Source organism: Carcharhinus amblyrhynchos, chromosome 19 (assembly GCF_965287045.1).
Source record: "Carcharhinus amblyrhynchos chromosome 19, sCarAmb.v2.hapA, whole genome shotgun sequence".
Lineage (NCBI taxonomy): Eukaryota > Metazoa > Chordata > Chondrichthyes > Carcharhiniformes > Carcharhinidae > Carcharhinus > Carcharhinus amblyrhynchos.
In genome coordinates this window covers 51,016,137-51,304,494 of record NC_137342.1, presented here as the reverse complement: position 1 = coordinate 51,304,494, position 288,358 = coordinate 51,016,137, and the positions used below count along the sequence as shown (strand labels likewise).

Sequence of the window (288,358 nt, the reverse complement as noted above, 5' to 3'; positions counted from 1 at the left end):
AACAGTGAATCTGCACACCTAGATCCCTCTGTACGCTAGTATTTCCAAGGGCTCTACCATTTACTCTTGAACTTCCTTCTGCAGTAGACCTTCCAAATTGCATCTCCTCACATTTGTACGGGTTAAATTCCTCTGGCATCACTCGGCCCAGGTCTCCAGATGACTTATATTCTGCTGTATCCTCTGACAATCTCCAAAGTTCTTGAATGTAGTGTTACCTTTCAAAGCTATGCCCATTTTCCCTGGAACTCCATGTATTAATGTATTACCTCGCTGTTAAAGGTCTGATCTAAAAGTGTCCTTGGGTGTTCCGGTGACACATTTTCTTTGCTAGCTCAATGAAGTGCCTTTGGGTGTTTACTCTGTTAGACGCACTATATAATTGCAAGTTACTGAAGAAAAAGAAAGAATGATGAATGTTGAAAACTCAAAATAAAGCCAAAACATACTAGAAATGTGTAGGTTAGTCTGTTACCCTCAAATAGAGGGTAAGATGATATCTTGAGTATGGCTCTCCATCATCGTTCCTTCGGTCAAGAAACTCTGGCAACCAAACTGGAAATAAAAATCCATGTCCTGCCATTCCAATATAACTGACTGATACGGCAATATTGAGATTCAGCTGCTGTTAAACTGATGAACAACTTTACACACAAGACATTTGTCCAACATTCGCTTGCAAATGCTGACCAGTTGTGGTGTATTTTCAGCACTTTCTGTTTCTATTGTATACATAGATAATGCTTTTGCCCGCTCAGTTTAGTTGCTGCTTTTTCCATCGTGAGTATTTGGTAAGAATTGCTTTGGAACAGCGAGAATGTTACAAGCACAAGGGCACAATCTCTGAGTTCTTGGTCATTTTTCTTCATAGTGCTATCACTATCCTTCAGAATAGATATAACTTTCACCTCCAGCTTATTGCCACCTGTCCCTCTGAATTATACATAAACACACCGATTCTTGTGTTTTGACCTTTTTTTCCTCCCAACAAAATTTCCTATTTGTCACTTGGAGTCTAATTCTGCAAAGAGGTCCAATATATTATTTGACACAGTGTGAGCCTCAAAAGTGCACACACTGTGCTTAAGAATTCATACAGTATTATTTACTAGCAAAGCATTCAACCTGAAGGAATTATGTCAATATATTTATTCAGGATTATTAGAAATGCTTTGTGACTATCATCCCTATAGAATATGTAGCAAACCACTAAATCACTCAGGTTGCAGTGATTTCATTGAAGAATAGATTTTAATATCCAAATTTCCGAATTATCTATGGAAATGTATCCCTGTAACATAGTCCAGTAACTTTTAATGACATTTATTGTAGGAGATCTTGTGATGCAATAGTCAGCGTCCCTGCCTCAGAGGAGAAACTCCGGGTTTAAATCTCACCCTAAGGTTTGATGGCCATGGAAGCTGTGATCTCAATTTGGCCAAACTAGGCCACATGAGGTGGCACGATGGCACAGTGGTTAGCAATACCATCTCACAATGCCAGGGACCTGCGTTTGATTCCTGGCTTGGGTGACTGTCTGTGCGGAGTCTGCACGTTCTCCCCGTGTCTGCGTGGGTTTCCTCCGGGTGCTTCGGTTTCCTTCTACAGTTTGAAAGACGTGCTAATTAGATGCATTGACCAGGCTAAATTCTCCCTCAGTGTACCTGAACAGGTGCCCGAGTGTGGTAACTAGGGGATTTTCACAGTAACTTCATTGCACTGTTAATATAAGCCGAATTGTGATAATGAAAAATAAGCTTCAAAAAACTGGTTGAGTATCAACCTGTAAATCCTCCCAACAGACTCCAGGGGCAGGTGGTAGGAATGGGAGCGATTCCTGGTCAGCCGTATAATGGTAGGAACCATTGCCATCACTCTCCAAGGCTCCATACTACATACAACATGTATGTAAAGTGCATGTTGATACACCAATTGGGATTCCTGGAGGCAGCAGCAGGGAGGGGATTCTCACATGAATAGACAGATTGTGTCAATCTCCATTCTAGTCAGGGTGGATTCGGGTCCTGTCTCTTTGCCCTACCCATGGTGGAGATTCCAGTGCTATGAGTCAGACCAACCTTTCGGAAAAGAATTGAAGGAAATTATCAACAGGAATTATCAGATTTTGATAAGGAGCAAAAAGACAGCTGACTCGGTCAGGATTACAATGTCTTTTTCCACATCTCACTCGTATACACACAAAATCCATCCTTCCTCCTGTAGTAACACACACTTTATCTCACACACCCACTCACTCTGCAATATCTCCCCTCCCCTGACACGTGTAACTTTTCTGTTGTTCTTACACACTTTCTCCATTTCACGTGTAGCAGGAGTGTTCTCACTCATGGGAACATATTGTTGACAGGTTTGCATGGATTTGGTTCACCCACCTGCTATATGAGATTATTTTAAGTAACAAATACATTTTATTTTGAAAATTTTAGACTAGAATAATAATAAAGGGAATATTTTGAGACTTTTAAAACAGTGAACAAGTATCTGTTAAATTAATTGCTTGTAACTAATAGAAAATTGGAATGTGGACGCACAGTTTGCTGTTGTTTAGTCATCTCCACACTCATAACAAGGGGATTATCAATAAGCACAATTTGTATATGTGGATCATTATTGAGGCTAGAGGAAGTCTTGTGGCTCAGTGATAGCGCCTCTACCTCTGGCCCAGAAACTCCAGGTTCAAGTCCAACATCGGGACTTGCCGGCTACCCATTCATAACACAATTCAATGATCTGTTAATCAGCTCAGGAATCCTTCCAACACTTTCCCCATGAGGGCAACACAGGATGGGTGTGGAGATAAGCTAAATAAACTTGAGGCCAGTGTGTTAAATGTGAAAATACTGTGGACCCTGGAGATGTGAAATAAAAACAGAAGGTGCCGGAAAAACTCAGCCATGTCGCAGCATGTGTTGAGTGAAACAGAATTCTGAGGAAAAGTCATATTGAACTCTAAGGATGGGATTTTACGGCCTCGCTTGTCCCGAAACCGTAAAATCCCACCAAGGCCAATGGACCTTTCCACGGTCCGCCCTTCGCCCGTTCTAATTCCCATGGTGGGCAGGATGGTAAAATTCTGGCCAAATGTTAATTCTGTTTCTCTCTCCACAGACATAGAAACATAAACATACAAAATAGGAGCAGGAGGAGACCATTCAGCCCCTCGAGCCTGTTCTCCCATTCATTATGATCATCCAACTCAATATCCTGATCTCGCTTTCCCCCCATATCCTTTAATCCCTTTTTCCCCCAAGTGCTTTATCTAGCTGCTTCTTGAAAACTTGCAATGTTTTGCCTCAACTGCTTCCTGTGGTGCTGAGTTCCGCAAGCTGCCCACTCTCTAAATGGACATACTCTCCTCTCCTAATTTATGGCCATTCAGGTAGCAATCTGTCTTCTCATTGACCTGCTGAGTTTTTCTAGCACCAAGATTTTGACTGGAATTTTACTGCCCCCCCACCCCAAATCTGGGCAGGCAAAGCTCGCAGAATGGCATTCTTCATTGGCTCGGTGTATCTGACGAGCCTCAGGTGGGTGAGGCAGTAAAATTCCAGCATTTATGTCTGAATCCGCTCTCCTCCTCTCTAATATTCATCTTTGTCCAATAGAATTTGAACTCCTCTCTGAAAAGAATGGAAACAAAGAGCAAAATGGGAACAGGAGGAGTTGTACTGCTCCTCATATCTGCCACTCAGTGAGACAGTGGCTGATTTTCCATCTCAATTCCGTTCTTTTACCTTATCCCTGCTTTCCTTCAGCAGCAGGGAATACTCGACAGAGACAGAAATCACTCATGGAGGCACCAACTGTGACAACTGGTCAATACTGAATAGTGTAAATTCTACAATGTTAGTATTTTACTCCAGTACATTTTATGGCTGTGGAGAATTTTATTATCTTGGAAGTGTTAGTTATAGCTACCCTCTTTCTATTGAATAAAACAAACTGGCAGGTCTGCTGTGTCATTGTTCTCTTTTATATATAATGTACAACGTATTATTCTGTTGCTGGGATACAGCTCCATGCAACTGGTATGCCAAGCAATTGCTGTAAGTAGGCATATTTTCAGGTAAATTACAGTTCCTGACCAAATACCGAGATCATGAGTATTGCTGAAAAAAAGACATGCTGTCGAAGCTTTTCCTCTCGCAATCATTGGGAGAGGTAGATAAGAATGCCAGTTGTAAAGGGAACAACAATATATACTGCCTGGGGAGACAGGGCTGATAGAACATAAGAACATAAGAACTAGGAGCAGGAGTAGGCTATCTGGCTCCTCGAGCCTGCTGTGCCATTCAATAAGATCATGACTGATCTTTTCATGGAGTCAGCTCCACTTACCCACTCACCATAACCCTTAATTCCTTTACTGTTCAAAAATGTATCTATCCTTGTCTTAAAAACATTCAATGAGGTAGCCTCAACTGCTTCACTGGGCAGGGAATTCCACAGATTCACAACCCTTTGTGTGAAGAAGTTCCTCCTCAACTCAGTCCTAAATCTGCTTCCCCTTATTTTGAGGCCATGCCCCCTAGTTCTAGTTTCACCCACCAGTGGAAAAAAACTTCCCTGATTCTATATTATCTATTCCTTTCATAATCTTATATGTTTCTATAAGATCTCCCTCATTCCTCTGAATTCCAATGAGTATAGTCTCAATCTACTCAATCTCTCCTTATAAGCCAATCCTCTCAACTCCGGAATCAACCAATTGAATCTCCTCTGCACCCCCTCCAGTGCCAGTATATCCCTTCTCAAGTAAGGAGACCAAAACTGTACACAGTACTCCAGGTGTGGCCTCACCAGCACCTTATACAGCTGCAACATAACCTCGCTGTTTGTAAACTCCATCCCTCTCGCAATGAAGGACAAAATTCCATTTGCCTTCTTAATTACCTGCTGCACCTGCAAACCAACTCCATGTGACTCTTGCACAAGGACACCCAGGCCCCTCTGCAGAGCAGCATGCTGCATTTTTTTACCACTTAAATAATAGTCCATTTTGTTTCTATTCCTACCAAAATGGATGACCTCACATTTACCAACATTGTACTCCATCTGCCAGACTTTCACCCACTCACTTAGATCATTGATATCCCTTTGCAGGCTTCCAGCGTCCTCTGCATACTTTGCTCTGCCACACATCTTAGTGTCATCTGTGAATTTTGACACACTACACTTGGTCCCCAACTCTAAATCATCGGTGTAAATCATAAACAGTTGCAGTACCAAACACTGATCCCTGAGGCACATCACTAGTCACTGATTGCCAACCAGAAAAACACCCATTTATCCCCACTCTTTGCTTTCTGTTAGTTAACCAATCCTCTATCCATGCTAATACATTACCCGTAACATTGTGCATCTTTATCTTATGCTGCAACCTTTGGTGTGACACCTTGTCAAATGCCTTCTGGAAATCCAGATACACCACATCCACAGGTTCCTCATTGTCCATTGCCCATGTAATGTTCTCAAAGAATTCCAAATTAGTCAAACATGACCTGCTCTTCATGAACCCATGCTGCGTCTAACAATGGGGCAATTTTTAAACAGTGGCACCACATTTGCTGTTTTCCAATCTAAGGGAACCACCCCAGAGTCCTGCAAATTTTGGTAAATTACCACTAGTACATTTGCTATTTCCCCCACCATCTCTTTTAGCATTCTATCAGGGCCAGGAGACTTGTCTGCTTTTAGCCTCATTAGCTTGCCCAACATCACTCCTTTCATGATAATGATAGTTTCTAGGTCCTCACCTGCCATAGCCTTCCTGACAATTTTTGGCATGTTATTTGTGTTTTCCACTGTGAAGACTGACACAAAATACCTGTTCAATGTCTCAGCCATTTTCTTATTTCCAGTTATTACATTTCCCTTCTCGTCCTCTAAAGGATCAATGTTTACTTTAGCCACTCTTTTTCGTTCCATGTATTTGTAGAAACTCTTGCTATGTGTTTTTATATTCTGAGCTAATTTACTCTCATAATCCTCTTACTTTTCTTTATAGCATTTTTCATGTCTCTTTTTTGATCTTTAAAGGTTTCCCAATCCTCTAGGTTCCCATTAGTCTTTGTATGCCAAATTTGCCACTGCAAAACCCACCATGGCGTGGTGGAGCATCCCACTCAGTGTGTTCTTTAACCCAATCAAGTAGTTCAATACATCATTATGTTCACATTGAATTTCACCAAGTCTGTTGTGAACTTGTCAGGAATTTATGCATTCCAGAAAGTACATCATAGGCCGGAATTCTCTGGCTCCAGCTGCCACTGAAATCATCGTTCCTGCCAAAATCGCTGAAATTTTGGTGAGCTCGCCACACCCTCCACGGGGTAACCTGCCGGGGAGGGGGTAGAACACCCCACCCATTAGATAACTTTGATGTCAGAAACCAGGCAGTAACTTCATGAGAAAGGAAGAAACCACAAGGAGCGATAACAAAGTAAAGAAAGCAACAAAAATACAACAATGTGGAAAATATTTAAAATATATGTTATTTGTTTCATTCAATTATTTGGAGAAATGAAACTTCAGCACTGACCGAATTAAATATCTGGAGTTCGAAAGGGGGTCAGTTGAGGGGATCAGCTAGATAGCCAATATCTTTCCCAATGGTAGGGGAGTCTAAAACTAGAGGGTATAGGTTTAAGGTGAGAGGGGAGAGATACAAAAGTGTCCAGAGGGGCAATTTTTTCACACTGAGCGTGGTGAGTGTCTGGAACAAGCTGTCAGAGGCAGTAGTAGAGACGAGTACAATTTTGTCTTTTAAAAAGCATTTAGACAGTTACATGGATAAGATGGGCACAAAGGGATATGGGCCAAATGCGGGCAATTGGGACTAGCTTTGTGGTTTAACAAAAAAGGTGGCACGGACAAGTTGGGCCAAAGGGCCTGTTTCTATGTGGTAAACCCCTATGACTATAGGTACAGAGGAAATGTCAGGGGTAAGTTTCTCACTCAGAGGGTGGTGGGTGAGTGGAATCGGCTGCCGTCGGTGGTGGTGGAGACGAACTCGCTGGGGTCTTTTAAGAGACTTCTGGATGAGTACATGGGGTTTAATGGGATTGAGGGTTATAGATAGACCTGGTAGGTAGGGATATGATCAGTGCAACTTGTGGGCCGAAGGGCCTGTTTGTGCTGTAGTTTTCTATGTTCTATGACTCTATGACTGTGAGGCTGAATGACTGATTCCAGTTCCGGTGTTCCAGACACACATTTTATGAAGTCTCTGTGCAGTTTATTTTCCACAGTCTTCATGCAGCAGAATACATTGGCACATTGATGTAAATATTCATGTTTAACACTCTCGCTTTTCAAAACTCCATGTCAAGAGTGCAAACGACAAAAATGTACATTTATTGAGATACCGGCACAGTTCAGTGAACCGTGGGGAAAACACATTTTTGGGGGGGAATTGAGTGAATTGCAATTGATCCAGCTTGGACAACCAGGAATATTTCAAGGATTTTGCACTCCTACAGAGAGGCATCACAGGGGTTAAATCACTCCCCTGAATGTACAGAGTCAGTAAGAAGTCTCACAACACCAAGTTAAAATCCAACAGGTTTATTTGGTAGTACCAAATAAACTACCAAATAAACCCGTTGGACTTTAACCTGGTGTTGTGAGACTTCTTACTGTGTTTACCCCAGTCCAACGCCAGCATCTCCACATCATGGACAGAGTCACACAGGAGCCCTTATTATCGCATTTCCTTACTGAATACACTGAGTTAATCCATTAGTTCATTGGTAAAATGAAGTGCAAATTTGATTCCAGGGAGAAGGGGCACTTCCTTCATGCCCTTCAGTCACACACTCCAGAGCTGTTGAAGCTTAAATCTCACAAGATTTCTCCCGAGTGTGAAAACCACCCAGAGCTATTAAACATGTCAGGGAAAGAATAACGAAGCACAGCTTGTGATTTTTATACATTGAACCACTTTTCTATATTTGTCAGTATTGTTATTACAATAAGCATGGAAACGTGCACCTTCATGTAGAATACTAAATATTCTGGGCTGATTCCTTCTTCCTTTCATGAAAACAAGTTTTGCTTTGGATCTCTGGAGAACTATGTGTAAAATGCCTAATTATTTACCTTACTGCAAAATTAGCTCCCTTTGGATTTGATGCATAATTTTTCTCTGATTTGATACAACATTTTCAAATCAATAAGCACGATAGATGCCACATCTATCATTTTATAATACACAAAGGCATCAACTCCATGCTAAAATTTGCAAAATACCATTTTCTGTATTCAAAAGAATCAGAGAAAGACAGAGACTACAGCAGTTGGAGCAAGAACAACCTAGTTAAGAAAGTGGTTAAAAAAATGCAGGATCCTGAGCTTTACAAGTAGAGGGATCATTCAAAAAGAAAGGAAATTCTGATGAACATTAAAAGAAATCTAGTTCAGCCTCAACTGTGGCATGGTGGCACAGTGGTTAGCACTGCTGCCTCACAGCGCCAGGGACCCAGGTTCAATTCTGGCCTCGGGTCACTGTCTGTGTGGAGTTTGCGCATTCTCCCTGTGTCTGAGTGGGTTTCCTCCAGCTGCTCTGGTTTCCTCCCACGGTCCAAAGATGTACAGGTTAGGTTGATTGGCCGTGCTAAATTGCTGCTTAGTGTCAGGGGGATTAGGAGGGTAGATATGCGGGAGGGATTGTTGTCAATGGGCCAGGTTCTTCTGCACTGTAGAGTCTATGATTCTATTGTGTCCAATTCGGGGCATTACACTTTAGGAAGAATGTGAAGGATTAGAGAGAGTTCAGAAAAGGCCCACGAGGGACTTTGGTTATGAGGATAGATTGGAGAAACTGATGTTGTTCTCCTGAGGGAAGAGAAGGCTCAGAGAAGGTTTGATTCAGGTATTCAAATTTACAAGGGCTATGGACAGCAGAGAAAGGAACCAGTTTCCTTTGGCAGAGCGATCAAGAACCAGAGGACACCAATTGAAGGTGATTTTTAAAAAAACAAACATAATGTGAGAAAATATTTTTGGATGCAATGAACAATTCAGATCCGGACTGCGCTGCCTGAGAGTCGGTGGCGATGGATTTAACCAAAACTTTCAAAGGGGAATTGGGTAAGAACCTGAAAATAAAAGAATGTTGCAGGGTTATGGGGAAAGGCCATGGGAATAGGACAAGTCAAATTTCACTTGCCATCACAGACACAACAGAATGAACCTTTGGTGCTGTAACTATCCTGTGATTCTGTTCAATGAGGTAATGGTTTAACTAGTGGTGTGTAACTGACAATGCGCCATTCCTCTGGTGAAGTCTCAAAGGAGCAAGGACAGCTTCAAGGAAGCCTTTGGCCATCACCATGGAATAAACTTTGTAACAGGTCCATCTCAATCCTAAAGCTTCCCCATGTCCATGTGTATGAATAATTGTGCAGACTGTTATAGCAATGGGGTGTGACAAACTGTTTTTTTAATTGGAGATTATTCAAATCCAAGAAACACAAAAAACTGCTATTATATTCATGCATCAAAACGTGATGAATTGAAGTGAACAGTTGTTGCTGATATAAGTACACACATCATCACAGCATGTAATGTACTGGCAACTTTTCATAAAATCCTCTCCGAATAGGAGCGCAAAACAAGATCTAAACGTAAAGGGAATAATCTGAGGAAAAAGTGCCAACTGAGCAGAGTTTGAGGAGAATGGAGCAATTAGATGACCACATGCCACGGATAACACAGGAGATCTGGGTGCACGGATACACAGGTCACCGAAAGTGGCAACGCAGGTGGAGAAGGTAGTCAAAAAGCATACGGCATGCTTGCCTTCATTGGCTGGGGCATTGAGTTTAAAAATTGGCAAGTCATTTTGAGTTTTATAGAGCCTTAATTTGCCGCACTTGGAATGTAGTGTTCAATTCTGGTCGCCGCACTACCAGAAAGATGTGGAGGCTTTGAAGAAGGTACAGAAAAGATTTACCAGGATGTTGCCTGGTATGGGGGGCATTAGCTATAAGGGGAAGTTGGAGAAACTTGGTTTGTTCTCACTGGAACAACAGAGGTTGAGGAACGACCTGATAGAAGTCTACAAGATTATGAGGAGCATGGTCAGACTGGATAGTCAGAAGCTTTTTCCGAGGGTGGAAGAGTCAGTTACAAGGGGACACAGGTTTAAAGTGCAAGGGATAAGGCTTAAAGGAGATGTACGAAGCAGATTTTTTACACAGAGGGTGGTGGGTACCTGGAACTCGCTGCTGGGGGAAATAGTGAAAGCAGATACAATAATGAGTTTTATTGGGCATCTGGACAAATACATGAAAAGGATAGGAATAGAAGGATATGGTCCCCGGAAGGGTACGGGGTTTTAGTTAAGTCGGGTAGCCATGGTCAATGCAGGCTTGGTGGGCTGAAAGGCCTGTTCCTATGGTGTAGGCTACCTTGTTCTTTGTTTCTTCTTTGATTTGTGCATGTTTGAATGAAAGGTTTTGTGTGATCTATTCGTTCACCCTGTGCACTTTGTAATTAGTTTAATCTGTGATAGCGCGTTCAATGTCTCAAAACCTGGCAATTATAATAGAGGAACTTTTATTTTCGCATAAACAAGACTTATTTCCATGCATCAATTGAGCTTTCTTGTTTCATTAAATATTTCAATCACCCAATTCATCCCTCATCATACTCTGTTAAATTTTTAAAAGTTTTATGGCATTCAATCTATTCCATTTGAACAAATACCAAAGCAGGAAAATTACACTCCTTACTGTTGATTGAGATACCAAATTCAAGCGAATCCCTATAGACCCAACTGTGGTTAGAGTGAATTGTATTCGAGTTCAGTCATCTCCCAGTTAATAAAGCAACAGTAATCAAATCTCAAAGCATATCTACCACAAATTCGCATCATTATCGGTGCTTGTAAAAAGTAATTCCATTATATGTCCATGAGGTGTGTATATTAATAGCTGTTCAAAGCTTTCTGCAGCCTCACATAGTGAACCAAATTGCAGACACATATTTCACAGGATCACAGAATTGTTACAAAGGATTCCATTCGGCCCCCTTATTATTTTTCTGGTTACTCTTGTTACTAGTCTATTTCAATTTGCTGCCAAGATAGGCAAGAGAGTGAATTTTGTGTTTTGTATGGTCCTCTGATTCTCATCCTTATTATTCTTTTACAGGATGTCGGTGTCACTGACAAGGTCAGCATTTGTTACCCAATCCTAATTGACCTTAAACTGAATGGCTGGCTAGGCCATTTTAGAGGACAGACAATTCATTTTATTCATTCAAGGGATATGGGCTGCTCTAGTTAGACCAGGGTTAATGACCATCCCTAATTGCCCTTGAGAAGGTGGTAATGAACTGCCTTCATGAACTGCTACAGTACATGTGGTGTAGGTACATCCACAGTGCTGTTCGGAAGGAAGTCCCAGGATTTTTACCCAAAGCATTCATAGAATAGAATCATAGAAACCCTACAGTACAGAAAGAGGCCATTCAGCCCACTGACCACAACTCCACCCAGGTCCTACTCCCAAATATTTTACTCACTAATCCCTCGAACCTAAGCATCTCAAGATACTAAGGGGCAAGTTTAGCATGGCCAATCAAAACCTAACCCAAGCATCTTTGCACTGTGGGAGGAAACCGGAGCACCCGGAGGAAACCCATGCAGTCACGAAGAGAAAGTGCAAACTCCACACAGACAGTGACCCAAGCCGGGAATCGAACTCAGGTCCCTGGAGCTGTGAAGCAGCGGAGCTAACCACTGTGCTACCGTACTGCTCAAGACCCATTGTCATGGGTCTGGAATGACATGTAGGCCAGATCAGGTAAGGATGGCGGATTTTTCTCCACTAAAGGACATAAATAAAGCAGATGGGTTTTTGCAATAAATAATAGCCATCATTACTCAGACTAACTTTCAATCCCAGATTTAATAATTGAATTTAAGTTCTACCCAGAGCGTGTACTGAGGCCACGAGTCCGCCACCATCTCTATAACTAAACTGATCAAAACATCACTTAATTTAGCAAACTGTTAACTATTCCACAGGATTTGTGTAATATTGCAGCATTCAAGTTTGTCATCATTAAAAGCAAGCAGTTAAATTATTACATCATTTACAGACCCATTACAGACAAGTGACTAACACCTTCACTGAGTAAGGAATTAATAAAATAATGCCCTTATATTGCCTGATGAAAGTTATTATCATATATCATCTATAACGTTTTCATTTACTCACAGATTACTAATGCTATGAACTCTTTCTTGTGGCAGTTGTTTTAAAAATTAACCCAAATTGTGAGATCTTGCCCGATTGAGCAATTACATTGATAAACTGGGCATGAAATCGAGGGCATCCCATTGAGAATGCTCTAAATATCCAGCAATAAAAATGAATGGGTTGAAAATTATGAGTGCATTGTACCAGGCATACAAAACCATGCACACAATTCATCCAATTAAAATGGCGGCGCGGGCTCGTTGGGCCGAAGGGCCTGTTTCCCGTGTTGTGTTGTTCTTTGTTCTTTGTTCAATCTGTGCACTCTTCTAACATCAGAGGTAGATTAGCAGAATTTAGGGGTTTAATCTTTTACCCCTCTTTGTTAATCTCCTCTGTCCCTTCTTTGCACTGTTTTGCTTTTTTGAAGTTGGTCATAATAAAAACATTTGTTTATTATTTAGTTCCCTTTCTGGTGAAGGGTCAAAAACTACCCCTCACTTCTCTCTCCTTTTACTGACATTCCTCTTGCCAGCCTTGTGATTTGGCATTGTTTGTACCAATGTTTGGCATTTTCTTATTCATCTCAACAATGTAAAGTAACATAATTCACCTCATAACAATGACAGGCACTGTGCTCGAGACTAATTCTTAAAAACATGTTACACAATCTACCTTCACTTTTACTGAGAATGTCACATGTTTTAGTTACTATTTTACACCAAGAAAGGAACATTCTCCTTCATTTTATGAAAGACAAAATCAACCCATCCTGAAGACACACTGCAAACTGCATCTTGTACCTGGGTTAGGATGAATCATTCATGTTGAAAAATTACTATTTAAAAAATTAGCAGCTGTGAAAAGCAAAGTGTCTGGTGCTTTGTTTATAAACCTAACAGTCTGGAACAATATGAGTATTTCCAAATTATTCTGAGCTACATCATTTCACCGACAACAGCAATCAAGTGCAAAATAGTGGCTTCATTTATAAACTGAGAGGCCAATGCTATAAGGAGCCTCACAGTATCTGGTTAATGGCTCTATATATATATATACATATATATATATATATATAGCCTTCCTGTTTACATGTCAGCAGCAATTGTTGAATGTTTCAGTCGGGGAATCAAACCTCTAACACTGAAAATGATGTTTAGGTCAGGTTAAGTTTTCTTCATGTGTGATAGGGAAAAAGGGGCAGAAGCCCATTGGCTTATCGTCCACAGATTTCCCTTGACCTGGGACATTCGAGGTTGTCCTCAGTGGTGTAGGTACAAGCCCACCATCAAGGCAGGATTGGACTAAACAGAAAGAGCCGAAGGAACCTGGTGCCAGCACCTATAATAGCTTCATCGAACATGAGAAGTGAGAGAGAAGACACTTTCTGCATCCGCCCCCTGACAAAATGACCCCTGTATCTTTAGACATTCCAACTGATGTTTCCTTCCCAAAGGTCAGATGCAAGGCCTAGCGAGGAATCTCTTAGCTCACACTAACTTTTTTTTAAACTGTTAATCCACTTTCCTTCTCAGCAAAATGACTTCTACCCAGGCCAAGAACCAATCCCACCTGCATACTATCAGCACGCCCCATCGAGCTGTGTACCTATTGCTCTACAGGAGTAGAAGCCCACAACTAATGAGGAGTAATGAAGAGGTTAAACGGTTTAATGGAGTCAGACATTGCGTGTGTGTTGTGTATGTGGTCTCTGTCACTTATAGACAGTAAGAAGTCTCACAACACCAGGTTAGAGTCCAACAGGTTTATTTGGTAGCAAATGCTACGAGCTTTTGGAGCACTGCTGCTTCGTCAGGTGAGTGGGAATTCCATTCACAAACAGAGCATATAAAGACACAAACTCAATTTACAGAACAGTGATTGGAATGTGAGTCTTTACAGCTAATCAAGTCTTAAATGTACAGACAATGTGAGTGGAGAGAGCATTAAGCACAAGTTAAAGAGATGTGTATTGTCCCCTGACAGGACAGTTAATGAGATTTTGCAAGTCCAGGCAAGTCTTGGGGGTCACCGATAGTGTGACATGAACCCAAGACCCCGGTTGAGGCCGTCCTCATGTGTGAGGAACTTGACTGTCAGTCTCTGCTCAGCAACTCTGCGCTGTCGTGTGTCGTGAAGGCTGCCTTGGAGAACACTTACCCCAAGATCAGAAGCCAAATGCCTGTGACTGTTGAAGTGTTGCCCAACAGGAACAGAACAATCTTGCCTGGTGATTGTTGAGTAGTGTTCATTCATTCGTTGTTGTAGTGTCTGCATGGTCTCCCCAATGTACCATGCCTCACAACATCCTTTCCTTCAGCGTATCAGGTAGACAACATTGGCCGAGTTGCAAGTGTATGTACCGTGCACCTGGTGGATGGTGTTCTCACCATCTCCACACCATGACTTATAGACAGTACAGCAGAAGTGAGTCACCTAACTTGAGGAGCCAAAGGAAACTGCGAGTGAGTGATCACCCCAGAGGATGGAGTCCTCTTTCAGGCAGAATCTTCTCGCAACCATGTTGTAGGCATGTAAAGACTGAAACTGTGTTCCAGAGCACCTTGGAGCCGCAAACCTCCTGTACCAAGTCTCTTCGCAATAAATACCTTTTGTTCCGATCAAATTATGAAATCTTTTGATGATGTTAGAATGCCACAACATAAAATACATTTATAAAGTTAGATAAGCCTACAGCAATGGATATTTGGAATGAGCTCAATGGGGTAAATCTTTCTTCCATATGCTCAGAGGTCAATGGAGCCTTTATTCAAACAACATGAATTTTAAGTTTTGCAAAATTCTTACAAAGTCTTACAGAAAATCTTCATGACATTAATTTGGAAGGTAGATGGCATTATAGATTATATCAATCCTTTCAACCAAAGAACTCAGATTCCTAAAATGAGGCAGTACATAGATTCAGAGAAAAGTGTTGCAGCAACAAGATTACTTCAAATATCTCAGGTGTCAACTTGTTCTTATCTGTGTTGCCAGGAAATGATGAGACCCAATGGAATAGTCCTCCTTTTGTGTCTTCAGGCAATTGTTTATGAATTCCTGATTGAGTGGGGGGTGGGGAGGAGAAAGCATCTTCAAGGCACATTAAAGATCCCAGCTGTATTTCTGATGTCTTATTTACAAATATTTACTGTGGTGACTACATTAAAAGAATTGGGCAGCACAGTAGCACAGTGGTTAGCACTGCTGCTTCACAGCCCCAGGGTCCTGGGTTCGATTCCTGGCTCAGGTCACTGTCTGTGTGGAGTTTGCACATTCTCCTCATGTCTGCATGGGTTTCTTCCGGGTACTCCAGTTTCCTCGCATAGTCCAAAGATGTGTGGGTTAGGTTGATTGGCCATGCTAAGAAATTGCCCCTCAGTGTCCGGGGATGCGTAGGTTAGAGTGATTAGTGGGTTATAATATGTGGGTAGGGCCTGGGTAGGATTGTGCTTGGTGCAGACTTGAAGGGCCTCTTTCTGCAGTGTAGGGTTCTATGATTCTATAATTTCAAGCAAGGTTCATACCTTATGATTATCAGCTGTGCACTATTTAACCTCCCCTCAGTCAGGCGAGGTAACTGATTACTGTCTGCTCTTATCAATGGCCCAGCTACATTGATACTTGGATTGATACTTTGGTCGCCACACTTACGCAAGGATATTTTGGCCTTGGAGGGAGTGCAGAGGAGGTTTACTAGGCTGATTCTGGAGTTGAGGGGGTTGAGCTATGAGGAGAGGCTGAATAAACTAGGCTTGTACTTGTTAGAGTTTAGAAGAATGAGGGGAGATCTCATTGAGACATATAAGATGATGAATGGGATGGATAGGATAGAGGTGGAGAGGCTCTTCCCGCTCAGAAAGGACAGTAGGACTAGAGGGCACAGCCTCAAGATAAAGGGGGGGCGGTTTAGAACGGAGTTGAGGAGGAACTTCTTCACTCAAAGGGTGGTGAATCTCTGGAATTCTCTGCCCGTTGAAGTGGTGGAGGCTGCCTCGCTAAATATTTTTAAGACGCGGGTTGATGGGTTTTTGATAAGCGAGGGGATTAAGGGTTATGGGGAGAGGGCGGGAATGTGGAACTGAGCCACGACAGATCAGCCATGATCTTATTGAATGGCGGGGCAGGCTCGAGGGGCTAGATGGCCTACTCCTGCTCCTATTTCTTATGTTCTTATTACACCCAGAATCAGGCCTGAAAGCGATAAAGTCAGAATCATCCAGATATCAGGCTTTTATATTCCATAAAAGGAAAATCTATCATATTGGGCAGCACAATGGCGATAAAAATTTGCAACTGCAAAAATAAAGCAATCTAAATCAGAGTTCAGCCCCTCAGGAAAATATTAAAACAGAAGAGAGTTTATTCTGACAACTATTAAAGTTTTAATTTTCAATAACGGCTTAAAGTATCACTAAACTGCTGAAAATGGTAGAACTATTTGCTTCAAGGTATAAAAGACAGAATGTGATTTGGCATTCTATGTGTAAAGGTCAAAGGATGCAAACTTCAATTGTTCTGGAAAATGGGTACTGGGGGGTGGGGGGTGGAGGGGGGTGGGGTGGTGGGTTGGTGGGGGGGCGTGGGTGGGCACTGCCTGTGCATTGTACCTGCTCACGGGGGCATACAGAACTTGAGAAATTCACGTTGGCAGCTCATCAACTTGCATAAAACATTGGTGGGGCCACAGCGAGAGTACTGTGTGCAGTTCTGGTCGCCACATTGTAGGAAGGATGTGATAGCGCTGGAGGGGGCGCGGAGGAGATTCACCAGAATGCTGCCTGGGACGGAACATTTAAATTATAAAGACAGGTTGAGTAGGCTTGGGTTGTTTTCATTGGAGCAGAGAAGACTGAGAGGCGACCTGATCGAGGGGTACAAGATGATGAGCGACGTGGGCGGAGTGGAGTGGGAGCAGCTGTTCCCTGAGTTGAAGGGTCAGTCACGAGGGGACATAGGTTCAAGGTGAGGGGGGGGCACGATGTTTAGAGGGGATGTGAGGAAAAGCAGTTTTACCCAGAGCCCGGGAGGGTGGGGGAGACGGGATGACTCACATCCTTTAAAAAGTACCTGGATGAGCACCTGGCACATCAAAACATTCAGGGCTACGGGCCAAATGCTGGCAGATAGGATTAGGTGGGAATTCAGGTGTTCCTAAAGTGTCGGTGCAGACTCGATGGGCCGAAGAGCCTCTTCTGCACTGTATGATTCTATGATTCTCTGATCATCATGCTTCCGTCATGCAGCCAGTGTGGGGGGGAGGGAAAGAAACAGAAATCTCCAACAGCTCAATGCAGCCACACTGTGGATTTCAATAAAGCTTCCTCACATTTTGGCCTTTTATTCTCTTTCTACTTATCTCACATTCCACATGGCAAACTGCACTTCCTTTCAGCAATCAATCATCTCTCACACTAAAAACTAACCCTTGTCCCTTATTATCAGGGGAGGCAGCGGTCGAGTGGGATTGTCGCTGGACTAGTAACCCAAAACCCAGGATAATGCTCTGGGGAGCCGGGTTCAAATCCCACTGTGGCAGATAGCAAAATTTGAATTTAATCAAAATCTGGAATTAAAAAAATGATAACCCTGAAGCCATCGTCATAAAAATCTACCTGGTTTGTTAACGTCTGCCATCCTTAGCCAGTCTGGCCTACTTGTGACTCCAGATTCACAGCAATGTGGTGGATCCTCAGGGACAGTAATAAATGCTGGCCCAGTTGGATTGATTAGTATCACACATATTAGTATAAGTATTGTTTCTTGCAATACAGGCAAAGCATGCCGTTCATAGAGAAGGAAAGTTCAGAACATAGTGTTACAGTCTAGGGTGCAGAGAAAGATCAACTTTGTTAAAGTTAATTTATTAGCCACAAGTAAGGCTTGCATTAACACTGCAATGAAGTTACTGTGAAATTCCCCTAGACGCCACACTGCATCACCTGCTTGGGTCAATGCACCTAACCAGCACACCTTTCAGACTGTGGGAGGAAACTGGAGCACCCGGAGGAAACCCATGCAGACATGGGGAGAACATGCAAACCTCACATAGACAGTGACCAGAGCCAGGAATCGAACCCAGCTCCCTGGCACTGTGTGGCAGCAGTGCTAACCATTGTGCCACCATGCCACCCCAGTGTGAGGTAGGTCCATTCAAAAGTCTGGTGGCAGCAGGAAAGAAGTTATTCTTGAGTCGGTTGGTACGTGACCTCAGACTTTTGTATCATTTTTCTGACGGAGGAAGGTGGAACAGAGAATGTCGGGGCTGTGTGGGGTCCTTAATTACGCTGGCTGCTTTTCCAAGGCTGTAGGAAGTGTAGACAGAGTCAATGGATGGGAGGCTGGTTTGAGTGATGGATTGGGCTACTTTCAGTAAGTGATGTCCAAATCCCATAAATGAATTTTAGGAAAAAATCAGGCCACATCTGGAACAGGAATATGAAGATTATTTGATCTGATAAAAGCAAAACACAGCAGATGCTGGAATCTGAAAAAAGAAACAGAAAATGCTGGAAAATCTCAGCAGGTTTGACAGCATCTATGGGGAGAAAATAGAGCCAACATTTTGAGTTAGCTCTGACGAAGGATAATCGAGACTCAAAACATTGGCTCTATTCTCTCTCCACAGATGCTGTCAGACCTGCTGAGATTTTCCAGCATTTTCTGTTTTCATTTGATCTGACTTTAGTATGTAGCAACTCAGGGACTGACACCAGGTACATTTTATTGGTCAGCTTTGGCTGAATAAATCTTGCTGCGGTTAATCATTGGGTACAAGGACAAAAATGTTTCACAAATGCCCCATCACCTAAAGACAAGGTCACAGATTAGCTCTGCTGCATAGGATTCAGATATTGACTCCAAGAGGTCATACCATTGGCTTGTGGGAATATACCAGGAAAGGACGTACACTGGATGTAACATTAACCTGAGGATACGCCTGCTCGCAACAAAAGATTTCATGGCATTGTTTTGAGGAAAAGTTTTCCCCAGTGTCTCAGCCAGTATTTAGACCTCGATCAACATCACGAGAACTTGGCATTATCGCATTTTGTGCGAGCTTGTCGTGAACAAAACCTTTCAAGCATGGGGGGACCATTAGCTCAATATTTGCATTCTGCATGAGGAGCCTGTTGACAATTCTGACAGTTTCTATGGTGGCTTGAACTGCTGCCGTGGAAACTGTTTCTGTTTCCATGATGGAGTCCACAGCAATGACATAGCCTTAGGGTTTCTCACTCCTCTTATTGTCTGTTCTCATGTAGAATGACGCGATATAATGCCAGGAATGTTATCACACAGGCTCCAAAGAAAGGCATCCACTGTCTTCTGAGAAGGGACTGCATGTCTGCACTTGCCACTCACCAGGCCTGTTATCAATGTCAGCCAGCCAGCTGGGACAGACAGGCCTAAGGTGAGATAGATGGGCCCTCAAGGCTCAGAATTGTTCAAGGTCATTCCCCAAGACAAGCTTTCCATCTTGCAAACTCGTACCCTTTGGATGCACCTTGCAGGAGAATGAGGATAGACAATTGAGAAGACAGGCACTAGGAGTCATTCATAAGTTTAAAGTTTATTTATTTATTAGTCACAAGCGGGTTTACATTAACACTGCAATGAAGTTAGTGTGAAAATCCCCTGGTCACCACACTCCAGTGTGAGTTTGGGTACACTGAGGGAGAATTTAGCATGATCAATGTATCTAACCTATTATTTCTGTTAACTATTATACATGATGTGGAGATGCTGGCGATGGAGTGGGGTAAACACTGTAAGAAGTCACACAACACCAGGTTAAATTCCAACTATTATTGTTGAACTATTATACATACATGAAATATAGTTGTTGGAATCAATTCTACTTCTTTCTGGATTCAGTGTTGGTTTTAGTATCTGATAAGCCTTATAAGAATGGTGTGCAACCACAAATAACACAATCACCCTCTTCCTTCCACCAGCCAACCTCTTCCTTGTTTACAGTGAGGTGCACTGACAGAGTATATGCCTTGTCAATATCATGTCACCAACCTCTAGAAAAAGACTGTCGCGGCATAGTTCCAAGAATGAATATTTTCCAGTGTTACACTGCAATAAACCCCACCTACCTCACCTTAACCCCAACACATGGCAGGAAAGCTCCAATCAAAGTGGACAATCTTCTTTTAGTTGCATCTGTTCTTAAAATAAGGCTATTAAAATGGATAATCCAACCTGGTACAAATTTGACTGAAGTTAAATGTCCACCAAAAATACAACTTTTCATAGAAAAACAGCAGGTAGCTCACTTGACAATTGATTCTTCTTTCCCCTCAGCCTTTGGAAGTATAAAGCAGCAATAGAAATACCTAAACTCAAACCAGAAGAGAAAACGCTGGAAAATCTCAGCAGGTCTGGCAGCATCTGTAAGGAGAGAAGAGAGCTGACATTGTGAGTCTAGATGCCCTTTGTCAAAACTTTGACAAAGGGTCATTTGAACTCAAAACGTCAGCTCATTCCTCTCCTTACAAATGTTGCCAGACCCGCTGAGATTTTCCAGCGTTTTCTCTTTTGGTTTCAGATTCCAGCATCCGCAGTAATTTGCTTTTAGCCAGAAATGCCTAAGCTACCGCTTCATGATATACATAATTCTAAGAGATTACTCTTTCTTCTCTGCTACTCTATGTCAACGTAAATCCAAGAGCCCAAAATCAGAGAATAAACATTCACGTCGTACATTAGTTCCATTATTAACTTTTCAATAGGAAGAGAGCCCTCAAGGAGCAAGTCGGCAGACTAGTACTTTGTTTCTGACAGAGGGAACAGCCTGTCAACGCATGAAGCTAATGGGCAGCTAGCACTGGCATCTGTGGCATCACAGCTTTTCCTCGTAACTGAGGGGCATTTCTCTTTGCTTGTTTCAGAGAGCCATTTTCCTAAGTATCTTTTGCAGGCTGCTGCTGAGATTTTCCCTGTCTCTGAATTTGCATCCCCATCTGGCTGGCTGCTAGCTTCCATCTGCTTACTTTTTAAAAAGATTCCATTTGTCTCAACCGTTGGAATGTCTTCAGAAGAGTAACATCAGACTCCAGCCAAAGGCTTTGCAACAATTGTCCATCTCATAAGTCAACTATGAGGCAGTTACAATTCACTTTGTTACGCGGTGCACCATATTCACAGTATTCCGTCAGGGGGTATAGGATCCTGGTGAAAGTATCCATGGTTTATCTCCCTCGCCTTCTGTGGTTTAGAAGTAACATCTTCAGCCACCCCCAAATGCTTTTCAAATGTTTCCAGACCAGCCCCTTGGAGCTAAGTACAATGTTAAATACAGTAATATTGAATGTGAATATTTCAATTGCACAGAGAATGAGTTTGGACCACAAATCCTTCGCACAGTATCATGCAAATTATAGTTTACCGTGGCGTCTCCTCACCTTTCTTGGACCAGTTGCGTAGCCCGAGCAGATTGCAGGCATAGACTGACTCACCATGTGCCTGATCCTGGGAAGCAGCTGCAGATCCCTCAGAAAGCAGCAGCCAGAAGGCTCTGGGTGCCTCAGAGCTTCCTCGGGGAACTTTTAACGAAACCGTAAAAGCTGCCTGAGTAACCGTTAGCCTTCTCTCAGGATCCCTCAAGCGCATCTGAGACCAGGGACAGGCTTCACAGATAAAGCTTCCCAGGTGTCTCTCTGCTTGGGCACCCAATGATTGCAAGTTGAGGCGATTGAGGCAGGGAGACGTGGACAACCCCTCCTTCCTCATTACACCAGCATCCAGCAAAGGGAAGACTTACATTTACTCTCTGTAATGTTTATTGAAGCCTAACAGACAGAAGGGACTGTCTCACACATCACCTGAACAATGTAAATTGAGAAAGGTTTGCAGCTCATTAACACAGTCCACAGGTGATTATTCTGTCACGTACTTTCTTTCGATCACCAACCTTCCTGAAGCCTAAACTATCAAAGGAGAAGTATCCTGTTTGTATTGCTCCAGCTCAGAGTCCTACCCATTGGGAAACTACATGAAACAATCTTTCTTTGCATGGAGTATGGATCGGAACTAAGGACAAAGAACAGTACAGCACAGGACCAGGCCCTTCGGCCCACCAGGCCTGCACGGATCACGTGGTCCTATCTAGACCAACTGCCTATATCCCTCTATTCCCCATCTGTTCATGCACCTATCCAGATAAGTCTTAAATGTCACTAATGTATCTGCTCACTTGGCAGTGCATTCCAGGCCCCCACCACCCTCTGTGTAAAAAAAACCTCCCCCACAAATCTCCACTGAACCTTTCCCCTCTTACCTTGAACTTCTGCCCCCTTGTAATTGTCATTTCTGCCCTGGGAAAAAGTTTCCAACTGTTCACCCTATCCATACCTCTCACAATTTTATAAACTTCTATCAGCCTCTGTCTTTCCAGAGAGAACAATCCCAGTTTATTCAATCTCTCCCAACTACAATGGGGATGATGTAGAATGTGCGTCCATGTAAATATCCCCATGTCCTGTACACAGAAAGTGATGTGTCAGTAATGTGGGAACACTCACCAGTGTGGCTACAGCCACAGCATGAAAGAGCTGTTAAAAATCTTATAGTAAACCATTTAAGTTGTTAGTCATTTGACATCATTCCTACACAACCCAGAACCTTTATAAGTAACATTTGTCCGCATTCTAATTTCTGCTAAGCTCAATGAAAATTCTAGTGTGATGTAAAACGGTATCACTCATTTTTTGAAGAGAAATAAAATCTATCCCACCTTCTAAGGTTCACCATGGTAGGCTTCTGCACAAAATGCAGATGTATGGGATTGGGGGTGATCTAGGGAACTGGATTAGGAATTGGCTAGCGGATAGGAGACAGAGGGTAGTGGTTGACGGTAAATATTCATCATGGAGTTCGGTTACAAGTGGTGTGCCTCAGGGATCTGTGTTGGGGCCACTGCTGTTTGTGATTTTTATTAATGATCTGGATGAGGGTATAGTTGGGTGGATCAGTAAATTTGCTGATGACACCAAAGTCGGAGGTGTGGTAGATAGTGAGGAAGGGTGTCATAGTTTGCAGGAAGACTTAGACAGGTTGCAGAGCTGGGCCGAGAGGTGGCGGATGGAGTTTAATGCAGAGAAATGTGAGGTAATTCACTTTGGTAGGAATAACAGATGTGTTGAGCATAGGGCTAACGGGAAGACTTTGAATAGTGTGGAGGAGCAGAGGGTTCTAGGTGTATGTGTACATAGATCCCTGAAAGTTGGGAATCAAGTAGATAAGGTTGTTAAGAAGGCATACAGTGTCTTGGCGTTTATTGGTAGGGGGATTGAATTTAGGAGTCGTAGCGTTATGTTGCAACTGTACACAACTCTGGTGCGGCCGCACTTGGAGTAGTGTGTGCAGTTCTGGTCCCCACATTACAGGAAGGATGTGGAGGCTTTGGAGAGGGTGCAGAGGAGGTTTACCAGGATGTTGCCTGGTATGGAGGGGAGATCCTATGAGGAGAGGCTGAGGGATTTGGGGTTGTTTTCGCTGGAAAGAAGGCGGCTAAGAGGGGATCTTATTGAAACATATAAGATGATTAGAGGTTTAGATAGGGTGGATAGTGATAGCCTTTTTCCTCTGATGGAAAAATCTAGCACGAGGGGGCATGGCTTTAAACTAAGGGGGGGTAGTTATAGGACGGATGTCAGGGGTAGGTTCTTTACCCAGAGGGTGGTGAGGGATTGGAATGCCCTGCCTGCTGCGGTTGTAAATGCGCCTAGTTTGGGGGCGTTTAAGAGGTCTGTGGATAGGTTTATGGACGAAAAGGGATTGGTTTAGGTTAGTGGGTCATTGTTGTTGTTTTTTTTTTAACTGGTCGGTGCAACATCGTGGGCCGAAGGGCCTGTTCTGCGCTGTAATGTTCTATGTTCTATGTTCTATGTTCTCCCTAGGACCAGAAATTCTCTCAAATGTTCATGCAAAACATTGCAGTGAACTCCACTGCGTTACCAACATGATGTGGAGTTGCCAGCGTTGGACTGGGGTAGGCACAGTAAGTCTCACAACGCCAGGTTAAAGTCCAACAGGTTTATTTGGAATCACAAGATTTTGGAGCACTGCATCTGAAAGCTTGCGATTCCAAATAAACCTGGTGGATTTTAATTTGGTGTTGTGAGACCTCTTACTAAACCAACATGTCTCCAGAAAGACTGCACAGAATTTTTCTTTAAGTTCAAAAACAGAAAATGCTTGAAAATCTCAGCAAGTCTGGCAGAATCCGTGGAGAGAGAAATGCAGTTAATGTTTCGAGTCGGGTGTCACACAGTGAATCAACTCCTCATTAAACTATTTGTATTAATTCCTGGAATTTTACATCTTGTCTTGTAATAAATATGTGTTAATTGACTGCAGCAGTTCCTGCAGTCTCATTGGCAGGATGAATGGAATAAATTAAAACATTGGGAGGTTGAAGGGAAATAATATCGAGGATGTGAGATTGCAGCAGGCCAGCGGGCATTGCAGGATTTTAGAAAGTTGACTTTTGAAAGACACCACTCTCTCAATCACAAAGGAAATATCTTCAAATTACTTGAGCAGAAGTACCAGCTTGCGAATAAAAGAGACAGCTTGTCTAATGTTAGCTTCAAGGGAGAAACATGCCATTCTCCATAATCCTTTCCCACCTGAGTCTGCCGTGGAATGTGGGCCAATTCATCATCTCCACCCAACACTGTTTAGTGTTTTCCAGTCATGCCACAATGGCCTGGGATCATCCTGTGTAAAATGCTGCAGATAAATGAGTATATTTTAAAATAGTTAATGTTGCTATTACAAAAACAGACAAATTGCAAGCAAGCACACTAAACATTTGTATTCTAATCTTCAAATGCAAATGTACATGGGCTTTGTTTGCAATTAATAATGCATAACAAAACTTGTAGAATTCATTGGTTGGATTTTTTAATGATGAAGTTATCTCAGACTTCCTGAAATCCTAGAAGCACAAATACGCTTGGTGGTAAAGCACTTGTGCTTTGCTGAAAAAAGAGACATACTATCAAAGCTTTTTGTCTTGCACTCATCAGAACACACACAAGAATGCCAAATATCAAAGGGAGCAACAATTTATGGAGCATGATGAAAGGGGTGCTGACTGGTTTTGGAGTTAATAATAACAGAAGAACATATGAACTAGGAGCAGGAGTAGGCCACCTGACCCCTTGAGCCTGCTCTGCTATTCAATAAAATCATGACTGATTTTTTTGTGGACTCAGCTCCACTTACCCGCCCATTCACCATAACTCTTAATTCCTTTACTGTTCAAAAATTTATCTATTCTTGCATTAAAAACATTCATTGAGATAGACTCAACTGCTTCATTGGGCAGGGAATTCCACAGATTCACAACCCTTTGGGTGAAGAAGTTCCTTCTCAACTCTGTTGTAAATCTTATTTTGAGGCCATGCCTCCTAGTTCTAGTTTCACCCACCAGTGGAAACAACCTCCCTTCTTCTATCTAAGCTATTCCTTTCATAATCTTATATGTTTCTATAAGATCTCCCCTCATTCTTCAGAGTTGCCTCGGTTGGTTGGGAAGTTGCCATGGCAAATCCGCCAGGGAGCTATTGTTTGCCATGTTTATTGTAAAGAGGTGTAATATCTGGGCATTCCCTTTGGCTGGAGAGGACAGATCCTTACCTATGAATATGTGCGGTGTTGTACAAACCTGTGCATTTTAACCTCTAATAGTGAATAAAGACACTGAGTTGACTTCAACTGTTTAAACACAATTTCTTTATTTAACACTTTATGTACCAAACTCAAACTTACAACTGTTGCAATACATGGAACATAGAAAAACTACTGCACAAACAGGCCCTTCGGCCCACAAGTTGTGCCGATGATATCCCTACCTACTAGGCTTACCTATAACCCTCAATCCTGTTAAGTCTCATGTACTCATTGGATTATTATTATTATTATTATTACTCATGACATTGGGTGGGATTTTCTGGCTACGTTTGCCCCAAGACCTGAAAATCCCACCCGAGATTAATAGGCCTTTGCACAGTCCCGTCCTGCTCATTATAATTCCCATTGGAATTGGCAGGATGGGAAAATTTCTTTAACTCTTACATTTCAACATTAACTTTTAACTCCTTACTGAAACTCTTAAACTGAAGCTCTTTAACTGAAATAAATACGATCTAGTTCAGAACCATGTGGCCAAGTCCGTTCCTGATGTCAATTTTTTAAAGTTAATGTAAAGTTTATTTATTAGTCACAAATAAGATTTACATTAACACTGCAATGAAGTTACTGTGAAATTCCCCTAGTCGCCACACTCAGGCACCTGCTCGGGTGAATCTACCTAACCCGCACATCTTTGGAGTGTAGGAGGAAACCGGAGCACCTGGAGGAAACCCACACAGACATGGGGAGAATGTGCAAACTCCACACAGACATTGACCCAAGCTGGGAATTGAACCCAGGTCCATGGCACTATGAGGCAGCAGTGCTAACCACTGTGCTGCCATGCCGTCCATTTAAATGTGATTTGTTGCCTTCTCTAAAGGTGTTCCTCCAGGACGCTCCCTACAATAGTTGATTTTTGAGTTATCATTGAAAACAAAAGGTTGAAATACATGCCTTTATCCTCAAACTGTCCTAATCTTCCAGAAGGTTCCTTGGCGCTCAATCAATGGTGTAACCAGAAACTGATTACCTTAATCCACCAGACTAATAGGTTATTCACAGAAAACTCCATAATGTTTAGTTTAAATGACATAATGATTACATAGCCTCAACTCTTATATGGGTATGGGTACGCTGTATAGCTTAGCCCAAACAACTAACCTTACTTGGTCAACACAGGAAGTGTCAGCTCACAGCTCACAGGCCAGATCACAACTTGAAGCAACTTTATGACCTGCATCTGTTTTTGATTAGAACTTGATGAAAAATCCCAGCATGTTTGACTCCTATTGTCACAGTTGCTCTTACAGCTAATATTGCCATTAATGTTGCTGAAATCATCATTGTATTTGGTTCTCCGACCACAGCAGCTTCTAGCAAGTGAAACGAAACCTGCCTGATATCCTTAAATTTATCATTAGCGTAATTCTTATCCCACTCAGGATTGTTCAGGCAGTGCTGCCCAAATGCAGAATCACACCTAACATTAGACATTATGCTGTGGGTTTTACAGGCATAGGTTGATTGTGTACAGTCATTAATTGCAAACAGCCAAAGAGACATGCTGTTTGATGCAATGTTCCAGTCATTGGGAAGTATGCCCTAGGCAAAGCCAGAAGCTTCAGCAACATGACTCTTCTTTCAGTAATACAACTATCATAGAATCTTAGAATCCTACAGTGCAGAAGGAGGCCACTTGGCCCATCAAGTCTGTACCAACCACAATCCCACCCAGACCCCACCCCCACAAATCTCCCACATTTACCCTAGCTAATCCCCCTGACACTAAGGATCAATTTAGTATGGCCAATCCACCTAACCCACACATCGTTAGACTGTGAGAGGAAATCGGAGCACCCAGAGGAAACCCACGCAGACATGGGGAGGAACGTGTAGACTCCACATAGACAGTGACCCAAGCAGGGAATCAAACCCAGGTCCCTGGTGCTGTGAGGCAGCAGTGTTAACCACTGTGCCACTCCATGCTCCAACTCAACTATGCTAGATATGAACATGACATCACTAGGTTTGTTCAGAAACTCAAAATGGCCATCCAGCTTTTAGTTACAAAGGACCAGAATCTCTACTTGTACAATTGATTGGTCCAGAGCTGGTGTGTCAGGATGGAAGGAGTCGCCATTGTTTAGAAGCACACACTCAGGATTGGTCACAGGTTAATCCCAGTTGGTGAAGATACAATATAACTTTGTACACCATTGACTTGAAAGCTTCTGCAGGTTATTATTCAATATTTAGAAACCACTAAATTCAATGATTTGCTTACAGAGCCAAAAGGGAACTTCATGAAGACTTTATTTAGCATTGGCAGCTCAGAATTCAACTGCCATTCTCAAATGTCCTCCCAGTCTATTTTTAAGTAGCAGTTAATGGGCAGCTCGTTCCACTGGAGTACTCTGTGTCTATCGAAAATCCACCGGGCAACCATGAAGAAAAATCTATCTTTTGATATGCACTCAAAGCAGTAACAAAAATATCGATTCTGTCTTGTTGCCATGGCTATGACCACAGGGAGCGTTTTAATTGATTGATATTGGTCCTCTGTTTAATGATGGTAATGTGATTTCAAGGGGAATGTTTGTTTAGTTCACAACCTTTCATTAAGATGCAGGTGAAGAAAAGGCACCTGTTTGAGTTTAATCTTTGAAAGTGCTCTTTTCTTCAATATGTTCAACCAAAATTCCATCTCCTTGTGACATTGTGTGAATAATTCAGGTCACAGTTAAATACAATTTACCAAAATTAAACTGCATTTTAGATAGAAAGCAAACAAAACTGCAAATGGAGCAGCAAGTGCAGCAGGTAATTAAGAAGGTAAATGGAATTTTGTCCTTCATTGCTAGAGGGATGGAGTTTAGAAACAGCGAGGTTATGTTGCAGCTGTATAAGGTGCTAGGGAGGCCACACCTGGAGTACTGTTTTGGTCTCCTTACTTGAGAAAGGATATACTGGCACTGGAGGGGGTGCAGACAAGATTCATTAGGTTGATTCTGGAGTTGAGAGGGTTGGCTTTTGAGAAGAGACTGAGTAGACTGGGACTATACTCATTGGAATTCAGAAGAACGAGGGGGGAGGGGAGAGATCTTACAGAAACATAAAATTATGAAGGGAATAGATAAGATAGAAGGAGGGAAGTTGTTTCCACCGGCGGGTGAAACCAGAACTCGGGGGCGTGGCCTCAAAACAAGGGGAAGCAGATTTAGGATTGAGTTGAGGAGGAACTTCTTCACCCAAAGGGTAGTGAATCTGTGGAATTCCCTGCCCAGTAAAGCAGTTGAGGCTACCTTGTTGAGTGTTTTTAAGATGTGGCGATGCCAGCATTGGACTGGGGTAAGCACAGTTAGAAGTCTCACAACACCAGGTTAAAGTCCAACAGGTTTATTTGGTAGCAAAAGCCACTAGCTTTCAGAGCGCTCCACCTCCGTCATGTAAGTGGGAGTTCTGTTCACAAACAGGGCAGATAAAGACACAAACTCAATTTACAAAATAATGGTTGGAATGTGAGTCTTCATAGGTAATCAAGTCTTAAAGGTACAGACAATGTGAATGGAAAGAACGTTAAGCACAGGTTAAAGAGATGTGTATTGTCTCCAGGCAGGACAGTTAGTGAGATTTTTCAAGCCCAGACAAGTCACGGGGGTTACAGATAGTGCGACATGAACCCAAGAACCCGGTTGAGGCCGTCCTCATGTGTGTGGAACTTGGCTATCAGTCTCTGCTCAGCGACTCAGCACTGTCGTGAGTCGTGAAGGCCGCCTTGGAGAACGCTTACCCAAAGATCTTCTGTCACTGTCAGTGTGAGTTTGCGCGTCCTCCCCGTGTCTGCGTGGGTTTTCCCCAGGTGCTCCGGTTTCCTCCCACAGTCCAAAGATGTGCAGGTTAGGTGGCCATGCTAAAATTGCCCCTTAGTGTCAAGGACGTGTCGGTTAGATGGATTAGTGGGATGAATGTGTGGAGTTACAGGGATAGGCGGAGGGAGTGTGCGTTGGTAAAATGCTCTGTCAGAGAGTCAGTGCAGACTCGATTGGCCAAATGTCCTCCGTCTGCACTATAGGAATTTTATGATTCTATGATAAGCCAAATTAGAGACAATTAAGATATTGAATGAACGAAGCAAAGCAACTCAGAACAGGGTCCACTAGCCTTGGAAAATGCAGATTGCAACACCAGCCCAGTATTCTAACTGAGTATCCCATCCCAAGTCTCATGGCAAATACCAACCTTCTCCTAGAAATGCTGACTAAATAAATGTACACCCCTGCTGCTGTAAAGAAAATGGGATTTAAGTTTATAGCCTGAAGTCAATGTTAAACAGCCAGAAGATCCCTGATACTTTTAATCAATCTGGTGTGAAGTTTAAAAACTGCCTGCAAGCATTTTGAGCCAAGCCCCCTGTAACTCTCTGAAGAAGGTGAAGGCCTTGAGGCGCCCACAGGTGTCCCTCGATGCGCAGCTACCCATCTGGGAGGAAAAATGAGGCAGCAGGCTAGTATAACACTCACCCCTCACGACAATGGAATGCTGGCCCTTAATGTTACCAGCCCAGTAACAAACAATGAAAAGGCCTTGGAAATACTAAGACACCATGATGGGAATGGAGTTCCAACACCTAACACTTTGTTCTTCCATGTTTCAGGAAAAGAAAGGCTTACATTTAAATGGCACCTTTTATTTTAAATTGAAACCATGTCCCATAACCAATTAAGTACTTTTGAAATCCAATCACTATTGTAATGTAGGAAATATAATAGCCAATTTGCATTGAGCAAGCGCCCACATTCACCAGGGTGATAATAAGAAAAGCTGTTTTTCAGGTGTCAATTGAGAGATAAGTATTGACTGGGACACTGGGAAAAATCCCCTACTCGCCCTCAAAAGAGTAGCTGCAGGATGTTTTACCTCCACTTGAGAGGTAGGTGGAGGCTTGGGTTTAATATCACATCCAGGAGGTTAAACACTGACTGTGCAGCACTCTCTCACGATGCAGTGCCTGTTCACCAGGGGATCTGAGATTATGGAGCTATTCTAAAATTATGAAGAACTAGCATGTTTATTTCACATTTAGCTGAAGCATTATTTGTGGCTAAATATTATTGTTCCCCAAAGAACAACATTTGATCTGATTTTGGACAGAACCAGGGAAATGATGTCACTGAGAAATACTAAGGCAAGGCTCCATCTGTCTTAGATAAAGGCAAAATGCAGCAGATGCTGGAATCTGAATCTGAAACCAGCTCTGACGAAGGGTCATCCAGACTCGAAATGTTGGCTCTATTCTCTCTGCACAGGGACTGCCAGACCCGCTGAGATTTTCCAGCATTTTCTGTTTTTCTGTCTTATATCATCATCACTTCTGTCTATGGATCATTGTCTATAATCCACCTCTCAACATAAACAAGTCTTTATTTCTCTCCCCCACTCCCTTGGCTCTCACCCTCCTTTTGAACAGGAAGAAGTCTCACAACACCAGGGTAAAGTCCAACAGGTTTATTTGGAATCATGAGCTTTCGGAATGCTGCTCCTTCATCAGGTGACTCACATCACGTCTCACCTGATGAAGGTGCAGTTGCTCCAAAAGCTCGTGACTCCAACTAAACCTGTTAGACTTTAACCTGGTTATGTGAGACTTCTTGCTGTGCCCACCCCAGTCCAACACCAGCATCTCCACATCCTTTTGAACAGTTAACCTGCAACGTGTCTCTATTAGCTTTTATTAGTAGAGGGATTGAATTTAGGAGCTGTGAGGTCATGTTGCAACTGTACAAAACTCTGGTGCGGCCGCACTTGGAGTATTACGTACAGTTCTTGTCGCCGCGTTATAAGAAAGATGTGGAGGCATTGGAAAGGGTGCAGAGATTTACCAGGATGTTGCCTGGTATGGTGGGAAGGTCTTATGAGGAAAGGCTGAGGGACTTGTGGTTATTTTCTTTAGAGAGAAGAAGGTTAAGAGGTGACCTAATTGAGGCATACAAGATGATCAGAGGATTAGATAGGGTGGATAGTGAGAGCCTTTTTCCTCAGATGGTGATGGCTAATACGAGGGGACATAGCTTTAAATTGAGGGGTGGTAATCATAGGATGAACGTCAGAGGTAGGTTCTTTACTCAGAGGGTAGTAAGGGCGTGGAATGCCCTGCCTGCAGCAGTTGTGGACTCGCCAACTTTAAGGGCGTTCAAATGGTCAGTGGATAGGCATATGGATAACATTGGAATAGTTGAGATTAGAGGGTCATTAGATTGGTTCCACTGGTCGGCGCAACATCGAGGGCCGAAGGGCCTGTACTGCGCTGGAATGTTCTATGTTCTATTCAAGCAGAGATCATTGACCTGAAACATTCACCCGACCTTTCCCTCACCCCGGGCGCTGCTTTGCCCTGCTCAGCATTTCCAGAATTTCCTGCTCTGTTTTCAGATTTTCAGAATCATTGGTGTTTTATTTTCTTGAACGATTGGATGCGAAAGGTCAGTTTTTGTAACCCATGGAAAGAGATTGAGGACTGAATGAAGCAGCCCTGTTTATATGACTGGTTTCACCAGGACGTCTGCAGGTGTGTATTTTGTTTTGCAGATGTCAGCATGCTAATCCACAAAAAAAATTAATTATCTTCATTAATTTATGGCAGTGGAACAGATGGTTAACACTGAGCAATTTGAATTGGGTCGAATATTACGGATGTGCCAAGTTGCAGGAAAAAAATGAAAACATGGTGTGAAATCTATTCCCAAAGGTGGGTTTTGGTTTGTGCAGTAGAATTTAACAAGATTATATTGACAGAGATTCCATTGCCACCAACTGTCTGCTTCAACCTCAGGGAGTAGAGTTTCCACTCAGGGTTTAATTTGTCATCAAGGAACAAACCGGCCTGGAGATTGAGCGGGTTTCTGGAATTGAATTTTTTGCCAGGGTTTCTGCTTAAATCTGTTTGTAAATTGAGGATTGTAAAATGAAGCAGCACAATTGTTCAAACCTGTTGGACTTTAACCTGGTGTTGTGAGACTTCTTACTGTGCTCACCCCAGTCTAACATCTCCACATCACAGCACAGCTGGGCAGCAGGATGCAGCAATATTGGGTTCCTCCATCTACCTGGATATAGTTAAGGGTGATGATCAACTAACTGTAGTTGATTAATACAGCTGGGAATTAGGGTCGCTACAGTGCAGAGGAGGCCATTCAGCCCATCGAATCTGCAGCAACAACAATGCCACCCAAACCCTATCCCCATAACCCCATGTATTTACCTTGCTAATTCCCTGACACTAAGGGGAAATTTACTAAAACCAACTAACTTAACCAAAACACCTTTGGACTGTGGGAAGAAACTGGAACACCCAGAAGAAACCCACACAGACACGGGGAGAATGTGCAAACTCCACACAGTCACCCAAGGCCAGAATCAAACCCAGGTCTCTGGTGCTGTGAGGCAGCAGGGCTAACTACAATGTCACCCCTGGTTTATCACGGATTTTATCATTTTAAATCAGTAACTCAGAGCTATGAGTCACCTAGTTTTGATAACTAAAAATGATGGACCATAACTTTCGATCTCCAGGGGGCGGCGGGGGGGTGGATGTTGGAGGGGTGGTGAGTGTGTGGGTGAGGGCAGGTATATCTGGGAGCTACCTGGGATGAAGTGCTGGAAATCCCCGAGTAAGGATTGCATGGTAATTGTCCAGAACCTGTCGTGTTGAGTAATGGCCCTGCATTGGGAACTGTGCGATTTGCTGATTTGAAAAAGATGGTTTTGCCTGTTCTACAGGAATAGTTATCCAGGAAAGAGTAGGAGAATTTAAGTCACTAATCCCAACCCTTACCCTCCGCAGGTCCCTGCCAACTCTCCTCCTGTCCCACACCACACAAACCCCCCCCCCACCAACTCAGCTGCTATGACGACCCTCCTGATCATGCAACCACCACCCTCACCCACTGACCACCTGACCCCCTGTGCTGATCACCCACCCCTCCACTTAGCTTAGATGCTCGCCTCCTCCCTGGCTTCTCAAGGGTGGCTGGGATCTTTAGCCTTCACTCCTTTCCAGCGACTGTAAAAAAGGGGGAGCATCTTCCTTAACTCCGACTCTCCCACAGGCCCAGGAATCCCCTGGACTGCAGCTTTCTCACTCCTCTCCGGGTTAGAAGATTGGGTGAGAAAAGCTGGAGGCTGTGTTTCAGTGTAAGCCAATCAAACCAATTCACCTGTGTTTGCCTCTCCTCAGAAAGTCAGACCTAATTTTGAACTGAATTGTTGGGAACCATTTACTCGGTCCATCAGCGTACAAGGTTCGGTTCCTTCATGAATTAAATATGTTTTTAATATTTACAATATTAGCCTCCTTCTCACATCAAAAATCTCAATTTTAGAAAGACTCACAAAAGCCACAATTATCAGAAACTCACCAAGATGTTTAATTTTATCTTGACAGGCAGTTGATGTTTTGAGTGGGATCAGCTTCCAATCTGACGGGTTTTTTTAAAGTAACATTAAAATTCAGGAAAACAGGAATTATCCTGGATGTAAATCACACTGAAAATCTCTTGATTTCTTGGCACTGGTTTGGTTGATTTTGAAACAAAGAATTTTTGGAAAACGAATGCAGCAGAGCAGAAACTCTAGTCCTGATTACTGATGTGTCGCACGCATTGTCATCGCACCAGTTCACCAGATTCTCTACCTTTTGCCTGCACTCTATCATGTCATTGTTTGAGATCTCACCCACTACGATGGTGTCATCAGCAAACGTGAAGGTGGAAGGTCTCAAGTTCAGTTTCCGTGGCACTGCTGCACATCCAAATAATTCCCGTTGCTAGAAAGTGCATTGCAACCTTTCAGGGAGCTGTGCTTTATAAATCCAAGATTTCCTCTCTTCCTTGGTTGGTGCTGAACCAGGGTGACACAGACCAGAACGTACCAGCTATTCATGCCAGTGGGGACAGTGGGATCTCGTAGGCAGGGCACCCCTGCCACAGCTTTCACAGCAGCGAGGGATACATTCAGTGGGAAACCCCATGACAACAGCGTGACCAAGAGTTCCCGCCACCAGCCAAAGGTGGGTTGTGCAGTAAACCTCACCAATTGTCAATTGGATCTCTATCTCTGGGAAGAGGGAAGGTTGTTAGAGTTTCCAACCATTATTCAGCTGCCCCTCTTGGAAATGGAATGGATCTCAGATAAGGACGGTTATGGGTTCTGCTCTGATGCTTTCAATAATTCACTGATACAGCCCAAAATCACAAATAGCATGGCAAGATGGCGTCAGCCAACCAAATCCTAACGTTATAGAATCATAGAACAATTACAGAACAGAGGGAGGCCATTTGGCCCATCTGGCTCTCCCCAAGAATAACTCAGGCAGTCCCAATCCCTCACCTTTTCCTTGCAGCCCTGTAAATCTTTTCTCTGTCCTTAGGGAGGGAAAGAGTGAAAATTGAAGGAGGGAAAATGTCATCAACATTAACATGCACCAGCATGAAGATGGTGAAATTCAATCCTCTCTGTGTCTTGTCAATTGTGTTTTGACACTTTTAGCTGTATAGGATTGTCTAGTTTGTTGAAACCAGTACAGTTAGAATATTCCATTATTGTATTCTTCAAACAATACCAATTTTTCATCAAACTCAGATTTGTGAAAGAAGACTGAATGATAAAATGCATTCACTGACATTGAATTAGAATAATACTCTGGTGGAAGTGTCTAGTGCACATCATCAAGTATCTCAGGAAAGCATTGTCATATAGATTAGCATTCCAAGCTTCCGCCAAGCGAGCCCATTGCTTATCAATCATTGCAACTAAGATTTACCCAAACGGAAGATTCTAGAAATGGTGATTGCTGACAAGTATTCACATTCTACCAAGAGAACATTCCAGAATGGCAGCCTCTCAAATGTCAGGTTTGTGGCTAAGGTCACCTGTCAACAATGGCAGTTGGAAAGGACAGCAGCAGAATACAGAATGTTCCGGAGAATCAACAATGCTAAAATTAAAGGGCACTATCCTTACGAAAAGTGATTTGGTGAAGCCTTTCAGTCTGTCTACCAAAACATGATTAAAATGAAAACTTGGAGCAAGGCGTGAGCTTCCACAGCAGACATCCAGAGTTATCGCAGTTGTTGAGATCAGCAGGGTTCCTGGAGCAGCAGCATGTTAATCATTGAGAGTTTGGTTCTGTCCGTCCTAGCAGCCAAAACCCGAGATTGTTTATCAAAATCTCACATCCTTCTCTCAATTTTTCACGTCAGCCAGGAACCTCATATTTTTAAAACTGTTTTGGTCTCATCTTGTTTTCTTTCACCAGAAGGTAGAGTGACAAAACTTACAGCAGAGTTTTCTTTCACAGTTCTAGACGCGAGTAATCTTCCCCAGTCTCTGCCAGTTAGCGAGGAAAGATGTCATTGCTGAAGCTTACGGTTAATGAGATGGAAATTTCCCAGTGTGAGCTCGAGTTTGAAGGAGAACTTCTGTTTAGTTGTGTAACTTGAAGTCACAATTCAAAGAATAAAAGGTAAGTATCAGGATCATTTCTGATCATTTAGCATTCAGCAGAGTTAACAGAACTTGAAACTAAGGACACAAATTTACCCATAGGTTCATTAGAGCCACGTCCAATCACAGCATTCCAGCCACAAACAGAAAATGCTGGAAAATCTCAGCAGGTCTGAGAGCCCCTGTGGAGAGAGAACAGATTTAGCATTTGAAACACTGGATCTGTTCTCTCTCAGAAAGAAATCACACACACTAGCTTAAAGACCAACAAGTTTATTTGTAGCAAATGCCACAAGCTTTTGGAACAGGCTGTTCCTTCGTCAGGTGGCTGGGAGTTCCACTTGATGAAGGGACAGCCTGTTCCAAAACCTTGTGGCATTTGCTACAAATAAACTAGTTGGACTTTAAGCTGGTGTTGTGGGAATTCTTTCTGTTTTACCCCAGTCCAACGCTGGCATCCGGAGTTGAGGGGGTTGAACTATGAGGACAGGCTGAATAAACTAGGCTTGTACTCATTAGAGTTTAGAAGAATGAGGGGAGATCTCATTGAGACGTATAAGATAATGAATGGGATGGATAGGATAGAGGTGGAGAGGCTCTTCCCGCTCAGAAAGGACAGTAGGACTAGAGGGCACAGCCTCAAGATAAAGGAGGGGCGGTTTAGAACAGAGTTGAGGAGGAACTTCTTCACTCAAAGGGTGGTGAATCTCTGGAATTCTCTGCCCGTTGAAGTGGTGGAGGCTACCTCACTAAATATATTTAAGACGCGGGTTGATAGGTTTTTGATAGGCAAGGGGATTAAGGGTTATGGGGAGAGGGCGGGAAAGTGGAACTGAGCCACGACAGATCAGCCATGATCTTATTGAATGGCGGGGCAGGCTCGAAGGGCTAGATGGCCTACTCCTGCTCCTATTTCTTATGTTCTTATGTTCTTATGTTCATCTCCACATCTGTTCTCTCTCCACCCAAGCTGTCAGACCTGCTGAGATTTTCCAGCATTTTCTGCTTTTGTTCCGGCATCTGCAGGACTTTGCTTTTACCATATCATTTCAGTTCTGCTTTTCTCCGGAGATACTTTACTCATGTTGCTTAATGGGACAGGAATCATCCCGGTATGACTCCCTGGGGTGAATAAGTTTCAGAATTAGATTTGAAACTTGAGCAAAGCTCTCGAACCACTGAGTATAAAAGATGGTGTTTGTTTTATTTTTACAAGTTAAGATTTATTTTATTAGTCACAAGTAAGGTTTACATTAGCACTGTGAAATTCCTCTAGTTGCCACACTCCGGTGCCTGTTCGGGTCAATGCGCTTAATCAGCGCGTCTTCAGACTGTGGGAGGAAACCTGGAGCACCCAGAGGAAATCCACGCAGACACGGGGAGAATGTGCAAACTCCACACAGACAGTGACCCAAGCTGGGAATTGAACCCAGGACCCTGGCACTGTGAGGCAGCAGTGCTAACCACTGTGCCACCGTGCCACCCAGGCTGTGTCGCAGAAGCTGATTAGCTCCATGGGTGACCTAAAGCCCTGGTTAAAATAAATATCGCCACACAGGGGTACAAACACCTCCTCACAATCAGTATCCTCCCCCAGTGAACAACTCAGAAAGAAACACAAACTATCAGGCCTCAGACTGCAAGCTCGAACAATTTGAAAGCTACTTCAACCGGTCACCAATGTGAACTTAATTTGCTCAGCACAGATAGTGAGTGAATTACTTTGCACTTTTATCCCTTTTGACAAGAACTCAGCAGAAATGAGAATGAGAAACTTTTAGGTGGAATTTTCCCATCCAGCTGGAAAGGAGAATCTTGCAGGAGCCAAAAGTTCAGAATTCCGCTGGTGTGAAAACAGTGTGTAATTCATCTGACACTGGATCAATGGTCAGTCAGTTATCCCACTGGGGAATGGCGTGAACCAGACAGGGAGAAGACGGGGGGAGGAGGATGGGTGGTGGAGGGGAGGGGGGAGGCGTTTGAAACCTGGCAAACAAGAGGCGAAGGGACAATAAGTAATCGGTCTAAATCAGGATTAAGAATCCACACAGGCTTGGTGGGCCTGAAGGGGCTGTTCCTGTGTATATTGTTCTTTGTTCTTCATTTTTTGAATGGGATTCCATCAAGATCGATGGGGGTAGTTGCACACAGACTGTGGAGTAGGATAAGGAGGGGGGTTTGTGTGGCACATGAGGGATGGGTAACACGGAGACTCATGAAGCAGAGGGAAGGCAGACAGTGTAATGTTCAGTCTTGAGGGCAATGGGGAACTCATTAAAAGTCCAAGTCCTTGGTCCGGTGTGAGCAGATCAGAGTCAGAGAATAGAGACTCTCCCTAAGCTCAGAGTCAGGAGTGAGAGAAGAGACAGTGCAGGCACCCATGCTACAGAACAATGTATGGCACACACATTGTACTCCTCACTGGGGAGGGGCAAGGACTGTGAATTCATCTGGGATAATGTGCCGTGTATTTTCACTCTCCATTTCCATGGTGTGTCTGGCCATACACTGGCTGGGAACTGGGATGGGAGGCATCTGCAGCCTGTATTTGGGGAAAACATAAGAAAGGAACCACCTTTATCTTGAACCAAACTAACTGTGATGGTCTGCAATGGTTTCTGCCCGGTTATTCCTGTAGCTGAGGCACCTTGTACCCGAGGTGCCAGCTTACACAACGCGGTGATTAAGGTGCCATTCCTGAAATGTACCATCCGAATCCCACAGAGGCTGAAGAAGTTTTGAATGACATGCACACCATAACCTAGGTCAGTGCTGCAATCTGAACTCTGGCATACTTATTAACAATAAGTCGCTTATGATTTTGTTTTTCATTTGATCATGGAACATGGGTGTCGCTGGCTGGGCCAGTATTTATTGCCAATCCCTAGTTGCCCAAAGGCAGTTGAGAATCAACCACATTGTAGTGGCCCTGGAGTCACATGTAGACCAGACCGGGTAAAGACGGCAGATTTCCTTCCCTAGAGGACATTAGTGAACCAGATGGTTTTTCCAACAATTGACAATGGATTCATGGTCATCAGTAGATTCCTAATTCCTGATATTTTTATTGAATTCAAATTCCACCAGCTGCTGTGGCGGGATTTGAACCCGGGTCCCCAGAACATTCGCTGAGTTTCTGGATTAACAGTCTAGTGATACTACCACCAGGCCATCGCCTCACCTAAATACCTCCCTTTGCATTAACCTATTCAATCTATCACTTCTGAGAGAAGGACAAAACGGTAATGGAGCCAGGGTTAATGCTGCTTTTCTCAGGGTTCTGATACAATGGAGAATGAGAAGTTGGGAGAAGCGAGTCTGAGCCCAGCTTCGGGGTCAGGCCCTGCCACAGGGAGCCACAGCAAGATCAAAAGCATCAGGGGGATAGACCCAGTCCAATGAAATGACTTGCTAGACCAAGGATGTGAGAAGAAAACCATCCTATTTGAAAATGAATGAAAGATAATGCCGCACACAAATGCACTTGTCCCTTTGGATCATATTTACCACTGAAAGCCAATGGAATTGGAGGCTAACCCCTGCCAGTCACCTTAAAGGCCATGCTCCATTTCTTTGCCTGCAGATCACCTGAAGCATCCACAGATGCCCCGTGTGGCATCTCACAATTCATCACACATAGATACATCAGGGAGGTCACAGACTCACTTGACAGCAAGAAACATCAATATGTGAGGTTTGCACATATAGAATCATTGAATCATAGAATCCCTACGATACAGAAGGAGGCCATTTGGTCCATCAAGTCTGTACTGATCACAATCTCATCCAAGCCCTATTTCTGTATCCTCATTTACCCTGTTAATCCCCCTGACACTGGGGTCAATTCAGCATGGCCAATTAACCTAACCCACATATCTTTGTGGGTTGTGGGGAGAAACCGGAGCACCCAGAGGAAACCCACGCAGACCATAAGACCATAAGACATAGGAGCAGAATTTAGCCACTCAGCCAATTGGTTCTGCTCCCCCATTCAATCATGGCTGATATTTTTCTCATCCCCGTTCCCTTGTCTTTTTCCCATAACCCGTAATCCCTTTATTAATCAAGAACCTATCTATCTCTGTCATAAAAACACACAATGACCTGGCCTCCACAGCTTTCTGTGGCAAAGAGTTCCATAGATTCACCACTCTCTGTCTGAAGAAATTCCTCCTCACAATGTTAAAATGGCGGCGCGTTGGGCCGAAGAGCCTGTTTCCTGTGCTGTGTTGTTCTTTGTTCTTTATCTCTGCTTTAAAGGATTGTCTCTTTAGACCGAGGTTGTGCCCTCGGGTTCTAGTTTTTCCTTTTAATGGAAACATCCTCTCCACGTCCACTCTATCCAGGCCTTGCAACGCCCTGTAAATTTCAATATGAGTCCCCCCACCTCATCCTGCTAAACTGCAGCGAGTGCAGACCCAGAGTCCTCAACCGTTCCTCAGATGACAATCTCTCCATTCCAGGGATCATTCTCGTGAACCTTCTCTGGACCCTTTCCAGGACGAGTATATCCTTCCATAGATACAGGGCCCAAAACTGCTCACAATACTCCAAATGGGGTCTGACCAGAGCCTGATGCAGCCTCTGAAGTACATCCCTGCTCTTGTATTCTAGCCCTTTCCACATGAACGCTGGCATTGCATTTGTCTTCCTAACTGCCGACTAAACCTGCATGTTAACCTTAAGAAAATTGTGAACAATGACTCCCGAATCCCTTTGTGCTTCCGATTTCCTGAGCATTTCCCCATTTACAAAATAGTTTATGCCTCTATTCCTCCTTCCAAAGCGCATAACCTCCACTGTTCTACATTGTGTTCTGTCTGCTACTTTGCCCACTCTCCTAGCCTGTCCAAGCCTTTCTGCAGCACCCCTCCATCCTCGATATTATCTGTCCCTCTACATGCCTTTGTATCATCTGCAAACTTAGCAACAGTGCCTTCAGTTCCTTTGTTCAAATCATTAATGTATATTGTGAAAAGTTGTGACCCCTGAGGCACACCACCAGTCACAGGTTGCCATCCTGAGAAAGACCCCTTTATTCCCATTCTCTACCTTCTGCTACTCAGCCAATCCTTTATCCATGCCAAGACCTTACCATTAACGCCATGGACACTTAACTTATTTAACAGTCTCCTATGCGGCTCCTTGTATTCTGGCCTTCTGGAAATCTAAATAAATCATGTCCATTGGTTCTCCTTTATCTAACTTCCTTGTTACTTCCTCAAAGCACTCTAACAGATTTGTCGACATGACCTCCCCTTGACAAAGCCGTGCTGACTCAGTCCTATTTTATCACACACTTCCAAGTACTCTACAATCTCATCTTTAATAATAGACTAAAATCTCGTTAAAGACTGAAATCAGGCTAACCGGTCTGTAATTTCCCATCTGCTGCCCCCCTCCCTTCTTAAACAGCAGTGATGCATCAGCTACCTTCCATTCCTCTGGGACTCTCCCTGCCCACAGTGATTCCTGAAAGATCACCACCAATGCCTCCACAATTTCCTCAGATATCTCTTTTAGAACCCAGGGGTGCAGTCCATCCAGTCCAGGTGATTTATTCATCTTCAGACCTTTCAGTTTCCCCAGAACCTTCTCCTTAGTGATGGCCACTAAACTTACCTGTGTCCCCTGACTCTCCTGGAGCTCTCACATCTCACTGGTGTCTTCCACCATGAAGACTGATTCTCTGTTCCAGTTCCTCTGCCATTTCTTTGTTTCCTTTTATTACTTCTCCAGCCTCATTTTCCAGTGGTCCAATGGCTATTTTTGCTTCTCTCTTACCTTCTATATATTGAAAACAACTCTTCCTATCTTCTTTTATATTACTTGCAAGCTTACACTCATATTTCATCTTCTCCCCCTTTTTGTTTTTTTTTGGTTGTGCTCATGGGGAGAATGTGCAAACTCCACACAGGCTGGAATCGAACCCAGGTCCCTGGACCTGTGAGACAGCAGTGCTAACCACTGTGCCATCAGGTCACCCCAAAGATAGTGACTGAAGATAGATAGATTGTTGAAGACAGTGAGGCTGAGATTCAGTGAGGCTTCTCTGGTGTACAGGGTACACTGATGTGGCTTTAAGGGCTCCATGGCAACAGCCCCTAACGCCTATCAACCATAATGGCTTTCGCTCCATCAATGAGTAACTGGTCTGTCACCAGCAGAAGCACATCATGCATGTTTGTGCCAGATCAGGTCCCTGGGAGTTGCCATGTTTCTTACATCATGAATCATTCCCAATGACTTCATGTTAAGACAGTAAAAAGTCTGACAACACCAGGTTTTAGTCCAACCTATTTATTTGATAATACTCACAAGCTTTCGAGGGGACTGCCTCTTCGTCAGGTGAATGGAGAGTTCTGGCCTCAGACAGAGCATATAAAGCACAGACAGTTTAGAGATTACTGATTAAAATGCGAATCCTTACACCTAACCTGCTGTTCAAGACCTGAAGTGGCTGATAATGTGAGTGGAAGGAGCACTGATCACAGTTTAAAGAGATGTGTATTGTCTCCAGACAGTACAGTAAGTGAGGTTTTGCAAACCCAGGCAAGTCACGGGGGTTACAGATAGTGCGACATGAACCCAAGATCCCTGTTGAGACCGTCCTCATGTGTGCGGAACTTGGCTATCAGTCTCTGTTCAGCGACTCTGCGCTGTCGTGTGTCGTGAAGGCCGCCTTGGAGAATGCTTACCCGAAGGTCAGAGGCTGAATGCCCGTGACCACTGAAGTGTTCGCCAACAGGAAGGGAACAGTCTTGCCTGGTGACTGTCGAGCGATGTTCATTCATCCGTTGTCGTAGCATCTGCATGGTCTCCCCAATGTACCATGCTTCGGGACATCCTTTCTTGCAACGTATCAGGTAGACAATGTTGGCCGAGTTGCAAGAGTATTTACCATGTACCTGGTGGATGGTATTCTCACGTGTGATGATGGTATCCGTGTCGATGATCCGGCATGTCTTGCAGAGGTTGCTGTGACAGGGTTGTGTGGTATTGTGGTCACTGTTCACACGTGAGAATACCATCCACCAGGTACATGGTAAATACTCTTGCAACTCGGCCAACATTGTCTACCTGATACGTTGCAAGAAAGGATGTCCCGAAGCATGGTACACTGGGGAGACCATGCAGACGCTACGACAACGGATGAATGAACATCGCTCGACAGTCACCAGGCAAGACTGTTCCCTTCCTGTTGGCGAACACTTCAGTGGTCACGGGCATTCAGCCTCTGACCTTCGGGTAAGCATTCTCCAAGGCGGCCTTCACGACACACGACAGCGCAGAGTCGCTGAACAGAGACTGATAGCCAAGTTCCGCACACATGAGGACGGTCTCAACAGGGATCTTGGGTTCATGTCGCACTATCTGTAACCCCCGTGACTTGCCTGGGTTTGCAAAACCTCACTTACTGTACTGTCTGGAGACAATACACATCTCTTTAAACTGTGATCAGTGCTCCTTCCACTCACATTATCAGCCACTTCAGGTCTTGAACAGCAGGTTAGGTGTAAGGATTCGCATTCTAATCAGTAATCTCTAAACTGTCTGTGCTTTATATGCTCTGTCTGAGGCCAGAACTCTCCATTCACCTGACGAAGAGGCAGTCCCCTCGAAAGCTTGTGAGTATATTATCAAATAAATAGGTTGGACTAAAACCTGGTGTTGTCAGACTTTTTACTGTGTTTACGCCAGTCCAACGCCGGCATACCCACTTCATGTTAAGACCCAGTCCAGAAACTCCAGGGTGCTGATGTTAGCCTAGAACCTGAGTTTTACATTGGATTTTGGCATGAAAGAGCATAAGGTGTTTTATAGAGTTATAGGTTTACAGCATGAAAACAGGCCCTTCGGCCCAACTTGTCCATGCGATCCAGTTTTTACCATTAAGCTAGTCCCAATTGCCCGCATTTGGCCCATATCCCCTTATACTGATCTTGCCCACGTAACTGTCCAAATGCTTTTTAAAAAACAAAATTGTCCCTGCCTCTACTACTACCTCTGGCAGCTTGTTCCAGACACTCTGCCTGAAAATATTGCCCCTCCGGACCCTTTTGTATCTGTTCCCTCTCACCTTAAATCTATGCCTTCTAGTTTTAGGCACCCCTACCTTTGGGAAAAGATGTTGACTATCTACCTAATCTATGCCCCTCATTATTTTATAAAACTCTATAAGATCACCCCTAAGCCTTCTATGCTCCAGGGAAAAAAAAAATCCCAGTCTATCCAGCCTCTCCTTGTAACTCAATCCATCAAGTCCTTGTAGCATCCTAGTAAATATTTTCTGCACTTTTTCTAGTTTAATAATATCATTTCTATAATATGGTGACTAGAACTATACACAGTATTCAAGTGTGACCTTACTAATGTCTTGTACAACTTCAACAACACGTCGCAATTCCTGTATTCAATGTTCTGACCAATGAAACCAAACATGCCGAATACCTTCTTCACCACTCTGTCCGTCTGTGACTCCACTTTCAGGGAGTTATGGACCTGTACTCTTCGGACCCCTTGTTCTACTACTCTCCTCAGCGCCTTACCATTGGTGGATACAAAACAGGCTCGGTCAAAGAAGACAAAGTGTAGCAGTGGAAAGGTGTGTTTCTGAATGGAGGGCTGTGACAAGTGGTGTTCCTCAGGGATCGGTGCTGGGACCTTTGCTGTTTTGTAATATACACAAATGATTTTGAGGAAAACATAACTGGTTTGATTAGTAAGTTTGTAGATGACAAAAAGGTTGGTGGAGTTGCGGACAGTGATGTGGACCATCAGAGGATACAGCAGGATATAGATCAGTTGGAGACTTGGGCAGAGAAATGGCAGATGGAGTTTAATCAGGACAAATGTGAGCTAATGCATTTTGGAATGTCAAATACTGATAAGAAATATCCAGTAAATGGCAGAACCTTTAAGAGTATTGATAGGCAAAAGAACTGGGTGTACAGATACACAAGTCATTGAAAGTGGCAATGCAGGTGGCGAAGGTAGTCAAGAAGGCATACGGCATGCTTGCCTTCATCAGCCTGGGCAAAAATTGGCAAGTCATTTTGCAGCTTTATAGAATCTTAGTTAGATCACACTTGGAATATAGTCTTCCATTCTGATTGCCACATTACCAGAAGGCTGTGCAGGCTTTGGAGAGGGTACAGAAAAGATCTACCAGGATGTTGGAGAAACTTGATTTGTTCTCACTGGAATGACAGAGATTGAGGGGATACCTGATAGAAGACTACCAGTTTATGAGAGGCATGGACAGAGTGGATAGTCAGAAGCTTTTTCCCAGGCTGGAAGAGTCAACTACTAGGGGGCACAGATTTAAGGTGCGAGGGGCAAGGTTTAAAGGAGATATACGAGGAAGATTTTTTGCACGGCGAGTAGTGGGTGTCTGGAACTCATTGACAGGGGAGGTAGTGAAAGCGGGTACAGTAGTGATTTTTAAGGGGAGTGTTGACAAATACATGAGTAGAATGGGAATAGAGGGATATGGTCCCCAGAAGGGTAGGGGGTTTTAGTTAAGCCGGGCAGTGTAATCAGTGCAGGCTTGGAGGGATGAAGTGCCTGTTCCTGTGCTGTAATTTTCTTTGTTCTTTGTTCTTATTAACTGAGTAAGTCCTGCCCTGGTTCATTCGGCCAAAATGCATCACCTCGCATATATCTAAACTAAACTCCATCTGCCATTCGTCAGCCCACTGGCCCAATTGATCAAAATCCTGATGCAATCCTAGATAATCTTCTTCACTGTCCACTATGCCAAAGTCTTAGTGTCATCTGCAAACTTACTAACCATGCCTCCTATATTCTCATCCAAATCATTAATATAAATGACAAATAACAGTGGAGCCAGCACTGATCCCTGAGGCTCACTGCTGGTCACAGGCCTCCAGTTTGAAGAATAACCTTCTACAACCAACCTGTCTTCCGTCATCAAGATGTGGAGATGCCGGTGTTGAACTGGAGTAAACCTGGTGTCATTCTGTCATCAAGCCAATTTTGTATCCAATTGGCTACCTCACCCTGGATCCCATGAAATTTAACTTTATGCAACAACCTACCATGTGGTACCTCGTCAAAGGCCTTGCTAAAATCCATGTAGACAACATCAACTGCACTGCCCACATCTACTTTCTTGGTTACCCCTTTAAAAAGCTCAATCAAATTTGTGAGACATGATTTTCCACTCACAAAGCCATGCTGACTGTCCCTAATCAGTCCTTGCATCTCTGGATGCCTGTAGATCCTGTCTCTCAGAATACCTTCTAACAATTTACCTACTACAGACGTTAGGCTCAGCAGCTTGTAGTTCCCAGGGTTTTCCCTGTGGTCCATCTTAACAAAGGCACAACATTTGCCACTCTCCAATCCTCAGGCACATTACCTATGGCTGTTGATGATTCAAATATCTCTGCTAAGGGAGCCGTAATTTTCTTCCTGGCCTCCCACAATGTCCTGGGATACACTTCATCAGAGCCTGAGGATTTATCTGACAAAGTGTATCCCAGGATGTCTTGCTCCAGGTATGATTCAAGTGATCCACTAAGAAGATTTTATTAAACCAAGTTTACTTAGGAAAACAGTTAAAATATAACAAAAAGAATTAGTGTAACTTTTGCCAATTACATGACTTACAGTTGACACAGCATAACTCTGAACAGCTAGCTATCTCTGTTGTTCCAAGTTAAACGCCATCCCACAGATATTCACCCTTCTTCAGAGTTGGCACAGAAACAAGTATGCTCTTGTTGCTGGGTTTTCAGCTTTTAACACCTGTTGTGAATGAGCCCTTTGAATATTGGGTCAATTCTCTGAGGCTTCCCAGTCCTGGAACTTTCAGGAAGCCACTGGAGGGAGAGAGAGAGAAAGAGAGAGACAGAGACAGAGACAGAGACACTGCCTTCTTCCATCAGTGTAAAACAGCAACTATGAAAAAGAAACTAAAATTTGAACTTTTCTGTGGAAATAACTGTCCCAAATCATGTTCCACTCAGCAACTCCCAAAGGACCATAAAACCCCAGAACACTGCATCAGGCCAAATTAAAATCAACATAATATCAATTACACTGCTGCAGCAACAATAAAGGACACCGGTCACAGACATCAGGATGCCAATAACTTCCAGGGCCTGCCAGAAACATTCTTCAGAGAATCATGATTAAAATACATTTCTGAAAGAGACAGTATCATCACAAATCATTGCTTTTATATAGAAAGATAACAGCTATGTGCTGCAGAGTAAGATCCCATTAAAAACCAGTTGGACGAATTGCCAGTTAATCTGTAGCAGTGTTGCTGATTGAAGATAGAATATTGGCTCAGAGCAATATAGCTTAGTGCTGACCCTTTGAGAATGCGGCACTCCCTCAGTACTGACCCTCTGACAGTGCAACACTCCCTCAGCACAGACCCTCTGACAGTGGGACACTCCCTCAGCACTGACCCTCTGACTGTGCGACACTCCCTCAGTACTGACCCTCTGACAATGTGGCACTCTCTCAGCACTGACCCTCTGACAGTGTGGCACTCCCTCAGTACTGACCCTCTGACAGTGCGGCGCTCCCTCAGCACTGACCCTCTGACAGTGCGGCACTCCCTCAGCACTGACCCTCTGACAGTGCGGCACTCCCTCAGTACTGACCCTCTGTGACAGTGCGGCACTCCCTCAGCACTGACCCTCTGACAGTGCGGCACTCCCTCAGCACTGACCCTCTGACAGTGCGGCACTCCCTCAGCACTGACCCTCTGACAGTGCGGCACTCCCTCAGCACTGACCCTCTGACCGTGCGGCACTCCCTCAGCACTGACCCTCTGACAGTGTGGCACTCCCTCAGCACTGACCCTCTGACAGTGCGGCACTCCCTCAGCACTGACCCTCTGACAGTGCGGCACTCCCTCAGCACTGACCCTCTGACCGTGCGGCACTCCCTCAGCACTGACCCTCTGACCGTGCGGCACTCCCTCAGCACTGACCCTCTGACAGTGTGGCACTCCCTCAGCACTGACCATCTGACAGTGCGGCACTCCCTCAGTACTGACCCTCTGACAGTGCGGCACTCCCTCAGCACTGACCCTCTGACAGTGCGGCACTCCCTCAGCACTGACCCTCTGACAGTGCGGCACTCCCTCAGCACTGACCCTCTGACAGTGTGGCACTCCCTCAGTACTGACCCTCTGACAGTGTGGCACTCCCTCAGTACTGACCCTCTGACAGTGTGGCACTCCCTCAGTACAACTCCTGATCATTAGCGTCATGCTTTGTGGGATTTAAACTCACAACCTTCTGATTGAGAGGTGAGAGAGCTGCCCACTCAGCCATGGCTGATACCTGGGGGTTTATATAACGAAATTATCCTATTTATAAGATCAGGTGCTGAAACTTTACACTTTCATTTGCTGACTCTGCCAAGTGGCAGTAAGTGCCAACTGGCTAACATCCGATGGTGTAATGAATGGCAGCCAATGGATGGTAAGAAGACTGGCGTTTTCAAATCGATTTTGGCACTGTTTCCCTGGAAATAGCTCAGCCTATGGGTAACTATGGCGATGCACTTTTAAAAGAAAAATGTTGGCAATCGGAAAAATGCAAATTACTGAAAGCTCTTCTGGCAAACTTTGATTGTCAGAGTGGACAGGAAGGTGGTACTGTGTGTCAGCAAGTGAGGGCGCTTTAGTAGAAAAGACAGCGAGGGTATAATTAGACTGCCACTGGACTTACTTTATCTCCAGCTTTAATAGGAAGTGGTCTGCTCGAGATTACTGTGACCCATGACTGGAGTTGGATAGCGTGAGCCTGGGAAAATGCCTGACTATAACCCCAGGTTCATGCAACATATATAAATACAAATGTGAGAGGAATCTGTTCTACATTCACTTAAACGTTGCATTTAGTAATAAACTAGATTCTTCAAAAGTAGTTAATAAGTATAGAAAACAAGTTTAAAGAGCCATCTGGATATTTCTTGGCAGAACTTGGTGGATTGTGCACAGATATATGAAACACTTTGATATCCACAATAAATGGTAGTAAGGCATCAGAGGACAGAATTAAAGTGCTGTTGTGCTGTATAGGGTCTCAGGATGAATCGTAAAGGAGTCATCAAACCCAGAGAGCTTCCCCTAAACCTCTTATAAATTCTAAGAGAGAAAGACCTTGAGAAATAGCATACGTGGCAGACTGCTGATGGAAAAGGATCGAGTGTAATTGCACACAAACCCTGATCTTGCTCCTTTCTTATCTTAAGTCCTCTTCATTAAGAAACCTCCTGTATTTTCTCTTTCCCTAGCTAGCCAGGCAATAAATCTGGTCAGAACAATTTGTGAACATAAGTGCCCAGTCATGGGGGAAGATATTGTTGAAATTTATGCAGATGTTTTGCGGTGTAAGTGTAAAATCAAACCGATGTATGGAATAAAGCATGTTCTGCAGATGTCCCTGCAGTGTCGTTTTTCCTTCTGCTTCACTTTCATAATAACACATCCAGCATTCCATACTAACCTGAGTATACAGAGACATGGACAAAAGGAAAGTCTCCATCTGAACTTGTAATAATGTGAGCATCAAGGCAGGCTGCAAACCTGCAATGGACTTGCAGCATAACAGAAGAACATATGAACATAAAGTAGACCATTCAGCCCATCGATCCTGCTGCACCATTCAGTCAGAGCATGACTGATCTGATTGCGGCTTTTACTATCTGCCCTCCCATCAACTTTGACACTCTTGTCAATCAAGACTCTGCCTGAACCAGCACTGAATATATTCAGTGACCCAGCCTCACCGCTCACTGTGCAAGAGAATTCCAAAAAAAACAACTCTCTGAGAGAAACAAAAGCCTATCCCCATTTCAGTCTGAAATGAGAGATCCCTTACTTTAAACTGTGCTCCCAGCTCTATTAGACCATAAAACATAGAGCAGAATTAGGCTACTCAGCGCATTGCAGCTGTTCCCCCATTCAATCGTGGCTGATACCTTTTTCATCCCCATTCTCCTGCCTTTTCCCCGTAACCCCTGATCCCCTTATTAATCAAGAACCTATCTATTCCTATCTTAAAGACACGCAGTGACCTGGCCTCCACAGCCTTCTGCAGCAAAGAGTTCCATAGATTCATCACTCTCTGGCTGAAGAAATTCCTCCTCATCTCTGTTTTAAAGGATCGTCCCTTTAATCTGAGGACATGCCCTCTGGTTTTAGTTTCTCCTGCTAGTGGAAACATCCTCTCCACATCCACTTTATCCAGGCTTTGCAGTATCCTATAAGTTTCAATAAGATCCCCCCTCATCCTTCTGAACTCCAATGAGTACACATCCAAAATCCTTAACCATTCCTCATACGACAAGCTCTTCATTCCAGGGATCATTCTTGTGAACCTCCTCTGGACCCTTTCCAAGGCCAGCACACCCTTCCTTAGTTATGGGGCCCAAAACTGTTCACAATACTCCAAATGGGGTCTGACCAGAGCCTTATACAGCCTCAGAAGTACATCCCTGCTCTTGTATTCTAGCCCTCGCCACGTAAATGCGAACACTGCATTCGCCTTCCTAACTGCCAACTGAACCTGCACGTTAACCTTAAGAGAATCTTGAATAAGGACTCCCAAGCCCCTTTGTGTTTCTGATTTCCTGAGCATTTTCCCATTTAGGAAATAGTCTATGCCTCCATTCCTCCTTCCAAAGTGCATAACCTCACACTTTTCCACATTATATTCCATCTGCCGCTTCTTCTCCACAAGGAACTGTGAAAGGTCGTGAACATAGCCCAATCCATCACACAAACCAGCATCCCATCCATTGACTCTGCCTACACTTCCTGCTACCTTGGCAAAGTAGCCAGCATAATTAAGGATATCACAGATCCTAAACATTCTGTCTTCCACCTTCTTCCATCAGGAAAATGACACAAAAGTCTGAGGTCATGTACCAACCGACTCAAGAACAGCTGCTTCCCTACTGCTGTCAGACTCCTGAATGGGCTTATCTTGCATTAAGTTGATCTTCCTCTACAATCTAACTATGACTGTAACACTACATTCTGTACGCTTTCATTTTCTTCTCTATGAATGGTATGCTTTGTCTGTAAAGCACACAAGAAACAGTACTTTTCACTATATGTTAATACGTGTGACAGTAATAAATCAAATCAAATTCTTTGCCCACTCTCCTAACCTGTCCAAGTCCTTCTGCAGTCCCTGCTTCCTCAATACTACCTATCCCTCTACATACCTTTGTATCATCTGCAAACTTAGCAACAGTGCGTTCAGTTCCTTCTTCAAAATCATTAATGTGTACTGTGAAAAGTTGTGGTCCCAGCAATGAATCCTGAGGTGCACCACTAGTTCCCGGCTGCCATCCTGAAAAAGACCCTTTATCCCCACTCTCTGCCTTCTGCCAATCAGCTAATCCTCTATCCATGCCAGGATCATACCCTGAACATTGTGGGCTCTTAACTTATTTAAGTCTCCTATGTGGCACCTTGTCAAAGGCCTTCTGGAAATCTAAATAAGTCAAGTCCACTGGTTCTCCTTTATCTAATTTCTTTGTTACCTCCTCAAAGAACTCTAGGCCAAATGGCCTATAATTTCCCATCTGCTACCTACATCACTTCTTAAACAGTGGTGTTATTTTATCTACTTTCCAGTCCTCTGGGATTCTCCCTGCCATGATGTGGAGATGCCAGCGTTGGACTGGGATAAACACAGAAAGAAGTTTCACAACAGGTTTGTTGGACTTTACCCTGGCGTTTTGAGACTTCTTACTGTATCCTCCCTGCCTCCAGTGATTCCTGACCACAAAAGCCTCCACAGTTTCCTCAGCTATCTCTAATGGAGCCCTGTGATACAGTCCATTGATCCAGGTGATTTATCCACCTTGAGATCTTTCCATTTCTCCAGAACATTCTCCTTAGTGATGACCACTACACTCACCTGTTCCCCCTGTCTCTCCTGGAGCTCTGGCATCCCACTGGTGTCTTCCACTGTGAAGATTGATGCAAAGTAACGATTCAATTCCTCTGCCAATTCTGTGTTTCCTGTTATTACTTCTCCAGCCTCATTTTCCAGTGGTCCAATGTCTATTCTTTCCTCTGTCTTATATATTATATATTGAAAAAAAAAGCTCAAGAGGTGAAACATCCTCTCAACATCTAACCTGTCAAAATCCCCTCAGAATTTTACACATTTCATAAGAACATAAGAACATAAGAAATAGGAGCAGGAGTAGGCCATCTAGCCCTTCAAGCCTGCCCCGCCATCCAACAAGATCATGGCTGATCTGTCGCTGCTCAGTTCCACATTCCCACCCTCTCCCCATAACCCTTAATCCCCTCTCTTATCAAAAACCCATCAACCCGCGCCTTAAAAATATTTAGCGAGGTAGCCTCCACCTCTTCAACGGGCAGAGAATTCCAGAGATTCACCACCCTTTGAGTGAAGAAGTTCTTCCTCAACTCCATTCTAAACCGCCCACCCTTTATCTTGAGGCTGTGCCCCCTCGTCCTACTATCCTTTCTGAGCGGGAAGAGTCTCTCCACCTCTATCCTATCCATCCCATTCATCATCTTATACGTCTCAATGAGATCTCCCCTCATTCTTCTAAACTCTAACGAGTACAAGCCTAGTTTAGAACATAGAACATAGAACACTACAGCACAAACAGGCCCTTCGGCCCACGAGTTGCGCCAATCACATCAACACCTACCAATCTATAGACCTATCTATAACCCCCAATCCCATAAAACCCCATATACTCATCCAGAAGTCTTTTAAAAGACCCCAGCGAGTTCGCCTCCACCACCACTGACGGCAGCCGATTCCATTCACTCACCAGCCTCTGAGTGAAAAACTCACCCCTAACATCACTTCTGTACTTTCCTCCCCGCACCTTAAATCTGTGTCCTCTCGTAGCGACCATTTCAACCCGGGGAAATAGCCTCTGAGAATCCACCCTATCTATTCCTCTCAACATTTTATAAACCTCTATCAGGTCACCTCTCAACCTTCGTCTCTCCAGGGAAAAGAGACCCAGCTCCCTCAACCTAACTTCATAAGGCATGCCTCCCAGTCCAGGCAACATCCTTGTAAATCTCCTCTGTACCCTTTCAATAGCTTCTACGTCCTTCCTATAGTGAGGCAACCAGAACTGCGCACAGTACTCCAAATGAGGCCTGACAAGGGTCTTATAAAGTTGCAGTATTACCTCCCGATTCCTAAACTCAATCCCTCGATTAATGAAGGCCAGTACACCATATGCCTTCTTGACCACCTCTTCCACCTGCGAGGCCGATTTAAGAGTCCTGTGGACCCGGACCCCAAGATCCTTCTGCTCTTCAACGCTACTAAGACTCCTGCCCTTGATAGTGTACTCGTTCATCCCGTTGGTTCTGCCAAAATGGACGACTACGCATTTTTCCGCGTTGAAGTCCATCTGCCACTTCTCCGCCCAGTCCTGCATCCTATTTATGTCCTGCTGCAACTTTTGACATCCTTTCAGACCATCCACAACACCACCGACCTTCGTGTCATCAGCGAACTTACTTACCCATCCCTCCACTTCCTCATCTAGGTCATTTATGAAAATGACAAACAGCAAGGGTCCTAGAACAGATCCCTGGGGCACTCCACTGGTGACTGACCTCCATTCAGAAAAAGACCCATCCACAGCCACTCTCTGCCTTCTGCAGGCAAGCCAGTTCTGGATCCACAAGGCCAAAGGCCCTTGGATCCCATGCCCTCTCACCTTCTCAAGAAGTCTTGCATGGGGGACCTTATCAAACGCCTTGCTGAAGTCCATGTACACCACGTCCACGGTTTATTCAGCCTCTCCTCATAGTTCAACCCCCTCAACTCCGGCATCAGCCTAGTAAACCTTCTCTGCACTCCCTCCAAGGCCAAAATATCCTTGCGTAAGTACGGCGCCCAAAACTGCACACAGTACTCCAGCTGCGGCCTCACCAATGCCCTATATAGCCGCAGCAAGACCTCCCTACTTTTATATTCAATCCCCCTCGCTATGAAGGCCAGCATCCCATTCGCCTTCCTGACCACCTGCTGCACCTGCAAGCTGGGTTTTTGCGACTCATGCACAAGGACCCCGAGGTCCCTCTGCACCGTCGCCTGCTGCAGTTTTTCTCCGTGTAAGTAATAATCCTTCCTACCATTATTCCTACCAAAGTGGACCACCTCGCATTTGCCAACATTAAATTCCATTTGCCAGTTCCTGGCCCATTCGCCCAGCCTATCTAGATCCTTCTGTAGACTCTCCACACCCTCTGCACAATTTGCCGTTCCACCAATCTTGGTGTCATCAGCAAATTTCGACACCATACACTCGGTTCCCTCCTCCAGATCATCTATATAAATGGTAAATAGCTGAGGCCCCAGCACCGACCCCTGGGGCACTCCACTAGTCACCAACCGCCAATCCGAATAGCACCCATTGACCCCCACTCTCTGCCTCCTATTTGACAACCAATCCTCTATCCACGCTAACACCCTACCCCCAACTCCATGTCCCCTGACCTTCTGCAATAACCTCTTGTGAGGTACCTTGTCAAACGCCTTCTGAAAATCAAGAAAGACCACATCCACCGGCTCTCCTCTATCCACTGCCCTAGACACATCCTCATAGAACTCCAGTAAATTTGTCAGACACGACTTCCCCATAACGAAACCGTGCTGCGTCTGCTCTATCAAGCAATTCCCCTCAAGATGCCTCGCTATTTCCTCCTTGATGACGGATTCTAACATTTTACCTACAACAGACGTTAAACTAACCGGCCTATAATTCCCTGCCTTTTGCCTGGCACCCTTCTTAAACAACGGCGTAACATTAGCCGTTTTCCAATCTTCCGGCACTTCCCCGGAATCCAGCGACGTCTGGAAAAGAGGTCAAAAAGGTCGCCTCTCATTCTTCTAAACTCCAATGAGTTCAGGCCTAAACTACTCAACCTCTCCTCATAAAACAAAACCCCAGTAAAATGGAGATAGGAGACCGATTCTGTGTCACAGCCTGTGACTGTGCTGTGGTGAAGTAGATCTCCAGTATTTTCTAATTCCTCTCAGCTGACCAGCGATCTGGGAGAGCACTAAGAAGAAGCTAAGTGCTTTGGCAGGAACAAGAAGAAAGCAATCAGTAAGATGTACCATGTGCAGCTGTCACACATTATTCAGGGTTTAAGCTAATTTGTGGATAGATACACCCCAACCCTTTCAAGTCAGAGAGTGCAGAGTATCTGGGAAAATATAGCAAGGGAGGAGGAAACTGTAAACAGAAAGGAAGAATGGAAAGTTTGAAAATAGCATTACGGAATCTCGCATCCGACATCCCAAAATATAGAGGGGCCCCGAAACCGTACCCAGCCCTTGAAACAACATTGCTGATTGGATTGTGATGAGGTGATTCTGACTCTCTGGCAAGCTTTTATTTATCTGCCCTAATATCACCTGATGGAGCTCAGCGTCAAATTGCACATCATCTGCAAAGCACTTTGGGGGAGTTTTATTCCACAGAAGGTGCTATCTAAACATAAGTAGTTGTTGTCAAAATTGTTTTCAGCGTGAAATAATGTATTTTGTGCCACTAATAATTACAACATTATGATTAAATTAAGAGATTACTTAATACACACTTTGCAAAGTTCAACAATAAAACAGACCAACTGCTAAACTTTTCTGAAGTCACAATTCTTTTGCGTACAAAATAAATTCTGGAAGTAATGAGTTAAAGGTATGGGACTGTATCCTCAATCAATGAAAGATTTAACATCTGAACTATTAGCTCCTTTGATTTTACCACAAAAACCAACATATCCACCGTGTATTTTATGATGTTCGTGTACCTTTCAGAGCTTCTTTTAATTCATGCTCACAGCCTTAGGCGATGTCATTGGTGGGAGGAGAAAAGCTCCGGGCAGATAAGGTGACAGGGATTTCATTTTCAGTTTCAGTTTGGAGTTGCAAGTTTGAGTTAATTTTAGAAGGGACAGCAAGCTAAAAAGAAGTGTTTTCCCTCTCTCCCTGTTGTTTTGAAAATTCTGACGGTTAACTGACAACAAGACCTTGTTTTCCTGAAAGGTGAAAACCTGCTGGACCAGAGTCCCTCTGGTGTTTTGGGAAGCTGTCTTGTCTTCAAACTGTTCTGAGTCTCAAGAGCAGAATTCAACTAACGGCCGTGATCCCAGTGTCACGTGAGCATTAGTCTGTGTTGTGTTAAACCTGTGAAAAGGGTCTTTTTTGATTTGATTCGATTAGACTTATTATTGTCACATGTATTAGCACACAGTGAAAAGTATTGTTTCTTGTGCGCTATACAGACAGAGCATACCATTCATCGAGAAGGAAACAAGAGAATGCAGAACGTAGTCTTACAGTCATAGCTATGGTGTAGAGAAAGATCAACTTAATGTGAAACAGGTCCATTCAAAAGTCAGACAGCAGCAGGGAACAAGCTATTCTTGTGTCAGTTGGTAAATTGTGTGTCAGTTGTGTGCAGTTTTGGGCGCCGCACCTGCGCAAGGATATTTTGGCCCTGGAGGGAGTGCAGAGGAGGTTTACTAGGCTGATACCGGAGTTGAGGGGATTGAGCTATGAGGAGAGGCTGAATAAACTAGGCTTGTACTCGTTAGAGTTTAGAAGAATGAGGGGAGATCTCATTGAGACGTATAAGATGATGAATGGGATGGATAGGATAGAGGTGGAGAGACTCTTCCCGCTCAAAAAAGACAGTAGGACTAGGGGGCACAGCCTCAAGATAAAGGGGAGGCGGTTTAGAACGGAGTTGAGGAGGAACTTCTTCACTCAAAGGGTGGTGAATCTCTGGAATTCTCTGCCCGTTGAAGTGGTGGAGGCTGCCTCGCTAAATATTTTTAAGAAGCGGGTTGATGGGTTCTTGATAAGAGAGGGGATTAAGGGTTATGGGGAGAGGGCGGGAAAGTGGAACTGAGCCACGACAGATCAGCCATGATCTTATTGAATGGCGGGGCAGGCTCGAAGGGCTAGATGGCCTACTCCTGCTCCTATTTCTTATGTTCTTATGTTCTTAAATGACCTCAGATTTTTGTATCTTTTCCCTGACAGAAGAAGGTGGAAGAGAATGTCCAGGGTGCATGGCTTCCTTAATTATGCTGGCTGATTTGCCAAGGCAGCAGGAATTGTAGACAGAGTCAATGGATGGGAGGCTGGTTGGCATGATGGGTTGGGCTGCATTCATGACCTTTTGTAGTTTCTTGCCATCTTGGGCAGAGCAGGAGCCCATACCAAGCTGTGATACAAAGAATGCTTTCTATGGTGCATCTGTAAAAGTTGGTGAGAGTCATAGCTGACATGCCACATCTCCTTAGTCTTCTGAGAAAGTAGAAGCATTGGTGGGCTTTCTTAATTATAGAGTCAGCATCGGCGGGGTGGGGGGACCAGAACAGGTTGTTTGTGATCTGGACACCTAAAAGCTTGAAGGGCTCAACCCTTTCCACTTCATCCCCATTGGTGTAAACGGGGCATGTTTTCTCTGTGCCTCCTGGACTCGATGACAATCTCCTTCATTTTGTTGACATTGAGAGAGAGATTATTGTTGCCACACCAGTTCACAAGTTCTCTATCTCATTCCTGTATTCTGTCTCATCATTGTTTGAGATTCGAATCACTACAGTGGTGTCGTCAGCAAACGTGAAGATGGAGTTGGAGGGGAATTTGGCCATTCAGTCATAACTGTATAATAAGTATCATAGGGGGCTGAGAACACAGCCTTGTGGGGCATCGGTGTTGAGGATTTGTCTGTGGAAGTTGGTTTTGATTGGGACAGCTTATATATATTCATTAAAAATTATATATTATGATTGTTTCTTGTTTGTAATTGATAAAAGTTCATGCTAATTTTCTTGCTTTACAGGTTAACTTTATTCTTAAATAAACTTTGTTTGGTAAATGCTCCCTCGTGGAACACTTGAATCATACCTGAAGCGAAACATCTCGTGTTTATCCTATCCAAATTCAAAAGTCAAACATTATGATTCAGGCGGGCTTCATAAAATACTTAGGAGTTTCTAACCTGAACTATAACAATTTCCAGCATTTTCTGTGTTCTTCATTCAGCTCATCTTCACCAAAGAACCAGGACCTGAGAAAAGTTTAGAACTTGTGCTTTGCTGAACAAATCTTAACTAGGAATTACACTAACACCAATTTAAGCATATCAGCCTGGCTCATTCATACTCACTGGAAGCTATAGGGCTCTAAAGGAATATATCCAAGCACAATGTGCCTTTTTTGAATTAAACCAAAGCGTTAATTCCCTGGCACATTCTCCATGGCGATACTTCACGCACTCTGAGTGATTTGCCAACCAATCAGCAACTTTTTTCATACTGTATAAATTATTGCTCACTTCAAAATTTGGCATTCTTGTATCTGTCCTGATGAGTGTAAGACAAAAAGCTTTGCCAGGATGTCTCTTTTTTCAGCAATACAAAGTTTAGAAATTGGTCTATTTCATCCTTAAGGCCAAAAAGTTGGGAAATTGGATCTTAATTAAACTCTTAACTGGTGCTTTGGCCTGGATCTACCACAAAGTTACAAATCTCACCAGATTGCCACTGCAATCAAACTTTTCTCCATCATAATTCTGCTCCGTACTTCTTATGAGATCTTTGAGCCTGACTTTTCCAGAAATGTGGAGCATGTGTCAATCAAAGAGCTTTAACAGAGTGCAGTAGCATAGGGGAAACGCAAGCCACAATCATTGTGAACAGTGCGAGCTGTCATATACTCATTTTCAATGTTGAGTGTGAATGTTAGTGAATGGGTAAGATGGAACTGTGAGTGACGTAAATGGGTTCATGCAGGGGTTCCCAAACTGGATCCACAGAGCCCCTGGATTCCACAGGACTCCATCAGGACTCCCATGGTCAGTCCAGCCAAGGCCCGAGAAGGGCCGGGGCTTTGGGTGCTGAGAGAAGAGTGACTGGGTGAGGGTGGGTGAGAGTGAGTGGTGGTGAGAGTGAGAGTGGGTGAGGGTGACAGTGAGTGAGAGTGGGTGAGAATGAGTGTGGGTGAGAATGAGAGTGGGTGAAGGTGGATGAGGGTGAGGGTGGATGAGTGAGGGTGAGAATATAAGTGGATGTTCCCATTAAAAATGATAAAAAAAGTAAGACTTGGAAATATTTGTTCAATAATAGAACATTTTATTTAATAAGTGGGTACTTATAAGGTCTGGAATCATCTTTTAAATTTGTTTTTCTATGTTTTGTACTTATTGTGCAATGATGATCTTTTTATGCTTTAATTTATCAATATAGTACAGATATTTCTGAGGGGTTTCTTCAATATTCCTGGGAGGACAAAAAGTTTCCATGGATGGAAAAGTTTGGAAAAGCCTGGGTTAGTTGGAAGGGTGACGGGTGTGTGTGGTGGTTGGGTCAGGTAGGAGTTGGGTAAACTGGCAGGTGGGTGAGGTGGCTGGTGGGTAGGATGGCAAGTAGGCAGAATAGTTGATGGGTGAGGTGTGAGATGGGTGGATAGGGTGACAGGTGGGTGAGATGGTCAGTGTGTCAGGGGGCAGGCGGGATACTAGTTAGGTGGGTGGGTAAGGTGGCAGGTGGATGAAATAAGTGGCTGAGGAGGTAGTAAGGTAGAATGATAAATGGGCGCAGTGGGCAAGGTGGGTAGGTGGGTGAGTAGGGGGAGGTCAGTGAGGGGTCGGATAAGGCCAGGAAGGGTAATCAGGTCAGGATGAGTCAGGTCAGGTGGGGAATAGTTGGGTGATGGGGTGTAATCTGGTCTGGTTGGGAGGTAGTACAGTGGTGGAGAGTTAGCATTCTCAGATGGGGCAATAGGGTCAGATGAGAAGATAGTCGTGTGGTCCAGGTGTAGTCAGGGGGTCAGGGGGAAACGTTAGTTGATTGGGGTGGGAAGGGTAGTCAGGTTTGATCAGGCTAGTTGATTTTGCTTTATATTTGGCAATGGTGCAGAAATTTCTGCAATCTACAGATGTTCACTTAACAAAATAAGCTGGAAAATGTGTTTCAATTAAGGAATATTGAATTGTAATTGGCTCTAACTTCACTGTCGTGGGCATCTCCACTGTGCCACCATATGGGCGGCACAGTGGCACAGTGGTTAACACTGCTGCCTCACTAATAACGGGGGATATGGTGAAATAACTGATATCTTTTCAGGGCAGATTTGTACCAATTTTCCCACTATACAATAAGGTTTAAATTGTACACCAAGCAACAAATGCACAAAGATAATTCAAATGAAAAACAAGAGATCCGGGTTTGATTCGCAGCTTGGGTCACCGTCTGTGTGGAGTTTGCACATTCTCCCCATGTCTGTGTGGGTTTCCTCTAAGTGCTCTGGTTTCCTCCCACAGCTCAAAGATGTGAGTGTTAGTTGATTGACATAGTATAAGGGGGATTAGCAAGGTAAGTATGTGGGGTTACAGGGATTGGGGCTGGGTGGGATTGTGGTTGGTACAGACCCGATGGGCCACATGGCCTCCATCTGCACTGTAGGGATTCTTTGATTCAAGGATCTCATGTGTGGCAAATGCTTTTTCCTGCACCATTCAGTTCCAAAGTGCTTCCTTTCTAAATGCTGGAAGTGTGAGCTGTGCAGCGAGAGCAATGGAGATTCTGGGACGCACTGCTTGACAGGAGCAGCAGTGATCTGGGCACTGAGAAAGAAACAGAGAACGCTTGCATGAATTAGTGCCAAATCAGAAAAATAAAGAATGAAATAAACTTTTGATTAAAAGAAAGGAAAGGTTAAAAAAAAGAAATGCTTGAAATTTCAAAACAAAACGTTACAACATGCAAGAATGGAACACAACAAGTTTAAAGTGTTCCGACTAAGGGCCAGAAAGATTGGCAGGCATTGCATTAACAATTTTCATATTGTTTTTTAATGCATCCATGGGACATGGGCACTGCTGGCTGGCCAGCATTTATTGCCCATCTCTCTGCTAATGAATAATTAAATTGCTAAGTGCAAACTCTGTTTCAAGGGGATGCAATTCAAGGGTATTATTGTCACACTATTAATCCAGAAACTCAACTAATGTTCTGGGGACCTGGGTTCGAATCCTGCCAAGGCAGATGGTGAAATTAGAATTCAATAAAAAAAACTGGAATTAAGAATCTACTGATGATCATGAAACCATCACTGATTGTCAGAAAAACCCATCTGGTTCACTAATGCCCTTTAGGGAAGGAAATCTGTCGTCTTTACCTGGTCTGACCTACATATGATTCCAGACGACAACAATGTGGTTAAATCTCACCTGCCCTCGGGCAACTAGGGATGGCAAATAAATGCTGGCCAACCAGAGACACCCATGCTCCACGAATGAATAAAGGAAGTTTAATTCAAATTCATTGTGAAAACAGTAACACAAAGATTGAGATAACATTAGCATGAGGCAAACGTGGAACTTGCAAAAGTTAACCAGCATGTTATGAGAGCCCACAACTCACCTCATGGCATTCCTTTGCCTAAAATTGCTGGTGACTTTTGCACTAATAATGGGGAATATGGTGAAATAACTGATTTTTTTCCAGGGAGATTTCTTCCAATATTCCCACTATACAGTGAGGTTTAAATTGTACACCAGACAACAGATGCACAAAGATAATTCAAATGAAAAACAATTACTGAAAAGATTAACAGATGGGCGACATTTTAAATTAAAGCAATAGGGTAGTTTTGGCTTCGAGAGGGATGATAACGAGATAGCGCTGAGTGTCATTAGCATACCTGTGGATATTGATCCCCATGCATGAAATTACATCTTGGAGGGGCAGCATGTAAACCAACCTTTAATTGAGGGATAATGCAAGATGAACACAGCAGAAATGACTAATTAAGTTTATGCTTCCACTCTCAGTCAACTTGGAGAAATCGCGGGCAGTTCACAAGGCAGTAGATGTGGTCCATTGAACTGACAAGGCTAAAGATTTCTCAGGACGTGCAATAAAAACCCATGTCTATATCTCTGCAGGTCACCTGAGGAATCAATTGACAATTTCAGGAAAGTTATTGTGTCTATTGTCTCATTGGGATTTATTTTTAAACTGCGCAATTAATATTGTCTGTCTTTTAAAGACCAGTACATGTTATGCTCTCATTTGGAATCGGAACTTTTAAACCTAAGTTTAAAATGGTCGTTAGTTACATTTCTAAGGGAATTAATGCCAAAATCGCTAACAACATTAGCAAGCCCAATGCAAATGTTTGGTAATTTTATGGAGAAAGTTATTTTCAGTCCTAAACAGGCAAAGGACGTGCTTAAAGCAAAAAAGGCTCGCTATAAAATCGCAAGTCTTGGCAAATAGAAGTAAAAACCTTGTATGAACTGGATGGATGCTGCGCTATTAGCAGATTGATGCTCTGCATGAGGGGGAAGTCTAAAGAAAACAAACATTGATGTGAAGAATAGTGGAATCGGTCGGATTTCAGGCTTGTAAAGAGTCAGCCGAGAGACTCTGGCTGTCTTCATTCACAGGAAGTTTCAGCCCTGAACTATTGGGAAAATTTAGATCTTTTGCCTTCTCAGTATGTGGTAAGGCCACTAACTGGATTTGTTCTCAATGGAATTGATTCCAAGTGTCACTGGCTGTGACAGAATTGCGTTGAACTCTTTGGCATGCTAACTGCCTGGGAGACACAAAGGATTCTTTCTCTGAGCAGCCAAGATTCTACAGTTCACAGATGACGGGAATCCGCATCTTCAAGTACAAATTCAATTTCATAGGATCCCTGGAAAAGAGAAAAATATGAGGCATCCATTAGCTTAGTGCTGCATCCAATTACAATCACTCACACAACATATTCTGTGACCTGCTTGGTTTCAGTGTTAAGTTTCAAGTGCCATCACGTACTCCGAAAAAGGGTTTGAGGCTGTCGCCCAGAGTGCTGCAGCTGGATTTACGGCAGCGTGGGACATCTGCTGACCTGATATTCACCCCGGTGAATTCTCTTCCAGCTCCAGGATTGTGGGTGGGCTCTCAGCCATTTTCCTGCCTGCACCAGAGAGCCCGCGAAAGGGGACTGGAGCTGGGGAGGTATAACATCTCGGCTCTGATAACAGCAGCAGTGTAATGGGATCCGATTTCTTACAATACCCAGTCACACCAGTCATGGGGCAAATGCACCAATCCCACTGGCTCATTGGATAGGACATTCGACATCACTCCAGCGTGGCTTATCTGAATATGTTGAAGGTCGCACTCGGTTGAAAATTCCAGTTGTCCAACTCGTTGAGTTTCCCTGGAGACAGCTTTCTGGCCAATCCCCCAATACCCAACCCATCTGCTTGCAAAGCAAGAGCTTCTCATTACATCACTTCCTGGGGGCAATTTTCTCCAGATTCTTTGGCCACTAAAGGACCTGTGAGGTGGCCAAGATGGGGTCTTCTAGCACAAGACACCATCTTGCTCAGGGAGTTGTAGGATGCACTATCTGGAGGATTGTCTGGGGACTGACTGCCTCTTGAATTGTTTGTTAACACTCGAGCCTGCACAGCATTTTGGTGGCTTGGACTCACGCACTCTCCGGCAGGCCACCAACAGTAAACAAGTTATTGAAGAGGATTTCAAGCGTTGATTAAAAGCACACCCATCACTCACTATCCCCTTGTTACTAGAGGTTTGGAGAAGACTTAAGACATATTAGGAAACTTTCTGAGATGGTAATCGAAATTTAACAAATGCCCTATCAATATTTATTTTGGAAATTCACTGAGAACTTCACCTAAGTGCCATAAACCTTCTTCCACCAGGGAGTGTTTAGTCATGAGCATCTCACTCGGGTCTCTGCTGGTCTGGAGAAAGAATGAGAAAAGGACACGAGGCCAGACAGTTTCTGTTGGAAAGAGGGAGAAGAGATTGAAGTGATTTCCTTCCCTCTGTGGGTTTTGGGCACCCCTCCTTCCTCTGGCCTGCATGAGGTCACGCAGGATCTTTACGTCCAAATATTTTCCAACTCTTGCTGCATTTGGACATGGACTGCTCCAGCATCTGAGGAGTTCCGAATGATGCTGAACATTGTGCCATCATCAGCGGACATTCCCACTCCTGGCCTTATGACAGAGGGAAGATCATTGATGAAGCAGCTGAAGATGGTTGGGCCTAGAACACCACCCTGAGGAACTCCTGCAATGATGTCCTGGCGCTGAGATGATTGACCTCCAACTGCCTCAATCATCTGCCTTTGTGCCAGGTATGATTCCAAATAGTAGACAGCTTTCCTCCTGATTCCCATTAATTCCAGTTTTCCTCAGGCTCCTTGATGCCACACTCGAATGCTGCCTTGGTGTTAAGGACAGTCCCTCTCATCTCACCTCTGGCATTCAGCTACTCGATCTATGCTGAAACCAATGCAGTAATGAGGTCAGGAGCTGTGTGGCCCTGGTGGAATCCAAACTGGGCGTCGCTGAGCAGATTATTGCTGCTTGATAGCGCTGTCGATGACCCCTTCCATCACTTTACTGATGATCGAGAGTGGACTGATTTAACTGGTAATTGTCTTGCTTTACATGTGAAGGGCAATTTCCCACACACCAGGCAGATACCAGTGTTGTAGCTGTACTGGAACAACGTGGTGCCATTAATTCTGGAGGATGAGATTTCAGTACAGATGTGGGAATATTGTCAGGGTCCATCGCCTTTGCAGCATCCAATGCCTCTGGTAATTTTTTGATATCATGTGGAGTGAATCGAATTGGCTGAAGACTGGCATCTGTGATAATGGGGACCTCTGGGGGAGGCCATCTTCCAACTTATTGGAAATCAGATTATATCCATCTGTTCCTACACTATTTGAAACTAAAATCTTCAGGAGAAAATTACATAAGTCCACCATAATTTCAAAATTCTCCCATCCTTACAGTATTGAAGCTGGAGAGACCAGCTGGTGCACATTGAGTGATCATGTACGCATCATTCACCTTTCCCCTTTTATGTCTGTCTGCATTTCCTTAGTGCTATAAGCAGGTGGTGCTGATTTAATTTCCTTTGTAACAAGTTGTGGACATGAATCTCGAAGCCTAAATACTATTTGTACAAAGAGTTTTGGACAGAGAAGAGTTAACCAAATAGGATATCAGCGACATCCTGGCTAGAGGCATCAAACCCTGTATATAAAAACTAGCCATCCTCTTACTCAAGCCTTTCTTTTATTCTTTCATGGGATATGGGCATCGCCGGCAAACTTCAGCATTTGTGAACTATTCTGAATTGTCCTTGAACTGTATAGCTTACCAGGCTCTTTCACAGGGTATTAACAAGTCCACCACATTACTATAAGACCATAAGACATCAGAGCAGAATTAAACCTCTCAGCCCATAGAGTCACCTCTGCCATTCAATCATGGTGGATATTTTTCTCATCCCCATTCTCCTGCCTGTTCCCCATAACCCCTGATCCCCTTATTAATCAAGAACCTATCTATCTCTGTCTTAAAGACACTCAATGACCCGGCCTCCACAGCCTTCTGCGGCAAAGAGTTCCACAGATTCATCACCCTCTGGCTGAATAAATTTCTCCTCATCTCTGTTTTAAAGGATTGTCCCTTTAACCTGAGGTTGTGCCCTCTGGTTCTAGTTTTTCCTACTAGTGGAAGCATCCTCTCCACATCCACCCTATCCAGGCCTCGCAGCATCCTGTAAGTTTCAATCAGATCCCCCCTCATCCTTCTAATCTCCAACGAGTACAGACCCAGAGTCCTCAATTATTCTTCACATGACAATCTCTTCATTCCAGGGATCATTCTTGTGAACCTCCTTTGGATTCTTTCCAAGGCCAGCACACCTTGCACTACCTAAAACTACTCAAAATATTCCAAATGGTGTCTGACCAGAGCCTTATACAGCCTCAGAAATACATCACTGCTCTTGTATTCTGACCCTCTTGACATGAATGTAACATTGTATTTGCCTTCCTAACTGCCAACCGAGCCTGCACGTTACCCTTAAGAAAACCTTAAACAAGGACTCCCAAGCCCTTTTGTACTTTTGATTTCCTACGCATTTCCCCATTTAGAGAATAGTCTATGCCTCTATCCCTCCTTCCAAAGTGCATAACCTCCCACTTTTCCACATTATATTCTATCTGCCACTTCTTTGCCCACTCTCCTAACCTGTCCAAGCCCTCCTGCAGCCCCCGGTTCCTCAATACTACCTGTCCCTCTACATACCTTTGGATCATCTGCAAACTTAGCAACAGTGCCTTCAGTTCCTTTTGTCAAATCGTTAATGTATATTGTGGGAAGTTGTGGTCCCAGCACTGACCCCTGAGGCAGACCACTAATCACCGGCTGCCATCCTGAGAAAGACCCCTTTATCTCCACTCTCTGCCTTCTGTCAGTCAGCCAATCCTCTATCCATGCCAGGATCTTACACTTAACACTATGTGGCTCTTAACTTATTTAACAGTCTCCTATGCAGCACCTTGTCAAAGGCCTTCTGGAAATTTAAATAAATCATGTCCATTGGTTCAAAGAACTCTAACAGATTCGTCAGACATGACCTCCCCTTGACAAAGCCGTGCTGACTCAGTCCTACTTTATCATACACTTCCAAGTACACTGCAATCTCATCTTTAATAATGGACTCCAAAATCTGACCAATAACCAAAGTCAAGCTAAATTATAGTGGGCCTGGAGTCACGTGTAGGCCAGATCCAGGAAAGACAGCAGTTTTCCTTCCCGAAAGGATATTTGTGATCCAAATAGGTCTTTACAACAATCATTTATAGTTTCATGGTCGTCATTACTGACTCTAGCTTTATATCCCAGGTGTATTAATTGAATGTCGTAGTGGGATTTGAATGTAGAACATTAACGTGGGTTTCTGGGTTACTAGCCCAGGAACAAAACATTACCACTACACCACAATCTCCCTTATCAGTACAGCTATAAAAATGCTAAAAATCTCCCAGGTTTATCCTGAAATAAAACACAAGATAAATGATTTATCTCATCTTTTAGCCTCAAATCTAACCACTGGCAAAGTGGTCAAAGAAGTTGTCAAAACTGTCATAGAGTGATAGTTACTTAGCAATAATCTATTCACCAATGCTCAGGTTCCAATGGAACCAATTGGCTCCCAATTTCATCACAATTTTGATCCAGAAATTGGAACAAGGAGGTCAGAAGAAAATTAAGAGAACTGACCATTAAATCATAATTAATATTTTGTACTCTCCAAAGGAAAATATCTAAAACACAAGAATGTGGCCTTCATTTTGAGGAAAACTAATCATTGTAGCTACAGGAGAAGTCTCACAGCAGCCCAGGCACCTTCAGCTGCTTTATCAGCGATGATCCCTCTGTCAGTAGGTTATGAATGAGATTGCCTGTGAATAATTCAACTGTGTTCAGTTCCATTCACAACTTCCCCAACAACACAGCAGCCCATGTTGGCTGAGTCTGCGGTGAGTGGCTCATTAATGGGCGGCACGGTAGCATAGTGGTTAGCACTGCTGCTTCACAGCTCCAGGGACCTGGGTTCAATTCCTGGCTTGGATCACTGTCTGTGTGGAGTTTGCACATTCTCCTCATGTCTGCACGGGTTTCCTCTGGGTACCCTGGTTTCCTCCCACAGTCCAAAGATGTGCAGGTTAGATTGATTGTCCATGCTAAAAAAAAATTGCCCCTTCGTGCGCTGGGATGCGTAGGTTAGAGGAATTAGTGGGTAAAATATGGGGGAAGGGCCTGGGTGGCATTTTTTGGTGCAAACTCGATGGGCCGAAGGGCCTCTTTCTGCACTGTAGGGCTCTATTATTCTATTAACCTATAACCTATTAACACCGCAATGCATCTCTGCTGTCGACATGGTTTAAGTTGGAAGTGAGATGGAATGTTCATTTGCTGTCTGCTGGGTTCAGCTGCGACAATACTCGAGACGGATCCAATGTACTCAAACTCAAACACTATCTCCATTTCATTTTCATTATTCCAAGTTTGACCCTGTCACATGGTCTACAAGCAGCCAACGCCATCTGGAGCAATGCCCCCAGTTCCTGGCACTAAATGTCGAAAAACCAATCATTCTTGGTGATGAGCAGAAAATTAAGTATCAAGAAGAGATAACCAAACCTCAAGAGATCCATTAAAAAGAGATTGGAATGTTGATGAACACTCTTGAAGTAGGATGTGGAGGCTTTGGAGAGGCTACAGAAGAGGTTTACTCGGATGTTGCCTGGTCTGGAGGATATTAGCTATGAGGAGAGGTTGGATAAACCATGTGCATAGATCCCTGAAAGTTGGCACCCAGGTTGATAGGATTGTTAAGAAGGTATATGGTGTGTTAGCCTTTATTGGTAGAGGGATTGAGTTTCAGAGCATTGAGCTCATGCTGCAGTTGTACAGAAATCTGATGCGGCTGCACTTGGAGTATTGTGTACAGTTCTGCTTGCCGGATTATAGGAAGGATGTGGAAGTATTGGAAAGGGTGCAGAGGAGATTTACCAGGATGTTGCCTGGTATGGTGAGGAGATCCTATGAGGAGAGGCTGAGGGATTTGGGGTTGTTTTCGCTGGAGAGAAGGCGGCTAAGAGGGGATCTTATTGAAACATATAAGATGATTAGAGGTTTAGATAGGGTGGATAGTGATAGCCTTTTTCCTCTGATGGAAAAATCTAGCACGAGGGGGCATGGCTTTAAACTAAGGGGGGGTAGTTATAGGACAGATGTCAGGGGTAGGTTCTTTACCCAGGGGGTGGTGAGGGATTGGAATGCCCTGCCTGCTGCAGTTGTAAATGCGCCTAGTTTGGGGGCGTTTAAGAGGTCTGTGGACAGGTTTATGGACAAAAAGGGATTGGTTTAGGTTAGTGGGTCATTGTTGTTTTTTTTTAACTGGTCGGTGCAACATCGTGGGCCGAAGGGCCTGTTCTGCGCTGTAATGTTCTATGTTCTATGTTCTATGTTCTATGGAAGGCTGAGGGATTTGAGGCTGTTTTCATTGGAGAGAAGAGGTGACTTAATAGAGGTAAGTAAGATGATCAGAGGATTAGATAGGGTGGACATGAGATACTTTTTCCTCAGATGGAGATGGCTAACACAAGGGGACATAGCTTTAAATTGAGGGGTGATAGATATAGGACAGGTGTCAGAGGTAGTTTCTTTACTCAGAGTAAGAGCATGGAATACCTTGCCTGCGCAAATTATAGGAACGGTCACTGAACACATGGCAAGAACATCGTAAAGAAAAAGGTTCAGCAACAAAAACTTTCAAGAATAGATTTGGGGATCATTCATACACCCAGAGCACACTGGCATGTTCTCAGTATGATATGTGTTTCAATGAATGTGTTCTTGTGCGAACGTTTGCCTCAATAATTCTTATTCTCTCTGCACATTTCTTATTGCAGATGATTTGAGCATATAAACATCCGAATAAAAAAACCCAGAGACAGAATGATGGTAACCTGCTCAAGAACAGTGCTGTTGGAAAATACGTCTTCATACATCTGTCTTTTATACATTATTTTAATAGTGATGGAACTTGCAAAGTAATTGAGTAAATTACAGACGTGTAACAAAAATAATCACACATAAAGTCAATTGATTTTGCTGTGTTTCCATTTTAGCAGCAACATTATTTATATCCATTTAATTAATGCTGAAATTATTGGGATCCACATCATAAAATTGCTAACTTTAAATTAAAAATGTGTATTTTATACTCATTAAAGAAAGGGATGTGAGCATTGAATTATCGAACAACTTCAGGCATCAAGTACTCCTGGTTAATTACAGCTTGGTTAAGGTAAAGTGAGAGAAATCATCACATTCACAAGCAACTGTTAATTATGTCTGGGCATCTCCTTCACATCTCTCCAAGTTTACCAGTTTTGGAGACTGTATTCACCCGGACTGCTATTCATTCTCAAACCCATGAGGTTCACTCCTGAGATGGGTTTTCTTCAGTTCCATACACTGCAGCCCCTCCTGTACCTTACATCCTGGATCACTGCTTCTAGTTAAGGTAATTGATCTGAAATATTGCCCGTCTTTCCACAGCAGCTCTCTGACCTGTCAAGCATTTCCAACATTTTCTGGGTTTCTTTCAAATTTCCAGTGTCCCCAGTGTTTTGTTTTTTTTTATCAGTATTTCTATGGCCCACTCACGGACCTATTTTTAGCCAATTCAAATTCATTATAACTGGCTGTTCCATTCAAAGGAAGTATTGTTAAAAATAAGCTTTTTTTTATTCATTCTTGGGTTATGGGCGTCGTTGGCTGGGCCAGCATTTATTACCCACCCTTAGTTGCCTTTTATTGGAGGGCAGTTGAGAGTCAACCACGTTGCTGTGGCCCTGGAATCACATGTAGGCCAGACCGGGTAAAGGCAGCAGATTTCCTTCCCTAAAGGACATTAGTGAACCAGATGGGTTTTTCCAACAATCGACAATGGTTGTGTGATTCAAGTGCAGGTCAGTGGGACTAGGCAAAAAATGGTTAGGCACAGACAAGAAGGGCCAAAAGGCCTGTTTCTGAGCTATAATTTTCTGAGGTTCTACGGTTTTCCATCAGTAGATTCTTAATTCCAGATTTATTTATTGAATTCAAATTCCGCCATCTACCTTGGCAGGATTCAAAGCTGCCCCCACAACATTAGCTGAGTTTCTGGATTAATAGCCCAGCGATAATACCACTACGCCATAAACGTCCCCTCAAACAAGTTCTAATACATTTCATATTTATCTACGTTCCTATTTCACTCTGGGGATTATTGACCAGTTTGTTCCACATTTCATGGAACATAGTTCCCACTCAAAAGACTAGCATTTATTGCCCATTCCTAATTGCCCTTGAGGAGGTGATAGTGAGCCATGTTTCTGTGCTGTTGCAGTCTGTGCATCCTAGGACCAGCTACAATGCTGTCAGGAAGGGGCTCCTGGATTTTAACCCAGCGACAACGAAGAAACTGCGACAGATATGCAGCCAGCGTAATTAAGGACCCCAAATACCACGGACATTCTCTCTTCCATCTTCTTCCATTGGGAAAAAAATACAAAAGTCTGGGGTCACGTACCAACCGACTCAAGAACAACTTCTTCCCTGCTGCTGTCAGACTTTTGAGTGGACCTACCTTGCATTAAGTTCTTTCTCTACACCCTAGCTATGACTGTAACACTACATTCTGCACTCTCTGCTTTCCTTCTCTATGAACGGTATGTTTTGCCTGTATAGCATGGAAGAAACAATACTTTTCACATGTATATTAATACATGTGATAATAATAAATCAAATCAAATCAAAAAGGATTGTGAGTGGAGGGAGCCATGCCTCTACATTCCTTCTGGAATATAGAGGTCGTGGATTTCAAAGGTGTGGTTAAAAGTGTCTCAGTGAGTTGCTGCAGTGCATCTTGTAATGAATCACAGAATCCCTACAGTTCAGGAGGAGGCCATTCAACCCGTGAAGCCTGCACCAACAACGATCCTACCCAGGCCATATCTCCGTAACCCCAAGTATATATTCAACTAATTCCCCCAGACACTAAGGAGAAATCTAACATGGCCAGTCAACCTAACCCACATATCTTCGGAGTGTGGGAGGAAACTGGAACACCCGGAGGAAACCCAAGCAGACACAGGGAGAAAGTGCATGCTTCTCATGGTCACCTGAGGCTGGAATTGAACCTGGGTCCTTGGCGCTGTGCCATTATGCCATCCATTAAACCCATTAGCTCAGTTGTAATGTCCAGTGCTCATGCATGGTTATAAATTGTTGTATGCAATATATGAAAAAATGCGTTTGGAAGATTGCAGAGACGGATGGAGGAAGGAGGAAATTTAATTTCTATAGAAGAAGCAAAGGGAAAACTGTAAGAAAATCTCTGAAATAAAATACTGCTATTATAGTAGTTTATGTCCCCAGTTCACAGTAACAGATGAATACAGTAACATAGTGACAATTCCTCTGGAAAGTATCATGAGAAGGAAAGAGTCTAAAAATCAGTGAACATAAAGATGCAGTTTAAAAATAAAAATAAACACTTATCTTCCACATCAGTGCAACAGCTAAATTTAATTTCAGTGGCAAAATGGGTGGTCAAAAATGGCTAGAGTGACAGGAAAAAGTTGGAATTGCTTCAGGCTAGGATAATAAAGATGAACTTTATCCAGCTACCATATTAATATATTCAATGTGTGAATGGGCTGGGGATAGTAGAATCAATTTCCTCAATTGCAAGAAATAGCCTTACACTTTGGCATGCTGCCGCAGAGATTTGTGGTTAGGGTTAGGATGGCTCATTACTATCAATGTAGTGGATTCGCTGCTCAACTTGCAACATATTAGTCGACGCAGAATATGTCATCCTTTATTCCTCATGTAGAATGATGGGGCTGACTGTGCGAGAGGTGCTGCCATCTACAAGGTGTCTTTGTGCTGTGAGAGGAGGGAAATCTCCAAGCCAAGATAACATTATCAGTCTAGATCTGATTTCAGCAGTAGTAGGGAAAGTGGCTGATCCACGGCACAGTTTCATAAGTGTGATGACTCAAACACAAGTCCTGTGTATATTTTTTATTCTTTAATGGGCGTGGGAACATACTTCCCCGGTGCTGTTAGAGATTTTCTGTAGCAGTTTGAGTCAATGAGTGGCTTACTAAACCATTTCAGAGGGCAGTTAACAATCAACCTTCTTACTGTGGGTCTGGATCACACATAGAAAAGACCACACGCTTTCCATCAATTTCTTCTTGAGGCTGCAGCATCCAGCCCATTTGTAGAACTCAACAACTCTCTTTCTATGAGAGGAAAAGAAGAGAAAAAGAATCATTTGCTGTAAATTCAGTGATGCGTGATCTGACCAGCAGGGCAAAGGTCACCAGGTGAAAGAATGTATTTCTGGCAGTAGTGATTTTGATTGGTACTGATCATGCTATTCTCCTGATGGAAGTGTGTTGCTGCTCTTTAACCAGCAGTTGTCATAGTGTTCATCTTAAGGTGATGATTGGAGAAATCCCGCAGAGAGTTAGTGAAGAATACTTGACCCTCTTTAATTGTGGTGGGAAAGATTCTCATGGGCGTTAAAGTAAAAAGAACATTAACTTTAAGATGAAGTTTTTAGGTGAAGCTTTTAGGAACAGATTTGAAACATGTTGTCCATTATATTTAGAGAAATGCCCAAAAACGACCTAAAAACAGATTATGACATGATGGAAATCCCATCCGGATTATCTAACCATTTGAAAGAACTTGATTCATGGGATGGCATGGTGGCACAGTGGCTAGCACTGCTGCCAGGGACCTGGGCTCAATTCCTAGCTTGGGTCACTGTTTGCGTGGATTCTGCACATTCTCCCCATGTCTGTGTGGGTTTCCTTTGGACGCTCTGGTTTCCTCCCACAGTGTAAAAGAAGTGCTGGTTGTATGCATTGGCCACACTAAGTTCTCCTCCAGTGTACCTGAACAGGTGCTAGGGTGCGGCGACTAGGGGATTTTCACAGTAACTTCATTACAGTGTTAATGTAAACCTACTTGTGACACTAATAAATAAACTAAAGAAAGTCATATTTTGCGCCGTTACCATGAGACTAATAGATCATAAAAAATAAGCTGAAAGTATTTGGATAATCCAACGTGACCAGTGTGCAAGCAGTGGTGGTGAGGGTACAATATCATTAACCATAAAACATTATCCATATGGATTAAAGCAACTTCCCAAATATGTTTGCATATTGCTGAATAAAAGACAGGTTTTTGTCTCACACTCATCAATGCACTTTGCAAGAATATTGTGACTGCAGAGAAATCTGCTGGGGGCTTCATTATAACAGTCTACTTTTAGCAATCTATATTTGCATTGCTGGATGTTAGAAATAAGGTTTAGATTTAAATAGATTTAACTTGTGATTCTGTGCAGGAAAGGCTAAGACTCCAGTTAGATTCATGTAAAGCAAAGGTTTTTGCATGTGTTGGGTTTTTGATTTCAGTTCAAACCGCATTTCTGATATGTTGAGAGAGTATACACCACGTCAGATAAATAAGAGATGAGAGAAAGAATGAGCTGTTGCTTAGCAACCAGGGGCTACTTTTGAGTTTAGTTTTAAGTAACAGCCAAGTAGAAGAAGCTTTACAGCCAGAGAGGGAACATCTCATAAGAACATAAGAAATAGGAGCAGGAGTAGGCCATCTAGCCCTTCAAGCCTGCCCCGCCATTCAATAAGATCATGGCTGATCTGTCGTGGCTCAGTTCCACTTTCCCGCTTTCTCCCCATAACCCTTAATCCCCTTGTCTGTCAAAAACCTATCAACCCATGACTTAAATATATTTAATGAGGCAGCCTCCACCACTTCAACGGGCAGAGAATTCCAGAGATTCACCACCCTTTGAGTGAAGAAGTTCCTCCTCAACTCTGATCTAAACTGCCCCCCCCCCCTTATCTTGAGGCTGTGCCCTCGAGATCTCTCTCAGCTCTGATTGAAGAAATGAAGAATGGAGTAAGGAGCAAGAAAGAAAGTGCCAGAAGCCCAAACAACAGCTAGTTAAGGAAATTAGAGAAATGAAGAAAAGATTCCAGGAAGCCTGAAGTTAAAGAAACGGAGCAAACTGGAACAGGGTACTGTTCATTAAAACCAAAGACAGAGCTGAGAAGGAGTTGGCCAGTGAGAAGCCAGAGCTATCTAAATTCTAAAGTTTATGTCTTGCCGCAGCCTGTGAAGCTACACTTGAAATAATTGCGGAGTAACTGATGGCTAGATTTCAGTGTTTGTGTAAGAGCTTAAAAACAGAGTCATAGTCGTAGATGTTTACAGCATGGAAACAGGCCCTTCAGCCCAACTTGTCTATGCTGCCCTTTTTTTTAAAAACCCTTAAGCTAATCCGAATTGCCTGCATTTGGCCCCTATCCCTGTATACCCATCGTACCCATGTAACTATCTAAATGATTTTTAAAAGACAAAATTGTACCTGCCTCTACTATTACCTCTGGCAGCTTGTTCCAGGCACTCAGCAACCTCTGTATGAAAATGTTGTCCCTCTGGACACTTTTGTATCTCTCCCCTCTCACCTTAAATCTGTGCCCTCTAGTTTTAGACTCCCCTACCTTTGGGAAAAGATATTGACTATCTAGCTGATCTGTGCCCCTCATTATTTTAAAGAATTCGATAAGTTCACCTCTCAGCCTCCAATGCTCCAGAGAAAAAGTCCCAGTTTATCCAGCTTCTCTTTGTAACTCAATCCATCAAGTCCCGGTAACATCCTAGTAAATCTTTTCTGCACTCTTTCTAGTTTAATAATGTCCTTTCTATAATAGGGTGACCAGAATTGTATACAGTTTTCAAAGTGCGGCCTTACCAATGTCTTGTACAACTTCAACAAGATGTCCAACTCCTGTATTCAATGTTCTGACCAATGAAACCAAGCATGCTGAATGGCTTCTTCACCTCTCTGTCCACCTGTGACTCCACTTTCAAGGAGCTATGAGCATGTACTCCTAGATCTCTTTGTTCTGTAACTCTCCCCAACGCCCTACCATTCATTGAGTAAGTCCTGCCCTGGTTCAATCGACCAAAATGCATCACCTCGCAGTTGTCTAAATTAAACTCCATCTAACATTCATCAGCCGAGTGGCCCAATTGATCAAGATCCCATTGCAATTGGAGATAACTTTCTTCACTGTCCACTATGCCACCAATCAAGGAATATTGATTGAAAGGAATATTGAAAGAAGGGTTGTAAGATTCATGGTGGGAGATATAGGAGGGATGTCCGAGGTAGATTCTTTACTCAGAGAATGGTTGGGGTCTGGAATGCACTGCCTGCTGTGATAGTGGAGTTGGATACTTTAGGAACTTTCAAGCAGTTATTGGATAGACACACGGAGCATACCAGAATGATAGGGAGTGGGATAGCTTGATCTTGGGTTTGGACATAGCTTGGCACAACTTCAAGGGCTGAAGGGCCTGTACTGTGCTGTACTGTTCTTTGTTCTATGTTCTAAAACCTGGAAGAGGATCCTTGTTGGGAACAGCTGAGAGAAATTGATGTTTGAAAGAAGATTCTGAACTGTGTCTTCTTGAGAGCAGAGTTTGGAATTATTTGTGTGGAATTCAGAGCCCAGGAAAATCAATTGGCTCTTGGTGTAAGAATTGTTTGGGGGGGATTTGAGGAAAAATCTACCAAAGTTCAATTGGGCAGCATTGGCCACTTGGTTTCAGAGTGGAGTGTATCTGACCACAATCAGCCTGTGACTTCAAACAGACTGTGTGTTTACCAAGAACGTTATATCATAATATATATTTTGTAACCTGTTTTATCCTTCAAATCTGTGTACATATTTGAAGATAAGGAGGAGTGAATTAGTGTTATATTATAATCAAGGTTTCATGTTTAATAAACGCAGTTTTTGTTGTTAAGAGCTAACAGGCAGTCCTGTTGTTGATTTGTTTTATTATTGTCACGTGTATTAACATACAATGAAAAGTATTATTTCTTGTGCACTATACAGACAAAGCATACCATTCATAGAGAAGGAAACAAGAGAGTGCAGAATGTAGTGTTACAGTCATAGCTAGGGTGCAAAGAATGATCAACTTAATGCAAAGTAAGTCCATTCAGAAGTCTGACAGCAACATGGGAGAAGCTGTTCTTGAGTCGGTTTGTATGTTTTTATATCAGATTTTTATATCTTATTCCTGACGGAAGAAGGTAAAAGACAGAGTGTCCGGGGTGTGTGGGTCTTTAAGTATGCTGGCTGCTTTGCCGAGACAGCAGGAAGCGTAGACAGAGTCAACAGAGTCTCAAAAAGGTAAAAGTTATGGGTTCCAGTTTGGGATCTTCCTGTCCAGTTGTAATATCAACTGGGATTATGAAACCCAAATGTACCTTCACTGGTCAATAAATGCAAAGAACAAAGAAAATTACAGCACAGGAACAGGTCCTCTGGCCCTCCAAACCTGCATTGACCATGTTGCCCAACTGAACTAAAACCCCTTACCCTTCTGGGGACCATATCCCTCTATTTCCATCCTATTCATGTATTTGTCAAGATGCCCCTTAAAAGTCACTACCATATCTGCTTTCACTACCTGCCTTGAGGGGATGAATTGGGATTTCAAACAGTTCCACAGATTGGTCCTATTGGCAAGCTTGTAAATACAGCCTGAGCTATTTGCTCGCTATGCAAGTTTGATATGAAATAGGGGGAACGTCAAACAGTTTGCTGATGACACCAAAGTCGGAGGTGTGGTAGATTGTGAGGAAGGGTGTCATAGTTTGCAGGGTGACTTAGACAGGTTGCAGAGCTGGGCCGCGAGGTGGCGGATGGAGTTTAATGCAGAGAAGTGTGAGGTAATTCATTTCGGTAGGAGTAACAGATGTGTTGAGTATAGGGCTAACGGGAGGACTTTGAATAGTGTGGAGGAGCAGAGGGATCTAGGTGTATGTGTACATAGATCCCTGAAAGTTGGGAATCAAGTAGATAAGGTTGTTAAGAAGGCATACGGTGTCTTGGCGTTTATTGGTAGGGGGATTGAATTTAGGAGTCGCAGCGTCATGTTGCAACTGTACACAACTCTGGTGCGGCCGCACTTGGAGTACTGTGTGCAGTTCTGGTCCCCACATTACAGGAAGGACGTGGAGGCTTTGGAGAGGGTGCAGAGGAGGTTTACCAGGATGTTGCCTGGTATGGAGGGGAGGTCCTATGAGGAGAGACTGAGGGATTTGGGGTTGTTTTCGCTGGAAAGAAGGAGGCTAAGAGGGGATCTTATTGAAACATATAAGATGATTAGAGGTTTAGATAGAGTGGATAGTGATAGCCTTTTTCCTCGGATGGAGAAAGCTAGCACGAGGGGGCATGGCTTTAAATTAAGGGGAGGTAGTTATAGGACGGATGTCAGGGGTAGGTTCTTTACCCAGAGGGTGGTGAGGGATTGGAATGCCCTGCCTGCTGCGGTTGTAAATGCGCCTAGTTTGGGGGTGTTTAAGAGATCTGTGGATAGGTTTATGGACGAAAAGGGATTGGTTTAGATTAGTGGGTCAGTGTTTTTTTTTAAAAACTGGTCGGCGCAACATCGTGGGCCGAAGGGCCTGTTCTGCGCTGTAATGTTCTATGTTCTATGTTCTATGTTCTATATCCTGTGAGATAATGGCTACCCTGATCAAATCACTTTACACTCTACATCGCTCAAAACTCATTAACAGACCTAAGACTTTGACCCTGAATAGTACCCAGTCTATCTCAGATTAGCCTGGAATGTACCTCAGAAATATGAGCAACAGATGAAGCTAGCTGTTCTACGCAGCTACTACACAGTCGCAACGTGAATGGTATTCTCCACTCACAGGATGCTGCCTTCAAGCCAAGAAGACATTCAGCCTCTCACACTACTGAGAAATGAGGTACATGGATTTCAGGTCACTGTGGCGCTCAGCATGTAGGCTGTACATCCCAAAGACTAGAAGATCGCATTAAACATCGTGTCTGAGCTGCTGTTCAAAAAGGGCAAGGTTCAGACTTGTACTAGTAAGCTGGTAAAACTCTAAACATAGCGTCCAACATAAGATCTGATACAGCAGTTGGACAACATTTGCTAAATAATCCTCAGTGTAAGAGGTCATATGATGCAGTGGGTAGAATGTCTACACTTGAATCAGAAGCTTCAGGTCCGAGTCCCACCCCAGGACTGGATGGCCAAGGAATTGCATTCATAATGTGGCCAATAGGTTGATTATTGATCTGCAAAGTCCTTCTAACACAGACCAATGACCAGCTATAAGAGCAGGATAAAGTCCTGATCAGCTACACTTGATGCGGAATGATGTCCCTCAAGTTACAAGTCTCTGTGATCTACTCTAATTAAAACTTGGTCTGGAAACAGATGAAAATGTACTAATAGGTGCAGGAAGAGAAACAACAAACAAACAACCCACAGTGTGTAATTATGCTGGCAGCCAATTTAAGATTCTCAGTCAGGCTCTCATGTGGTGCATTTGTTTGTACTGGAAGATACAAATATTAATACACAGGGCCCCGTTCTTCGCAGACAGAAAGAACAAGTACACACCTTGCGCCTGTTTCAGCTAAACAAAATAAACAGCAGCCACTTGCTGGTTCATTTCCCAGGGCAAAGTCTTGACTAATCAGGGTCAAACTGCCTGTTTACAATTCAAACAATAGCTGTCAGTCATCTGGTGCAATCTCCATGGCAATGCCTCCACCAAAGTCTATTTACCAACCAATCAGTATTACCGTACAGTATAAATTGTTGTTTTGACCTTGTATTGATCCATTTGTAAAGGGCCCTGCAAGGCAGAGAACTTCAACATGTCTCTTTTCTCAGTGATACTCAAGTCCTATATCACCAAACAACTATAAATACGTTTGCATCATGAATGATGTGATGCTTCATATAATCAATGGAAATGCAACTAAACATTTCTGGAGGCAAAGATGAAATTCTATAAAACACCAACACACAGCCAGGAAGAAGCAGGTCATTCCAGAGACCAAACCACATCCATCATTGTCATTTTCCTGGTCAATGAGAACAAGACATGTGATAGCAAGTGAAATGGAAATGGAACTACATGATCATTGGATCCCTTCTTGTAACAAACTTTCTTACCCAAGCATTCAGTTGATACAGTGGCAGTGACAAGCAACCAGGGTGATCAGAGTTATTCACTTTAAATTACAAAAGAGAAATACCTATAACATCCAACTCCTAGGCTAAGTAGAGAGCGATTAGAAATTACATACAGATGAATTATGTATTATTTAGTTAACGCACCCAATCCTCGGCTCACATCTGAGCTATTTTCCATCCAAACAAATGCCAAGGAAAATATTTTTGCGATGTTACTCAAATATTATCAACAATCCCAAAACATAAAATGGATTGCATAATAATTGTGTAGCAAATACTGCAGCTCAGTGGAAGCAATAACAATAATATGTATTATATAATGTATCTTTCAGAGTAAAATGTAATAATTAGTCACATCATACGCCAATGAGTGTTCCTTCTATAAAGTTGAAGTTATTTTTGGAACACCTTTTGGGAATGGTCTCTAAAATAAAGAACAACCAGAAATCATTTCTTACAATCTTAATGTAGCAGATATAGATCAAATATTGTGGCCCATCCCCCAATAACAAGATCGCCCTTTGTCAATCTGGTTTCAGAATATTGGAATAGCTGAGCACAAAAGATGAGAAGGCATCAAGCTATGAACAAGTCTGAATAATGAAAGCAGAAGTCAGGTAGATACTGGTTAATGCAGGCATACATTTTTGATTAGAAAGTTTCCAAAGAGATGCTGTCAGCCTTGTGAATCAATCTGTCTTCCTTCTCAAGGAAAGTTTCCAGCCTCTCCAAATTTATGGGAGTTACACTAGAAAAGCAGGTAATAATCGGAATCCAGAATCCAAAATTGTCCATTAAAAGCAGCAAAACCAGCCTGAGGGTAGACTTAATCAAAGCTAACTTTGCAGTAAGCTGCTTGTATAATTCATTCCCATGCAGATTCAAGGTATAAAATATATTACGAAACAAGGTGCCATGGTAACCAAAACAGGAAAGCAATAGAATATATGTTAATACAAAATGATCTAGTTTAAATTGTACTTCTGTGACAGTGAAATACAGAGCTACCACATAATGAGGATAAGGTGGCAAATATCATTCTGGTGTTAGTGCTGATATATATCATTTCCAAAGAGAACACCAGAGCGCTCTCAATTGGGTTTAAACCATACTTAGCAACTCTAGCACGCAACTGCATTTATTTTGAAAGGATTAATTCTATATTCAGAGAGTGGCCAGTGAAATTTTGCACACACTACGGTGTTTCTTTGTTAACATTGCAAAGCATAATTTCATCTCGGATTTATTTTTTGCAGTTTCTAAAATGAATGGTCTGGCAGCAGGAAGGTCTTGTTTTGCATTAACAAATTAGCATTCCTTAGCTCTGAAGAAGTCATCCAGCCATTGAATACGAACCCTCTTTCCCTCATCACAGGCGCCACAAGACTTAATGAGGTTTTCCAGCATTTCCTGTTTTGATTTCAGATTTCCAGCACTGCAGTATTTGGCTTTTATTTTACCATTTCTTGCACCTTGTTCAGGAACTGTTTACACTGGGAGCTGAGCCAATCACTACCAAGTTATCATGGTTTATTTGTTGATACACCAACACATTTACTATGGTACCAAACATAGAACATAGAACATAGAACATTACAGCGCAGAACAGGCCCTTCGGCCCACGATGTTGCGCCGACCAGTTACAAAAACAATGACCCACTAGCCTATTCCAATCCCTTTTCGTCCATAAACCTATCCAGAGATCTCTTAAACGCCCCCAAACTAGACGCATTTACAACTGCAGCAGGCAGGGCATTCCAATCCCTCACCACCCGCTGGGTAAAGAACCTACCCCTGACATCCGTCCTATAACTACCTCCCCTTAATTTAAAGCCATGCCCCCTCGTGCTAGCTTCCTCCATCCGAGGAAAAAGGCTATCACTATCCACCCTATCTAAACCTCTAATCATCTTATATGTTTCAATAAGATCCCCTCTTAGCCGCCTTCTTTCCAACGAAAACAACCCTAAATCCCTCAGTCTCTCCTCATAGGACCTCCCCACCATACCAGGCAACATCCTAGTAAACCTCCTCTGCACCCTCTCCAACGCCTCCACATCCTTCTTGTAATGCGGGGACCAGAACTGCACACAGTACTCCAAGTGCGGCCGCACTAGAGTAGTGTACAGTTGCAACATTACACTGCGACTCCTAAATTCAATCCCCCTACCAATAAACGCCAAGACACCGTACGCCTTCTTAACAACCTTATCTACTTGATTCCCAACTTTCAGGGATCTATGTACACACACACCTAGATCCCTCTGTTCATCCACACTATTCAAAGTCCTCCCGTTAGCCCTATACTCGACACATCTGTTGCTCCTACCAAAGTGAATTACCTCACACTTCTCCGCATTAAATTCCATCCGCCACCTCTCGGCCCAGCTCTGCAACCTATCTAAGTCTCCCTGCAGACTATGACACCCTTCCTCACAATCTACCACACCTCCAACTTTGGTGTCATCAGCAAATTTACTAATCCACCCAACTATACCCTCATCCAGATCATTAATAAAAATTACAAACAACAGTGGCCCCAAAACAGATCCCTGAGGCACACCACTCGTAACTGTACTCCATGATGAATATTTACCATCCACCACCCTCTGTCTCCTATCTGATAGCCAATTCCTGATCCAACTTCCTAGATTACCCACAATCCCATACATCTGCATTTTCTGCAGAAGCCTACCATGGTGAACCTTATCAAACGCCTTACTAAAATCCATGTATACCACGTCAACTGCCTTGCCCCCATCCACCTCTTTGGTCACCTTCTCAAAAAACTCAATAAGGTTAGTAAGGCACGACCTACCCGCTACAAAACCATGCTGACTATTTCTAATCAATTCATTACACTCCAAATAACTATAAATCCTATCCCTAATAATTTTTTCTAAAACCTTGCCCACAACAGAAGTAAGACTCACCGGTCTATAATTCCCGGCAAAGTCTCTGTTCCCCTTCTTAAACAATGGGACAACATTCGCTATCCTCCAATCCTCCGGGACTACACCAGAGACCAATGACGACCTGAAGATCTGAGCCAGAGGCTCTGCAATCACCTCTCTAGCCTCCCAGAGAATCCTAGGGTAGATCCCATCCGGACCAGGGGACTTATCTATTTTCAGCCCCTCAAGAATTTCCAGCACATCCCCTTTATCAACCGTAATACTGTCTATTTTACACCCCTGCAACCCAGTGTCCTCCTCAGCTATATTCATGTCCCCCTGCGTGAACACCGAAGAGAAATATTGGTTCAATACTTCTCCAATCTCCTCCGGTTCCACACACAACTTCCCCCTGCTGTCTGTAACTGGCCCTAATCTTGCCCTGACCAACCTTCTGTTCTTGACATACCTATAGAACGCCTTAGGATTCTCCTTAATCCTATCAGCCAAAGTCTTCTCATGTCCTCTTTTAGCCCTTCTCAACTCACTCTTCAACTCCCTCCTAGCCAATCTAAAGCTTTCTAGTGCACTATCTGAGCCCTCCAATCTCATCCGAACATAAGCCTCCTTTTTCTTTTTAACCATCGACTCAACTCTTTTAGTGCACCACGGTTCCCTAGATCTACCAAATCCACCATGCCTGACAGGGACATACCTATCAAGGACTCGCAGTAGCTGCTCCTTGAAAAAACTCCACATTTCAGACGTTCCCAGTCCCTGTAATCCCCTAATCCAATCCATGCTTCCTAATTCACTCCTGATAGCCTCATAATTACCCTTCCCCCAGCTAAAATTGCTGACCCGAGGTTCATGCCTATCTCTTCCCATCACTAAGGTGAACGTAACCGAATTGTGGTCACTATCACCAAAATGCACACCAACTTCCAAGTCTAGCACCTGGTCTGGCTCGTTTCCCAGCACCAAATCCAATATAGCCTCACCTCTAGTTGGCCTGTCTACATACTGAGACAAAAAACCTTCCTGCACGCTTTGTACAAACACTGACCCCTCTAGCGAGCTAGAACTATAGCAACTCCAATCAATATTCGTAAAGTTAAAGTCCCCCATAACAATTACCCTATTACTTTCACTCCTAACCAGGATTGTCTCCGCAATCCTTTCCTCAACCTCTCTAGAACTTTTAGGAGGTCTATAAAAGACTCCCAACAGGGTGACCTCTCCTCTCCTATTTCTAATCTCCGCCCATACTACCTCAACTGACAAGTCCTCATCAAACTTTCTCTCCGACACTGTGATACAGTCCCTGACTAGCAATGCTACCCCACCCCCCCTTCTACCTTCTTCTCTACTCCGACTAAAGCATTTGTACCCCGGAACCTGCAACATCCATTCCTGACCCTGCTCTATCCATGTCTCAGAAATGGCCACAACATCAAAGTCCCAGGTACTGATCCACGCTGCAAGTTCATCCACTTTATTGCGAATACTCCTCGCATTAAAGTACACGCATTTCAAACCCTGCTCCGCCCCACCCCCACTATGCCGTGCCTTGCATTCCCCAACTATGCCCCCCTCACTTTCACCCCCTTTCCTCACTATCCCTCCCCCCCTCCGAATCAGTTTAAACCTTCCTGCATCGCTTTTGCAAATTTACCCCCCAGGATATTGATTCCCCTCTGGTTCAGGTGTAGACCATCCCTCTTATAGAGGTCCCACCTTCCCCAGAATGAGCCCCAATTGCTCAAGTACCTGAACCCCTCCCTCCTGCACCATCCCCTCAGCCACGAGTTCAAACTTTCCCTCTCCCTATTCCTCTCTAAACTATCCCGTGGCACAGGCAAGAGTCCAGATATAACTACTCTTTCTGACTTCGCCTTTAGTTTCCACCCCAACTCCATAAATCTTTGCTTAATATCCCCTTCCCTTAATCTCCCTATGTCATGTGTCCCCACATGAACTATAACTTGGGGTTGATCTCCCTCTCCCCTAAGAGTCCTGAATACTCTGTCCGATACATCCTGGACCCCAGCCCCTGGTAGGCAACACACCAGCCCAGAGTCCCTACCCTTACCTCCAACTCTCCTATCCGTCCCCATAACTGTGGAGTCCCCAATCACGAGGCCCAATCTCTTACCCCTAACCACCTGAGGCTTGCCAATAGGCTCACCCCCAGAGACCTGCTCCCTTTGGCTATCCCCAGTTGATTTCTCCTCAACTGTAGCCTCCAGGACCGAAAACCTATTTTGGAGGGGAACAGCCCCAGGGGATTGTCCCCCCAACTGCTTTTTGCCCCTCTTCCTGGCAGTGACCCAAGACTTATTCCTAGGAGTGACTATCTCCTTATAACTCCTTTCTATGTCCTCCTCCACTTCCCGAATTATACGGAGCTCCTCTAATTCCCCTTCCAGCTCCTTTACACGCTCCTCCAGAAACTGCAATCTAACACACTTCCCACAAGTAAAATCACCTGAAACACCTGAAATGGTGCAGAATTTTTTTAAAAAGTTACAGGTGAGATTCTCCAGCCTCCCAGCTGTGTGTTTCCCACCGCAGGAAGTGGCGCATTGTTTGCTAGTGGCGGGATTTCCCGCTCCCACTGTTGTCAATGGGAATTTCCATTGATGTCACTCCAAACTGGCGGGAAACCCACAGGCGGGAGTGCGCTGCCAGCGGGATTGAAGAAGCCCGCTGGCGTGAGCTATCGGAGAATTCCAGCCTACATTGGTGGATACAGTTAAAATAAAGAATAATGAATAATAGTACTGGTCAAAGCAATACCTCTTGCTGTAATGCTGAAGTTGTGGTGGAGAAAATGTACGTCTATCTCTGTAAGTGATCTGTTTCTGTACAAATTGAATGTTGCGTTGTCCCACAGAACAGAATCGACATGATTCAAGGCAGATGTGCAACTAAGCGAGGTCATGACAATTCTGTTATCTGAAATGATAGCATGTAATTATACAAAGTCGGGGATAAAGGAAGAAGTGACTGGGGTCTGGTTGTGTAGGGAGCAGATTTCAATGGGCTGGCAGCTAATGCAGTGCGTTCTTTACCCGTGTTAAGCCAGTATAATTGTACATGCAGAGTTTCTGTTCAGCAACCTTGGCGCATCGTTAACTGAAAATCGCAAGGCTCACTTTCACACTCAAACACATCGACACAATCTTCCATGAAACAATTCAATTGAACAGTGTATTCGAACATAATTGTTTCCTTCCTGACATTGAAAAAATCCCTGAATGGATTTAAGTGTGGTAACCTGGTGCATTTTGTTCATATAACTGAAAGTGAGTTTATCATGAAAACATAATGAAATTTGAATCCACCATCTGCTTAATTTTAACCCACTGAAAATAAGTAAAAACAACACTGTACAGAATCATTTACTATTTTCATTGGTGAATAGTGTGATGTTAGTGTACCTTAAAGAAAGGGTATTTTTAAAAACAAAACTCTCACAGCTTCAGTGTCATCTAGACTGGAAATATCCTTTTATTGCTAGTTAAGTGGCTTAAATGGGGTTGTTTCTGTTTACTCTGGGATTAGTTTTATGATCCTGCGTTATTAAGAGGAAGGTCATGTGTTTTTTGACAGTTTTTTTTTCCCAGCGAGTTAAAGATTTCATTTTTAGTTCTGAGCTGCAGTTGGGTGTTAGAAGGGACAGCAAGCTAAAAAGAAGTGTTTTCCCTCTCTCTCTGTTGTTTTGAAAATTCTGTTAGTTAGCTGAAAACATGATCCTGTTTTCCTGAAGAGTGAAAATCGGCTGTTGTTGGGGGCTGGACCAGAGTCTCTCTGGTGATTTGGAAAGCTGTCTTTATTCAAACTGTTTGGAATGAATCCAGAGAACTGCAGACTTCAACCAAAGGTCACAAGTCCCATTATCATGGGAGTAGTAAACTTTGTGTATTGAACTGTTTGAAGAGTTTTGTCTATGGCAAGGGTTTTGGTTTGATTGGAGCATATTAGATATCTTTGTTAAGGGTTATATATTATAGTGATTTTTTTGCTTTTGTTTGTAATTGTTGGAAATTATCGCTAATGTTCTTACAATACATGTTAACTATACTCTTACATAAACTTTGTTTGATAAAAGCTTCCTAGTGGGTCATTTGAATCATACCTGAAGTGAAACATCTCATGTTTATCCGAGCAAAATTCAAGATGCAAAACTTATGATTCAGGCGGGTTTCAGGTTAGAAATTTTGGCGTTTCTAACCTGAACCGTAATAATAGGAGTTCATTTCTCAGTAAATAAAATACTTTTTAATGCTTAAAATTTTTTGCAAGAAACCAACAAATGTCATTGTGCCTAAAGAAATGATCTTAATTGGAGGAAATGATGTTCAGGGTCACAATTGCTTGCTGTGCTCATTATTTCATCTGAGAGTGCAACTTCTTGTGTGGGTGGGGTCAGTCGAGCTTCGGAATGATTATTGGAAAGTTGATACGTTCAAAACATGCGGCACAGTAGCACAATGGTTAGCACTGCTGCTTCACAGTTTCAGGGACCTGGGTTCAATTCCTAGCTTGGGTCACTGTTTGAGTGGAGTTTGCACATTCTTCTCATGTCTGCGTGGGTTTCCTCTGGGTGCTCCGGTTTCCTCCCACAGCTCAAAAATGTGCAGGTTAAGGTGATTGACCCTGCTAAAAAATTGCCCCTTAGTGTCCTGAGATGTGTAGGTTAGAGGGATTAGCTGGTAAATATGTAGGGATATGGGGACAGAGCCTGGGTGGGAGTGTGGTCGGTGCAGACTCGATGGGCCGAATGGCCTCTTTCTGCATTGTAGGATTCTATGATTTCTTATGAAAATGACTGGTTTACTCAATGCAAATGAACTATGTGTGGAGATCTGGGAGAACAAGTCCACAGTTCCCCAAAAGTGGCAACGCGGGTGGCCAAGGTGATTAAGAAAGAACATGGCATGCTTGCCTTCATCAGCTGGGGAATTGACTACAAGAGTTGAGAAATCATGTTGCAGCTATATAAAACTTTGGTTGGACCGCATTTGGAGTATTGCGTGCAATTCTGGTCACCACACTACCAAAACGATAAGGAAGCTTTAAAGAGAGTGCAAAGAAGGTTCACCAGGATGCTGTCTGGTCTCGAGGGTGTTGGCTATGAGGAGAGGTTGAATTAACTAGGATTGGTTTCATTGGAGAGACGGAGGCTGAGGGGAGACCTGGTAGAGGCCGACAAAATTACAAGAGGCTCAGACAGGCACAATCAGAGGGTTTTTCCAAGGGTGGAAGTGTCAATTACAAGGGGTGCAGGTTCAAGGTGAGAGGGGGAAAGTTTAAGGGAGATGTGTGAGTGAAGTTTTTCACGCAGAGAATGGTGGTCCCTGCGACACACTGCCAGAGGAGATGGTGGAAGCAGGCACATTAGTTACATTTAAGAGGCATCTGGATGGGTATATGAATAAGGAGGGATTAGAGAGATATAGACTGAGTAAGGTCAGAGTTTTTTTTTAGTTTAGTTAGGGCACCATGATCGGCATAGGCTTGGTGGGCTGAAGGGCCTGTTCCTGTGCTGTACTTCTCTTGGTTCTTTGTATATCCATAACTCGATGTTATGCTGCTAAAGCGATGAATGTTCTCTCCTCCTCTTCCAGTCACGTATTCCCATATCTCATTATTATGGGAGGTGTTAGTTACAAAACCTAACACTACACCTTCTCCCAGGTCTTTGTCTATATTTTTTACATTCATATTTATGTACAACCCCATCTGCCCGTCAGTGTCTGACATTCAATTCAATCAGTCAGGAAGCTTCACAACTCTCCATGATCATGATCTTGTCAGATTTGGAAAAGCAGGAATCCTTGAACTCCTTTTTCTTTAATAGTGGGCCAGAATTTTACCGCCTTGCCCACCCAGAATCGGAGCAGACAAGGCTGGCAGAGCAGCATTCTCCACTGGCCTCGGGTGGGATCTTACGAGCCTGGGGCGGGCGAGATGGTAAGGTTCTGGCAGTGGTCTTCATTGAGATCCGGGGTATCTGATTATTTATTAATTTTTGACTCAGCTTCTGGTTCTTCCAAACATATGACTGATTGTTATCTTGGATCCATTTCTTCCTGTTTGCTGTAATCCTGTAGTTTTCAGTCACATTTCCTTCTCTATTCAATCTTACTGATTTCTCTCTCTCTCTTTCTGTTTCACATGCTGCTTATTCTGGTTTTTTTTGAGATTGCTTTCTTCGCTCGGTCCTTCCTTATTTCTGACTCCTTGCAATCTCTCTGAGAGATCTCTGAATTTCCAGCCCTGGGAATAATTATTTGGGTAGGATGGGCAGTTATGCAGAATCCACCCAATCCTTTTCCCGTTTAATTGCCGTAGGCCCAGTTTCTCAATAAATTCACTTTTTTCCCCTACACAGAAAAGGTGGACATTGTTCCTGGTTCCATGGTTACTTTTTGACTTCTTTGGCTGCTCACATCCTTGATAACCACATTCGGTGGATGGTTAGGTGAAAATGTACTTTCTAGAAGGTCTGCATTGTTAAATGAATGTGGTATTTCAACAGAGATTTCACCACTGGATTTTTATCTTCCATTTTCAAGGGATGAGTGACCACTTTAATTCTTGTGTCTTTCTGCCCGAATATTTTCCCTGGGCACTCATTGTGGGTTGACACCCTACCAGCCCCCCACCCCAAAGTGGCTGGTTTATCAATCTCTGTGAAGAGTGTCAAACAGTCGGCACTGAAGTCACAATCCATGGGCATGATCTTACTTGCCGTTGATTCCTCACTGTTGCTGCAAGTGAGGACAGAGAATTTGACACTCAGCCAAATCTTCGTTCACTGCAGCGGAACCAGAAAATCCTGCTGGCTTGAAATTCCAGCCCAGATCTTCAATACATTTAGATTTATTTCTGAAGTCACTCTTGGATTCTAGTTGATTGACTTCTTCCACGTTCCTGGTGAGATTGAGGTCTGTGCAAACTCCGCTAACTAAGTGAGAATTTCTGATTCTGTAGAACACACAAATATCTGCTTTCCCTGTAACTTTGAGTTCAATCCCTCCTGGACTGTAGCACTGGCTCTCCACTGGTTGTAGGCAATGCATTCGTAACCACAGTCCCTTGTCTGATTAAACTGTTACACTCACTCCAGTACCTAATTGAGAGTTGGTGACATATCCACTGATGTATGCATCAGCATTCTGGAATGCATGATGGGGGGGTCACTGACCCACCCCAGGGAATATTTTTGTTCCTCTTCTGGCAGAAATTCTTCAACTTCATTAATCGCCTTATGTGTGAAGACCTTTGAAACCTGTGAAATTGGAGGCTTTACCTGGGCAAGTCTTTTTGAAATGGTCATTTCTTTTTCATAATGTGGAGATGCCATCATTGGACACAGTAAGAAGTCTCACAACACCAGGTTAAAGTCCAACAGATTTATTTGGTACTACAAGCCACAAGCTTTCAGAATGCTGCTCCTTCATCAGGTGAGTGGGAGTTGTGTTCACAAACAGGGCATATAAAGACACAAACTCAATTTACAAAATAATGGTTGGAACGTGAGTCTTTACAGGTAATCAAGCCTAAAGGTGCAGACAATGTGAGTGGAGGGAGGGTTAAGCACAGGTTAAAGAGATGTGTATTGCCTCCAGACAGGACAGTTAGTGAGATTTTGCAAGCCCAGGCAAGTTGTGGGGGTTACAGATAGTGTGACATGAACCCAAGATCCCTGCTGGGCCGTCCTCATGTGTGCGGAATTTAGCTATCAGTTTGTTTTTCTGCAGAGAAAGCATTCTGCAATGTTTGCAGGACACTGCTTGTGTCTGGAGGTCTGTTTGGCACCACAGCACCGGCAGGATTTATACGGCATCTTGTATTTTCCCTTCAAATTCTTTTCTTATGCTTCTTTCATCTTCTTGGGCTTGAGGGACCGGACTGATGAATTTCTGGGCCAAGGTTTATCCTCATCTCTAAAATGTATTTATTAGTGACAAGTAGGCTTACATTAATACTGCAATAAAGTTACTGTGAAAATCCCCTAGTCGCCGCACTCCAGCAGCTGTTCGGGTTACACTGAGGGAGAATTTAGCATGGCCAATGCACCCTAACCAGCACGTCTTTCAGGCTGTGAGAGGAAACCGGAGCATCTGGAGGAAACCCACACAGACACAGGGAAAACGTGCAGACTCTGCACAGACAGTGATCCAAGTTGGGAATACGAACCCAGGTCCCTGGTGCAGTGAGACAGCAGCGCTAACCACTGTGCCACCTGGGTGGGTAAGTATTGCTCTGTTCTGTTTACAGACCTCTGTTTGTCTCATCAACCGTGCTTAATAAATTAAAGTGGGGTTTTCATTAGATTTCAATATGCCTGATAGACTTTCATTGGCAACACTGACTACAACGTTGTGTCATATGAATTCTGTTTTAAGTCTCACTACGTGTATCACTCAGCCAAACTACAGTGATCAGTTATAGAAATATGCGCTGGTTCACATTTTCTGGACCTTTTTGTTAAATTTGTCCCTTTCCAGAATTTAATTATTCTTCAAGTTGAAATAGTTATTGAGGGCTTTTAAGATTTCTTTCAATTTATCAGAGATTTCACTGATGCCATGAGTTGCAAGGACACATCCCTTACTGTTCCAATGGAATCGAGCAATGTGTTGACCTATCACTTATTGTCCGATCCAGGGGCAGTTTGGGATTTCAAGAATCTTTTTCTCCAAAGTGCCCAGTTTTGAGTTTGATTTGATCCATCCATGTATCCAAGGCTGTCAAATAGTAGAAATATAAGATTCATGGCTTTTATAAGCTTTTAGGTGGTTTACCTGAAGTTAAAAATGTTCCATCCAGTGTCTGAAACTGTCCCGGACTATTTAGAATCTCTCTGAGATCCTCATGTTCCCTGTCTCACCCTGGAGGATCCCTCAGTAAGACTTAATGCTTGGGGAGGCAATAGCTTAGTGGTACTTTTTTTAAATTAATTTGTGGGACATGAGCGTCGCTGGCTGGCCAGCATTTATTGCCCACCCCGGTGCCCTTGAGAAGGGGCTGGTGGGCTGTTTTCTTGAATCGCTGAAATCTATGTGCTGTGGATTGCCCCAAAATGCCTATGGGGAGGGAATTCCAGAATTCTGAGCCAGTGACAGTGAAGGAACAGCAATCATTTCCAAGTCAGGATGATGAATGGCTTGGAGGGGAACTTGCAGGCGGCGGTGTTCCCATGTATCTGCTGCCCTTGTCATTCTAGGTGGAAGTGGCTGTGGGTTTGGAAAGTGCTGTCTAAGGATCTTTGGTGACTTGCTGCAGTGCTTCCTGTAGATAGTACACACTGCTGCTCCTGAGCATCAGTGATGGAGGGAGTGGATGTTTGTGGGTGTGGTGCCAATCAAGAGGGCTGTTTTGTCCTGAATGATGTCAAGCTTCTATCGCTAAACTATTAATCCAGAAACTTAGCTCATGTTCTGGGGATGCAGATTGAAATCCTGCCGCATCAGATGGTGGAAATTGAATTCACTTAAAAAAAATCTGGAATTAAGAACCTACTGATGACCAAGTAACCATTGTTCATTGTCAGGAAAACCCATCTGGTTCATAGGGAAAGAAATCTGCCAAACTTACCCAGTCTGGTCTACTTGTGACCCCAGAGCCACAGCAATGGGTTGACTCTCAACTGCCCTCTAAAATAACCTAGCCGAGGGCAACTAAGGATGGGCAATAAATTCTGGCCAACCAGCAGCACCATACCCCATGAATGAACAAAACAAACTGCAAATCTGTTAAAAACTACTTTTCTTTAAGTTGCTTCAGTAATATCTTCACTCTCTTCTCTGAAAGATCAAGTATTTTCAGCATCAAATATTTTTAGCTCTGTCTGATGCTCGCCATGTGTAATGGTGCTGAGCTTGGACCCGGAATGTAGATTTTTCCATAACCCAGCCTGGCTCGGGATCTGGATTCCTGTCTCTGCCTGTCCGATAATTCATCCTTTATAAGTGATACTCACCAGCTCCAGAGTCTTGGCCATTCCAAGCCTTTTAGCGCTGGATCAGGAATTCCTTTATAGACACCTCACGCTGTGGTGCAGCCCTGAATGACTCTGAAAGTTAATGTTCTGACTTTTCGTATCTCCATTTCACCTGTGCAGAGGTTTTGGAGGGTTTCAGCTGTGTCTTAAGGAGTTCTGCAGTTTTGGCACCACTTTTACAGGTCTGACATTTAGTTGGTGATTCGCCCATCCTGTTGTGCTGCTCGAGATAGCACTGTGGGCCAGGAAACATCAGCAGTAGCCGTTTCTCAGGTTTCCCTCATGGTGTCACAGCCTCCACGAGTCTCCCAGGCAAAGACTTCAAGCATAACTGGCTCCAGAAAGTGGTGCGGAGCTGATTGCAAGAAGGAAATCATGATTTCTAAATGTTTAGCGGGCCTGAGACTGCTATCGCTAAACCACCCACCAGGAGTGGTTCACTCCAGTGGGGTTTACTACTGTTCCCCACTAATGGGAACAGGTGACTAACCCCACTGGACGGAAGAGAGGTAATCAAGGCCCCTCCAGGAGGTCGGAGTAAGGGGTGCTCCTTGGGAAGTATCAGCCAGGGAGTGCCAACCTGGCACTCCGACACTGCCCAAGTGGCAAACTGGCACTGCCCAAGGGGACCTTGGCACTGCCTGCCATGCATTGGGCAATGCATGGAGCCAGAGGGCTGGGCCCTACAGGGGGGAGCCAATTTGGGGGGGGTGATCAGTTGGGGTCCATTGCCACTCTGCATTGAGATTGCAGGCAAAGGGAGGGAAGAGATGATCGGGGTTGGCCATCCATTGGAGGGGATGTTGGGGCTGCTGGGGGAGCCAGGGCTTCTTGGGAGGGGGCAGGACTGTCGGTGGGGGCGGGGGGTGGTTGGGGTTGCCAAGGAGTGGTTCGAAGAGGTCACTTCTACTCAACAGTGAGGGTAAATTGAATGACGTATTCTAAAAGCTGTATCTCCAATACTCATTAACCCACAGTGAAGGTGGTATTATATACAAATAGGGAGTCAGACACACAAATCTCCTGTCTAGAAGGAAAGCTACAAGCGACATGGCTCTGATCTATTGCGGTAATAAAACTCTTAGTCTGTCATACTTTGAGTGAATCTTGTTTCCACTAGTTCTGAAAAAGTTATAGGAGAATTCTTGTTGACAGTAAACCACAAACCCATGCAACTGATGTGTCTCGACTTGTCACTTAAAGGTAACTGTTTGGAATTAAAACTGTTAGCAAATGATGTGAATACTCATTAAATTAATGGGAATTTCTGAAACCGTGGATGAGGAAGGAATACATCAAGCCAAACATCAGCTTGAGTGGCAGCTTGAGTTGAAAGAAATTGTATGGTATATTAGATTAGTAATTAAAGTATTCACATCATGCCTATGTCAGTGGATTGTATTACTCAAGATACCTAAACCACATGCTAATTTATGCCTTTTTTGTTTAAGTTCTTCAGTGATAAATGTCTTCTGCATTTTATAGTGGAAAGACCTTTTCAATGGTGCAGTTGTTCAATGTAATGAAGAAACAGACTAGCTTTTCATTAGTTCCTGAGAATATTGGCTGACTACTACATTCTAATGGGCAAAGCACGGTACACAACATACAGAAATTATACTTCAATAAACAATACCCTTAATCCCATCTAAAGCAATGAAGTTTGAAGCATAACCTTTGCTATTATACTGCATTTTTTAAAAAAAGATGATTATATTCTGGCTGTTTTTGATCATAGAATCCTTACATTGCAGAAGGAAAGCTGTCAGCCATCAAGTATGCCCCAACTCTTTGGCAACGTATCTTACCCAAGCCCTTTTCCATAACTCTGTTCCTGTAGCCCCGCATATTTACCAAAGCTAATCCATCAAACCTACACATCTTGGGATACTAAAGGGCAACTTAGCATGGCCAACCCACCTAACCTGCTCATCTGTGGACTGTGGGAGGAAACTGGAGCCCCTGGAGGAAACTCAAGCAGACACAGGGTGAATGCACAAACTCCACACAGACTGTCACCCAAGGCCAGAATTGAACTGGGTCCCTGTGAGGCACTGTGTCCCTATATAGAGGGTGTGCCACCCACTATGTATGTTGCAAATATACATATTTATTTATTATATGCCGGCAGAAAGTCCCACTTGTAGATCATGAAAAGAACACAAAAATGTCACGGAACTAGGTGTGAAAAACAGGCAGTTGAAGTGAATAGGGCCAAGTTGAATGCTCAACATGTAAACACAATATAGGTAGGCATTTGCATTTGGAGATAAGTGGGAATTTGGACTTTTATCTGTTGAATTTCAAAGGGAAGTAAGAAGGAATTTACAACTTAACACAGATTAAAATAAATATTATTTTGCCAGGAAGTAATGGAGTGGCCATGAGGATTACGTAAAAGGTTTTTAAATTCCGAGAAAGCTAAATTTCAAAGAGAAATAAAGACAACCAGAAAAAGATAAAGGACCAAAATATATATTTAAAGAGAACTTAAGGAAGCTATGTTAAAGGTGGCCGTTTAGGATCTCCTGGTGAGAGTGCTATTCAGGGATAGAACAGAGAAGGAGTGAAGTGAGCAGATTACTGCCACTCCAGAGATGTGTCAGTTTGTTCTAGAAAGAATGCATTTGTTTTATAGCCTTGGATTTCCACAGCTGAGTGAGAAAGAGTGCTAACAACAATGGTAGATTGTACCTTCTGGTAACATTATTGACATTTTTATAAAGTTCCTATAAGGACTGTTGCCTAAAGAGATGTTTATTTATGAGTTTAACCAATAAGAACCTTTTAAGAAATGTTCCATAAGAATATTTTTAACTGTGTAAATGTACTCTTGTGTGTTTAAGTTTTCTTTTGTTAATAAATGTTTTAATATACTATTTAAAATTTCCAGAAGTGTTAATGGAAGTTGTCACTTTTGACTCAGTACATATATTTCCTTGTAGTAAAATACATATAGAAAAGAGCTGTGATAGCTTGCCAGGTTTCCCTTTGGAATTTGGTTAGTATGGCACATACCATCTAACAGATCATAAGGGTAACAAATTTCTCTGAGAAACTTGATCAACCTATTCCTGAAATTGCATATGCTACATATGGTGTCTATACAATCATTCAGTTCCTCAGGATAATTCTCTACATTTATTAAATAAATGTTGGATTCCCTTGATTATTCCATGTATCCCCACTGGTTACTTACTTGATTGTGAATAAGTTAATAATTTTCAATGAACTGATGTTAGACTATTCTGTAGATACATCATTTATCAATCTTTTCTTTAACCTACAGTGATGTTGCAATGCATTCCATGAGTCCAAGTGCACAATTTGTACAAAAAAGACTTGCGTTGATATTGTAGCTTTTACATCTACCAAACATCTCAAAGCACTTAAAGCCAATGAAGTAATTTCAAAATGGTTTTTAATCATTGTTGTAATATAGGAATCAGGCAGCCAATTTGCACTCAGCAAGCTACCACATACAGCAATATCATAATGAGGAAATATTTTGTGATGTTGACTAAGGGTTCGATGCTGGCCAGAATACCAGAGGGAATTCCCGAAATTGCCTTCACAATAATACTGGGGTTCATCTTCATCCACGTGAGAGACCAAAGGATCCTTGATTTCATATCTTCCTCTGAAAGTGTCACTCTGACAGTGCAGCAATCCCTCAGTACTGCATTGGAGTGTTAGCCAAAATATTGGAGCAGAACCTGAATGACAACCTTCTGATAGGCCAGAGTGCTGAACCTGAACCACACTGACTCTGGCTAAAGCAATAACAGAGTATTATCGTGTCTCTGATTCCCTTCAATGGCTTAATGTGCATGTTATTAAAATCTGAGGACTGATGCACCTTCAGTCCTGTTAATTCCTTCATAAGAAGCAGAGAATCCTTACAGTGCAGAAAGAGGTGGCATGGTGGTTCGCACTGCTGCCTCACAGCGCCAGGGCCCCAGGTTCAGTTCCAATCTCGGGTCACTGACTGTATGGAGTTTGCACATTCTCCCCATATCTGTGTGGGTTCCTGCGGGTGTTTTGGCTTCCTTTGACAGTCCAAAGATGTGTGGGTTAGGTTGACTGGCCATTCTAAATTGTCCCTTCGTGTCAGGGGGACTAACTAGGGTAAACACTTGGGGTTACCGGAATAGAGCCTGAGTGGGATTATGGTCAGTACAGACCCGATGAGCCAAATGGCCTCTTTCAGAACTGTTGGGATTCTATGAATCTATAAGTCCATTCGGCCCATGGAGTCTGGACCAATGCAGGCCCTATTCCTGTAACCCCACACATTTACCCTGCTAACTCCCTGACACTAGGATCAATTAAGTAGGGCCAATCAACCTAACCTGCATATCTCTGGAGTGTGGGAGGAAACCAGAGCACCCAGAGGAAACACATGCAGACACAGGGATAAATGCAAACTCCACACAGACAACAACTCGAGGCCGGAATCGAACCTGGATTCCTGGCGCTGTGAGGCAGCAGTGCTAACCACTGAATATTTTTCTAACATTTATCAGTAAAGTTTGTTCCACATCCCCTATAGGTACACCCACTCTGTCACTGCACCATCATGTGTAAACGCCAACACCAAATATTAATGTAATATAATATATTAATATCTAAACCATGCCTCTCTTCCCAATTACATTTTTGCCTTCAGTGCTGAGCTATCTTTAACTATTATTTTACTCTTTTAGAAGCTTATGAAAGCCTTACACCTAGAAATGTCTCCTTGTGCACTGAAATGTGTAACACTTAGCTTATTTAAATTTCAGTGGGATGCAGCACACACACACTCAGATGTGTCACAATGCTGAACAGAGTTCCTAAGAAGCAGACTGCATTCTAACAGACATACAACTGAGCAGATAGTCATAACACACCTGAAATAAAGCTACACAGCCTTCCACTAATGAGGAAACTAGTAAAGAAGCTGAGAAATGTGGTACTTTCCTGTCATTGCTGGCTTAATTTTGGAAGTAAGTCAAGCAGAGAGGGTGGCAGGAAGGTATGTTTTATTGACCAGGCCCTCAAGGTTATGGAGGGCATTTTGCAGCTCAGAGAGCCAATAGATTGGGATCAGATTAAGGACAAATTGCAAGACTTAGCAATTTATGTACCATTTTAATTTAGACAACATTTAATTTACATTCGCTTGATGTTAGCTGCTATTTATATTTGACTTTCATCAGTCTTGTTAATTTCAATGGGTGTTATATGGTAATATTAATTTCAAGAAAATATTTTCTCAACTTCAACGGATGTTTTCTGTACTTTTTCATGTATCTTCTCCCACTTGGTGTGTGTTTGTGTTCTCAATTTCACGACACTTTTTTATTCACATTTCTTGGATCATAGAATCCCTATAGAGCAGAAAGAGGCTATTCAGTCCATTGTCTGGACTAACAATCCCACCCAGGCTCTATCTCCTTAACCCCATATATTTACCCTACTAATCTCCCTGACACTAACGGGCAATTTATCATAGCCAATCAACCTAATCCACACATATTTGGATTGTGGGAGGAAAGCAGATCATCCGGAGGAAACCCACAGAGACACAGGGAGAACGTGAGTCAGCTGAGGCTGGATTTGAACCCAGGTCCCTGGCTAACCACAGTGCCTCTGCATATGAGCAGCCCAGGCTCAGTTGGAAGCACTCTCCCCTCTTCCTCAGGAGGATGTAAGTTCAAGTCCCACTCATTAAACTTGAACCCCAAACCTACAATGGTGCCTAATGTTAGAATGTAACCAGTGACAACTTTGATTGGATGTAATGCGACTAATGGGAACAAGATGTAAGGGTCAGCTGACCCAGTAAAACATGGAACCAATCACAGAGTGATGTAATAGTCAGCTGACCAGCTGATTCATTATAAATAAGGAACTGTGTAGTATGATGGGAAGGTTGGAGTGGCCTACAGTGAGGCTCCAAGTTTGGATTATGATGTTTCTTTATTAAACCCTTCCTTTGATTTATTAATTGCAGTAAGTTTTGTTGTTGTTTCATCCACCATGCTATCTTGGAAAGAACATGGCTGTTATTCCTGACATTGTGTTCAATATTTAACCCTTGGACAGCATCATTAAAACAGATTCACTGGTCTATATCACATTGCCGTTTGTGGGATCTTGCTGTGTGCAAATTGACAATTGTGTTTCCTATAAAAGGCAATGACTGCATTTCAAAAGTGCCTCATTGGCTGGAAAGTGCTTTGGAGTATTCTGAGGTGATGAAGGGTGCTATCTCAATGCAGGTCATTTGTTAATATCGTATTAACATACTCAATTTTGATTGAACATTTTACCACCTCTGGCCATTCACCTTTCAGCTTATCTTTACAAATACATTTTGGTCATAACCGAGGTGATGATACATTTGAAAGTTGTGAGTTTAGATTCAATGCAAAACGTGCCAAATCTTCTAATCTTGTGAGGTTTGTGAACAGAGCAGATCTTCGCAGATCGGTGGGGAGAGGAGGGGACGTCTGAATCTCCCACATATTTACACAAACCATCGGGCAAGTGCGTTCGAAGCAATTTACTGTCTGCTCACTCTTCCTGCAGACCAGGTTTACTGTAAGCCCTCATCATGGCAGACCTACTGCCAGTAAAGCCCCCAGTACTGGCAACAACAGCAGCCTGAATTTATATAACACCTTTGACATCTTTGAATGCCCCAAGGCATTAACACACACCGTCAGTCCCACACACACTCCCTCCCCCCTTGACTCTGCATCCTTGCCACACCTGCTGGGGCATTAGCTGACAAGAGGTGTTGGAAAAGAAGTATAAGACGCACATTCTCGGTTCCATCATTATCTTAACACAAGATGACAATAATGTATTGATCCTCAGGAGCCTATGGCTTTTATAGCAGCAGGTGTTCCCAGGCCCCCTGAGTGGAACCCATCAAACAGACTCTCTTGTTCAGCATAGAATGAAAGACTTATCAATAGTGAGTTTCCATAGACTCTGCTGCGGAAAGTGGCTGCATTTTCTTGACAGCAGCAGAACTGATTTTGTGACCTGAAATGTGATTTAAAATAGAAATAGCAAATAACCCACAGTGCAATATCTAAGGATAAAAAGAACAGTTGGCCGTGTTCGAAGGAGAGAGAAGAATAAGTGACCACATTTGGGGATGGGAGGGGAGAGAGAAATCTGTGTTTAATAAATACCTCTGTTTTGCACTCTCGTGTTGTAAGTGCTTACATATTGTTCTGTGTGTGTTTGTGATTCACAGAGAAGAAGGAACATGTTTTTAGATATTGCACTTTATCGTTTCCTCAGAAACATCTCAATTTCTTTCTTATCCATTGAGTTACTTCTGAAGTGTAGGCAAGCGCAGTGGCTAATTTGTGCATAGCAAGCAAGAAAGGGAGTTAACCATTAGAGTGCTAGATAGAGAGGATGACCTAGAGGGTCAATATCTCAATCCATTTGATTAGAGGTAAGGAACAAAATAGAGGTAAATTTATGTACTGGGTGTATTCTATTAGGAAAGACGTGGAGGGACAAATTTGTAAAGAAGTTACAGAGAGATGCAAAAACTATTGAGTTGTGATAATGGGAGATTTCAATTGATTTTTTTAAATATTTGTTCTTGAGAGGTGAGTGTCACTGGCTAGGCAGCTTTCATTACCCGTCCCTATCTGCCCTTGAGGATATGACGATGAGTCATCTTCCTGAACTGCTGCAGTGCATGTGGTGCCGGTACACCCATTGTGCTTATCTTGTGGTTTGAAAATACTGAGTGGTTTGTTGGGCCATGTCAGGGAAGGGTTAAGGGTCAACCCAGATTGCTGTGGATCTGGAGTCACATGTAGGCCAGACCGGCTAAGGACGGCATATTTCATTCCCTAAAGGCCATTAATGAATGAGATTTTTTTAACAACAATTTGGAACTTTCATAATCATTATTAACAAGACAAGCATTTTATTCCAGATTTGATCCCCTAATTGTCACGCTGGGATTTAAACTCACATCTCCAGGGAATTAATCTAGGTGTCTAGATTGCCATATTCCCACTATGCGACCATCCCACCATATCCCGATAGACACTGGGATAGGAATGGTGTAAAGAGAAGACACAGAGATGAGTTTTGGTTGTATATGGCTCTGGTCCGACCTCATTTGGAGTATTGTGAGCAGTTTTGGGTCCCATATCTGAGGAAGGATGTGCTGGCCTTAGAAAGAGTCCAGAGAAGGTTCACAAGCATGATCCCTGGAATGAAGAGCTTATCCTATGAGGAATAGTTGAGGACTCTGGGTCTGTACTCATTGGAGTTTAGAAGGATGAGGGGGGATCTTATTGAAACTTACAAGATACTGCGAGGCCTGGATAGAGTGGACGTGGAGAGGATGTTTCCACTAGTAGGAAAAACTAGAACCAGAGGGGCACAACCTCAGGCTACAGGGATGATCCTTTAAAACAGAGATAAGGAGGAATTTCTTCAGCCAGAGAGTGGAGAATCTGTGGAACTCTTTGCCACAGAAGGCTGTGGAGGCCGGGTCATTGACTGTCTTTAAGACAGAGATAGATAGGTTCTTGATCAATAAGGGGGTCAGGAATAATGGGAAAAAGGCAGGAAAATGGGGATGAGAAAAATATCAACCACGATTGAATAACAGAGCAGACTCACTGGGCCAAGTGGCCTAATTCTGTCCTATGTCTTATGGTCTTGAAAGCATTTTCAGATGAATTTTCTTGATCAGCACATTGTCAGCCCGATGAGAAGAGGAGGTATTGTTGGACCTGACTCCGGGGAATGAAGTGGGTGAAGTGGATCAAATGCCAGTGTGGAAACATTTAGAGAATAGTGATCACAGCGTCACATAGTTTAGTTCAACCATCAAGAGGATATCGAGCAATCCAAAGTTAAAAAGGCAAGATTGGGGGAGGGTCGATTTCAGTGGGTGAGAGCAGAGCCCTTGTAAATTCAACTTAAACATCACCCAGCAAAACTGTAACAGAGAATGGGCAGACTTTAAAAAGATCATTTAGGTTTAGAGAAATGTACATTCCCATGGGAGGGGGGGAAGCTAGGACAACCAAAGGAAGAACTCTCCGAATGATGTGAGAAATAGACAGTAAGATGAAACAGGAGGAGAGACCAAATGATTGACATTAGCTTGATAACCCCAGTGAGAATGAGGTTGATCATGAACACACAAACTAGAAGCAGTAGTGGACCACTTGGCCCCTCAAACCTGCTCCACTATTCAGATAATGGGATTATAACCTCAACTCCATGTTCCCGCCTACCTCTAAAAACCTTTCATCCCCTCGTTTATCAATAATCCATCCATCTTTACCTTAAAAATATTGAAAGATTCTGTTTCCGCTGCCTCATGAAAAAAAGAGCTCCAGACACTCACCACCCATTGAGAGAAACCATTTCTCCAGAGAATATAGAAAAACAGGAGTGAAGTGAAAAGGGGAATAAAGAAGACAAAAAGGCAGTATGAGAAAAAACAGAAGCCAAGATAAAAAAAATTCAAAGACTTCTGTATAAACACTAAAACTGGTGAAAGGAGGGGGTGAGACCAATTAGGGACTATAAATACATTGATGCATAGAGGCAGAAGGCTTGGCTGAGATATTCAATGAATATTTTGCATCATCCATTAACAAAGTCATAGCAAAATTGGAGATATCAAAATGCTAGATTAACTAAAAACTGATAAAGAGGATGCTGGCTGTATTTAAAGGTAATGGTAGGAATCTTCCTGTCCCACCGGGCACGGGAACCATTCATTGCCCTCGGGTGGGATTTTCCAGTCTTGAGTTGCACGCAATCGGAAAATTCCACCCAATGTCACCAGCACTGGATGGGGACCAGAGATCTGAAGAATTGCAAAGGTTACATTTCTGTTCTTTAAGAGGGTGTAAAGATAAGCCTGACAACTACAGCCCAATCTTTTTTTTAACCTCAGTGGTGGAAAAGCTGTTAGGAACAGTAATTCAATTTAAAATTAACAGTCATTTGAATGATTGCAGATTAATTAGCCAATGCCACCACAGATTTGTTAAAGGTGTTGAATGAACTTGTTCAGAGCTTTGATGAGTAAACAGGGATGGTTGATAAGGGTATTGAGGTAGATGGGGTGTATGTAGACTTTGAAAAGCTTTCTGATAAAGTGCCACATAATAGATTTTCCAACAATGTTGAGGCCCGTAGACTTAAAAAGAAAATGACAACTTGGATAAGGATTTAACCAAGAAACAGTGAGATGCGGTGATTAGTTGTTTGTCAGACTAAAGGAAGATAGAATGCAGCATACCCAGGGATCAGTAATAGAACCATTGTTTTTCATGATACATATGTTAATAACCTAGACCCGGGTGTGCATGACAGCATTTCAAAATTTGTATGTGACATTTGGGGAGGCAGTGGCCTAGTGGTATTGTCACTGGGTTAGTAATTCAGGGACCTAGGGTAATGTTTAGGGACTCAAGTTCAAATCCCACCGTGGCAGATGGTGAAATTTGAATTCAATAACAACCTGAAATTAAGAGTCTAATGATGACTTTGAAACCATTGTCTAAAAACCCATCTAGTTCACTAATGTCCTTTAGGGGAGGAAATCTGCCCTCCTTACCTGGTCTGGCCTACATGTGACTCCAGGCCCACATCAATATAATTGACCCTCAAATACCCTCTGAAATGGAGGGCAATTAGGGATGGGCAATAAATTCTGGGGCAGCCAGTGACACCCACATCCCACGAACAAATAACAAATAAATAAAACTCAGAAGCCTTGTGAACAGTGAAGAGAATAGTGATAGACTTCAAGAAGACACAGACAGGCTGGTGAAATTTAATGCAGAAAAGTTTGGAGCAGTGTAGTTTGGTGGGAAGAATGAGGAAAGGCAATATTAAATAAATGGTGTAATTCTAAAGCAGGTGCAGGGGCAGTGAAACCTAGAGGTGACAGAACAGGTTGAGAAAGAGGGGAACTTCACAGTAACTTCACTGCAGTGTCACTTGTGACTAATAAATAAAATAAAAGGCATTTGAGATCCTTGGCTTTATAAATCAAGGCATGGAGTACAAAAGTAAGGAAGAAATATTTCAGCGATCACTCGCTAGCAGGTATGATTGTCCACCTAATAAACTCCGTGTCACTGGTCATGGGTTCTTTGGGTCCTTGCGTGGATGATGAGACCAATCCCAGAACCACATCTTCAACTGAACAGTTGGCAGGTGCTTGCGGGAGGTCCTTGAACTCAGGATCACTGCGATTCCTTCTCAGAATTCTTTTCTAGGTCTCCTCTTGCTGTTGCGTGTCCTCAAAGAATTGTACCCCTTCAATCAAGAGATTCCTCCAACTAGGTCATTTCTGAGCAAGGGTCTCCTGGGTGTTGATGTCTATGTTACATTTCTTGAAATAAGCTTTCAAGATACCTTTGAAGCTGTTCCTTTGTCCTGTTTGGGAGCCTTCAATAAGCTGGGTGAAGAAGCAGTCGGGACTCTGATACCCTAAGCACGTGGCCAGATCGGCGGAGGTGGTTTCGGATGATCATAGCTTCGATGCTGGTGCCCTCAGCTCCTTCAATGATGCTGATGTTAGCAATGCCTTTCCTCCCAGCTGATATGGAGAGTCCATCTCAGACAGCTTTGATGGTACCTCCAAGATGGCTTCTGTACATAGTCCGGGTTTCTGAGCCGTATAGAAAAGTTGGGAGGATGACTGCTTCGTACACTGGGATCCTAGTATCAGCATGAAGAAATAATGAACACTTATAAAATAAATTGTTTAACCTCAATTGGAGCATTATGTCCAATTCTGGGCACTACTCTTGTGGAATAATATTGGATTTGATTTATTATTGTCACATGTATTAGTACACAGTTTCTTGTGTGCTATACAAATAAAGCATACCATACATAGAGAAGGAAAGAAGAGGGTGCAGAATGCAGTGTTGCAGTCATAACTAGGGTGTAGAGAAAGATCAACTTAATATAAGGTAAGTCCATTCAAAAGTCTGATGGCAGCAGGGAAAAAGCTATTCTTGAGTCGATTGGTATGTGACTTCAGGTTTTTGTACCTTTTTCCAGATGGAAGAAGGTGGAAGAGAATATGTAGACAGGGGCATGTCTTCCATTAAGCTTCCTGAAGTCAATGACTATAAGAACATAAGAACATAAGAAATAGGAGCAGGGGTAGGCCATCTGGCCCTTCGAGCCTGCCCCGCCATTCAATAAGATCATGGCTGATCTGTCATGGCTCAGTTCCACTTTCCGGCCCTCTCCCCATAACCCTTAATCCCCTCTCTTATCAAAAACCCATCAACCCGCTTCTTGAAAATATTTAGCGAGGCAGCCTCCACCACTTCAACGGGTAGAGAATTCCAGAGATTCACCACCCTTTGAGTGAAGAAGTTCCTCCTCAACTCCGTTCTAAAACGCCCCCCCTTTATCTTGAGGCTGTGCCCCCTAGTCCTAGTGTCTTTTTTGAGCGGGAAGAGTCTCTCCACCTCTATCCTATCCATCCCATTCATCATCTTATACGTCTCAATGAGATCTCCCCTGATTCTTCTAAACTCCAACGAGTACAAGCCTAGTTTATTCAGCCTCTCCTCATAGCTCAACCCCCTCAACTCCGGTATCAGCCTAGTAAACCTCCTCTGCACTCCCTCCAAGGCCAAAATATCTTTGCGCAGGTGCGGCGCCCAAAACTGCACACAGTACTCCAGCTGCGGCCTCACCAATGCCCTATACAGCTGCAGCAAGACCTCCCTACTTTTATATTCAATCCCCTTCGCTATGAAGGCCAGCATCCCATTTGCCTTCCTGACCACCTGCTGCACCTGCAAGCTGGGTTTTTGCGACTCATGCACAAGGACCCCGAGGTCCCTCTGCACCGTCGCCTGCTGCAGTTTTTCGCCCCGTAAGTAATAGTCCTTCCTACCATTCTTCCTACCAAAGTGGACCACCTCACACTTGCCAACATTAAATTCCATTTGCCATTTCCTGGCCCATTCGCCCAGCCTATCTAGATCCTTCTGCAGACTCTCCACACCCTCCGCACAATTTGCCGTTCCCCCAATCTTGGTGTCATCCGCAAATTTCGACACCCTACACTCGGTTCCCTCCTCCAGATCATCTATATAAATGGTAAAAAGCTGAGGCCCCAGCACCGACCCCTGGGGCACTCCACTAGTCACCATCCGCCAATCCGAATAGCACCCGTTGACCCCCACTCTCTGCCTCCTATTTGACAACCAATCCTCTATCCACGCTAACACCCTACCCCCAACTCCAAGTCCCCTGACCTTCTGCAATAACCTCTTGTGAGGTACTTTGTCAAACGCCTTCTGAAAATCCAGAAAGACCACATCCACCGGCTCTCCTCTATCGACCGCCCTAGACACATCTTCTTCATTTTACTGACATTGAGGAAGAGATCATTTTTGCTGCACCAATTCACCAGATTCTCTATCTCTTTCCTGTACTCTATCTTATTGTTTGGGATCTGACCCATTACACTATTATCATCAGCAAACTTGAAAATGGAATTGAGGGGGAATTTGGCCACACAGTGTAGGGAGTATAGTAAGGGGTTGAGGACACAGCTGTGTGGGGCACCGGTGTTGCAGATAATATGAAGGTGTTGCAGAAGATGCTGAAAATATTTATGAGAATGATACCAAGGTGGAAGGTCTTCAGTTATGTGGATAGATTGGAAAAGCTGGGATTGTTCTTCTTGCAGAGGAAGATGAGATGAGATTGGACAGAGATTTGAGGGGTCTATACAGGATAGATTGAGAAAAACCGTTCCCATTAGCAGGAAGACCGAGAACCAAAAGGACACCAATTCAAGGTAATTGACGGAAGAACCAATGGCAACTCAAGGAGTAGTTTTTACACAGTGAGTTGCTGGGATCTGGAATGCACGGCCTGAGAATGTGGTGGAAACAGATTCAATCAGAGCTTCAGAAAGGAAATTGGATAAACACTGAAAAGAAATACACTGCAGAACTGCCTGGAGTTGGGGAATTGGATAAGCTGATTGATCTTGAGGCTTGCACAAACAGGATGGGCTGATTGTCCTCTCTCCAGTGCTGGAGCTATCTCAGGCTTCAAGTCCCCACATTTAACAAATAGGATCAAATGGGCGGTAAATCTGTTTTAGTGTGAGAGGTAAGGATGTTGTGTAGAGTGACCCTGCCTTTACACAAGATCTTTTAACATATGTATTTGAAAGCCTCAGTTAGGAGTTGGAAGAACAGCCTACGTTTTGGTCGGATTTGGAGTGCTGAAATATGGTTTAAACCCCTGACTGACAGAGCAAAGGGGTCTGAGCAACTGAGGCAAATTGTCAGCACCCAGTGTGCGGTTAATGCTGTAATTGTGAATGTTCACCTATATCCCTGTGGATAGCTACCTATTCATGCCTGGCACTTTTCATTGTTACTGTAGTCACGCTATTGTACACATGTTGTTGTCTCCATTTATATCTAATTGCTCATTTTGTCAAAGGGCATCTGATTCTTAAAACGCCCGCCTTTGTCTTTTTTAAATCGCTCCCCGATTGAACTGTGCTTTTCATTTACACATATCCATATTTATTTGAATTGCTCCCATACCCCACTGGATATTGTGTTCAGATGTTGCTGTCGGGCACCCTGTGGTTTAATTAGTTCATTTCGAACCAGGTTGGAACATCGACTCTTATTTGCAATCCCTGTTCCGGCTGGAATATCACCGTTTAATTCGCCTTCGATCTTCAAAGAATCGACCTGTGAGACGTCCCCCCACCCCCGCACCCAGCTGTGGACCGTGTTATCAATGTATTCATTACCGGCGCTATATAAATGCAAGTTGTATTAAATCAAAGAAAATCCGGTGGTTTGTGCGTTTCTCAATTTTTTTTATCGATTTTCAATCGCTCCATTGTATTCTGTCCATGAAGACTCATTTAATCAGGTTCAGTCTGAAGCAATAGCCGCTTCTTACAAATAGCTGTTGGCTTCAGTTTGGGAATGTTACTGTGACAGCTGAAGGAAGCGGGGGATCTAAAATACATTAATAATCTCACTGTTGCAAAACAGAAGTAATTAGGTGCAGTTTTGCTGTTGTAATCCTGAACACAGTATCTGTCAAATATCTGAAAGGAAGGGGACAGTATTAAAGAGGCCTGTGTAACATTTATTAGTGTGAACCTCAAACAGAACACACCACTGTGCTAAAAATGTGTGCTAATTTCACCGAGATATTAACATCCAAGCTACATCAGATTCAAACTAAATTTCTTCATTTTAAATGTGGGTTTGAGACAGGATTCCATTGCAGTGACCGGCAGTGCTTTAACAATGTGATTCCAGATACCCCATACCCTCTGTTAATATTGTTAAAAAACCTATTTTATGTCAGATCAGCCAGTCTGGTTGTATGTGGCCCTCAAAGCCTCTTTGCAAATAAAAAAGTACCTTGAACTAACGGTCTGATCAGCACGGAACCAACAGACTGGCTGTGAAATTATAATTTTTTACGGATGTAATCACATTCTGAGAATATATAGTACCCAGGTCTGTGTAGTGGCAGGTTTGGATTGTTAACACACCACCCCATCGTATTAAACTCCTTTTTGGACCATACTACCCAGAGAGAAGGCATTGGACAAAGTGAAATGTTGACGCTAAAGCGAATGTTACACCTTATTTGAGAAAGTGGGGTTTTAGCTATAGCGCAGCGTTGGGAATGTTAATGGTAGCATTGAGATCAATCGCTTTCCTCTTTGCGTAAGAAGCACAGCCTTGCTCTGGGTGGAGGGATTAGCTGGAGAATAACGCAATCCATGGTTATTCTCACTCTCCATCATTGCTGCCAGTTTTGGGGGGGGGGGGTGAGACTGGGGAAGAGGATACACTTGCCCCATATGTAATTAAACTGGGAGGATAGTGGAGAGGGAATGGCTAGGGACACATTCCTCTGCGTGTGTGAGAGAGAGAGTGGGGATGGCAGAGGCGGGAAAAGAGCTTTAACTTACACCCCTGTCCAATCAGATCGCCGTTTCCTGGACAACCAGCTGTAGATTGATTCCAGTATCCAGGAGACGGCAGCATCCCTGGGTCCAATGGCCATTCCCCAAACCATAAATGTTTGGATGTTGGAGCTACAGGCAGGCAATCAGCTCCGGAGGGCTGGGGACCGGGAAGAAGTTGTCAGATTGCAGGACTGGGACTGGTCAGTGTGTCCCTCTCTCACCCTGGAAGCATCACCTGAAGCTCAGAGTCAATCCCACACACACACACTGACATCTCCAGCCTGCTGCTCCGGTAAGTACCCGCTGCTGTTTCCTCTGAGCCGAGTTTCCCCGAGAAACCAGGGGCAGATACATTTACCTTTCTGTTCTGTTCTTCTGCCCAATGTCCCGATGGAACAGATCCCGGAGCAAGATCGGGAATCCATTGCAAGTTGATTCCTGAGGTGGGGGAGAGAGTCGGTATGTTTCGCGATTTCTAACACAAAGCTCCACTCAGCTAGAGCTGGCAGCTCGCAGGAAGAAGCCAGAAGCCCCAGCAGTCGAGGATGAGTACTCGGTAAGACGCAGCAACTTTCACATGTAGAGTTATTGTTTATCTTAATGTGTGTGTGTTTTAAACCCCCGTGCTTTGACAGCAATGAAACACGTGTAGAAGGCAAAAGAATGCACCTAATCCCAAACCAATGCAAGGGGCTTCAAACTGAGAGTGTTTTATCCAAAAAAAAATGTGTTATTTATCAAACGTGGTTGGGGAACATTGGGCAGACCATGCGCTGTTTCTTTGATATTCTCTGTGAGATTCGGGTTGTTGAAAGATTTCTGATATTTGGACCGTTCTCAAATTTCAATCCGGTTCACTGTGTATCGAAACCAATCGAAGAGCGACAAACAAAAGCGCTCTGAACTTACCCAGCACATCGCCCAGTAACGTCTCCAGACCATGTGAACACTCCGAGTTTTAAAACACTTACAGGTAATTATCCTGGATTTAAAACTTACACTTTCTAAAAGCTGTGACATTTCAACATCAGACAGCCTTGCCAGGTAGCTGGATAAATCCGTCTCAATTTAATGTCTGGTTTATTTATTCTGTGAAAAATGTTTTTGAAAGGAGATACCACAGCTGAAAATATTTATTATATCAAGCCTTCCATTCCTATTTTCTCCGACTGATTAATTAATAAATCAACGTAATTTGGTCATGGGAGTTGTAAATTGCCTTTAATGATTACCTGACACATTCATGCAAATAGGCAGAGTTTGGGTATGATCCGTTAGCTTGCTTTATTGTGGGAAAAAAAAGCCCTCATCTGCCAGGAATATAGTGTTGTTCTTGGTACTTCGACCCGGTAATTACAAGCAAATGTTGGCTTGTTTTAGCTTTGTAATTCTGTACGAACGTAAAATCAGAGACACAAGATGCCTCAACTGCATATCCAGAATATTACAACATTGTTGTCATGCGGGAGAAAGGTCCCGGGTCCTCGTGGTATTGAAAAAGCTAATATTGTATTTATTTCTGTATTGAGACCACCTCAAAAGTGCAACATAACTAATCAGTTCATACTTCATGCCTTTAATGACATTTCCAACACCCTCCCATTTTCTTTTTCATACATTACTACACCAATCATCACCTAGTCTTTGATCGTACATTACTCAGCTGCCAGAATAATTAGCATCGAATACTCTACGGCAGCATCAAAATAAAGGTTTAGGACAAGTTAGAGTGTGTAACTTGTGCAGCATTCACGAGGCATTTGAACCTTTCATCATTCTCCCAGATCAGTATTCAGTGCTGCTTAGATTATGTAATGTGCGTTTCCATTCTGCTATTCACGTCTTTGAATAATTCGAGGCAGCAAATGATTAAGGTCTTTTGCAGTGGGGATAATGAAGGAGTGAAATTTACCAAGTCATGTTAAATCATGGTTTCTACATGTTTGTGCAGTGCTTTTACTGTATCAGGGAGAAGCGCTAACCTTTCACTCTTCCTTTCCCATTCAATGAGCTTCAGCGGGTGCAGTTCCCTCATGTTGTTATCCATTGGAAAGTGTACAAAGGCAGTGACATAGATAGAACAGCAACAATAACTCTCCACATTGAATGTTGCTGTCAGAAGACTGCTCAAGCCATGATTTGTGAGCGAGCCAGGATTAGAACCAGTTCTGAGTACAATGATCATTAGATGTGATTTTAGTGACAGATGTCATTGGATGAAGTACAATTAACCCTCGTCCCACACACATATAACACATGCGGATATATTGATTTTAAGACAGCTTCATTAAACTCCATTCACTGAATGAAATAGACTCAAACTGAACCTGCCTGCCAAGAAAATAAACGCTTCTGCTTCTATTGATGTGCATGAGATGGGATTAACGAGGTGGTTAGAAATCGTCAAAAGTTGAGTAAGTTTATTTTGTGAGTAGATGGGTCACACAGACTAAGGAATCAGGGCTGAACCCTATCCATAGAATCCCTATTGAGAAGAAGATCACCATTCTGCCCATTGAGTCTGCATTGACTCTCTAAAAGAACATCTTTCCCTAACCCATCCTTCCATCCTAATCCTGAAATCCTGTGCATTTATCATGGTTCATCCACTTCAGCTACACATCGAGGGACATTAAGAGGCAATTTAGCATGGCCAATCCACCTAACTTGCACATTTTTGCATGTGGGTGGAAGCTGGAGCACCCAGAGAAAACCCATGCAGACATGGGGAGAATGTGCAAACTCTACATAGTCACCCAAAGATAGAATCGAACCCAGGTCCCTTATGCTGCGAGGCAGCAATAATAACCACAGTGCCACCCTAGTCAGTTTGTCTGGGTGGTTATAAAAGGGAAATGTTCAACTGCCGTGAATCTGTTTCATCGAGGGGACAATTGTTCAGAATTCCTCTCTGATTGCTACCCAGTGATCAGTGCTGAAAATTAAAATGTATTCATGTTAGGGGAGGACAGATTTGAGCTCAGCTGTGATGCCTCACACAGTCAAATGGACTCAGTGCTAAGTGTCATAATTATCACCTGGATGAGATATCAGACAGACTGGTGCCTGAGAGAAAGATAATGTAGCAAGGACTCGGTGCCATCAGGGAAGGTAAGCAAGAGAGAAATGAGTGAAGAACACAGGCTGCTGAGGTGATCCAGGAGCAGGGTGCATTTGTACGCTAAGATACAGGAACACGGAGCATTCCCCATTCAGCCAAACACATGATATTCCTTTGAAAGACCACACAATATGTTTTCCAGTTCTTTTATCTCCTAATGAAACATTCTTCAAGTATTCTTCTCCTTTCCCGCATTGACAAAATTCCAAATACCTACCTTAAAACATTTACTGTCTACCTTTTATGTATCTGCTGTGGTGCAGCTTACTGCGAGTTGGAGATTTTGTGAAAAACAGCTTGTATGAAATATAGTAATACCGATGTCACTAATGTATCAGGTCAGGCGATGGCTCCTGGGATTTTGCAGTACAGGGGGTCTCACAGTTCAGTCCTACTTTATTATGGGTACCAGGAACCATTGACCCCACTGTCCTTACAAGCTACGGCCCCAACTCCAACCTCCCTCTCCTCTTCAAATAACCTATTAAAAACATAAATTCTGGAAATGTAGGGGGTCTGGTAGCATCTGTGGAGAGGAACAAAGTTGGGCAGAATTTTACAGCCATCCACGCCGGCGGGATTTTCCTATCCCGCTGCAGTGAACAGAGATTTGGCTGTCTGCTAAATCCTCCATCTCCGCTGAGGCAATAGCGAGGCGTTAGTGGCTGGTAAGATGGTGCCTAAAGTTTCGGGTTGTGGCCTTTCAGATGCTGCTGGACCTGCTGAGGAATTCTCGCATTTTCTGTGTTTATTTCAGATTTCCAGCATCTGCAATATTTAGCTTTTGTCTTTGAATGTGTTGCTGCTTCCCAAATCCATTTTCATCTTTCCTGGAACTCCATGTTTGAATCCATCCAACCAGGGTCCTACCCCTGTCACAGAACAGAAAAATCTCTTATTAAAGCCAGGAATGGCACCCTGTGTGACTGAGACCCAGGTAAACTTCTCCTTTTTGTCCTTCATGATCTGTCACAGTAAGAAACCTCGCAACACCAGGTTAAAGTCCAACAGGTTTATTTAGTATTGCGAGTTTTTAGGGGACTCATTCACCTGATGAAGGAGCAGTGCTCTGAAAGCTTGTCATACCAAATAAACCTGTTGGACTTTCACCTGGTGTTGTGAGGCTTCTTACTGTGTCCACCCTAGTCCAACATCGGCATCTCCACTTCATGACCTGTCTTCAGCCTTTGACATGTTTGACCACACGATTGTCCATTCCACTCTCCTCCAGTGGGGCGGGACTGCTCTCACACGTTTCCATTCTTATTTATTTAATGGTAGCCAGAGAATCGCTTGAAATGGCCTCTCTTCCTACTCGTGCACTGTTACTGCTCGTGTCACCCAAGGATCCATCATTGGCCGTTTCCATTTCTCACCTGCACGCTGTCTCTCAGTGACATCCACCAAAATACAGGGTTAACTTTCATATTTGAACTGAGGAGATCTTAGCATCACTTCTCTCCACTCCTGCTAAATGGTCAGGTTCCTTATTCTCATCCAGTATCGAATGTGGAAGAAATTTCCTTCAATTAAATACTGGGAAGACTGAGGCTATTGTTTTCAGTCCCTGCTCCAAACTCCTTTCCCTACCTATCGACTCCATCTCTCTCCCTGACAACAGTCTGAGACGAATCCAGTTTATTCTTAACCTTGGTATTACATTTGATCTTGGGATTAGTTTCTGATGTTTGTGTCATCATTAAGAGCATTTATTCCCACTTCCATAATATCACCCAACTTTATTGCTGTCTCGACTCATCTGCTGCTGAGTCCGGAATTCATGTCGAAGTTACCTTTAGATTCAATATTCCGACACGTTCCTGACTGGTGTCCCACAGTCAACACTCCATAAACTTCAGATCACCTGAGACTCTGCTTGTGTTTGTACTTGTAGCGAATCTCATTCCCCTCTCATCCCTGTGCTCACTGACTCCTGGTCAAACAACACCTTGATTTTAAAATTCTCCTTGGTTTTAAATCTCTCTCTGTTCTTGCCCTTCCCTATTTCTGTAATCCCCTCCAGCTCCACAACCCAGTCTGTACTCCTTCAATTCTCACCTCTCAGACATTCCCAATTTTACTTGCTTCACCATTGGTGGCAGAGCCTCGAGCTGTCTAGATCCCAAGCTCGGAAAAACCCTTCCTATACTCTGTTTCTCTTTCTCTCTCTCTCTTTCCTCTTTTAATATACTCCTTAAAGCCAACCTCCTTGACCAAGCTTTTGCCGTCGAATCGAACATCTCTTCATGTGGCTTGGTGTCATATTGTTTTATGATGCTTTGACGAAGCACCTTGGGACTTTTCATTCCATTAAAAGTGCTATATAAATGTAAGTTGCTGTTGTAAGTCCTAGGAACACTGAGACAGCTCTGAGATCCAGGGATGTTGATGACAGACTTCTGAAGGTCTCAGAGCAGTTGAGGGAGGTTTGTGAAACTCAGGAGTTGAGCAGAGATGGGAAGAGAAAGGCTTTTGGAGATCCAGAGGTCTCAAGGACTTGGCAGGAACTTTGGAGCATTGAGGATTTGGGAGCTTTTGACAAAAACAGGGAAGTGGGGAGTTTGTAAGAGTAATCCCAAATTACTTCACAGCACCAGGCTCTCCACATTTCAGAATGTCAGGTCTTTTTATCACCAATTCCCCCATCAAATGGTTTCTGAATTTATGTTCTTGTGCTCAGCTTTTTAAGGTAAATTTTCTACTTTGTAAAATTAAATGTCCAGAAAAATCAGAGGCTTGGAGTGTATACATCCCTGAAATGCATCCCCTGTATAAGACTATACGGAACGTGTCTGCTAACTTATACACTCTTTAATAAATATTAATTTCTATAAACAAAAGTGATCTGTAAAATGCAAAGTGTTTATGTACCTTCACAATGTTTCAACTAAATATAGTTAAGTCTTAAAAATTTTCAAGAAATATTCATTAACTGAATACATTTAATTCAAACCTGTGATCGGCTAAATAAAATCTGGATGCTACAATTAACACACTGGTTGACCTGCTTTCCTATTGTAACCGTAACAATTACTTAGAGCAGGACTTGAGAACAGAAGCTTATCCTTACGCATTGAAACATTTAACAAAGGCTTTGTGCTGACCAGAACCAATAGCGTCCATCCTGAGAGCTACCAACATACCCTGCTAATGTTCTATTTATTCAGACAAATAAAGATTGGGTTTACTCTCGCAAGGAGAAAGCTCACACTCTATTTATAATTTGGGGTTTGGAACACGCTAATGAAAAGTTGCAAGGAGACATTGAACTGGTCAATACAAGTATACATCACGTCAAATCAATGCAACTCTGCTTTTCTGCTTCAATGCACTTTACATTTATCCAAACTTAAAAATCTATCCACCAGTACCTTTAGCCTGTCTGCGCATTGTGTTCAGATTCCCATTTGTCTGCTGCCAAATTCTCTAATTCTCCTTACCTGGCTAATGCTTGACACGGAAACTAGAAGCAGGAATAGACCATTTGGCCCTTCGAGCCTGCCCTGCCATTAATTTTCATCATGGCTGATCATCAAATTCAATATCCTTATCCCTCCTTCCCCCCCATATCCTTTGATCCATTTAGCCCCAAGAGCTATATCTAATTTCTTACTGAAATTACACAACATTTGGCTTCAACTATTTTCTGTGGTAGTGAATTCCACACATTCCCCACTCTCTGGGTGAAAAAATTTCTCCTCACCTCAGTCCTTTCCTTTATCTATGACCCTTAGTTCTGGACTCTCCCACCATTGGGAATATGTTTCCTGGATCCACCCTGTCTAATCCTGTTACAATTTTATAAGTTTCTATAAGAACCCCGCTCCTTCTTCCAAACTCCAGTGAGTATAATCCTAACCAACAAATGTCATGATAAACATCGCCTCCCATGTTACTTGTAATTAATCTGTAAATTGTGTGTAGAGTACTAGTAATTATCATGACAGCATACATGTCAGAGAATCTGTAATGAGAGTAAGAGTCACCTAGCTTGATGGAGTAATTGGAACCGAGAGTGGGCATCACCCCAGACAGTGGAGTCCTCTCTTAGGTGAGAGGAGATTGAAAGCATGGTAAGAATGCAGTGAAAAATCTGAGTACTCACTTGAAGCTTAGAGTTCCTGAGATGACGTTAATAATCAAGTGATGCAGGGCAAGTGGAAGCAGCTAACTGGGTGAGTACAGTCAGGTAAGTATTTACTTCTTTTATTGCTTATAGTTGGTAAGGCTTTTCTTTATCTAAAGGCTTGCTTTAAAGAGGTAAGTCATGGAAGGAGAACTCAAAGCCATGGTGTGCTCCTCCTGCTCTATGTGGGAAGCTGGGAACAATTACAATGCCTGGGGCCAGTATTCATGCAGGAATTGGCTCCAGCTGTTGCTCCTGGAAGCCTGGGTTTCTGAGCTGGAGCAGCAACTGGGATCACTATGGAGCATCTGCCAGGTGGAGAGTATTGTAGATAGCACATATAGAGGGGTAGTCACACCCTCGGTTCAGACTGCACAGGCAGGAAGGGAATGGGTGACCACCAGGCAGAGCAAAATGTGAGGCAGACATTGCGAGAATCTCCTGTGGACATTCCTCTGCAAAACAGATATACCGCTTTGGATACTGTTGAGGGGAATGGCCTCTCAAGAGACATCAGCAGCCGTCAAATTCAATACACTATGTTTGGCTCTGCTGCATGAGAGTGGAGTAAAAATGATGGGAATGTGATTGTTGTAGGGGATTGAACTGTAAGGGGAATCAATAGACTCCAAGAGGGCATGTTGCCTTCCTGGTGCTCAGGTCAGGGATGAATCAGAGCAGCGACAGGATATTCTGAAGGGAGAGGGTGAACAGCCAGTGGCCATGGTACACATTGGTACAATATAATGGGTAGGAAAATGGGGCGAGGTCATAAAAGCAGAACATAGAGAATTAGGAAGTAGGTTTAAAAGTAGCACGGCAAAGGCAGTTATCTCAGGATTACCACCAGTGCCACATGTTAGACAGAGTAGAAACAGCAGGATACATAGGATGAATTCATGGTTGAAGAGACGGTACAAAGGGAAGGGTTTCAGATTCCTGGGACATTTGGAGCAGTTTGGGCAGGAGGTGGGACATGCATAAACAGAATGGGTTACACCTGGGCAGGATCGGGACTGATGTCCTAGGTCCTAGGGGAATTACTTGTTAAAGTGGCCCAGGAGGGTGTAAACTAAAATGCAGGAGGATGGGAACCTTTTCAAGGAGTCAAAGGAGGGGAATCAATAACAAAAAACAAAGACAGAAAGGGGAATGAGAAAAGTGACAGGCAGAGAAACCAAGGGCCAGAATCAAACAGGGAAAAATAATGGGAATGGGAATGTTAAAAGTATGACCCTTAAAGCTTTGTGTCTTGATGTGCAGAGCATTTGTAATAAAGTGAGTGAATTATTCACACAAATTGATGTAACCAGTATGATATAGTCAGGATTACAGAGACATGGCTGCAGAGTGACAAGGGATGGGAACTAAAATCCAGGGGTATTCAGTATTTGGGAAGAACAGACACAAAGGAAAAGGCAGTGGGGTCCCATTGCTGGTTAAAGAGGAAATTAATGCAATGGTGAGGAAGGTTATTAGCTCCATCAATGTGGAAGCTGTATGGGTAAAGCTGAGAACCACCAAGAGGAAATGTTAGTAGGTGTTGTATATAAACCCCAAACTGTAGTGGTGTTATTGGGGATGGCATTAAACAGGAAATTGGAGACACATTGTGATAAATGAACATTTGTGATTATAGGTGACTTTAATTTGCAAATAGATTGGGCAAGCACCAATACCACAGAGGAGAAATTCTGAATGGGATGACACTGTGCTTTAACAAATGTATTTATATCATGTTTCTTTCTAAGGGGTATATTTAAAATTCAGCTCTTTTTTATGCAGGTCAATTTGTCTGGACACCAGACAGCTCACATGTTGAGAATGGGGACTAATAACTGATTTTAGCTAGGGATATGTTTATTTTAATCTGAATTAATGCATTTTTGTTTATTTGGTTTTGCCCTGGGGTTTCAGAGGAGGGTTTTGGTTAGGTTAATTGACAAAGTCATATGCTTAATGAGAGGAGTTAAATGTACATGGAGGAACAGCTGTACTGCCAGGTTCTCTCTCTCTCGCGCGCGCGCTCTCTCTCGCGCTCTCTCTCTCTCTCACTCTCTGGCAGCCCAAATACTGACACATAAGCCTGTGTGTTACTCACTGATTTTGAAGAGGAGTTTAAGTCTACAAGAGGAATATTGCTTGAATTGGAACTAATGGAGATAGCTACAAATTGTATTTTGTAATGTTTAAGTATTTGAATTGGTGAAGGTTAAGTTAATTCCTTTGTTATAATTAAACTGTATTGTTAAATAAAGTTTGTTTTGATAATAGAATCACACCTGGACTGAAATACCTTATCCTCACCCTAATACCAAAATAGTGTGTAGTTGAGCTTCATAAATTACTTTGGAATTTCTGCTCCAGAATGTGCACAGGATGGTTTTCTGGACCAATATGTTAAAGAACCAACTAGAGAGCAGGCCATCCTCGACTGGGTATTGTGTAATGAGAAAGGAATAATTGACAATCTGGTTATGCAAGGCCCTTGGGGATGAACAACCATAATATGATAGAACTTTCCATCAAGATAAAGAGTGACGTTATTGATTTGGAGACTTGGACCCTGAATCTCAATAAAGGAAACTGCAATGGTATGAGATGCCATCTGGTTGTTATGGATTGGGGAATGTTAGTTAAAGGGATGATGGTGGATAGACAATGGCAAACATTCAGAGAGTGCATGAGTGAACTGCATCAATTGTTAGTCCTGCCTGGCACAAAAATGAAACATGAGAGGTGACCAAACGATGGCTTAAAAGGGGAGTTAGAGATAATGTTAGATCCAAGGGAGAGACAAACAAGTTGGCGAGGGGGGGGGGGATAAAAAACAGCAGACCTGAAGATTGGAAGCAGGTGAGAATTCAGTAAAGGAGGATAAAGGGATTGAGTAGGAAGGGGAAAAAAGAGTATGAGAGTAAGCTTATGGTGAACATAAAAATTGACAATAAAAGTTTCTATAGGTACATGAAGAGAAAAGATCAGTGAAGACAAATGTAGGCCCCTTACAGTCAGAATCAGGGGAACATAGAAATGGCTGACCAACAGAATGCATACTTTGGTTCACAAAGGGGGACGCAAATAAGATATCAGAAATGTTGGAGGACACAGGGTTTAGTGAGAGAGAGAATTTGAAGAAAATTAGTATTAGCAGAGAAATGGTGTTGGGGAAACTGATGGGATTGAAGGTTGTTAAATCCCCAGGGCCGGATAATCTACATCCCACATTACTTCAGAAAGTAGCCCTAGAAATAATGGATGCATTGCATTGTCATCTTTCAAGGTTCTATAACCTCTGAAACAGTGCTTATGGATTGAAGAGTAACTAATGTAACCCCACCATTTAAAAGGGGGCGGGGGGTGTAGAGAGAAAGCAGGGAATTATAGACCAGTGAGCCTGACGTCAGTAGTGGGGAAAATCCATCGTAAAAGATATAATAGCAAAGCACTTGGAAACCAATAGCAGGATTGGAGCGAGTCAGCATGAATTTGGAAAGAGAAATCAAATCTACTGGAATTCTTCAATGATGTAACTGGTGAAGTTGATTGGGGAGCCAGTGGATGTGGTTTATTTGACTTTCAGAAGGCTTTTGACAATATCTCATGTAAGAGATTAGCGTGTAACATTAAAGAACATGGAATTGGGGGGTAATGTATTGAGATAGATAGAAAACTGGTTGGCAGACAAGAAACAAAGAGTAGGAATAAGTGGGTATTTTTCCAAATAGTAGACAGTGACTAGTGGGGTACCACAGGGATCGATGCTAGGATCTCAAATATTCATAACATATATTAATAATTTAGATGAAGAAACTAAATGTAATATCTCCAAATTTGCAGATGGCACAAAGTTGGATGGGAGGCTGAGCTGTGAGGAAGATGCAAAGATGCTTCAGGGTGATATGGGCAGGCTGAGTGAGTGGGCATGAGCATGGCAGATGCAGTATAATGTGGATAAATGTGAGGTTATCCACTTTGATAGCAATAATAGGGAGACAGATTATTATCTGAGCGGCTATAAATTAAGAAAGGGGCATGTGCAATGAGACCTGGGTATCCTCATACACCAGTCACTGAGGGTAAGTATGTATGTGTAGCAGGTGGTATTGAAGGCAAATGGTATGTTGCTTTCATTGCAAGAGGATTTGAGTACAGGAGCCAGTACGTTTTGCTGAAATTATACAGTGCCTTGGTGAGGCCACACCTGCAATGTTGGACCCCTTATCTGAGGAAGGACGTTCTTACTATGGGGGGAAGGCAGAGAAGGTTCCCCAGGCTGATGCCTGGGATGGCAGGGCTTCGTATGAGAACAGATTGAGTCAGTTAGGATTGTATTCATTGGAGTTCAGGAGAATGAGAGGGGATCTCATAGAAACCTACACCATTCTAAGAGGACTAGACAGGATAGATGCAGGAAGAATGTTCCTGATCATGGCGGTGTCCAGAACCAGCGATTATAGTCTAAGGATACACATTAAACCTTTTAGGACTGAGATGAGGAGAAATTTCTTCACCTAGAGAGTGGTGAGTCTGTGAAATTCGCTATCACAGAAAGCAGTTGAGGAGTTAGATATAACTCTTGGGGTTAAAGGGATCAAATGATATGGAGGAAAGGTGGAATCAGGCGATTGAGCTGCTCAGAGGGCTGAATGGCCTACTCCTGCTCCAATTTTTTACTCTTCCATGAAGAAATTCGTCCTCATCTCAGTTCTAAATTGCTTCATTTTCATTCTAAGACTTCAACCACTGGTTCCAGACCTTCCCCTCCCTACCAAATCGGGGACATCCTTCCTGTACCACAGAGTCTAAGGAGGCGTTTTAAAAAGGTGGTTTAAGAAGGCCGTTCACTTTCTCAAGGGCAATAAATGCTCATCTAGCCAGTGACACCCCATCCCGTCAATAAATAGATGTCTAAAAATGGCCTTTGATTTCTGAAATAGTGGCGTATAACATTGAGCAATCCTCTCATCCTCCACTACTATTCCTATGTCTGATGAGGATTAAAAGATTGTGACCTCTGCTATTGCCACCTCTACATCTTTCACCATCCTGGGATGTATTCTGTCTGGGTCAGTTCATCTCTATAATTTCCATCACCTAATGAGTTTCACATTTTAGTTAGACCATTTGAGAGGAAATCATGCTTCCAAAGAAGAGATGGAACAGCAAAGCGATGCATTAATTAATGCCACTCTCACATAACTTGTGGCACTAAATTAGTAATAATCTAGGAACAGATCATTTTCTCAATCTTCAGGATGTAATTGATGGCACAGGGAGCAAAGATAAATTAATTAATTGCATTCTGGAATCTATTCAATTTCATCTGAAAATGTTGCATCAGATGTTATGCCCTTGGACAATTACAATGCAAGATTTTCCCAGCAATATAAATAAGTAATCTAATATATAATTAAAAGACCATATATAAGCATAAGGTTCTTTTCCTGCATTGAGTTGGAGATAAAAACAAAATATTAAATTAAAACCTCTTATCGTGATCTAAGGTCTACCTTTAACACTTTAGAACTCGATATTACCCTTCAGTTTGCCCTTTCTCTGGGGGAAACGGTGGTGTACTGTTAATGTCACAGAACTAGTAATCTGGGGACATGGGCTCAAATCCCACCATGGCAGCTGGTGAAACTGAAATTCAATTAATAAAGCTAGACTCAGTAACGGTGACCATGAAACTATCATCGACTTATTGGAAAAAAAACTCATCTAATTCACTAATGTCCTTTAGAACATAGAACACTACAGCACAAACAGGCCCTTCGGCCCACAAGTTGCGCTGATCATATCCATACCTACCAGGCTTATCTATAACTCTCAATCGCATTAAATCCCATGTACTCATCCAGAAGTCTCTTAGAAGACCCCAGTGAGTTCGCCTCTACCACCACCGACGGCAGCCAATTCCACTCACTCACCACCCTCTGAGTGAAAAACTTTCCCCTGACATCTCCTTTGTAGCTGCTCCCCAGCACCTTAAACCTGTGTCCTCTCGTAACGACCATTTCAGCCCTGGGAAATAGCCTCCAAGAATCCACCTTATCTATTCCTCTCAACATCTTATAAACCTCTATCGCCTCTCAACCTTCGTCTCTCCAGGGAGAAGAGACCTAGCTCCCTCAACCTATCCTCATAAGGCATGCCTCCCAATCCAGGCAACATCCTAGTAAATCTCCTCTGCACCCTCTCAATAGCTTCCACATCCTTCCTGTAGTGAGACGACCAGAACTGCGCACAGTACTCCAAGTGGGGTCTGACAAGGGTCTTATAAAGTTGCAGCATTACCTCCTGACTCCTAAACTCAATCCCTCGATTAATGAAGGCCAGTACACCATACGCCCTCTTAACCACATCCTCCACCTGCGAGGCCAATTTAAGAGTCCTGTGGAAGGATTTAGGGAAGGAAAGCTGCCATCCTTACCTGGCCTGGCCTACGTGGACTCCAGATCCACAATATGTGGTTGTCTCTTAACTGCCCCTCTGAAATAATTGAGCAAACCATTCAGTTCAAGGGGAAATAGGGATGGGCAGCATCCCATGAAAGAATAAAGAAAAAAATTAAAATTTGCATGCATCTTTAAATGGTCAATTACTCACACATAAAGAATCTGTAAATTAAAACCTGACTGCAGCAAATGACATGTTCAAATCACTACACAATGCCATAAACAGGCTGCATGACCTGCTCATCATAAGTCATGATAAGATAATTTCTAGTCACTTAAAATTAGAACTACAAGAATAAACTTGCAAAGCAGCTTAATCCATGGAGATATAAATAGTCGCAAAGAATAAAAGCGGTAGGAAGAGCAGTAGTGACAGGGATTTGTTAGTTAGATGAACAAATCAATATTTCTGTAGCTGTAGACATGAGTCCAGGATGGTATGATGCCTCTTTAGTGTCAGGGTCAGGGATGTCACAGAGTGGCTCACATTGCTTCCAATGACTTCAGTAACATAGGGGATGAGGTCGAGAAAGCAGATTTCAGGGGGCTGGAAAGGAGATTAAACAACAGAACCCCGAAAGCAGCACTCAAAGGATTAGAACCACTGAATCCCTAAAATGCAGAAAGAGGCCATTTGCCCATAAAGCCTACATCATCTCACCGAAAGAATATCCCACCCAGGCACTTCGCCCTGTCCCTGTAACCATGCGCATTTACCATGGCTGAATCATCTAACCTACACATCTTTGGACATGAAGGGGCAACTTAGCACGACCAGTCCACCCAACCTGCACATCTTTGGAGTGTGGGAGGAAACTGGAACACTCAAAGGAAACCCACACAGACACGGGGAGAATGTGCAGATTCCACGGATAGAATCTGGTCCCTGGCGCTGTGAGGCAGCAGTGCTAATCACCGTGCCACCGTGTTGATCACTCCCAGACTCTCATACTAATGAGTTGGGGGAGGGGGATAGTTTAAATTAATTTGGCAGAGTGATACAAACCTGAGGGCAAATTCAGAGCAGGGAAGAGGAAATGGAAAATTAGTGAGTGACTTTGAAAGACAGAAGCAGCAAGGGCTAAAAACGTACAGGAATTTGGCAGCATTAAAAGATATATTTGTAAATGCAAGGAGCATAGTGACGAAAGTTAATGAGCTGAGGGCACAGATAGACACATGGCAGCACACTATCATTGCTATCATGGAAACGTGGCTTAGAGAGGCAAGAAATCAACATCCCTGGATAAAGTTTTCATACAGGGTAGAGAGTGGATAAAAAAAGACGGAGCGTTACTGGTTCCAGTTCAATTCCAGCTGTGAGGAGGAATGACACACGCAATGAAACAGCAAATAAGACCACATGGGTTGAGCTTAGAAATAAAAAAAGGGCAGCCACATTGCTAGGAGTGTACTACAGACCCCCATAAAGGGGAAAGGAGTTAGAGGAGCAAATACTGAGACAGATTTCTGAGTGCAAAAACAATAGGGCAACAAACATTACGGACCTCAATGGGCAAGTGGATCAACACGGGATGGGGGCCCGTTTGGGAGACAGTGACCATAATATAGTTAGATTTAGCATTATTACAGAAAAACCAAGGATAGAACAGGAATTAAAGCTCTAGACTTTACAAAGCTGAGAGACGAGCTGGTGAAACTAGACTTGATACAGCTTTTAGAAAGCAAAACTGTGTCAAACCAGTGAGAGGTACTCAGAGGTGAGATTCTCCTGGCACAATTATATCCCACAAAGGAACAGGGTGGTATTACCAAATCTAAAGCCCCATGGTTTTCCAAAAGCACACAGGGTAAGATAAAACAAAAAAAGAAAGCTTATAATGTTCACAAAAGATTTAAAACCTCGGAATGTAGAAACACAGGAGTGAAATAAAAATGTAAATTAAGGAAGCAAAGGCAGGATACAAAAATCAAGGAAAATCCTAATGTTTTACCAGTACATTAAGAGCAAAAGAATAGCTAAGGAAAAGGTAAGTCCTATCAGAGATGCACACAATAACTTGAGGATTGGTGCTGAATATACGGGCAGAGTTCTTTTTGATTTGATTTATTATTGTCACACGTATTAACATGCAATGAAAAGTACTGTTTCTTGCGCTTTATACAGACAAAGCATACCAGTCATAGAGAAGGGAACGAGAGAGTGCCGAATGTAGTGTTACAGTCATAGCTAGGGTGTAGAGAAAGATCAACTTAATGCAAGGTAGGTCCATTCAAAGTCTGACAGCAGCAGGGAAGAAGCTGTTCTTGAATCAGTTGGTATGTGACCTCAGACTTTTGTATCTTTTTCCCGACGAAAGAAGGTGGAAGAGAGAATGTGTGGGGTCCTTAATTATGCTGGCTGTTTTGCTGAGGCAGCAGGAAGTATAGACAGAGTCAATGGATGGGAGGCTGATTCTCTGAATACTTTTGCTGGAATCTTACCACGTCGCCCACCCGAGGCTCATAAGGTCCCACGTGAGGCCAATAGAGGATGCTGTTCTGTGAGCTTCGCCTGCCCCGATTCTGTGGCGGGCGAGGTGGTAAAATTCCGACCTTTGTGCCTGTCTTAAGGAGAGGGATGATGCAGACACTGTTAAAGAGGAGTGAGGAATATTTGATACAACATGCATAATGAAGAAGAATACTGGAGGGCCTGACATCCTTGAAGGTGGATGAAACACATGCCCAAAATGGATTGTATCCCAGACTGTTGAAGGGAGTCAGGGAAGAAATATCAGATATTCTGAGGAAAATTTTCCAATCCACACTAGATACAGGTGAGGTCCCAGAGGATTGGAGATCTGCAACCATTGTACCATTATTTACAAAGAGTGCAAGGGCGAGGCCAGAAAGCTATAGGCCGATCAGTCTGACTTCAGTGGTGGACAAATTATTGGAAGTGATTCTGAGACAAGATAAACAATCACTTAGAAAGGCACAGATTGATTAGGGACAGTCAGTATGGTTTTGTTAGGGGAAGATTGTATCTTACTAACTTGATCAAATGCTTTGTGGAAATAACAAGGGGGATCGATGAGGGTAGTGCAGTGAATGTTGTCCACATCAATTTCAGTAATGCTTTTGACAAGGTCCCACAAGGCAGACTGGTCAGAAAAGTGAGATCTTCCGGGATATAGGAGAAGGTGATGAATTGGCTCAGTGACAGGAAACAAAGGGTAGTGGTCGATGGATGTTTTTGCAGTTTCCAATGGTGTTCCACAGGACTCTGTGTTCAGGTCTTTGCTGTTTGTTGTATCTATTAATAATTTAGACTTAAACATACAAGGGATGATTGGGAAATTTGCAGATGACACAAAAGCTGATCGTGTAGTTGACAGTGAAGAGGAGATTTGTCAACCCCAGAATGATATCAATGGCTTGGCAAAGTGGCAAATGGAATTCCATCCAGAGAAAAGTGAGATGATACACTTGGGGAGGGCAAACAAAGCAAGGGTAGACTCAATAAATAGGAGAATTTGAGAGGGGCTGAGGAAGCGTGAAACATTGGAGTGCATGTCCACAGGTCCCTGAAAGTCTGTCTCTCTGTCTCTCACTCCTGCTCTCTCTGTCTCTCTCTCTCTCTCTGGACGCTGCTGGTTTGGGGCTGGCAGAAGGCAGGTGTTTCTTTCTCTCACTGCATGTGTTCAAAATGCTCCAGGATCATTAACAAATACAAGCACATAAGCCTGATTGCTTACTGATTTTGAATAGTTTTTTTTACATTTGTGTATTAGTGTCACACGTAGGCTTAAATTAACACTGCAATGAAGTTACTGTGAAAGTCCCCAAGTTGCCACACTCTGGCACGGGTTCGGGTACACTGAGGAAGAATTTAGCATGGCCAATGTATCTAACTAGGATGTCTTTTGGACTTTTGGGAGAAAACCAGAGTACCTGAAGGAAAACCACACAGACACAGAGAATATGCATACCCTGCATGGACAGTGACTCAAACTGGGAACCAAACCTGGGTCCCTGGCATTGTGAAGCAACAGTAGTAACCACTATGCCACCATGCCACCAATGTTTTAAGTCTTTAAGAGGAATATTGCTTGAATTGGAACGCAAAAGGATAGTTAAGAAGCAGTTAAGAACTGTATTTTGTCACGTTTTGGTATTGTTCAATTTTAAATGTTAAGCTAATTCATTTATTATAGTTAAACAGTATTATTAATAGTGTGATGGTGGAATCACACTGGAGTGAAATACCTTACCCTCACACTAATGCCAAAATAACAAATAGTTCTGGTCTAATTTTATAAAATTCCTTGAGGTTTCTGATCTCATAATCTAATACCTTCCAATGTGGCTCTGTGTTAAATTCTGATTGGTAATGCTCTTGAGAATGTTGTGCTAGATAAATGCAACTGGTTTCTGCTGCTATCCATCAATCCACAGTGACATCACTTACCCAGCGGTACACCTGAACATACAGCATTTGGGAAACAGTGAAGAACTTTACAAAACAAACAACATCTCAAAGCAGATTGAAAGCTTTTGCTAAATGCTGTAAAACACCACATATAACAGAGGATCTCACAGTCTTAAACATCACAACCATTTATTGGCTGACAAAAAATATCACCATGAAAATGTGAGCATAGAGCTAGATACACTAATCGATGTTTAAAAAACTCCAAGTAAACAAATAGTTTTCATTATTTATTTAATGATTTGGATGAAGGGACTGAAGGTATGATTGCTAAGTTTGCTGAAAATGCAAACATAAGTCAGAAAGTAAATTGCAAAGTGGACATAATTTAGGTGAGTCAGCAAAACTCTGATAAATGGAGCACAATGTGGGCAAATGTGAAACTGATCGTTTTGGCAAAGGAATAAAAAATCAGCATATTACCTAAACAGTGAGAAATTGCAGAGCTCTAAGATGCAGAGGGATCTGGGTGCCCTGGTGTATAAATCAGAAAAGGCGAGAATGTAGGTGCAGTAATTGATTTAGGTAATCTAGCAGAAAGTTATTCTTTATTGTGGGGAGGAAATGATTACAAAAGTAGGGATGCTACATTTGTGCAGCTCATTGGTGAGACCACATCTGGAGTACTCTGTACAGTTTGGTCTAATTATTTAAGGAAAGATGTAAATGCATTAGAAACATTCTGGATAAGGTTTACTAGACTCATTATAGGAATGGATAGGTTGTCTTTTGAGGAATGGTTGGAGAGGTTAAGGCTTATATCCACTGGAGTTTAATAAGGTAAGAGGTGACTTGTTGAAATCTTCCCGAGGGATCTGGATAGAGTGGATGTGGAAAGGGTGTTAGGGAATAATCTAGAACCGGTGGTTACTGTTTCAAAATAGGGGGCTGCTCATTGAAGACCGAGATGAGATGATTTTTTCGCTCTCAGAGGAATGTGAATCTCTGGAACTCTCTTCCTCAAAAGGCAGCGGAAGCAGGGGCTTTGAATATTTTGATTAACGAGGGGGTGAAAGGTTATCAGCATAGGCAGAAATGTGGGGTTGAGATTACAATCGGATCAGCCATGATCGTATTGAATGGTGGAGCAGGCTCGAGGGGCCAAGTGGCCTAATCCTGCTCCATCTTCATATGTCACACATTCTCTTTTGTGTTGGCAATCGGCAAGAGATGCTTCACTAAAGGCACACTACACCCACACCCTGCTAGGCTAACATTCCCACGTGTGGAGCAGATAATTTATATCTGCAGCAGGCCAGTGCTTACGGATAAAACTACAACTTTAACCAAGTGGTGTGCCATTTCTTTCCTGCTCAATCATTCCAATTGCAATATCACCCAGAGTAACTAACCTGCAGTACAAGAACATGTGAGCGAGTCATTATTTATCCTGGAATATGGGAAGAGAGAATGGTTAAAGGTCCGTGCTGAATAAAATACTTGAAGAATAAAAGTGAAAGAGATATGAGAAACCTCAAAGCCTGACTCTGAAAAAGAAGGGTGTAATAAATTGCTTTGATATAGTTTGTGTAAGAGATTGGAATGAAAAGGAAGGACAGGACAAAGTGAATGAGAGATTGGGATATCATATTTCCCCACCTCAACGAACAAAGAAAATTACAGCACAGGAACAGGCCCTTCGGCCCTCCAAGCCTGCACTGACCATGCTGCCTGAATTAACTAAAACCCCCTACCCTTCCGGGGACCATATCCCTCTATTCCCATCCTATTCATGTACTTGTCAAGACGCCCCTTAAAAGTCATGACCGTATCCACTTCCACTACCTCCCCCATCAACAAGTTCCAGGCACCCACTACTCTCTGTGTAAAAAAAAATCTGCCTCGTACATCTCCTTGCCCCTCGCACCTTAAACCTGTGCCCCCTAGTAATTGACTCTTCCATCCTGGGAAAAAGCTTCTGACTATCCACTCTGTCCATGCCCCTCATAATCTTGTAGACTTCTATCAGGTCTCCCCTCAACCTCTGTCGCTCCAGTGAGAACAATTCAAGTTTCTCCAACCTCCCCTCATAGCCAATGCCGTCCATACCAGGCAACATCCTGGTAAATCTTTCCTGAACTCTGTCCAAAGCCTCCGCATCCTTCTGGACCAGAATTGAACATTATATTCCAAGTGCGGCCTCGCTAAGGTTCTATTAAGCTGCAACATGATTTGCCAATTTTTAAACTCAATGCCCTAGCTGATGAAGGCAAACATTCCGTACGTCTTCTTGACTACCTTCTCCACCTGCATTGCCACTTTCAGTGACCTGTGTACCTGTACACCCAGATCCCTTTGCTATCAATACTGTTAAGGGTTCTACCATTTACTATATATTTCCCATCTGTATTAGACCTTCCAAAATGCATTACCTCACATTTGTCCGGATTAAACTCCGTCAGCCACCTCTCAGCCCAAGTCCCAAACTGATCTATATCCTGCTGTATCCTCTGATGGTCCTCATCACTATCTACAAATCCACCAATCTTTTGTGTCATCCTCAAATTTGCTAAACAATCCAGTTACATTTTCCTCCAAATCATTCATATAGATTACAAACAGCAAAGCTCCCAGTACTGATCCCTGAGGAACGCCACTTGTCACAGTTCTCCATTCAGAAACACACCCTTCCACTGCTACCCTCTGTCTCCTTTGACCAAGCCAGTTCTGTATCCATCTTGCCCCCTCACCTCTGATCCCATGCGACTTCACCTTCTGCACCAGTCTGCCATGAGGGACCTTGTCAAAGGCCTTACTGAAGTCCATGTAGACAACATCCACTGCCCTACCCTCATCAATCATCTTTGTCACTTCCTCAAAAAACTCAATCAAGTTCATGAGACACAACCTCCCCTTCACAAAACCATGCTGCCTCTCACTAATACGTCCACTTATTTCCAAGCGGGAATAAATCCTATCTCGAAGAACCCTCTCCAATAATATTCCTACCACTGAAGTAAAGCCACCAGCCTGTAATTACCTGGATTATTCTTGCGACTCTTCTTAAAGTAAGGAACAACATTGGCTATTCCCCAATCCTCTGGGATCCCCCCTGTAGCCAGTGAGGATATAAAGATTTCTCTCAAGGCCCCAGCAATTTCCTCCCTTGCCCCTCTCAGTATTCTGGGGTATATCCCATCAGGCCCTGGGGACTTGTCTACCTTAATGTTTCTCAAGAACCCCAACACCTCCTCCTTTTTGATCTCAACAGACTCAAACGATCTACACATCCTTTCCCAGATTCATCATCCACCGCCCTTCTCTTTGGTGAAACTGGTGCAAAATACTCATTTACTATCTCACCCATTTCCCCTGGCTCCACGCATAGATTCCCTCCCTTGTCCTTGAGTGGGCCAGCCCTCTCCTTGCTCTTTATATATGTATAAAAAGCTTTGGGATTTTCCTTAATCCTGTTGGCCAATGCTTTTTTATGACCCCTTTTAGCCCCTTCTTCTTACTCCTTGCTTAAGTTCCTTTCTACTTTCCTTGTATTCCACAATTGCTTCATGTGTTCCCAGCCTCCTAGCTTTGACAAATGCTTCCTTTTATCTTTGACTAGGCTCACAATATCTCTCGTTATCCAAGGTTCCCAAAACTTATCCTTCATCCTTACAGGAATGTGCCGGTCCTGAATCCCTAAAAACTTACACTTGAAAGCCTCCCACATGCCAGATGTTGATTTGCCCTCAAACATCTGCCCCCAATCTACATTCTTCAGTTCCATTAATCTTTCCCAGTTTAGCATCTTTACTGGAGGACTCCATTCATCTCTTTCCAGAATTCGCAAGATGCCTTCCTGTGGATTGGTAGAGGAGAGGAATGGGAACCTTCCTCTTGTAAACTCTCTCTCTCTCTCGTGGATTGTCTTTACCAGAGTAAAGGAAATGTGTAGTTGCTGATACATTATAGTGAAACAGAGACCCATATGATGGAATGCTACTGTAAGACTAATTCTCTCTGGAACTTAGTCCTTGAAGACAAGAGTTAAAATTAATATAAGACAAGGAGGGAAATGCTGGTTATGCTGCTGGATCCAGTAATTATATCATTAAGCCTGGTCCTACAGTATATCTAGATAGCAGAATGTTGCAAGTGGCATTCACATTATTTGCCATCTCCGGTTAGTGTTGGCAGGAATGCTCTTTGTTCTTGCTTCATTTCTCCAATCACCATTTTTACCACCCTGCTGGAGAAGCAGGGTGTCTGCGCCGTGCCCTGTAGAATTGTGTACAAACAGGTAGGTGCTGTCATGTATTACAGGTGAGATCAGAGTGAATCTAGCATCACACACTTCTCGCCAGAAAACTTGAAGCTTTTGCGCAGCTAATAAGATAATGACAAGTAACCCAAAGTCGTTGTGCCAGCTACAAAACTATATCATCATCACAGTAGGATACGTTCAACAATTAGAGAACGTATTTATTATTTTTAAAGCTGTTTATATAAGAAATAGCTACATGTGTATGCGCTGAGTAAAATAGCTGTCATATTAAGTGTAAATGGTTAATTGAACAATAATAAATGAGAAAGCAGAGTTGAGTTTAGTTTTTCCCTGTCTTTAACATATCATTTGTGGAATGTGGAGAGAACAATCTGGGGGATGAATATATTTGATTTGATTTGATTTAATTTAATATTGTCACATGTATTTGTACACAGTGAAAAGCATTGTTACTTGCGAGCTATACAGACAAAGCATACCATTCATTGAGAAGGAAATGAGAGAGTGCATAATTATATGGTCGTAGCTAGAGTGTGGAGAAAGATCAACTTAATGCAAGGTAGGTCCATTCAAAAGTCTGACAGCAGCAGGGAAGAAGCTGATCTTGAGTCAGTCAGTACGTGACCTCAGGCTTTTGTATCTTTCTCCCGATGGAAGAAGGTGGAAGAGAGAATGTCCAGGGTGCATGGGTTCCTTAATTATGCTGGCTGCTTTGCCGAGGCAGCGGGAAGTGTGGACAGAGTCAATGGACGGGAGGCTGGTTTGTGTGATTCACGACCTTTTATAGTTTCTTGCGGTCTTGGGCAGAGCAGGAGCCCAGACCAAGCTGTGATACAACCAGAAAGAATGCTTTCTGTGGTGCATTGGTGAGACTCGTAGCCAAATTTCCTGCGTACATCTGCAACTGTAGTCACTTGAATCAATTTCCTTTAAATATGACAGATTTTCTTTTTGTTTCGGAATTACTATGGTGCTGACAGCCCTGCGGTACAGCTATTAGAAAAAGATGCAATTGATTAAAGTTACAGGTTTATTAATGGTTTTTAGTGCCTCATGCAATCTGTATCATTCTTTTATCTGTACCCATGGGGGATTACTCATTGATAAGGAGCTTCAGAGCCGGGAGGGCAAAGTTCCCAAACTTCCTTCATAAATCAAATTAATTTTCAATTTTGTTAAAAGTTTTAAAATGTATACTGAGGACATCATAATTATTTAATTCATGAAACCTGAATGAAAATGTTCGGTGCTTGATTAACGTACACAGCTTAGGACCTAGATACTGAGGCGAGAAGATTTCAAGCATTTTTATTTTTAATAATTTTTGGCTACAAAATGTAGTGATAGATTTAATCAGATCTGTAAACTCCAGATGAATGCTCTCCTTCACTGGCAGAGGTATAGAAAGTAAACATAAGGATATCATGATGGAATTGCATAAAACACTGGTGAGGCCATACCTGGAGTACTGTGCCAGTGCTGGTCACCATATTCCAGGAAGGACATAATTGCTCTGGAGAGAATGCAGAGGAGGTTTACCTGAATGTCGAGGGCATCTTGAAACCCACTGTACAAAGAACCCCTAGCTTCTATCTTCCAACTTCTAACTTCCAACAGAAACACAGCACACATGGAGCAACTAAGCCAGGAGCATTCCTTGTCACGATGGATGTCTATACCAGCATCACCCACAATGATGGCATTGCTGCATTACTGCCTCAGTATTCAATACTGACAACTGCCAATCTCGAGATGCAATTCACAACTTGTCTGCTTCATCCTGGACCAGAATGTTTTCACCTTCAACAACCAGTTCTTCATCCAGACACACAGAACAGCCATGGGGACCAAATTCGCACCTCAATTTGTCAACATCTTCATGCACAGGTTCGAATAAGACCTCTTCACCACACAGAACCTTCAACCGATGCTATACACTAGATACATCGATGACATTTTCTTCCTTTAGACTCATGGTGAACAATCACTGAAACACCTATATGATAACATCAACAAGTTCTATCCCACCATCAGACTCACCATGGACTATTCTCAGGAATCAGTTGCATTCTTGGACACACACATTTCCATCAAGGACGGTCACCTCAGCACCTCACTGTACCACAAGCCCACAGACAACCTCACAATGCTCCACTTCTCCAGCTTCCACCCTAAACACGTTAAAGCAGCCACCCCCTGCTGATAAGTCCTCCATATACACAGGATCTGCTCAGATGAGGAGGATCGTGACAGACACCTCCAGATGCTGAAAGACACCCTCATGAGAACAGGATATGGTGCTCGACTCATCAATCGACAGTTCCGATACACCACAATAAAAAGCCGCACCGACCTCCTCAGAAGACAAACACAGGACACGATGGACAGAGTACCCTTCATTGTCCAGTATTTCCCCGGAGCGGAGAAACTATGACATCTTCTCCGGAGCCTTCAACATGTCGTCGATGAAGACTAACATCTCGCTAAAGCCATCCCCACAGCTCCACTTCTTGCCTTCAAACAACTGTATGACCTCAAACAGACCTTTGTCCACAGCAAACTACCCAGTCTTCAGAAGAAGAATGACCACGGCACCAAACAACCCTGCCATAGCAACCTCCGCAAAATGTGCCGGATCACTGACACGGATGCCATCATCTCACGTGAGAACACCATCCACCAGCTACATGATACATACTCTTGTGACTCGGCCAACATTATCGACCTGATACGCTGCAGGAAAGGATGTCCCGAAGCATGGTACACTGGGGAGACCATGCAGACGCTACGACAACGGATGAATGAACGCTGCTCGACAATCACCAGGCAAGACTGTCCCCTTCCTGTTGGTGAACACTTCAGTGGTCACAGGCATTCAACCTCTGATCTTCGGATAAGCATTCTCCAAGGAGGCTGTCACGACACACGACAACACAGAATCACTGAGCAGCAACTGTGGACAGCAGCAACTGTCCACATACATGAGGACAGCCTCAGCCTGAATCTTGGGTTCATGTCACACGATTGTACCCACTATGACTTGCCTGGGCTTGCAAAATCTCACTGTCTTGGCTGGAGACAATTCACATCTCTTTAGCGTGTACTTAACCCTCTCTCCACTCACATTATCTGTACCTGTAAAGACCTGATTATCTGTAAAGACTCACATTCCAAACTTTATCTTGTAAATTGAGTTTGTGTCTATGTATGCCCTGTTTGTGAGCACAACTCTTCACCTACCTGAGGAAGAAGATACACTCCAAAAGCTTGTGCTACCAAATAGACCTGTTGGACTTTAATCTGGTGTTGTGAGACTTTATACTGTGTCCACCCCAGTCCAATGCTGGCATCTCCACATCATGGCTACCTGAATGCTGCCAGGGCTGGAGAAGTATAGTTATGAGGAGAGATTGGATAGGTTGGGATTATTTTCCTTGGAAGAAAGAAGGCTAAGGGATGACTTGATAGAGGCGTACACAATTCTGAGAGGAAGAGATAGAATGGACAGGATAAGCTTGTTTCCCCTGGAGACCGGGGACATACACTTAAAATAAGTGGCAGATGGTGCAGAGGGTACATGAAGAAATATATTTTTACACAGAGGATGGAAGATCTGGAATTCGGTGCCTGAGTTGGTGGTGGAGGCAGAGACTCTGTGCACTTTTTCAAAAGCTGTATCTTAAGTGCTGTAAGCCATAGGGCTATGGGCAGGAACATAGAACTTGGAACATAGAACACTACAGCACAAACAGGCCCTTTGGCCCACGAGTTGCGCCAATCACATCAACACCTACCAATCTAAAGACCTATCTATAACCCCCAATCCCATTAAACCCCATATACTCATCCAGAAGTCTTTTAAAAGACCCCAGCGAGTTCGCCTCCACCACCACTGACGGCAGCCGATTCCATTCACTCACCACCCTCTGAGTGAAAAACTTACCCCTAACATCACTTCTGTGCTTTCCTCCCTGCACCTTAAATCTGTGTCCTCTCGTAGCGACCATTTCAGCCCTGGGGAAATAGCCTCTGAGAATCCACCCTATCTATTCCTCTCAACATTTTATAAACTTCTATCAGGTCGCCTCTCAACCTTCGTCTCTCCAGGGAGAAGAGACCGAGCTCCCTCAACCTAACTTCATAAGGCATAAGGAATTTAGGATCAAAAAGGGTACCTGGGTGTCCTCAGGCTGGTATGGGCAACATGGGCTGAAAGGCTTCCTTCTCTGCTGTAACTTTTCAATGGTTGTATGAAACACATTGTGGGGGGGGTGGGGGCAGTGATTCTCCCAGCCCGCTGTGCTGTTGGCTGAGACACATCAGCAGAGGCCGTTTTGCACATTTTCCGCTGGGTGCCATGGTCTCTATGCATCCCCATAGCTCGGATTTCCAGCATAATCAGCTCTGCGCTGGAAATCGGCACGGAGCCGATTCCCAAATGGAAATCATGATTTACATTTTATGAGCGGGCCCCCTAGCATCTATCCCGCGCCCCCCTCACCCCGCACACCCCCACTGGGAGCGGTTAACCACTGCTCCCCACTAATAGGGAACAGGTAGCAAGAGCCCCCCTCCACAAGAGGGAAGAGAGGCCATTGAGACCCCCAAGAGGTTGGGGGTAAGGGGGGAGGTGTGCCCCTTGGGCAGTGCCAGCCTGGCAATGACAGCCTGGCGTCACAGCACTGTCAAAGGGGCACCTTGGCACTCCCACCAGACAGAGGCTGTGGCTTATTGGGGGCGGTCGGTGGGGGTGGGGTTTTCCACTGCCAACCTGCATAGGGATCGATGGCAGGCGAAGGGAGGACAGCAATGGGAGCTCACCATCTGGGTCAGGACTTGGGTCAGAACATGCCATGGGTTCGGCTGGGGGGGTGGGGAGGGAGAATGGGGGAGGGGGAAGAGTGTGGATGATCGATGGGGAGGGAGTGTGGATGGTCGAGGATGGGGGGGAGTGTGGATGGTCGGGGGGGGGGAGTGTGGATGGTCGAGGATTGGGGGGGGAGTGTGGATGGTCGATGGGAGGAGGATCATGACTGTTGGGGGGGATTCGGGGATCATCGCTGTCCAGGGTTGGGACACTGGGGCTTGCCCATGGAGGTCCAGGAAGCCAGCAATTGGGGGGGTTGAAGGCCAATTATGGGGGGGTTGTGCTGCCGGCATCTCCAGCGAAATTAGGCCCTGCATCCCCACTTTTTAGAGTGAACCCCGCTAGGGCTCACTGTGATGCACAGAGTGTCAGAGATTCATTCTGGAAATCTCGCTGAAAAGATTAGCGGGATTTACTCCCATTTTCCTGCAAACTGGGGACTTAGAATTTTTTTGGGAGAATCCAGTTATGATGTTTCTTATTAACCATCACTCAGCAACTACCCCTAATTTTGAACATTTAAAGGTTCGTAGAGGATGTGATCTTGGGATTAAGATCTACAGAATCCCTACATTGCAGAAGGAGGCCATTTAGCCCATCGAGTCTGCACTGAGCACAGTCCCGCCCAGGCCCTTTTCCCCCAACCCCACCTACTTACACTAGGGACATGTTAGCATGGCCAATGCACCTAACCCGCATATCTTTGGAGTGTGGGGGGAAACTGGAGCGCCCGCAGGAAACCCACGCAGACACAGAGAAATGCAAACTCCAGACAGACAGTCACCCAAACCAGGAATCGAACCCATGTCCCTGGCTCTGTGCTAAACACTGAGCTACCGTGCCCATCCTCCCAGAGAAGTGAGAAATGAAAAGCTTTGCAATGGAATGCAGAATCAAAGAGATGTCCGATTTAAATTATTGCCTCAACCCAGCTGACTTCAGTCTGATCTATTGTGCATTGTGGGTGGCACGGTGGTTAGCACTGCTGCAGGCTGTGGTTGGTGCAGACTAGAAGCTGCACATATCCATATTGTAGAATCATAGAATCCCTACAGTGCAGTAAAAGGCCATTTGGCCCAACAATAATGCCACTCAGGCACTATCCCTGTAACCCCATGTATTTACCCTGCTAATCTCCCTGACACTCAGGGTCAATTTAGAACTGCCAATCCACCTAATCCCCGCATTTTTGGACTGTGGGGAGGAAACAGGAGCACCCAGAAGAAGCCCAGTCAGACATGAGGAGAGAACGTGCAAACTCCACAAAGACAGTCACCCAAACCAGGAATCGAACCCAGCTCCCTGGCACAGTGTGGCAGCAATGCTAACTACTGTGCCACCGTGCCACCCTTTATAAGAACTGTCTTCCAGTCTTCAGCAGGCATTGCACCTCCTCCATGTTATGTTATCTCTTGCTTCCTCAGCTGTGCCCATGTATTCTATTCCTGTTATACCCTTCATATAAATTTTATAAGCTGCCATGGACTCAATGGACCAAATAATCTCTATCTGTATCCGTGCCACATCACCTGTGCTATTTCAGCTGAAGGTCCTGTTTCATTTCCTGATTTGATGAATAATCTAATAAAAACAGAAAATGCTGGATAATCTCAGCTGGTCTGGCAGCATCTGTGGAGAGAGAAACACTTCACATTGTGCATTTGTCTGACCCTTCTACAGACTAATCTCAATTTGATTTCACAGCTTGGAGATTTAAAACCTGGAGACCCCTTTCTCACCCTTCAGGTATCTGTACTTCCCATGTGTTTGTAAATTAATACTACAGATAGTACTGAAGTCACAGTCTCGATATCACTTCATTGGATTAATTTATAAGGCTGAAAATTCTCTTTATTATTACTGAACTGTTCAGTGATGGTATTAGAGCGCTGTTAATTTTCACAACCAGACTATTTAATGATGTTTCTTTTTCACAAATATATCTTTCATCTTAAATTGTGAGATCTTTTCATCACATTTTCCATTTTTGATTGTAAATACCTGCTCTGCAAATTCCAAATTCCTCTCTCTCTCTCCTCGTACTTAGTTTCCCACAGAATGTGATATGATCCACAAACATACATTTTTTTTACAATGCACTCATCAATTATTTAGAATACAAGTGGATCCCCTGCAGTGCTGCTTGGCTATATTGGGGCTGCATTGCAGTTTCCAAATTTCACTGCAGCTTCAGTTGTGGCTTTGACACAGCAGCGCGAGACCACAGCAACACTTCCTTCAGTCATTCCTGAAGATAAGACACACTGCAGCAATTCACCAAAAATCCTTAGACAGCATCTTCCAAATCCCTGACCACTTCCATCTGGAAGGACAGAGGCAGCAGATACCCACGTCACCACCTGCAAGTTCCCCTCACTATCCTGATTTGGAAATATATCGCTGTTTCTTCATAATCGCTGGGTCAAAATCCTGGTATTCCCTCCTTAATGGCATTGTGGGTGAACCCACAGCACATGGACTGCAAAGATTCAGGGAGGCAGCTCACCACCACCTTCTCAAGGACAACTAGGAATGGGCAATCAATGTTGACCAGCCAGCAACGCCCATGTCTGATGAATGAATTTAAAAAAACAGAACTTATAATCAAGAAAAATGCTGCTGAGCGCAGTAAAGAGACCGTGAGAAGTGAGTTTGACAGTAGGTCATGCCGGAGAAGAGAAAAACGCTGAGATGGAAGGAATTCCATGTTATGGGGCCTGGGCAGCTGGAGATTTATCGGCCAGTGGTGACGAGAAATGGCGAGGATCTACCACAGACCAGACCTAGCGGAGAGCGTTGGGTAGGTCTGGTAGGGCCAGATCTTACAGAGTAGCAAGAACATGAAAGGATTTGAACACCGAGAATGGAACTGGTAAACTTGAGGCAGTGTAAGACTTATTGCAGGATGAGGTACAGATCGCGGCATCTGCGGTGAACTGATGTTGTGGAACTAGGAACGTGGGAAGTCACCAAGGACGGAATTGCAATATTCAAGACTCCAGGTGGTACGGAAAGCACGAGGCAAGCTGAAGACAGATGATGTTACATAACTGGGCTATAGAATGGATTCAATACGGAATCGAACGCACAACTCAAATAAAACACTGCTTTTCGTTTCCTCGAAATTTTGAAACTACAGCTTTCAGCTTTTGCTTATTATTTGGCTTCTTATTTATTTGTCAAGATCCAGTTATTTTGTATTAATATTTTCTTATTTTTGGTTTATTCATTATTGTCACATTGGCTTGAGGTTACTGTGAAAATCCCCTTGTTGCCACACTCCGGTGCCTGTTTGGGTACACTGAGGGAGAATTTAGCACAGCCAATGCACATAGAATCATAGAATTCTGCAGGACAGAAGGAGACCATTCGGCCCACTGAGTCCACAGCTAACATAATCCAGCCAGGCCCTATTCCCATAATCCCGTGCATTTACCTGAGAAGTTCCCCCTAACAGTATGAGGCAATTTAGCTTGGCCAATGCACCTAACCCACACATATTTGGGCTGTGGGAGGAAACCGGAGCACTGGGAGGAAACCCATGCAGTCAAGATACACTGCACCAATTCACCCACTCTGGATGCGCTGTGAGGCAGCAATGCTGATCACTGTGCCACCGTGCAGCCCACAGTGGCAGGGAGTGAATGGCTGGAGAATTCCAGCCAGAAATGATGCCATTCTAATCACTCAAGCTTAAATATTTCCTATCCAGCACATCCTTGGACTGTGTGAGAAAATCAGAACACCTGGAGAAAGCCCATGCAGACACAGGGAGAACGTGCAGAGTCCACACAGGCAGGAATCAAACCCTGGTCCGTTGCACTGTGAGGCAGCAGTACTAACCACTGTGCTGCGGATATTGAGTTCTAAACGCAATGCCCAAAGTCTCTTTAAAATTTTCTCTAAAATTATTTGTTTTTCCCCTTCAAAAAAATACTGGTCCTGTTCCAATATTTGTACCTGAAATCGATTTGAAACCTTTAATGCATTACAGAAGGTAAGGGGGCATGGAGTTGGGGGTAGGGTGTTAGCGTGGATAGAGGATTGGTTGTCAAATAGGAGGCAGAGAGTGGGGGTCAATGGGTGCTATTCGGATTGGCGGATGGTGACTAGTGGAGTGCCCCAGGGGTCGGTGCTGGGGCCTCAGCTTTATACCATTTATATAGATGATCTGGAGGAGGGAACCGAGTGTAGGGTGTCGAAATTTGCTGATGACACCAAAATTGGTGGAAAGGCAAATTGTGCGGAGGGTGGGGAGAGTCTACAGAAGGATCTAGATAGGCTGGGCGAATGGGCCAGGAAATGGCAAATGGAATTTAATGTTGGCAAGTGCGAGGTGGTCCACTTTGGTAGGAATAATGGTAGGAAGGATTATTACTTACGTGGAGAAAAACTGCAGCAGGCGACGGTGCAGAGGGGCCTCGGGGTCCTTGTGCATGAGTCGCAAAAACCCAGCTTGCAGGTGCAGCAGGTGGTCAGGAAGGCGAATGGGATGCTGGCCTTCATCGCGAGGGGGATTGAATATAAAAGTAGGGAGGTCTTGCTGCGGCTGTATAGGGCATTGGTGAGGCCGCAGCTGGAGTACTGTGTGCAGTTTTGGGCGCCGTACTTACGCAAGGATATTTTGGCCTTGGAGGGAGTGCAGAGGAGGTTTACTAGGCTGATGCCGGAGCTGAGGGGGTTGAGCTATGAGGAGAGGCTGAATAGATTAGGCTTGTACTCGTTAGAGTTTAGAAGAATGAGGGGAGATCTCATTGAGACGTATAAGATGATGAATGGGATGGATAGGATAGAGGTGGAGAGACTGTTCCCACTCAGAAAGGATAGTAGGACTAGGGGGCACAGCCTCAAGATAAAGGGGGGGTCGGTTTAGAACGGAGTTGAGGAGGAACTTCTTCACTCAAAGGGTGGCGAATCTCTGGAATTCTCTGCCCGTTGAAGTGGTGGAGGCTGCCTCGCTAAATATTTTTAAGACACGGGTTGATGGGTTTTTGATAAGAGAGGGGATTAAGGGTTATGGGGAGAGGGCGGGAATGTGGAACTGAGCCACGACAGATCAGCCATGATCTTATTGAATGGCGGGGCAGGCTCGAAGGGCTAGTTGGCCTACTCCTGCTCCTATTTCTTATGTTCTTATGTACTCTTGTTGTTTTATTTTGCTTCAGTCCACAACAAAAGTATCAGGCTGGGAGTTTCTGGTCATTCACAACCACAATCTCCAGTCCCGCTGCAGTGAACGGAGATCTGGCTGAGCGCCAAATTCTCCACCCTCCCTGGCAGCAGCAGCGGGGCAGGAACGGTCGTAGAATTCCAGCCCAGAAATGATGCCATTCTGACCACTGCAACTTAGATACTTCCTAATTTACTTATTTCCCACTTCACACAACCAGCAGCAACATTCAGTGTTCGGTCAAGAATTTAGTGGGATCTTTACGCCATCACGTTCTAACACTGGGGGTGATTTATTTTGTGCTGGTATTCACTGTCAGCAAGAATGGTGACGTAGGCACAAGATCACCTGGGAATTTCTACCAGTGAAATCTTGATGCTCCACATCTCGCCTGTGACATAACGAATATTTGAATGCATTCACATATGGGCAGCATGGACAAATTGGGCTGAAGGACCTGTTTCCATGCTGTAAATCTCTATGACTCTATATATTGAAAGGGCTTCCCATCCACATCATAACCCCACACAGGATATTGAAACAAAGAGGTTCACAACAGCTTTGTGCCCTTTAAACACATGTCAATTGCCTTTAAATATTTGTTCCATCACCGGTGAGGTGTGGAGAAATGAGATCTTGCTGGCAAAATTCTCGTTTCCTAATCCTCAGGTGATTTTGTGCCTGTGTTGCTGTTCTTGCTGAAAATGAATGCCAGTGCAAAAATCACTGGGAAACAGTCCAGGAGATCCCACCTGGTGCACCAAGATATGCCCCCGGGGGTGAGGGTTAGGGGGGTGTGGAAGGGAGGAACATGCCTGAGCAACACCTTGGCAAAGGGTGGAAGTATCAATTTTTGGCAGTGCCAACCTGTGCTGGGGCAATGCCAGGGGTTGGCCGTCAGTAACTCATGTCCTGGCACCCAAAAGCCTTTTCACCACCTCCACGACACAAGTCAGGAGTGTGATGGAAAACCCTGGCCAATGTTTCGAATGGCACTCAATGTCTGTGGAGCTGCCCTTACCGCTGTGGTTAGACCCCAGTCGTCTCAAAACCGATGCAAAACTGATCACTCGCCCAAAAAACTGCAATTGTCCCTGTTTTTCCCACTTGGTTGATGACACTTAGTCGATTCCACCCAAAGAGGATAGCGGGGAAGGTGGAAGAGTGGCTACGTTCAAATAATGATCTTATTGAATGGTGGAGCAGGTTCAAGGGACTACTCCTGCTCCTTATCCATATGCCCATATATATCACCACTTCCAAAAAAAAGCTGACAAACTACAAAAGGTCGTGAATGTTGCCCAATCTGTCACACAAACCACCTCCCATCCATTGACGCTGTCTACACTTCCCACTGCCTCAGTAAAACAGCCAGCATAATTAAGGACCCCATACTTCCTGCAAAATCTGAGACAGCGAGTGTTTGTTCATGGATATTACCAGTGGGAATTTTGGTCTTCTGCACTCATTTTAAAATAAGAACCATTCCTCCTATTTTTAGCTGGTTGCATCCCATCCTTTGCAATGTAATCAGACATCAGTCTTGATGTTGTTGCTCAATAATGTAATTGACTTTGCAAATTTGTTCCATGTGTACCAACACTTTAATCAATCATTTCTAGTAGTTGTGTTATGAACACATATACAAACAAACTTGTTACAGATTGCGCAAAAAGTCATTTGAAAAAATTCTCATACCATAATATTTAAAATATTCTTTCACAGGATGTGGGTGTTGCTGGCTTGGCCAGCATTTATTGTCCATCCCTAATTGGCCTTGAGAAGGTGGTGATGAGCTGCCTCCTAGAACATTAACACTTACTGCCCACGACGCAGAGTGATAGTTGTGTAACCCTGCCAACTATTTATTTTCTAACAGGTCATTTTAATTAAAGGAATTTACAGCAAATAAACAATATAATAATCCAATTACGTCAAAGATAAACGGGATTCTCAACATGTCCATCTTTGAAAGGTTTACATTTCAGGCTTTTGTTTCAAGGTGGAACTGTTAATGGCCCCAATTATACAGTAAAGTGTTCTGAATAATTTATGATAAAGGACAAACAAAACAAAACTAACTATGCAGGATCCGTGAAAAGGAAGACTCATTATTACTTCCACTAAGAGCTTTTGCCAAGGGATAGAATCCTGAAATAATAAAGTGACACATGATCAAATGTTGGCAAGAGTATTCAGTACAAAGGGATAAACCTCTTGACAGGTAATTTTGAATTGAAATAACAAGCCTTTTGTCTTTTCAACAATGTGATTAATTACCAGCATTTTTATTTAGTTGATTCTGATGCATTAGTGATATTTCCCGTGGATGAGACACATTTTCTTGTGTAATTTGTTATTACCGAGGTCCATGATTGTCAAGCAATTTGCCTCAGTCAACTCAGTTACTTTTACTTTCAGAACACATCAAGAACACCACCATGAATTTGTCCAACCTCTTGCATACAATACAAATAGGCAAAAAAAAACCTCATGGCAATTATAGAAGATTGATTTTGTTTTTAAATCTACTTACAGATTCCTCTCAGCAAGTGCTGAAGTGGATTGTCCAAAAAAATGGCTCTTTAATATCCACAGAAATTCTCTTAAAAAAAAATTTAAGGTTGCGTCCTTCATTTATTGACAGGCTGTGGGTACTCCAGTTCGGACCAACCTTGATTCCACATGGCTGAGGGACATGCTAGGCCATGTTAGATAGCTATTAAAAAACAATTACATTGCTGCAGGTCTGGAGTTACATGTAGGTCAGACCAGGTAAGGATAGCAGATTTCCTTTCCTAAAGGATGTTACTGGACCAGATTTATTTTACAACTATATGGTAGTTAAATGATCATCATTAGTCGTAGCTTTTTATTCAAGATTTCTTTATTTTGAATTTAATTTCCTCACTGCTGTGGTGGGTTTTGTATTCATCTCCAACTCACCGACTCAAACCTCTGGATTGTGAGTCCAGTAAAAGATCCTCCCACACCAATTTTACATAGATTCATAGAAGTTTACAGCATGGAAACAGGCCCTTCAGCTCAACTTATCCGTGCACCTTCTTTTAAACCACGAAACAAGTCCCAATTGCCCATATCTTTCTATACCCATCCTACCTATGTAACTGTCTAACAATGTTGCTATTATTAATCTTATGGTTAGGTTTGACTGAAGCCTACCTGGACCTTGATGTCTTGAATATCATATCCACTGAAGGCACAAAAATGTGAGAAGCAACTGTGACTGAGCAGCAACTTTGAAAAGCAGAATCAGGATGGTGTGAAAATGTAGCAGGTTGCAATTCTGTAAATGGAATGAGTCAGTACAAAGCGACCCCGGTTTTTGACATGTTAGCCCAGATTTTCCAGGGGGCCTGCACCAATCCACATCATCAGATCCTTTATGACACAAAGGAAAGAGGAAATTGTGAATAAATTCATCACAAATTCTCCAAAAAGAGGAAATAAGCCAGTTCAAATTGTAAATGGGTCATCAGAAGTGACCTCATTCTTGCGAAAGTTCAAATGTAACCTATTGGAGCTAATATAAAGATGTTGGGCTATTTTGGATGTGATCATATATTTATCTCAGGGACTATTGCAGATTATTTATCTTGGAAGAGAACTGAGTTCCCGTATTGCTTCACTGAGAGATACTTCTTGCAGACAATGTAATGCCATAATGGAAAAATGTACTTCTTCCACACAAACACAAAAACTGCTGACATTAAATTCTAGGGGTCATTTTTCTTTCTCTCATTTCCCTTTGTTGCAAATGAAGTTCCATTGCACTGTTAGAGCTTCAGACACTAGTTTGATTCTGTTTTTCAGTGCAGTATATCAGGGCTGGCAGATGTAAAGAGAGTTGAGAAACCCTAATACGTCTGAGAACTTGGTGGTTAGACAGTCTCTGTGGGATTTGTGTAATTTAAAGAAAATAAATATGAGAAGCAGGCTGTTTCAAAAGTTCCAGTGACAAACTCCTATATGATCTGTAAGATTACTGTCAAAATTGTATCAATATTTGTTAATCATGTCAGAATTTGTTGCATTGATCTTCAATGAGTGTACACAAGGCAGCTCTCCCAAACGTATGACAAGATATACATCACCCAGTTCAGCTGCTGAACCATTCTGGACAAGGATGGTACATGTTCGTATCTGAGGCTGGTGCTGAGGTCAGTGACCCCTAATGAGACGCATGTGGATATTGAAGCTGCAACCAATTGTTTTCCAGTCATTGGGATGGATTTGTTTGCCGCAGCAAACAATCCATGAATCAATGCAAGTCTTTGTAACGCAGCTCTGAATTCCCATTCCGATGTGTTCTTCCACTAAGGACACAAGGAGGATTTCCGAGGTTACACCAGTTATGGAGGGTGGCCACTCTGGAATAGCAGAGGTCCACGGTAGCTGAGAATGTCCCTTTCAGAATCAATATATTGAAACAATTAAGAAGTTAAGAGAATTCTAGGATAATTAACTGGAACAGTAAGCATTGGCGTTACGTTGCCAAACAATATAGTTCCTTTACCTATCCTTAGTACTCATATTACAAGCTGCTGTGTGTGTGTGTTTTTTAAACACAGATGTTATCTTATCACAGAAAATTAACTTCCATGTGAAAAAATTGGTGCTGTCTACAATTTTCTGATCAACCAATCACTGAACACAAACCCAGTGGCACAAAATCACAGATAATTATCACTCACAAAGGTTTATGTCAGAGAGGTATTTCTTGTTTGAAACAGGTTTATAGAGAGCACCGATCATGCCAAGGCCAGAATAATGGCTGAGCGTTTTCTCAAACAGAGCTACAACTGTCACCTCTGAAAGAAATTGGGCTGATTTGCATCCTGTCGAGAGTTTATAGACATCCAAGCTGAGGTGAGAAAACTCTGGCAGTCTTTATGGCTCCAGAACACTTGCTCCAAAATGTCAGAGGTTTGTGCCAATGAGATTAGGGGTGCCTAAACTTCACTTGTGATCTGTGTGTTGGCAGCATCTAAAAATACTCACAAGCCTTCCTCATCTATGCCTGCCCACAGTCTGACACATTTCCTTCGCCCCATTGTTGCCAACTCTACCATGCTCCAGATTGGCATGTCTTTCTGCCACATTTAGAGCCTTTACTCTGTTGCTGGATTTAGTCGCTCCTGAACTTGAGCAAGAGCTCAGATCTGGAGGGAATATTAAAGGGAATATTTGACCTCAAGCTCAGCATCCGATTGGCTTCCAGCCCATTGAATCCTCTCTCAGTGCTTCAGGCCTGCCTTCCTTCCCTCTCCAGTCCAGGCAACACCTCTTCCCGCAGTGCACTTAGCATCTGTCAGAACTCCATCACTTCCCCTGTTCCCATTGCTCCCTCTCATGGTTCTCCAATGCAGTCACATTCAAGAAAACCTTATTTACTTAAGAACCGGTCATGTTTTGAAATAATCTAATAAGCACTGAGGCAGATACACTGGAGAAGGCAGAGTTATTCAAATGGTGCATAGGAATGAACAAAATCCAAGGATGAAATGGAAAATTCTCATTCCTACTTTTATTTCCAGAACATGTTTGTAACACAAACAGAGTCATTAACCAGTTTCTGAGCATGACATTTATATAATATTTAGACTTCTCCATCAGTTTAAATAAGGTAGAACATGGGATGCATGAAAAATTGAAATTAATATTCCAGGGGTAACTTGTAAAAGGAATTATGGAATATTTAATTAACTGTGATGATGTTGTGTCTCCAAAACCACATGTCCTAATACTTCATCTATTCATTGGAAATTCGACACTCCCATATTATAAAATATCAAGCCTCCGCTTAAATATTGTGAAGAGGAATTTAAGGCAAAGCTATCTGGTTGCATAACTTCATAGCTTTTGTTCTGAAAAGAACATCTGTCATCACCGACTGGCTGCAGTTTTAACTTTAAAGAGCTGTGTTCATTGCCTTTATTCTCTCCCGAGTTCAGACAATTTGATGCTGACAATTTCTGCCTCCAGGTTTCATTTATTTTTATTTTTCCGCTCGGTCAATCATTTCTCTGCTTCATTTCCTTCCCTGGGCTGTTACATTAAATTCCTACCTGATTATCACACCCCCACTCCACCAACTCACTTCCACCTTGCACTCTGAACACCCACATATTAAAATGTTCAGGCTTTATTCTCACTACACACTAGCCTTCTGAGAATCCAGCCTGTTAACCTAGTCGGGCACTGCGATTGCCCCAGTGAAGGAACCAAAGCCTCTTGGAATAACTGCCTGCAAACCTAGCTGGCCATTCCCGCTTTCTAAAAATAATTTCATACTGTGGATATTATATTTTACACTCAGGTCTGTGCACATGTCTTTCCTGATGTTTCCCGAGATTGTTTTTCCGTTATAATTTCGAAACAAAGTCTTTATGTAACCTAGCAGACTGGCTTGCCATGAACCACACCATCTCCCCGATTCAGAAAAGGGTCCAGTCTCAGGGTGCAAACCCATCTTTCCTTATTATAGATGCTGAAAAACTTGCTGTGTACCTATAATCATTTCTGAATTCACCTCCCATCAGAATACAGACCTATTTGTGAAACATTGGAGTTGATTTTATTCCCAGCTGCTTGGCTGAAGCCAGGTGGATGGACAGTTCAAACGAGAAGGTTGCTAACTCACTTTGATTTCAATCTTCAAATTTCATAGAATCCCTGCAGTGCAGAAGGAGGCCATTCCATCCAGTGAGTCCCCACTGACCACAATCCAACCCAGCCTCTAAACCCATAACCCCACACATTTACCCGAGCTAGCCTCCCTGACAGTAAGGAACAATTTAGCTTGGCCAACTCACCTAACACACACATCTTTGGATTGTGGGAGGAAACCGGAGCACCCGGGGTAAACCCACGCAGACACTGGGAGACCATGCAAACCCCACACAGACAAGGTTGGAATTGAACCTGGGTCCCTGGCAGTCTGAGGCAGCAGTGCTAACTGCTGTGCCACCCGCTTTCTTTCGGTGGTTTCTACCACAGATAATACAGAACCCCAGAAAAATCCCTGTCACAGACCCCAGCTTTGCAATCCTGACCAGTCCATTCTGACTCAACAGGACAGGCTGCACATCTCATTTTTTTAGATTTATTTATTTAAAGAGGGCCTGTAGTGAGTAAGATTATCTCCTTTCCTAAGAAATAGGATGCAAGGCAGGTATTCGTTCTCACTGAACACCAACCTATTAACATTGTGAGCCATTTCTGTACAAGATAATCTACAATTAGCTGATAACAAACACATGCAAACAGGATGTTACCAATATGCAGCCAATTATGCATTGAAGTTGTACGAATAATAGAAAGCCATTTAGTATGCAATGAGAGTTCGGGAATGTACGCTTGGCTGGGTTTCCTGCCAAAATAGAGCACTGAATACAACTTTAAAGGGATCCAGCCCTGGGTGGCATCTTGGGAGGTCATGCTGCACATTGGCCAAAAGGAAAAAGATCCAAATTGGACCTGAGCCACTGTGACTCAGGATTAAAATGTTGGCCGTGCCAGGTGAAGATCTATACCTGTCTGACTGCCGCAATAACAGCAAGTAGAAATTATATAGCGTCATTAGCAAAACACAATGTCCAAAGGCATTTAACAGAAGTATCACAAAGCAAGATTATAAAGCAAGATTTGAGAGCAAGCCACAAAAAAAGGGCAAATTAACAAATACTTGGTCAAAGGGAGAGACTTCGAGGAGTGTCTTAAAGGAGGAAGAGAGAGGTGGAGAATCAAAGAGATTTAGGAAGGGAATTCCAGGGCTTTGAGCACAAGCAGGGAAAAACACGGCCACCAAATGGTGAAATGATTAAAACCTCAAGAGGACGGAGTTAGAGTAGTACAAATCAACGTGTGGGCTGAAGGGTCTGTTTGTGCTGTCGTGTTCTAAATTTCTCCGAATGTCCTGGGACTGGAGGAGATTACAGAGAGAGAGAAGGAGGAACGAGGCTATGGCGGATTTGTGATTTTTAAATTGGAGGGGGGCACAGTGGTTAGCAGCCTTGCGTGACTGTGTGGAGTTCGCACGTTCTTCCTGTGTCTGTGTGGGTTTCCTCCAAGTGCTCCGGTTTCCACCCACATTCCAGAGATGTGCAGTTTAGATGGATTGGCCATATTAAATTGCCCCTATGGCCCCAAGATGTGCACATTAGGTGGATTAGCCATGGTAAATACACAGAGTTACAGGGATAGGGCCTGCGTAAGATTGTCTGTCAGAGAATTGGTGCAAAACTAAATGGGCTGAATGGCCTCTTCTGCACTGTAGAGATTCTGTGATGCTTTACTTAACTGGAGGTTTTCATAGGTCAGTGAGCGCAGGATGTGAGTGAGACTTGGTGTGAGCTGAGAGTTTTGGATGATATCAAAGTTCTGGAGGCGAGAAGATGGAGCATCTTAAAGTGGACAATTTACCAATCATTTAAACAAAAGAGAGTTTGATAAAGTGAAACAGAAGTGGGGATGAAATACTTGCTATTATTGCAGCTCCTACGTAAGCAATTTGTTTTGTTTTAATTCAATGAGTATGAATACATTAAAAAAATCTGAAGACAGCTTCTCTGACAATGCTACACTCCCTCAGTATTGCCTTGAACTATCAGTTTAGATTTTGTGCTGAAGTCTTTTGTGTCAAAATAAAGGATGCTCTTAAATCAAAGCTGAATTCCCAGCTTTCTGGGTTAGGAGACAAAAATTCTTATCAGTAAAGCCAAGCTGACATTTAAACTGTATTTATTCCTCAAACCACAGAGAGAGACTAACCAGTGAATAGCGATTTTTAAATATAAGTTAGTGTAAGAATTTCAACAAAATACTTTCTTTCTCTCTTCCCAATTATTATTTTCTCCAGCATGCAAACAGCTCATAGAATCCCTACAGTACAGAAAGAGGACATTCGGCCTATCAAGTCTGTACCAACCACAATCCCACTCGGGCCCTATTCCCACAACCCCCACATTTACCCTGCTAATCTCCCGACACTAGGGACAATTTAGCATGGCCAATCAACGTAACCCACACATCTTTGGACTGCAGGAGGAAACCAGAGCTCCCACAGGAAACCCATGCAGACGCCGGGAGGATGTGCACACCCCACACTGACAGTGACCTGAGGCCAGAATTGAACCTGGGATCCTGGCGCTATGAGGTAGCAGTGCTAACCACTGTGCCACAATGCTGCCAGAATATTTGCAAAACAGTTATAGGTCTAAAAGGCAAAAATGCCTAAAATAAATTCCTCTCTCCTTTTGGGAAAGTAGCGAATAGAGTGTTGGACACAAGAAGAGATTCATCGCAAGCTCCTGCCCTTCCTGTTTCTTATTCACACTAACCCTGCACACAGCTCCTGCTGCTGTGTGATCCACAAGATTCGGATTATTATGTTTTCCAATGTGAGTTTCCAAAGATCAGCCGGCCTTACACATTGTTCATTTCTTTTTGCACAGAACTGAAGGACAGAAAGGCAGCAAACTCTACACTCCATTCCCCCCCACCCCCACCCCAGCCCCCCCCCCCCCCCCCCCCCCCCCGATCTGAACTCTCGATTATCCAGAGCAATTAATTGTCTCCTGAGCAGACCAGGTAACTGGTGATAAATATTTCATGAAGATTTATGCATTAACATGGGCATTTTGTTTAATCGCGTTGCTTTTTAACCACAATTCCCTAAACCTCCACCTTCCCACGGGGAATCAGGAGCAAGTCTGGAGCTGCTACATTCAGTGTGTTGAAGTTCAGCTCCTTTCATCATTAACACAACAGAGACTCGCGGGAACACACATTAACATTGCCTCCACGTTTTATGGTAATGTGTATGCCGATATTGCGAGTACTACACGGGACTGGCTGTTTATGCAGCTCACCCACGCAGGGAGATTTCCCTCAATGCTGCTCGTGGTGCTGTATGGTGTTAATGTTTACCCCAAATTGGCATCAAAATAGAATCTGACTTAAACCTAATATAACAGCACGTTTAAAGTGAGGAATTTTAACAATCAGAATTAGAAACCCAACTATCTTCCAACTGAGTCCAAAACAAACCAGAAAAGAATTAAAATCCCTGTTTTGGACCTTTTGTGTTTCTAGGGGGTGGCACAGTGGTTAGCACTGCTGCCTCACAGCACCAGGGGACCCAGGTTCGGTTCCCAGCTTGGGTCACTGTCTGTGTGGAGTTTACACATTCTCCCCATGTCTGCATGGGTTTCCTCCGGGTTCTCCAGTTTCCTCTCACAGTCTGAAAGACATACTGGTTAGGTGCATTGGCCATGCTAAATTCTCCCTCGGTGTACCCAAACAGGCGCTGGCATGTGGCGACTAGGGGATTTTCACATTAACTTCTTTGCAGTGTTAATGTAAGCCTACTTGTGACACTAATAAATAATAATTTAGCTCTTGGGGCTAAAGGGGTCAAGGGATATGGGGGGAAAGGGGGGTCAGAATGTTGAATTTGATTATCAGCCATGATCAAAATGAATAGCAGAGCAGGCTCGAAGAGCCTAATGGCCTCCTCCTGCTTCTAGTTTCTATGTTTATATTCATAATTTGGATTTCTATTGGTCTTAATTCATACATGAAATAAATAGTTGGTCTGGGTGTTCAATTATGTTTCAATCAAAAGTCTCATTCGAAACAATTCATTTTTTGCAAAAATATACTTCATTCATAAAATATCTGAAAGAGCAATACAAACACTGGCTATCAAAGTGCAATGTTATTCAAGTTTTCTACATAGAACATGTTGCACAAGACAATCATGATACACGTGCTATTCGCTGTGTACATTCAATGTGAGTCTGACAGCCCGACGGGGTTCTATACAATTCCCAGCCCCTACTTCACTGTGGGTGAACGGTCTTAGTCAGCGGGCTTTCCCCATTCCGTCTCTACGGCAACTGCCCTACGCTTGGGGGCATCTTTCAGCACGTAGTCCCGAGCTTTGGAATGTGCCAGTCTGCAACACTCGGTCAAGAAAAATTCTTTGCACTGGTAGACCAATAAGTCTTGGGCAGATCAAAGAGTGTCCTTCACCAAGTTGATGACCTTCCAACAACAGTTGATGTTTGTCTCGGTGTGCATCCTTGGAAACAGCCCGTAGAGCACAGCGTCCCCACCCCTGGGAACAGCCCATGGAGCACAGAGTCCCCACCGCTGGAAACAGCCCATGGAGCACAGAGTCCCCACCCCTGGAAACAGCCCATGGAGCACAGAGTCCCCACCCCTGGGAACAGCCCATGGAGCACAGAGTCCCCACCCCTGGAAACAGCCCGTAGAGCACAGAGTCCCCACCCCTGGAAACAGCCCGTAGAGCACAGAGTCCCCATCCCTGGAAACAGCCCATGGAGGACAGAGTCCCCACCCCTGGAAACAGCCCGTAGGGCACAGAGTCCCCCCCCCTAGAAACAGGGTCCTGTATCACAGAGCCGCTCGAGATGAACCTCAACAAATACCACTGCATCTCTCTCCAGACTTCTTTGCAAAAGCACATTCCGCAAGGAGGTGGACAACAGTCACTTCCCCACCACAACCACCTCGAGGACAATTGGGTAATGGGGTGAAACTTCAGGCATGTAAGAAAAATCTGATGGGAAGGGCCTGTCTCACCACTGGCAAAGTTAGATCTTGGGACTTGCTGAAGGTTCTGGTAACAAGGCTTTTTGCCAGTGATTCTGACAGTCTGCTCAAGGAACTATCTGACAGGACCCATCTTCTCCTTTCCCTTCAGGACCTCGAGGATGTTATGTGCAGACCTAATGTATCTATTCATACCGAGATCAGCATTTATTTCCCAGTGCCACTTATAACTTTGTTGGGTAATTTCAGAGGGCACTTTAGAGTCAACCACATTACCGTGGATCTGGAGTAACCTATAGGCCAGACAGAGAAAGCTGGCAGATTTTCACCCTAAAGGACATTCTGAACAACATGAGTTTTTACAGCAAGCTGATAATTGCTTGGCCTCTATTAATGAAAGTAGCTTTTTATTCCACATTCACCAGCTGCTGTGGTGAGATTTGAGCTCATCCAGGCCCATTTGATTAATAGTAGCATAACTAACTGCAATGCTGCTGTGTCTATTTTAAGAAATTTCTATGACAAACAGTTCCAATTTGAAGTCCTGTATTTCCAAGTGAAGTTTTCTTCTTCCCAATGTAATATTTTTTGCATTCTCCCATTTCACAATTCTCCGTCACTATGCATGGCATTTATGCTGTGCATTTGCTCTCTCACCACAGGTCAGTGTATACCTGGGGGAAGGTGATGGCCTCGTGGTATTATCTCTCTAGACTATTAATCCAAAAACTCAACTAATGTTTTGGGGATTTGAATCACGTCACTGGCAGATGGTAGAATTTGAATTCAATGAAAAATATCTGGAATTAAGAATCTACTGACGACCGTGAAACCATTGTCGATTGTCGGAAAAACCCATCTGGTTCACTAATGTCCTTTAGGGAAGGAAATCTGCCGTCCTCACCCGGTCTGGCCAACATGTGACTCCAGAGCTGAATCTCAACTGCCCTCAGGAAGTAGAATGGGCAATAAATGCTGGCCAACCAGTGATGCCCATGTGGCACAAGTGAATAAAAAAACCTAAAAGAATTGTTCAAGCAGAATAATCCACTCCTGCTTACCTCTAACCTGCCTCTCTCACACAGGGAAGCCCTGCAAGTCCTGACCCTTCATCCTAACCTAGGGGTTTTTCACAGTAACTTCATTGCAGTGTTAATGTAAGCCTACTTGTGACACTAATAAATAAACTTCTGTACATCGAAACATAGGAGCAGGAGGAGGCCATTTGGCCCTTTAAGCCTCCTCCACCATTCATTACGATCATGGCTGATCATCCAACTTTTAGCCTAATCCTGCTTTCTCCCTTTGATCCCACTCGCCCCAAGTGTTATATCCAGCCACCTCTTAAATATATTCAGTGTTTTGACATCAACTACAGCCCGTGGTGTTGAATTCCACAGGCTCACTCCTCATTGGGTGAAGAAATGTCTCCTCACCTCCGTCCTAAATGGTCTACCCTACTTCTGGAAACTAAACTAACTCACTGGTTGAAGAAGCGCATCAAGAATTCCCATCTTAATACTCCTTAGTGCAGGTCATCAGCACAATGCACCACAAACACATTGCTAATAGCAACCACACATTTAACAGTAAACAAACCAAATCTACTGTGAATTTTATTCTGATGCACCAAACTGTTGGATCATGGGGAAACATAGAAACCCTACAGTGCAGAAAGAGGCCATTTGGCCCATCGAGTCTGCACCGACCACAATCCCACCCAGGCCCTCCCCCATATCCCTACATATTTACCCACTAATCCCTCTAACCTAAGCATCTCAGGATACTAAGTGGTAATTTTGTTTTAGCGTGGCCAATCAACCTAACCCGCACATCTTTGGACTGTGGGAGGAAACCAGCGCACCCGGAGGAAACCCATGCAGACATGAGGAAAATGTGCAAACTCCACACAGACAGTGACCCAAGCCGAGAATTGAACCCAGGTCTCTGGAGCTGTGAACCAGCAGTGCCACTGTGCCACCGTGCCGCCCATTCTATGAAAATGCACATCATAATTTCAACATCAAATTCACATATTATAATCTGCTTAATTCATATTTCATTTGACATCATTAGCATCACGCCACAGTTTAATCTACTGAATGGCTGTTTGCAAGTCAAATAAAGATATCGCAGCCTTGGAGCATTCAGCTGCACCCTTAAATTTCGATAGCTTACTTATTGCGACTGTAGCCTTTGTCCACATTTGAAATGTTCTTTATCTAGTGGACAAATATAGAGGGTATGTTCCTGAACCATCCTGCTATGATTAAGCTGCTTTTTTTTTGTTCTCAATGCGCTATTTTAAATTAAAGCTTCCGGGTGACATGTAAGCCAGGATTCTCCCAAAAACTTCTAAGTGCCGAATTTGTGTAAAAACTGGAGTAAATCCCATTTTTTTTTTAAATGGATCTCCCACATTCTGTGCATCGCAGAGAGCCTTGGCATGAATCTCACTGGAGATGAGTGGGCAGGACCTATTCCCACCTGGGAGCATAGCACTGAGCAGGCCACTGTCAGCACCAAGATCGGTGAATGTGCGGTAGCCCACAATGCTAGCCTCGCAATCGCTGGCCAGCCCAGTGACCCCGCATTGCCGGCCTTCCCACCCTGCCCCCAAACAATCCCCAATCACTGACCTTCCATATGTGTCTGGGTCAGCTGTGGCCTGCCTTGACTTCCCCCCTTCCTCTCCCCAGGAGTTCCCATCTCCCAGTTTCTCCCCCAACACCACCACACACCCCCTCCCTCTGCCGCTGATCCCAGTGCTGGGTGGCAACGAGACCCCCCCCCCCACTCCCAATGAACTCCCCTCCCAGAGACCCCACCCTCATAGGTTCCACCCCCATTCTGGCCCCACCCTCTTGGCACTACCCAATGCCTGCTGGGCAGTGCCAAGGTGCCAACTGGGAATTGCCACTTTTACCCCTTATGAAGTGCCAGGGGGCCAGGCTGGCAATGCCCAGGGGGCACCCCTCTCACGCCTGACCTCTACCCCAGCAGGGTTGGGCGGCCAGCTCCCTGTTAATGGAGAGTTGTTGCAAACCCCACTGGAATGAACCACTCATGGCGAGGGTTGGGGGGAGAGTTAACTGGTCCAGAGACTTCAATCTCGGGCCTACTAATGATATGCTAATGGATAGAACATAGAACATTGAACACTGCAGCACAAACAGGCCCTTCGGCCCACAAGTTGCGCCGATCACTTCTATACCTACTAAGCCATAGACCTATCTATAACCCCCAATCCCATAAGATCCCATACACGCATCCAGAAGTCTTTTAAAAGACCCCAGCGAGTTTGCCTCCACCACCACCGACGGCAGCCAATTCCATTCACTCACCACTCTCAGTGAAAAACTTACCCCTAACATCTCCTCTATAGTTGCTTCCCTGCACCTTAAATCTGTGTCCTCTCGTAGTGACCATTTCAGCCCAGGGAAATAGCCTCCGAGAATCCACACTATCTATTGCTCTCATCATCTTATAAACCTCTATCAGGTCGCCTCTCATCCTTCGTCTCTCCAGGGAGAAGAGTCCCAGCTCCCTCAACCTATCTTCATAAGGCATGCCTCCCAATCCAGGCAACATCCTTGTAAATCTCCTCTGTACCCTTTCAATAGCTTCCACGTCCTTCCTATTTGAATAATTTATTCACCTCCACACCGATTTCTGCCGCGGAGCTGATGATGCTGGAAATCCAGCAGCTGGAGATGGGCAGAGGCCTTGGCACCCAATGGAAAGCCCACTGAGTCTCTGCTGGTGTCTCCCGGCAGCACAGCGGTCTGACAGAATCACCCCCGAAATTTTCATTTTTAATGTTATCCAATTCAGTGCAATAGTGACACTTGCCTCAAACTGCCTCATTCTTCTGGAGTAAAGTTCAAATTTTGCATTATTTTATTTTCAGCCTTCAGCTGGGGTGGGGGGTGGGAGGCAAATTAACAATGGACTATCCCAGGTACAGCCTGCGGGGTGATATCTGGCCTGCGAACCCTGGCAATCGAACTGACAAAACCTAAAACAACTCCATTCCACACCGGTCTGTATTGCTCACCCACTGATGCTTTTAGAAAGAAGATCCATTAACTTGAGACACACACAAATTAAGTGAGTGGGTTGCTTGAAATGTTCTGTGTAGTCCGTCTGAGGCTCCATTCGATGCCCAACAAAGGCTAGAAACTTTCACACACCTGCTGTAAAATGTTTTATCCAAGTTTGAAAAGGCTAAAGCTTACATTTAGGTGCTCCCATCACAGAATTAAGCAATCCTATTTTGTAATTTCCATAGAACCCTACAGTGCAGAAAGAGGCCTTTCGGCCCATCGAGTCTGCACCGAAATCAATCCCACCCAGGCCCTATTCCCATATCCCCACATATTATACCCACTAATCCCTCTAACCTACACATCTCTGGACACTAAGGAGCAATTCCTCAGCATGGCCAATCAACCTAACCCACACATCTTTGGACAGTGGGAGGAAACCGGAGTACCCAGAGGAAACCCACGCAGACACGAGGAGAATGTGCAAACTCCACACAGACAGTGACCTGAGCCGGGAATCGAACCCAGGACTCTGGAGCTGTGAAGCAGCAGTGCCCCTTTCCTGAGGCTTCACATTTGAATGATGGAAAATCATCGACAGGCAGTGTTAGTGATCAGCATTTCCAATGGAGCAGTCGGCAGAGACTGGAATCAAAGCCACATGGTGCCTTTCCATTGAAACCTTTCAAGGAATTTACTGACTAATCACTGCTCCTATAATGATGCATGGGCAAAGCCATGTGTGGAATGGGAAAGAGGCAGAAAATAAGCAATAAATCCGTGATATTTGTTTTTAGATTTGTGAACAAACTGTTATATAATTTAAAGCTAAGAATGATTGAACAATTCCGTGTAAGTGCTTACAGTTCCCAATGCTCACCTCGCAAGAGCATGTTCTTTACTGAATTGCTAAAACAATGATCCATCATATTTTACCGCTGTCACCCCATTTCTGGCAGCTTTCCCATCTATACTAGTCTCAGGTGGATGAAGTTGAAAGGTATTAGATACCAGGAGCAACTCGATCATTTTCCACCGCTCTGGCAAATTTCCCCTTGTGCATTGCTATTGAAAATAGGAGGTTAGTAGCAAGTGTCACCGTTTCAATTAAAATCGTAACTCTGAGCATTCTGTGCAAACATTCACCTAATGTATATTTACTGATAAATCTGTTAGCCGATAGAAAAACAGTCATTCCAACTGCCACACAAACAAATTCTTAAGACAGTTGTACTAATTCGAGATATGCAGGATTAGCTATAGTCTCCTGCAGTAACCAGCATTTTGTATTCATGCCTTAGCAAGGCATTATTCGGATAATTTGTTTGTAAATTTTGGCCTTGGCAGGAAGGAGTGCTGCAGGAATTTGTTTTTGAGTAATTGTTCTATTATGAGGCATTTTCCTCATACTGCAGCTTATTCACAGGAAAGTAAGTGGCTGAATTACACTCAGTCCACACACACCATGGGGCCAGACAAGTGTTCTTTTTCTTATAGAAAGAGGGATTTGCTTTCTAAAAATGAGGGCTCTTGTCCTTTGCTCTTTCATGACGAGTAAGTGAAAAGCACTGCCAATTCTTCTCCCATTTTTAATTAGCAGACACGTCTCTGGGAAAAGTTGATAGTGATATGCATTTCCCATGCTGCGTCAAAACCACTGCCCACATACTTTGTAAAAAGTCTGACAACACCAGGTTTAAGTCCAACCAATTTATTTGATAGTAAACTCACTAGCTTTCGGGGTTAGTCCCATCTCTTTAACCTGTGATCAGTGCTCCTTCCACTCACATTGTCAGCCACTTTAAGACTTGAATAGCAGGTTAGGTGTAAAGATTTGCATTCTAATCAGTAATCTGTAAACTGCCTGTGCTTTATATGCTCTGTCTGAGGCCAGAACTCTCCATTCACCTGACGAAGGGACTAACCCCAATAGCTAGTGAGTTTACTATCAAATAAATCAGTTGGACTTAAACCTGGTGTTGTCAGACTTTTTACTGTGTTTATCCCAGTCCAACGCCGGCACATCCACATCACACATACTTTGTGACAGGTGGCCAGATTATTTCTAACTATTACTGAGTTATTTTGTCTGTAATGTTAGTCATCAGAAAGAAAAGAATTGACATATTCCTATTCAGAGAAATCCACAGTTCCTTCAACTTGTCAGATATTTGCAATGACATTGTGGTTACAGCATTAGGCCAGTACTCCCCAGATTATGTTCAAATCCCACCACTGTGAAACCAATCTGAATGGGTTGCTGGATTGGGCAGGAAAGTGGCACATTTTTGACAGGTGTGAGGTAATGCATTTTGGGAGGTTAAACAGTGAAAGGGAATATACTGAGAGGGGGGAGATGAAGTGAGAGATCTCGGCATGCAAGTGCACAGGTCCATAAAGTTGGCAGTACAAGTAGATAAAGTGTCAAGAGGGTACGTAGAATGCTCTCCTTCATTGGCAGAGGTATAGAATACGAAAGTGGGGATATAATGGCAACACACTGGCACAGTGGTTAGCACTGCTGCCTTACAATGCCAGGGACCCAGGTTCGATTCCCTGCTTGGATCACCATCTGTGCAGATTCTGCACGTTCTGCTTGTCTCTGCGTGGGTTTCCTCCGGGTGCTCCAGTTTCTTCCCACAGTCCGAAAGAAGTGCTGGCTAGGTGCATTGCCCATGCTAAATTCCCCCTCAGTGTACTTGAACAGACGCAGGAGTGTGGCGACTAGGGGATTTTCACAGTAACTTCATTGCAATGTTAATGTAAGCCTACTTGCTTTTGATACTAATAAATAAACTTAAACTTAAAACTTAAATATAATGATGAAACTGTATAAGACATTACAAGATCACAACTGTATTGTTACTTGTAGTTCTGGTCACTACAATACAGGAAGGACGTAATTACTCTGGGGAGAGTGCAGAGGAGATTTATTAGAATATTACCAAGGCTGGAGAATTGTAGCTGGGAGAAGAAGTTGGTGAGGTTGGGGTAGTTTTCCTTGGAACAGAGAAGGCTGAGGGATGACATGATTGAGGTATATAGAATTGTGAGGGATAGGTAGAGACTAGACAGGAGGAACCTGCTTCCCTTGGCCGAGAATTCAACAACCAGGGGTTAAAGATTCAAGTTATGTGGCAAAAGGATTAAAGGGGACATGAGGGAAAACCCTTTTAAGAAACGGATGTCTGGAATTCGCTGCCTGAGTTGGTGGTGGAGACTGAGACAATAAACTCTTTCAAAAAGTATCTGAGTCTGCATCTTAAGTGCTGTAAACTATAGGGCACCTCAGTGTCTTTGGGTCAGCAGGGACAAGTTGGTCCGAATGGCCCCTTGTGTGCTGTCTTATTTCTATGGTTCTAAATAGATCCAGTGGCATGTGGGCCAGTAGTGGAAATAAAGCCCTAAACGGTGTCAATGTTGTGGCTCACTTTTCAATCCTGTAAACTGAAAAAGAATTGGAAATAATTCCACCGTTCCCATTGTATGTCATCTAAGGATGGTTACTAAACCGTGGTCATTGCTAACGTGGGCCACATGCTACCAGCAAGTTAAACATTTGTTTCACCAATCTGGGAAAATTACAATTCCTTTCCTGTTAGATTGATCTTTTTCTTCCCTCCTCTCCTGAAAGTGGTTTTTCCTGAGTTTTGAGGCTAACAGAGACCCTCGGCATTTACTGCGGACATCGAGGATGTTTTTGGTCTTGGTCCAAGCTCAATCAGTACAAGCAGACCCAGGAGACGATCAGCATTGAAACTGGTCTTTATTACATCGCACTCGAGCTCATGAGAAAACCTGTGATCCCATAATGCATTGGTTACCAAGTACGGCAAACCAGATAAAATATACAACAAAGGGCAATGAACAATTTAGAGAAGGTGCCATAATGCCTGAAAAATATTGGTGGATTGGAATCTTCCCCATCAGCCTTGATAAAAGGCACACCAATGACATTCGATTTTGAATTTGATAGAAACACCAGTTGAATTTTTTTCCCTCTCAGCAACGGGCACAGAGATCACTTACACTACTCCACTCTTCCTAAGATTTACTAACTCAAACCAGATCAGAAACGATGCTGGGATCTTCCTGGTCTCACTCATCTTACACTTGATTGCAAATTTACAAACTGAGCCTTCAGAGAGGCTTTGACGTTAATAGAACATAGACATAGAACATTACAGCGCAGTACAGGCCCTTTGGCCTGTGAAACCAATCTAAAGCCCAACTAACCTACACTATTCCAATATCATCCATATGTTTACCCAATGATCATTTAAATGCCCTTAATGTTGGCAAGTCCACTACTGTTGCAGACAGGGCATTCCACCCCCTCTGAGTAAAGAACCTACCTCTGACATCTGCTTTGATGTTAATAGTTTAAAAGTTGCTGGTGAACTTGTAAAACACATCAGGTCTGAAAAACGTCCTTTCTTTCCTTGCAAGGGCACCGTCCTGGGTGGTACATCGGCTGAATATCGCATGTGAACCATAGCTAATCAGTCTAATCCACAAAACTCTCTCACACACAATGTTCCTCTCACAGGTATAGTTAAACATCTGTAGATGTTGACCTTCTGGAAGAGACAACTGATGACTAATCTGCTGTTGATTTTTACCGACAGCCCCAGGTGAGGTCCCCAAAGTTGGTGATCCGGATGAGACCCCTCAATTTGTCACTGCCCAGTTGGGATATCCCCAAATTGTTACAAACCCAGATGGAGAGGGATGACTGGCTCTATGTCTTTATTCAAACCCATACTCTGCTAGGAGCAATGCAAGTTTAATCTAATAAAGTTCCCTTTCCTTTGGATATCTTTTCTAGAACATATAATTACATTTAAAAGGAATTCAATTTAACCGGGCTTTTTTGAGTTAACTTCCTTGAGTTAACTACTAAAAAGACAAGGAGAAATGGTAAACATATACATCTACATTCATACAGATTAGAAGTAAGAATTGAGTTCAATAGTAAGTAAATATAAAATAAGAAGTTATACAGAAGAGTCCTTGAGTTGTGAGGAGTAGATAATGTCTTACAGCCAATTCAGGTTAATTCCAGTAGTTCATTCTTCAGTTCAGATTTGGTAGAGAGACTTCAGTTCTTTTTCCAGCTGCAATAATCCTTCTGCTGACTGGTCTAAGAGATTGTTTTTAGATATTCCTGCAAAAGCTGGCTATTTTTGCAGGGGCCCTGCCTCAGTTACTGTATCACCTTCAGTGTGGCAAACTTCCAGCTGCTTTTCTCACAGCAGACATACAGACTGACAGACAGACACTAGGAAGTGTCTTGGCTGGCTTTTAACCCCCTGTCTTTGTGTATTCGTACTGGAATCCATCAGTCAGTTTAGTCAATTATATCCAACATCTTTGGATGAGATGGCCATTATGTTCCTTTGCTTTTACAAAAGATGACAACCAATCTTTGGATTCTCGTAGAATTACCTTGTCTGGAACAATAAGGAGGAGCTCCATTGTCCTTATAAAAAGACCTTATATCCATTCCTGTCAGAGGCTATCAGTAAAAAGTCTGACAACACCAGGTTTTAGTCCAACCTATTTATTTGATAATATACTCACAAGCTTTCGAGGGGACAGCCTCTTCGTCAGGTGAATGGAGAGTTCTGGCCTCAGACAGAGCATATAAAGCACAGACAGTTTAGAGATTACTGATTAAAATGCGAATCCTTACACCTAACCTGCTGTTCAAGACCTGAAGTGGCTGACAATGTGAGTGGTAGGAGCACTGATCACAGTTTAAAGAGATGTGTATTGTCTCCAGACAGTACAGTAAGTGAGGTTTTGCAAACCCAGGCAAGTCACGGGGGTTACAGATAGTGCGACATGAACCCAAGATCCCTGTTGAGACCGTCCTCATGTGTGCGGAACTTGGCTATCAGTCTCTGTTCAGCGACTCTGCACTGTCGTGTGTCGTGAAGGCCGCCTTGGAGAATGCTTACCCGAAGGTCAGAGGCTGAATGCCCGTGACCACTGAAGTGTTCGCCAACAGGAAGGGAACAGTCTTGCCTGGTGACTGTCGAGCGATGTTCATTCATCCGTTGTCGTAGCGTCTGCATGGTCTCCCCAATGTACCATGCTTCGGGACATCCTTTCTTGCAACGTATCAGGTAGACAATGTTGGCCGAGTTGCAAGAGTATTTACCATGTACCTTGTGGATGGTATTCTCACGTGTGATGATGGTGTCCATGTCAATGATCCGGCATGTCTTGCAGAGGTTGCTGTGACAGGGTTGTGTGGTATTGTGGTCACTGTTCTCCTGAAGGCTGGGTAGTTTGCTGCGAACAATGGTCTGTTTGAGGTTGTGTGGTTGTCTGAAAGCAAGAAGTGGGGGTGTGGGGATGGCCCTGGCGAGATGTTCGTCTTCATCAATGATATGTTGAAGACTCCGGAGAAGATGTCGTAGCTTCTCCGCTCCGGGGAAGTACTGGACGACGAAGGGAACTCTGTCCACTGTGTCCCGTGTTTGTCTTCTGAGGAGATCGGTGCGGTTTTTCGCTGTGGCGCATCGAAACTGCTGATCTATGAGTCGAGCACCATATCCTGTTCTTACGAGGGCATCTTTCAGGGTCTGGAGGTGTCTGTCACGATCCTCCTCATCTGAGCAAATCCTGTGTATACGGAGGGCTTGTCCATAGGGAATGGCTTCTTTAACATGTTTAGGGTGGAAACTGGAGAAGTGGAGCATTGTGAGATTGTCTGTGGGCTTGCGGTACAGTGAGGTGCTGAGGTGACCGTCCTTAATGGAGATGCGTGTGTCCAAGAATGCAACTGATTCTGGGGAATAGTCCATGGTGAGTCTGATGGTGGGGTGGAATTTGTTGATATCATCATATAGTTGTTTCAGTGATTGTTCACCATGAGGCCAGAGGAAGAAAATGTCATCGATGTATCTAGTGTACAGCATTGGTTGAAGATTCTGTGCAGTGAAGAAGTCTTGTTCGAACCTGTGCATGAAGATGTTGGCATATTGAGGCGCAAATTTGGTCCCCATGGCTGTTCCATGTGTCTGGATGAAAAACTGGTTGTTGAAGGTGAAGACATTGTGGTCCAGGATAAAGCGGATGAGTTGTAAAATTGCATCTGGAAACTGGCAGTTGTCAGCATTGAGTACTGATGCAGTCGCAGCAATGCCATCGTCGTGGGGGATGTTGGTGTAGAGCGCTGAGACATCCATTGTGACGAGGAGTGTCCCTGGTTCAACTGCTCCATGTGTGCTGAGTTTCAGTAGGAAGTCCGTAGTGTCGCGACAAAAGCTGGGGGTTCTTTGTACAATGGGTTTCAGGATGCCCTCGACGTAGCCGGAGAGGTTCTCACACAGAGTTCCATTGCCCGATACGATGGGACGGCCAGGTGTGTTTGCCTTGTGTATCTTTGGGAGGCAGTAGAGATCTCCAATGCGGGGAGTACGTGGAATGAGAGCACGGAGGGTGCTCTGAAGGTCCGGATCAAAGGTCTTGATCAGATTGTTGAGTTGACGAGCGTGTTCTTTGGTCGGATCTGTGGGTAATTGTCTGTAGTGTTCCTCATTGTTTAGTTGTCAGTACACTTCCTTACAGTAATCCATTCTGTTCAGTATGACGATGGCCCCTCCTTTGTCTGCTGGTTTAATGACAATGTTGCGGTTTGTCTTGAGAGCGTGGATGGCGTTGTGTTGTGCTTGGGTGATGTTCGGGGCTGTCTTGTGAGTGCGGCTGATGAATCTGGTGTTAACGCACCTCCTGATGGTTTGGGCATACAAGTCCAGTCGAGGGCAGCGGCCTTCCGGAGGAGTCCAATTGGATTCCTTCCTCTTAGGCTGTTGCACTGCGGATCTCTCTGTCGGCTGTTCTGGTTCATCGACTGTCTCATTGTGTTCGTTGCTGGCCTCTTGGGGTTTGTGGAAAAACTCCCGCAGCCTCATTCGCCTGATGAATTCCTCTGTGTCCGCTGCGAGACTGATGGGGTCCATTTTGGTGGTGGGGCAGAAATTGAGCCCTCGACTGAGAACTTCGATTTCATCTGGTTGAAGTGTGTAGTCCGACAAGTTGACAATAGACCTCCCTGCGGTAGTGCTGTTTTCTACTGTGGTGCCAGGGGAGGCTTGGTTGTTGCTGGCGGCGATGCCGAGTTTCTCAAGTTTCCTGTTCTTGGTGTGCATGTAGGTGGTGTAGTTTCTTTGTCTCATCTGCTTGGCAGAGTTTCGCAGTTGGTCTGCGTCCTAAGGCTATCAGTGCATCCTCAGCCATCTCCAGTGTCTGTGTTGTTTTTTCAAAAAAATAATATTCAGGTGCTTTTAAAGTCCAATATTTCTGAGCATGATTTCAGGGATCTTCCTTCTATCATCGTAACAACATGAATTTTATTTCATTAGACTAGGGGAACGATTTTACCATGTTCATTCTAAGTACTGAATCTGGGTGCAATTCAGATCCGACTCAGAAATCTGCTTTCAGGCGCTCCCGATACGCACTCAGCGTGTGGGCAGGGCTTATCGCACCCGAAACGCTACAGCTCCAATCAGAGCTTTGAACTGCGCATGCACAATGAGGGAAAAAATTGAAAAAATTCTCCCCTGTCACGTCGCTCAGGGGCTGGGAAAAGCAGATAATGCAGCCTGGGAGCAAGAAGTGGAAGTCATGGCCTCCACAGACATCACCCTCACCCCCACAACATAACTGTCCCCCTAGTCCACCCACCCCCCCCGCTACCTAGACTGATCATGACTCCCTGCCCCCTTCCCCCCACCGATCATCTGCAGGCCTCCCTGGCAGCGGAACCCCCTGCCCCTGCCCCCTCCACCCCACCATCACCATCATAAGAACATAAGAAATAGGAGCAGGAGTAGGCCATCTAGCCCCTCGAGCCTGCCCCGCCATTCAATAAGATCATGGCTGATCTGTCGTGGCTCAGTTCCACATTCCCGCCCTCTCCCCATAACCCTTAATCCCCTCTCTTATCAAAAACCCATCAACCCGCATCTTAAAAATATTTAGCGAGGCAGCCTCCACCACTTCAACGGGCAGAGAATTCCAGAGATTCACCACCCTTTGAGTGAAGAAGTTCCTCCTCAACTCCGTTCTAAACCGCCCCCCCTTTATCTTGAGGCTGTGCCCCCTAGTCCTACTGTCCTTTCTGAGCGGGAAGAGTCTCTCCACCTCTATCCTATCCATCCCATTCATCATCTTATACGTCTCAATGAGATCTCCCCTCATTCTTCTAAACTCTAACGAGTACAAGCCTAGTTTATTCAGCCTCTCCTCATAGTTCAACCCCCTCAACTCCGGCATCAGCCTAGTAAACCTCCTCTGCACTCCCTCCAAGGCCAAAATATCCTTGCGTAAGTACGGCGCCCAAAATTGCACACAGTACTCCAGCTGCGGCCTCACCAATGCCCTATACAGCTGCAGCAAGACCTCCCTACTTTTATATTCAATCCCCCTCGCTATGAAGGCCAGCATCCCATTCGCCTTCCTGACCACCTGCTGCACCTGCAAGCTGGGTTTTTGCGACTCATGCACAAGGACCCCGAGGTCCCTCTGCACCGTCGCCTGCTGCAGTTTTTCGCCCCGTAAGTAATAGTCCTTCCTACCATTATTCCTACCAAAGTGGACCATCCCCCCCCGCCCAACCCTCCACCCAGATCCAGCCTCCCTCCCAGTATATTTTACACACTCACAGCCGAGTACTTTGACAGTTTCACTAATTAAGTACACGTGCTCTATTCTAGCTGTGGAATCCCTTCTCTCTGCTGCCTACACTTGCAAAATCCACCCAGCTCCATATCCAGGCTGTTATTGAAGTTGTGTAGTGAAACATATCAGTGTGTGTACAAATAACCACTGCTCCATTCAGCAATATTTACAACTGCGATTAGCAACAGCCAACTTGCAGTAAACTCTGAGAGTTGTATTTCCAAGTTTAAAAGATAATTTGGGAAATGGTAATAAGATAATTTCTACTTCTTCTGAACTTGCTGATGTAGGGGGAAAAGAAATCATTCATGGCAAGTGAAATATAATCTAAATAGCATTTATAACAGGAATGATCAGAATTCCGCCCCCCCACCATCCTACCAGAGAATGATCTGGCCTCCTCCCCCCACCACCCTCCCCCCACACCCACCAGAGGTACATCTGACAAGCTCCTGCTCTCTTGCCCGCCCCCCCCCAACCCCCTCACCAGAGAATGATTTGGCTCGTTCTCCCCCAACATCCCCACCACCACCGATCTGAGTCAGGGAGCCGTTGGAAGCTCTGAACTTACCTCTTCAGAAGCTGGAGTGCCCGAAACAGACCTTTGCCGAGCATGTCTGTTTCGCGCCGAATGTGGATGGGTAAACGCGATGGTAAAAGGTGAAATGCTGGTAAAGTTGGGCGGGCAGTTCATTGATTCAATTTAAATACATGAAAATGCATTTAAATTGTCATTGCACCTGTTTCAGGCACAAATCGGATTGTGGGCATTTTCGGGCCTTGGTAAAGTGGGCATCCACGCGGACGCAAATCATGTTCATGGCCTCACGCCCAACTTTACCAGTTCTCATGCCCAAAAATGGGCACAATGCAATGGTAAAATCGGGCCCTAGATGGCTCACCTTAACCCAAAAGCAATTATCAATGTTTGGTAACTCCTTTTCCTGATTTAAATCAATAACATCTTTAAAAATTTTACCAAGATCGATTTAGTTGTGTTTAAAGCAATAAAATACCACTTTCGAAATTCCAATGCAGCCATCAAAAATCATGGCACGTCGCTCCACATACCCCAAATACTGAATAGAAGTTGAAGAAACATGTTGTATCGTAGACCAATTATTCATTTATATGTTATGAGAATATATAACTCTGTGATTTCTTTCAAACTTGTGCAGTCTGACAAGGTACGGTGCAGTTATAAGTCAAGGTCAAGTTGAGAAATGATGAATTTCGTTGACAGAAGGTGGAGAGGCTGTTTGCTCCAGGATAAGTAACAGATTGGTTCCTGCAGCATGGTGGCACCAACTGATTCCATGAGCTATGTGTCTCAAAAATATTAATGGGAAACACAAAATTCAGCTGTCGCCCTCTCAGATACATGCAGTGAGTGGAATTTCGGCACATTCCCTTTCGGGAATATTCTTCAATCACATGAACAATTTTACGTGTAAGGAAATATGAAATGAGCCAAATTTTCATCTTCACCCTATGAGTGACAGAGTGGTCACCTATCAGTTGACAAACCCTTCATTCTATTAACACATTATCCAACAACATCAAAGACTTTGTTCTTTCTGATCTGCAGTCTTTATTTTTATTTGCCCTGCTGTTTTCGTTAGTTAATATCTAATAATTAGCTAGTATAACAATTATTTTCAATTGTTGTTAAGTATATTTAACTAGTATTGATGCAAGTCAACAAATACCAAAGTATAAAATACAAAATTTGACGAGGATTGGATTGAGCTCTCTGTATGCCTGTGGGAAAAAAGTCAGAAAATTTAGATTATACAATCTCTTTTGTTCTCTGGGGGTTATTTTCCCCCCTGGTGATCTCTTGTAATAATTTTACAATAAAACGGAAATATCATTTATTTAAGGTTGAAGTATCATCCATCATTTCTTAATGAGCTGTGAGCTGATCTTATTCAAATAATATTACTTAGAAAATAGATCTGAGTAGCAAGCTTTTTTGATATTTCTGATATCAGATTTCTGATAGACGAGGGAATTAAGGGTTATGGGGAGAAAGCGGGAAAGTGGAACTGATCCACTTCAGATCAGCCATGATCTTATTGAATGGCAGGGCAGGCTCGAAGGGCTAGATGGCCTATTCCTGCTCCTGTTTCTTATGTTCTTATATTTGCTCAGTAAGTGACAGCACGGTGGTTAGCACTGCTGCCTCACAGCACCAGGGAGGCAGTTTCGATTCCCGGCTTGGGTCACTGTCTCTGAGGAGTCTGCATGTTCTCCCCATGTCTGTGTGAGTTTCCTCCGGGTACTCTGGTTTCCTCCCACAGTGCTGGTTAAGTGTGTTGGCCGTGCTAAATTCTCCCTCAATGTACCCCAACAGGCGTTGCAATGTGGTGACTTGGGGGTTTTCACAGTAACTTCATTGTAGTGTTGGTGTAAGCCTACTTGTGACACTAATAAAATAAGCTTTAAATAAAATAAAGTTTGTAGCATAAACATGGAGGAATACAAAACCTTGAGTTCACGGATCTAACTTTTTAAAAATTAATTCATGAGATGTGGGCGTCGCCAGCACCTGCATCACTTCTAATATTAAAGCCAACCAATATTGAAGCAGAAACCAATCTTGTCTACTCTTGTTCTTCGTCTTTTAACCACTTTCTCATCATTTTTCATCAATGACCCGAGATTCCTGTGATTGTTAAAGGTAGAGTTACATTGAGTTTTAATTGGTGCACTGAGCCAAGCTGGAGAGAAGCTCGACTGGAGAATCAGAGCTGGAGATTAGTGAGCCTGACTTGGTGGATTCTGCCCTGTGTGCTCTGCGTTTTCAATCCCAGAGTATCGAAGCAAGATTACATCCTCACAGCATGGCCTCATTAACCTTATCCTTTATTTCGTTAGAAGTTTTTTGTCTGAAACTTTATTGATGTTCAAAATCACAAGGGTTGTGGCCAGACGAGATCGGGAGAAACTGTTCCCATTGGTGGAAGGGTCGAGATCCAGGGGGAAGCAGATTGAAAGTGATTGGCAAAAGAACCAAAAGACGACAGAGGAAAGTTTTTTTTACTCAGCGAGTGTTTTGATCTTCCTGAGAGTGTGGTGGAGGCAGATTCAATTGTAGCTTTCAAAAGAGAATTGGATAATGACCTTAACAGAAAATATGCAAGGCTTCAGGAGAAATGAGTAGGGGACTACCTGAATTGCTCTTACAGAGAGCCAATGTGAATATGATGGGCCAAACCTTCTCTTTCTATATTATAACCATTCTATCATTCTATATTCTCAGAGCCAACCAAAGGACACAGATTTAGGATAAATTGGCAAAATAACCGTAGGGGGTTGAGATTTTTTTTCCTTTATTTTGCAGTGAGTGATGATCTGTCTGAATGAGTGGTAGAAGCTAATTTAACAATAACTTGCAAAGGGAACAGGATAAATGCTTACAAAGGAAACATTTACAAAGCTGTGGAAAAAGAGGAAAGGAGTGGGACTAATTGGAAAGCTTGGATAATAGAGTCAGCATTGACCCAATTGGTCTCCTTCTGGGAACCTGCCAAGGATACTCTTTTTCTAAATCCATGTTGGCGTTTTGGTAACAAGCTGTTTCTATACAGGAATTCTTCAGACTGATTGACAGAAAAGGTCACTAAGGTGAGCTTTATTAAACAAAATTTAATTTTCCTGTCCACAGACTACACTGGGACCAACATCAATGTCATTTTATGATTGAGAGACAGTGGGTAGCAGCCAAAGTAATTTTATTGTCCCTCCCACTAGATAAAAGATCCTGTCATTGTGAACAATCCCTCTGGCTTCTTCATCAAAAATAACCCAATGCCAGAAGCAACAGGGGGTCAGCTTTCTATTTGGGAGACAGGTGTTTTATAGCATGCACTGCAGTAAGTGTGTGTCTATGTTAAAAGGTGCAGATTGAGGCAGTTTATGGAGTTTCTATAATTCTCTAGTTTAACATCATCCAATGTCATAAAAGATACTTTACAGAATTCATAAATAATGAATTTATACAAGAAAGATAGAGCTCTTTGGATATAGCATTTTACAGCCAATGAATTACTTTCCAATGGTCAGCACTGTTATGTAGGCGATGAACAGCCAAGATCCCACTGCAAGATCCCACAAATAGCTAAGAGCTAGATAACCAATTAATATTTTTCAGAGGTTGTGTGTTGAGAGACAAAAGTTGGCCAGGAAACCAGGACAAGCCTTCTGCTCGACCTCAAAGAAATCTATAGCAAATGTGAATTTGGGGGGAAGCTAGACACACATTTGAAGAAGAACGGAATAGACGGTTTGCATGATCGCTATAGATAAGCAAGGATGGAATGAGGTCAAGTGATGCATCAACACCAAGGCCAGAATTTTCCAGCTGTTCACACCCTGCCACTCCTGCCAGCGTGGATGGAGAATGTGGCGCTCAGCCAAATCTCTGTTTGCTACAGCGGGACTGGACAATCCCACCAGCATGAACGACTGGCGAATTCCACCCCCGCATGGAGTGCTTAGACAGAATGGTCTGTTTCTGTGATGTACATCCTATATCATTGTTGTCGAGTCCTTTCCCCAGTCAGAAAGAGTATATTACCAAGTCAATGAGACAGCATCTCCAACCAACACTCCCTCACTCGAGCATCAACTTCTTTCACATGTTCAAACCCTGAACTGGGGTTTGAACCAATACATTTCTGATTCAGAGGCAAACCTGTGACAGTAACAGAAACCAACATGAAAGGAAAAGTAGGCTGAGAATTTAAACTTATATCACTTTTGTCCCTTTAAGATTATCTGCTTGAAGGATTTACACATGAATTTCCTGGGAATGCTCATTCCCACTGGTGCAACATCAGTGCAAACTATTGCATGTTTGTGCAGTGCTCTGCTTGCCTGATCAGAGAACCTTAATTAGCAGCAACTATTACAGAAGCCTCTCAGCTTGGCATCGCTCGAATAAACATGTCCAGCTGCACTCGTCCCAATACCAGAAAATCTCTCCCAAGGTCAACAGGCTTTTGCATTGTCCGCCCCCACCCGCTATGATTCCTGTAGCAGGCGAGATGGGAGAGTCCTGCCCACAAGCTCTGTATCACCCTAATAGACATGTGTTATTTACTGACCAACATCTCTCAGTAAGGAGGTGAAAGATTCATTACTTGTGTTGTTGTAAGTACGATGGTATGTATACAATAGGCGGGGATTTTCTCCCATTCTGCAGTTGTTTTGTGGCAGTGGGATCTTACCATCCCATCGTTATCAAGGGGGCTTCCCACTGAATGCATCTTTGCTGCCAGGGAACCCACAGAGGGGTGTGCCTTCGGCAGGAGCGTAAGATCCCACCAGCACGAACGGGAACAAGCTCCCAGCGTGTGTGTGTTGTATTAAAATTGAAACTGAAAGCAGATTGAGTCCAAGTGTCTGTGGGTTCAGGGCCCAGTTTTAACTGAAATCAGAATTTTGTCAATATCCCACAGAACTAAGTGAATGGGGGCCGGGATTATACAGCCTCGCTCATCCCAAAACCATTAAATCCTGCCTGAGATCACCGAGCATTTCCACGTTCCTCCCCTCGCCTGCTCCGATTCCCATGGCAGGCGGGGGGTGTTGGGGGGGGGTAAAATTCTGACCAATTTGTCAGCCAGTTTGTTTGCCCTAAAGAAAATCAGAGAAATGTCAATTCGACGTTTGAACGTTTGGTCACGTCAAGAAAAATAACTCAAAAATGGACACACGTCAATCCTTAACATTTCCTCACACTCGGAGAAAATAATAGCCAAGAAGGAAAGATTAACAACAAGGCACTTAACAAGAAGCTTCAGATTCTGGAAAGGAAACTTGCAGACTACATAATGCCAGGAAAGAAATATACTTTAAAAGATATTCTTAGCAGAAGCTATCAAAGAGAAGGGGAGATTTTTGATCTCCATGTGATAGATTAATATAAATTTTAAGTTCAAAGCAATGTTTGGAAATAGTGTATAGGATACAATGGTACATTCAAGCTAGGTTTCTCTACATAGGTCTTGCCAATCAAGGCCCATCGAGTGAACAAAAACACTTCAGAACTATTAATAAAACATAAAACAAACTATTCCAGGGTGCAACTAATGTGATGCACAGAGATATGATGATGGCTCAGGCAGAATGATTTGGGGATCTGGGTACAGCGGGTAACATGGTGCACTGTGTCACTGCCGCTAGACCAAATTGAAACTGAGTAGAATTCCACCAACGCGGAATGTTACAGCTTTGAGATGGAAACAATGGAGAAAAATTGTTGCTGAGCACTTCAAAATCTTCTGAAGTGCATTCTTGATAAGAGACTGAATAGACAAATCCCATAAAGAGCAAATTACATAAAGCTTCCATTGAATGGGCCTTGTGATAAGTGCAGGGTTTGCTTTACTATTGAGTGTTAGCAGCAGAAACTATAGTGGGAATTCATAACAATATTGAGATTAAGAGAAAGTGTTATCACCATAATGATGATGACATTTTGCAGCAATAGTGCTGGAAATATTCAACAGGTTTGGCAGCATCAGTGGAGGGAGGGATAGAGTTAACAGACGGAATTTTCCAATCCCCACGGTGGTGGGTTTCATGGTGAGCGGGAGTGGAAAATTCAGAGAGAGGCCAAAAGTGAGAATCCAGCCGGAAGGAAGGCAAATTGGAATTTTCCCTCGCTGCTTTCAGGAGCGGCACGATGGCACAGTGATTAGCACTGCTGTCTTACACTGCCAGGACCCGGGTTCAATCCCTAGTTTGGGTCACTGTCTGTGTGGAACCTACATGTTCTCCCCATGTCTGCATGGATTTTCACTGGATCCCCCTGTTTCCTCCCATAGTCCAAAAGACATGTTGGTTAGGCACATTAGCCATACTAAATCCTCCCTTAGTGCACCCAAAAAGGTGCCAGAGTGAGGCGACTAGGGAAATTTCACAGTAACTTCATTACAGTGTTAATGTAAGCCTTACTTGTGATTAATAAACCAACTTTACTTTGATGGATTGAGTGCAGGTCAGATTTCCCGCACTCCCATAATGGAAACCCCATCTGCTAATCTTTATTTCATAAAAACGCCGCTGACCTGAATCACATCCCCCCTCCTAGTTACATGTCACACTGGTGGGAAATTTGGGTGGAATTCTTACAACTGATCTGCGGCGGGTTAGGTGGGAGGCACGGAGAATCTGGCAAAAGCCAAAAAGCCAGAAACCCACCGGAGTAAAATCACGTTTCAATTCTCCCAACAGCGGGTTAATGGCGAGTCATTCTCCTCGTTGGCTGGTGGTGTGAACACAATTTACATTCATTTGCATCCATGAATGTTCATTAAAACAGCTGCCCGTCAGCGTCCAGTCAAGTGGGAAATCATAACAGCGTCAATCCTGAATGTTAAAGAGCAGCGTACACACGGCAGTCCTCAGTTCACCAGAGAATTCCAGGTCAGTGCAACAACCTTTCTGCCACAGTGCTGTCCTGCTCCTGACCTTCTCCGACATTCACCACTCTGATGTGGGAATGCCGGCGTTGGACTGGCGTAAACTGGCGTAAATGGAGAGTTCTGGCCAGAACTCTCCATTCACCTGACGAAGAGGCAGTCCCCTCGAAAGCTCGTGAGTATTATCAAATAAATCGGTTGGACTAAAACCTGGTGTTGTCAGACTTTTTACTGTATTCACCACTCTGCCAGGGCAGGCCGGTTTCTGCCTTCCTCTCCATGCCAGGCTGGTGTTCATGGGCAGCAATGTGCTGCTGGACCTACATACCCACCTGTGTCACCGTCTCAGATCAATACAGAGCTTGGTGTTGGGGCGTACAGGTGTCTATCTGGACAGCACTGTGCCGTGGGACTCAATGCTGCCACCACAATCAAGGTCCGAGGTTTTGACTCTCCAACAGAACAGCTTAACCATTCCCGTGATCCCACATGTTCATCCCGCTAATCATAGAATCCCTACAAAAGAGAAAGAGGCCATTCGGCCCATCGAGATTGCACCAACCACAATCCCACCCAAACCCCTGTCCCCACAGCCCCGCGTATTTACCCTGCTAGTCTCCCTGACACTAAGGGACAATTTATCATAGTCAATCAACCTAACCTGCATGTCTTTGGACTGTGGCAGGAAATTGGAGCACCCAGAGGAAACCCATGCAGACACGGGGAGAATGTGCAGATTCCACACAGACTTTGACCCAAGGTTGGAATTGAACCCGAGTCTCTGGTTAATGCTTGGGCTGTTCACAGTGGGTGCCAGGCTCCTCCTGGAGGCCGCAGATAGAGGTACGGTCTAAAAGCAATATGTGGACCAGCTGGGGGATTGTCATCCACAGGTCAACGCCCCTGACAATGCAGCACTCCCTCAGCATGACAACAAAGTTTCATCCTCGATAATATGTTCAGCTCTTTGGCATGGGCCTGTGAACCACAGCCTACTGACAGGGAAGAGACAGCGCAAACATCAAGGTTGACAGCTTATCCATCAGGCTGCTTTCAGGCATGATGTGGAGATGCCGGCGCTAGACTGGGGTGGGCACAGTAAGAAGTCTCACAACACCAAGTTAAAGTCCAACAGGTTTATTTGTTAGCACGAGCTTTCGGAACGCTACTCCTTCATCAGGTGAGTGAGGACTTGTGTTCACAAACAGGGCATATACAGATGCAAACTCAATTTACAAGATATTGGTTGGAATACATTCCAAATTAAGTTTGTGCCTGTATATGTCCTGTTTATGGACATAAGAGCGTGGGTGTAGTAAAGGTAGTGAGGGTGTGGAATGCCCTGCCTGCAGCAGTTGTGGACTCGCCAACTTTAAGGGCGTTCAAATGGCCAGTGGATAGGCATATGGATAACATTGGAATAGTTTAGGTTAGAGGGTCATTAGATTGGTTCCACTGGTCTTTGCAACATCGAGGGCTGAAGGGCCTGTACTGCGCTGGAATGTTCTATGTTCGACAAGTTCTCACTCACCTGATGTAGGAGCAGTGTTCCGAAAGCTCGTGCTACCAAATAAACCTATTGGACTGGTGTTGTGAGATTTTTTACTGTGCTTTCAGGCACTGAGAGGTACAAGCCTTTGGATTTCAGTTCAAAAGCATTTAAAGGGACAGGCAATATTTTGCAATATGTTTTTAATCGGTTATTTTTAATTCCAACACAAAAAGCGTTTTCCAATAAGGTTTGCAAAATGGAGTTTGTCAGGAGAATTTTAGCAATCCTACATTGGGAAGCTACCTAACCCTTTGTAACATTGGGTGTCTCTCTGTATTTAACTAACTTACACAAAAGCAAGGAGGGAATATAAAATGCTGTTCATAAAGTTACGCCCGATTTCACCCAGCTTTGAAAACTCAGCTGAACGGACAGAGGTTCCTGCACCTGTCTGCAGCTGCACTGCTTATTTCAGTAAGAGTCACTGCCACCTACCCCACACACCTCCCCCCCCCACCGCTCTCCCGCTCCCACCACCGCCCCCCCCTCCCCAATCTTTGCCCCGAGCTTGTTTTTGCCCTGAGGAATCAGAAACTTGATTTGGATTCAACATGAGGAGAAACCTAGTGACGGACAGCTAAATGGGGAGTTTAAAATACAAGAAAATGGGCAATTCTGGATAAGACTGCCTCCAAGCCACCCACATCCTGTTCCTGTAAAATCTGTCAGAAACAAGAGACGCAGGTTTCCAAAGCTAATTTTGCTGAAGATTGCAACAGAGCCAGCAGTTCCTTAAGGAGCTGCTCTCAGCTGATTGAGTTCACTGGCAGCATAGCAGGAGGTTTCTTGACTGATTTTATAGTACTAAGCAAGAATGGTTCGCGTCGTCGCTGACCTGAATCCCATGGGAATGTGCCAAGAATGGGCTGTATCCCATGGTTTGCAGAGATCACTGCGCCAGTCATACACTGGAACTTAACCAAAACTTGGGGTGCAGAAAGTGCAGCATAAATTAAATCTCATGAGATCCAGGGTGAGGTAGTTAAATGGGTAAAAAACTGGCCTGATATCAGAAGAGGGTGGTTGTAGAGGGTTCTTTTTCAAACTGGAGACCTGTGACCAGCGGTGTGCCTCAGGGATCAGTGCTGGGCCCACTGTTATTTGTCATTTGTATTAATGATTTGGATGAGAATATAGGAGGCATGGTTTGCAGGTGACTCTAAGATTGGTGGCATAATGGACAGTGAAGAAGGCTACCTTCAACTGCAAAGTGATCTGGATCAATTGGGCCAGTGGGCGAATGAATGGCAGATAGAGTTTAATTTAGGTAAATGCGAAGGGATGCATTTTGGTAGATTGAACCAGGGCAGGACTTACTCAGTGAATGGTAAGGTGTTGAGGAGCATTACAGAACAAAGTGTTTTAGGGGTACAGATTCAAAGCTCCTTGAAAGTGGAGTCACAGGTGGACAGGGTGGTGAAGAAGGCATTCAGCATGTTTAGTTTCATTGGTCAGAACATTGAATACAGGAGTTGGGACGTCTTATTGAAGTTGTAAAAGATATTGGTAAGGCCACATTTGGAATATTGTGTACACTTCTGGTCACCCTATAATAGAAAGGATATTATTAAACTAGAAAGAGTGCAGAAAAGATTTACTAGGATGCTCTGGGGACTTGATGGATTGAGTTATAAGGAGAGGCTGGATAGAGCGGGAGTTTTGTCTCTGGAACGTAAAAGGCTGAGGGGTGACCTTAAAGAGGTCTATCAAATAATAAGGGGCACAGATCAGCTAGAAAGTCAATATCTTTTCCCAGAGGTAGGGGAGTCTAAAACTAGAGGGCATAGGTTTAAGATGGGAGAGGAGAGATATAAAAGTGTTCCAAAGGGCAATTTTTTCACGCAGAGGATGGTGAGTGTCTGGAACAAGTCGCCAGAGGTAGTAGTAGAGGCGGGTACAATTTTGTCTCTTATAAAGCGTTCAGACAATTACATGAGTAAGATGGGTATAGAGTGATATGGGTCAAATGCGGGCAATTGGGATTAGCTTAGGGGTTAAAAAAAGGGCTGCATGAACAAGTTGATCCGAAGGTTTTATTTCCATGCTGTAAACCTCTCTGACTCTATAACTCATTCCAAGTCCTCAGCACAGACCACAATCGGTAAGGGTCTGCAACAATACCTCTTCCACAATCATCCTCAACACCAATACCCCACAGGGCTGTGTTCTCAGCCCTCTACTATACTCCTTATACACCTATGACTGTGTGGCCAAATTCCCCTCCAACTCCATTTTCAAGTTTGTTGATGACACCGCCATCATGGGTTGGATCTCAAACAATGACGAGACAGAGTACAAAATGAAGATTGTCTTCGACTTCAGGAAGCATAGTGGAGATGCCACTGTCTACATCAATGGGAATGAAGTAGAAATGGTCAAAAGCTTTAAGCCTGTTGTCCAGATTGTCCTGGTCCTCCCAGGCAAACACTATGGTTAAGAAAGCCCACCTACGTCTCTACTTTCTCAGAAGACTAAAGAAATTTGGCATATCAGCTATGACTCTCACCACCTTTTACAGATGCACCATAGAAAGCACTCTTTCTGGTTGTATCACAGATTTGTGTGACTCCTGCTCTGCCCAAGGCCACAAGAAACTACAAAAGGTTATGAAAGCAGCCTAATCCATCACGCAAACCAGCCTTCCATCCATTGACTCTGTCCACACTTCCCACTGCCTTGGCAAAGCAGCCAGCATAATTAAGGACCTCACGCACACCGGACATTCTCCCTTCTACCTTCTTCTGTTGGGAAAAAGATGTAAAAGTCTGGGGTCACACACTAACCGACTTAAGGACAGCTTCTTCCCTGTTGCCATCAGACTTTTGAATGGATCTACTTTGCATTAAGTTGATCTTTCTCTACACTTTAGCTATAACTGTAACACTACATTCTGCACTCTCTCCTTTTGTTCTCTATGAACAGTATGCTTTGTCTGTATAGCGCACAAGAAACAATATTTTTCACTGTATGTTAATACATGTGACAATAATAAATCAAATCAACTCAAACATTTACTGGGTTATTGACCAGGCATGGGGCAGTCACAGTCCAACAGATTACTCTGATGTTTTGTAGCAGTATACCTAGGACCCAGATATTTCATCATATTACTGATACTCGGGCAGGAGGAAGCAAGAGCAGAATTCAGTGCAGAGTTCAAAGAGTTAAATCCTATCGACCTATGGTGTTTGGAATGGCAGATAAATGTACTAGCAGGCAGCAGCAATGCTGTTATTTGGTTTTCATGGTGCACGCACTCTTGTCTGTTCAGGAGAAACAAACCCATCTGTCATTCCTGTACACCTAGTCTGGGCTAAGGTCTGTAATACACCTGCACTATTTGTCAGTTCCCTCATCCCCATTACTTTGAATCAGTTTTTTCCATCCCGAATCATAAAACAGGTACCATTTTGATTGAAATTCTGTTATCATAAGCACATTCTCAACAACTTATCAATATGTACCATTACAGAACAATTCTAGCTAGTGTAAATGGTCAGCTTTTACCAGCATATGGACCGTACTGGCATGGTCTGAGTAACAAAGGTGTTCTGAGAATCAGCATTTTTTTATTCATCCGTGGGACATGGGCTGGGCCAGCATTTATTGCCCATCCCAAGGGCAGTTGGGAGTTAACCACATTGCAGGGGCTCTGGAGTCACATGTAGACCAGACCAGGTAAGGACGGCAGATTTCCTTCCCTCAAGTGAACCAGATGGGTTTTTCTGACAATTGACAAAGGTTTCATGGTCATCAGCAGATTCTTAAGTCCAAGTTTTTTTTAATGAATTCAAATTCCACCAACAGCCGTGACAGTTTCCCAGAACAATCTGATGTGGTGGGATTCGAACCCAGGTCCCCAGAACATTAAATAAGTTTCCAGATTAATAGTCTAGCGATAATACCACTCGGCCATTGCCTCCCCTCAGTGAGAGACATGTGAAGCTATTGCAATGCAGAGAGGCAAGTTCAGTTACTGATGTGACTTATAGTATCAGACATAGGCCATTGAACCCTTGAGTTTCTGGTCATGATTGGTCAGTACCTCAATGCTATTTACCTGCCTTTGATTCAAATCTCTTCACTCCCCCACCTGATCAATATCTGTTCATCTCAATTTTGAAAAATTTGATTAACAGTCTATTGGAAGATTCTATATTAGGGTCTATTTGTCCTTATATACAACTCTTTATTTATTCATTATTGATATATATAGCTAAAGAAATGAGGCCCCCAGAGTAGGTTCCGGGGGATCCCCACTTGTAACACTCACCAATCAGAATACAAATAGTTATTTGGTAGTATGGAACTTGTGTATTGCTGAGAGAAAAAAAAATGTTGTCAAAGCTTTTCATCTTGCACTCATCAGGACTTTCCACAAGTAGATCAATGTCAGGGGAAGGCAACAATTTATACTGCACGAGAAGAAATTGCTGATTGTTTGGCAAGTAGTCTCTGATTGGTAAAAGCATTGTTATGGAGAATGAACCAAGTGACTGACAGTTAACTGCCAAGTATTGTTTGAAATTTAAACCCAACAGTTTGACCCCAGTTGATCTTGTGAATGAATCAGCAAATGGCTGTCACTTATTTGGTTTAGCTGAAGCAGGTGTAATGTGTGTACCTGATCTCTCTGTCTGCAAAGAACAGGGTCCTGTGTGTTAATATACGTAGGAGCTGCTGAGACGTCCGTTATGATCCGGGCGCTCTTTAAGATGGCGTGCCAATCTAACACCAACCAAGTTATGCCAGCATGTTGAGGCCTTGCCCCCTGCATGACACAGTAAGAAGTCTCACAACACCAGGTTAAAGTCCAACAGGTTTATTTGGTTGCAAAAGCCACTAGCTTTCGAAGTGCTGCTCCTTCATCAGGTAAGCGGGATTTCAGTTCACAAACAGGGCGTATATACAAAATACAAAAAAAATGGCTGGAATCCGAGTTTTTACAGGTAATCAAGTCTTAAAAGTACAGACAATGAGGGGAGAGAGGGGTAAGCACAGGCTAAAGAGATATGTATTGTATCCAGCTAGGACACTTAATGAAATTTTGCAAGCCCAGGCAATTCATGGGGGTTACAGATATGAACCCAAGATCCCCGTTGAGGCCGTCCTCATGTGTGCAGAACTTGGCTATCAGTTTCTGCTCAGCGACACTGCACTGTCGTGTGTCGTGAAAGCCACCTTGGAGAACGTTTACCCAAAGATCAGAGGCTGAATGCCCATGACCGCTGAAGTGTTCTCCAACAGCAAGAGAACACTGGTGCCTGGTGATTGTCGAGCAGTGTTCGTTCATCTGTTGTCATAGTGGTCTCCCCAATGTACCATGCCTCAGAACATCCTTTCCTGCAGCGTATCACTTGATTACCTGTAAAGATTCAGATTCCAGCCATTATTTTGTATTGAGTTTGTGTCTTTATTCGCCCTGTTTGTGAACTGAAATCCCACTCACCTGATGAAGGAGCAGCACTTCGAAAGCTAGTGGATTTTGTAACCAAATAAACCTGTTGGACTTTAACCTGGTGTTGTGAGACTTCTTACTGTGTTTACCCCAGTCTAATGCCGGCATTTCCACACCCCTGCATGATATCATGATACACACCCTCTTGGTTTTTTTTAGGCAGTGTGGTAAGATCTGGAGAGAAAACGGATCAGTTTCTCTTGGAGAAAAACACTTTGGTTTTCTTGCTGGAAACAATACTCTGCCATCCTTTCCTCCTACTATCTTTCGAAAGTCAGAGAAAGGCTAAGCAAATCAATGCTGTGCAGTCGAACAAATTGGATAGAAAGTAGAAATCAGATGGGATAAAAAATATGTCTGGCAAGGACAGTCCAGAAAATGACCAAGAATGATCAAAGTAATGTCCCTTCACCTCGAGACTTGAAACCAGTCAGGATGATGTCTTTATTCTATTCTGCATTAAAATTATATAACGTGACAAGGAGCATTGGTTTCCCCCATGTCTAAGACCATAAGATATAGGAGCAGAATTAGGCCACTCAGCCCATCGAGTCTGCTCCACCTTTCAATCATGGCTGATATTTTTCTCATCCCCATTCTCCTGTTTTTTCCCCTTAACCCCCGATCCCCTTATTAATCAAAAACCTATCTATCTCTCGCTTAAAGACTCTTAAAGGCCTCCACAGCTTTTTGCAGCAAAGAGTTCCACAGATTCACCACTCGCTGACTGAAGAAATTCCTCCTCATCTCTGTTTTAAACGATCATCCTTTTAGCCTGAGGTTGTGCCCTCTGGTTCTAGTTTTTCCAACTAGTGGAAACATCCTCTCCACATCCACTCAATTCAGGCCTCGCAGTATCCTGTAAGTTTCAATAAGATCCCCCCTCATCCTTCCAAACTCCAATGAGTACAGACCCAGAGTCCTCACTGTTCCTCATATGCAAGCTCTTCGTTCCAGGGATCATTCTTGCGAACCTCCTCTGGACCCTTTCCAAGGCTAGCACATCCTTCCTTAGATATGAGGCCCAAAACTGCTCACAATACTCCAAATGGGGTCTGACCAGAGCCTTATACAGTCTCAGAAGTACATCCCTCCTTTTGTATTCTAACCCTCTTGACATGAATGCTAACATTGCATTTGCCTTCCTAACTGCTGACTGAACCTGCACGTTAATCTTAAGAGAATCTTGAACAATGATTCCCAAGTCATTTTGTGTTTCTGATTTCCTAAGCAGTTTCCCATTTAGAAAATAGTCTATGCCTCCATTCCTCCTTCCAAAGTGCATAACCTCACACTTTTCCACATTGTAATCCATCTGCCACTTCTTTGCCCACTCTCTTAACCAGTCCAAGCCCTCTGCAGACCCTACCACCCCCCCCCCGCCTCAATACTACCTGTCCGTCTACATATTTTTGCATCATCTGCATATTTAGCAACAGTGCCTTCAGTTCTTTCCTCCTAATTGTTAATGTATATTGTGAAAAGTTATGGTCCCAGCACTGACCCTTAAGGACATCACTGGTCACCAGCTGCCATCCTGAAAAAGACCCATTTATCCCCACTCTCTGCCTTCTGCCACTCAGCCAATCCTCTATCTAAGTACCCAAATACTACACTGGCATCTGAGCTCTCAAATCTCATGGATGCAATTATCAAAAACCAGGATGACACTTAGTAAGAAATACAGGAGTGCCCGAAAAATACAAATGACAAGTTAACAAAACCTGAAGAAATTGCCTAGGTAACTCTATTGATTGTAGTTTATTGCGACTTCAAATCTTGAATGCTTACAACATTTAGATTTAACAAAAACATTTGTCATGTCTGAGATTTACTCCTGAGTTCTTTTTATACTGTGAGTATATGTCTATTTTCTGTTCAATTCTTGACTTAACCTTAATCAGGCAAAATTGAGATCGTAAAAACAATCCAGAACTCAGTAGCATAATGCAATTAAGGCAAGTCAACTGTGAAAAAACGTAATTATTGGACTTGCTTTAAAAGATATTGGAAACACAAACAAATGTCATACCAAAAATAAACATGCAATGGAAGAATATAAATATTCAGGCATCCAATATACTTATATTGTTGCAAGAGGACATAACTACAAGGAAATATTTTCAATAAAGGAGTTACCTTCTCCAATTAGACAATATAAAAATGGTAAACAAAAAAATTTGCCTTTCAACTTCCATCCGGGAAAACCATGAGAAATGTTTAGACATGGTTAGGAGCCACTTTGTGGCTGTGTGGGAGTTGGAATAAACTTGCATTTGAATCATACCAAAACATGCCCTGAGGATGTCCCAAAATACTGCACTTTTCTAGTGCATTTAAATGAACAGCCAGCTTGCACACAGCGAAGTTTCACAAGCAGCCAATGAATGAATGAGCAGTTTTAGGTAATTAACCATAGTTTACAGAGAGCTGAAGACATCGCTGTCCATTAGAGAGAGAATTTTGGTATATAGCTTCAGGGACACTGCTCTGTATCAAGCATGGGGAAAGTTTGAGAGACAGGCTCCCATGAAGTACTCTTGCCTGTGCACTAAGTGAACCCACATGGTTACTCTCAACCACACACTAACCATTGACCCAACCAAGCTAACCAACTCCCGCTGGAGCTATTGGTGGAAGATATAGCTTATTAATCAGCAGCTCCACTGAAATGCACAAAGAGTCATCTCGGCCAGTTTCTGATCAGAAAGAAGATCAGATTAGAACCGTTCACATCCAGTTCAGTAAGGGACAAACCATGTTCCTTCAGGTGCCCATAAGAGATTCTATAGCACTGGAGTCATAGATTCATACAGCAAAGAGAAGACCCTTCAGCCCATCGAGTCTGCACCGACAATAACTTCCACTAAAGTTACACTCACCCCTTTTTCCAGGACTTGTCCCAAACCCTTGAATGTTGTGATATTAAAGGTTGTTAGGTTTCCAGCTTCCACCACCTTCCCAGGCAGTGCGTTCCAGCTTCCCATCACCCTCTGAGTGGAAAAGTGTTTTCTCAAATCTCCTGCCCCTCACCCTCAAACTCTGCCCCCTTGTGACCAACGCCTCAACCCAGGGGAACAGCTGCTTCCTATTCACCCTGTCCATACCGCTTATAATCTCACACACCTCAATCATGTCCCCCCCCAGCCTTCTCTGCTCTCCTTGGAGAAAAGTAAAGGAGTTCTCCTGGCATTCTGGCCAACACTCATCCTTCAGTCAACATCACCAGGTCATTATCTTGTTCCTGCTTTTGGGTCCTTATTGTGTGCAAACTGGCTACAATCAGTCCTGTATTGCAACAGTGGTTGCACCTCAATTATATTTAATCAACTGTGAACCATTCTGGAATGTGCTCAGGTCAGGAAAGGAACTAAATAAAAGTAGGTTCTTTCTTTTACTCTTTATTTGTTATTGATTTGCATTTTCTGTTGAATGCAAATCCCAATCATCATTCAGGTCCAGACTCAGGGGTAAACCAGAAAAGATTTCCAGTAGACCTGTCTGTTAGCTGGTTTTGTGCTAATATCAGCAATTGGGTCCAAACTGTGTGCGGAGACCTGAAGTGTTGTGTGTTCATGAGAAATAGAAAGAAAATAAAATATTTCTCAAAGGGCAGGTGTTTGTGATAACATTTTCTGCAATACCCTGCCAGAAGGAGCAATATGTGCTGAGATTAACTTTTTAACTACACAGGGAGAAAAGATTTGAGAATATTTCCAGGGTTGAGGAGTATCCGTTCATCTGGATAGACTGGAGAAACTAGGGCTGGAAAAGAGGAGTTTGAGGAGTTCAAAATCATGAGAGGTCTGGACAGAGTAGATGGAAAGAAATTATTTGAACTGGTGGAAAGGCTAAGAACCAAAGGGCAGCGGTTTAAAGGTGAATGGGAAAAGCACCACAGACAACATGATTTTTTTTAGCGCAGTGAGTGCTTAGGAATTGAAATGATCAGCCTGAGAGAATGGTGAAGGCAGCTTTCAGAAAGGAATTGGATAATTATCTGAAGAAAATAAATTGTAAGGCTGTGGGGAAAAAGGCATGGGAGCGGGACTCACTGATTTGTTCTAACAGAGAACTGGCAGGGATATGATGGAGCAAATGGCCCCCTTCTGTGCTGTAACTATTCTCTGATTGTGTGATACAATACAGCCATTGCTGTATTTACTCCATAAAAACTGGGTAAAGCATTTTGAGGTGGTTTGATGTGACAAAACGCTTTATCATACAAATATATTAGTGAGAATTACTTGAGAACATAATTTTGGAAATATATTTCCTTTCAGTTTTTCATGGTTTGCATTTTTAAAGAATTACTTTATGAGTAACAATAACAACACATAATTGTGACAACAGATTGTATCACTGAATTTACAGATATGTTGGGTGCTAATCATGTAAGCAGTTTTCAACATTCTGCTTAAATGAGGAATGTTTCTTCAAATTCCTTTCTGGAACAGAACAGTTAGATTTAGCTGCGTCAATATAACCAAATCTGTAACTAGTATTTTGCAGTAAATAGAAAATTTTTGACTTGAGCCACCATTGCTGATAACTTGAGTTGTGCAATTTCTTTATTTCATATTGCACCAGATTCTTAACTGTCCAAAAAACATGAGCTGAATTCTCATGCCCGGCCACATGGTTTGACACTTGGATAGCAACCAGTAAACGGTCTCAGCCTGTGCCAAGTTTGTTTAAAGCAAGCTTCTAACAGTGTTGGGCAAAGTTCCCAGGCAATCAGGTTCTCAGGAAAGAACACTGCATATATTTTTGGATGACTAGCTGTATGGTGTAATCAAGACTACTGTATGATCTATCTGAATGACTATTCAATCTCTCTGATTGATCTGGTAAATGGAAGACCTCACACTTCAGAAAAAAACCAATGTAAAATTGCTCACTGGAGGTTGTCGATTGACTCGGGACAAAGTAATGTTTTTATGCAAAGTGAATCAGATATTTAAACCATGCAGTTTATCCAAGTTGACAGAGCAGAAAGTAGAATATAGATTTAGCATAGAGAGTTTTGTTATCGCAATAAAAGTAATAGAAAAAGTTCCAATTTTCCAATATGCAAATATAATCACCTAAGTGTCACCGATCTTTAAAAACTGATTGAAAATTCCCCTGTGATTAGCACGGTCCAGAGACTTAAGCACAAATCTCTAAACTAATGCTCCAATGCAGTAATGAAAGAGTGCTACACTGTCGAAGGTGCCATCTTTCAGATGTGTTGTTAAACCCAGGCCCCACCTGCTCGCTCAGGTGGACATAACAGATCCCATGACACTATTTCAAAGAAGGCCAGGAGGGTTATCTATATTGTCCTCACAAATATTTATTCCACAATCAACAATTGAGAAACAGAATACTGGTGTGTAAACTGGTCATGTTTCCTGCATTACTAGAGTAATTACATTTCAAAAATAATCCATTCACTGTAAAGTATTTGGGGAGGCACTATATAATTTTTAAAAAATCATTTATGGGACATGGGCATCACTGGCAAGGCCAGCATTTATTGCCCATCCCTAATTGCTCTTGAGAAGGTGGTGGTGAGCTGCCTTTTTGAAACACTGCATTTCCTGAGGTGTAGGTACAGCCACAGTGCTGTTGGGGAGGGAGTTCCTGGATTTTAACCTAGCAGCTGTGAAGGAACAGCCGGTATGTTGCCAAATCAGGATGGTGAGTGACTTGGAGGGGTACTTTCAGATGGTGGTGTTCCCAGGTGTCTGCTGCTTTTGCCCTTCTAGATGGTAAAGGTCGTGGGTTTGGAAGGTGCTGCCTAAGGAACCTTGGTGAATTTCTGCAGTTCACCTTGTAGGTAATACACACTGTTCATCAGTGATGGAGGGATTGAATGTTTATGGAAGGGGTAGCAGCCAAACAGGCTCCTTTGTCCCAGATGATATCAAGCTTCTTGAGTGTTATTGGAGCTGCACTCATCCAGGCAAGTGGAGAGTATTCCGTCATACTCCTGACTTATGCCTTATAGATGGTGGATGGGATTTGGGGAGTCTGGAGGTGAGTAACTCGCTGCAGGATTCCTAGCCTTTGACCTGCTCAGTTTCAAGTCAGTGGTAACTCCCAGGATGTTGATAGTGGGGGATTCAGTGATGATGATCCCATTGAATGTCTAGCTTTTCTTTTACAATTATACTTTCCGAAACCATACAAAGCAGCAAAATGCATGGTTTGCACCATAGAGAATATAGAACAGTAAGAGTTTAATGACCAAACCTCCCCCACCCCCCAGCACGGGCCAGTTCCTCCTGAACTGTGCAGGATGACCTGACCTCAGTTAAATTTGACAGGTGTTGCTCTTTGATTTCCTTTTGCTGAGGTTCGAATAAATGCCCATGGAGGGATTAAAGAGCCTGGCTTCTTTTCTGAACAGTGAGCTGTGGGGATGAACCACAAACTAACCTGATGCCTGCAAAAGTGGAAAGGAGAAGAAGTGTTCTGAGGAAGATATTTTTCACTCAGAGGGTGATTGGAGTCCGCACCGAACTTCCTGAGAGGGTGGTAGAGGCAGGTCGGATCGAGGTATTTGTGATGACTTCAGCCAGGTTAATGAGGTTGGCTTGCTGGAGTATGAATTGCCTGATGAGTCCTCACTGGGCACCGCAGAGGCTGGGGTGTGTTATAGACCCTTACAAACACATTTTGATTTAATGTTTTAAGTTTCCTTTGGACTTTAGTTTCTGTTTCGGCCATTTCCCCCCCACCCCCCTTCCTTTTTGGGGGGCTGCCCCTTTTAATTTGTCCCTAAGTTAATTTGAGTTTGTTTTACTTGTTAGGTACATGAAAGAACTGCCTGATGATTCCTAATTGATGGTTCAATCAGGGAGCCTCATGCTCCCTATTTAAAGCAGGTGTATCAGACTCCCAGCCTGCATTCAGCAGGGAGCAATTGGAGAGCTGGCTGTGTGCAGATGTAGGGTGTAAATAATGTAACTTGGTGATGGAACTTTCACCTCAGTGGAATTACTATAGTACTCAAAAAGGGAATTGGATTGCTATCCAAAAAGAGTGAACGTGCAAGGGATAAGGCAGGGAAGTGGGATTGGGTAGAATGCTCTTTCTGACAGACAGCATAGGTCTAATGGGCCAAATGGCCTCCTTCTGCATTATAAAGATTCTGTGGAAAAGGGATTTTAAAAAAAATCATTAGCAAGCAATTCAAAAAAATAATTATGTTTATTCAGAGAAAATTGACTGCTTTGTATCTTCACATGTTTATTTCTGTTTTGAAAAATAGTGAGTAAGTGTTGGTTGGGTTATCAGGTTGTTCATCCAACTGTTAAACTGCATCACAAATGCTTTTTCTATGGCTAACAAGTCCTGGAGTAGGGCTCGAACCCAGAGCTTCTGGCTCAGAGGCAGGGACACGTCCTGCTGAGACACAAGTCCTCTTATTGGCTACCAAAAGGCTCCACAGAAAAGGTTAAAATGTAGATGACAATCCCTTTAATCTTAAAAAATCAGCCTGTGGATATTTTAAAACAGTAAGATATAACTGTAGTCTAAAACAACATGCAACGGTATAAAATAAACCTTCCAGTATAATAATGGGAAATGTATGCTTTCAGCCATTGTTAAAGCAGGAATCTTGCGCCAGCAAGGTGGACAGGCGGCTTTGGAAAATAATGTTTCTGATCACTTGTCAGATAAGGCCTGCAGAATAATGAGAATTTATAGAGGGATACAGGCAAGGAGGATGTGCAATTAGCATATTGCATGACTTTTTAATGTTACACTGCTCCCTGTAATGAGCACTATTAGCCTGGCCATTCAAATGCACGAAGACAGTTGCTTATGACGTTTATGGTGCATTCTATTGAAGCAAAGGCTGTGCTAAACCTCCTGACAATTCTCACATGACAGCTTTACTGCAGCTGTTAATTTCACACAACATAAGTTATTTAGTACTATTGACATCTGTGGGGTTTTATGACCAAATGAAAACTCCTTATTACCTTCAATAAATATGAACCAGATTAATCTGCAAACAATCACATTACCTCTCCCTCTCTGAGCTCTTTTATGGCAAGGTGCAGCACCAGAAATTATGTCCACACGATACCAGCTCCTCAACTACAGACTTTAAAATAGCTCCCAAGCGTTGTTGTGTAGTAATTCTTACTTTTAACACACATTGTTCTTGGAATGTGGGCAACATTGCAAAGGGTGGAATCAGAATCTGTCTCGAAGCTCTGTGCAGGTTCCAGCAGGAATGAGGCACAGGCAGGTATACAGGGGGTAGAGGTGCCATATGTCTCCCCTGAAGGACACTAAATGACCCATTTGGGTTTTTAATGACAATCTGGTAGCTTCTGTGATTTTTTTTTTCAGTGCCAGCTCAAAAATTATTATTTATTTAACCCTTTAATTAGCCGATTTGTGTTTTACTCACTTACATAACTCACAGCTGCTGTTCAGTGCCTGCTAGGAGTTGATTTTTTGAATGTTAATACAAATACCTCCTCCTCATTTAAAAAGTGAATCCCTCCAGTGGTTCAGCAGGCAGATATTGAGGTGAACGATACAGACTATTAACTCCTTGAATTGATTGCTTCTAGCTGCATTATCTAATGGCAGCAGGAGCAGGAGGGGTGGGGTTGTGATTAACTTCAATGTCCTGCTACAAGGAAGGGATAATAATAAGGAATTCTCGAGGCAATACCCGCAGAACACTGTTTAAAGTATTAAAATTATGAGGTTTATATGGCTATCATGTTTTGGTCCATTGAGTTTAGCGTAAGTGAAGGGGTCACGTGGGTGGTTTGATTCTTAGAGGCTAAAGGGGATCACCTTACTGGGATAAAGGTTGGAGGTGCTTACATTTGGAGAGAATGACAGCAGCCTGTCTGTTAACAGTGGATAGACTGTGACTCTCCAAAGTCCCAAAAGCAGCACGGTGGCACAGCGGTTAGCACTGCTGCCTCACAGCGCCAGAGACCCAGTTCGATTCCTCGTTTGCATCACTGTCTGTCTGTGTGGAGTCTACACGTTCTCCCTGTATCTACGTGGGTTTCATCCAGGAGCTCTGGTTTCCTCCCACAGTCCAAAAGATGTGCTGTCAGGTGCATTGGCCATGCTAAATTCTCTCTCAATGTACCCAAACAGGTGCCGGAGGGTGGCGACTGGAAGATTTTCACAGTAACTTCATTGCAGTGTTAATCATAGAATCCCTACAGTGCAGAAGGAGGCTATTTGGCCCATCAAGTCTGCACCAATAATAATCCTACCCAGGCCCTATTCACACAACCCCACATATTTACCTTGCTAGTCCCCTGATACAAATGGCCATGCTAAGTTGACCAATCTGCCTAACCCACATTTGGAAATGTAATGTAAGCCTACTTGTGACACTAATAAATAAACATTAAAAAACTTTAAAACAAAAGAGTGTTGACAATATCAAGTTGTAAGCAGTTGTGCATTGAAGTCTCCATTAGCTTCCAAGATAAGAGATTTGGGATCTCGAGGATGGCCATCGGCATGTCTACCTGGATACAGGTCCATGTGATTCATGTTGCCATAGTCATGAGCTTCAAGATAGGAAGGCAATGTGACTTTGGGTTATAGGCTTTCCCAAAATATCACTGAATATCACCAAACAAGTTAGTCTGCCAGGGTCCAGGAGAGAAGAGGCAGCTGGAATTCAAAAGTCACTATGATGCACCATACAGGAATGGGGGTAGAAAACCCTCACTTGGATCGAAATGACCAAATTCACTAAAAGTTGAAATGAAGTTGGAGGATTCATATAGCCTGTGCTAGAGAGACCATTTCCAGTAACATTCTCACTGTAAAGGACAGCTCTGGGGTTAGAAGTTAACTGGCTGAGAAAGGAAAAGGACAGGAGTAAACTCTTTGGAGCTAAACCTAATTCTGGACTGAATCTAGGAGATTTGAATATCGACTTAAAAGAGACTGCAACATAAACCTGTGCTAAAAATAAGAAGGAGGGTATTGCATTCCATGGTTTAAGAATAAGTTGCCTCCAAAAATAGTGCTTAGTTAATAGTGCTTTGGTTCTTTTGTTACAGTAAATGTCTTAAGACATGTACATCTTTGTGTCATCCTTTTAGCTTTTAACTGAAAGTTCCATTTTCTTTAAAGTTATCAATCTGTGTGGAAATTATGACAAAAGTTGAATCTGTACAGGCTTTGTGAGAATAGGATTGAACTCAGTGGGGAAACTATCTCTCAAAGAGCCTGGTTATACATTTATACCAATAAATCAACCACTCAGCAAGCTTAACACCACCTAATATTTTGTTTTCTTTTAATGTAGTCATTTAAATGTCGAGACTTTTAAGAATGAAGACAATATGGGGCAGAATCTTGTGAAGGTGATGAGGAGGGGAGGTCTGAGCTGTCAGCTGGAGTCCTGCTTTGCCACCTTTTGGGAAGGCCCTCATATCTTGTTCCACTCAGACCACTTAACAGGCCAGTGGCAGGGGCCTTCTCCCAAGGTCAAAGACCCCAGAGGCCGATATCCTGCCTACCGAGGACTGCCAGTCAATCATGAACCAACAAACGCAGCACCAGCTGCTGCTGGTAGGATACCCACCTGGGGCCCAGGATTGTGTTGGATCACAGGCCAGAGTTAGTGATAGCGGGGGATGGTTTGGGATGGGAAGCGTCCCAGGGAAGTCGGTGGCTGAGGGGATGGCAGCAAGGGTAGGGGCTTGGCTTTCAGTGGGACACACCTCCTTACCAATCCTATGTTCATCAAGCAAGTAATGAGCACCTTTGAACAAGGGACAACCCTTCCCTGTCAGTTTGCTTGTCATGCTCCCCGCGTGGTGAGTGCTGTCTACCCCACTCTTCACTGGGTTAATATCAGCGGTGGTGGGATGAGGTACTTACTGATGTTAGTTGGTGGTAAGATGAGAAGACTGTCCTCAGGCCTTCCCACCATGGATCTAATGGGAGTGGAGATGGGAAGGTGGAGTGCTCCCCATCCACCATCACCATCTAATTAAATGCCCCCCAAGTTGCCAAACTCATCATGGGGGAAGGGTACAAGCTTTCCACCCCAAGTTACTGAGAAAGATCTTTCTTAAAGTCTGCTCCAAGCTATTTAGAATATTATTGTACATAGAGGGGATGTGATTTATTGATGATCTATATTGACATTGTAATACGTGGAGGAATTCTATATTCTCATTACACAGAGCAAGGTGTAGGCTTCTCTCGAAGGACCTCACTACTCTCAATGATAGAACATCCCAGAAATGGTTCAGAACATGTTTTCTCCATCTGCCTTGCAACGCAAAGAGGGTCAGTTAACCTTATGAATATCTATGCTCCAACACTGGGCTATACCACAGATTTGAAAAACCATTAGGGACTTGACACTGCTCTCAGTAGAATCTCTCAGTTCAGAGCATCTTTACCTCCTGGGCAATTTCAATGGACACAGCATGAGGCATAGCTCCCCCTGCCTTGGATGGTACGGTCTGGAAAAGATAAAGGAGGATAGACAGAGAATTCTTGAGTTTGGCTACTATCATCATCTTTTATGTAACTAACACCTTTTTTTCAGGACAAACCAAGCCACAATGTGTCCTAGAGACATCCAAAACCAGGCCAATGGCACCAACTGATCACCACCAGATGTGACTTTGAACAGCATTCTCAACACGCAGCAACCACAGCACTGACTGTAAAACAGATCACTCCCTGGTGTGCACTAGGATTAGGATGCAATGCTTGAAGCATTTTCATTCAAAGCAGAAATGTTGCCCTCGTATCAGCATCAGCCACTCTGCTGATCCAGATAAGAACAAACAGTTCCTTGACTTGATTTGGTGCTCTCTGACATCTCCCCTACACAGAGTGCAGAAAGAAAGTGAAACAACTCTCAATGTATGGGAAACAAGAGCAGAAAAATGCTGACTGGTTTGAGGCTAATATCGCTGTGAAGGATTCTGCCACTGAACTGAGCAATCCATTCTCAGTAATTACAAGAAAGATCCAAGCAAGAAGACACCGAATGCAGTAAAAGCCATTTGAAGTAATGTATAACAGACGGCTAAGCTTTATGCCAATGACAACTGGTTACAACTTTGCCAGAATATCCAGATGTCCTTTGACACAGTGAATGCTGGGGGGAATTATGAAGGGATTAAAAAAGCAACAGGTTCATCAGCAAACAAAACAAATCCGTTGAAAACAACAAAGACAAGGAACCTCACCACCAACTGCAATGAACAGGTGGACAGATGGTGGAACCTTACCTTGAGTTGTATTCTAAGGAGAACACCATCTCTGAGGAAGCTCTAGAACTCTCCATTCACCTGACGAAGAGGCTGTCCCCTCGAAAGCTAGGTGAGAATATTATCAAATAAATAGGTTGGACTAAAACCTGGTGTTGTCAGACTTTTTACTGTGAAGCTCTAGACACCATGGAAAGCCTGGCTGCCTTTCCAGAGCTGGACATTGACCCCAGAGTGGGGGAACTTAGCATTAAGAAGTCTGGAGTTAAACCCATCCAGTTCATTGATCTCTGTCGGCTTGACCTGGTCTGCCCTATGTGTGACTCCAGATCCACAGCAATGTGGTTGACTCTTAAATGCCCTCAAGGATGGGCAATCAATTCTGACCCAGCCAGCGACTCCCATATCCCTGCGGAACATGGTGGGAAATTATTCATTTGTCTTGCGCTTGTCCTGATGGATTTATCCTGAAACTCCATATAGTTCAGAACCGGAAAATCTATCATTGTCATAATCTTCTCAGTCTGGCAGCTACAAAAGGAATACTGTTTACAAAGGGACCACGACATATACCTCACCCTAACCCTAACCCTAACCCTAACCCATGCAGGCATGAGATGGAGAATCTGGTGCGGTGATAATCTCTCCCTCAATGCCAACAAAAGGAAGGAGACTGTCATCGACATCAGGAAGAACATGCCCCTGTCTACATCAACAGGGACAAAGTGGAAAGCGTCAAGAGCGTCAAGTTTTTAGATGTCCAGGTCCACCAACAACCTGTCGTCCCCCACCCTCGCCCCGAGCTGACACTATAGTTAAGAAAGCACACCAATGCCTCTAATTTCTCAGAAGACTAAGGAAATTTGGCATGTCAGCTGCAACTCTTGCCAACTTTCACAGATGTTCCATAGAAAGCATCTATAGGCATTTAGAGATGCAAGGACTGATTAGGGAGAGTCAGCACTGCTTTGAGTGGAAAATCATGTCTCATGAATTGAGTTGAGCTTTTTCAAGGGATAACCAAGAAGGTAGATGAGGGCAATGCAGTTGATGTTGTTTACGTGGACTTTAACAAGGCCTTTGACAAAGGTACTGCATGCTATATTGTTGCAATAAAGTTAAATCTCACTAGATCCAGGGTGAGATGTTTAAATGGATACAAAATTGGCTTCTTGACAGAAGTCAGAGGTTTGTTTTTCAAACTAGAGGCCTATGACCAGCAGTGTGCCTCAGGCATCTGTGCTGGGCCCACTGTTATTTGACATTTATGTTAATGATTTAGATGAGAATATAGGGGGCAGTTTGCAGATGACACCAAGATTGGTGGCATGGTGGACAGTGAGGAAGGTTATCTTCAATTGCAGCAAGATCTTGATCAATTGGCCAGTGGGCTGACGAATGATGCATGCACACGCACACCCATACATACACATACATGCACACATGATAACTGGCCAGTTATTTTGTCCTCTTTTTAGTCTTAGATTACTGAGGCATTTGAACTCCCCAGATAATGACTATGATCAGCAAGGTAGCACGGTGAACTGAACGTGGAAGCTTTCAGTCTGTTTGGTTCAATCTCACTCCATCCAATACTCCTATTCACTGAGTTATTGGAGAAAGTGGGAATACATTTCCTCAGACATGAAGCCGTTGTGATTTTATTTTATAATCAGATAATCTGTACAATAATTTAAAGGAGTAAGAAGGGAAAGACTTTGCTTATTTTATCAGTAAAGCTGTATCCAAGTGTATCATTATTTTTGCTTTTCTTTCTGACGAACGGTTGCATCATTTGCATTTTAATACAAGCCCACACTCTGCACCTTAGTTCTGAAAAGAGTTATTTATAAATTAATAAGCAGTCTTTTCATTCACCTTAATTTGGATCAAGTGGTTTAATTCCCATTGCACAAAGCACAATTTTATTATGCTTGAATTCTTGGTAATGACCTCATTTATTCCTCTATTTGGTTCCCTATTAGCCATCTGTTAGTTTTGCTACCAATATGGTTTGCATAGTTGTTCATCTGAACCAAAGGTATTTATCCCCAAAGGGATTTGGTGAACTAGGCTGGAAACCATTTATAATAATTAAGAGGCTATTTTACTGTTGACTGTCTTGACAGTTAAAGAGAGAACCGTTTACATTACATGCACTGTTATTAAGGTTGCTCTTAAAGTTTCTAAAAGCAATATTCACAATATTCCTCAAATATACAACAAGGTCTATTGAGGATGAAAATATGGAATGTGGTTGCAATGTGTTATTGATCACATAATCAAACAGATTAAACTCCAACAGATAATGTTGGAGTTAAATCAGGGATTGAAGCTCCTTTTCCATGACACAATGGAGTAAATACTGTTCTTACGAAATCTGAATTTGAATGCCCGATTTTTATCAGCGGACGGCAAGTCTCTGTTGAGGACTTGGGGCATCTTTAATTTGGATCTCAGGTGAGCGAGGCTGAACAGCTGTCAGTTCTGGTTTGTAAGTCGACAACCATCTCTCTGTAAATGACCTGAAGGTGTATGATGGCAGCAATAAGAAAAATATGCCAGAGAGTGTTGGTGGCAGAGCACAACCATGCTTGACCCCATTGCGGAACAGAAAGTGTTCCAATATTGACCTGTCCTTGTGTGTCTGGAAAGAGGAGATCACAGGGAGTAGCTTCAGCAGGCAGCCAGTTTTCTCCAGCAGCTTAAACAGACCACCTCTTTTGATTTGATTTGCTTTGATTTAATATTGTCACGTATTAATATACAGTGAAAAGTATTGTTTCTTGCATGCTATACATACAGAGCATGCCATTCATAGAGAAGGAAATGAGAGAGTGCAGAATGTACTATTACAGTCATAGCTAGGGTGTACAGAAAGATCAACTTAATGCAAGGTCAGCCCATTCAAAATTCTGATGGCAGCAGGGAAAAAGATATTCTTGAGTCAGTTGATAAGTGGCCTCAAACCTTTGTACCTTTTTCTTGATGGAAGAAGGTGGAAGGGAGAATTTCCAGGGGCAGGGGGGTGCGTGAGGTCCTTTAATTACGCTGGCTGCTTTGCTGAGGCAGCAGGAACGGTAGACAGAGTCAATGGATGAGTGGCTTGTTGTGTGGTGGATTGGGTACGTTCACAACTTCATAGAGTCATGGAGTCATACAGGTTTACAGCATGGAAACAGGCCCTTCGGCCCAACTTGTCCATGCTGCCCTTATTTTTTTTAAACCCCTAAGCTAATCCCAATTGCACGCTTTCAGCCCATATCCCTCTATACCCGTCATACCCATGTAATTTTCTAAATGATTTTTAAAAGATACTTCTGGTAGCTTGTTCCAGACACTCACCACCCTCCTGTGTGAAAAAATTGCCCCTCTGGACATTTTTGTATCTCTCTCCTCTCACCTTATACCCTTAATTTTGGGAAAAGATATTGACTGTCTACCTTGTCTATGCCCCTCCATTATTTTCTAGACCTCTATACAGTCACCCCTCAGCCTCCTACGCTCCAGACAAAAAAGTCCCAGTCTATTCAGCCTCTTCTTTATAACTCAAACCATCAAGTCCCAGCAACATCCTAGAAAATCTTTTCTGCACTCTTTCTAGTTTAATAATATCCTTTCCATGATAGGGTGACCAGAATTGCACACAGTATTCCAAGTGAGGCCTTACCAATGTCTTGTACAACTTCAACAATATGTCCTACCTCCTGTATTCAATGTTCTGACCGACTTAAAACCAAGCATGCTGAATGGTTCTTCACCACTCTGTCCACCTGTGACTCCACTTTCAAGGAGCTATGAACACGTACCCCTACATCTCTTTGTTCTGTAACTCTCCCCAACACCCTACCATTAACTGAGTAAGTCCTGCCCTGGTTCAATCTACCAAAATGCATCACCTCACATTTGTCTAAATTAAATTCCACCTGCCATTCATAAGCCCACTGGCCCAACTGATCAAGATCCTGTTGCACTTAGAGATAACCTTCTTCACTGTCCACCATGCCACCAATCTTGGTGGCACATGCCCCCTTTTATTCTCATCTAAATCATTAATATAAATGATAAATAACAGTGGTCCCAGAACTGATCCCTGAGGCACATTGCTGGTCATAGGCCTCCAGTTTGAAAAACAACTCATTTTGTATGCATTTAGATACCTCACCCTGGATCATGTGAGATTTAACTTTATGCAACAACCTAGCACACGGTACCTTGTCAAGGGCCTTGCTAAAGTCCACGTAGACAACATGAACTGCACTGCCCTCATCTACCTTCTAGGTTACATAAGAACATAAGAACATAAGAAATAGGAGCAGGAGTAGGCCATCCAGCCCTTCGAGCCTGCCCCGCCATTCAATAAGATCATGGCTGATCTGTCGCTGCTCAGTTACACTTTCCCGCCCTCTCCCTTCAAAAAACTCAATCAAATTTGTGAGACATGATTTTCCACTCACAAAGCCATGCTGACTGTCCCTAATCAGTCCTTGCATCTCTAAATGCCTGTAGATCCTGTCTTTCAAAATACTTTCCTTCAATTTACCAACACAGATGTGAGGCTCACTGGTCTGTAGTTCCCAGGCTTTTCCCCGCAGCCCTCTTTTAAACAAAGGCACAACTTTAAGGGTAGGAGTCTTAGTAGTGTTGAAGAGCAGAAGGATCTTGGGGTCCGGGTCCATAGGACTCTTAAATCAGCCTCACAGGTGGAGGATGTGATCAAGAAGGCGTATGGTGTACTGGCCTTCATTAATCGAGGGATTGAGTTTAGGAGTCGGGAGGTAATGCTGCAACTTTATAAGACCCTTGTCAGACCCCACTTGGAGTACTGTGTGCAGTTCTGGTCGCCTCACTACAGGAAGGATGTGGAAGCTATTGAGAGGGTGCAGAGGAGATTTACTAGGATGTTGCCTGGATTGGGAGGCATGCCTTATGGGATAGGTTGAGGGAGCTGGGACTCTTCTCCCTTGAGAGACGAAGGTTGAGAGGCGACCTGATAGAGGTTTATAAAATGTTGAGAGGTATAGATAGGGTGGATTCTCGGAGGCTATTTCCCAGGGCTGAAATGGTCGCTACGAGAGGACACAGATTTAAGGTGCTGGGGAGCAAGTACAGAGGAGATGTTAGGGGTAAGTTTTTCACTCAGAGGGTGGTGAGTGAGTGGAATTGACTGCTGTTGGTGGTGGTAGAGGCAAACTCGCTGGGATTGGGAGTTACAGATAGTTCTATGGCTTGGTAGGTATAGTTGAGATCGGCACAACTTGTGGGCCAAAGGGCTTGTTTCTGCTGTAGTGTTCTCTTGTTCCATCTGCCACTCTCCAATCTTCAGGCACCTCACCCGTGACTATTGATAATTCAAATATTTGGTTAGGGGATCCGCAATTTCCTCCCTATCCTCCCACAATGTCCTGGGATATACCTCATTAGGTCCTGCAGATTTATCTACTTGATGCGCTTTAAGACTTCCAGCACCACCACCTCTGTAATATGTACACTTGTCAAGACATCACTATTTATTTCTCCAATTTCCCTAACGTCCATGCTTTTCTCAGCAGTAAATACTGATGAGAAATATTCATTTAGGATCTCACCCATCGCTTGTGGATCTGCACATAGATGACCTTGCTGATCCTTAAGAGGCCCTACTCTCTCCCTTGTTACTCTTTTGCCCTTTATGTATTTGTAGAAGGTCTTTGGATTCTCCTTTGCCTTATCTGCCAAAACAATCTCATGTCCCCTTTTTGCCCTCCTGATTTCTCTCTTAACTCTACTCCCAACATTTGCTTGATCCCAGCTGCCTATACACATCATGTGCTTCTTTCTTCTTCTTGACCAGGGCCTCAATATCCCGAGTCATCCAGGGTTCCCAACTGGTGCCAGCCTTTCCCTTCACTCTCAGAGGAATGTGTTTACCCTGAACCCTGGTTAACACACTTTTGAAAGCGTGCCACTTACCAGATGTCCCTTTTCATTCCCAGACTCCCCCAATTAATTTTTGAAAGTTCCTGCCTGCTACCATCAAAATTGGCCTTGCCCCAATTTAGAATTTTAACTTTTGGGACAGACCTATCATTCTCCATCGCGATCTTAAAACTAATGGAATTATGATCGCTAGTCCCAAAGTGATCCCTCACTAACACTTCCCTCACTTTCCCTTCCTTATTTTTCAGGAGGAGGTCAATTTTTGCTCCCTCTCTGGTTGGGCCATCCACATACTGAATGAGACATTCCTCCTGAATATACTCAACAAATCTCTCTCCATCCAACCCTGTAGTACTATGGCTGTCCCAGTCAATGTTGGGAAAATTAAAATCTCTGATTATTACCACCCTATTTTTCTTGGAGCTATCTGTAATCTCCTATAGTACAACCCGATCAAAGAGATTTCCCCCTTCTTATTTCTCAGTTCTACCCATATAGTCTCAGTGGCTGAACCCTCGGATATATCCCCTCTCAGTCAGCCTTTGATGCTTTCCCTAATCAAAAGTGCAACTCCCCCTCCTCTCTTACGTCCTGTTCTATCTTCCCTATAGCATCTGTACCCTGGAACAGTCCTGTCCCTCCCTTAGCCATGTTTCAGTTATTCCTATAATATTCCAGTCCCATGTATCCATCAGTGCCCTGAGTTTATCTGCCTTGCTCGTCAGGCCTCTTGCATTGAAATAAATGCAGTCTTCATTGTTTTATAAACAGCAATTCAGCTGACAGTCACGCGCTGGAACACATTCCTTTCCAGATCTTCCAAAGTGTTGCATTCTTAATCTCCCTCCAGCTCTTCAACCTCAAGCATGGAATTACCTGATCCCCAGATGGGGAATAGGGAGGAAACAAGGAAAAATGGAAAAGAAAGATAAAGAAAAGAGTAAAAAGCAGCAAAAAGAAGCCTAAAGGGGGAAAAGAGAGAGGGCAAAAGAACAGGAGTGAACAGAAGCAGGACAAAGAGTGCTTTGCATTTAGCTGACATGGAGATTTTATGATTTTTTAAAGTTTTTAGTTAATTTATTGGTGTCCCAAGCAGTTTCACATTTACACTGCAATTAAATCACTCATGAAAATCCCCTAATCACCATCCTCTGGCACCTGTTTGGGCACATTGAGGGAGAATTTGGCACCTAACCAGCACGTCTTTCAGACTATGGGAGGAAACCAGAGCACCCATAGGAAACCCACGCAGACACAGGGAGAACATGCAATCTCGGCACAGACAGTGACCCAAGCTAGGAATTCTGTCCCTGGCACTGTGAGGCTGATGGTAGTCATGATGTGGAGATGCCGGCGTTGAACTAGGGTAAAAACAGTAAGAAGTCCCTCAACACCTGTAATGAAGTTTTTTTTATTCAACCTTTCTCTTTGATTTACTTTCTGAAGTTAGTTCTTTTATTGCTTGAATCTGAAGTATCCTTACTGCCGGGTGGACATAATGTGAAAATCACAGATAATGTCAATATCCCAGAACCTTCCACACACCTGACGAAGGAAAACCATTTCCGAAAGCTTGTAGGATTACTATCAAATAAACTGGTTGGACTCTAACCTGGTGTTGTGAGACTTCTCACTGTGAGGCAGCAGTGCTAACCACTGTGCTGCTGTGCCCCCATGCTGTTCGTGTTAACCACAAACAGTAATTGGAGATGTACTAATAAATCTTCATCCCATTTTAAAGATTAATTTTTAACTAAAATGCACAAAACAGCACAGTTCCAGCAACTTGAGTGAGGTGTGGAGGGCCCTACTTTGTGAGGTGTAAATGGGCGAGGGAACCATTTGTCTCGGGGGTGGGGGGCTTCCAATGTCCTGCAGAAGCAACAGTCGGCATGTTAAAGAACCCCTGTAGGATTACGGATTATGGTATAACGATGGGGCCTTTAATGGCTGGATTTCAATGCAAATTAAGGATTCTGGATAGTCTGGTGATTAACAAATTTGCCTGTTTTTATTAACCTTGTAGACATGACCTTCCAGCCACGAAACCAAACGCATCTCCTCTATGTTGCTTAATTAAAGTTCACTGAAGCCAGTATTCCATATCTCAGCGTTGAGCTTTGTTAATATTAGGTTCTGGATGAAAACAGTAATCCTTCAGATGAGTAATAGATGTTGTAACACCAACAATGGTCTCACCACTTATTTCACCAGATTGTCCATTCGAACCCTCTCCTGTCAATCAAATGAAAATTTACATAAGAGGCTACGAGACGATGTGTTCACTTGCAGGAACTGCTCGTCACTGTTGGTGACCTGTTTTCAACTTCATACATCAAAGTGATTAAAAATTGTATCCATGGGGAGTCACGTCGCGAGCATGGTTCAAGCAATCATTGCCTCAGGTGGGCAAAAGTCAAACTCAATGCTCAACTTTGAAGCATAATTTTGAAAGAGCAGAAGCAAAAATGGCAACTTTGATGGTGAAAACGCTGATTAGATTTTAAACCTGGTTACAGAAGGATAAACTGAAAGTGGACAGTGCAGATGATCGTCAGCCCTTGGACATTATACAGGCAGATCTCCCAAATCTAAACTTGATACAGGAGTGCAAGGGAAGGCAACACAGCTCCAGAAAAAAACTATCGGCAAAAGGATGATAGATTGAGATTAATAACAGAAAGGGCTACACACTAGCAATTGGTTAACTGATTTAAAAAGTTAACTGGGCAGGGTAGATGTTCATGATAGATAGTAGAAATTCATAGTATAATGTAACCAATGATTTGAGGGTTAGCTGATTAGCTAACTCAGTTGTCAATGTAACCAATGGCAAAATGATGTGGTCATCAGCTAACCCGGTGTAAATAAAAAGCAGATGGAAATTGTGGGGAGTGTGTGTGGCCCCAAGTGTTGGAATAATGAAATTTCTATATTCAACCTCACTCTTTGATTTACTTTCTGAAGTTAGTTCTTTTATCGCTTGAAGTATTCTGACTGCCGGGTGGACATTAACGAGAAAATCGCAGATAATGTCAATATCCCAGAATTAAACAGGCAACTGAAATGTAAGCAGTGGGCGCAATCTTACAAAAAAAATTCAAAATGCCGAACGAGTGAGAAAACAGGACAGAATTGTGCCTTATTATTTGGTGAACCACGAGTCGCAATCTTGTATTTCAGAAAGATAATAAGCAATTGCTTGTGAATGTGACATTATAGAGCAGATATCAGGCCAGTTGTTGTATTAAATTTTGTACATGAGCAATCTGCTTGAACTGACTGGTAACCTGAAATACTTGGGTTCTGGTGATAATTGAATTGATATTGTCAGGTTTGTGAGAATAGTTCCAGGGAGTATTACACAAAAAAAAGCACATCAGAAAAAAGTGTTAAGGTCGCTTTCAAGGTTGTGAACGAGAAGTATATCTCTACAGAACTCAATGGGAAATATAACAAAAGCAACACCACAGTGTGGCTCAGAAATAAGAATGAGATAAGAAAAAAATGGTAAAATTTGAAAATTCAGGATTATTGACTGAAAATAAACAGGAGTCACTAAAGGATAAATATGGTAATTATACATGGTGCAAGAGGAAAACAGGAAGGTAGATTGAGCCTAATGGGAAGAGGGATCCAAAGACATTCTACAGCTAAGTAAAAAGTAGTTGGAGCATTTAAAAAACAAATTTTACAAATTAGAGACCCATTCAAGTTGGAAATCAACCAGTTATGTTGGGGCCAATAAAGCATGGGGTCATAAAGAAAATCCAGAAATTTAAATATTTGTGGACCACATGATCCAGAGGACAAAAGAAAGAAAGGAATCAATAAATAGGGATCCCTTTGTATGGGATAACATCACCTCTGAGAATAGTTAATGTAATGAAAAGGCAGCTTGGTTTTTGAATAAACAAGTGCCTTGGAATTCTACTGGAACTTTAATGAGGTAATTGAAAGGAGGATCTAAGGCTACTTACATAACCTTTCAAGATTCACGCATGGTTTTAAAGAAAATAAAATTCATAGGCACATGGGTATGTTAAGTGACTAATATAAGTGTAAACTTTTGAAAGAATCCTGAAGAGGTTAAGTGTTAACATTGAAGAACGTAATTAGAATTCAATGTGGAAAACTGTAAACCAATTAATGTGAGGTGGGAGATTAATTCGCCGTATCCTCTCCCAATCCAGATTGTCCTTTAGCCAAGGTGAAGAAAGAGAAAAGCTTTAGTATGATTACCTCCTTATTCATTGAAAATATCCAGCCAATGAGGTCCAGGGGAAAACCATTCTGCCACTTGATCCAACTTTACCTTTCAATTAAATCCTGCTTAATCTGTATTTCAACTCAGTTAAAGTTAAAAGTTATTTTATTAGTCACAAGTAAGGCTTATGTTACACTGCAATGAAGTTACTGTGAAATTGCTCTAGTTGCCACACTCCAGTCCCTGTTTGGGTAAATGTACCTAACCAGCACATCTCTACAACTGTGGGAGAAAACTAGAGCGCCTGGAGGAAACCCACACAGACACGAGGAGAATGTGCACACTCCACAAAGACAGTGACCCAAGCTGGGAATTGAACCCAGATCCCTGGCACTGTGAGGCAGCAGTGCTAACCACTGTGCCACCCATTTATCAGCCCTAATTCCTTATCCTTTCGTATCCTTGTCTAACAAATTTCCATCATTCTCAGTTATGAAATTTTCAGTTGACGTAGAATCAACAAGTCAAACCACTGCTTAGGATTCTTCTTAAAAGAATTTTTGATCTTACAGATCAACAGATTACAGGGAGTGCAACAAAGATTCACCAGATTTATTCCAGGGATGGTGGGATTGTCTTATGAAGAGAGATTGGACAAACTGAGCCTGTATTCTCCGGAGTTTCAAAGACTGAGAGGTGATCTCATTGAAACCCACAAAATACTAACAGGAATAGACAGGGTAGAGGCAGGTAAGATAGTTCCCCAGATGGTTCCTCTGATTGGAGAGCCTAGAACCGGGGCACACTTTCAAAAAAAGGGGAAAGCCACTTAAAACCAAGATGAGAAGACATTTCATTGCACAAGAGTTGTGAATCTTTTGGAATTGCTTTCCAAGAGGCTGTGGGAGCTCAGTCATTGAGTATGTTTGGAGCAAGGATGGATTTCTGATTAACAATAATATAAAGAGTTACGTGGATAGTGGGTGTAAAAGGCATTGAAATGTCTGATCAGCCATGATCATATTAAATGACGAAGCAAGCTCGATGGGCTGAATGGCCTACTCCTATTCCCAAGTTCCTCTGACCTTATGATTAGAAATTTAAAATCAGAAGTAAGCCCATTAAGAGTAAATTCAGAAAGCATTTTTTTCACTTAGCGGAAACCTGGAACTCTCACTCAATCCCACAAGGTTATGGATGCTGGAACAAATAAAATGTTCAAGATTGAGTTTGATAGCTGTTTATTAGAGACAGATACCTAGGGATCTGCAGCAAAGGATCCTGTTCCTGTGTACATCAAAATCAATTACTTTAATTCCATACTGTTCATTACTAAAGCCACAGTACAGTGTTGTGTACAACTCTGAGAAGCCTAATTCAAAAGGAAAATTATTAATTGGAGACACACAAGGCAACAGCAATAGGAATGAGTCCAAGGTTTACCCCAATTTCCAAAATTGGGGGCATTAGCTGAAAAAGAAACGTCATGTAGTAACCTCCATTATATACTTTACATATTAACTGAACCCCTCCACTGAATGGATTCTGTATCCCAATGCCTCACCAAAACTGTGTGATGATCAACAGTACTGTAGAACTGAACTCTTAGCACTATTCTGTGCTGTTGCTCAGCAACACAAGGGACCATTCTTTTCTGGAATAAAAATCTAATGAGTTTTTTCATCAATCAAAGCCCAGAGAAGACAGGTTTGATAAAAATTACCGTGCCTCCTATTTTACTATAGTAGTTTTTTTAAGAAAAAGCAGTACAAGGATGAAAATCAGCTTATATATCTCATTAACTTTAAAAGTGTCTGAATGCAAATTCTGATGTGATTTCTACCTAATGTGTCAAAATCTGAGAGAAGAATTGGCTGCTGCTTTTTGATGTACTGCGGAGTTTCAAACCTTTTAGCAGCTACATAATGTTGGGCCATAAGGCACCCGTATCCAATTAATACTGATCAACGTATGAACATCTTTATTTACTAAAATATCCATGAAACATGTCAAGCGTTGTTGTACAGTAACTGCTCTGCAAGGAGAAAGGAACGGTTGTAATTCATTTATAAATGATACATATTATTTCCGTAACTCTAATGAAGGCTGCAGTGTGGCATTCAGGATGGAGCACTTGTGGTTAACCTATGATCAGGCTTGCTGTCTTCATTTAAAATAAACTCTTTTGCCATTAATTGTAATTTAATGCTTCATTAAATATCCAGGACTTACACCAACATTCTTGTACCACATTATTTAAACATTAAGTGGTTCTAATTAGATGGTCTTGGGATGCCAATAAAGATTACAGTAGCTGCATTTCTATTTATGGCACCTACAGACATTGTGCCTCATTTTAGTCTATTTAAATAGATGGCATCTCTACTTACAATTCAGTTAACCAAACCACACGTTTTAACTTATTCCAGCTCTCACAGGAAATTATCAGCACTTTTAATTAATTCAAATTTGTGCAAGCCCTTTTTCCAATACCTTGCTTATTATTCAAAGGTCAGTAAAAACTAATTACACACTGGAGCTAATTTCCACCTTTAATTAAGTTAAAGCCAATGAAGCTGAAGTGAAAATTTACAGAAATCCAAATGGATTGAATAAGTCAGACTCTTGGCACATTACAATGCGCACAGCAACTGACCCCTATTTTCCCTTATCATCAAACATTTTCATTCAATTTTATTGACCAGGATTTTGCATAGGAAAATATCTCATTTTTAGAAGTGTAGACAATGACCAACAGGGTAAAGGAGCCATTAGGTGAAGAGCTGAAATGGAAGATGGAGAGAGCCTGTCACAAACACGTTGGAAGAATGGTGTCTGGAAACAACAGAACCACGGTGTCAGTAACAGATGGGGTGAGGTAGAGACAGAGACAGACAGTTGGCAAACCGTAACAAACTGAGAATCCATTATCAATGGAAGCCAGCTCTTTAAATCAGCTACAGCATTGACACCCCACTTCCACATTGTCCAGCCAATTAGAGAGTCCAGATCTGTCAAAGGAAGGATTTCTAAATAAAGGGGGCTTGGCAGGGTTCAGAAAGTCCGAGTAGCATTGATTCTTGTGGCTTCAGTAACCAAGGAATAGAAAGCAGTCCTGGGAAGGATACCCTCAACTCTCTAATCATTACCTGGAGGTCCTGCTGTGGGATCTGAGGGACTGAAGTGAAAAACAACTCTCTACAGCCACCCTCTGGCTTCTGTCAAGAAGCTAATTTTATATCCATTTAGATACCTCCCACGGGATCCCATAAGATTTAACTTTGTGACAACCTACCATGTGAAAGGCCTTGCTATGTTAACAGTGGTTAACAAGATTACCACTGTTCCCAATTGTCATACTGTGTTTTGGAAAACCAGATATAGTACTGACCGCTCATCCCACAGAAGTATGACTGATAAATTGGTCTGCATGACCTGCACTTTTATTTTCTTTTCCACTGAATAGCATGACAGAAATATTAATACTACTTGTAATTTTTAGGCATTTTCCATTGCACGGCTGGGAAGCCGTAGGCAGGTATAGAATGGTTAATCGGTAAATACTGCAAATGTCCCACTTAGTTTGAGCTAATCCTTCTCAGATAATCCGGTGCTCTGTGTTATCTTACATCATGGGTCACTCTGGACAAAAGGAAGTTCATTTCCATCTATGATTTTGTGAAATATGAGGTGTTCACTCGTACCCGATTTGAGGTCTGTACCTTGACTGGACTTCCTTGACCACTTCTCAAAAATCTTTAACCTCCTGGCCCTTTTCTTGAGTTTCTTGCTGTCCCTAGCAAAGCAATGGCAACGGCAACCCCTAACATGGTAATAGTTTGCCTTTGTCACTGACACCGGACAGGCAGCTCCTGCCTCTTGAAGTAGGGATAACTAGGCAGCCTCCAGTTGGATGACGAGCTTGCCTCCTGCACAGCCAGTCCATTTACATTTAAAAATAGCATCAGTATAACACTGCAGTTCAGATGCAGGGTCGAAACTCAGAAATCATTTTCATGTCAGTTTCCCAAACCCGCATTAAAAGTCCAGCCTGATGTGATTTGTTTCCACCTTTCATTGGCCAGAACGTTTGGTTATAAAGTGCCGTAGAATGTCTTGAGTACATGAAAGGCACGATTATAAATGCATTTCATTAACATTTGGATCTACAAATATGTAGTTTCATCCCTAATTAATATTACTGGGTTGAAATCCTGGAACACCCTCCCTAACAGCATTGTGGGTGTACCTACACCACAGAGACTGCAGCAGTTCAAGAAGGCAGCTCATCACCACTTTCTCAAACAGAGATGGACAATAAATGTTGGCCTTGCCAATGACACTTCAGTTTTCTGTGTACACAGCATTGAAGTTCAGTCTCCACAAATATATTTTCAGCAAATGTAAAGCAAAAGAATATTTGTATTGGAATTCATATGTATTGAGTAAGAACTTTTTATTATAATGTTATTTTTTCTGTATAACTGCAATTGAAACTCAAAATCGCTTCAAAACTCCATTCACGTGTATGAAACATAAACTAACATCCTGCATAAAGTGATCAAGATGAGTATTTGAATTAGAATCATAGAACCCTACAGTGCAGAAAGAGACCCTTCGGTCCATCGAGTCTGCACCGAACACAATCCCACCCAGGCCCTACCCCTATATCCCTACATATTACACCCACTAATCCCTCCAACCTATGCATCCCTGGACACTAAGGGACAATTTCTTAGCTTGGCCAATCAACCTGACCCGCACATCTTTGGACTGTGGGAGGAAGCTGGAGCATTCAGAGGAAACCCACGCAGACACGAGGAGAATGTGCAAACTCCACACAGATAGTGACCTGAGCCGGGGATCGAATCCAGGACCCTGGAGCTGTGAAGCAGCAGTGCTAACCACTGTGCTACCGTGCCGCCCATTAATTAATATCGAGTTAGAATTTAGACCTTACGTGGTTTGTATTTGTAATGAGTCAAAAAGACAAATCATAAATAAATCACTTCCTAAGTGAGCAGAAAACATAATCTCCCTCCAGTGTAACCACCAAGAAACAGCAACAAAGCTCCTATACCTCCAATTAATGCAGAGGAACAAAAATACATTCTCCTGTTACTAGACAGGAAGATTCCAAAAAGAAAGACATGTTGATTTTTTTTTGGGAATGACTAAACACCCTCCTACATCAGTCTGTCTGGTACATTGACTCATGACCCATTTACACTTCATCATTCACTTAGCCAGACATGGAATGATATATTTGCCACACTTATCCAATACTGAAGCACCAGGGCATGTTGTGCTGCTCATGCTCCATACCTATTCCTTTAATGCAATTAGAATTCTGTTTCTGCATTAGGGAACATACAGTACAAAACTGCACACTCCCAGCTGTTCATTATAGGCAGTTTTTACTGGCTGAAAGTATATGGTGCAGGCCATGGAAGTAACACCTTTACTCCTCATCTGGATTGGGACAAAATTTTAGTCAAACTTGACACACGTTGAACAGGCACCGAGTGCAGCAAGTAGAGCAGAGTATAATAGATTGCTATCATTATTTTGTACCCATTCAAGTGAATGTGAGAACCACTGAGAAGGCCAGGACTTATTGCCCATCCCTAATTTCCTTTGCGAAGGTGTTGGTGGCCACTTTCTTGAATCGCTACGGTCCATGTAATGTAGGTACACCTACTGTGCTGTTAGGGAGGGAGCTCCAGTATTTTAACACAGTTACAGTGAAGGGACAGCAATATATTTCCAAGGCAGGATGGTGTGTGGTTTGGAAGGAAACGAGGAGGTGCTTGTGTTCCCAAACACCCACTGCTCTTCCCTTCCACGTGGAAGATGTCCCAGTTTTGGAAGAGGTTGATAATTTGCTGCAGTGCATCTTTGGTACACATTGCTGATATCTTCATCTGTGGTGTTGGACATGAACTTTTAAGATGATGGAGGGGGCTGTCAAACCAGTGGCCAGCTATTACCTGGGTGATATTAAGTTTCTTGAGTGTAGTTGGAGTTGCAATCATCCAGGCAAGTGGAGAGTATTCCATTACACTGCTGATTTGTGCTTTGTGGATGTGGACAGATTCTGGGGAGTCAGGAGGTAAGTTACTTGCCAGAAAATCGCCAGCCTCTGACTTGCCCTGGTAGCTACAATATTTATTTATGTGGCTAGTCAAGTTCAGTTTCTGGTCAACGGTAACCCTCAGGTTGTTAATAGTGGGGGATTCAGAATTAATAATGCCATTGAACATCAAGGGCTGATGTTTAAATTTTCCCTTATTGGAGATGGTCATTGCCCAGCACTCGTGTGGTGCAAATGTTATTAATTTACACCGTAGAGTTATAGCTTCATACAACACAGACAAGGCCCTTCAGCCCATCGAGTCTGCACCAACAGTAACTACCACTTCCAGGGCAATAATCCCTTTTTACTGCACTTGCCCATTGTCTTTGAATGTTATTTTATTTCAAGTGATCATACAAGTATTTTTTAAAGATTGTAAGGTTTCAGGCCTCTACTAACTTCCCAGGCAGTGCTTTCCAGATTCCCACCACTGAGTGAAAATGTTTTCTCAAATCCCCTCTGAATCTCCTGACCGTCACTGTAAAACCATCCCCTTGTGATTGACCCCAATGCTACTCTCTGCTCACACTGTCCATATGCCTCATAGCTCTCAGTAGCCTGAAAATACACCAACTATAACGAAAATCCAAGTGGGATACCTGCTACATATCCTAGTTGAAGTGAGAGGTGAAAGTAAGAACCTTGATAACTTTACAATTAGTACATTTTTTGAAAAATACTCCACATGTACGTATAAAAGTTAGTTATCCAGTTATCTATTTTTGACAAATTGGCTGTAATCACAGAGATATGTCATAAAAGAAATCTCAAGAGCAGTAACTTGCCTGGATGTGTGATAATAATGACTGTGTTCCTCCTTTTAACAATTCAATTAGTAAACAGGGAACACTTTAGGAACACAAAACTTAATTATTATGCTTCTTGTTACGTCACTGGCAAGCTTTGACTTTTTTGCCCCCACCAAGTATAGAACAGTAAAAGTTAACAAGTCTGTGAGTCTAGTCTTTCCTTTGCATATATTTGTAAGATTAATGACGCTGTAATGGCAGTGCCATGGATCTCCTGATGTTGCTGTCATCTTATTTTTATTATTAACCAGGTCTGAGTGGATATAACAAAACTAGTTTGTCAAGGCACAAAATAAAAGGTTGTCAATGGGTTACATACCGTGCTGGGAGAGATTGTGACATATACGTAATTAGTCCTGTTTAAACAGACTACTCAAGTCGACAGCTGAGCGAGAAGACATGAATCAAATAAATACTCTACTTTCATGGGCAGCGATATCATAAATTACAACCGCATGCTGAAAAATTCCATATCAAACCTCCCATTGTGACTAATTTAGGTCTTTAATTGGCTTCTTTTGAAAATAGACTATGTCATTAATAACATGTTTAACAATCGATACTCATGCATTTTTTAATTTACTTCCAGTTATCTTTGTTATATTTCTAAAGAATTGGTTAGCGTATAGTCATTGTGAAAACTCCTTAAGCATTAACGTTTTCAATGACAAACCTTCCAGCCCTAATCATCTGTTTCTGCCTCGAACCTTTTCCCCAAACCATTCGATCTTTGCCTCAGATGTTTCCAACTTCTAGGAACCCACTGCCAACAAAGGTGGTGAAATTGGAGATGGTCAGTAATTTTGAAAAGAAATTGGATGGGCATTTGAGGGAAATAAACTTAGAGTGATAAGAAGAGCATGGTGGTGATGTTGAGTCTAACTGGATTGGTCCAGAGAGCTGGCATAGATGGAAAGGACTCCTATGCCATAAAGAGCCTATGATTTAATATTTTGACTCACATTAACACTGTGAGATAGCTCAGCTCTACACCACCCAAAAGCATTGCAAAGAAGGAGAACCAAAAGTGTTAAGGACAGAGATTGAGTGGAAGGGTTTGAACCAAACATGAAATGGATGGGAATTTGGTAAAAACTCAGTTGAAACAGAGAAAACTTCATGAGTATGTCTGTGGTGGCATAACTTGGCAGAAAACTTGGCATCAAGCAGGCAGATCTGGATATAGTAATTGGACCAATTTGAGTAAACTGCTCTTTTTTCAATGATTAATATACTGGAGTTCATTTTGCATAGGAATGCCCCCTATCGTCCACCATAACTTCCGCAGCAGATCAGCTGAATCACTGTAGGAATGGTCTGAACAACGTTTACACCATTTCTCAGGGATTCTGCAGATGTACTGCCAGCAAAACAGATAATCAGAAGAATGGCCACAGATATTCAATCCCATTATTCCTGATCCTATCATTGACATATTGATGAACAAGAATAACCTGAGATGATCTGTGCCACATAGAAAAATAGAAATTCAAATTACTTGCTTAACATGGCTGGTAATTATGTGTCAGTGTGACTATTCCTTGCACTATGATGTTCTGTCTAAACATGAATGGAGGCTGACAATATGTCAGGGAATGTAGCAACACCGTGAGGCTAATATAAGTGGAAATAAAAGCCCAACTCCAACCCTATGGATGGTACATTGAATGGAGGCAAATGTGGGTGGGAAAGCTTTATCACATTGAGAACTAGTACACCTGTCATACGCAAGACTTACATTTCATGCAATCTGGGGGCCTCCTCACAGTCTGGCTTAAGCACCAGGTCAGATATCCAAGTGGCCATTTCAAACGGATGCTTATTAAAGGTGAATAATTTTACTCCAGTCTGTCCCTATCCTGATCAGAAATCCACTTTTTTGTTATTGGTTGTCTTGCAAGCTAAATTGCAACACTCAGTTCTTGTAAAGGATCCCTTATTTTTAAAAATGATGGTGTTTGAAAGGAAGCCAAAAAATCATTCAGAAGTTGCTACATTCAACATCTCAACTCTACCAGCTGCCAATGAATCATGTGTCAATCATTGGAAAGGCCACAAAAACCTGAGACTGAGCTGGTCCTGTATCGTCATCATCATTGTCATACAGAGATTGCATTGTCTGACCCATGAATTTCTCATTGAACTTTGAACCTTTCAATTAGTTTACAGAATAAACATCAAAGGTTAACAATATTCTTTAACCCAGTTGTCATCTCCACCATTCAGTACAGTACTTTATTAACATTTTGACACTCTTATATTTGTATAATGGTTATTCTGTAAGTGATTGACCTAAATGGAAGATTATATGAGGACCCCTTTTGATCCACATATGGAATGTCCCCAGTAGCTGATGCGTCTTTTTTAAAATTAATTCTTTTATGAGATGTGGGCATCACTACCAAGATTTTTAAATTTTTATTCCATCCTCAAAGTTACAAAGCTAATGCTCAGAATGAGCTGGGCAAACTCGAATCCATTCTATGCTTGCTCCAAATTCAAAATCCAATTCATTGTCCCACAAGAAAGACAAACCAGATCCAAGCTGACGAGGTGAAGCATTGCGCCCCATCTTGGGCTTGTTCTGACACTTGACCTTAGCCAAATGGCAGGTGAGCATCTGTTGCCCATCCCTCGTTGCCCTTGAACTAAATGGCTTGCCACAGCATTTCAGAGGGCAATTAAAAGGCAGTCACATTACTGTAGCTATGGAGTCAGATGTGGGCCAGACCAGGTAAGCACTGCTACCTCTCGGTGCCAGGGACCCAGGATCGATTCCCAGCTGTCATAAATAAACTTTAATGAAATTGGGGTTTTTATGATAATCAACAATAGTTTCACCGTTTATTTGTCACAAGTAGGCTTACATTAATACTGCCATGAAGTTTCTTTAATATCTCCTAGTCGCCACACTGCTACACCTGTTCGGGTACAGTGAGGGAGAAATTAGCATGGTCAATGCACCTAACCAGCACATCTTTCAGACTGGAGCACCCAGAGGAAACACTTATGCAGACATGAGAAGAACATGTAGACTCATTACAGACAATCATTCAAGCTGGGAATCGAACAAGTATCCCTGGTGCTTTGAGGCAACAGTGCTAACCACTGTGCTGCCACTTACTGAACAAACATCAAAAAGCTTGCAACTCTGCTCTATTTTCTAAGTAACGTTACTTAAACCCAAGTCCTTGGCACTGTGGGGCAGCAGTGGTAACCACTGTGCCATCATGCCGTCCCTGCCATTGTGCCACACCTCATTTGAGACCAGTTCCAGGTTATTAATTGTATTTAAATTCTACAGCTGCTGTGGTGAGAACTCCTGTCCCTAGAACATTAGCCTAGGCCACAGGATTATAAACCCAATGACTTTACCACTAGGCCACCATCTGTCCCAAAGCTCTTCAAAATGGACTGTCCATACATCACCACTGGTTAACTTTGGTTGGGTTTTGTCAACATTGGGATGTAGCCTAGACAAACATGTAGACAGAATACCACACAGAAGTAAGACATTCTGTTTTCAAAATTAGACAAGTCCTGCTTGAATCCCAGCTCCCAGGGATGGATCAGAATAGTATCATCAACTGCTTCCTTGCTGCAGGAGGATCAGTTGATTCCCCTGCAAGAAAAGACAATATGAGAAAAAATGAATGTTTAAAGTGGGTGGCAATTGATATTTATGATGTCTACATTGGTTAACCATTTCCTTAGATAAATTAAAGCAAAACTTTAAAAACAGAACTTAAACTAGTCTTCATTTATTCTTTTTCTTCCAGGCATCAGATCCGAAATGCCTTGCAACATTCACAAATGCCCACAAGGAGAATAACTGCTTTGACGTTTGCAATGGATAAAAAATGAAATATAGCTGTTCTCTAACCCTTCCTCCAGAGAAAGAAAATGCTGAAGATGTTTACGAAGCTCCAAACAGTTGCCCTAATTCTAATTTCCAAAGGATTTTTCTTTCTCTCATCTGGTGAAAGTAATCTTGGCAAGAAGGAAATCAAAATTGAAGGAGATTTAGTCTTGGGTGGATTGTTTCCTGTACACGAGAAAGGCTCGGGAACGGAAGACTGTGGCAGTGTCAATGAAGATCGAGGGATCCAACGTTTGGAAGCCATGCTGTTTGCAATAGATGAAATCAATCGAGACACTTACCTACTTCCAGGTGTAAAGCTTGGAGTTCACATATTGGACACTTGCTCACGAGACACTTACGCTTTGGAACAATCTCTTGAATTTGTAAGAGCATCTTTGACAAAAGTAGATGAAACAGAATATATCTGCCCTGATGGATCATATGCAATTCAGGACAACAATCCCTTAGTGATTGCAGGTGTGGTAGGTGGCTCGTACAGTAGTGTTTCAATACAGGTGAGGTTCATATTATTTCAGAAAAGCTTAAATTAAACAAAATAGTTGAATTGTATTGGTGTTCAAATGCTCTATGCGATGACCTCAGATCTAAATCCCAGTTGATAACCGGACTTGATTTTTGTACACATGCTAAGTTTGCCAAGTATCTTGCAACACAGAAGCGTAGCATTTTGGAGTTTCGGTTCCAATGCATCAGCTGCTTGTATTCAATCATTTTACTCCTAGAGAAAGTTTGGGATTCTCCACTGGGTAATTTGAGGTTGGGACAAAACCTGAAGGAGAATGTTTTACTACTTTAATCAATGACACCTCTTGCTGAAGTTACCTCAGGTGATGTCTATACAATCCCTTTCTCACAGCATGTGACCCAAAGATAAGTTGCAACTGCAAAATAGTCAGTGGCAGATAGTTTGATGGAAGTTATATTGCTGACTAAGACCTTGGATTTATACTGGACAAGTAGAGAAATATGAAAAGATAAATCTATGTCAACAAAATACCTTCAACTGATTAGTTAAAGGGAGCAAATAAGTTAAAGAGAGCACATTAAGTAGTGAAGGCAGTGTCAGTAATCCTAGTACCAGACAGATCCGGCAAAAGCAAGACAGGGAGCAAGCAAAGTCCAGATTAAACTGCATTTATTTCAATGCAAAAGGCCTGACGGGCAAGGCAGATGAACTCAGGGCATTGAGGGGTACATGAGTCTGGGATATTATAGCAATTATTGAAACATGGCTAAGGGAGGGACAGGAGTGCAGCTCTATGTTCCAGGGTACAGATGCTGTAGGAAAGATAGAACAGGAGGTAAGAGAGGAGGGGGAGTTACACCTTTGATTGGGGAAAACATCATGGCAGTACTGAGATATGATATATCCGACAGTTCGGCCACTGAGGCTATAGGGGTAGAACTGAGAAATAAGGAGGAGGAAATCACTTTAATAGGATTCTCCCCCAGGCCCCCAAATAATCAGCAGGAAATTGAGGAGCAAATACCTAAGGAGGTTACAGATAGTTCCAAGAAAAATAGGGTGGTAATAGCAGGGGATTTTAACTTTCCCAACAGCCATAGTATTACAGGGTTGGATGGAGAGAAACTTAAGTGTATTCAGAAGGAATTTGTCATTCAGTGTGTGGATGGCCCGACTAGTGAGGGGATGAAACTTGGCCTCCTCTTGGGAAATAAGGAAGGGGAGGTGACAAAAGTATCAGTGAGAGATCGCTTTGGGACCAGTGATCATAATTCCATTAGTTTTAATATAGCTATGGAGAAAGATAGGTCTGATCCTATTTAAATTCTAAATTGGGGCAAGGCCAATTTTGATGGTATCAGGCAGGAACTTTCAAAAATTAATTTTGGGAGTCTGTGGGAAGGCAAAGGAACAACTGGTAAATGGGAAGCTTTCAAAAGTGTGTTAACCAGGGGTCAGGGTAAACACATTCCTCTTAGAGTGAAGGGCAAGGCTGATAGAAGTAGGGACCCTGGATGACTCAGGATATTGAGGCCCTGGTCAAGAAGAAAAAGGAGGCACATGACATGCATAGACAGCTGGGACCAAGTGAATCCCTTGAAGAGTATAAGGAATGAGTATAGACAGGGGAATTAAGGGTTATGGGGAGAAAGCGGGAAAGTGGAACTGATCCACTTCAGATCAGCCATGATCTTGTTGAATGGTGGGGCAGGCTCGAAGGGCTAGATGGCCTACTCCTGCTCCTAGTTCTTATGAATGTAGAAGTACAGTTAAGAGAGAAATCGGGAGCAAAGAAGGGGATATGAGATTGTTTTGGCAGATAAGGCAAAGGAGAAGCCAAAGAGCTTCTACAAATACATAAAGGGCAAAAGAGTAACAAGGGAGAGAGTAGGGCCTCTTAAGCATCAACAAGGTCATCTATGTGCAGATGCACAAGAGATGGGTAAGATCCTAAATGAATATTTCTCATCAGTATTTACTATTGAGAAAAGCATGGATGTTAGTGAACTTGGGTAAATAAATAGTGATGTCTTGAAGAGCGTACATATTACAGAGAAAGAGGTGCTGGAAGTCTTTAAAGCGCATCTTGATAGATAAATCGCCAGGACCTGATGAACTGTGACATCGTTGGAGGCTGGGGAGGAAATTGCGGGTCCCCAGCAGAGATATTTGATTTATCGATGGTCACAGGTAAACTACCTGTAGATTGGAGGGTGACAAATGTTGTGCCTCTGTTTAAAAAAAGCTGCAGGGAAAAGCTTGAACTACAGGCCAGTGAGCCTCACATTTGAGGTGGGTAAGTTGTTGGAAGGTATTTTGAGAGACAGGAGTGGACATAATGTCTTCTAGATGGTATTAATCATGGGTTTGGAAGGTGTTGTCTAAGAAGCCTTGGTGAGTTGCTGCAGTGTATCTTGTAGATGATACACATGGCTGCCACTGTATCGGTGATGGGGGAAGTCAATGTTTGTAGAAGGAATGCCAATCAGGTGGGCTGTTTTGTCCTGGATAGTGCTGAGCTTCTTGAGTGTTGATAGAGCTGCAGTCATCCAGGGAAGGACAGAGTATTCTCATCAAGAATGCCATCACATTCCTGACTTGTGAACAGGATCTGGGGAGTCAGGAGGGTGCAGGATTCTTAGCCTCTGACCTGCTCTTGTACCCACAGCATTTATATGGCTAGTCCAGATCAGTTTCTCATCAATGGTAACCCCCAGGCTGTTGATACTGAAGGATTCAGTGATAATGCCATTGAATGTCATGGGGCCATTGCTTAGCACTGGTGCAAATGTCACTTATCAGCCTAAGTCAGGATATTGTCCTGGTCTGATTGCATTTGGACATGGACTGCTTCTGTATCAGGATTTGAGACTGGTGCTGCACATTGTGCAGTCATCACAAGGTTTGGAATTGGGAATTTGTTGCAGTCCACCAACTGTACCTCTTAGAGACACTCACCTCCCTTCCTCCCACCCTCCCTCCCTTCTTCACTGCCACTTCTAACATCAGATGGCAAATGGTACAGAATGAAAGCTCCCTGATGTGTTCTCACTGGAATACAATTCATTTGCCATGGAGAGATGTTGTTTCCTGGGCATACGATCACTGGGAGCATTACTCTGGCTCTCTGCAGATTCCCCAGCAATTAATAGTGCGACCCCTCACCCAGCCCAAAAATGTGATATTATCTCCTCCCACCCATTCTAAAATCCCTCCCACCTTAGATGTTTAAGAGGTTTTACAAACTGCACAACAACCTTAAGAACTTCAGAATGGTAAGTGTGAGGTTTATCAAGTCATCAAGCAGCTTGTACCCTCCCTCATTATTCACCAAGCTCCCCCATTATTTTCCACAATCACCAGCTTGTCATTTCCCTCCATCCTGTAACCTCCCCTGTTATCCTGGACCCAATTATTAGTCACGTTGATATTCCTGCTCTTCCCTCAGTGCCTTCAATGTCAATGTGTCCAAGCCCCTCTCGACACTGACCCCTCCCGTTCTTGAGGTCAGCTTTACCACGCCTTTCCGAGAAGCCCTCCCATGGGTGGCACAATCGTTAGCACTGCTGCCTCTCAGCCCCAGGGACCCAGGTTCAATTCCAGCCTTGGGTCACTGTGCAGAGTTTGCATGTTCTCCCTGTGTCTGCGTGGGTTTCCTTCGGGTGCTCCGGTTTCCCCTCAGTCTGAAAGACGTGCCGGTTGGGGCGATGGGGGGTGTGGTTGGGGGAATTGGTGGGGGCGGAGGGTTGGGGAGATGGGGATGGGGGCTCATCCGTCAGAGAGCCAAAGTGGCAGCTACCCACTTCAAAGCCATGGAAGAAATTTACCTTACCAGGTGCTTTGATATCATCGTAAATGTGAAGAATCTAATTTCTAACTGGCCGAAATTTACTTTGGAGGGGGAGTTAATTCCCGTGAGGGGGCCTGTGGATGAGAATGCAGAATATGCTAATACATGCAAAACAGCTTCCTGACCTTGTTCAAGTTCGATCCACCTTTTAACCTGTCCATAAAATCCCCCAACCATCATTGCCAAAGTTCATCTTGCCATCAGGAACTGATTGTTTAGAAGAATGAGGGGAGATCTCATTGAGACGTATAAGATGATGAATGGGATGGATAGGATAGAGGTGGAGAGACTCTTTCCGCTCAAAAAAGACAGTAGGACTAGGGGGCACAGCCTCAAGATAAAGGGGAGGCGGTTTAGAACGGAGTTGAGGAGGAACTTCTTCACTCAAAGGGTGGTGAATCTCTGGAATTCTCTGCCCGTTGAAGTGGTGGAGGCTGCCTCGCTAAATATTTTTAAGAAGCGGGTTGATGGGTTTTTGATAAGAGAGGGGATTAAGGGTTATGGGGAGAGAGCGGGAAAGTGGAACTGAGCCACAACAGATCAGCCATGATCTTATTGAATGGCGGGGCAGGCTCGAAGGGCTAGATGGCCTACTCCTGCTCCTATTTCTTATGTTCTTATGTTCTTATTGTCCACAAAGCTCCCCGTTAGTGTCCTAAAATGTTCTACTCCTTGCTCCAGAAAGATGAAGAATTGCTATAGGTAAAAATCTAGGAATAATTATAGAATCCCTACAATGCAGAAGGAGGCCATTTGGCCCATCAAGTCTGCACTGACCATAATCCCACCCCGGTGACGCAATGCATTTACCCGAGCTAGTCCCCCTGACACTAAGGGGCAATTTAGCATGGCCATTCCACTTAACCCACACATCTTTGGTCTGCAGGTGGAAACCCACACAGACACCAAGAGAATGTGCAAACTCCACACTGACAGTGACCCAAGTCAGGAATTGAACCAGGGACCCTGTTGCTGTGAGGCAGCGTGCTAACCACTGTGCTACCATGCCAGAGACCTACAGAAATTCTAATCTTAGATGCACATTAATTTATCCCAAGTCAGATATTCACTGAGACTGAGCAGGCAATTTGTCTTATCAGATATTTGAATCTGGATTTCCTGTTTGCTGCATGGTTTCCAGGTGGAATGCAGATGTAGAGAGGAGAAAATGAGTGAAGATCCTTGATTCTTCATTGAATTTGATGCCTAACCAAAATTCATCACCATTTCCTGTAGTCGTTGTAAGTTGCCATTTTACAATACTAGCAATTCAGTGGGTAGCTTTCACACTTCTGCGTCTGTCAGCTGAGTTACCATCCTGCTGCAGGCTCTTCAACATAAAAAAATCAAGGCTAACGGCCCTCTGCAGCACTAAAGAACTGCTGCATTGCCTGGGGTGCTGTTTTTCAGATTAGACAGTGAAAAGAAGCTCAATCCCTGGGGTGGATCCCATGGAATTACTCAAAGAAGGGTAGGGGGTTATTCCCAGTGTCCTGGCCTATATTTATGCTTCAATAAATATCACATGACTATACTGGGATCTTGCTGTGTATGAATAGGCTACTATGTTTCCTATATTATAATAGTAACTATATATCAGTAGTATTTCATTGGCTGCGGGATGTGTTACATAAATAAATGCAAATCCTTTTGTCTGACCATCCCAAATTGTGTCAATGTGTGGTGCTAGTCTATGACTTGTCATTACGGTGACAGATAATCACTCCCATATCTACAATGGGTGCATACACCTGTACACAATGGATATCTGCAATAAGTCCTTGGAAGCAGAAATCCCTTCACCAAAATCCCACTGTTTACCAGTCTGACAGCCCCATATAGAGTGCTTTCAGTTTGCCGTCAACACTCAAGAGTCCCAGAGGAACTGACACTCCAGGTGAAATACAAAGCAAGAGGCTCCTTGATTGGCCCATCAATTTGACCTTTAATCAGGAACCTCTTTTTGGGCCAAACAATTAAACCAACTCAAATTAACTAGGGAACAAATTAAAAATGGGCGGCTCCCAAAAGGAGGGAAACTGCCTGAAACAAAGGACAAAGTGGAAAAGAAACTTAAAACATCAAATTAAAATGTGATTAAAGGGGTGCTCTTAATCAGGGAGTTTATATTCTAACAGGTTAACCTCAACTGCCTGATTTAAAGTCTTACAGCATCTACACCTGTACACAATGGACATGCACACCTGTATTCAATGGGTAAACACACGTACTGATATGATGGGAGTGTCCTTGGTTGTACGGCACTGGAGAAAATGTGAAAGTCAATTTAAAGAGCCAGACCCAGACAGGTGTTAAAGCCTTGCAATGTCCTTTTCTCCCCTCACTAATTTTCTTTGCTTTTCCCAATCACTTTGCCATTTTTTTTCTTCCTAACATTAATTGTGCTTTGCGTGTCTCACCACCTCCCCCCCCCCCCCCCATCTGCCGTGGGAGGGAATAAAGGCTGTAGGGAATTCCCACCCTTTCTTTGCTTCATGGATGAAGGGGAGAAGGAATGAGTTTGCGCTGGCGAGGCTGCCCCAGTCACACACCGCACCAACTCTCTTGTGCTCCATATCTGAGGCTGCAGCAAGAGTTACTCTTACCTGTAATTGCCTGATGATGAGCTGCAGCCTGAGGCTAATGGTGTGATTGGTGGCTGGGCTTTGAGACAGGCAGGCAGTGCTCCAGCATTAACCTCATTTCAATGTTTTTATCCTTTACCAATTGTTGAACTCCTGTGCAATATTTAGTGGCTGGAAGGTATGTCAGGGTCAAGGCTTGTCACCAGGAATATTAAAGGAACGTTTACTTTCACTTAGCCAGTCAGGAATACCAGAGTATTCATCACTAATATTACTCACCACACACCCCAATGGCACCTCCTGTCCCCCTCTCAATTTCTGACATTAATCAGCCCAGTATAAGAACTGACCAATTTATTAACTTCCACAATGGTCAAAGCGCCTCAAGGGTGCTAACTTGGTGATGACAACACTCAGTCAGACGCTATTGAGACCCAACCACCAAAATGGTTTGGTTCAAGGGTGAGGTTAGGGCCGGTCAAGGATAGTTGGGGGAACTTGTACATGGAGTCAGAAGAGATAGGAGAGGCAATGAAAACTTTTCTTCAGTGTTCACCAAGGAAAGGGGCCATTTTTTGAGAATGAGAGTGTGATGCAGGCTAATAGGCTGGAGGAGTTCAATTTTGAAAAAACTGAGGGTTGATAAGTCCCCTGGGCCAGATGGGATATATCCTAGGATTCTTTGGGAGGCAAGGGAGGAGATTGCAGTGCCTTTGGCTTTAATCTTTGGGTCCTCACTGTCTATGGGGATAGTGCCAGAGGGTTAGAGAGTGGCGAATGTTGTTCCTCCCTTCAAGAAAGGAAATAGGAATGACCCTGGTGATTATAGGCCAGTTAGTCTTACTTTGGTAAGTTAATGGAAAAGGTCCTGAGGGATAGGATGTGTAACCAATTGGAAAGATGCAGCTTAATCCGGGATAGTCAACACAGATTCATGAAGAGTAAGTCTTGTCTCACAAATTTGACTGAATTTTTTGAGGAGGTAACTAAGTGTGTGGATGAAGGTAGAGCAGTTGATGTCGTATACATGGATTTTAGTAAGGTGCTTGATAAGGTTCCCCATGGTAGGTTCATGAAGAAAGTAAGGAGGTGTGGGATAGAGGGAAATTTGGCTGATTGGATAAGTTAACTGGCTATCTCATAGACAGAGGGTGGTGGTGTATGGAAAATTTTCAGACTGGAGGCCAGTTACCAGCGGTGTACCACAGGGGTCAGTGCTGGGTTCTCTGCTATTTGTGATTTTTATCACTGACTTGGAAGAGGGGGCTAAAAAGTGGGTCAGTAAATTTGCTGATGACACCAAGTATGGTGGAGTAGTGGATGAGGTGGAGGGGTCTTATAGGTTGCAAAGAGACATTGATAGGATGCTGAGTTGGGCCAAAAAATGGCAGATGGAGTTTAACCCTGATAAGTGCAAGGGAAATCATTTTGGTCAGACAAATTTGAATGCGGATTACAGGTTCAACAGCAGGTTTCTGAGGAATGTGGAGGAACAGAGATCTTGAGGTTCATATCCACAGATCTCTGAAGGTTGCCACTCAAGTGGATAGAACCATGAAGAAGGTTTATAGTGTGTTAGCATTTATTAACAGGAGTTAGAGTTTAAGAGCCGTGGGGTTATGCTGCAACTGTACAGGACCTTGGTGAGACCACATTTGGAATATTGTATGCAGTCCTGGTCACCTCATTATAAGAAGGATGTGGAAGCGTTGGAGAGAGTGCAGAGGAGATTTACCAGGATACTGCCTGGTTTGGAGGGTAGGTCAATGAGGAAAGGTTGAGGGAGCTAGAGCTTTTCTCTTTAGAGTGGTGACTTAATAGAGGTTTATGAGATGATGAGGGAGATGGAGTAGATGTCCAGAGATCATTTGCTTGGGTGGATGTAGCTGTTACTAGGGGCTATAGCTATAAGGTTCATGGTGGGAGATATAGGAGGGTAGGTTCTTTACTCAAAGTGGTTGGGGTGTGGAATGGACTGCCTGCTGTGGTAGTGGAGTTGGACACTTTAGGAACTTTCAAGCGGTTATTGGATAGGCACATGGAGCATTCCAGAATGATAGGGAGTGGGATAGCTTGATCTTGGTTTCCGACAAAGCTTGGCACAACATCGAGGGCAGAAGGGCCTGTAGTGTGCTGTACTGTTCTATGTTTTCTGCTTCTAAGCCTTTTGTTAATGCTAGTGGGGTAAGTAGTTCGTTCACAGCAAAAAAAAAAGGCCCCTCTCCCCACACAGACTTCTCATGTTGTCACCTCTTCACTGTTACTAACTGTGCCTGCAACTATCTGGACCTCATATCTGGAGTTCCTCCCTTTAAACCCCTCCATTTCTGCAACCCCCTCGTCTTTAGGAACCTTCTTAAAACCAACCTCATTGATCGAGCAGTCTGTCACCACTCCTGATATTTCTTCCTTTGACTTGACGTTGGTTCCTATGTCTTTGTGTAGCAGCTTGGAGGAATGGTGCTGTATAAATGCAGGCTGTTTTAGCAAGTTGAACAGCATTAAAATAATCATCTTCTCATTGATTTACATTTAATATCTATTTAACATTATTTACAGGTAGCAAATTTGCTTAGGCTCTTCCAGATTCCTCAGATCAGCTATGCTTCAACGAGCGCAAAACTCAGCGATAAAAGCCGCTACGATTACTTTGCAAGAACCGTACCTCCTGATTTTTATCAGGCTAAGGCCATGGCGGAAATTTTGCAGTTCTTCAACTGGACTTATGTGTCGACCGTCGCTTCGGAAGGCGATTATGGAGAAACTGGAATCGAAGCCTTTGAACATGAGGCGCGGCTTCGAAATATTTGCATTGCTACGTCAGAGAAATTCGGCCGCTCCACCACAAAGAAGTCCTACGATGGCGTAATACAGGAACTGCTCAACAAAGCCAACGCAAAGATCGTTGTACTTTTCACACGAGGTGATGATGCCAAAGAGCTTCTGGCTGCGGCTAGCCGATTGAATGTTTCTGGTTTCACCTGGATTGCCAGTGATGGATGGGGAGCTCAGGACATTGTAGTCAAGGGAAATGAGCATGTCGCCAATGGTGCGATAACCCTTGAGCTTGCTTCTTACCCCATTAAGCCATTTGACAAGTACTTTCAAGGCCTCCACCCTCACACCAACAAACGCAACCCGTGGTTTAAAGCATTCTGGCAACAGAAATTCCAGTGCGTGCTACAAAGCAGTCGATCGCGTCAAAAGCTGTGCGACAGGCGGCTGTCAATCAACAACTCCAACTATGAGCAAGAGACAAAGATAATGTTTGTTGTCAATGCAGTGTACTCAATGGCACACGCCTTACACAGAATGCAACGGCTACTGTGCCCGAACACCACCAGACTCTGTGATGCCATAATGCCACTGGATGGAAAGAAGTTATACAAAGAGCACTTAATCAAAATTAACTTCAGTGGTAAGAACTTTATCTGTGTCACTGTGATTTGACATAAAGGATTAGAGCGGGAATGTTATTATTCTACATTTTGAATTGTTTTACATTGGTTTAATACTCTAGATTCAGGCCACCACCATTACTGAGCAAGAGCTTTCAATGTGTAGACATCACCATTAAATGTCAAAAGGAAACTGGGTTAGATTATCTTTTGGTGGCCATTCTTTGCACTTGTGTGCCAAGAATGTTACTCAACACTTGTCAGCAAAGATTGCCTCATTATTTGAGGAGCTGTGAATCAAACTGAGCAATGCAGTCATTGTGAAAATCCCTACACCCGGGTTTATGAAAGAGGGAAGGTGATTGGTGAAGCAGCTAGTCTTTTAAAATGTACAACGCACAAAATAAAAATCACCAAGGACAGACTAGACAAGAAGCTGAAGAAACAGAAGGAATAGAATTGGTCTTTGGTAGTAATATGAGTGGAGCTAGTAGAGAATCAGCATTCTACACTACGTCCATTTTTAATTCTTAAATGTTTCATAAGAACATAAGAAATAAGAACATAAGAAATAGGAGCAGGAGTAGGCCATCTAGCCCTTCGAGCCTGCCCCGCCATTCAATAACATCATGGCTGATCTGTTGTGGCTCAGTTCCACTTTCCCGCCCTCTCCACATAACCCTTAATCCCCTCTCTTATCATGAACCCATCAACCCGCTTCTTAAAAATATTTAGCGAGGCAGCCTCCACCACTTCAACGGGCAGAGAATTCCAGAGATTCACCACCCTTTGAGTGAAGAAGTTCCTCCTCAACTCCGTTCTAAACCGCCTCCCCTTTATCTTGAGGCTGTGCCCCCTAGTCCTGCTGTCTTTTTTGAGCGGGAAGAGTCTCTCCACCTCTATCCTATCCATCCCATTCACCATCTTATACGTCTCAATGAGATCTCCCCTCATTCTTCTAAACTCTAACGAGTACAAGCCTAGTTTATTCAGCCTCTCCTCATAGTTCAATCCCCTCAACTCCGGTATCAGCCTAGTAAACCTCCTCTGCACTCCCTCCAGGGCCAAAATATCCTTGCGCAGGTGCGGCGCCCAAAACTGCACACAGTACTCCAGCTGCGGCCTCACCAATGCCCTATACAGCTGCAGCAAGACCTCCCTACTTTTATATTCAATCCCCCTCGCTATGAAGGCCAGCATCCCATTCGCCTTCCTGACCACCTGCTGCACCTGCAAGCTGGGTTTTTGCGACTCATGCACAAGGACCCCGAGGTCCCTCTGCACCGTCGCCTGCTGCAGTTTTTCGCCCCGTAAGTAATAGTCCTTCCTACCATTCTTCCTACCAAAGTGGACCACCTCACACTTGCCAACATTAAATTCCATTTGCCATTTCCTGGCCCATTCGCCCAGCCTATCTAGATCCTTCTGCAGACTCTCCACACCCTTATGGTTAAAAATGATATGTTTTGTACTGTAAATGTTTGAGCTACTCTGAAACTGGTGAGACAACATGGAACAGTAATCCTTCAGCAGACAGCAATATACATCATGTGTAGAAAAATTACCCCATTGAAGGATACATTGAACAAGATACAGAAAATTATGAATTGAAATGTTATAATGGAGTTAAGACACAAGCCAAGTATAATGGTAATAAAATGCATAAAATTTACTTTCTGTTTGAGACACACTGTAGGGATTTTTTTCAGTGAACCATATATTATGCTGGCTTTATGCGGCAGATATCTCTTTATTAATAGTTCATGCAAATACAAAGAATACACAGAGACAGTAAATTCTGGTTGAAGATGTATTTTATTTGCCCAGGTCTGATCCACACATGAGGGAGAGAAGTTTGAGGCAACTCAAATTACTCTAAATTACATTATTAAGACGTACTACAATTATACATTTTTCAGAAATCATTTGCCCGTCTTATTTTCATCTTAACTGGATGCTCCAATCATGAATTATTAGATATTTATAATATGAATTATTTACTTGGGACAATAACATCCTATTCTCTGGCAGCATGAGAACTCATTGGTCCGTAGAATTTGCTGTCTCTTAACAACCCCAATTACATAGGTTGTAGAGTTCAAAGGTACCTTTCCCACTGTTTCTTTAGCAACTTCAATTATGCAGGTCATAGAGTTCAAGGGTTCTTTTGCTTGAGCAATCTCTTATCAGAAGAAATTGAATTATTTCAGTCCAGTATCTGGGAAATTTGTGCTTTCTATATCCTGTACTGATTAAAAACTGTGCTCTATGGCAGTATGGCTCTTAGAGTATGGTTCGCCTTACTCAGTTTTTATCCCATTATACCTTGGGGTAGTCTGTAGTTGGCCAAAGTGTATGTTTTTAATACAGAATATTTAAAAATACATGTTTAAATTTTCTAACAATGGTTATATGTGTTTCTCTGCAAAACAGTACCTTTATAACATTGAATAAAAGCAAATTACTGCAGATGCTGGAATCTGAAATCAAAAGAGAAAATGCTGGAAAATCTCAACGTGTCTGGCAGCATCTGTAAGGAGAGAAAAGAGCTGATGTTTAGAGTTCAAGTGACCCTTTGACAAAGCTAAAAGGCATAGAAAGTGGGAGATACTTACTTTCTATGCCTTTTAGCTTTGGCAAAGAGTCATCTGGACTTGAAACATTAGCTCTTTCCTCTCCTTCCAGGTGCTGCCAGACCTGCTGAGATTTTCCAGCATTTTCTCTTTTGGTTTCAGTACCTTTATTACTCCTGGAACTTTGTGACTATATTCATTTTCTAAATTAGTCTATCCTGATTTATTAATCTTGTAGTGTCAGGTTATCCTAAATCTCTCTAACACTAACCGATATCACCAGTGTTTCGTGTTTCATAGAAATAGATCACTTTAATAATCATTGTTAATGTTTCAGGTCATTACCTTCTGAAAGGCCATCAACCTGAAACATGAACTCTGTTTCTCTCTCCACAGATGCTGCCAGATCTGCAGAATATTTCTCTAGTATTTTGCTTTTAACTATTCAGTTACTAGCTCACAGGCAATAACTAGCTTAATTTTTCAGGTTTAAAGTATATTTTGATTAAGCAAACATCTTTACATTCACGATTTTTGAATCCAGTTGACACCTGTCTAAAATTTTTAATTGCATGATATTGCAATGCAGATATATAAATAGTTTGATGAGAAATTGATCCACTGCGTGACATGCAGAAGGAAAGAATGCAGAGGATGAAGGTTTGAAACTGGAACCTAATAGCAATATGCAGAAACATAAGAGAAATCAGTCCCCTGCTTCAGAATATGTGAATGATGATCTCTTGGGTTCTGATATAAAACAGAAGAGGCTCCCTGAGCAACAAACACAGATTAAATAAAAGCAAAATGCTTTTAAAGTGGATGCTAGAAATCTGAAATAAAAACAGAAACTCCTGGGTAAACCCTAGCAGGTTTGGTCCAGTACTCATATTGGGCAGAATCACATCGGAGTTGATTTGATTTGATTTATTATTATCACATGTATTAGTATACAATGAAAAATATTGTTTCTTGCTCGTTATACAAAGCATAACTTTCATAGAGAAGGAAAGGAGAGGGTGCAGAATGTAGTGTTACAGTCATAGCTAGAGTGTAGAGAAAGATCAACTTAATGCAAGGTAGGTTCATTCAGAAGTCTGACAGCAGCAGGGAAGAAGCTGTTCTTGAGTCAGTTGGTACGTGACCTCAGACTTTTGTATCTTCCTGATGGAAGAAGGTGGAAGACAGAATGTCTGGGGTGCGTGAGGTCCTTAATTATGCTGGCTACTCTGCTGAGGTAGTGGGAAATGTAGACAGAGTCAATGGATGGGAGGCTGGTTTGTGGGATGGATTGGGCTATATTCATGATCTTTTGTAGATCCTTGTGGTCTTGAATAGAGCAGGAGCCGTACCAAGTTGTGATACAACCAGAAAAAATGCTTTTTATGGTGCATCTGTAAAAGTTGGTCAGAGTCCAAGCTGACATGCAAATTTCCTTAATCTCCTGGGAAGGTAGAGGCGTTGGTGGGCTTTCTTGATGCATGGCAAAACGTTAGGGGGAAGTCTCCGGTCTTGTCCACCACAGAGATTGTAGTGGGCGTTGGGGCTGAACACTCAAATGTCCATTGGCCTCAGGTGGGACTCTCCGGTTTTGGGATGAGAGAATCCCACCAATTAACTCTGGGCGGGATCCTTCAGACGCACATTCCCCAAGACCAGAAAGTCACTCCCGAGCTCAACTGGCCTTTAAATGAAATTTCAGTCTCGATCGCTATGATAGGAGAATTTCGGCCTCTTTTTCTCTCTCTGAAGTTGCTGCCAGATCTGCTGAGTTTTTCCAGCATTTTCTGTTTTTAAACTCAAATGAAGATTGTGTGCAGCATCTGTGGGACGTGGTGAACGGCTGGTTTAACGGTGCCGTTCACTGCAATGTTTTGCACAGACATTTGAGGGAATTTCCCCATCGATGCACTGAATCCATGGAGACATGTCAACACCTGGGATATCTCCATCCCTGCGGTCACCAGGTAAAACAAATCATTAGTGGTTTCCAGGGGGAATTTTGAATCAAATTTTGAAGTACAGTTTATTGTAAAACTCAGAGCATCAAGACAACGTCCCATTGACTGTCTCTCAGTGATTTGAGGAGTCATCTTCTTCTGATATGATAATTCTCCTGCCAATCACAAGAGATCAGAGTTTCCAGACCCTCACCACCCTCTGGGTAAAAATGTTTTTCCTCAAATCCCCTTAAATATCCTGCTCCTCACCTTGAACCTATGCCTCCTCGTGACTGACCCTCAAACTAAGGGGAACAGCTGCACCTTATCCACTCTGTCCATGTCTTCCATAATCTTGAACACCTCGATCAGGTCGCCCCCCCCCCCCCCCCCCCCCCTCAGTTTTCAGTACTCCAGTACTTCATAACTTAAATGTTCCATCCCAGGCAGCATCCTGGTGAATCTCCTCTGCACCCCCTCCAGCGCAATCACATTCTTCCGATAATGTGGCGACCAGAACTGCACACAGTGCTCTAACTGTGACCTCATCACAGTTCTATACAACTCCAACTTGACTTCCCTGCTTTTATAATCTATGTCTCGACTGATAAAGGCTATTGTCCCATATGCCTTTTTCACCACCATATTAATATGCCCTTCCGCCTTCAGAGATCTGTGGACAAACACAGAACTTCCTGGTGTCCTGCCGTTCATTGAATATTTTCTTGTCAAATTACTCTTTCTGAAGTGTATCATCTCACACTTTTCAGGGTTAAATTCTATCTGTCATTTGTCTGCCCATTTCATTTCTATCTTGTAGCCTATGATGCTCAACCTCACTGTTAACCACCCGTCCAATCTTTGTGTCATCCGAAACTTACTCATTCTACCCCTCACATAGTCATCAATGTCATTTATATAAATGGTGAATTATAGGGAACCTAACACAGGTCCCTGTGGTACGGCCACTGGACACTGGCTTCTAGTCACTGAAGCAGCCTTCTGTCATCACCCTCTGTCCCCTACGACTGAGCTAATTTTGAACCCACTTTATCAAATTACCCCATGTGAACTTACCTTTTTTACAAAATTTCCCATGTGAGAACTTGTCAAAGGCTTTGCTGAAATCCACTTACATTACATCAACTGCGCTACCCTCATCTACACAACTGGCCACTTCCTCAAAAAATTTCAATCAAATTTGTTTGGCATGGCCTCCCTCTGATGGAGTCATACTGACTATCCCTGGTCAAGCTCTGCCTCTCCAAGTGGAGACAGATCCCCTCCTTCAGAAGTCTCTCTCATAGTTTTTCTACCACTGATATGGAACTCACTGGCCCATAGTTACCTGGCTTAACTGTACAACTTTTCTTGAATAACTGAACATTAGCTGTTCTCCAGTCCTCTGTTACCTCCCCTGTGGCAAGAGAGGAATTGAAAATTTGGATCAGAGCCCCTGGAATCTCCTCCCTTGCTTCCTAAGGCACAATTCATCTGGACCTGGAGATTTATTCATTTTTTTAAGGCCTCCGGCCCTTGTCCTCCAACACCTTGCCCTTCCCCACATCAGTTTTCCCAAGAACTTTACAATCTCTCCCCCTGAATTCCATTCCATCATACTCATTCTCTTGGGTGATGACAGATGTGAGATATTCTTTCAACACTCTACCAATATCCTCTGACTCCACCCACAGATTGCCCCTTTGGTCCCTAATGGACTCGATTCTTTCCTTGGTTAACCTCTTATCATTGATATATTTATAAAATATTTTGGGATTTCCCCTACTTTTACCAGCCAAAGTGCTCTCATATGCCCTCTTTGCATTCCTAATTGCTTTCTTAAGCTCCACCCTGCACTTCTCTTCTTCAGGGCAGTGTGGTGGCACAGTGGTTAACACTGCTGCCTCACAGTGCCAAGGACCCAGATTCAATTCCAGCCTCGGGTCAGTGTCAGTGTAGAGTTGGCATGTTGTCTGCGTGGGTTTCTTCTGGGTGCTCCAGTTTGCTCCCACAGTCCAAAGATGTGTAGGTTAGTATGATCAGCCATGTTAAATTGACCCTGGTGTCTGGGGATTAGCAGGGTAAATATACAAGGTTACGGGAATAGGACCTGAGTGGGATTGTGGTTGATGCAGACTTGATGGGCTGAATGGCCTCCTTCTGCACTGTAGGAATTCTATGAAACTTTGTACACTTCACTGATTTGCTGCCCTTGCACTGTGTGGCAAATCAGAAAAAATAAAGGTATTTTGGGATTGCACTTAAGAAGGGGACCAAACTAAGCTCAGGCCTCATTCATGTGCAGTTAGTGAGCTTCGAGCAGTTGTTAATGATGGAAGGCAGCAAACTGAGCAGCTGCTAAAACCAGTGACCAATAGTGTGGATTATAGGATGGAGCTGATATTATAAACCAATCATCTGACAGTTAGTGTGAGCTCCTGTGATATGATTTGAAAGGATTGTAGATCTGGTAATAATTACAAACTGTCATTGGATGCGAGTTTTACATCTGAGAGAAGATACGATAACGATGACAGCAGACAGACTGAATGAAGCATTGATTTTATATTAAAGACCTTTTGTGACCGGATCTGGATCTGGATCAAGAGCATCTTAAAGGTCGGCTAAAGCTGTTGCCAGATTTAAAAATCTAAGTCAACATTGTACATAAAATTGGTGATTCCCATCTGTCTGTTACTGCCATCTTTAATGGTACACAAGAGGCCACTTCCTTTGCAGCTTATCTCATAATGATAGTTTGTATGTCAGAATTTCTGGTTGCTATGGTGAAATAATGCTGTTACTACCTGGTTTTAACCTGGATTACAGGACCTCTCTTTGCTAAAAGACGATAAGGGATCAAAACCAATGCCCAGTGCTAAGTGGTTAATGGGATCTCTCTTGACTGAAGCTGCAATATTGATATGTCAGCTTCGATTTTGTGCAATAACTTCGGTTTTATTTTGCTGTTGAACAAATTGCTCAAATTGCCTTGTTATAAATGTGATAAATTGGGGCGTGGACAGAAGTCCCAGTTTTGGAGCGGGAGCTGCATGCCTTGTGCTCAGAGTACAAATATAAACCGCCAAAAGCCACCAGTTATTTATCAGGAAAGACCAGCAGCTGCACTGTTTTTTTTAAGCCATTTTTTTAAAGATATCATTACAGGATATTGTTTTTCTCTTTAGTTGTTTTCCGTTCCTGCCTGTGTGTCCTCAAGACCAAAACTATTCCTGCTTAAGAGGGCAAGGCCTGAATTGAAACTTGTGCCATGGCTGCTTTGTGACAGCTTATTCCAAAATAACCTAAAATGGTTCATTTCCCAATATTTCCTGCCTCCCTGTCAACCCACATTTTGTTTTTCAGTTTCTTTTCACTAACAGCCTGATTTAATCGTGTGGACAATCAGGTGTCCTGTTTTCTTAACTTATTTAAAGTGTCAAGTGTGTTATGCTTTCAATTCACCTTGCAGCACTGCCAGTTATAGCCAGCACCCCGGTAATTAGTTCAGTTTGTGCTAGCAAAGACAATGCAATAGTACCATTTGAGATGTGATTAAGCACAGAAAAACCTGGTGCAACTTTTGCACATTTATATGATGTATATTCAAAACCAAAGATTTTCATGTAAATTATGTCAGTGTCCTGAAAATAATAATTAACAAAGAGTTAAAGTAATATTAATCAGATATTACAAGATCTAGTGGAAGCTGAGAGAAGACCCATTTGGGTTGGATTACTTTCAGATAATCATAAAATCCCTACAGTGTAGAAGGAGGCCATTCAGCCTGCAACAATCCTGCCCAAGCGAGCTTTATCATTTAAATGGTTGCATTGCTAAAAGTTTTGTCAGTCACACAAGACGTTCACAATGATGAGAGTAAGGATTGCAACCTTGTCAAATCCTCACACAATTGAAGTGGAAATTTGTCACACTGTCTCGCTTATTCTTCCTGTGACCTCGGGATTGTGCGGCTTCTTAACTCGCTCAATCTTCATCCTCTCGCTATCTACAACTTATTTAAAATTCAAAATTGGTGTCAGTTAATCAGTAAGTCTTGATAGAGATTGCAATTTTGCTCCTACCCATTGCCGTCTTGGTGGTCTTCCCGCTCTATGGGTCATGGCCCTTGACTTAGAGGAACAAACGCGACCTTGAAATAAGCTGTTGGAAAACAAGGTGCCCAGGACTCGGCCCACTCACCACAGTTACTGGAGCACTTTCCACTGCAAAGTGGAAGAATTGTGAAATTCAAAACACCAAATGATTGGAGTTTTTCCAAACGACAAGTACAAAACAAGAGAATTACTTATTACAAGATTTGCTGCCATTTTTTCAATGGGTCCAGAGTGTTACAAGAGAAATGTTTTCTTTTTAATTACTGGATTTAAATGCTTAATGTAGTCTGACAGAATCCAAGCTGAATACATTTTGAAAGCTGTTGTTAATATCTGTCAAGCCAGCTATACATCCCTCGATCTTCCCACGACATTTCAAGTAGTCTTTTATCATCTTGCATTCAGCTGGTGGCAGTGGCAGTGAGAATTAATGGGGTGAACACAGTCTCTATGGGAAATGCCGTTCTTTTGTGTGTGGCACATTAAAAGTTTATTTCAGTCATAATCACTGATCCTGATAAGTATGGAGCTAAATTTTAAACAGATTATCGGTTTCTACCCGCTCAGAGAGAAATCTACATTTTATCGTCAATTGCTTTTAGCTTTATTCCAGTTTATGTTTGCGATATAAATCCTTGTTCAACTGCACCAAACAAAACTGTCAACTTTGTTTACAATTTATCTAGTGTGTAGATCCAGTGTAAGATATGCCTTCAAATATTGTTGGCACCACCATCAATATCATTGCTGTTGTCTATTAAATCTAAAATATGTCACTTATTTTCAGCAACTCTACCATTTATATTGTTCTAAGCAACAGGACCCTTTCCTTAGTTACATTTCATTTATTATTTTATTGATGTCAAGAGATATTTTTTAAATTGGATTTGATTTATTTTTGTCACATGCACTGGTGTGCAGTGAAAATTATAGTTTTTTGCACATACAGATAATGCATACCGTTCATAAAGAAGGAAACAAGAGAGTACAAAATGTAGTGTTACAGTCATAGCTAGGGTGTAGAAAAAGATCAACTTAATACGAGGTAAGTCCATTCAAAAGTCTGACAGCAGCAGGGAAAACGCTGTTCTTGAGTCGGTTGGTATGCGACTTCAGATTCCCGTATCTTTTTCCCAACAGAAGAAGATGGAAGAGAGTATATCCGGGGTGCGTGGGGTCCTTAATTATGCTGGCTGCTTTGCCGAGGCAGCGGGAAATGTGGACAGAGTTGGTGGATGGGAGGCTGTTTTGAGTGATGGATTAGGTTACATTCACAACCCTTTATCTTGAACTTGAATTCACAAAGTTGTTTCTCTCTTTTGCCGTGGACTTTCTCAAACTTTCCGAGCATATCACCTCTGCCCCCTTCCTGAGTGCTAATAGTTGTGAAATTAAGGCTGATCTCACCAGCCTTTCCTACTCATTCTTTTCATCTCTAACTCCCAGCATTTACTGAACCTGCTGCAATCCACAGGTTTTTAACACCCAGGAATGGTGTCACCTAACCATAATTTCTTAATGCAGTTTGTCATCTTGCTCTTTTCAGCCTTCAGTCATACCCCAGGAGAATTACAAGTGACCTCAAAGGGAATAGCTGCCAGTTACTTCAGATAGTAATAATTTGAAGCTATATTTAGTAGCTGGCAATCATTTAGCTATATTTATGCAGATCTGTTCAAAGAGAAATACATTGTATAGATTTTTTTCCAATCATGAATTTATGGAAAATGTCATCACTCAAATTAAAGGTGGCACGGCAGTATAGTGGTTAGCGCTGTTGCTGCGCTTTGCCAGAGACCCAGGTTCAATTCCAGCCTCAGGTCACTCTCTATGGTGAGTTTTACACATTCTCCCTGTGTCTGCATGGGTTTCCTCCGGGTGCTCTGGTTTCCTCCCATGGTCCAAAGATGTGCAGATTCAGTTGATTGGCCATGCTAAATTGACACTAGTATCACGGGATTAGCAGGTTTAATATGCAGGTTATGGGAATAGGGCCCGAGTAGGATTGTGGTCAGTGCAGACTCAATGGGCTGAATGGCCTCTTTCCACACTGTAGGGATTCTATGATTCAAATGGTGGAAGGAGATTTGGAGATGGAGACAACTTAACCTCTAAAAATCCATTTAAAAATTCAATACAAGATTATACAGAATCTTCAAAGGGTAAAACTAAGTATGTTACACTACTTAATTTAATAATGGTGATTAATCCCTTTGCTGCAGACTCCTAAATTATTTGTTGGTATTTTTAAATACTATAAAATACAACACGGTATCAATGTTTATTTTCATTCAAAAGGTTATGTGGGCATTGCATTTTCTTGTTAAATCTTAGAAGAATGCAGTAAAAAATGATTCTGCCCCTCAGAAGTGTAAAGTTAGTGATGTTACTCAATATGGACTTGGTTATGTAGAAGAACTTTAGCCGCATAGTCATCCCTAGTGGTCAGACATTGTCAGTAACCCTGGGTGAGCTCCTGAATGTAAATTTTTTTTTCTGCTTTTGTACTGTAATCCTGTTAAGTGTATAAGCTGGTTCTGTGATAATTTACTAAAAACCATTGTCAATATGTCCATAGTAGGAAATCATATAAAAGCCTGACACAGTCCATTCTTATCAGTGTATAGATTTTATTCATAAACGTTATAAATAATCATAAATAAAATTAAGAATTCACCACGCCTGAGAATGCAAAAAGATTCTGATTAAATATTATTGGACCTAAAATTCAAAAAGTACTTGGTAAGTCTCAGATTTTTTTTTCTTGATCCACCAGATCTATCTTCCTAATGCTTTCAGTCTTGCTGATGTGTTAAAAGTACAGACCTGGATCCTTGAAACTTGTTTGCGAACATTAATATGCATGCATAGCTTCTGTCTTAACCTTTCTCTGTACATCAAGCTGCTTCTGTGATAAGGAAAGACAGAGTCACAAAAATAGTCACTGAAGCATCTTCTTAATATAATGTGCAAACAAGGCAACAATAAGTTCATCAGCAAGATTCAGTTACATCATGGTGAACACTTTTAGATCATGCTGCATAGCATGAGTTAATCCTCAAAGTACAGTGGAAACTACACAGAAAAGCTTTGAAGACACAGTGCTCAGATACAAAGCTGACAAGTAGACAGATCCTTTGTGATGAATAGAAATGTGCATCAAGAGGACTATGGGCGGCATGGTGGCACAGTGGGTTAGTTCTGCTGCCTCACAGCTCCAGAGACCTGGGTTCGATTCCCAGCTTGGGTCACTGTGCGGAGTCTGCACTTCCTCCTCGTGTCTGCACAGGTTTCCTCCGGGTGCTCCGATTTCCTCCCACGGTCTGAAAGATATTTGGGTAAGGTGGATTGGCCCTGCTAATTTGCCCCTTCGTGTCCCAGACTGTTTAGGTTAGGGGAATTAGTGGGGTAAAATACATGGGTTTATGGAAATAGGGCCTGGGGTGAGATTGTTGTCGGTGCAGATTTGATGGGCTGAATGGCCTCCTGCACTGTAGGGTTTCTAAGACCAGTGTTGATGGGTCGAACATGGTTGGAGAAGTTTGGACTGAACTGGGCCAAACTCAACATAATAACCAAAGGAGAATCAGGCCTCACAAAAACATTAAAGAAACATTCAGATATTTTTGGAGAATTAGGGAGCATGAAAGATGTCAGCTACAATTTAAACTGGTTGTGAACCAAGAAATAGACAAGCTACAAAAATAGTTTTGGATTGGAGGAAAGTAGAGTTTAGTAAAATAAGGCAGGATCTCACCAAGGTAGACTAGGAGCAGCTACTCGTGGGGAAATCTACAGAAAGCATTCAAAAAAGAAATGGAGGTGGGGGGGTACATGCCCATCATGTTCCCTCTAGGGGAGTCCAGTAATAAACCTCACAACACCAGGTTAAAGTCCAACCAGTTCATAGAACATAGAACACTACAGCACAAACAGTCCCTTCGGCCCACAAGTTGCGCCGATAAATCAACCGATTGATTTGATAATAAACCCACAAGCTTTCGGGGTTTGCCCCTTCGTCAGGAGAGCTCTGGTCTCAAGCAGAGCATATAAAGGCACACACACTTTACCGGCATCTCCACACCATCCCCCTAGGGAGGCCCACAGAGCCATGGATGGCCAGGGGTATTCAGGATATGATGAGGAGGAAAAGAAAGGCTTTCAACAAGTACAAGGGGAGCAAAACAGTGGAGGCATTAGTGAAGTACAGGGGGGGAGCTTAAGAAAGCAATTAGGAACACAGAAGAGATATGAGAAAGCGCTGGTTAGTAAAAGTAAGAAAAATTCTTAAATATTCTATATCAATGGGAAGAGGATAATCAGGGAAAGAGTGGGGCCCATTCAGGACAAAGGGGGCAATCTGTGGGTAGAGCCAGAGGACATTGAAAGAATATTGAACAAATACTTTACATCCATCTTCACCCAAGAGAATGAGGACGATGGTATGGAATTAAGGGAGACTGTGAGCTTCTTGAGTAAATTGGCTAAGATCAAGTGTAATATCGACATGCTGTGCTTGGTTGAAGTCATCAGGTTACATTTTCACTTCATTTGAAGCAATTTTTAGAAGTGGCATCTCAGCCTTTTGGCTCAGATGTAAATGAGATCAAGCCTTGGAGGAGGATCTATACCTACTCCAAGATCATGTAGATCAAGCCCAAACCAGGAGGTGAGATCCCTGTCTCGTCAGCTTGGATCGGGAATGTCTCAACTTGCTGAGACTCCAAATTAGACTTGATTGGATTGAATTTGAAGAAAAGCAACAAAAAAAAATCTGTTCTTAAAAGAAAGGACAGCATTTTGGAGACAATGGCAGCCTTAAAATTAGATAAATCTCCAGGTCCAAATGAATTGCATTCCAGGCTGCTGTGGGAAGTGAGGGAAGAGATTGCAGGGGCTCTGACCCAAATTTTCAATTCCTGTCAGGCCATGGGAGAGGTGTCAGACGATTGGATAACAGCTAATGCAGTTCTGCTATTTAGGGAGGCTTGTAGAGATAAACCAGAAATCTACAGACCAGTGAGCCTTAAGTCAGTGGTAGGGAAACTATTGGAGAAACTTCTGAAAAAGAGCATCTATCTCCGCTTGGAGAGACAAAGCTTGATCAGTGATAGTCAGCATAGCTTCGTCAGAGGGAGGTCACGTCTAACAAATTTTATTGAATATTTTGAGGAGGTAACTGGGTATATAAATGAAGGTAGTTTACAGATTAAGGCTTATTTATGATTGTCACGAGTAGGCTTACATTAACACTGCAATAAAGTTACTGTGAAAATCCCCTAGTCGCCACACTCCGGCACCTGTTTGGATACACTGAGGGAGAATTTAGCATGGTCAATGCATCTAACCAGCACATCTTTTGGACTGTGGGAGGAAACCAGAGCACCTGGAGGAAACCCACGCAGACACAGGGAGATTGTGCAGATTCCATACAGACAATGACCCGAACCTGGGAATTGAACCCAGGCCCCTGGCACTATGAAGCAGCAGTGCTAACCACTGTGTCACCATGCCACCTATGTAGTTGATTTAGTTCATGTGGATTTTAGCAAAGCCTTTGACAAATTTCCCTGTGAGAAACTTGTACAGAAGGTAAATTTGCAAGGTATACAGGGTAATTTGACAATGTGGATTCAAAATTGGCTCGGCTGAAGAACAGGAAGTGATGACAGAAAACTGCATTAGTGACTGGAAGCTGTGCACAGTGGCGCACCACAGGGATCTGTGCTGGGCCCCTACTATTCACCATTTATATAAACAACATAGATGACTAAGTGAGGGGTAGGATTCATAAGTGTGTGGATATCACAAAGATTGAATGGGTGGTTAACAGTGAGGCGGAGTGTCTTGGGTTACGGGAAGATATAGACGGAATGATTAAATGGGCAGATACGTGGCAGATGGATTTTAACCCTGAAAAGTGTGAGGTGATGCACTTTGGAAGGAGTCATTTGACAAGGAAGTACTCAGTGAATGGCAAGACATTCCGAGGTGCTAAGAAACAAAGGCAATTGGCATGTTTGTCCATAGATCTTTGAAGACTCCAGGATAGGGTGGTGAAAAAGACATATAGGACACTTGCCTTTATTAATTGAGGCACAGATTACCAAAGCAAGGAAGCCATGTTGGAGTTATATAGAACTTTGGTGAGGCCACAGCTAGAGTACTGGGTGCAGTTCTGGTCGCCACATTATCGGAAGGATGTGATTGCACTGGAGGGGGTGCAGGGGAGATTCACCAGGATGCTGCCTGGGGTGGAATGTTTAAGTTATGAAGAGAGTTTAGATAGGCTTCGAATTGTTTTCGTTGGAGCAGAGAAGACTGAGGGGTGACCTGATCGAGGTGTTCAAGATTGAGGGGCATGGACAGGGTGGATAGGGAGCAGCCGTTCCCCTTAGTTGAAGGGTCAGTCACAAGGGGATATGGGTTCGATGTGAGGGGTAGGAGGTTTGGGGGGAATGTAAGGAAAAACGTTTTTACCCAGCAGGTGGTGATGGTCTGGAATGCGTTGCCTGGGAGGGTGGTGGAAGTGGGTTGCCTCACATTTTTTGAAAAAAGTAAAGTTAAAGGCTTACAATGTAAGCCTTGCTTGTGACTAACAAATAAATTTTAACCTTAACACTTCAATGAAGTTACTGTGAAATTCCCCTAGTCACCATAGTCCAGCGCCTGTACGGGTCAATGCACCTAGCCAGCATGTCTTTCAGACTGTGGGAGGAAACCAGAGCACTCAGTGGAAACCCACAGGGAGAACATGTAAACTTTGTACAGACGGTGACTCAAGCTAGGAATCAAACCCAGGCCCCTGGCGCTGTGAGGCAGCAGTGCCAACAACTGTGCCACCATGCCGTCCCCGGTACCTACATTATCAGAACATTCAGGGCAATGGGCTAAGTGCTGGCAGATGTGATTAGTTGGGAGTCAGCTTTTTCTCATGTTGGTGCAGGCTCGATGGGCCATAATTCTGTGATTCTTTTATTCTAAACTGAAAATAAAAGAAAGAAGCCAAGCGAAATGCTTAAAAACAAGGTCTGTACCATAAGTTATTAGGCTGATTGTGAAAGCTGACTTGGAACAATTTGTGGAGACAGGAGTCCTGGAACCTGTCAGCATTATGAATTGGTCACACCAACAGTATCGGTCATCAAGAAGGATGGATCCGTAGGGATTTGTGGAGACTTCAGGATCATCATTAATCCAGTATTATGTGCAGAACAGTACATATTACCCCGAATCGATGAGCTGTTTGCAGGATTGGCAGGAGGCCAACATTTCATAAAAATTGACCTGATCCAGGCTTACTTACAGATGAATGTTAATAACAAATAACAGGACCTTCTGACAACTGTGACAGGTAAAGGCTTGTTCTGGTACTGAAGATTGCCATTTCGTATCACATCTGATCCTGCATTGTTTTAAGAGCAATGGATCAGATCCTGAGCGACTGAATGGAGGCCGGTGCTATCTGGATGACACCCTAGTCACTGATAGAGACAAATAGGAACACCTTAAGAATCTGGATGACACTCGGAGATAGTAAGACCATGGTCTGAGAATCCACAAGGACACATGAGTTCTTCCAATCCTCAGTTGAGGATCTGGGACGTGTCATTGACGTTACTGGCCTCCAAAGGTTGCAGCTTTTTCTGAATCTGAAGTTCTTAGGCATTTTGATCTGACACCACCCTTACAGTTAGCTTGTGATGTCCCTTATGGTTTTGGAGGAGTGGTCTCCCTCATTATGCCATCGGGTAAATAAAGACCCATTGGTTTTGCATCTCCTGGAACAAAGCTGAAAGTAACTAACCACACATTGAACGGGAAACATTAGAGATCAACTCTGGAATGAATAAATTCTTGTGTCACCCTATTATAGAAAGGATATTATTAAACTAGAAAGAGTGCAGAAAAGATTTACTAGGATGCTACCAAGACTTGATGGTTTGAGTTAGAAGGAGAGGCTGGATAGACTGGGACTTTTTTCCCTGAAGTGTAGGAGGCTGAGGGGTGATCCTATAAAGGTCTATAAAATAATGAGGGCCATAGATCAGCTAGATAGTCAATATCTTTTCCCAAAGGTAGGGGAGTCTAAAACTAGAGGGCACAGGCTTAAGGTGAGAGGGGAGAGATACAAAAGTGTCCAGAGGGTCAATTTTTTCACAGAGAGGGAAGTGAGTGTCTGGAACAAGCTGCCAGAGGTAGTAGTACAGGCGGATACAATTTTGCCTTTTAAAAAGCGTTTAGACAGTTACATGGGTAAGATGGGTAGAGAGGGATAAAAACCAAATGTGGGCAATTGGGACTAGCTTAGGGATTTAAAAAGAAGGGTGGCATGGACAAATTGGGCTGAAGGGCCTGTTTCCATGCTGTATGCCTTGTATAATTCTATAACTATGACTCTATGTGAAGGTAAGAGACCTGCTACACTCAGCATCGCTGCATCCATGGGAATGGCCTGAAGAGGCTACGCAACAAGGGATGTGGATTTTGCAAGTTTGTTGAAGTACTTATGTTTTTAGTAACAGTTGATACTCATTCAAAGTAGCCAGAAGTTGCTGTGATGAAATTTACATAATCAGCGATGATTATCAAGAAGTGAGAAGTATTGTGTCACTTTGGACTCCCTAAACAACTGGTAGGTGACAATGGACCTCAATTTATCTCTCACAAATTCAAAATTTTCTTACAAGAGAATGGTATACAACATATTAGGTCAGCTTCATATCATCCTGCTCCTAATGGACAAGCAGAACATTTTGTCCAAACCATGAAATATACATTGACAGCAACCAGGGAACAAGGTTCACTGATTATACATCCTAACAAATTCCTATTATTAGGAATATCGCACTTTCCTTCATTACTATTGATGAAGGGACAAGTCCAGTCAGCATTCAATCTGCTGAAACCTCTGAAAACCGAAGAGATGATACAACAGTGACAACAAGGACAAATGGGAAAGCAAAGCAAAGCATCAAGTTTTCCACTAAGGATGAGGAGTTTTGGCTAGGAATGACTTCACAGGAGAGAAATGACTTATATAGACACAAACTCAATTACAAGATAATGGTTGGAATGTGAGTCTTAACAGATAATCAGGTGCAGACAATGTGAGTGGAGAGAGGGTTAAGTGCAGGTTAAAGAGATGTGTATTGTCTCCAGCCAGTACAGGTTAGTGAGATTTTGCAAGTCCAGGCAAGTCGTGGGGGTTACAGATAGTGTGACATAAACCCAAGTTGAGTCTGTCCTCATATGTGAGGAACTTGGCTATCAGTTTCTGCTCAGCGATTCTGCGTTGTCATGTGTTGTGAAGGCCACCTCGGAGAACACTTACCCAAAGATCAGAAGCTGAATGCCCTTTACTGTTGAAGTATTTACCCAACAGGGAGGGAACACTCCTGACTGGTGATTGTTGAGCAGTGTCCATTCATCTGTTGTTGTAGCATTTGCATAGTCTCCCCAATGTACCATGCCGTGGGACATCCTTTCCTGCAGCGTATCAGGTAGACAATGTTGGTCAAGTCCCAAGAGTGGAGATGATTCACAACTGTTTAACCTGTGCTTAACCCTCTCTCCACTCACATTGTCTGAGTTTGAGTCTATATATGCTCTGTTTGTGAACCAAATCCACTCCATCCACTCGCGCCAAAAGCTCATGCTACCAAATAAACCTGTTGGATTTTAACCTAGTGTTGTGAGACTCCCTATTGGGACTATAACCTGGTGTTGTGAAACCTCTTATCTCTTCCTGAAATGCCAAAAGTAAAAAGACATAGTTGAGGAAAGCAACACTTAATCTCCTGACATTAGTAGAAAGACAAAAATGCCAGAGGCTACCACCAGTGTAAAGGAGAAGGTGTCAGAGGTTCTCCACCAACCGTTTCAAAAGCGATGACCTTCTGCCTGTCTGATTAATAGTGACTAAGTTGTTGACTATTGTTCGTGTTGAGTTTGTGTTGAAATTATTGGGGAGGAAATGTTATGTATTTGTGTTCATTCTTATTGGCTCACTGAAGCGTTGTTGTGTTAATGTATTCACCAGAAGTGATGTCATAAGTCCCTTGAAGACACTGGTAGAAAAGAAGTAGCCGTGTAAGAGAATAGACACACTGTAAATAAAGCTCCATCATTTTAAACCCTCTGTGCATCTCAGCACCATTCTTCAATATATACAACACTCTCTAGACATTCTGCAAGGCGTGTGGCAGGAAGGACCATTGGCAGCTCCAGTGAACTAAAGCAAAAGCTGATACAGCTACAAAGAGCTGTGCGCTCATCCAAAAGGACCATAGACAGTGGATACTTCAAATAATAAAAATGACCAAGCAGTATCCCAGAAGAAACATTGACATGAGATGATTGACAAACCAATGACATAGCATGATGGGCACAACAAGATAAAGAGCAGGGAACACATGATTCATACTATCAATCTCTTGGAAAATACAGATGCCATCACTCATTCCCATTCCCATGAGGGCATTGATCATTCAAGAAGACTCTATTGGCCGGGTATGAACAATGACATTGACATCATTGTCAAGAAATGTGAGGCATATCAAGAACATTCGTCAAGTCAGCGCCAACAAGCATTGATTCCACATCAAGTTCCTACCCATCCTTAGCCCAGAGCACATATTTCATGTCCATGAACCAAGTACCCCATTATTCAACAGTTACTGTATCTGTCGAATACAACTGTCCGACACATTCTAAGTGCTATTTCAGTTTACTTATTGTGTCTGGAGAAATGATTATGGATAATACTCCAGAATTTACTGGTAAGTCATTTCAGTACCTGTGGGAGAAGTTGAATGACAATCACATAACTTCTTTCCCCTCATTATCCATGAATGGTCTAGCTGAATGGAGGATTCACATGATGCAATCCCTAATTCTTGAACGTAGACAGATCAAGCAAGATTGCAATGTTACAACTGACGGCTGTATCTTTAAGTTCAACTGGGCTAAAATCTTGGAACTCCCTCTGCAACAGCACTGTGGGTGTGCCTGCACCACACGGACCAAAACAGATCAAGAAGACACCAGCACCTTCTCAAGGACAATCATTGGATGGGCAACAAATTCCAGCCTAGCCAATGATGCCCACTTACCATGAATGAATACGGCTATTCCATCATCAGCAGCGCTCATGTCTGGCACACCAGTGTGTACCAATCTACCCATTCTTACTCATTCTACTCTCAAAAACGAGAGAGCAAGTTTTAAGACTGTGAGTGAAGATGATCAACATGCTTGATAAAAATACAGGTACAGCATTGCCAAATTTACAATTAGGACGAATTCACATCCAGAATCCCACAGAAGGTTTGTGGAAACCAGCCAAGGTGACAAGGATTTGTTCAAACCAAGGTCCTGTGAAGTATTTACGAACAAAAGTATTTACTTGTGTCCACTCAGTTACAAGTGGACACAAGTCCTCAGTGTCCACTTGTAACTGAGGACAAGTCAGATCCATTCCAGCTCTTCAATCACCGTAAAGTTCTATTGCATCAAGGACTCGATCCCAAATCCAACCAGGAACAACATCCAAGAATGACAATCCCACAGATCACTGTAAGCAATTAAAGAAATCCACAGACAAGGTTACCATGGCAAAATCTGCACATATCAGCAGGCTATGAGGTGGCAAGATGGCACAGTGGTTAGTACTGCTGCCTCACAACTCCAGAGTCCCAGGTTCGATTCCCGACTTGGGTCACTGTCTGTGTGGAATCTGCAGATTCTCCCGTGTCTGCATGGGTTTCCTCCAGGACTCCAGTTTCCCCCCACAGATGTGCTGGTTAGGTGCACTGGCCATGCTAAGTTGCTCCTTAGTGTCCCTGGATGCATAAGGTGCAGGTGCAGCAGGTGGTCAGGAAGGCGAATGGGATGCTGGCCTTCATAGCGAGGGGGATTGAATATAAAAGTAGGGAGGTCTTGCTGCGGCTGTACAGGGCATTGGTGAGGCCGCAGCTGGAGTACTGTGTACAGTTTTGGGCGCCGTACTTACGCAAGGATATTTTGGCCTTGGAGGGAGTGCAGAGGAGGTTTACTAGGCTGATGCCGGAGTTGAGGGGGTTGAGCTATGAGGAGAGGCTGAATAAACTAGGCTTGTACTCGTTAGAGTTTAGAAGAATGAGAGGAGAGCTCATTGAGACATATAAGATGATGAATGGAATGGATAGAATAGAGGTGGAGAGACTCTTCCCGCTCAGAAAGGATAGTAGGACTAGGGGGCACAGTCTCAAGATAAAGGGGGGGCGGTTTAGAACGGAGTTGAGGAGGAACTTCTTCACTCAAAGGGTGGTGAATCTCTGGAATTCTCTGCCCGTTGAAGTGGTGGAGGCTGCCTCGCTAAATATTTTTAAGACGCGGGTTGATGGGTTTTTGATAAGAGAGGGGATTAAGGGTTATGGGGAGAGGGCAGGAATGTGGAACTGAGCCATGACAGATCAGCCATGATCTTATTGAATGGCGGGGCAGGCTCGAAGGGCTAGATGGCCTACTCCTGCTCCTATTTCTTATGTTCTTATGTTCTTATAAGTTAGATGGATTAGCAGGGTAAATATGTGGGGTTACAGGGATAGGGCCTATGTGCGATTGTTGTAGGTGCTGGCTCAATGGGCCAAATGGCCTCCTTCCGCACTGAAGGGATTCTGTAATTCTATAATTCTATCTCAGTGCTTTAGATTCATCTGTTCTACACATGTATATAATATCTACACATGAACATATGTTGTAAATAGTTATACTACTTTGGGTGTGGGGGATGTGGGGAAGTATCCGAAAGGGAAAGAGGGATGTTCTAGTGAACCTTTAAGGGAATCACAGCATTTCATCACTTTAAAGGAAGTTATCTGTTCCAGCCTCAGTTTCATTTTGGCCTGGAGCAGAGCACACACGCACAGCTCTGATATCTCAAGCTTTCTGTCCATGTGTGCCTTTTCACATATGCCTACAATAAACGAATAAACACACATGTTTGCACAATCCCTTTATTAGTGATTGGTGCCATTATATTACTGTGTAACACACGTCAGGGAAGAGTGTGTGTGTGTGGGGAAATCTGTATAGAAGGGGAAGGGTGTAGGGGAAGAGGAGGAGACAGCACCTGAAGCTGGGAGAAAGGGCAATAGAATGAGAGGCAAAGTAAGAGACACTGCATAGGGATAGGAGAAGTTGGAGGAGTGGGTTGGGAGAAATCCCACCAAAACGATGGTCAATTGCTTCCATTATCATCTACTTCTATCAGTCAGTTCATCCAATCCCCACTCTGTCTTTGTACTGACATCATCCCATCCTATGGTAATATCCCATACTCAACCTCAGCTAGATTATTGTGTCCTCTCCGGGGTACAGTACTTTACGAAGGATGTGAAGGCATTGAAGAGGGTGCAGAAAAGACTCAGGAGAATGGTTCCAGAGATGAGAATCTTTAGTTATGAAGATAGATTGGAGAGATTAGCACTGTTTTCCAAGGAGAAAATAAAGTTGAGAGGAGATTTGATAGAGATATTCAAAATCACGAGAGGTCCTGACAGAGTAGATAGGGGAGAAACTGTTCCTGTTCATGAAAGGAATGAGAACAAGAGGGCACAAGATTTAGAGTAATTAGTAAAAGAAGCAAATGAGGAGAAACATTTTGATGCAGAGTGTGGTTAGGGTTTGGAATGTGCTGTCTGAGTGTATGGTTAGGGTTTGGAATGTGCTGTCTGAGAGTGTGGTGGAGGCAGGTTCAATTGAAGCATTCAAATTGAATGAGACTGTTATCTGAAAAAGAAGCATGTGCAGAGTTATGGGGAGAAAGTGAGGTGTGGTACTACATGAGTTGCTCATTCAGGGAGCTACTACAGACATGATGGGCCAAATGGCCTTCTTCTGAACTGTAACAATTGTGATTCTGCGAGCAAGAAAGACATTGCAGTTACTCAGGTCTGAACAAAGAATAGTTCAGCCTGGACCTTAATATCCAAAAATTAGAAATAAATTCTAAATCTTGTAAATAATGCCACAGGAGACCCACTAGTACTATCTGATAGTCTGTTAAGGCCACAGTCTCAGCTAAAGGGACGATCCTTTAAAACAGATGAGGAGGAATTTCTTCTGCCAGAGAGTGGAGAATCGGTGAAACTCTTTGCTGCAGAAGGTTGTGGAGGCCAGGTTATTGAGTGTCTTTAAGACAGTCATAGGTTCTTGATTTAATAAGAGGATGAGAGGTTATGGGGAAAAGCAGGAGAATGGGGATGAGAAAAAACTCAACCATGATTGAATGGTGGAGCAGACTTGATGGGCTGAGTGGCCTAATCCTCCTCCTAAGTCTTATGTTCTTATGGTCTTATGGAGGTGGCTTTTCTTACTCAAGAAATACCGTGTCAAAACATCATTCTCCTCATGTCTGCGTGGGTTTCCTCCTACAGTCCAAAGATGTGCGGGTTACGTTGATTGGCCATGCTTAATGGGATTGAGGGTTATAGGTAGGCCTAGTACGTAGGGTTATGATCAGCACAACTTGTGGGCTGAAGGGCCTGTTTGTGCTGTAGTTTTCTATGTTCTAAAAATTGTCCCTTTAGTGTCCTGAGATGTGTAGGTTAGAGGGATTAGCGGGTAAATGTGTAGGGATATGGGGATGAGGCCTGGGTGGGATTGTGGTCGGTGCAGACTCGATGGGCCAGATGGACTCTTTCTGTACTGTAGGGTTTCTGTAAAAACCAGAGTAGTCAATATCAAACAGATATGAAATATTCAATTGTACGTCATACACGTGAGACCTCGCTTCACATCAGAAATATAATAAAAATATCATCTCTTCCCCTCTTTCTAATACACTTCAAATTGGTCTATTCCTTTATAGTCCCAAATTACTGTGGAATTTTGAAGTTAACTTATAACTGAGAATGTTTGATGTACCTTATGCTTCATTGTTTTAGAAACAGTTATATTTTTACATTATGGGACCAATATGAATGCTGGGGTACGCCACCGCAATGGCATTTCCTTGTGTCAGCTCAAAGAACAAAAGAAATGTCGCTATTATCAAGACAATGAGGCCTCTCAGTGCCAGGAATCTGGGTCTAATTCCCGACTTGGGTCACTGTCTGTGTGGAGTCTGCACATTCTCCCTGTGTCTGTGTGGGTTTCCTCCAGGTGCTCCGGTTTCCTTCCACAATCCAAAGACACGCTGGTTAGTGCATTGGCCGTGCTAAATTCTCCCTCGGTGTGCCCGAACAGGCGCTGGAGTGTGGCAACTAGGCAATCTTCACAGTAACTTCATTGCAGTGTAAGCCTACTTGTGACTAATAAATAAATGAACTGTAAACGCCTGCAGGGTGATCCTGAACTGATTGGATTCTTTAGCTGAACTTTGCAGGGTTGGTTTGCCTAGAAAACGACAGCTGACAGCAAACTCCAAATCAAAGCAACATCAGAATTCATAACACTTCAATCATCATGACATCACCATGGTGCCATCAGTAATCCAAAATTGAGAACTGTTGCCGGAAAACTTGTTATAACGAAGCAAGTTTGCGTTCTTGAACTACAGACAGAGTTTAATTGCATTCTCCTGCATATTTTTGTATAAAGGTTCATTGAGCAGATAATGTAAATGTGCTTTCAGGGATATGGTGAAGGAACAGTTCAAATTCACAGGTCTGCTTTGAATTCATAAGCCTTCCTCTGAGAATTAGAATTCATGAAATTCTAAACTCAAGCTGCTGGAGATTTCCCGAACAAAATGCAAATGAAATCTGCAAAGAGACTCTGCTAGTGTTTCCCAACAGACAGGAGATGCTGAATTATTTGAAATTCATACATTAGTTATGCAATTATCAAGTATTACATTAATGTACTGTTAAAATCGCACTGTAACCCCCAAAACACAAGAAACCAATTTCAATCTTAAAAGAATAATTTCATCATCAACAGATGTTGTGATCGTTATGTTTACCTTCCTTTTAAGATGCTATTCCTTCATGCAGTTCTGATATCCCTCAGCTTACTAAGCATAAAAATTCATCCAAAAATAAATGGAAGCAAATTAATAAACAAGCAAAATAAGTCGAATACATCCATAACAGGTTCAGGAACAATTGCACTGCTCACTAATATTGTGGATATTTTGATGTTGGATTAACATGCACAATACAGGAATATGCAGGCTTTGTGTTGCTTAATAATTTATAATGGTGGGGCACGCAGGCCAGCATTGAAAGAGAAATTGAGGATGGGATTTTCCGGCCTATCTCATCCCGAAACTGTAAAATCTCTGCCCCTCGCCCGGTTCGATTCCCGTGGTGGCTATGCCAGTAAAATTCCAGCCTGAATATCTGTTTGCCTCAGAAGAGAACCCAAACTCGTATGAGGTGAGAATTACTTAAGGACGTCAGTACTACTTAAAGAAAGGTCGCCAACCTGAAATATCAACTCTGTTTCTCTCTCCACAGTTGCTCTCTGAGTTGCGTATTTCCAACATGTTACAACTATTAGGGAAGGAGTAGATTAGGAACTCCAAGGTATAATATGAAGTTAGACTAGACCTTAACTTCATTTGATTTTTGGCATTAGTGTGAGGTTAAGGTGTTTCACTCAGATGTGATTCTATTGATCCTTTAGAAACTATTATTAAAGCCAATTTTATTTAACAATACAGTTTCACTATAACAAAAAGAATTAGTATAACTATTACCAAATGAAATACTTAAACATGACAAGATACAATTCTTAACGACTAGTCTATCTCTATTAGTTCCAATTTAAGCAATATTCTTCATAGATGCAAACTCCCCTTTCAAAATCAGCAAGCAACAGGCTTAAGTGCTGATGTGTGGCCGCTCATCCTTAAACCTCCACAACACCACTGGAGACAGATGTCTACTTCTTAAGAAGATCCCAAACTGCAGTCTCCAGAGAGAAAGAGAGAGAGAGAGAGAAAAGAGCTCCTGCTCCTTGCAGACCTGAGTAGAAAACTGGCTGTTTGTCTAAGTATAGCTCCTCCCATTAGCACATGACTCAGCCTCTGTCAATCAACTTAATCAAACCCTACTCTGAAACCCCAGGGGACAACCCAAAAAAATAGTCAAAACTGCATTAGCTCAGATTAAAACAAATACTCCAATATCTAGGATCGATTATTCTTCAAACTTCTCAGCATGTGGGCTGCCTGGAACAGACAAAGTGACACCATAAACCAGGGCTGAACTGTAAACAAACCCCTCACAAGGAACACAACACACATATATTTCTTAAAGGCATAGTATTGTTGCACTGCTTAAAGCTAGCCTAGAACTCTTAAAAGTGAGGTGCACTCCGGCTGCAGCAGGGGCTGGAAGTGGTGAAAGAAGGGTTAATAAGCAGGAATAACCTTAAAGGATTTTGAAATAGGTGAAAGAACATGGCCCAAGTTTCTCGAAATATCATTAAACTAAAAAGAGTTAACAGCACAATGAGTCTTAACACCATTACACTTCAATTTTTACGAAAAATCTTATTATATGTTCTTGAATACTATTAAGTCTCTTAAAAGGCAGGAAGAGATTGTTATGAAGTGCTGAGAAACTAGTTTTCCTGACATTAACATGTATAGTGGACAGAAATCTGATTAGAGTGTGAGCTACTGGCTGAGCACTTTCATTACTTTGATGTTTCCAGTTCAGCCTCGAACCCCCAGATCATTAATTACAACCATTAGCAAACATCAGTCTACACCAGAATCATCTACAAGAGATGACTGGCATTAAGATTTGTCCACGCTGTCATTTGCGAGGCATCTATCAGGCTATTTTCACCATCTTTTGTTCATGAAATTTAAATGAAAATGAATTGCCCGTTACAGTTCATTTCATTGACAATCAAAAGTAAGTTTTATTTTAACTTCATATCCTAGTATAAGAATTCTAAATGGAAAATAACCGCTTTTGAATTGATTGCAGTTAAAGAAGAATGCTGAAGCTAGTAGATGTTTGATAATATACAGGTTGACAGTGTGGTGAACTACTATTGAGGATGGAATATTGAGGCCAGCAACACTCAGAATGACTTGATTTCCCCCAATGCAGCCAGGGTGTATAAGGGCCCCTGGAGATTGTTTAAATGGGGATTTGCTCATGGTGCATTGGGAGTGTCTGACCAACATGCAACTAGACACCATGTAGGAGAAGGCAACATAAATTAGATAAAATCCCCCAGAGTAACCTTTTCCCCTTTTCATCCCCCACCCCTGCAAACCTTGTGCTGCCTGAGCTGTGTGTTTAGCTGCCCCCCCTTCCTACACAAAACTGCCAGTGCTCCCAACATTCCAGATCTCCCTAAAAATTCAATCATCACGGGAATGTTATCAATCCACGTTAATGATTCACCTTCTGTGTTAATTCTGTGGTTCCCAGGGACACTAGTGACCAGACTGCTGCTTGCTGTACAGCTGGCATCATATAATCAGGTCACTGTAATACTCAACGCCATTAAACTGAAGAAAAACCAGTTTCATTTAATTAATTGCAGAATTATTGCAAAACAATGAAAGTCCTGAGCAGTTGTACAATCCTGCCAAACTGCACAGCAACAAATTCTATTCTTCTCGTGCGGATTTATTTAATGAATTTGTTTTAAATTAACTGTGTGCAGACACATAGTTAATGAAAAATTGACTATTGCGCAAAGTAAAATTAAAATTTAAGTGATGAAATATTCTTGGCTTTCACTTGCTAAGTTTACAAGTCTCCAGTCTCAAAACAACAGTGACTCACTCACCAAACTAACTTGGAACCATATCACTGTTTATTCATCGTCACTCAGTTAAACTCCTGGAACTTCCTCCCTAACAGCACTGTGGATGTACCTACACCTCAGTGATTGCAACAGTTCAAGAAGGTGACTCCACCACCACCACCACCACCACCTTAAAGGCTTTTAAGGATCGGCAATAAATGCTGCTGAAGCCAGTGAAGCCCATATGTCATGAATTATATTTTTAAAATCCTGGCAAAAGTCAATAATGGAGTTTAAACCAAGAAATATCTACAGATCCGTGGTGGTGAACCTCCCATGATATTGGTAATTAGGGACATGGGATCCAGAGAATTGGTCACTGCTTTAAATAGCAGATACATATAACTGTGATTAATTATCTACTGTTAAGGTCAGAGGTGTTACACACAGGAGAGAGGAACAAAACTGAACTCCTTTGTTCTCTCACTGTCTATCCGTAAGCAAGGGTATTTTTAATTATTCAACAATCTGCTGGGGCGTGTTTCCCCACACCATCTGTTTGTGGAACTCACTGATTAAATCAGAATAAGACGTAGGAGCAGAAGTAGCCGTTTGGCCCTTTGGGTCTGCTCCACCATCCAACAAGATCATGACTGATCTGATAGGATAATCCTCAACTACATTTTCCTGCCTTATCCGCATGATTCCCTTACTGATAAAAATCTGTCATTTTGAACATACCTAACACATCCACCCTCCACTCCATAGCCCTCTGCTGTAAAGAATTGCGCAGATTCATCACCCTCTGAGAATAAGTTCCTTCTCATCTCTGCCTTAAATAGATGGCTCCTTACTCTGGTCCCAGACTCTCCCACAAAGGGAAATGACCCCTCAGCATCTGCTCCGTCATGCCCCGCCCAGATTATTTAATTTGTTCACACATTCAAACCTGGGGTTTGGTCACAACTGCACACACAAACAGTAATGGGACAGAAAAGAGAGGTTTTAAAGCCACAAATAACATAACAGTAAAGGAGCCACATAAGTAGATATCAGTTTGGGCTATTTCCGCTGTCAAAAAAGCCAAAGATCAGAGGGAGTTCCAACTCAGAAAAGTTCCAGTTCCAGTGGGTTCCTGGCAGAACACAGAATCCTTTTAAAGTGTATGAGGGGATTTTTGATTTAATTTGATTTATTATTGTCACACGTATTAACAGACAATGAAAAGTATTATTTCTTGCACGCTGTATAGACAAAAAAAAGTTCATAGAGAAGGAAACGAGAGAGTACAGAATGTGATGTTACAGCCATAGCTAGCACGTAAAGAAAGATCAACTTATTGCAAGGTAAGTCCATTCAAAAGTCTGACAGCAGCAGGGAAGAAGCTGTTCTTGAGTCGATTGGGACTGACCTCAGACTTTTGTATCGTTTTCCTGAAGGGAGAAGGTGTACGAGAGAATGTCCGGGGCGCATGGGGTCCTTAATTATGCTGGATGTTTTGCCGAGGCAGTGAGAAGTATAGACAGAGTCAATGCATCAGAGGCTGATTTGCGTGGTGGGTTGGGCTACATTCACATTCTTGTAGTTCCTTGTGGTCTTAGGCAGAACAGGAGCCCATACCAAGCTGTGATATAACCAGAAAGAATGCTTTCTATGGTGCATCTGTAAAAGTTGGTGAGAGTCATAGCTGACATACCAAATTTCCATAGTCTTCTGAGAAAGTAGAGGCGCCAATGGGCTTTCTTAACTATAGTGTTGGCGTGGGGAGACCACAACTGGTTGTTGGTGATCTGGACACCTAAAAACTTGAAGCTCTCGACCCTTCGTCCCCGTTGATGTAGACGGGGGCATGTTCTCCTTTACGCTTCCTGAAGTCAATGATTTATAACATCATGTCATTTTTTAGACTTTAGCTAACTGTTTTGCTAATTTCTTTTTAAACAGAAAATTGTTCTTGCAGATGTGGCGTTGTCTAACAATGGAACTGCCCAGAATGGGATTGATTAGTTAATCTGCTTTTCAGTCAGTGGGTCAGAACCCAGAATTAAACATTTGGCTTTCTCCCTCCTTGCCAATGATCCATGTCAATGATGGTTGAGGATTTTACTGTTTCTTTCAAATGGTTGGCTTCCTTCATCATTTTTAATAAAGATTGTTTGAGCAAATTTGAGCCTTTAAGCTGGAAGAAAGCCGACTGGAACATTGTTGTCTACAATGAAATGTGACATAGGAATATTTTGCAGTAAATGTGAGATGGTTGATAGGAAATGTTGCAATATTTAATCATTATGAACATATCTAAGCTGAACCCAGCCAAAACTTAACAATATAATACCCAGGGCATAAATTGAAGTAAGTAGTTAGAATGAGCTTTGCCCAGTGATTGTGCTTTTACTCATGAGTTCAATCTCCAGAGATTTGAGGCTGTGATAGAGGCTGATATTTCAGTACAGAACTGTATTGTTGGATCTGTTGTCTTTCACATAAAGCATTCAGCCAAGATCCTGTCTGGCTGTTTGGGTGATTTATATGAAATAAGGCAGTGATGTTCTCCTAGTGGCTCCGTCAACATTCTTTCCTCCGTTGGCATTCCCACAACAAATTAACTGATCATTTATTCCATTGCTCTTCATTGCACATTGCTGAATTTAAACTAGCTGAAGAGTGCATTCCATAAAACCAAGACTAGTAGGAAACCATGAAATGCTTTGTGATAGCCAGAGGATGTGAAAGGTGCTATATAAATGTAAACTCTTGTTTTCAGCAATCGCCCAAGGAATTACATGGTAGAAGTTAAGAATAAACATAGTCCAAGCTAAAATGGAGCCAAGGGACAGGGGATGTTTGGCGGAAGCATGGGATGGCATGATGGCACATTGGTTAGCACTGCTGCCTCATAGCTCCAGGGACCTGGGTTTCCTTCCTGGTTCGGGTCACTGTCTGTGTGGAGTTTGTACATTCTCCCTGTGTCTGTGTGGGTTTCCTCCAGACATTCCGGCTTCTTCCCACAATCCAAAGATGTGCGGGTTAGGAGGATTGGCCGTGCTAAATTGCCTTTTAGTGTCCTGGGATGTGTAGGTTAGAGGGATTAGCAGGGTGTAAATATGTGGGGTTAAGGGGATAAGGCCTAGGTTGTATTGTTGTCGGTGCAGACTCGATTGGTCAAATGACCTCCTTCTGCATTGGATATGACGGGGGCACAGGGGGGAATCAACGGGGAAGGATGGGGAAGTGTTCAGGGAAAGGAGACAGGGAGAAAGGCAGGACAGAAATGCAGGAGTACAAGGAAGTGGAAAGGAGGAACTTCCTTCTGACTGAGGAATGTTCAATGGAGGGATCACTGCTTTCTGAACCTGTCCAGCCACATTCAATGATTTATACACCCAGCTCCCTCTGCTTCTGCGCTGCCGATTTAGAATTGTACCCTTTATTCTGTGTCATCTCCCATCATTCTTCTGACTAAAATATATCACTTCACACTCCTCTACATTAAGTCTAATCACTCACGGGTCTGCCCATTCCACCAGCCTGTCTTTATCCTCCTGAAGTCTCTCACTATCCCTCTCACCTTTCACGATACTGCAAGACTTGGAAGTATCTCCCAGTTTTGAAATTGTGCCCCATATGTCCCGTTATAAATATAAATCAGGAAAAGCTGTGACCCCTTCACATACCATCCCGCAGTCTAAAATGTATAAAATCTTCCGTAATTCATGCTTTTAATTGGATTGAATTAAATAATTAAAGTGTTGCATAATGAAATTCTAGCGATGTTAAAGACTAATGTTTCAAACTACCACATGATTCAAAATAAAACGCCAACTGGCACTAAAATTATTCACTTAAAAGGCGTTGTTTACTGATGTTTGGGGAGTAAGATGATTCATACATCAGGAAACAATGTAATAGACGCTTTAGGAATTGTATGGCCAAGATTTTTTTCTTAAATCTCCTCCCTCTCAAAATTTCTCACTCCACTCCTGCCTGGGACAAAGCCCCTGGAGAACCTCACTGACCCTCCTCTGTCCTGTGGGTCCGAGCCAGCTTCTCCCTGACTCTTTAAGGAGAAGGGGAACTTGGAGGGAGTTTAAGGGAACTCGCCCTCCTCTTGCCTTGCCACTGCTGCACTGGACCCACAGTTAGAGTGATGGAGAGCAGGTCTGAGCACATATCCAGCAGTCACCGTGCATTCTACTGCACCTCAGTCTCCAAGGCGGTTACTACCCTTTCCGTAGAGGCAGCCAAGCACTTGCCCACTAGAGACACGAGCAGACAGAACATGAATAGACTCCTCTAATCTTCAATCCAGTCTGCACACAGCCTCTGATATCTCAGCCTGATGTCCCCCTCCCTGCCTCTGCATCTCCAACCACCCTCTCAGGGCCAAGACAAGAGGCTCAGCACCTACAGGGGACTGAGCAGAGGCCTGCTGTCCAGCAGTCTTCTGAGTATCAGCGACCTCATCTGTCACTGCCCCTGGCACCTGTGGATCCCTGTCTGTGATGTGCTCACCAAATTGTGACCCTGACAGTATTCTAGAATGTACACCCACAAGGAGAATATGAAAATAAAAGTTAAAGTTTATTTATGAGTCGCAAGTTAGGCTTACATTAACGCCGCAATGAAATTACTGTAAAATTCCCCTAGTTGCCATAGTCTGGTGCCTGTTTGGGTCAATGCACCTTAACCAGCAAGGGTTGGATCTTCACTGTTCCTTTACAAATGTAGAACGGGAGAGACGATTTCTCCACCTCTCCCCTGGTTCATTCAAAACTTCAAGACTCACATGGTGAGACCAAGGAGATGAAGTAAGCCAGTCTTCAGATGGACAGAACTAGACCTCCACAGGGATCACTTCAGCCTGATCAAACTCCCAAAGGATGGAGTTTTTAAACATTCTTGATTAGTGACCCAGAAATCATGGGCTGAGGAAGTTGTTGATGGAATCTTGGAAGTGGTTGGGAGAAGGGGGCTATTGGGTAAGGACCTGGGCAAAATCCAACCTGAGTCCAGCTTGGCCCAAAAGTGGGGGAAAAGTACAAAAATATCAAAGATTAGGTTAAGAACATTTCAGGTGGGAAACAGTAATATGTGTTCAAGAAAATAGCCAAAAGCACCTCTTCAAGGCAATTAGGGATAAGCAATAAATCGAGGCCAGGGAATAATTGCTAGCCCAGACAGTAATAGGTGCAGCCCACGAATGAATTAAAAAGTGCTATACATCCACCTACTGGCTGCAACATGAAACTATGAGCCAGACCTTAATAAATTACCCAAAGCCTGACGTTGCAGCATAAGCAGGTGAATGTTGGCACTAATCTACACAGCAGATGTTACATTAGGCCTGTTACATTATCTATGGATTAACAAACAAGTGCTATTCACAAATGATGATGCAGAGTGTACGGAACTGATGGGCACTGTGCAGCCAGTTTACTGGTTACTCAATCAGCATTAATAAGATCCAACAGCATATCTATCATTCTCATGGGATAAATCAATATATTGTGAGGACTTTTACTCTTTCAATTAATGTCAATTTGCAAAATGTTATTTCCTGATTATATAAACCATGTGCGGAATTTTACACTGACAGAATGTTGCCCTCCTGTTGACATCAGTGGAGTTTTGAATAGCATGCCACATTTACAGAACCCCACCCCACCTGCCATCACAGCGCTGTCAAATTCCACTCCACATGCAAATCAAATCTCATTAATTAAGCAGAAAGGGATTATCATACCTCCCCCGATAGATTGACATGTAGATTTACCCATAGTGCGGTGCCAAACCGTACAAAATCAACAAGACCCAGAATCCACCCTTGTCTTAAGATGCATTTGGCGTGTCAGGAAATTTGGCATGTCAGCTATGACTCTCACCAACGTTTACAGATGCACCATGGGAAGCATTCTTTCTGGTTGTATCACAGCTTGGTATGGGCTCCTGCTCTGCCCAAAACCACAAGGAATTACAAAAAGTCGTGAATGTAGCTCAATCCATCACACAAACCAGCCTCCCATCCATTGACTCTGACTCTGGCTACACTTCCCGTTGCCTCGGCAAAGCAGCCAGCTTAATTAAGGACCCCACACACCCCAGACATTCTCTCTTCCACCTGTCAGGAAAAAGACACACAAATCTGAGGTCACGTACCAACCGACTCAAGAACAGCTTCTTCCCTGCTGCTGTCAGACTTTTGAATGGACTTACCTTGCATTAAGTTGATCTTTCTCTAACCCTAACTGTGACTGTAACACTACGTTCTGCACTCTCTCCTTTCCTCCTCTATGAATGGTATGTCCTGTCTATATAGCGCGCAAGAAACAATACTTTTCACTGTATGTTAATACATGTGACATAATTAAACCAAATCATTTAGACAGAGTCATGTATGGCACAGAGGGAGGCCATTCTATCCATTGAGTCCATGCTGGTTCCTAGAAGGCAATCCATCAACAGCCCCTCGCCACCGCACCCCTTCCACCAACACGTCCCACCGCTCCCCCCGTCAAGTCCCCATAGTCGTGTACATTTGTGACAATCCAATTTCCTTTGGAAATCATTGATTATTTTCACAGCCACCGCCCTGCTGGACAGTACCAATAAGGCCAGTGATGTAACTAAAGACAGAACATTGAAACCATTCTAAATCCTTCAGCTGCTACCCCCAGTGATGAAGAGGTTCCAAACCGGTGAACAACACAAGTTTGCCTTTGAGATAGAAAAAGTAATTTTCTATTTTTTTTGCTCACGTTCCATCAGACGTTATGCTTTAAGGAATTAATTAATTTACAAACTGTCCTCCCCAATACTGAGGGGTAACGGTTGTGGTGGTTAATCACAGTGTTGTCTGGGTTTAAGACGAATTCTCTAGCAGTTATTAGTACCAATCACATCATTGGAAATTCACTTTTGGCTGGATCCACCAGCCCCAGTGTTTAGTGAATAAATAATGCTAAATAAACCAATCTGACAGCATTGCAATTTACTCCATGCTGACTTGATCAATTAGGTTCTCTTTTAAGCTTGAAGTTTATTTATTAGTATCACAAGTAGGCTTACATTAACACCGCAGTGAAGTTACTGTAAAAATCCCATACTCGCCACACTCCGGCACCTGTTCAGGTACACTGAGGGAGAATTTAGCACAGCCAATTCACCTTGACTAGCACAGTCTTTCAGACTATGGGAGGAAACCGGAGCACCCAGAGGAAACCCACTCAGACACAGGGAGAATGTGCAGGCTCTGCACAGACAGTGACCCAAGCCAGGGATCAAACCCAGGTCCCTCACACTGAGACAGCAGTGCCGATGACTATGCCACCGTGCTGCAGAACAGGCTCAAAGTGCTGAATTGCCGACTTCTGCTCTTAATTCCTAAACACTACATTCTGCACACTCTCCTTTCCTTCTCTATGAACGGTATGCTTTGTCTATATGGCGCGCAAGAAACAATACTTTTCACTGTACACTAATACATGTGACAATAATAAATCAAATCAAAGTGGTGATAACAAACCCAGTTTCTATTGTTGCTCCACGTACTATCTGTTCACACTTCACACACCGCCAAACACTGAGCTACGCAGAGCTCACAGTCAGTCAGCAGAATCTTCCCAGATTACAGACTATCAACTTGAAAATAATTTTAAAAAATGCCCATAAATCATCAAAGTGGCAGAGAACAAATTAACTTCTTCCACAGAAGGGAGATTGATTGTTGAATCTGTTTCAAACAGAATTTTAATGTAAAAATAATGAAAATAATAGGATAAAAAGCAAAACTACTCTTTGAAGGATTGAGCAACTGATAAATATCTCAGTATCATAAATTTACAAATGTTCAAATAGCACATTTTTTTCTTTCAAAATAATCCATCTTCACTCTGACAAAAGGGTAACCAGACTCAAAACGTTGGCCCTATTCTCTTTCCACAGATGCTGTCAGATCTGCTGGGATTTTCCAGCATTTTTCTGTTTTTGTTTCCGATTTCAGTATCCGCGATATTTGTATGTTTGTATCTTCACTCTGATGTGGTGTAATCCAAAACAATTACCAGTCAAATTTCAAAAGATCCATTTTAAATTAGAAATGTACAGATGTCATTCCCAAAAAAAACAGAATGAATCATTGAGCAGTTTCTAAGTTCTATTGAAATAAACGATAATAATCTCTGAGAAAAGGTCATGGAGAACATAAAAATGTCTACAGCTTCTCACCACGTGTTCCGTTTTTAGGTTATCACTTCTTGCTTCTTTGTAATCAAAGAGCACAAACCCAGAACACTTCCAACAGATTCTGAATTTCTACCAGCCTTGACTTAATAAAATACTACTTTCAACTTTCAATACAATTCTTTTATATCTGGCTGCTTCATTGTTTTTCCAGAATATTCTAAAGCTGAATGCTATTGGGAAACAGCATGGTTCAAAAAGGAGAGGCCACTTTCTCACGGAGGTCACAGGTCAGAAACGTTGGGTGGGACTTTTTCGGCCTCGCTCATTCTGAAACCATAAAATCCCGTCCGAGGTTAACAAACCTTCCCATTCTCCGGCCCTCACCCACTCCGATTCCCACAGCGGGCAGTCCGGTAAAATTCCGGTGTTCACTCTGTTCCTCGTTCTTCAGATGTTGCCAGATCAATAAAACTATTTTCAGCATTTCCCATTTTTATTTTAACCAAGTTCTGAATACGCAGTAATCTTCAGCACTTTTGTAATTTAGGCCAATTTGGGCTTTTTGATGTCCACTCTTTTTTCTCCCCCTCCTCCTATTTAAGGTGTTCAATCAGTTCTATGTCTGGTTCTGTCAGTGTTAACATAATCACTGTGCATTGCAAGTTAGACAATGATCCACTTTCTTTTTCTGAGCGCTGCAGTTTCATGTGTGTGGTCAATCAACCAACAGCGGTAGAATAAAACAGGAATCATTAGAAAAAAAACCTCAGGTCAGACAGAATGTGTGGAGAAAGAAACAGTTACATTTCCAGCCAATGATCTTTCATCCCAGTAATTCTGAAGGTCATTGGCCTGAAACATTAAGGCTGGGGTTCTCCCACCTCGCCGGCAGCTGGGGTTCTCCGCTCCCGCTGCAGTGAATGGAGTTTTGACTGAGCATCAGATTCTTCATTCTCACTGGTGGTGGCGTGAACAGGATCAGGGAATTCTGGCCTAAGTCTACGATTAATAAATATTTTAGATCTCCAGTATCTGCAGTTTTCAGTTTTTCCTTTGTTATTCCAGCAAAAGGAAGGCAGTTTTATTTAACAGTCCTTTATCAGAAAATCCACAGCCTGGATTTAGTGGAACTGGCCAGAATAAACATGGTGGCAGGAGGATCAGATGGAAGAACCTACATCTATTCCCAACATCCAGAAAACTGTCCCCATTGAAGTTGGGAGTGGGAAGAACGTGAGACCGGAATTCCACTAGTTGGCAGCAAGGATGCAATTAGACTCATTAATGAGGCACTTAGAACCAATTATCCCCACGACTATCAGCATTTAGTGGTGGCTCAGGGATTCTCCTTATACAACCTGCCCATGCTTCTTGGAGGCTGTCAGTTTCCCAGGATCCCTCATTCACAGGCATCTTGTTCCCAAACCAGGGTCCCAGCATTGAAAATGGAGGTGGAGGTTCACCTACCTGTCCCTTGCTCCCCTCCTCTTGACCAACCAGCCCCTTGCTCCCCACACCCACCCCCATCCCAGTCTCACTCACCTGTGTCCTTGAATCCAGCATTTAGCCTAGGGCCTGGACGGAAGTCACCATTCCCACTGGCACAGCCTACAATGGAGAACTGATGACTTTTAATTGTCCAACAACTCTCAGAAGTGGGACATAGCTGGGATCCTGAATCACTCATGGAGGGGGTGAGGGGGGTCACATGATGCTGGATGGTTAAGTGCATTCCCCTCAAAAGCAACATCGAGTTTGGGACCCCTGTTTCTGCCAACAAGGAAATCAGTTTCCTATCGCTTGTTTCTACAATGCTTTTCAAAGAAAGATTGTTCAAATGAAGCATCTGTGTTTTTTCTTATTTCAGAAGATTAGTTACCTTTCTCTTGGAAATCAGGCTCATTTATTGACAACATTGAACACACTTTGTACATCACAGGTATTAATAGGATTGGGTTTTGAAATTGACCTTAGCCAATCAATTGAGAATCTGAAATTGGCTTATCAATTTTAAAGTTTAATTATTAGTCACAAGTAGGCTTACAATAACACTGCAGTGAAGTTACTGTGAAATTCCCCTAGTTGCCACACTCCGGCGCCTGTTCGGGTCAATGCACCTAACCTGCACATATTTCAGACTGTGGGAGGAAACCGGAGCACCTGGAGGAAACCCACACAGACACTGGGAGAACATGCAGGCTCCACACAGCCAGTGACCCAAGCCCAGAATCAAACCTGGGTCCCTGGCTGCCACTTTTCTGCCCCAATGTCAATGTTGCACTGTTTGGCCCTTCACCTCAGATAATGCACACATGAACAATGAAACAGGAAAAGATCCTCTGATCAATCTACTTTCCCTTATCAAAAAAATAAGCGGAGAAAGTAAATTTGTTTTTTGGGGGATGGTTTCTCCAGTGCTCGGTGCAGGTACAAATGTTGTTTCTATCTCTGCTGAAAAAAATATAAATCATCTTCTAAAAAAAATCATTGATACCAGGTGCGGTTACGCATTGCCTGGTGTACCAAGACAAGTGGAATAATTGGCAAACCAGAGGAATTGCACAGGCTGTGTTAGCAGACAGGCGTAGCAAGAAGCGATCACCACCACTGAAAAATATCTTTGGAACCAGTGATTTAGGCCAAATGGAATCAATTTCCAATAGAATCAAGCCTTTGCAGCATTTTGCAGACAGTGCGATGAGATTACTGTTTTTCATCACAAAGGGCGTAGCGATATCTCTCTGGCATATCCCATGTGAAGCATACAGTTTGGCTGAGGGCCCAGACAAACATTACATTTGTGGTCCAGGGAAAACATTGCTTGATTATCAGCTCTGTCTCTCTGATTTCTACCACCAATTTCACAATGTTGACTTACACAAGATTACGTGGTTTTAAGGGTTTATGGTTTTATTGATGTTTTAAAGTGTCATGGTGATTGACACTTATTGAACTGTAGTGAAATGATTTCTAACACAAGGTGGAAAGTTATGAATGAATTATTGTGAAAGTTTTTTTTACATATTCTATTATCACTGCAGTGTTCATTAGTTTGGTGGGTCACTAAGCATGGAAGTGCCATACCTTGGCACTGGGGCTACAATGGGCCATGAGAGAAAGGGCATATCTTGGCATAGGGACTGGGTGGAATGGCAGAGCTCATACTGTGGCTATGAGAGGTCATGGGGTAGGTGGAGAGGTAATGGTTGGCATTGGGAGTAGGAAGGGCTATGGGATGTTGGTGCAGGGATATGGCTTGGCATAAGGAGCAGGAAGAGCCATTGAGAATTAGTGAGGTCATGATGGGCCATGGGGAAGTTGTGGGGGTGAGGGAGGTATGAGACGTGAGGGCTGTAAGGCCTTTTCCCAACACTTGAAAACAATTAATCCCCCAGCCAGTAGCTCCTATGGCCGCCTCTGAACTTTCTCCAGGGCTGGTTGGCCTGACTCCTGTCCAGGCTGTTCCATTTGCCATTTATATTAATGATTTGGATGAGAATATAAGGGGCATGGTTAGTAAGTTTGCCGATGACACGAAGATTGGTGGCATAGTAGACAATGAGGTAAGTTATCTCCAATAGCAATGGGATCTTGATCAACTGGGCCAGTGGACTGACAAATGGCAGATGGAGTTTAATTTAGACAAATGTGAGGTGATGCATTTTGGTAGATTGAACCAGGGCAGGACTTACTCAGTGGTTCGGCACTGGGGGGAGTTACAGAACGAAGAGATCTAGGGGTACATGTTCATAGCTCCTTGAAAGTGGAGTCACAGGTGGACAGAGTGGTGAAGAAGGCACTCGATATGCTTGGTTTCATTGGTCAGAACATTGAATACAGAAGTTGGAATGTCTTGTTGAAGTTGTACAAGACATTGGTAAGGCCTCACTTGGAATACTGTGTCCAATTCTGGTCACCCTATTATAGAAAAGATATTATTAAACTAGAAAGAGGGCAGAAAAGATTTACTAGGATGCTACCAGGACTTGATGGATTGAGTTATAAGGAGAGGCTGGATAGACTGGGACTTTTTTCTCTGGAGCGTAGGAGGCTGAGGAGTGATCTTATAGAGGTCTATAAAATAATGAGGGTCACAGATCAGGTAGATAGTCAATATCTTTTCCCAAAAGTAGGAGAGTCTAAAACTAGAGGGCATAGATTTAAGGCGAGAGGGGAGAGGTCGAAAAGTGTCCAGAGGGGCAATTTTTTCCACACAGAGGGTGGTGAGTGTATGGAACAAGCTGACAGAGGTAGTAGTAGAGGCTGGTACAATTTTATCTTTCAAAAAGCATGTAGATAGTTAAATGGGTATGATGGGTATAGAAGGATATGGGCCGAAAGCGGGCAATTGGGATTAGCTTTGGGGTTTGTAAAAAAAAAGGGCGGTGTGGACAATATGGGCCGAAGGGCCTGTTTCCATGCTGTAAACCTCTATGACTCTGTATTTATACTGCAAGGGGAGGGAATGAAAGATGAGTCATAGCTACAGAAACCAGGGGAAAGGCTGCTAATGGCAGCCCATAGAGAGAATAAAGGGTGTGAATGGCCAAATGGCAGAGAAGCTGCAATCAGAGGGTAAGTTGGGGCAGATGGAGGGTGAGGGTGAGAGGGTGGTGGGGAATGGATGGAACCAAAGGTAAAATTTAGAAAAAGAGAGAAAAGCTAAGAGTGATAAATTAGGGGGAAAGAGTGGCGGGGGGGGAAGAAAAATGAAGACATTAAAGAAATAAATAAAATAGAACGAAAACAAAGGGGCTGAGGTGGGGTAGGGTAAATCATCTGAAGTTGTTGAATTTGATGTTGAGATGGGAAGGCTGTAAAGTGCCGAACCGGAAGATGAGATGCTGTTCCTCCAGTTTGCGTCGAGCTTCACTGGAACATTGCAGCAGGATAAGAACAGACATGGTGTGGGAGCAGGATCGTGTGTTAAAATGGCAGGGGCAGTTAAAATGGTTAATTTGCCATTTTCTTTTGGTTTCAGATTCCAGCATCCGTAGTAATTTGCTTTTATCCAGTTGTAAAAACCCATCAGGTGCACTAACGTCCTTTAGGGAAGGAAATCTGCCGTCCTTACCTGGTCTGGCCTACGTGTGACCCCAGAGCCACAGCAATGTGGTTGACTTTCAACTGCCCTCTAAGGGCAACTAGGGAAGGGTAATAAATGCTGTCCAACCAGCGACACCCACGTCCCACAAATGATTTAAAAAAACAAGTCTTAAAACTTGAAATCTGGTGCAATTCCTCTAGATTAGTCACTGGGAATTCAAAACTCTTGTTTAAAATTATTGACCTCTACGGGGATTACAACACTGTAAATTTCAAATTGTATATGATGTAACAACATTGTAAATATTCCCTTCTGCCTTTGAATTTGGTTTTTATAAGGGGACAGAAGTTCTATTTTCCAACAGACCAATATGTTTTCCAAAAGCTTTGGAGCTATTCTGCAGTTGCACAATTTTTATATTACACCCATTTGGATAAAATTTTGGAACATATTTTTCACAGTAAACTCATGTTTTCAGTTCAATACAGTAAGGCCACAGTGCCACCTATTGTTACTGCAGGGATTTCCACTCCCCTGCAGTCTGAGATTCATTTTACTTTATTGCCACTTCCATCTCTCAGATATCTGGAGCTACAGAAAGTGTCATTTTCCTAACTTTGTTTCCATTTAGGAAAATTCCAGGAAAAATACACTGTTCTGAACACACAGGGACAAATCAGTACTTAATTCATTTTTGTTGACTGACAGAAATATCAATCACAGCAAGTGTCTCCAAAGTTTTGTTGCATTGGGAAAGATAAAGGATTGATTCATGATTCCTTTGACATCAGGGCAAGATTTTCTCAAAGGCCGATATCAGGCAGGAAGGGCAATGTTGAGCCTGCATTTAGAAGAAAAGAATTGCAGGCTGAGCGAGTGGGAGAGGACCTGACAGATGGAGTACAATGTTAGCAAATGTGAGGTTACCCACTTTGGTAGAAATAATAGTAGGAGGGATTATTATTTAAAGGGCGAAAAGTTGCAGCATGCTACAGTGCAGAGGGACCTGGGGGTCCTTGTGCACGAATCGCAAAAACCCAGCCTGCAGGTGCAGCAGGTGATCAAGAAGGCGAATGGAACATTGGCCTTTATAGCGAGGGGGATAGAATATAAAAGTAGGGAGGTCTTGCTGCAACTGTACAGGGTACTGGTGAGGCCGCAGCTGGAGTACTGTGTGTAGTTTTGGTCACCGCACTTACGCAAGGATATATTGGCCTTGGAGGGAGTGCAGAGGAGGTTCACTAGGCTGATACCAGAGATGAGGGGGTTGGACTACGAGGAAAGATTGAGTAGGCTGGGTCTGTACTTGTTAGAGTTTAGAAGGCTGAGGAGGGATCTTATAGAGACGTATAAGATAATGAAGGGGCCAGATAGGGTAGAGGTAGGGAGATTCTTCCCGCTTGGAGAGGACAGCAGGACTAGAGGGCACAGCCTCAAAATAAGGGGAGGAAAGTTTAGATCAGGGTTGAGGAGGAACTTCTTCACTCAAAGGGTGGTGAGTCTCTGGAATTCTCTACCCGTTGAAGTGGTGGAGGCTGCCTCGCTAAATATATTTAAGTCACAGGTGGATAGGTTTTTGGTAGGCAAGGGAATTAAGGGTTATGGGGAGAAAGCGGGAAAGTGGAACTGATCCACTTCAGATCAGCCATGATCTTATTGAATGGCGGGGCAGGCTCGAAGGGCTAGATGGCCTACTCCTGCTCCTATTTCTTATGTTCTTATGTACCAGTTCCAGGCTGTATTGCTGGGGACAATTTCTGATTCACCTCCCCGAGTATCACCTGATTATATTAATGATCAGGGCTCCACATTTAAAGTTTGCCCCTGCACACAGGTAGCTCGCTTGCCACTGGGAAAACATAGCTTTAAAAGATAAGAAGAATACTGCCCCAAAATTCACCAAAGCTTCCCTGGAGCGACTGCTGGCTCATCACGATATACTAAACCCATGCTCTGGGCAGAGACCTCGCCAGTAGGATGACCAGTCCAGCATGGGATGCAGGGGCAGCAGTAGTCAGTGCTAACACCTTGCAGAAGAGGACAGTCATCCAATGCACAGAGAGGATGAATGCTCTCCTGCGTTCTGCCAGGGTAAGTTACTCTTCTCAACACTCTCATCTCACACACCAATCCATAGAGATCTCGCTCAAGGGACACCACCCCTCACTCATTCACCCACATCTCCACCTTCCCTGTGGGTTGGTCCACATCACCTCACTGCTGCCAATTATCGATCATACATGCCAGGCATCCTTACCATCAGCCCCCGCATGCATCATGTTTATACTCTCTCCAGCTATTTTTATGCAGGTGAAGGCAGCTCACAACAAGAGGGAGAAATCCCAGATGGCCGGAGGTTGCCAGAACCTCTCAAAGTTTGGGCACAGAGTCCTCGAGCTGGCCGGGGGGGTGATGTTGATTGCTCCTCTGCTAATGGTGAGGTGGGAGGCAATGGGCCAAGTGAAGATCCAGCACTGCTTCATCCATAGACAGCGATGCTGGGAGCTGTGTCTCCTGTTTCTCAGGCCTGCCTTTCATTAATCACCTCTCCTTTCTTTCACAGGTATCTGTGAAGCAGCACAGGGGGGGTCCAGCAGCCAGGTCCTTGACTCCAGTCCTGACAGCTGCACAGCGAAGGGATTCATGGACATGGAAATAGAAGACTCATCACAGCGCTCACCCACACTCTCTGCCAGCGCAGACACGCACACCTCAGTTCAACTTAGCCTTCGAGCAGTCTCAGGGTCACAACCTGGTGAGCTCACCACTCCGTCAGATCCACAGCAGGCGGAGATAGGGACGTCCCAGGGTACCAGCACACAGAGGATTATGGAGGCCAGGAATTTGCTGAGTCCCAGTCAGATCCAGAGCCTCTGGATTCTGCCGTGTCTCAGTCACTGCGGCTCCAAAAGCAAATGCAGGGAAATCGGGAAGGAATGTCAGCTACACTCCTCAGATTGAAAGGCAGAATGGAGTCAGTCTGTCTGCAGTCTGAGGGGATTGCAGCAACAGGGTCAACACTGGTGGCCACTGTACAGACCTTGGAACAAGATTTCTGTCCTGCACAGCTCCATTTTCTGGCATCCATCAGTGCCAATGCCAGAGGACACAGGGCTTCTCCAGCCCACTCCAGCTGTCCCTCTATCCCACGGAGGGTATCAAGCACCCAGGGAGGGGGATCAGTTGGTGCATACCCCAGGGCCATCCAGCCAGGTGACTCCAGAGGTTTTGCATCCATCCAAGTCCCCTCTTCCTGCAACTCCACCTGTGCAGGTCGAGGAGGGTGGCACCCCAAGACTACAGGACCCCAATAGCAGGCCACGGCCCCCCAGGCCTCGGGGCCCCTAGACAACTCTTGCCAAGGTCATAACAAACAACAGGGAAGGGCAGCCTCCACTTACGCTGTGGATGTTGGGGGCGCACCGAGATGTAGTGGCAGGGTAAGAAATGTCAAGAAGGTGAAATCGTTCAGTGTGAGCACAGTGGCAATTACAGAAAGCTCTTTAAATAAACCCCCTGTTGTTGCACCTTTTCTTCAGATTGACAGGAACATAGCCCATCACTCAAGAGAAAATCAACCACGAGAGGGAATCCCCATTGTTGTGGCACCAGGCTTACTGCTTTCAAAATCCTACCACATATTCAACTTTCAAACTCTCCTTTTAGGGCCACATCAGCACAGTTTGTTCACCACCACCCCCTCAACCCCCCACATCCCTACCTGCTCAGCATCGATCTTTTTCCTCCTTAATACTTACAACAACTTTATCCCTATCTCATGTCTTACTTTGTGCCATCATTGAGTCTCGATGTGGCACATACCACTCTTTGCCCTCTGGGTGATTTTTTCCCAGGCAGTTGTCAATATGTTGTTGTATTGATACCAGGAGGTAAATAAGCATAAAGGTCACATGACTCAGCCACACACGCCACCCCCTCTCTCCACCCCCAGTTCTTCCACACACCTTGGGCTTTGCACAATCCACCCTTTAATGTGTTTCATTTGTCTTTTCTATTTCTTGAGGGATTTCTTTCCAGTGAGATATGAGAATGTTCATCTCGTCCCTCATTTTTATCATGTATTTGTAGCTGCTAAGATCCAGAGGTGACATTTCACCCCTCCAGTTAGAAACGAGTGTGGGAAGATTGGCAAAAAAAATGTAGCTGATCAAAGGATGATAGAATCCTTACATTGCAGAGGCTTCTCAGCCCAATAAATTTACACCGACTCTCTGAGAGAACATCTTACATAAGCCCACCCTCTACCCTATCCCTGTAACCCACGCATTTACCCCTCACCTACTGTCAAAATCATTTCCTATCTTAAAGAAATCTGAATTCAAAGATCACCGGTCTCTTTTATTTCGAGTTGCTTCTGGATGCTCAGTTTGGGTTTTGCCAGCGTCACTCAGCTTCTGACCTTAGCACAGCCTTGGTTTAAGCATGGACAAAAGAGCTGAACTCCAGAGGTGAGGTGAGATGAGAGTGATAGCCCTTGACATCAAGGCAGCATTTTACTGTATTTGGCATCAAGAGCCCTAACAAAACTGGATTCATGGGATTCAGGGGGAAAATCTCCACTGTTTGGAGTCATACTGGCACGAAGGAAGGTGGTTGTGGTGGTAGGAGGTCAATGGTCTCAGCTCCAGGACATCTCTGCAGGGGTGTCTCAGGGTAGTGTCTAGGCCCAACCACCTTCAACTGCTTCATCAATGATCTTCCTTCCATCATAAGTGGGGATGTTCGCTGATGATTGCAAAATGTTCAGTATCATTCACAACTCCTCAGATAGTGAAGCAGTCCACATCCAAATGCAACAAGACCAGGACAATATCCAGCTTTGGGCTAAGAAGTGCCAAGTAGCTTTCACACTGCACCAGTGCCAGGCTGTGAACATCTCCAACAAACCATCACCCCTTGACATTCAATGGCATTACTATCAATGAATCCCCAACCGTCAACACCCGGGGGGGTTACCATTGACTAGAAACTGAACTGGACAAGCCCAATAAATACTGTGGCTACCAGAGCAAGTCAAAGGCTAGGAATCCTGCAGAGAGTAACTCATCTCCTGATTCTCCAAAGCCTGTCCAGCAAATACAAGGAACAAGTGTGATGGAATACTTTCCATTTGCCTGAATGAGTGTAGCTACAACAACATTCATGAAGTTCGACATCTAGGACAAAGCAGCACTCGATTATTATCTCTTCCACAAACAGTCAATTCCTCCATCATAGATGAACAGTGGCAGGAGTGTGTGCCATCTACAAGATAAACTGCAGGAACTCACTGGGGTTCCCTAGGTAGCATCTTCCAAACACATGACCTCTACCATCTAGATGGTCAAGAGCAGCAAATATCTGGGAACACCACCACCTGGAGGTTCCCCCCACAAGTCACTCGCCATTCTGATTTAGCAATACATTGCCATTCCTTCACTGTCACTGGATCAAAACCCTGGAACTCCCTCTCTAACAGCGCTGTGGGTGTACCTCCACCTCAGGAACTGCAGCCGATTAAGAAGGTAGCTCACCATTACTTTTTCATGAGCAACTAGGGACGGGGAATAAATGCTGGCCTAGCCAGCAACACCCACATCCCATGAATGAATTTAAAAAAATAAAGATTTCTCAGTTTCACCTCCATCTGCTGAATTCTGAAAAGCTTCTGCTCCTCATTGAGTCCTGTGCAAGTTTATTTTGTTCATTGGCAGGATGTGGTCATTGCTGGCTAGACCTGCATTTATTGCCCTAACTGCCCTTGAGAAGGTGGTGGTGAGCTGCCGCCTTGAACCACTGCACTCCCTGTGGTGTAGGTACACCCACTGTGCTGTTAAGGAGGGAACTCCAGAATTTTGACCCAGTGACAGTGAAGGAATGGCAATATTTTTCCAAGGACAGTCAGTGGCTTGGAGGGAATCCTCCAAGTGGTGTTCCCAGGTATCTGCTGCTCTTGTCTTTCTAGATGGTAGTGGTCATGGGTTTGGAAGGTGCTGCCTAAGGAATCTTGGTGAGTTCCGGCAGTGCATCTTGTAGATGGTACACACTGCTGTCACTGTTCATTGGTGATGGAGGGATCAAATGTTTGTGGAAGGGGGAGCGATCAAATGGGATTGATTGTGTCAAGCTTCTTGAGTGTTGCTGGAGCAGCGCTCATGCAGGCAAGTAGAGAGTATTCTATTACACACAGGCTTTGGGTATCAGGCCGTGAGTTACTCACTTCAGTATTCCCAGCCTCTGATCTGCTCTTGTATGGCTAGTCCAGTTCAGTCTCTAGTCAATGGTAACCCCCAGGATATTGATAAAGGGATATTCAGCAATGGTAATGCCATTGAATGTCAAGGACGATGGTTAGGTCCTTTTGTGTTAGAGTTATTCATTGCCTGGCACTCGTGTGGTGCAAATTTGCCACTTATCAGTCCAAGCCTGACATTAGACATTTGAATGGACCTACCATATATTAAGCTGATCTTTCTCCATACTCTAGCTGTGACTGTAACACCATATTCTGCACTCTCTCCTTTCCTTCTCCCCTATATACTTTATGAACAGTATGTTTTATCTATATAGTTCGCAAAAAAAAATACTTTTCACTGGATCCCAATACATGTGATGATAATAAATCAAATCAAATCAAAAATCATCAAAGGTTTTGCTGAATTTGAACACAGACTGCTTCGGTATCTGAGGAGTCATGAATGGTGTTGAACGTTGGACAGTTACTCAGTGCAACCTCCAGCTCCACCTTGAATTGAATTGGGCAGAGTGGTGGGGGAAGGAGGGTGACTGGATTTATGCAGCAGCTCAAGGAAGTTCAGGAGAAGTCTGTTCAATGTGGAATGAAGGCGATTCTGACCCAATAGAGATTTCCTGTGATTTTCTGAAAAAAAAGGAAGATTCGCTCCTGCGTATCAGAGCTGGCAGCCAGCAAAACTTCAGACGTGGAAAGTCAGAAAAAAAGTAGAACATGGAACGTAGAACATTACAGTACAGGCCCTTCGGCCCTTGATGGTTTCACAGGTTGGCGCAACAATCTAAAGCCCATCTAACCTACACTGTTCCAATATCATCCATACGTTTATCCAATGACCATTTAAATGCTCTTAATGTTGGCGAGTCCACTACTGTTAAGTAGACAATGGTTATATTAATTGTTTAAGAATAACATAGAATGAAAACAACTGCTTATTTCCCAGGATGGAATGAGCTTTGTAACTGGTGTGTGTGCTGGGGAGAAGTATCTGAGTAAATCATCCAAAACATGGCAGATGGAATTTAGACTTTACCGTGCATACGAACATGTGGTTTCACCACGCCACGTGCTGCCTATAGGATTGTCACTTAGTAAGAAATCTCACAACACCAGGTTAAAGTCCAACGGATTTATTTGGTGAACGACTCACTTCGTGAAGGAGCAGTGCTCCAAAAGCTCGTGCTACCAAATAAACCTGTTGGACTGTAATCTGGTGTTGTGAGACTTCTTACTGTGCCCACCCCAGTCCAACACTGGTATCATGATTATCACTAAGGTTGAAGTTGTGTTTTTAATGTCATCTTGCTTTTTTCTTTCAGCCCCATTCCATCCCGCTGGTGATATGGACAGTGAAGTTAAATTTGATGGAAATGGCGATGGCAATGGTCGGTACAATGTGTTCAACTTTCAGAAAGTTGCAGGAAAATACACCTACATCAAGGTTGGCCAATGGGCAAAGTCTTTGTCTCTGAACACAGCGCTGATTCACTGGCCCAAAGATCACATCCCCACATCACAATGTAGCGATCCGTGTGCCCGAAACGAGATCAAAAACATGCAGCCTGGAGACGTGTGCTGCTGGATTTGTGTACCGTGCGACCCCTACGCGTACTTGGAGGATGAGTTCACGTGCAAGGACTGTGGGCCGGGCAGGTGGCCCAATGAGGACCTCACAGGATGCTATGACTTACCAGAGGAGTATATCAGATGGGGAGATGCCTGGGCTGTGGGGCCAATTACCATCTCGTGTGCTGGGATTGTCACTACACTGATGGTTGCCACTATCTTTGTAAAGCACAACAACACACCTCTTATCAAAGCCTCAGGACGTGAACTCTGCTACATTTTACTGTTTGGGGTCTTCTTTTCCTACTGTATGACATTTTTCTTTATCGCGAAACCCTCACCGGCTATATGCACCTTGCGCCGATTAGGACTTGGCACATCCTTTGCCGTGTGCTACTCAGCACTGCTTACCAAGACCAACCGCATCGCGAGGATATTTAATGGTGTGAAGGACGGGGCCCAGAGACCCAGGTTCATCAGTCCCAGTTCTCAAGTCTTCATCTGTCTGAGTCTCATCTCAGTTCAGATTATCATCGTGTCAGTCTGGCTGATTCTGGAGGCTCCTGGTACAAGAAGGTACACAGTCCCTGAGAAAAGAGAGACAGTCATTCTGAAATGTAACGTAAAGGACTCCAGCATGTTAATGTCTTTGACATATGACGTGGTGCTGGTGACCCTGTGTACAGTCTATGCCTTTAAGACTCGGAAATGTCCTGAAAATTTCAATGAAGCGAAATTTATTGGATTTACCATGTACACAACATGTATCATCTGGCTTGCCTTTCTCCCTATATTTTACGTGACATCCAGTGATTATAGGGTAAGTGATTAATTCTTTCCATGCTATCAAGGTTTAAGTTCCAAAGTGTCAGTGAGGATGAAGTAAATGTATTACATTCATATATTCCCCAGTTATGCTGTCAGTAAAGTACTGGCAATTACATAATAGATGTTTAATTGAAAAGTGATTTAAAAGCCTGGCTGGGTAGTTAGCATCTGAAGGAGAAAAGCTGGTGAACGTTTTAGGTCCCATCAAGACGTGAAGTTACCTTTCCCTCCAGGTACTAACCAACCTGCATTTTCCATGTTAATATCAGAATTTTGGCATTTGCCATTGGCTACGAGTCTCCAATAATAGGTCAAAGTTAGTCTCAAATCTTAGTGCTGTTCCTTATATAATTATTTAGTAAATCGTTTTGTTCAACTCATCATTGCATGCAGGATTAATGTACACCTAATTGAATAGTGAAATTAAAGTCACTCAGCAAGGGATAACAGTAATTTAGCATCCCTACATAATTCAGCATTCTTTCCATTATGTCCATAAATATTATCTTTAATTTTCCGTCAGTAGGCCATGGCACAGCTTGTTCAATTCTTCTACATTTCCCAGATATTGGTGAGACACGGCGGAAGTCTGCACCCGGGAACTGGGTTTAACCTGGCCTTTGGTGGTTGTCTGTGTGGAGTTTTCACCTTCTCCCCATGTCTGCATGGGTTTCCTCCGGGTACTCCAGTTTCCTCCCGCAGTCCAAACATGCGCAGGTGAGGTGGATTGACCATGCTAAATTGCCCTTTAGTGTCCAAAGATGTGTAGGTTAGGGGGATTAACAGGGTAAATACGTGGGGTTATGGGGGTAAGGCCTGGATAAGATGCCCTGTTGGAAAGTCGGTGCAAACTCCTTCTGCACAGTAGGGATTCCCTGATTCTGTGTCTTAATATTAGAGTTTCTTTGTGTATGCAAGATGTGCTATTACCTCCTTATATTTCCAGCTACTTTTCCTCACCATTCCCAAAAGCTAAACCTTTCCAGCTGGCAAAATTTCTGTGGATGGTGATCCCGTCACACCTCCAAATGAGGCCCTTAACCGGGCAATTAATACCCAATTACCTCAGTGCTGGGCAGACCTGTTGTCACATGGGGGGGGGGGGGGCACAAACCTGTCCGGGTTGTTTGTGATCACCTGGAATGACGGAGACCCTCAATCCAAGATACTTAATGGTTGCTCAAGGGACCTGGCACTGGGAAAATAGTGGGGAGGGGGGCTGGCCCATTGAGATCCACTGCTCTGCCCTCATAGCCAACCCGTTAACCCTACCGCCCCCCCCCCCCCCCCCCAACATCCTCTTTCCCTTTGATCTCCACTCTACAAAACCCCGGGTGCCATCATTTACCTATGGCCTGGTTCACTCCCTGATGCTGGGCCTCTGGTGTGTATCAGTCTGACAGGAGTCACTGCCCACCTAGTGGCATTTTTGGGCAAAAGAGCCACTGGTCTCTGATCATCTGGCATTTTCTATGGTTGGAACGTTCTGGCCCCATAGGCCTGGTGCCATGAAAAGCCATTGATAGGCCCGTATATGGCATATTTTCCCAGGAGGAAGCCAAGACCCTCATCACTCCATCGGATTCCTCCCCAACTCTTTCCTCTAAGATCGGAGATGGAATTTCAGCCCTTCCTGTCTGCTGAGATTTTCCAAAACCGGAAGCAAGTTTAGAGAAAAACAGAACTGGAGTCAGATTATTGCCATATCTCTGGATTTTTACACAGAAAAGATTTGGAAAAGAGTTAAATTTAAATATAATAGTTTTTAAAGCAACATTTATTCATGCAAGTTATCAAATATTAAGAAGAAAGTCATTAAAATATTACTTTTCCCCAAGTATCATAAACAATTAAATATCTGTTAACTTGTGTGTAAGTTCAATTAAGAACCTTACACCATTGTGTAGAGAAATTTCTATCTGCATGGAGCATACCCTCCCTCAAGGTGGGACAGATTCAGAACAGATCTACCCACTCAGCACTGGGCATCTGTGACATGCTGTGTACCATCAGCAGAGGCTGAACTGTATACAGCCGCAATCTGTAACCTCATGTCTTGCCCACCCCACTATTACTACCAAACAAAGGGATTATACTGGCTCAATGAAGAGTACAGGAAGGCATGGCAGGAGCAGCATTAGGCATACCTAAAAATGTAGACGCTAACCATGTGAAGCTACAAGTACAGGGCTACCTGCATGCCAAGCAGCATGCGATAGACAGAGATAAGTGATCCCACAACCAACCGATCAGATCAAAACTCTGACACATCCAGGCGTGAATTGTGAAAGAAAATGAAACAATTAACAGGAATAAGCCACAAACACTACATCCTTAATGCTGGGGAGCCCAGCATGTCAGTGCAAAATACGAGGCTGAGGCATTGGCCACCATCTGGAGCTAGAAGTGCCGAGTGGATGATCCATCTTGGTGTCCCTGAGATCCCCCAGCATCACAGATGGCAGTTTCCAGCCAATTTGACTCATTTCACATGTAAATGGCTAAAAGCACTGGATGTGACAAAAGCTATGGGACCCTGACAACATTCCAGCAATAGTGCATACATAGAACGTAGCAAGAGTAGGCCATTCAGCCCTTCAATCCTGCCCCACCATGCAATAAGATCATTGCTGATCCAGGTGTACCTCAGCTCCATTTTGCACTCAATAACCTGCTCCATGAAGCCCAGTTTGGGTTCTGCCAATCCCTCTCAGCTCCTGAACTAATTACAACCCGGTTTCAAACATGGACAAAAGAGTTGAACTCAGTGGGGGATTGAAAGCCACTGTCCTTCACATCCAGGCAGTATTTTGACCAAGTGTGGCACCAAAGAGTCCTAGCATATAAACATATGAACTAGGAGCATGAGTAGGCCACTCAGCCCCTCAAGACTGCTCCGCTATTCACAGTTGATCTGATCTGACCCTGCCTATCGCTGATAACCCTTCAGCCCTTTGTTAATCAAGAATCAATCTCGCCCTGACTTAAAGCTATTCATCAATTCATCTTCCATTGCCTTTTGAGGAAATGAGTTCCAGAGATTCGCGTCCCTCTGAGAGAAAATATTTTCTCAGCTCTGTCTTAAACTTTTAAACAGCGACCCCTAGTTCTAAATCCCACCCACAGTCTCCACAGCTACCCTGTCAGGATGGTAAAGGTTTTGATCAAGTCGCCTCTCTAAACTCTAGTGGATACAAACCAAACCTCTCCAATCTTTCCTCATAAGGCAGCCCGCTCATTCCTAGTATTAGTCTGGTAAACATTCCCTGAACTGCTTCAAATTTATTTACATATTTCCTTAAATGAGGAGACCAATTCTATGCACAATATTCCAAAAGTGGTCTCACCAATGTCCTGTACAACTGAACCATGACTTTTGTATTCAATTCCCCCTCAGAATGAATAATAACATAGAACACTACAGCACAAACAGCCCCTTTGGCCCACGAGTTGCGCCGATCACATCAACATCTATCTATAACCCCAATCCCATAAAACCCCATATACTCATCCAGAAGTCTTTTAAAAGACCCCAGCGAGTTCGCCTCCACCACCACTGACGGCAGCCGATTCCATTCACTCACCACCCTCTGAGTGAAAAACTTACCCCTAACATCACTTCTGTACTTTCCTCCCCGCACCTTAAACCTGTGTCCTCTCGTAGCGACCATTTCAACCCGGGGAAATAGCCTCTGAGAATCCACCCTATCTATTCCTCTGAACGTTTTATAAACTTCTATCAGGTCGCCTCTCAACCTTCATCTCTCCAGGGAAAAGAGACCCAGTTCCCTCAACCTAACTTCATAAGGCATGCCTCCCAGTCCAGGCAACATCCTTGTAAATCTCCTCTGTACCCTTTCAATAGCTTCTACGTCTTTCCTATAGTGAGGCGACCAGAACTGCGCACAGTACTCCAAATGAGGCCTGACAAGGGTCTTATAAAGTTGCAGCATTACCTCCCGATTCCTAAACTCAATCCCTCGATTTATGAAGGCCAGTACACCATACGCCTTCTTGACCACCTCTTCCACCTGCGAGGCCGATTTAAGAGTCCTGTGGACCCGGACCCCAAGATCCTTCTGCTCCTCAACACTACCAAGACTCCTGCCCTTGATAGTGTACTCGTTCATCCCGTTATTCATTCTATTAGCCTTCCTAATTACTTGCTGTACTAGCATTCTCACTTTTTTTGATGTATGCCCTAGGATACCCAGATCCCTCTGCACTTCAGAGCAAAATTGGAGACAAAGGGAATCTGGGGGGAAATCCCTCCACTGATTGGAAGATGGTTGCTGGAGGCCAATGCTCTCAGCCCCAGCAGGAGTTCCTCAGGATATTATCTGAGTCCCAACCATCTAATTGCTTCATCAATGAATTTCCTTCATCATCATGTCAGAAGTGGGGATGTTTGCTGATGACTACACAATGCTCAGTATCTGTGCAACCCCTCAGATACTGAAATGGTCCATGTCCATATGCAGCAAGACCTGGACAACATTTAGGCTCTAACAACATTGTAGTTGTGTCTATACGAGATAGACTATGACACTAGCTTCTCAATAGGAATGGGCAACAAATGCTGGCCTTGCCATTGATATCCACATGCCAGGAAGTGATAAAAGAAAGGCTCTGATAGTGTTGTTTGTTTATTATCTCTATTATTGCCAGAAGAAACTCCAAAAAATGTGCAGGTTAGCTGGCCACACTAAATTGTGCCTTATTGTTTCAAGTTTTGTAGGTTAGGGGGATTAGCGGGTTAGATATATAGGATGATGGGTAAAGGGCCTGGATGGGATGCTCTGTTGAAGAGACAGGGCACATTTGACGGACGAAATGACCTCCTTCTGTATTATAGGCATTCTATGATTCTATTCATTACAAAACTTGTACTGATTCAGTGAAATGTTTATCATAACTGTATGTTTACTAAAAAAAGACAGTTTTATGCTTTGTTCCAGCCTCTTCTTACCTAAGATAAAACTTTCAGTCTGGTACATCCATAAAACACAATATCCAGTTTGGATGGCAAGAGAGATATATTGTTACATCTACTGGGTGATGCTATTGCAGAAATAGGTATTAATCAGAGTCAATCCATTTCAGGAGGTATTAGCTGTGGATTCTTTTTCTCAGGCCACTGAACAGAAGAGAATATCCACTAAACTCAAATTTTATGGGTGGCACAGTGATTAGCTGCTTCACAGGACCAGGGAGCCGGATTTGATTCCCAGTTCAGATCACTGTCCATGCAGAGTCTGCACATTCTCCCCGTGTCTGCATGGGTTTCCTCTGGATGCTCTGATTTCTTCCCACAGTCTGAAAGGTGTGCTGGTTAAGTGCATTGGCCGTGCTAAATTCTTCCTCAGTGTACCCAAACACGCCAGAATGTGACTTTCACAGTAACTTCATAGAAGTGTTACTGTAAGCCTACTTATTACACTAATAAATAAACTTCTTAAAAGTTTAAACTTTTAGTGATTTTCCATTAACTTTATTTCTGGGCACCTTATTTAAGGCAGAATGATAAAGTCCTGGAAAGAATGTAAAGCAGATTTACTAGTATGATACCGGGAATGAGGAATTTCAGATACAAGGAAAGATTGGATATATTTTATTTGGAGCAGAGATTAAGAGGTGACCTTACTGAAGTGTTCAAAATTAAGAACAATTTTGACAGAGTAAAGGAGGATATCCTGTTTCCAATTTTTGGTATGTCAGTGACTAGGGAGGGGCGTTCCCAGTTTCTAGATGGTTAGCAAGAGAGCTAGGAGTGAGTTGAACAGAAACTTCTTTGCTCAGAGAGTTGGGTTCTGGAACGCACTACCTGGGAGAGAGGTGGAGACTGATTCCACAAGAGGTTTCAGAAGAGAGCTGGATATATATTTGAAAGTGATGAATTTCGAGGGCTGTGGAGATAGGGCTGGAGAATGGGACTTGCTGGGTCGCTCATTTGGAAGCCACTACAGACACGATGGGCTGAATGGCCTCCTGTGTGCTGTAAAATTCTATGATTCCATAATTTAAAAGCAAAGATGTAAAGCAATGCCTGGTGTACTAGGATCTTGATTTTATCTCTACTTGGTCCTTTTGCCTACTCGAGACATGTATAAAAAGCATGGAACAGTTTTCCATTACTAACAAGACAAAGATACACAATAGTCATTACGTGAGTCCAACAAATTTCCCGCGAACCATGTTTTCTTTCCTGGTTAATGAATACTAATATTACAAAAACTGATGACAGGGTGTCCCCAACTTACAACCTGGTAAGCCCACTATACATGATTGCTGGTATAATGTGAAAACAGTCACAAAATTTAAAATCGCATTATTTGAAAGTAACACCCTCTAAAAGCCCAAGTACAGAAAGAAATGAGTTGTTACTTCCTCCCCCTAATGGATCTCCAAGCCACTTATGTCAATTCGAACTATCTGTTTCACTTATCGGCATCACTTCAAACACTGCAATAAAAACGAAACAGTCTTTTCCTGGTCAGTTTGAAAATTTCTGTAAACATCCTTCAGAAATGAATATCGGAATAATTGCTGCAAGTCAACTATTTACAATCCATATCAATGACTTGGATGAAGGACTAAATGTATGATTGCTGAATTTGCTGATGACACAAAGATAGGTAGAAAAGTAAGCTGTGAAGTGAACATAAGGCACCTGCAAAGAGATATAGAGAGGGTAAGTGAGAGGCTAAAGATAAGGCTAGAGTATAATGGCAGGAAGAATGGAAAAGCAGCAAACTGTTTAAATGGAGAGATATTACAGAATTCTGAGGTGCAGAGGGATCTGGCTGGCCTGGTACATGAATCAGGATAAGATAGTGTTCAGGTACAGCAAATGATTAGGAAGGTAAGTGTCATGTTGTTATTTACTGCAAGGTGAATAGAATATAAAGGTAGGGATGTTTTGCTGCAGTTGTGCAGGTCATTGGTGAGGTCACATCTGGGGTATTGTGCGTGGTTCTGGTCTATTTTGTTAAGAAAGGATATAAGTGCAGACGGGTGAGTTATTTTACAAGGAAAGGTTGGCATGAATAGGCCTGCGTTCATTTCAGAACATTGAGAGATAATCTTATGGAAACATATAAGATTCTGAGGGAACTTGACAGCGTGGATGCTGAAAGAGTATTTCTCTTTGTGGGGGAGACAAAACTAGGGGACACAGTTTACAAATAAGGGGATTTCTGTTTAAGGTGGAGATGAGAAAATTTTGTTTCCTCTCCGAGGGTTGTGGATCTTCAGAACCCTTTTCCTCAGAGAGCATTAGAGGCTGGATCATTCAATAATTTTAAGGCCAAGATAGATAGACTCTTAACTAACAAGGGAGTCAAAGGTTATCAGGGTAGATGGAATATGGAGTTGAAGCCACAATCAGGTCAGCCATTAGCTTATTGAATGGTGGACCAAGTTTGAGGGACCCTACTCATGCCCACAATTTTATTAAAAGAATCATAGAATTCATACGGTGCAAAAGGAGGCCATTTGGCCCATCTAGCCTGCATCGAAAGCAATCCCACCCAGGCCCTATTTCCATTACCACACGTATTTATCCTGCTAATCCCCCTGATACTAAGGCTCAATTTTAGCATGGTCAATCTACCTAACCTGTACATCTTTAGACTGTGGCAGGAACCAGAGCACCCAGAGGAAACCCACGCAGACCCGAGGAGAATGTGTAAACTCTGCACAGACAGTGACCTGAGGCCAGAATTGAACCCGGCTCCCTGGCATTATAAGGCCTCAGTGCTAACTGCTGTGCCACTGTGCCACCCCATTTATATGCTCACGTGTTTGTATGAGCAGAATGTGACCCCAAGCAGCTGTTTGAATTGCTCAAAATAGCCAGCCCCGTTGTATAGTTTTAACAGAGTTGGCGTAGATGGTAATGGGAAACATTTAGAACCATTTTTTAATATAGCTAGCTGTGTGGGATAGTCAGAGCTCGTGGATGTGGTAGTAACTACTTCTAAAGTGGGAAAAAATGATGTAAAATCACAGGGAGGTAATAGTGCCCTAATGTACCAGTACATTTTTTATGAATATCTTTGTCTGAAATTTAAACAAAAGTGTTAGTCCATTTGTTTAAGTTGTGGTCAGGACTCTCACAAGGTTAACACATTACACAATAGTGGAAAAGAATGAATCCTAGGACACTGGAGACAAATTATACAGCTCAATTGCTACTCCGAATGAGGTCATGTAACTCAGTAAAGTACAATAATTGAATCTGGGAGATCCCAATCTGTGTAGCTCAATATTGCACCATTAACTGGAATCTAGGTCATGGGGAGTGGGAATTACTTACTCACACAATCTCAGTGCCTATCTAATTTGTATGTGTCTGCCCAGATTGTGTCTGTATTGCTAGACAGCTCCTCTCGTACCATGGAGACTAGAATGGTCCAATTCATTTTGCTTTTCAACAGAGACTCCTCTCCATAAGTTCCTTTATAATCTTTTGTTTCTGCGGTGGATTATTGGCATGGAAAAGATTGAATCATCCACAGACGTTACACATGGTGTCTGATTTCAACATACAGAGTTCACAACTTTCCCTACTCTTTCAGGAGATGTGGGTGTCACTGCCCAGCCCAGCATATGTTGCTCATTCCTAATTGTCACAGACAAGGTGATGGTGAGCTATCCTCATGAGATGCTGCAATCCATAATTTTACTTTTGTATAGTGTTTCGATGTGACTGAGTGGTTAGCTGGACCATTTCGGAGACTAGTTAAGAGTCAGTCACATTGCTGTAGGCTGTGAGTTACATATAGGCCACTCTGGGTAAAGATGGGAATGGCACGGTGGCACAGTGGTTAGCACAGCTGCCTCACATTGCCAGGGACCCAAGTTTGATTCCAGCCTTCCCGTGGGTGTGCGTGGGTTTCCTCCAGGTGCTCACGTTTTCTCCCACAGTCCAAAGATATACAGGTTAGGTGGAGTGGCTAAATTGCCTTTTAGTGTCCCAAGATCTGTAGGTGAGATGGATTAGCCATGGTAAATGTGTGGGGTTAGGGGATTGGGCTGGGGGTGATGGTGCAGGTAAGATACTCTGCCAGAGAGTCAGTGCAGACTTGATGGACTGAATGGCCTCCTTTTGCATTCTAGGGATTCTGTGATTGATTTCCCTTCCAAAATGAAATAGGTGGGATTTTAAGACAATCTAGTAGCTACCATCACTGACAGTAACTTTTTTAATCTGGATTTATTTAACTTGAATTCCCCAGCTACCATTGTGGGCTTTGAACTTGTCAGGATCATTAGACAAGATCTCTAGATTACTGATCCAGTAACATCATCACAATTTTGCTTTACTGTCCAAATGGCGTGTCCAGACAAAAACTGTAACACGATGAGAATTTATGAGTAACAGCACATTGCTGTCAATTTAGTTTGGCAAATGATTCTGAAGTAGTGCAACACACTTGGAATTGGACTAGGCCTGGATCAGGGTTTCTACGTAACATTACCAAATTAAAACGTCTCGTGGTTCACTTCAAGCCAATATTTGACATGAATTTGACCACCCCCACCCCGGAACACAAGGTAAAAATCACTATTGACAAAATAATCAGAACACAGATTTCACAATTATCAGATTGCTGCCTCCATTATTTTCGGGGCGGTCATTGATTTTTTTTTAAAACAGGATAAAGTTTCTGTTAAAATAGTATAGCAAGGCACTTGATGGAAACGCATCCAAATGTACCAATGTTAGCAGTGATTTCTATCCTGTGGCTTTCCCAAGCCGGAATTTGATTTCCGAGTAACTCCAGCTATAATGTTGTACCCGATTGCCCTATCAGGACATGTAACTCTGAACCTTGATTTGGAACAAACACACCTACAATGTTTGCTGGGCGTTGCTCAAGTGTTTGTCTCCAGGTCTTAAGAACCTGTTCAATAGTTTAACAATTGCTTTTGTTCCACAGGTTCAGACGACAACCATGTGTATCTCAGTCAGCCTGAGTGGTTTTGTGGTGCTGGGCTGCCTCTTTGCTCCCAAGGTTCACATCATCGTGTTTCAGCCACAGAAGAACGTGACCAGCCACAGACTCACCATGAACCGGTTCAGTGTCAGCGGAACTGTCACTAGTCACTCGCACTGTAAGTAAAAAGCCGGGCTAGTTCTGTGGGTTTTTCTATTCTTCACCCACAACCAATGCAGGAAAACCTCTAAATCCCTGAAAAAACACACACAACACCCCCTCTCCCGATCAACTTATATGAATATACCCCAATATCAACAGTAAGTTGTTCAGAAGGATTTTTCTTTCTCTTTGATCATTGGGGTTGTAATTCTCTACCATGCATTATTCCCACAAATATGTGGAAAATGCAGGTATTAAATCCCTGACCAGAATTTTACGTCCCACTGACCCTTCCTGGGAGCCACAGGCTGGCAGGATGATGGGTGGAATGGTGGGCACCTTGCCTGGCATTTGGCCTGCGCTGGGATAGGTGCCCTGCCTGCCCTTGAGCTAATTGAAGCCCTTAAATAATCAATTAATGGCCACTTCAGGGCTTCTGGTATTGTGTCAGTGGTATTGTATACCCCCACTGGTATTGTGTCAGTGAGGGGGTGGCAATGCCACATGCCAAGGCTGCCAGGTACACCCCAGCAGCCTGGCTGTGGGTTCAGCAATGGGGTTAGCCCACCCCACCCTCATCAGTCAGTGGTGATTGCATGTTTTGGGGAGGGGGTATGGTGTTTGAGAAATACAGTGCTCTGTAAAACCCAGCCCCTCTGAATATTTTTGCTCCCCACCCACCCAACTATCCTCAAAGTGTCATAATAACCAAAACATCTGTATCTGTGGAGAGAGAAGCAGAATTAATGTTCTGATTCCAAAAAAGAAACATGTTGAACTTTGAAACGTTAACTGTTTTTCTCTCCATAGATGCTGTCGGAACTGATTAATTTTAAAATTAATTTTATTGTGAAACTTTAAAAAAAGTCAACTAAAAATCTATTTAGTTAGAATCACTGAAAGTTTACTGCCCATAGTATCTGCACCGATTTAAAAACCCACCACCACCTAATCTCACTTTTCCTTCTTAGTACGTATTCTTGCAGGTTACGGGACCCCAAGTTCCTTTCCAGATACTTTTCAAATGAGTTAAGGGTTTTTGCCTCTACTGCCCTTTCAGGCAGTGAGTTCCAGACCCACACAACCCACTGAGAGAAAAAATATTTTTCCCCATTTCCTCTCTAACCTTTCTACCAATCAACTTAAATCTGTGCCCCCTAGTCACTGACCTCTCTGTTAAGATGAAAAGGCACTTCCAGGACTATCCAGGACATTCACAATTTTGTACGTCTCAATCAAATCTCCCCTCCACCTCCTCTGTTCCGAGGAGAACACCCTAACCTCTCCAATCTCCAATTTTCGAGCTAGCAACATCCTGGTTAATCTTCTCTGCACCCTCTCTCATGCAATTATAGCCTTTCTGTAATGAGTTGACCAGAATTGCACATGCTACTCAAGTTGTGTTCGAACTAATGTTTTATTCAGTTCCAGCCTGACCTCCCTGTTCTTGTATTCTGTGCCTCGGCTAATAAATAAAAGGACTCCATCTGCCTTGATGACCATCTCATCTACCTGTCCCTTGCTACCTTTGGGGATCTGTGGGCATTAACTCCAACGTCTCTCACTTTGTCTGCACCTCTCAGTATCCTCTCATTTACTGCGTAATCCTTCCCCTTGTTTGAACTCCCCAAATACATCACCTCACGCTTCTCTTGGTTGAATTTTGTTTCCCGTTTTGCTGCCAGTCCATTGATACCTTCCTGCAGTCTGCAGCAATCCTGCTCACTACCAACCATGCGAATATTTCTTTTAAGGTTTGTTTAGTTGTCACAAAAAAGTAATCATTTCCGCAAAGGTACTTTGTCAATTAGAAGTCTGGAGTTGGCCTTAGCACCATTAGATTAGAGTGTGGGGAAACTTGGCCAGTGTCCAAATCCTTAATCACCCCGCTGGGAAAATGCACAACTGTGCACTTGGCAGTGAGGACAGGATTGGACACAGCTGCGATGTTGAACAATCTTCTGATATTCCTGGTCTCGGCTCACATGAAAGAAATCAAATGGCAGAAGGCTCTTGGTGCCTGGGGGAACCATACAGCAACAAGTGGGGCAGTACGGTGGCACAGTGGTTAGCGCTGCTACCTCACAGCGCCAGGAACCTTGATTCAATTTCGGCTTTGGGTCACTGTCTGTGTGGAGTTTGCACGTTCTCCCCGGGCCTGCGTGGGTTTCCTCCAGGTGCTCTGGTTTCTCCCACAAAAATGTGTGGGTTAGGTGGATTGGCCATGCCACATTGCACCTTATTGTTAGGAGGATTAGCTAGGGTAAATATATGGGGATAGGGCCTGGGTGGGATTATGGTCAGTGCAGACTCAATGGACTGAATGGCCTCCTCCTGCTCTGTAGGGATTCTATGAGTCAGTTCCTTCAGGGGAATGGGGAGAAAACAGCGGAGGAAGTAAATTTGATTTGAATAATTTTCTTTCTACATTTCTAAAGGACACTTGGAGTAACGTGCCATGATACTCTTGCTTTGCAGCATCTGCCAGTGCTCACTACGTTCCTACTGTCTGCAATGGAAGAGAAATTCTAGATTCAACTACATCATCCTTGTGAAGTTGTATCCTATTCAGCTGTCAAACTGTTGTACTGTTCAGAAGCGCACGCACCGTGCGCAATGGTGAATCAGTAACTTGTTTTGTAGAAACAGCGTATTAAATTATTTATAAGGTCTGTAAATAACTACTAGTATTCTCGTTTTTCTGGTTAATCGTATTTTATCCTGTAAATAACTATTATTTACATACATTGTTATAAACTGTTTACTTAGGGGCAAGTACTGTATGAAATATGGCAAACTGACTATTATAAAGTTTTGAGGTTTTATTACCATCCTTAATGTATTTACACTAGAATGCATAGTAATTTTTATGTTGTACATACAAATAGTTACATTAAGTAACTAATGGTTCTAACAGCACAAAACAATATGAAAACTTTATTGTAAAATAAACTTAATAAAAATCTAACTACTGCTGGAACTGATTTAGTACTCAGCATTCTTCTTTATGCACTAACATTTCCTCAATACATGGTCTCAGATTTTCATAATAGAACTGATTCAGAAACTATTCCTTGCTTTTCTACCCAACCAACTGTCTGTAAATAAAAACAATGTTAAGTAACTTACAATGACTTTTATTCCTTTAAATGTCTTGGAACTCCCCCTTGGTCATACCCAATAAACAGCTATTTTGTTTGACAATTCTGTTATTTTCTCATTTAATACCTTTCACATTTTAATACCTAGTTTTATGATGACTGTGAGGCAAATATCCTTGCAAGGTAGAAAGGTAATAAATTGGTGGGGATTATTTGAATCAATAAGTCACTGAGCCACAGGATATAATGGATGATTCTTGGTTGAATTAAGGCGGGAAAACAGACTCAGTTTCCAAGTTATTTTCCATGTTGTAACCACAGCCTCATCATTAACAATGATCACACTTCCCAGTACCATCGAACCTGAAGACCCTAATGGCCCATCCATGGTTTTGCTTTTCTCCACATTTTCACACAGCATGTTGGGAATCATAGAAACTAGAAGCAAGATGAGGCCATTCAGCCCTTCAACTACTGTACCATTCATCTTGATCATGGCTTATCATCGTACTCAACATCCTGATCCTAAGTAGGCTTACATTAACACTGCAAGTTACCGTGAAAATCCTCAAGTCACCCCACTCCAGTCCCTGTTTGGATGCACTGGCCAAGCTGAATTCTCCCTCAATGTACCTAACAAGCACATCTTTCGGATTGTGGGAGTGACTGAAGGAAACCCACGCAGACATGGGGAGAATGTGCAAACTCCACACAGTGACCCAAGCTGGGAATTGAACCTGGGTCGCTGACACTGAGGCAGCACTGATGACCACTGTGTTTCTGTGCTGCTCTGAAGACAAATGGAATCCTTTCATTTATTAACTAAGATGCAGAACTTAAGAAGAGGAAGATTATGCTGCAACTATATAAAACATTAGTTAGAACACAACTTGATTACTGTGTGCAGTTCTGGTCACCTCATTACAGAAAGGATGTAATTGTATTAGAGAGACCGCAGAGGAGATTTACGAGAATGTTGCCAGAAATGTTGCAGCGATGAGGAAGGATTGGAGAGGCCGGGGTTATTTTCCTTGGAACAGAGGAGGCTGGGGGGGAGATTTGATTGAGATGTACAAAGTTGTGAGGGGTCTGGTTAAAGGAAGAGCCTGTTTACTTTAGCAGAGTGGTCAGTGACTCAGGGGCACAGATTTAAAGTGATTGGCGGAAAGATTAGAGGGGGGGGTTAGTGAGGAAAAAGATTTGTTTCATCCAGAAGGATGTGGGATTTGGAACACACTGCTTGAAAAGGGCAATAGAGGCAGAAATTCACAACTGATTTGCCTGGTGGCACCCGGGGAGAAGCACTGCTGGCTAAGCACCTGAAGTCCCATAACCTGCAGGGTTACAGACCAAATACTGGAAAGTGAGATTAAGCTAG

General features: G+C 43.2%; 1 protein-coding gene across 1 annotated transcript; it reads left to right on the top strand.

Annotated features, from left to right (window-relative positions):
- The first annotated feature begins 109,106 nt into the window (after positions 1-109,106).
- On the top strand, positions 109,107-286,837 carry grm3 (glutamate receptor, metabotropic 3). The gene is made up of 7 exons (XM_080207112.1): positions 109,107-109,183; positions 109,291-109,447; positions 214,163-214,760; positions 223,727-224,585; positions 272,702-273,768; positions 283,721-283,895; positions 286,358-286,837. The coding sequence occupies exons 3-7, from the start codon at positions 214,287-214,289 to the stop codon at positions 286,432-286,434; spliced, it is 2,652 nt and encodes an 883-aa protein (XP_080063238.1). The 5' UTR covers positions 109,107-109,183; positions 109,291-109,447; positions 214,163-214,286; the 3' UTR covers positions 286,435-286,837.
- The last annotated feature ends 1,521 nt before the right edge of the window (positions 286,838-288,358 follow it).

Excerpts from the sequence above, each read along its gene's own strand:
- grm3 (XM_080207112.1), top strand. The coding sequence starts at position 214,287 with ATGCTGAAGATGTTTACGAAGCTCCAAACAGTTGCCCTAATTCTAATT. Across the intron at positions 214,761-223,726 it reads ACAGTAGTGTTTCAATACAG|GTAGCAAATTTGCTTAGGCT; the intron begins GTGAGGTTCATA and ends CATTATTTACAG. Across the intron at positions 224,586-272,701 it reads AATCAAAATTAACTTCAGTG|CCCCATTCCATCCCGCTGGT; the intron begins GTAAGAACTTTA and ends TTTTTCTTTCAG.